Here is a 249,235-nt window from a genome sequence, read left to right on the forward strand (position 1 = left end):
GGGCTCTTTCCATACTTTGGCTATTGTTGATAGTGCTGCTATAAACATTGGGGTGCATGTGTCCCTTCAAAACAGCACACCTGTATCCCTTGGATAAATACCTAGTAGTGCAATTGCTGGGTGGTAGGGTAGTTCTATTTTTAATTTTTCGAGGAAGCTCCATACTGTTTTCCAGAGTGGCTGCACTAGTTTGCATTCCCACCAGCAGTGCAAAAGAGATCCTCTTTCTCCACATCCTCGCCAACATCCATTGTTTCCTGAGTTGTTAATGTTAGCCATTCTGACAGGTGTAAGGGTGGTATCTCATTGTGGTTTTGATTTGTATTTCCCTGATGATGAGTGATGTTGAACATTTTTTCATGTGTCAGTTGGCCCTCTGGATGTCTTCTTTGGAGAAATGTCTGTTCATGTCTTCTGCCCATTTCTTCATTGGATTATTTGTTTTTTGGGTGTTGAGTTTGATAAGTTCTTTATGGATTTTGGATACTAACCCTTTATCTGATATATAACTTGCAAATATCTTCTCCTATTCTGTTGGTTGCCTTTTAGTTTTTCTGGTTGTTCCCTTCACTGTGCAGAATATTTTTATTTTGATGAGGTCCTAATAGTTCACTTTTGTTTTTGTTTCCCTTGCCTTCAGAGACGTGTTACTAAGAAGTTGCTGCGGCCAAGGTCAAAGAGGTTTTTACTTGCTTTCTCCTCAAGGATTCTGATGGCTTCCTGTCTTACATTGGGTCTTTCTTCCATTTTGAGTTTATTTTTGTGTATGGTGTAAGGAAGTGGTCTAGGTTCATTTTTCTGCACATCGCTGTCCAGTTTTCCCAGCACCACTTGCTGAAGAGACTGTCTTTATTCCATTGGATATTCTTTCCTACTTTGTCAAAGATTAGTTGGCCATAGGTTTGTGGGTCCATTTCTGGGTTCTCTATTCTATTCCATTGTTTTGAGTGTCTGTTTTTGTGCCAGTACCATACTGTCCTGATGATTACAGCTTTGTAATACAGCTTGAAGTCTGGAATTGTGATGCCTCCAGCTTTGGTTTCCTTTTTCAAGATTGCTTTGGCTATTCACAGTCTTTTCTGGTTCCATACAAATTTTAGGATTGTTTGTTCTAGCTCTGTGAAGAATGCTGGTGTTATTTTGATAGGGATTGCATTGAATATGTAGATTGCTTCGGATAGTATTGACATTTTAACAATATTTGCCCAGGAGCATGGAATATTTTTCCGTTTTTTTGTGTCTTCTCAATTTCTCTCATATGCTTTCTATAGTTTTCAGTGTATAGATTTTTCAGCCCTTTAGCTAGATTTATTCCTAGGTAGTTTATGTTTTTTGGTGCAATTGTAAATGGGATCGATTTCTTGATTTCTATTTCTGTTGCTTCATTGTTGGTGTATTGGAAGGCAACCGATTTCTGTGCATTGATTTTATATCCTACAACTTTGCTGAATTCATGGATCAGTTCTAGCAGTTTTTTTGGTGGAATCTTTTGGGTTTTCCATATAGAGTATCATGTCATCTGTGAAGAGTGAAAGTTTGACCTTTTGGCTGATTTGGATGCCTTTTATTTCTTTGTGTTGTCTGATTGCTGAGGCTAAGACTTCCAATACTATGTTGAATTACAGTGGTGAGAGTGGACATCCCTGTCTTGTTCTGGACCTTAGGGGGAAAGCTCTCAGTTTTTCCTCATTGAGGATGATATTAGCGTTGAGTCTTTTATATATGGCTTTTATGATCTTGAGGTATGATCTTTCTATCCCTACTGTCTTGAGAGTTTTTATCAAGCATTTTGTCAAATGCTTTCTCTGCATCTATTGAGAGGATCATATGGTTCTTGTCTTTTTTTTTAATTGATATGATGAATCACACTGTTTTGCAGATATTGAACCACCCCTGCATCCCAGGTATAAATCCCACTTGGTTGTGGTGAATAATTTTTTTAATGTATTGTTGGATCCGGTTGGCTAATATCTTGTTGAGGATTTTTGCATCCATGTTCATCAGGGAAATTGGTGTATAGTTCTCTTTTTAGTGGGATCTTTGGTTTTAGAATCGAGGTAATGCTGGCTTCAGTTTTCCTTCCATTTCTATTTTTTTGGAACAGCTTCAAGAGAATAGATGTTAACTCTTCTTTAAATGCTTATTAAATCCCCCTGGAAAGCCATCTGGCCCTGGACTCTTGTTTTTTGGGAGATTTTTAGTTACTAATTCGATTTCTTTACTTGTTATGGGTCTGTTCAAATTTTCTATTTCTTCCTGTTTCAGTTTTGGTAGTTTATATGTTTCTAGGAATTTGTCCATTTCTTCCAGATTGCCCATTTTATTGGCATATAATTGCTCATAATATTCTCTTATTATTGTTTGTATTTCTGCTGTGTTGGTTGTTGTGATCTCTCCTCTGTCATTCTTGATTTTATTTATTTGGGTCCTTTCCTTTTTCTTTTTTATCACACTGGCTAGGGGTTTATAAATTTTGTTAATTCTTTCAAAGAACCAGTTTCTGGTATCATTGATCTATTCTACTGGTTTTTTTTTTTTGTTTTTTTGGTTTTTTTTTTGGTTTTGATAGCATTGATTTCTGCTTTAATCTTTATTATTCCCTGTCTTCTGCTGGTTTTGGGTTTTATTTGCTGTTCTTCTTCCAGCTCTTTAAGGTGTAAGTTTAGGTTGTGTATCTGAGACCTTTCCTCCTTCTTTAGGAAGGGCTGGATTGCTATATATTTCCCTCTTATGACCATCTTTGCTGTGTCTCAGATGTTTTGGGTTGTGGCGTTATCATTTTCATTGGCTTCCATGTACTTTTTAACTTCCTCTCTAACTTCTTGGTTAGCCCATTCATTCTTTAGTAGGATGTTCTTTAGTCTCCAAGTATTTGTTATTGTTCCAAATTTTTCTTGTGGTTGATTTCGAGTTCATAGCATTGTGGTCTGAAAATATGCATGGGATGATCTTGATCTTTTTGTACTTGTTGAGGGCTGGTTTGTGTCCCAGTATGTGATCTATTCTGGAGAATGTTCCATGTGCACTGGAGAAGAATGTGTATTCTGGTGCTTTAGGAATGAAATGTTCTGAATATATGTTAAGTCTATCTGGTCCAGTGTGTTATTCAAAGCCATTGTTTCCTTGTTGATATTCTGTTTAGATGGTCTGTCCATTGTTGTAAGCGGGGTGTTGAAGTTCCCAACTATTATGGTATTATTATCAATGAGTTTCTTTATGTTTGTGATTAATTGATTTATATATTTGGGTGCTTTACATGTGAAGCATAAATGTTTACAATTGTTAGGTCTTCTTGGTGGATAGACCCCTTGATTATGATATAATTCCCTTCTTCATCTCTTGTTACAGTCTTTACTTTAAAGTCTAGATTGTCTGATATAAGTATGGCTACTCTGGCTTTCTTTTGTTGACCATTAGCATGATAGATGGCTCTCCATCCTCTTACTTTCAATCTGAAGGTGTCTTTAGGTCTAAAGTGGGTCTCTTGTAAACAGCATATAGATGGATCCTGTTTTCTTATCTGTTATGTTACCTTATGTCTTTTGATTGGAGCATTGAGTCTATTAACGTTTAGTGTGAGTACTGAAAGATATGAATTCATTGCCATTATGTAGCCTTAGAGTTGGAGTTTCTGGTAGTGTTCTCTGGTCTTTTCTAGTCTTTGCTGCTTTTTTTTTTTTCACCTTTTCTCCCCTCAGAGAGTCCCCCTTAAAATTTCTTGCAGGGCTGTTTAGTGGTCACAAACTCCTTTAATTTTTATTTGTCTGGGAACATTTTTATCTCTCCTTCTATTTTGAATGACAGCCTTGCTGGATAAAGAATTCTTGGTTGCATATTTTTCTGATTCAACACTTTGAATAGATCCTGCCACTCCTTTCTGGCCTGCCAAGTTTCTGTGGATAGGTCTGCTGCAAACCTGATCTGTCTTCCCTTGTAGGTTAAGGACTTTTTTCTCCCTTGATGCTTTCATAATTCTTTCCGTGCCTGAGTATTTTGTGAATTTGACTATGATGTGCCTTGTTTATGGTCAGTTTTTGTTCAATCTATTGGGAGTCCTCTGTGCTTCCTGGATTTGATGTCTGTGTCTCTTGCCAGGTTAGGAAAGTTTTCTGCTATGATTTGCTTACATAACCCTTCTACCCCTTTTTCTCTTTCTTCATCTTCTGGGACCCCTATGATTCTGATGTTGTTCCTTTTTAATGAGACACTGATTTCTCTGATTCTTAAATCATGCTCTTTTGCCTTAGTCTCCCTCTTTTTTCTGCTTCATTATTCTCCATAAGTTTGTCCTCTATATTGCCGATTCGCAGCTCTGCCTCATCCATTCTTGCCGCCATGGCATCCATTCGAGATTGCAGCTGAGTTATAGCGTTGTTTTTTTTTTTTTTTTCAATTTCATCCTGACTAGCTTTTACTTCTTTTATCTCCACAGAAAGGGATTCTAATCTATTTTCAATCCCAGCTAGTATTCTTATTATCATGATTCTAAATTCTGGTTCAGATATCTTGCTTGTATCTGTGTTAAGTTTCTGGCTGTCATTTCTTCTTGCTGTTTCTTTGGGGTGAATTCCTTTGTTTCATCATTTTGAAGGAAGGAATGGAATTAATAAGGTAAAAAAAATTTAAAATTAAAAAATTAAAAACAACACAAAAAAATCAAATTTATTTGACAGATTAGAGAAAAAAGGGAAAGATAAGAAAAGAAAAAAAAGGGAAGATGTTTGAAAATTTGAAAAAATGAATAGAGTGAAATAGAATAAAATGAAATGATGAAAGTAAAATAGAATTTGAAAAATTTACAAAAAAGTAAAAAAATAGTAGAAAAAAGTTAAAGAAAAATATTTTTAATAAAAATTGAAAATAAAAATAAATTTTTCTTTCTGTATTCAAGAAGAAAAGAAATGAAAACGAAATAAAATGGAATAGGTTCACAAGCAAGCAGACTGAAATACAATTGAAATTACATCATTTTCCCCTAGAAGTCAAACTATGAAGCACTTTATAGTCTGTAAACTAGCAGGCAGAGAGACTTGTGGTGTTTCTGAAGGGCGAGGTTGGCCCAGTTGGGCGGGGCTTAGTGTAATGGCTCTGTTCTCCACTAGATGGTGCTGCTTAGCTTACTGGGATGGATTGCTGTGGGACTTGTAGGTGTGTATGCGCATGCATGGGAGGGGTGAAATGGAGTCACCCAGCTACCCAGTCTCTAGTATCAGAACTCGGTTCTCCTTGATCAGCAATCGTACACCCATCCTTTGTCTCTGCCTTCTGTCCACTCCCTGCTTTTACACTGTCCGTGACCAAGCTGTCAGGTTGCCAGGCGGCACCTCCCTCCTGAGTTTTATCTCAGATGTGGCTGTGTTTCCCAATCCCTCACTTCTGAGGGACTGTGGCTTTCACTTGCTCAGACCTTCTGGGGGAAGGGTCTCACCAAGCAATGGCTGGGTGCCGGCCAGCCCTCAGGAACATTTGTGGGATCATGCTGCTTTTGACGCCCAGAAACTGTGGCTGGGTGCTAGTCTGCCCCAGAAGCACTTCACACGATCATGTCGCAGAAGTGTTTCAGGGATTATGGAAAATCACAATACATATCGGCACCAGGCTTCCCCCCTTAACATCCTTGTTCCAGCATCAACGAATGTGGTTGTTCTCTGGGGTCTGCTGGGAACTTTGGCTGTCAGGTGACCATACAGCCTCTACCAAATGTCCTCCCAGTAGGGGAACAGCCTCTCCCCATGTGGCCCAAGGACACCTGGACCTCACTCTCTGCTCCTGGGGACTTGTCCTGCCCATCAGAGCACTGCTAGGTATTGAGCTGTGGAGTTGACTCTGCACTCCCCCTGCTTATAGAGTCTTAATGGAATTTAAACCCTTTTCTTTCTCCTTTCTCCCTTTTTTGTTCAGTCCCTGCAGCTGTTTCTACTTTTCCACTTTCTCTCCAGCTGCTTTTGGGGAGGGGTGCTTTTCCCGTCCTCCCCCCATCTCTGTCCTCTCTTCGCAAGCAAAAAGAGCTCCCTGCCCTCCTCGGCTTCTCTCTTCCCCAGTTCACCTCTCCGCACTGCATACCTGCTGAGTTCTGTGGTTCAGGTTGTGCAGATTGTTGTGTTAATCCTCAAATCAGTTTTCTAGGTGTGTAGGATGGTTTAATGTTCATCTGGCTGTATTTTATGGACGCAAGACTCAAAAAAACTTTCCATGCTGTTCCACCATCTTGGCCCCTCTTTTTTCAGTGTTTCGGCCATTATGAAAAATGTTGTTCTGAACTTCCTTATATTTAAATGTAAATCACTTCATGATTGTGTTTCTCAATAACATTCTAGGAGTGGAATTACTGTTTTATAGTCTATAAATACCTTCAAAGCTTTTGATACACAAAAATCATTTGCCTGCCAGAAATGTTTGCACTAAATTTCATTCTCACTAACATTGTATACAAGTTTTAATTTCCATATCCCCTCACCAACATTGGCTATTATCAAATTTTAAAAACGTGGCCAGTTTTGGAGTACCTGGGTGGCTCAGTTGGTTGAGCGTCAGGCTCTTGATTTTGGCTCAGGTCATGGTCTCACGTTCATGAGTTCGAGCCCTGCATCAGGTCTGAGCTGATGGCGCAGAGCCTGCCTGGGATTCTCTCTCTCTCCCTCTCTCTCCTTCTATCTCTGCCCCTCTTCTGCTCATGCTCTCTCTCTCTCTTTCTCAAAATAAAATCAGGGACTTAAAAAAAAACTGGCCAGTTTTGTAAGGAAAAACGGGTACATATTAGCTAATTTAATCCTTCATTTGTGAATTACTTGCTAATGATGTCTGCCCTTTTAAACTTGGGATGTTTGTGATTTTTGTCATGATTTATATTGGAACTCTTTATCTTGTTACTACCACTGTGACTGTGACAATGATAACTACTACCAGCACCAGATACTTACATTGCATTCACTTTTATTTTTTTAAATTTGTTTAATCTTTATATTCTTGAGAGAGAGAGAGAGAGAGATACAGAGTGCAAGTAGGGGAGGAATAGTGAAAGAGAGGGAGACAGAATCTGAAGCAGGCTCCAGGCTCTGAGCTGTCAGCACAGAGCCCAACGCAAGGGTTGAAATCACAAACTGTGAGATCATGACCTGAGCCAAAGTTGGACACAACTGACTGAGCCACCCAGGTGCCCCTCTGCCAATTTTTATTGGATTATTTGTTTTTTGGGTATTGAGTTCTATCAGTTCTTTGTATGTTTTGGATACTAACCCTTTATTGGATATGTCATTTGCAAATTTCTTCTCCCATCCAGTAAGTTGCCTTTTAGTTTTGCTGATTGTTTCCTTTGCTGTGCAGACATTTTTTATTTTTGTGTAGTCCCAGTAGTTTGCTTGCTTGTTTGTTTGTTTGTTTGTTTATTTATTTATTTATGGTTTTCCTTTTTATTTAATCACAGATGGGTGGGGTAAACATAAGCACAGCACAATTACTCCGGATCATTCTTCATATTGTATACACACCCAGACCGGTGAGCGCAATCTGAAAGAAACCTGAAGTCAGCAATGAAATGCATACAGCTGTTCCTTCCCTTGCTCAAAATAATTCAAAAACACACAAACTTAGAATCTCATCAGCACACACTCTCCTGTGACAGATGATTCAGACAGAAATAGCAGGTGCAAAGAAACCATATGCTGACACCTGTATAACCTTTGTTAATGAAATAACAGAAGCGGCCATAATGATTAAAATACGCTCAGTTACTGGTAGTGAGTTGTGCCCTAATGGGCATCATCAAAAGAGAAATATGCTGCAGAGAAAAGTTGTATATACACACACAGGAAGAAAAATAAACTGCAAGATCAATGCATGCATGCTTAATAATGGGAAAACCACAGCCCTCTGCAAGTTCTCCACCTTTGTTATAAAAGCCCTCTGCACTCAACTAAAATTAAAGTGCTCTTAAAAAGGTAATACTTGTAAAGTTTACTTAAGTCTTTTCAGCTACAGGAACTGCAGTGGAAATAAATGTTCAGTCATTTCCAAAACAAAACCAAAAATCTATTCTTCTGATGACATGCATGATTAAAAGGTCTATGCAACGTACACCGCTCTACATTCCCAAGGACTAGGAAAAAAAGACGTCAAGTCAACTTTTAGTGTGCAGATGGTCAAAGGAGTTTGTATTCCGGCAGGGGTTCAAATCTCCTGGATCTTTTGCCAACAGCTACTGGGTTTTCTTTTCTGAGTTTCTCCGTGGCATCAGCTTTGTAATTGTGTGAGCAATTGTGCACGTCTGAGTAACGGTGTACATCACAATAAACATGTCCACACTGGCATTCAAACCCAGTAAGCCCTACTTTCTTCCTGCACATAAACAGCGGTTCTTTTTCTGTTTTGGTTTTTCAAGAGACTTGCTTTGCTCTTCAGATGGCTGCTGTGCCATATCTGATACTGAAGCTTGCAGGTCTTCCCCTTCAGGCATTGCTTTGTCCACAGGTATACTGTTCACTTGGGAAGATGTTACAGATTCTGATATGAGTGGCTGATTTGATACAGGTCTTGGCTACACGGATGCAGATATGGAGTCCAGTGGTGACTGCGCATCGGGGATGGAGCCGTCTGCGTCCTGGACTGAAGAAGACTCAGACATACTACCGACAGAAGCTGCAGGTGGGCTGGTTCTACCATTACTGCTATTCTGCCTTTGAAGATGTTCTTTATATCATACTGAACACATGCCATTTGTAGAGAGTTTCCATAAAATCTGCAGCCAGTAGAACAAAGCATAGGCACTTGGCTGTGATTGGTTTCTTGAGCCATGTTTCTCTGGTGCACACCCACAAAACCTGCACAATTTTCTGTTTCCCCAACAGTTTATTTTTGCTTTTATTTCCCTTGCCCCAGGAGACATATCTAGAAAAATGTTGCTATGGCAATAGAGATTACTGCCTGTGCTCTTTTTTAGGTTTCACGTCTCACATTTAGGTCTCTAATCCATTTTGAGTTTTTTTGTGTGTATGATGAAAGACAGCAGTCCAGTTTCATTCTTTGCATGTGGCTGTCCAGTTTTCCAGAAACCATTTGTTGAAGAGACTGTCTTTTTCCCATTGGATATTCATTCCTCCTTTGTCAGAGATTAATTGACCACATAATTGTGGGTTTATTTCTGGGTTTTCTGTTCTATTCTATTGATCTATGTGTCTATTTTTATACCAGTACCATACTGTTTTAATTACTACTGCTCTGTAATATAACTTGACATCTGGAATTGTAATATCTACAGTTTTGTTTTTCTTTTTCAAGATTGCTTTGGCTATTTGGGATCTTTTGTGGTTTCATACAAATTTTAGGATTGTTTGTTCTTGTTCTGTGACAAATGCTGTTGGTATTTTGATAGGGATGGCATTAAATCTGTAGATTGCTTTGTGTAATGTACACATTTTTAACAGTAACTGTTTTTCCAACCCATGAGCATGGACCGTTTTTCCATTTCTTTGTGTCATCTTGAATTTCTTTCCTCAGTGTTTTAGACTTTTCAGAGTACAGGTCCTTTACCCCTTTGGTTAAGTTTATTCACAGATATTTTATTATTTTTGGTGCAGTTGTAAATGGGATTATTTTCTTAATTTCTCTTTCTGTTGCTTCATTATTAAAGTATAGGAATGCAACACATTTCTGTGCATTGATTTTGTATCCTGAGACTTTACTGAATTCATTGATGAGTTCTAGTAGTTTTTTGATGGAATCTTCAGGGTTTTCTATATATAGTGCCATGTTATCTGCAAATAGTGAGAGTTATACTTCTTCCTTACCAGTCTGGATAACTTTTATTTCTTTATGTTGTGTAATTGCTGTCTAGGACTTCCAGTACTATGTTGAATAGAAGTGGTGAGAATGGACATCCTTATCTTGTTCCTGACTTTAGGGGAAAAACTCTCAGTTTTTTACCATTGAGTATGATATTGGCAGTGAGTTTTTCATATAAGGCCTTTACTATCTTGAAGAATGTTCCCTCTAGACCCACCTTACAGAGGGTTTTTTATCATGAATGGATGTCATATTTTGTCAAAGGCTTTTCATGCATCTACTGAAATGATCACATGAGTTTTATCCTTTGTCTTATTGATGTGATGTATCATGTTAATGGTTTTACAAATATTGAACCATGCTTGAATCCTGGGAATAAATCCCACTTGATCGTGGTGTATGATTTTTTAAATGTATTGTTGGATTCGGTTTGCTAATATTTTGTTGAGGAGTTTTGTACCTATATTCATGAGAGATATTGACCTGTAGTTCTTTGTGTGTGTGTGTGTGTGTGTGTGTGTGTGCTATCTTTATCTGATTTTGATATTGGGGTGATACGAGCCTCATAGAATGAATTTGGAAGTTTTCCTTCCTTTTGTATTTTTTGGAATAGTTTGAGAAGAATAAGTATTAACTGTTCTTTAAATGTTTGGCAAAATTCACCTGTGAAGCCTTCTGGTTCTAGACTTGTTTTTTGGGAGTTTTTGATTACTGATTCAATTTCATTGTTGGTGATTGGTCTGTTTAAACTTTCTATTTCTTCCTGCTTTAGTGTTGGTAGGTTATATGTTTCTAGGAAGTGACTTTAATTTTCTTTAGGTGTTTTTTGATGAACAAATCGCTTAATTTTAACTTAACCAAATTTATCTATCTTTTCTTTCTTTTTGTACTCAAACTAAGAAATCTTTCCCTACCCCCATGTTTAATAGCTATTCAGCAACTGTTTCTACTAAGCATTTTAAAGTTTAATTTTGAGAGGTGGTTTACTAAATCCATATGGAGATGGTAGCTGTTTATTATGTGAGGTAGGAATCTAATATAATTTTTTTCCATTTGGGTCATAAGTTTCCACCTCCATTTATGTAATTGATCTTGCTTCTTTGACATGTCTTCCTTTGACATGCTTCCTTGCTTTTTTGACATGCCTTCTTTGTCATACCCTAACTCCACTTATGCCTTTGTCTGCTTTATTTATTTGAAGTTTTTTTAATGTTTATTTATTTTTGAAAGAGAGACAGAGTGTGAGTGGGGGAGGGGCAGAGAGAGAGAGAGAGAAAGAGAGAGAGAGAGAGAGAGAGAGAGAATCTGAAGCAGGCTCCAGGCTCTGAGCTGTCAGCACAGAGCCTGAGGCGGGGCTCAAGCTCACAAACTGCAAGATCATGACCCGAGCCGAAGTCGGACGCTCAACGACTGAGCCACCCAGGCACTCCTGCCTTTGTCTGTTTTTAAATTTTTTATTTACTTTATTAAAATTTTTATTATTGTCTTTGTTCCAGCTGCTATAATAAAATACCATAGACTGGGTGGCTTAAACAACACACATTTATTTCTCACAGTTCTGGAGGCTGGAAGTCCAAGATCAAGGTTCTGGCAGATTTGGTGTCTGGTGGCATTTTCTTCCTGGTTTGCAGATGGCTACCTTATTGCTATATCTTTATGTGGCAGAGAGAGAGAGAGAGAGAGTGAGAGAGAGCGAGAGAGAGCAAGCTCTCTAGTTTCATTTTAATGTCACTAATCCCATCACAGGACTTTACCTTCATGAACTAATCTAAATGTGATTATTTTCCAAAGGCCCCACTTCCAAATACCATCATACTGGGCAATAGGACTTCAATGTATGAATTTGGAGTGGGGGACACAAACGTTCTATTGGTCAAACTATCCTATTGCTAGAACCATGCTGTTTTATTAATATTAAAGTTCACAATAAGGCTTGATATTTAATAGAGCAAGCTCCCCTGTCCCTGATCCTGTTTCTTTTCTTTTTTAAAAAATAATTAAAAAAAATCTTTATTTTTGAGAGAGAGAGAGAACGAGAGCGAGTATGAGCAAGGGAGAGAGGGGCAAAGAGAGAGGGGGACAGAGGATCCAAAGTGGGTTCTGTGCTGACAGCAGAGAGACCAACATGGGACTCAAACTCACATACCATGAGATCATGACCTGAGCCAAAGTTGGATGCTCAACCAACTGAGCCACCCAGGCACCCCTGTTTTATTGTTTTCTTGTTCCTTTCTTCCTCTTGCTGCCTTCCTTTGTAAATTGATTTTCCATAGTGGTGTGCTTTGACTCTTTTATCTTTATCTTTTGTGAATCTACTGTAGGTTTTCTCTTTGTGGTTACAATGAAGCTTACATAAAACACCTTATAAATAAAACAGTCTATTTTATACTAACTGTTTAACTTCTATCTCATACAAAAACTATTGTTTCACATTTCCCCCTTTATGTCTCTGATGCCACAACTTACATTATTTCATACTGAGTATCCATTAATAAATTATTTTAGCTATGGTTATTTTTAATACTTGTATCATTTAACCTTTATACTAGAGTTAAGTAATTAATACATCACCGTTTATGGTGTTAGAGTATTCTAAATCTGACTATATGCTTTACTAGTGTGTTCTATATTTTCATATGTTCTCATGTTACTAATTACAGTCTTTTCATTTCAGCTTTAAGAACTCATTTCAGAATTTTCTGTAATGCAGGTCTAGTGGTAATGAATTTTCTTAGCTTTTATTTGTTAGCAAAGTCTTTATCTTTCCATCGTTTCTGAATGGCAACATGCTGGGTAAGGTTTTCTTAATTGGAAGTATTTTATTTTTAGCACTTTGAATCTCTCCTGGCTTGCAAGGTCTCTGCTGAGGAATCCAGTGATTGTCTTATGTGGGTTTCCTTGTATTGAAAAAATTTTTTTTCTCTTGCTGCTTTTAAAATTCTCTTCTTATGTTTGATTTTAGGCAGTTTTATAATAGTTTGTCTTGGATGAGCTAATTTTGGATTGAACTTTTGCAATGATCTAATAGATTTATGAACTTGGATATCTATATTTCTTTGCCACTTTGGGAAATTCTCAGGCATTATTTCTTTAAATAAGCTTTCTGCCCCGTTCTCTCTCCCTTCTCCTTCTGTGGCTCTGTTGATTAGTTCATAGTTTTTTTTTAAAATTTTTTCAATTTATTTAAATCCAAGTTAATTAACATATTGTGTAATAATGATTTCAGGAATAGAATTTAGTGATTCATCACTTACACATAACATCCCATGCTCATCCCAACAAGTGCCCTCCTTAATGCCCATTGTCCATTTAGCCCTTTCCCCCACCAAACACCCCGCCAGCAACCCTCAGTTTGTTTTCTGTATTAAGAGTCTCTTATGGTTTGTCTCCCTCTCTGCTTTTATCTTATTTTGCTTCCCCTCCCTATGTTCATCTGTTTTGTTTCTTAAATTCCATATATGAGTGAAATCATATGATATTTGTCTTTCTCTGACTTATTTCGCTCAGCATTATTTCCATACACATTCTCTATTTCCATACACATTGTTGCAAATGGTAAGATTTCATTCTTTTTGATTGTTGACTAATATTCCATTATGTGTGTGGGATATTACTCAATGTATGTATATATATATGCACACACATATACACATAATGGAATATTACTCAATGTATGTATACACACACACACACACACACACACACACACACACCACATCTTCTTTATCCATTCATCAGTTGAAGGACATTTGGGCTCTTTCCAATCTTTGGCTGTTGTCGCAGGTGCTGTTATAAACATTGGGGTGCATGTGCCCTTTGAATCAGCATTTTTGTACCCTTGGATAAATACCTAGTGGTGCAGTTCCTGGGTCATAGGGTAGTTCTATGTTTAATTTTTTGAGGAAACTCCATACTGTTTTCCAGAGTGGCTGCACCAGTTTGCATTCCCATCAGCAGTGTAAAAGGATTCCTCTTCCTCTGCATCCTCCCCAACATCTGTTGTTGCCTGAGTTGTTCATTTTAGTCATTCTGACCAGTGTAAGGTGGTATCTCATCGTGGTTTTGATTTGTATTTCCCTGATGATGAGTGATGTTGGGCATCTTTTCATGTGTCTGTTAGCCATCTGGATGTCTTTTTTTGGAAAAGAGTCTATTCATGTCTTTTGCCCATTTCTTCACTGGGTTATTTGTTTTTTGGGTGTTGAGTTTGATAAGTTCTTTATAGATTTTGGATACTAACCCTTTATCTGATATGTCATTTGCAAATATCTTCCATTCTATCAGTTGCCTTTTAGTTTTGCTGATTGTTTCCTTTGCTGTGCAGAAGCTTTTTATTTTGATGAGGTCCCAATAATTCGTGTTTGCTTTTGTTTCCCTTGTCTCTGGAGACCTGTCAAGTAAGAAGTTGCTGCAGCCGAGGTCAAAGAGGTTGTTTTCTGTTTTCTCCTCTGCATTTTGATGGCTTCCTGTCTTACATTTAGGTCTTTCATCCATTTTGAGTTTATTTTTAAATTTTTCTTTTAATATTTATTTATTTTTTAGAGAGAGAAAGATTGTGAGTGCAGGAGAGGCAGTGAGAGAGAGAGACACAGAATCTGAAGCAGGTTCTAGGTTCTGAGCTGTCAGCACAGACCCCGACATGGGGCTTGAACCCATGAACTGTGAGATCATAACCTAAGCCAAAGTCAGACACTTAACCTACTGAGCCACCCAGGAGCCCTATTTTGAGTTTATTTTTTGTGTGTGGTGTAAGGAAGTGGTCCAGGTTCATTCTTCTGCATGTCACCATCCAGTTTTTCCAGCACCATTTGCTGAAGAGACTTTTTTCCATTAGATATTCTTTCCTGCTTTGTCAAAGTTTAGTTGGCCGTATGTTTGTGGGCCCATTTCTGGGTTCTCTATTCCGTTCCATTGATCTGAGTGTATGTTTTTGTGTTAGTACCATACTGTCTTGATGATTACAGCTTTGTAATACAGCTTGAAGCCCAGAATTGTGATGTCTCCAGCTTTGGTTTTATTTTTCTGGATTGCTTTACCTATTCGGGGTCTTTTCTGGTTCCATACAAATTTCAGGATTGTTTGTTCTAGCTCTGTGAAGAATGCTGGTGTTATTTTAAATAGGGATTGCATTGAATATGTATATTGCTTTGGGTATTATTGACATTTTAACAATATTTGTTCTTCCAATCCGTGAGCATGGAATGTTTTCCCATTTTTTTGTGTCTTCTCAATTTCTTTCATAAGCTTTCTATAGTTTTCAGTGTATAGATTTTTCTCCTCTTTGGTTATGTTTATTCCTAGGTATTTTATGGTTTTTGATGCAATTGTAAATGGGATTGATTCCTTGATTTCTGTTTCTGCTGCTTCATTATTGGTGTATAGAAATGCAACCTATTTCTGTACATTGATGTTGTATCCTGCAACTTTACTGCATTCATGGATCAGTTCTATCAGTTTTGTGGTGGAACCTTTTGGGTTTTCCACATAGAGTAACATGTCATTTGCAAAGAGTGAAAGTTTGACTTCCTCCTTATTGATTTGGACGAATTTCATTTCATTTTGTTGTCTGATTGCTGAGGCTAGGACTTCCAACACTATGTTGAATAACAGTGGTGAGTGTGGACATCCTTGTCATGTTCCTGATCTTAGGGGGAAAGCTCTCAGTTTTTCCCCATTGAGGATGATACTAGCAGTTGGTCTTTCGTGTATGGCCTTTATGATCTTGAGGTATGTTCCTTCTGTCCCCACTTTCTTGAGTGTTTTTATCAAGAAATGATGCTATATTTTGCCAATTGCTTTTTCTGCCTCTATTGAGAGGATCATGTGGTTCTTATCCTCTCTTTTATTAATGTGATGCATCACATTGATTGATTCTGTGGATACTGAACCAGCCCTGCATCCCAGGAATAAATCCCACTTGGTTGTGGTGAATAATTCTTTTAATGTATTGTTGGATCCAGTTGGCTAGTATCTTGTTGAGGATTTTTGCATCCATGTTCATCAGCACAATTGGTCTGTAGTTCTCCTTTTTAGTGGGGTTTTTGGTTTTGGAATCAAGGTAATGCTGGCCTCGTAGAATGAGTTTGGGAGTTTTCCTTCCATTTCTATTTTTTGGAACAGCTTCAAAAGAATATGTGTTAACTCTTCATTAAATGTTTTGTAGAATTACCCTGGAAAGCCATCTGGCTCTGGACTCTTGGGAGGTTTTAGATTACTGATTCAATTTCTTTATTGGTTATGGGTCCATTCAAATGTTCTATTTCTTTGTGTTTTAATTTCAGTGGTTTATTTTTCTAGGAAATTGTCCATTTTTTCCAGATTGCCCAATTTGTTGGCATGTTATTGCTCATAATATTATCTTACTATTGTTTGTATTTCTGTGGTATTGGTTGTGATCTCTCCTCTTTTATTCGTGATTTTATTTATTTGGGCCATTTACTTTTTCTTTTTGATCACACTGGCTAGGGGTTTATCAATTTTGTCAATTCTTTCAAAGAACCAGCTTTTTGGTTTCATTGATCTGTTCTACTGTTTGTTTTTTGTTGTTGTTGTTGGTTTTTTTTGATAGCATTGATTTCTGCTCTAATCTTTATTATTTCCTGTCTTCTGCTGGTGTTGGGTTTTATTTGCTATTCTTTTTCTAGCTCTTTTAGGTGTTAGGTTAGGTTGTGTAATTGAGACCTTTCTTCCTTTGTTAGGAAGGCCTGGATTGCTATATACTGTTGTCTTATGACCACCTTTGTGGCATCCGAAAGGTTTTGGATGGTTTTGTTTTCATTTTCATTGGCTTCCATGTACTTTTAAATTTCCTCTTTAATTCCTTGGTTAACCCATTTACTCTTTAGTAGAATTTTCTTTAATCTCCAAGTATTTCTGTTCTTTCTAATTTTTTTCTTGTGGTTGATTTGGGGTTTCATAGCGTTGTGGTCTGAAAATATGCAAGGTATGATCTTGATTTTTTTGTACTAGTTGAGGGCTGATTTGTGACCCAGTTTGTGATCTATTCTGAAGAATGCTTCATGTACACTCGAGAAACATGTGTATTCTGCTTCTTTAGGATGAAATGTTCTGAATATATGTTCTGTTAAGTTCATCCAAGCCAGTGTATCATTCAAAGCCATTGTTTCCCTGTTGATTTTCTATTTACATGATCTGTCCATTTCTATAAGTGGGGTGTTGAAGTCCTCTACTATTACAGTATTATTATCAATGGGTTTCTTTATGTTTGTGGTTAATTGATTTATATATTTGGGTGCATGTTGGGGGCATAAATATTTACATTTGTTAGATCTTCTCAGTTGATAGGCCTCTTAATTATGATATAATGCCCTTCTTTATCTCTTGTTACAGTCTTTATTTTAGTATAAGAATGGCTACTCAGTTTTCTTTTGATGATCATTACCGTGAAAGATGGTTCTGTTTCCTTACTTTCAATCTGCAGGTGTCTTTAGGTCTAAAATGAGTCTCTTGTAAGCAGTATATAGATGGGTCTTGTTTTCTTATCCATTCTTATACCCAATGTCTTTTGATTGCAGCATTTAGTCCATTTACATTTAGGGTGAGTACTGAAGGTATGAATTTGTGCCATTGTATTGGTGTTTCTGGTGATGTTCTCTGGTCCTTTCTAGTCTTTGTTGCTTTTGCTCTTTTTTGGTTTATCTTTTCTCCACCCAAAGAGTCCCCCTTAAAATTTCTTGCAGGTCTGGTTTAGTGGTCATGAACTCCTTTAGTTTTTGTTTGTCTGGGAAACTCTTTATCTCTCCTTCTATTTTGAATGACAGCCTTGTTGGGTAAAGAATTCTTGGCTGTATAGTTTACCAATTCAGAACATTGAATACATCCTGCCACTCCTTTCTGGCCTGCCACGTTTCTGTGGATAAGTCTGCCATGAATCTGGTATGTCTTCCCTTATAGGTTAAGGACTTTTTTTCCCTTGCTGCTTTCATAATTCTTTCCTTGTCTTTCCTTTGTGAATTTGACTATGATATGCCTTGGTGATGGTCGTTTTTTATTTTTTTTTTAATATAATGGGAGTTCTCTGTGCTTCTTGGATTTTGATGTCTGTGTCCTTCCCCAGATTAGGAAAGTTTTCTGCTATAATTTGCTTACATAAACCTTCTGCCCCTTTTTCATCTTCTGGGACTCTTATTATTTGGATGTTATTCCTTTTAATAAGTAACTGAAATTCTCTAAGTCTTGTATTGTGATATTTTGCCTTTGTTTTCCTCTTTTTTTTTGCTTCATTTTTCTCCACAATTTTATCTTCTGTATTGCTCATTTGCTGCTCTGCTTCATCCATCCTTGCCATCGTGGCATCCATTCGAGATTGCATCTTGGTTATAGCATTTTTAACTTCAGCCTGACTAGATTTTATTTATTTTATCTCTGAAGGAAGGGATTATCTTGTGTCTTCTATGCTTTTTTCAACCCTAGCTAGTATTCTTGTTGTTATGGTTTTAAATTCTTGTTCCAACATGTTACTTATATCTGTGTTGATTAAATCCCAGCTGTCATTTTTTCCCGTTCTTTCCTTTGGGGTGAATTCCTTCATTTTGTCATTTTGGAGGAAGAAAAAAATTAATATAAAAATGAAAAATAAAACAAAGAATCAAATAAAGGAAGCTATATCCTGAGTATGTTTTCGCCTGCTTGTTGAAAGACACTTGATAGGATAGAGAAAAAAGGGAAATGAAAGAAAAAAAAGGTAAGAGAAAATTTAAAAATAAAAAGAAATTATATAATAGAATAGAATAAAATAAAATAAAATACAAAATTTAAAAAAATATAAAAATAAAGTAAAAAAAAATAAAATTTTCTATATCCAACAAAGAGAAAGAAAAGAAAGAAAGAAAAAAAACAATTTAAATAAAAAAGAGAAGCAAAGAAAATGACTAAATAAATGAGCCAGGAAACAGAATGAAACCTGAATGAAGTTATATCCAGTTTCCCCTAGAATTGAAACTGTGAAGCACTCTTTAGTCCATACACTAAGTAGGTGGAGTGACTTGTGCTGGTCTTCTGGGGGATGTGCTTGCAGGGCCTAGTTTGGTGGGGTTTGGTGTAACAGCTCCATTCTCCATTAGATAGCACTGATTAGCTTACTGTGGTGGATCAGTGTGCGCACATGCATGTGTGTGCATGGGAGTGGTGGAAATGGCTTCACCCAGCTCCCTAGTCTCTGGCGCTGGAACTTCGTGCTGTCACTGACCCATGATCAAGCACCTCTTCTTTGTTTCAGGCCTCTTATACTCCCTGCCTCTACCCTGTCCATGTCCAAGTTGTCCCCTTGCCAGATGGCACCTCCCTCCAGAGTTTTTTTCTCAGCTGGGGTTGTGTTTCAAAACCCCACAATTAAGAGACCCCTGCAGCTTGGATCTGCACCAACTCTCTGGGGGAGGGTCTCGCCGAGCAATGGCTGGGTGCTGGCTTGCCCCAGAAAATGTTCATGTTATTGTGCAGTGGCAGATTTCAGAGATTATGGCAAATCACAACACACATCCGGCGCCTGGTTTTGCCACACCATGGCATGTTTGTACGGGGACAAATACCAGCAATCATGTCTGCTCTCCAGGATCCAATGTGTGTCTTGTAGGGAGGCCACATGGTCTCTTCCAAATGCACTCCAAGGGAACCAATTCTCCCTGTGTGGCACGTGGACCCCTCAGACTGCGTTGCCTGCTTCTGGGGATTCACTGTACTTCCTCACCAGAGCACCACCAGGCACTGAGCTCCAAAACTTCAGACTCTGTGATCCACCATTTATAGAATCCTGGTGGTATTGAAACCCTCTCTTTTCTCCCTGTCAATGGTTTTGGGTAACAGATTTCTTGTTCAGTCCCTTGTGAGTACTTTCACTCTTTCTCTCTCTCTCTAGCTACTTTCAGGGAGAGTGCTTTTCTTGCATGATCCCAATGTGCAGCACTCTCCCCCTTTCTCTTTCTCTCTCTGACCTCTCTCTGCAAAAACAGCTCCCTACTCTCTGTGTCTTTTCTCTTCTCCAATTCACCTCTTTGCACCATGTACCTGCTGAGTTCTGTAGCTCAAGTTATGCAGATTGTTGCATTAATCCTCAGATCAATTTCCTAGGTGTTCAAAATGGTTTGGTGCTGATCTACCTGTGTTTCAGGGATGAGACAGGCTCAGGGTTTCCATGCTGCTCCACCATGTTAACTCTTCTCTAGTTTCTTTTGATGGTGTCCTGTAAGTCTGATAGGCTTTTCTTCACTCCTTTTTATTCCTTTTTCTTTTGCTCATCTTGATTAGATAATTTCAATTGATCTGTCTTTTAGCTCACTGAATCTTTCTTCTGTTTTGTTAAGACTGCTATTCAAGCTCTTTATTGATTTCTTCATTTCAGTCATTGTATTCTTCAGCTCCAAAGTTTCTGTTTGGTTCTTTTTAATGTTTTCTATCTCTTTGTTGAAATTCTCATTTTGTTTGTGTATTATTTTCCTGATACGGTTATATTGTTTATATGTGTTTTCTTGTAGTTCTCTGAGCATCTTTAGAACATTTATTTTGAATTTTTTTTGTTGGATAATTCCTCTGTCTCCCATTTCTTTGGGACCATGTACTGGATGGACGTTTACTGTATTCCTTTGGTAAAATCATTTCCCCCTGTTTTTTCTTAATTCCTGTAGCCTTGCACATATGTCTGTGTGTTTTTAAGAGCAGTAACCTCTTCCAGATATTACAGACTGACTTTGGTAGGAGAAGACCTTTACCTGTGAGTGGGGGCATACTATAGCATGCTATAACCTAGGTCTAGTGATGCAGGGGTGTGTGGCAGCAGTAGGTCTGGGGAGCATGATGTCTCCAGCTCAGGCTCCTGAGGGCCATAGTTTTGACAACTGCATGGATCTTAGCAAGCACTGCAGAGGGTCTGCAGTGGCTGCAAGGGCTGCTGGAGCCTCAGCAGTGCTTCTAGGGCTAATGGCTAGGGACCAGGCTAGGTGGAGGTAGGGCTGGAGGGGAACCCTTTCTAGCTAGGAAGTTCCCTCTATGTGCTAAGCAATGCTGGCTTGAGGGATGGGATGATACTGCCAAAATATGCAGTCTTAATGTTTCTAAAATTTCTTAAGTGGACTTCTGAGCTTTGTGAGAGTGCCATTGTTCATGGAAAGCTATCCAATTGTTGATCATTTTGTGGGGTGGTGGGAATAGAGTCTCCTACTTTGCCATTTTGGTGATGTCACTTCTGAGACCATTGTTTTTAAGTAGAGTGTTCTTGAGTACAGCAATTTAGATTGGCAATTTGTTTTTCTTTTGGATCATCTAAAGCTTCATTCTACTCTGTACTTGTATCTCTCTGTTTTTGAGGACTTAAATGTTAGTATAGATGTTGCTCAGTTGGAGGTAATGTGTACCAATTCTCTTAAACATTTTTTCTTTGTCAGGTTTCTACTATTTCTCATCATCTTAACAGTAATAATTAGGTTATGTTGTAGTAACATATAATCCAAATTTCAGAAGAATTAAATAAACAAAATTTATTTATTCTTACACTACACATTCTGTCCAGTTTGGCTGGGCCTCTGCTTATAATCGTTCAACTTCTCAAGTTGTTGAATGCCTCAATCTCTTATGCCACCACTTAAAAAAAATTTTTTTAACGTTTATTTATTTTTGAGAGAGAGAGAGAGAGAGAGAGAGAGAGAGAGAGAGAATGGGGGAGGGGCAGAGAGAGAGGGAGACACAGAATCCAAAGCAGGCTCCAGGCTCTGAGCTGTCAGCACAGAGCCTGATATGGGGCTCGAACTCATGAACTGCTAGATCATGACCTGAGCTAAAGTTGGACGGTTAACTGACAGAACCACCCAGGTGCCCCAAGCTTTTATATATTTCTTTCTGGAAGTGCCACACATCATTCTTTTCACACTTCATTCAAAAGGCAGATCACAAGGTCATGCTTAACTTCAAACAGGCAAGGAAGTATTGATATTTACATGTGTCCAGAGAAAACCAGAAATATTGCTGAACACTAGTCATGTCTACTACATCTATGATATGTCTACAGATAAACTCATTTTTATGTCTTATTTGAGTTTTGTTGGGTTTATTCACTTTAAGCATTAGTGTGTTTCATAAGTTCTGGAAAATTTATAGCAATATGTTTCAAATTTTGCTTCTGCTCATTTCTCTCTCTTTCTGTGTGTGTGTCTTTCTCTGTCTTCCTGTCTTCCTTCCCAATTTCACTTTAACTTAGTGTAAACCTTCTTGCTCCATTTATATCTCTGATCCTCTCTTCTGTATTTTTTGTTCTTTTGTTTCTCTGTGCAGTATTCTAGATAATTTCTTCTGACTTATTCACATCAATAATTCTCTGTACCTGAATTTAATCTGATGAAAAAATTTTAATTACAACAAACATATTTTTCACCTATAGAAGTTCTTTTGGGTTTAAAATTTTTTTCTATACTTTTTTTTTAGTTCCTTGAAGATTCTTTAAGAGTGTATTTTTATTTCTTTAAATATAGTATGTATGGTTTTTATATAGCCTATATCTGATATATATAATATTAGAAGTATTTACCCATTTCAGTAGTTTTTCTTGGTTATTGCTTAAAAAATGTTTTTTAAATGTTTATTTTTGAGAAAGAGTGTGGGTGGGGGAGGGGCAGAGAGAGAGGGAGACACAGAATCCGAAGCAGACTTCAGGCTCTGAGCTGTCAGCACAGAGCCTGACATGGGGCCCGAACCCACAAACTGCAAGATCATGACCTGAGCTGAAGTTGAATACTCAATCGACTGAGCTAACCAGGCACCCCTCTCTTGGTTATTGTTAATGGACTTTTGTTTCTTTGTGTGTCTGTTTATTCTTGACAATGTACTGGCCATTTTATTTATGATATTTATAGAAATGATTTGAGGCCTAGCACGAAGGGAATTTCTTCTGCGAGGATTTTATTTTTCCCATGATTTTATAGCATTATTAGTGGTGGGCCACCTTAATACAAGTACAAAACTGATATTATCTAGACAATCTAGAGATTCAAATACTAAATATACCTTTATACAAGGGCATGTCTATTTCAGTTGGTACCCCAGCTTATTGTGGAGACTGTTAGATGTCTCATCTGGGTATAGGTTTGGATTTGATTTATGCCTCCTCACCATCAAAGGCCATGAGAAAGCCACATTTTCTTGTATAGGGTAATTCTATCCAGGCAAAAACATTGCATACTCCTGTGTTGCAATGAATTCCCATCTTCCCTTCAGATTTGGCCTGATTTTTCCTTCCTATCTTATCAGGTCTTTAATCTTTTAAGATCACTTTTAGTATGCTTTATTCCACTTTTTTTTTTTTTAATTTTCAGCAGAAGAGATAGCCTCAAATAACCAAGCTTACTATTACTGAGAAAGTCTTCTGGAATTTTTTACAGTCATGAAATCATCCGCTTGCTTGTGTCACCAACTAGATATAAGCTACCTGAAGACAAAAACATTACCTTATTATTTTCTACATTTACAGCATTTAGCACAGGACCTGCCTCTCAATCAATGTTATCATCATCATCATCATCATCATCATTATTTTTATGATGTTACTATTAATAATAGTTTCTTGTATACTTTTAGAATCCTATTTCAATGTATTACCTCATGTCAGACTTTTTAAAAAACTGAGTAAGCTTCATAGGATGTCTCCCTTCTTCTACTCTTTTACCTTCTTCCCATTTGCCTCCATTTCCTTCCTAGAATGGACCTCCACAGGTGCTGTGGATTGAATTGTGCCCCTCCAAAATTCAGATGTTGCAACCCTAGTTCCCAATGTGACTGTCTTTGGAGATATGGTCTGTAGGAGGTAATTAAGGTTAAATTCAGTCATAAGAGTGGGGCCCTAATCCACCCTCATAACAAGAGAAGAGAGAGAGAGAATTATCTAGCTCCATCTTTCCCTGTGTACACATACTGAGAAAAAGTCATGTGAACACACAGTGAGATGCAGTGGCTTACAAACCAAGAGAAGAGGTCTCAGAATGAAAACTACCTTGCTAACACCTTGATCTTGGACTTTCCAAACTATAGAACTGTGACAAAATAAATTTCTGTTTAAGGCACCTAGTCTATGGTGTTTTGTTATGGCAGCCTGCCTGAGAAGACTAATAGCACACTAGGAGTCTTTTCAAGTTCAGCATCTTCCCAGATGTTTCCCTTTTTGATACACCACTTCTAACTTCCAGAGTGGAAGCATATGGAGCCAGGTATAGACCTGAGCAGTGCGAATGGGTACCCCAGGGACAAGCCTTGATTATATTATAAGAAAAATTCTCATTTTGATAACCCCAATTCAAAGCTAATGGAGATGATTCTAGGGCCTCAGGAAACCCACTTCTCTGTTCCTGACAGGAGAACAGGAACTTAGTCTACTAGATGACAAGCTGATATGACAAGAAAGAGGTGGTTTGGGTCCCAGTTCCAAGTAGGACCAAGATCACAGATTTGGTCACTTAGGAAGAAGTCTTATTTGGATGAAATGATTAAGCCACTCATATAAATCTCCATCTTGTCCACCCTGCTATTTTCTGACCCTGGAGGGAAGCCCTAAATTAGTAATATATTGCTGTACAACAAATTACTGCCAAACTTGGAAGCTTAAAACAACAACTATCCAGGATCTCATAGTTTCTATGGGCCAGGAATCTGGGCATGGCTTTTCTGTTTCCTCTGATCTCCGATCTCTGATCTGGTTCCTCATGATCTCTCACAAGGTTGCAATTACTTTAAGGTTCAAATGAGACTGAATGCCACCCAAACTTATTTACTTGGTTATTGGCAGCATTCAGCCACTGGTGGAGTGTCTAACTTAGAGCCTCAGTCCCTTGCTGACTCTTGACTAGACACCTCCCTCAGTTTCTTGTCATGTGGATCTCTCCACATGCAGCTCAAAATGTGGCAGTTGGCTTTATCAGAGCAAACAAATGAGAGAGCAAGATGGGTCAATGAGAGAAACCAGCGTCCTCTTGGAACATCTCATCACTTTTGCCAAATTCCATTGTTAGATGAATGTTACTGGGTTCAGGCCGCATTCAAGTGTGAGGGGGATTACATAAGAGTGTGAATATCAGGAAGCAGGAATAATCAGGACAGTTTAGAGGCTGCTTACCATGGTCCTCTCTTCTAAAGCTAGATGAGAGTCTTCTGCATGAGACAGAGAAGGAAAGGGAAGATTCTTCCACTGACCTCGGGGGCTGTGAACTGTAACTGAGATGGAGGAATTTGGGCCCCTACCAGCCTTATGCAAATCTACTGGGAGGGCAGTAGCACCTAGAGTCATCTGAAGGTCTGTCCTCATTGGTATGCATGGAGCTGAGTCTTACTGGCTTGTGAGAAATAATTGTGTATCTCTTCCAACTCCATGTTCCGTGATGCCACATTGGTAGCTTCAAATTGATCACAGTGTTTATAATACAGAAATTGACAAATGTTATACATGAAAGGTCCCCCTCACCCCTCCACCCTACCCAGAGAGCTCATTTTTTCATACTTACCAGAATACCACTGCATGGTCTCCTAAAATCTCCTGTGTCCTGTGTTCTGTGTATGTGTCTCTCTTGCAGCTGTGGAGCTGAGTCTGAAGAATGGGAGACACCACTGTGAGGGGAGAGTGGAAGTGAAATACCAAGGAAAATGGGGCACAGTGGATGATTACTGGTGGAGCTTGAAGGATGCAAATGTGGTGTGCAGACAGCTGAAATGTGGACATGCTCTTGATGCTCCCAGAGGGGGTCGTTTTGGATCAGGGGTTGGGCCTATTTTGTTTGTAGACATTGATTGTGAAGGGACAGAATCAACTCTCAATGAGTGTTTTTTTCATATTGAAGACTACAGAGAGGAAGACAATTTCCGCAGTAACAGTGTTGGAGTAGTCTGCTCAGGTAAGGCCTGTGTGGTCTGGTGGGGGATCCCCAGTAGGAGTAGCCTTGGTTTCATTCCCAGAATAACTAACAATGCAGGATCACATATTTGGGTGAAGACTCCAGTCACGCAGTGACTTCTAGAGTATTAGGTGTCCAAGGAAGCATAAAGACTTGCTTGGCCTTGGACGGTGAAGGCTCCAGACCTGTCACAGGGCCATTCAGAGCTCTATGACCTGTCATAAAAGTAGGAAGGTGGAGTCAAATGTTTCATACAGGTACAACCCAGCAATTGATGAAATAAGTTTCATCATGGTAGCTCTTTTGTTTTCTTTCATGAGATGGTCAGTCAGGTACAGACAAAAGAGGGGACATGGGAGAGGTGCAGGGAAACAAAGTTTATTATACTTAAAGGTCCTAGAGAGGTGGAGTCACTTAATGTTGCAACAGAGCCACGGGAGAAGTGCCAGGGGAACAGGCTCATCCAAGCAGATGGGGAGCCCAGGAACAGAATAAAGACCTGTGGACAAATGACCCTATTGGGGCTCCAGGTGGAGTACATGAGCAAAAGGCATAAGGGGATTTCATTGGTGCATTTGAATCTTACTAGGTCACACTCAGGGGAAGGATGGAAAGGGGAGTGGTGGCAGGTGTCAGCCTTATCTCACTGGTACACCTGGTCACCTGGGTGGTGGGCTCACAGCCTGTTTGTGAAGACATTGAGGCAGCAGGAAAATACAAATTAAAAAATTTATAATATAGTAGCTGGAGCAAAGGAAATACTAAGGGCAGTGAGGCCAAGAGAACCTGAGGTGGCACATAATAAGTGCTCAGTAACGTCTAAGCGTATTTGACGTGTGCCAAGGTGGAGGCAGTAAAGACAGCAATGAAACTAGCATGTGAATGGGTGGTGTCATTATTTGCCAGAGATGTTTTCAGTTATCACAGTGGTTGATGAGATATCCGTCACTAATGCCATCAGAACAGCTTGACTTGAAGAAGATATTATCAGATATCACAGTGAATTCCCTAAGGTAGATTGTTGGGTCTTGAAAAAGGGTCATCCCATCTGATGGAATGATGGGACAGGTAGAGACATGAATACGTTCGACTAGACATATAGCAGCCCAATAGCCCATAGCCAGTCGGCAGTTTTGTGATCTGCGTGAGGAAGATCACTGGAAAAGTGATCTTTTCAAATTGTAACTTTGGCAGATCTTTGATGATACTAATTCAGGTCCCTAAAAAACACAGTTATTTTCTTTTTTGAGAACTACTTTATTGAAGTATGACTGACATGCAAAAAACTGTGTATACTTAATGTATACAATTTGATGAATTTGGAGGTGAGTATACACCTGTGAAAGCATTATCACAGTCTGTGCCATAAGGGCTATCTATCATCTCAAAAGTTTCCTCCCACCCTCTTTATTATTATTAAAAAAATAATTATTTTCAAGGGGCATTTGAGTTTACTACCTTCAGTTAGGGTTTTTGAAGAAAGCTTGTTTTCTGGCATTTCAGGTAACGTTCCTTATTGTCGTGAGGTCCTAATCATGGTATCAACTGAAGATCAACTTGTGTAAACACTACAGGAGGACCTGACTTATTTTGTTTGATAAATCAGTATCTGAGGAAAAATGGAGTCTGTGATGTCAGAACTTCTATTACTACCTTAAGAAAATTGATGCTTTTGATATTAATTCCAGTTAAGATACGCTTAAAGACAAAGAGAGTTTGAGAGTGATATGCCATCTAAACATTGATTTTGTTTTTTACTCCCTGACCACCATTACCATCGCTTTAATTTTAACTTTTCATATTTTTATGAACTGTTTCGATTTTCTTCTAATCTCTTTGTCAGAAGTTTATTCCCTCTGGTCTGTTTCTATATTTTCCAGAACATGTTTTAGTGTGTAAAGGGAAGTCAAAGTGGTAATGATGCAGTCTAGATAAGAACAGGCAACCATGCCCTTTATAAATTTTCAAATTTAAATTGAATTCTTGAATTTCCTTTCTCTCAATTTTAGGAAAGGGGTATGAAAAAGACATTTCAGCCTCTAGTAGATTGTTAGAAATATTGTGTTTAAGAGAAATTCAGAGGTAGAAAGAATGATCTCCGAAGAATATAGAGGAGCTTGTTTGAAATAAAGAGGGAATTTCAGAGGGTTCGGGGAGAAAGATTGGGGAGGGGCTTCACAGATTGGGAAGGGCTACAGCACTGAGGTACAGAATGGTAAGGGGACGAAGAGACAATTGAAGGAGTGGAGGTTGGGGACTGAAGATCCATACTAATTCACATATTCACTACAGCTTCTGTTTTTAGCCTTCTTGTTCTCATTTCTTCCTTCCCTCTCTTCCTCTATGTTGATGTAGGAGTAGTTTTTGAGCTCTGTAGAAGTGCTGATATTTGAAACTTGCAATTTTCTTTGTGGGAAGTTTTTATAATATGAATTCTATTTCTTTAACAAATATAGGACTAGTTATATTTTCCATTTCTTTTGGTATCCGTTTTGGATAAATTGTGTTTTCAAGTAATTAGTCTTCAAGGATTCATCCTATTATAAGTAAAATTTTCAAATTAAGACAAAGTTTGTTCATATCTCATTATCATTTGCATATTGATAAGATCCATAATGATAACCCCCTTTCCATCCCTGATATTGCTAATCTGTGTATTTTATTTTTTCTTGATCAGGTCTACTAGAAGATTATCAGTTTTATTTTTAAGGGATTCACCAATGAACTTTGTTAATTTTACTTATTGTGTATTTGTTTTCTATTTCATTAAGTTTTGGTTCTTAGTTTACATTTTTTTTGTTATGATTTGCTGTTATTTTTATAGATTCTTGAGCTGGAATTTTAGATAATTTATATTTAGTTTTTCTTTTCTATTCTAATGTATGCATCAAGGAAGTGTCAAGGCTCTAGATTTCCTTCTGAGCACTGCTTTAGCTGTATCCTACTAATTTTGATATTGCATGATTTCTTTTGTATTTTATCATCATGAAATGTTTCTTATTTCTGAATATATTTCTTGTCTTATAGTCTTACTTTGTTTGATATTAACATAGATACAATAGCTTTCTTTGATTAGTGCTTGCATGGTTTATCTTTTCTGATACTTTTCATATGTTTCTATGTTTATATTTAATGTACATATGTTTTGTGGATAGCATATAGTGTGTCTTACTTTTTTCCCCCTAGTTTTATTGAGATATAATTGAAGTTGTGCCTTACTTTATTCAGTATGATTATTTTGCTTTTATTTGGAGTATTTAAATTATTTCAACTTAATGTAATTATTGATATGCTGGAGTTTAAGTCTACTAGCTTGCTATTTGTCTTATGTATTCTTTGTTCCTGTGTCTTTGTGTATTTTTTAGTATTCTCTTTTATTTATCCTATTGGTTTATTAGATATATTGCTTTTCTTAGAGTTTACCATAATGCTGATATTATTACTCTTTAATTATGTTTTACCTTCAAAGGGTATTATCTCACTTAATAGATAATGTAAGACCTGAACACAGTATACTTCCGTTTCCCTGTTCTTGTCATTTGTGCAATTGTTGTCATACATTTTACTTATAAATATATTATAAATCTTATAACACATTGCTGTGATTTTTGCCTTAGCCATTTTATTATTTTAAAAATGAGACAAAGTTTTTTTATATTTACCCACAGATTTATCATTTACAGTAGTGTTTATGGCTTTGGGTAGATTCACATTTTCTTTTTTTTTTTTTTTTTTTTTTAATTTTTTTTTTTTTCAACGTTTTTTATTTTTATTTTTTTGGGACAGAGAGAGACAGAGCATGAACTGGGGAGGAGCAGAGAGAGAGGGAGACACAGAATCGGAAACAGGCTCCAGGCTCCGAGCCATCAGCCCAGAGCCTGACGCGGGGCTCGAACTCACGGACCGCGAGATCGTGACCTGGCTGAAGTCGGACGCTTAACCGACTGCGCCACCCAGGCGCCCCTAGATTCACATTTTCATCTGTTATTATTTTCCTTTAGCTTGAAGAACTTTCTGTAACATTTTTGTGTAGTGCAATTCTGGTGGCCTCAAATTCTATCATTTTTTATTTATCTCAAAACGTTTTTCTTTTCATTCAATTTTGAACTGCATTTTCACAGGCAATTGAATTCTAGGTTGATGGTGTCCTCCCAGTACTTTAAAAATGTTTCTACATTGTTATATGGCTTGCATTGCTTCTAACAAGAAGTTTTGTTTTTATGCCCCCCTGTATAATGTACCAATTTCCTTTGGATGCTTTTAAGATTTTTTTAAAAGACTTTTTTGTAATGATTGGATTTCAAAAATTACATTATCAAGTGCCCTGAGGTAGTTTTCTTTATGTTTATCTTGTTTGGAATTTGTTTAGCTTCCTGGATCAGTGAGTTTATAGTTTTCATTAAATTTGGAAAAATTACATCCATTATTTCTTCAAATATTTTTTTCTACTCATTCCTTATTCTGAATCTCCAAATACATATTTTAAAATATGGGTTAATATTAACCCATATGTGATTGCATTTCCATTACTATTTTTCTTTCTTTCTTTCTTTCTTTCTTTCTTTCTTTCTTTCTTTCATAGGACTCATACCCAGTGTAGGGCTTGAACTCACAATCCTGAGATCAAGAGTTGGCCACTTAACTGATTGAACCACCCAGACACCCACCACTTTTCCATCTTTTCTCTCTCTGTGCTTCAAAGAGAAAGCTTCTATTGCCCTGCATTTAACTTTACAGTTCTTTTATTCTGCAGCATCTAATCTCTTATTAAGTTATCTATATAATTTTTCATTCCAGATCTTGGATTTTTCAGTTTTAGAAGTTCCATTTGGTTATTTTTTTCTAGTTTGTAAAAATCTGTTTTATGTTTCATTGAGTATATTTATATAAATCATTTAAAGACTTTGTCAGCTAATTCAATCATCTCTCTAATTTCTGCATCTGGTCTTAATGCTTACTCTTTTAAAAATTAAAACATTTTTTGGGGCACCTGCGTGGCTCAGTTGGTTAAGCGTCCGACTTCAGCTCAAGTCATGATCTCGCAGTTTGTGAGTTCGAGCCCCGCGTCGGACTCTGTGCTGACAGCTCGGAGCCTGGAGCTTGCTTTGGATTCTGCGTCTGCCCCTCCTATGCTTATGCTCTCTCTCTCTCAATAATAAATAAACATTAAAAAAATTAAAACATTTTTAAAACGTTGATGAAGGAAATGAAAGGATATACAGATAAATGGAAAAGACATCTTGGGTTCATGGATTGCAAGGTGGCTATTCTTTAAAAAAAATTTTTTTTAATGTTTATTTATTTTTGAGACAGAGAGAGACAGAGCATGAACGGGGGAGGGTCAGAGAGAAAGGGAGACACAGAATCTGAAGCAGGCTCCAGGCTCTGAGCTGTCAGCACGGAGCCTGACATGGGGCTCGAACTCATGGACCGTGAGATCATGACCTGAGCTGAAGTCGGATGCTTTTTTTTTTTTTTTCAATATATGAAGTTTATTGTCAAATTGGCTTCCATACAACACCCAGTGCTCATCCCAAAAGGTGCCTTCCTCAATACCCATCACCCACCCTCCCCTCCCTCCCACTCCCCATCAACCCTCAGTTTGTTCTCAGTTTTTAAGAGTCTCTTATGCTTTGGCTCTCTTCCACTCTAACCTCTTTTTTTTTTTTTTCTTCCCCTCCCCCATGGGTTTCTGTTAAGTTTCTCAGGATCCACATAAGAGTGAAACCATATGGTGTCTGTCTTTCTCTGTATGGCTTATTTCACTTAGCATAACACTCTCCAGTTCCATCCATGTTGCTACAAAGGGCCATATTTCATTCTTTCTCATTGGCATGTAGTACTCCATTGTGTATATAAACCACAATTTTTTTATCCATTCATCAGTTGATGGACATTTAGGTTCTTTCCATAATTTGGCTGTTGTCGAAGTCGGATGCTTAACCGACTGAGCCACCCAGGCGCCCAGGAAGGTGGCTATTCTTATGTCCTAGGGTTTCAAGAGAGTTGGCTAGAACCACACCCTTCCTCTCCTGACTCTCTGAGCTCTCTTAACATCCATACTCATCTTCTTTCCCATGTAGGTCACCTAAGAAGTTCATGGAATATTTTGCATCCAAAATTATCAGAAAGATAAAATTTGAAATCATAACTGTGGACTGGTTATAATGTCTATATTTCTAATCTTGAGCCATCAGTCTGTCAACAGGTTGTCATGCATTCATGGATACAGCCCTCATGATTTTCCCTATCCTCAGCCACTTGAGGATTGACTCCCAGGAGAGAAAGCTGACCAGAATTTGAGCCCCGCAAGTCTCAGGATGACTTTCTAACCTTGTCTGGCTGATACATCTCTACTGTCTCATAGCCCATGTCCCTCTGGGTTGGTTCTGTTCTTCATACCTTTGTACTTAAGTCTGAATGCCTATGTATTATGCAGTTTCCTTGGCCCAAGACTTGTAGATGAGGAATTCACTTCTCTAACCAACCCCAAAATGTATTCACCTACTCTAAATAGTCTGTCTTCAGAAACTCACTCATGGAGGTCCCATTCTGCCACCAACTGTTAAATCCTTTCCTCTGTGCCAATGCCTGGGAAAAGAAAAACTTTTTACTTTGACATGTCACTGTCATATACCATTGTCCATGACATGTCACTTCTAATTGCCAAGCCAGAATCATGAATATTTACCTGTGTTTGTTGTTGTTGTTTTTTCTCCTAGGATTTGTGCGTCTAGCTGGTGGGGATGGACCCTGCTCAGGGCAGGTAGAAGTGCATTCTGGAAAAGACTGGACTCTAGTATCTGATGGGAACTTTACATTCCTCACTGCCCAGATCATCTGTGCAGAGCTGGGGTGTGGCAAAGCTGTGTCTTTCCTGGGAGATGTGTCCTTCAGGGAGTCAGATAGACAAGTGTGGCCTGAAGAATTCCAGTGTAAGGGGGATGAACCTGAGCTCCACTTCTGCCCTAGAGTGTGCTGTCCAGGAGGTGCTTGCCACCGTAGGGCTGTTCAAGTTTCCTGTTCAGGTGAGATGCAGAGCAGGACTTCAACCTCGCTGCATACTCTGCTGGGGTAAGAAAAACATGAGATCTCACCGAAACCCTGTCTTCTCTTACTAGCATACACAGAAGTCCGGCTCATGAAAAATGGCACCTCTCAGTGTGAGGGACAAGTGGAGATGAATATTACTGGACATTGGAAAGCCCTCTGTGCCTCACACTGGAATATGGCAAATGCCAATGTTGTTTGTCAACAGCTTGGCTGTGGAGTTGCTATCTCTGCTCCAAAAGGAGCATACTTTGTGGAAGGAGGTGATCAGATTTGGAAAGCTCGATTTCACTGCTCGGGGGCTGAGTCTTTCTTGTGGAATTGTCCTATGACTGCCCTGGGCATTCCTGATTGTGCTCATGGAAACACAGCCTCTGTGATCTGCTCAGGTAAGAGAGAGGGAAGGGCTAACTGCTACTCAGGATGCTCTTTGAGTGAAATGTCCCTATGAGCAAAGAGTGTGGAAAAATTATTTTAAAAGTGAGAAAACCCATGATAAAATATGGTTCTTTTCATTGCTATTTGCCTTTAGGTCAAGGCAAGGAATTTAAGAGGGATATCTGTTAAAATTAACACACTGTTGGGACGCCTGGGTGGCTCAGTCGATTGAGTGTTTGACTTTCGCTCAGGTCATGATCTCGAAGTTCGCTGGTTCGAGCCTCATTGGTCTCTGTGCTAAAAGTGTGGAGCCTGCTTCAGATTCTCTCTTCCCCTCTCTCTCTGCTTTCCCTGCTAGTGCGCTGTCTCTCTCTCTCTCAAAAAATAAACATTAAAAAAACTTAAATTAACACTATTATTTAAATACATCTGAGTATTTACAGAGAAAGTATGTAAGTAGTAAGTGTGTAGCTCGATGAGTCATAATAACATGAACGCAGTGTAACCCCAACCCAGATCAACAAAGAGATCATTAGCACCCCAAAAGCCACATTCATACCCTAACAATCACTATCCCTGCCCTCCTACCTGAAGAAAACCAGTCCCCTAACTTCTATGCTATAGGATAGTTTTTCTATTTTGAGCCTCATATAAAATCATATAGTATGTTTCATTTTGTGTCTAACTTCTTTGATTCCATACTATGTTTGTGATTCATGCATGAGTTATTTATAGCAATGCTTCCTTCATTTTTTATTGTAAAGCGTTCCATTGATTGACCATGTGACCAGGTATTGATCCATCAACTGATGGTGGAGTTTTGATTTATTTCCAGTTCTTAATTATTGCAAATAGTGATGTTACAGATAATTGTGACAGTGACTTGTGGTGCAAATATGTATGTATTTATTTTGGGTGTTTAACTCTTGCCTTTTTATTTTTGCTCTTTTAATGGTGTTTATTGATAAGCCAAGTTCTTAACTTTAACAAGGTTTAGTGTGTCAACTTTCTTTTTTTGGCACACGATGCTTCTTATATCCTTTTATTAAAAAATTTTTTAAATGTTCATTTATTTTGAGAGAGACAGAGTGCGAGCGGTAGAGAGGCAGAGAGAGAGGGAGACACAGGATCCGAAGCAGGCGCCAGGCTCTGAAGCTCTCAGCACAGCGCCTGATGTGGGGCTCGAATTCATGAACCATGAGATCATGACCTGAGCTGAAGTCGGATGCTTAACCCGCCTGAGCTACCCAGGTGCCCCTTCTTATGTCCTTTTAAAGAGAACTTTAAAGATCCTGAAGATATTCCTCTATGGTATTTATAGAACTTTAGTTACCTTTATTTCACATATAATTGTATGGTCCTAGAATTGATTTTCATGTGTGATAGGGGTCAAATTTCATATTTTTATCAGGATACCCAACAGACTCAGACTCCTTCCCTGAAAAGACACTTTTCCCCACTGCAGGGCCTCCTTTGTCATAATGAGTCTACGCATGTCTGAGTCTTTTTCTGGACTCCATTCTCTTCTATTGTATCCTTGTTTATTCTGGCATTAATACCCCCATTCCATAATTATTGTAGCTTTGTAGTATGTCTTCATACGTGGTAAAGTTACTCCTTTAACTTCATTGTTTTTCTTCTCAAGTGTGTGGATCATTTGTGGTCTTTTCCATATATATTTTATTTTAAAAAATGTTTATTTTTGAGAGAGAGAGAGGGCATGCATAAGTAGGGGAGGGGCAGAGAGAGAGAGAGAGACAGAGAGAGTGAGCAGGGGGTGGGAGAGAGAATCCCAAGCAGGCTCCACGCTCAGCATGGAGCCCAATGGGTGGCTTGATCTCATGAACCGTGAGATCATGACCTGAGCCAAAATCAACAGTTGGACACTCAACCAACTGAGCCATCCAGGAGTCCCTTCCATATAAACTTTTAAAATTAGCTTGTCATTTTCCACCAAAAAATAGCTTGATGATCGAGTCCAACATGGTGACATGTGAAGTTGCTAAACTCACCACCTCCCACGTATACATTTTTCCAATTCTCATAAATGAGGTAGGAGTTATCCTCTCTCTCTTTTTAATTATTTGGAAGATTGAGTGTTAATTCTCTTTTTTTCTGATGTATTAAACTTTTTAGTTTTAACTGAACACAAACTTACAGAAAAGTTGCAAGAACCATAAATGTAAAAATCTGGGACATTGGAAGAAAGGTGAATTGCAGACCATTTCTCTATAGGGATGCAGAATTCATGAAGAAAATGTTAGCAAGTTGAATCCAGAGATGTACAAAAATGAATGCACCACAACCAAACAGAGTTTTCCCAGAAATGCAAAGTTAGTGTAAAATATACCAACTAACAAAACTAAACAAAAAAGGAACCATGTAATCTTTTCATCAGATGTGGAAAAGGCATTTGAAAAGATTTGAGAACGATGCATGAGAACATCTCCTAGCATATTGAAAATAGAAGGAACTTTCTTCAGTCTACAAAGGCCTCATAAAAAAAATCTGGTGCAAATGTCACACTTAATGGTGAAATATTGAAATATTTTTCCCTCAGATGAGAGAGATGATATTAATATCTATCACCATTGTTACCCAACAGTTTACTAGAGCACAAAAAATTTTTAAATATAAGAATTAGAAAGGAAGAAACAAAACAATTATTTATAGACTGCATGATTGCAAGAAAACCCAAGAGAATCTACAGTTAGATTATTTGAAGTTATAGTCTAACTATAACATTGCTAAGTACAAGCCCATGCACAAAATATATGCAAAAAATAATTTTCTTAATAAATAGTATCAATAGGTAGAAAATAGATAAAAAGCTGTACTACTCACAAAAAGATCAAAACATAAAATACTGGGGAGAAAAGCTAATCAAAGACATAAAAGATCTTCAAGAGAAATTAAAGAAGATGTAAACAATGGACAGACACACCATATAAATGAGTTGAAAATATTAAATATTATCAAAGTTGGTTACCTCAAAATTCATCTGTAGATTAAATCCCACCTCAATCAAAATGTAATCCTGTTTTTTTTTTAAGCAAAAATATTTTAAAATTTCGGTTTTCCTGAGGTGTCACTGACAAAATTGTAAGACATTTGAAAGGTACAATACGGTGACTGGATATGCATATACATTGTGAGACGATTCCCCCATTCTAGTTAATTAATACAGCTTCAGCCTCACACATTTATCTTTTTGTGTGTGTGTGAGAACATTTAAGTTCAACTCTTACAGCAAATTTCAATTATACAATATGGTGTTATCAGCTGTCGTCACCGTGTTATGCATTAGACTCTCAGAACTTATTCATCTTATAACTGGAAGTCTGTACGTTTTTATAAAACTCTCCCTATTTCCTTCACCCCACGCCCCCTGGCAACAGCTTTTCTATTCGATATTTCTATGATTTTGATTGTTTTTAGATTCCACATAAAAATGATATCATGCACTTACCCATCTTTCTCTTTCCGACTTATTCCATTTAGCATAATGCCCTCACTATCCATCCCCGGTGTCCCAAATGACAGAATTTCCGCATCTTCTTTATCCATTCATCTCTTGATCAATTAGCATTGTTATAATTCTATTATCTAGTTCACAAGCCTTATTCAGAACTTCACAACTGTCCCAAATACATACTTTGCGGCAAAAAAAAGAGGTGAGGTAATATGCTACATTCAGTTGTCATACCCCTTAGTCTTCTCTAATAAAGGACACTTCCTGAATCTCACTTTGTATTTCATGACATTGACTTATTTTTTAGAGAGACAGAGCATGAGCAGGGTGGAGGGGCAGAAGGAAAGCGAGAGTCTTTTAAGCAGGTTCCATGCTCAGCATGGAGCGCAAAACGAGGCTCGATCCCATGTACTGTGAGATCGTGACCCGAGTCGAAATCAAGGGTCAGACGCTCAACCGACTGAGTCACCCAGGCGCCCCATGACATTGACATCTTTTTAAAGAATACAAGCCAGTTATTAGGTAGAATCTCCTTCCAATTTGAGTTGTGGCCATAGTCAGGAGAATGAAATCTTGTACAAGCATGGTAAATTGATATTAGATTCCATCCTGCATGAGTGCAAATTGGATTTGTCTTTTTTCAAAGTAGAGATTATTTTACCATGTTGACAGTGATTTAAAAATATTAAGATATTTGATGTTAGCGGTAGGTATGGGGTAGTAGAAAAATACAGTTTAGTAGAAGAGCAAAAGACTACAAAATTCCTGGAAGATAATCTGGCAATATATATCTTAGTATATCCTATACATCTTTTAGATGCATTTGTTTTAAATAAAATTTTTAAAAAGTTTATTTATTTTTGATGGGGGATGGCAGGGACAGAGAGAGGAAGAGAGAGAATCCCAAGCAGGATCCATGTTGTCAGTGGAGACCCCGATGCGGGTCTTGATCTCATGAAGTAAGATCATGACCTGAGCTGAAATCAAGAGTCCGACAGGTAACCAACTGAACCACCCAGGCGCCCCCACAAACATTTCATTTGTGGTAATTTAAACTCCTCGTCAGGTAACTCCAACAACTGGATACCCTGTACATTTCTTTCCAATGCCTCTTTTATCCTCCTGGATTTTTGTCAAATCTCTTCTCTTTTATTCCCCGTTATTATTATTTTTAGATTTTAATTTTTCTAATGTAATCTCTACCCCAGCGTGGGGCTCCAACTCATGACCCCAAGACCAAGAGTCTCATGCTCTACTGGCTGAACCAGCCAGGTGCCCCTCTGCCTGGGCATTTTTGATTGGCAGACATCGTAGATGAAACATTATAGAAATCCTTCAGAAAGGATTTTACTTTGCTTCCTCCTGGCACCTGTTTATGGCCAGATCATCTTATTTAAAGGAATTGCATAATTAGATGCTGTGCAGCTATCCCGGTGAGGAGTAGTCTACTTTTAGTTCAGTTTTCTTTCTATGGTTCAAGGGCTCTGGTTAATAGGGTGCCTCCTCCTTGGCTGACCCTCAATTATTCTTTTATTCCCAGAGCCCTGTGAGTCTGGCAAAACCTGTGCTGAACCTTTCCGCATCTTTGCTAGAGTCTTGGAATTGACAAAGGCCTCGAGGGGAAGTGGCTCACCTCTGGCCGTCTTTTCTCTTAGAGCTTGGCTCCCCAAATTCTCACTGCCTTGGTAGATCTTCAACGCTTTCAAGCAGTACTGATATATTGCCACTTATTTTTTTTAAGTTTATTTATTTATTAGGAGAGAGAGAGAGAGACAGCGTGAGTGGGGGAGGGGCCGAGAGAGAGGAGAGAGAATCCCAAGGAGGCTCAGTGCCGCCAGCGCAGAGCCCAATGAGGGGCTTGAACCCATCAACAGTGAGATCATGACCTCAGCCAAAACCTAAGGGTAGGACATTTAACCGACTGAGCCACGCAGGTGCCCCGATACATTCCCACATTTTACAATTCATGCTTAGTGCCTCACTTGGCTTGAAAGACAAATCTTGGCCTTGTCAGAAGCAGGAAGTGAATTCTACAATTATGATAACATTACTCTCACGTAACAGCTTTCATCTCAGACCCCGGCCCCCGGTTCCATATTTAGTTTAAGTCAGCTTCCTGTTCTCCAACCCTAGTAACCCTCTGACCTTGCTGTTTCTGCAGGAAACCAGACCCAGGTATTGCCCCAGTGTGACGACTCTGTGTCTGAGCCGGCGGCCTCTGCGGGCTCACGGGAGAGTGCTCCCAACTGCTCAGGTGAGGGGGGTCCCACCGGACCAGAAAGCCCTTCCCGTTTCCTGTTCGATGCCCCAGTGGCCTGATTCTCCCCTCAGATCACAGACAGCTCCGCCTGGTGGACGGAGGCGGTCCCTGCGCTGGCAGAGTGGAGATCCGCTACCAGGACTCCTGGGGCACCGTCTGTGATGACAGCTGGGACCTGAACGACGCCCACGTGGTGTGCAGACAGCTGGGCTGCGGCGAGGCCCTCAATGCCACGGTCTCCGCTCACTTCGGGGCGGGATCAGACTCTATCTGGCTGGACGACGTGAACTGTACAGGAAAGGAGTCTCACATTTGGGAGTGCCCCGCCCGGGGGTGGGGGCAGCACGACTGCAGGCACAAGGAAGACGCCGGGGTCATCTGCTCAGGTCCGCCCGCACCCCGTCTGCAGGTTGGGCGAGGAGGTGGGGGGCTCTGCAGGAGGGGAGGCTGAGCCCTGAGGGGGTATTGCTGAAAGGGCCAGAGGAGAAGAAGCTTCCTGCCCCAGTGCCGGGCTTTCTAGCAGATGTGAAGATTAGATGCTTTCTTTTCCTCCTGTGGCAGCTGGGGTTGAGGTCCTTCCTTCTCAGCAAGACCTCCTGACAGCCATTTCCTACAGTTTCCATTCGAAAGCAGGGCCCGCTCTTCAGTTTTCCGTGGCGGCAAAGTCTTGAGGTCCCATTGCTGTTGAAATGCATGACCACACCGTTAGTGGTAGAAACCACACAAATTTATTAAATTAAAAAACAATTTTTTTTAACATTTATTCATTTTTGAGAGTGAGAGAGACAGAGCGCGAGTGGGGAGGGGCAAAGAGAGAGAGACACACACACACACACACAGAATCCAAGCAGGCTCCAGGCTCCGACCTGTCAGCACAGAGCCCGACACGGGGCTCGAACTCACGGACCCCGAGATCATGACCTGAGCCGAAGTCGGACGCTCAACCGAGTGAGCCACCCAGGCGCCCCACAAATTTATGAATTTAGAGTTTTGTTTGTTAGAAGTCTACCAAGGGTCTCGCTGGGCTCCAACCAACGTGTCAGCAGGGCAGCATTCTTTCTGGAGGCTCTAGGGGAGATTCCTTTTCTTCATCTTTGCTAGTTTCTTAAGGCCGTGTGCATTCCCTGGCTGGTAGTTAGCTCCCTCTCTTTTTCTTCAGGCTGACCACGTTGCTCCCTCTGAGCATTCTTCCCATTCTTCCATAGTCACGTTTCCCTCTGACTGAAGCTGGAAAAGTCTTCCCGGTTTTAAGGATGTGATTGGATTTGGGCTCACCTGCTTAACCCACACTATTCCACTATGGTTATATTCCACATATTCCATTATGGTTAATGTCACCATCCCAAGGTCCTTAACTTGATCACATCTGTGAAGTCTCTTTTGCCATGTAAGGTAACATATTTACACAACATCTTTGAGGGGGCGTTATTCTGCCAGCATTCCACTTTCCACACTCTCTTTCCCAGACTCTGTTAGAACTTTTGTCAGGAAGCAGGATTCAGCTTGCCCTCCGTGGAGAGTGCCGTCTCTGTTCATAGTCCATTGCGTCATTGTGGTGGAAATAGAAAGACAGACACAAACAGACAAAAGCAGGTAGAAGGCAGACAGATTTCAGCCTTGTCATCCCGTGGGTGCTTCCTCAGCAGAGTCAGCCATGAATGTTCACCATCCCTGGCATGGAGAGAAAAAAAAAAAAATCAAGAGCATTTGAGTGGAATGTTTACTGTGGACTGTTTCCCCCTCTCTCTCCTTTCGATGTAGACTTCCTGAACCTCAGGATGGTGAGCGAGGACCAGGAGTGTGCCGGGTGGCTGGAAGTTTTCTACAACGGGACCTGGGGCAGTGTCTGCCACAGCCCCATGACACCCATGACCTTGTCCATCATCTGTAGACAGCTTGGCTGTGGAGACAATGGGACCCTCGACTCTTCCGTAGTTCCCAGGGAGGGTTCTAGACTTCGGTGGGTGGATCACATCCAGTGTCGGAAAACCGATTTCTCTCTCTGGCAATGTCCTTCTGGCCCGTGGAAACACAGATCATGCTCTGCAAAAGAGGAAGCTTATATCTCGTGTGCAGGTAACTTAATGTTTCTATGTGTCCATCCCAGTCCTGCAGGATGTTGTTAGTGAGATTTTATGTCTTGGAATCTAAGGGATGGGTTCAGTATGAGACTACAAAATGAAGTTTGGATGATTATTTGATTCACATGTTCCAATGTTGTTTTGAAGGAAAAAATAAGGAAACCTGTGCCAATAGGAGTTTACATGAAAGGTACCAGAAAGAATAAATAATACCCTGATAAACTTTCTAAGCAATTGCTAATTAATTAGTAACAGTTAATTAGGAATAGCCCAACAGGATAAAGTAAAATCAATCCTGATTGTTTTTTTTTAAGAGAGAGAGAGAGAGAGAGAGAATGGGTGTGTGTGCCTGTGTGAGTGGGAGAAGGGCAGAGGCAGAGGGAAGAGAATCTTAAGCAAGCTCCATGCTAAGCCCCGACTCGGGGCTCTATCCCACAACTGTGAGATCATGATCTGAGCCGAAATCAAGAATTGGATGCTTAAACTACTGAGCCATCCAGACACTTCCTGATTGATTTGTTTCTTGAGCTGATGGTATTTTACTCTGGAATGCATTGACACCAGTCAGACTAGTTTTTCAGTCAGTCTGTTGGTAGATAGTAATTGAGTGCCTTGTAGGCACAAATTTATACTGCATACAGGAGGATGGAGAAGAGAAGAAAATGTAGTCTCTGCCATCACGGAGCTTACAATCCAGCGTTGAAAACTCTTGTTCGGCAGAAATTTCATGAAGAGCTAGAAAGTGCCATGGAAGTGTGGAATTGGGGTAAGAGAAGAACTCATACTTAGATGGAATCCTGAAGGCTGAGTAAGAGTATGTCAAAGGAAGAAAGTGGAGAGATCACTTGGGTCAGTGTAGGTACTGAGGTGGGAGGAAACATGGTGTCTTTGAGGCACTGAGAAAAATCCCATCAGGACCAGAGCAGAAAAGAGGGAGGGAGAGTGGTACAGGGTGACCTTGGAGAGCGGTACAGAACCAGAGACCTCTCTGAGGCAGGGCCCAGGAAGACATTCCTGTTTGAGAGGAATTTGCTTATCTTCTTGGCTGCTGCATCCTGGGGAACTGAGAGGTCAGTGACCTCATGCCCCCATGTCTTTCTGCTTGAATTTAGCTCTTCTCAGAGGCCGTAGGATCCCAGTCTTCATGGCTGATCCTGTATCCTCTGGGCCTTTCACTGACTACCATGTACTTAATCTGTCCCCTTCACCCCGCTCTCCTGAAATGTTCTGCAGAGCCTGCTGGAATTTGGAGCCCGACATCTTCAAACTCCCTTATGCCCTCAATGTTCCCTTCACTTTCACGTTGTGATCAAAACCCGACTTTTCCCTGGGAACACTGATTTGCCTGTCACCTGGAGGCTCTTTGTTTCTCTCTCAAAACACTCTTTTCTCTGGGCTGGGACTTGGAGGAGGTATGCTCCTGGCTCGCAGGTGTCACTTTCAACAACTCCTCTTCTGTCTGTCTTCTCAACACCCAACTGCTGGAAATTCACGCCACAAGACAACACCGCCCACTGCTCGCGCTTGTTGCTGTCATCATCCTAACCTTCTGGCCACTTCCCCTTGTCCACCGAAGACTGCAGCATCACGCTCACCAAGTTGTTCATCTCTGTCTTACTCCTGGAACCAGTGGGGGGGTCCTTCAATGCCCTTAAACACAACCAAGACATCACCCTGGCCTCGCAGTTCGTTGACTTCCTCATTTCCAGGCACCTTTCCTTCCAGCCTATCTCTGCCTATGCAAACACTACTGACCACCAATAACTGTATACCTGGAAATCTTGATTTCTGTATTCCAGTCTCTGGCCAGTGCCTCTTAAACTTACGGCTCCTAACCTAGAATGCTCCATTTCAAATCATTTCTCGTCCTCCTGGAGATGCCCAGTCTTTCCCCTTATCCATTTTTCTTACTTTTCTAGTCTTCTCCATGTCTGCACATTTTTTTTTTCTTAGCCAAACGAGATAATATGATCCAGCATTGTAACCATTCGCCTTTAACTTATTCAACTCCCTCGCCTCCTCTTTGTCAACCTCACCTGGCAAACTCCAGATCTGGTTAGAGTACTCCTTGTCTGCACTTGACTAACGGAAAGGTGGGAAAATGGCCCACAGTCGTGGCGCCAGTCTACTTTGGAACTCACGGACAGTCTCTAGTGGGCATTCTCCAGTGTCCCCGGAGTCCTCCAATATGTGGGCTCGCCCTATCTTTAAAATTATATTTTACATGTTTTCTGCTCTCCACACGTTGTCAACCCCTGGATCCCCACCATCTGTTCTCAAGTCATGATCTTGCCTCTTACCTCGCTAAGAAATTAGAACAGTCAGCTGTGAACCCCTCATCTCCCTTTTACCAAATCTACTCACTTGTGGTCTCTGTGCGCACTCTCTGCTTGTTTGGCTTCCTGGCTCAGTGGCCTCAGTCCTTACCTTAGGCCAGGTCTTCTGCTCAGGCTGTGGGGCCTAATGGCACTTGTCAAAGTCTTCACTTCCGTTATGCCCTCTTCCTTGTACCATCAACTTCCTCCCTGTCTCCTGGTTTATTCTCATCAATGTATATATGGGCTTGAGTATCTCACATCTTGAAAAATACCTGCGGAGTTTTCCTTGACTCCAGTTCCCTTACTAGCTGCTGCCCATCCCTCTTTTCGCCCTTCCTCAGCCAAGTTTCTAAAAGGACAGTCAGTGGGGCGCCTGGGTGGCTCAGTCGGTTGAGCGCCTGACTTCGGCTCAGGTCAGGATCTCACGGTCCGTGAGTTCGAGCCCTGCGTCGGGCTCTGGGCTGACAGCTCGGAGCCTGGAGCCTGCTTCGGATTCCGTGGCTCCCTCTGTCTGCCCCTCCACTGCTTGCAGTCTGTCTCTTGCATTGTCTCAAAAGTAAATAAACATTAAAAAAAACCACGTAAAACGACGGTCAGTAATCACTCATTGTCTTCACAATTTTCTGTCTTTTACTGGTCTAAACTCATCCCAGTTAAGTGGTAGGGTCCACCATTCCTCCGAATTGGTAAGGTAATGAAATGTAGTAAACTTTTCTGTCTTCATTACTCATGACCGTTTGGCAGCATTCAACAGGCTGACTTCTCTTTCCTTCTCATTTAAAAAAAGAATTTTTTTTCTTAACGTTTATTTATTACTGAGAGAGAGAGACAGAGCATGAGCAGGGGAGGGGCAGAGAGAGGAGGAGACACAGAATCTGAAGCAGGCTCCAGGCTCCAAGCTGTCAGCACAGAGCCCGACGCGGGGCTCGAACTCACAAACCACGAGATCATGACCTGAGCCAAAGACAGACGCTCCACTGACTGAGTCACCCAGGCACCCCTCTTTCCTTCTCGTTTTTAACCCCTCCTGACAGTCACTCTACCTCATTGATCGTTGTTCCAATTCTGCCTCATTGCTGTTCTTATGCTTACAGGGTTGTAACTCCTGTGCTCAGCCTCTAGATCTTGGAGACTCTCAGGGCTCAGTATCAGACTGTCTATCCTTCTTAGCTATACTCCCTCCCTAAGGCCCATGGCCCAAACAGCATCTCTGCACTAACAATTTTCAAATATATACCATCACAGCTGATCTCTGTCCTTAATACAAACTCATATAGTCCTTTGCTACCTGACATCTCCACTTGAGTATCAGCGGGCTGCTCAAATTTAGTCTAAAGCAGAATATTTGAGTCCACCTTCTCAATTCCTGCTCCTGATTTTTCCTCCCCACGGTATTCCCCATTTCAGTTAACATCGCTACGATTACTCAGTTACTTAAGCTCAGTATATAGGAGTCAGCCGTAATTTCTCTACTTCCCTCACCCTCTACTTCCCATATGATAGCAAGTTCTGCTGACTCTGCCTGTAAATATATCTTCAGTGCTTCTATACCTTCCATTGTCACTATCATCTTTGTGCCTTATCATCTGTCAGAGAGAAGTTTAAAAAATTAGCGTTTATCCTGTCTCTTGCTTATAAACCTCCAGGGGCTTCATGTTGAACTTAAAGTAAAACTCAGAGTTCCTATACTGATTGACAAAGCTATATATGATCTGTTCCCTACCCATCACTCAGTCTTTTTCTGGGAACACTCTTCCACTCAGTGGGTACACATATTGACTCTCTTTGTGTCCCTGAAATAGCCAGGCCTGCGGGAAGTAAGGGAAGGCAGGCTGGCCATCCTTTAATGCCTTGGTATTCTTTTACCAGGCAGATGGCACTGTTCATCCGAAGACCTCACACTAGCTGTTCTCTCTGCTTTGCTTACTTGTCAACTTCTCATCATTCAGTTTTCTAAAAATGTTTATTCATTTTTGAGAGACGGAGACAGAGTGTGAGCTGGGGGGGGGGGGGGACGGGCAGAGAGAGAGGGAGACACAGAATGCGAAGCAGGCTCCAGGCTGTCAGTGCAAAGCCCAATGCAGGGCTCAAGCCCGCGAACTGTGAGATCATGACCTGAGCCACCCAGGTGCCCCTCCTCATTCAGTTTTTACATTAGATGTCATTTCCTTGCTGAGACATCCCCTTCACAATTTAAATGATTTACCTCTCCCAAAATTCTTTATGACCTACTTCTGATAGTCTGTGTGTGTGTGTGTGTGTGTGTGTGTCTGTGTGCGCATGTGTGTATGCACATGTCTGTATTTTATTTGTTGTGGAATGTGGAGAGTGATAAACAAGTAGACATAAAACAATTTCAGGCGGTGTTAAAGGCTATGATTTGGTCAACGTCTCAGTAACTCAGCCCATTAGATTAATTCCGAAGACTGTTATTTTCCTTTGCCACTTGGACTGAACCCAGGACTTCAGATCATCTTGTTTGGGGGCAAGATCTCTCCCAGCTGTCCCTGACCTAGCGCTTCCCCATTGTCTGCTTCTGCAGGAATGAGACCCAGGAGCTGTCCAGCAGCTGCCCCCTGCACAGGTACATCAGTCCCTCCTGCCTCCCCTGCTGGCTCCTGCCTTCCCACCAGGGGCGGTAACCGAAGGTGCTGCTGCTTTTTCAGACCAAGAGAAGCTCCGACTCAGGGGAGGAGACACCGAGTGCTCAGGGCGAGTGGAGGTTTGGCACGATGGCTCCTGGGGCACAGTGTGTGATGACTCCTGGAGCCTGGCAGAGGCCGAGGTGGTGTGTCAGCAGCTGGGCTGTGGCTCTGCCCTGGATGCCCTGCAGAGGGCGGCATTTGGCCCGGGAAATGGGAGCATCTGGCTGGATGAGGTGAAGTGCAGGGGCAGGGAGTCCTCCCTGTGGGATTGTGCTGCCAATCCCTGGGGACAGAGCGACTGCAAGCACGAGGAGGATGCTGGAGTGAGGTGCTCTGGTGAGCGGTTCTGGTTGAGCTGGGGCAGGGGTGGGCCAACAGGGTGGGCCAGGGTTGTCCTCGGAAGTTTGCATTCTGAAAGCATCGAGGTGCTGTGAGTCCCGGATGGAGGGGTGGGGGAGGACTCCACATTGATGTTGTGGTAATCGAGGGGTGATTTCAGGGACTAAGGTGGGGAAAATGGACGGCCCTGCACTCTGGCCAATTCCTGTACTGTTTTTCCCTCTAGGTGAAAGAAAAGCATTGCTGTCTTCTATAGCAGGTACAGTGCCGCAGTATTCAGATTCTGGGGACTTGTTCTGTGGAATCTGACAGAATTAGCCAACTCAGAAAAAGAAAGATACTGAGGAGCCATTGGCTGGTGGGGAAGTCTTAGGGCATTTTCCTTGGGGAAGCTTTCCCTTCATTGGCCCATTGCGCCAGAAGTTTCTCTTGCCCTGGGGCCAAGGCAGGCTGGTTCCCGTGCTGCAGGATCTCAGGATTTCCCATTTGTCTGTTGAGTGTCACTGCTCAGAGGCAAGATGCCTATTCCAGGAGCTGCTTGATGCTCTGGTCTGGTGAAGCCCAAAGAAAGGGAGCTGCATTTGTGTGGCTTGGTGCTCAGAGGCTGTTGCAGCAGGGAAGCTCTCTGATAATCCTAGCGCTCCCTTGGACCTCACTGGAGTGGAGTTGAATTTATCTCAGGACAAGGCTTGGAGTGCCCACCAGGGTCGTGGTCAGTCCTGTTATGTCTGAGTCTGGGACTTCCTCATCCTGGGCACCTCTGGAAATGCTAAAGGAGTTTCCCGAGGCCCCTGCCCTTCTCCAAATTCTATTGGTTTTATTCTCTTTAGGGACCAGACCAGGCCCAAATCCTGTCCGTGGCATCTTCTCCCTGTCTGAGATGCTCTGCTTCATCCTGGGGGCCCTTCTCTTCCTGGTCCTCATCATCCTGGTAACTCAGCTGTACAGATGGAGAGCAGCGAGCAGAGGTGGGCTACAGGGAGTACTGGGTAACATGGAAAGTGTGTGGAAGCAGGAGATGGGGCCAGGCGTCAGGGGTGGGGAAGACCGTGTTTGAAAAACTCCAGCTGCTCTACGTTGAACTGTAAAGGCTGAATCTATAGAGGCTTTGAGGGTTGGAGTGTGAACCCTCGTAAGTCATGGCTTCTATGTGAGACAGGAAGGGATAGGAGCTGAGCTGTGGACACAGGGTAGGCAAGGGAGAAGGTGCAGATATGGTGCATGGGGTTGGAGACTATGAAGGCATCCTGGCAGCCCCGAGGGCTTCTCCACCTGTGAGCCTTGGGAAGAACGATTAGCCTGTTGGTTCAGGGATGAACTCAGGTGGCGATCTCTCACTTGCTGGTGGTTTGCTCAGCCTTATCCAGTTTCGAAGATGCTCTCAGTGAGGCTGTGTACGAGGAGATTGATCATCTTGTGACAATGAAGGAAGATCTGCTGGGCGGCACTGGTGTGTATCCCTACTTTGCTTTCCTGGGACTTCTGGTCCCTGCTGTCTGTGAGCCACGTCTTCTCAGAACGTGCCAGACCCCATACGTGCCCCAGGCTCACAGAAGCAGCCCCTCCAAAGGCTGCAGGATGAGCCCCTCCTGAGCCCCTGTGAATGCTGAGCCTTCTCTTTATTCTACGGGAGGCTCGCCCACTCCAGCATTTCTTTTCAGCCTTACCACAGGTCCCACGGGCGTGAGAAAGCATGTTCTGCTTGCTTTGTGATGTTTGTCTCCACATTAGCGTCCCTGTCAGAGGACTCAGTGACTACCCTGTCATATTACACTGGGGGTGGTGAGGAAGACAGTGACTTTAAATCTGCTCCAGGTAGTACGGGTGGATCTGCCTTGGCTGGATATTAGGGGCAGGAGGCTTTCCCTCCTAGAGATGGGATCCAAGAGGGACCATCTGCCTTTGACTAGGATTAGAGAGGTCTCTTCTCTCCTCCTTCTCTGGTTGCTCTGAACATGCCTCACGTTGAGGCCGGGCTGTGTTCAACACCATCCTCATTCAGTGACAACTCACACACACTGTTTTGAAAAATATCGTCTGGAAAGTATAACTGACAAAATATTTAGTAATCCATTGGTGTAAGAGTTTCTCTGAAATATGTAGTTTTAATAAGGGAATATTGAGGTGTTTGGATCATTTTTCTGGCTTACGGACACATCAAAGTGAAATATATGACCTTGGATGAGACCTGTTAAAACAGGGAGTGGGTAGTTAGTGCCTCTACTTTAGCAGCCTTCAGAATCTCTGCAGCAGAAGGATTTCAGGTATTTCCTAGGCCAACCCATTTACTGTGGTTTCATCTGACCCCCTTGTCTGCTCTTAAAACCCCAGCTCAGGGGACTGACACTCCTGCTGAGGATTATGATAATGCTGAAGAGGTACCGGTGCCTGAGGCTCTTCCTGACTCTTGGATGAGTGAGGGGGACGTGCCCCCCGAGGAGAATGGGATGATGGCCTCTCAGACAGGTGAGTGGGGTTAGCTGATCTCCTGTAATCTTTTGTCTCTGTCCTGGAAAGGGTGAATTTGAGATCCTCATTGCCCGCCCTTCCTGTAGATTCAAAATTTGGATGACCTCATATCCTTCAACCATCTTCCTTTCTTTAGTGCTGGCACATTCCTTGGGGAGGGAGGAATCACTCTGTGTTCTTGGTATCAGAGTCTCCATAACTTCGTCTTTCATGTGCTTGCATTAAGACTTATAGATTAACTTACCAAATCCAAAAATAGAGCAACTGTTCTAATAACATTGTTGCACTGTCTCATATGTGAAAGGCATTTAGAGATGTAAGAAATATTGGAATACTGGAATTTTTGAGGCATTTTGATCATTTGAGATGCTCTGTAATCATATGTTAGCCCTAATATGTACAAAGTCTATGATATATGGTGGCCTTGAATATTAAAGCCATGGTGATGGAGTATAGAGACTGGATTTGTGGGCAGTTGTCTGTGGATAACTGGAGCCAATCTGCTCCAGACATTTCAATGGTCAAATGAAGACATTCATTCTCCAGAGAAGAGTATTTTTCCATCTGAAGGCCCATGTGATTCCTGGAGAGGTGGCATTTATGGAAGGAAGGATCCTGTGATTGTTTCTATGGGCATCTGGGGACACAAGAGCAGAGTTGAACCTCCAGTGAGGACCTGAGATTTCTCCTAGGTCTCCTGTCCTTTTCCTTCTGAATTCAGACCTGTACATTGTGAGAGGAGAAATTTTCATGTCCCTTCTTATGATTTTCACCATTCTTGGGCCATCCATTTGCTGAGAAACATGTCTTCAGAGAGCCCCTGTGTTGGCCATAGATCTGTGATAACAGCATTTCCCAGATAAGCTGAGGCCCCAGAAACCCATATGGACTGGATTCTGATAGGATAACCTTGATATATTTTTGCTATAACTAATATTAAATTGTCTGAGCTTCCTTGAGCATTACTGGGTCTCCAGGGATGCTTTGTCATCACTACTTACTTAACTTGCTTCCACCGTGTGGCACTGTCCTATCACTTTGTCACAGTTCCAGTCAAACTTCTCTTTACTGTTTCAGGCTCTTCTCTGCAGTTCTCTGAAGAGGTAGTTGGTCCTGGGAAAGAAGATAGTCCCTGGCTGCTCCAGGGGGAAGAGGGTGACCTGGGGTATGATGACGTTGAATTAAATGCCCCTTGAACATCTACCATGGTTTTCACCTGATGTTGCATTAAAAATGAGATAAGGCCTAAGATATTCTAATTGCCTGTATTTCAATAGAGTAGTGCTGCCCTATAATGGTATTATATGGAAATTACTTAAAATGAAATGTTCTGAATAAAGTACTTTTTGCTTTGATGATAATTTAGCAAGTTTCATGTTGATTCAGTTTCTCCTAAAGGAAATACAAGGTGAATAAACTGACCTGTTTTCTCACTTCCTCTATAGGCTACTCAAGGCATTACTTTGCCCAGGCTATCAAATGTTCCAGGTCTCTCTTTCTTAGACAGGGGACTCTAAACTTGGTCCATACTCATACCCTCGTTCTTACCAAGCCCAACCTATTATACTTAATTGATGGCTCTGGATGTTGTTGGGGGGCGGCGGTCCAACCTACACTCACTTTTGCAATCTTCATAATTTTTGGCAGGACATGGGGATTGGAAGATGCTCAAGGATTCTCCTGGTGCAATATACATGGCCATTTGCCATAGGAAAATGATGAATTCAATGATGGAATAAAGTATGCCCACCAAGATTATTATATTTTACTTCTGATGCATGATGTCAACAAAGCCCAAATAGAAAGCTGGCTACTATCAGTTTTCAGTTTCCCTTAGTTTTTCAGTTTCCACTAACATGTTCACATAAGAAGTCATAATTTTTGAGAGATTTGACATTCAACCCAGGACCAAGGATTGAATTCTTTCAAATCTTGAACTCCATTGTAGGGAAGGTGGAGTTCTGCTAGATAATGAGGATGGAGACCAATACTTGTGCACTTTTCTTGATATCCCACCTGGCTTCATAGTCTTCCCACTACTTTCCAGATCATTTAGCATCCTTAAGGCCTGCCTCAGTGCTCTGCTCACCATCTGCAGAGCTGAATCACTGGGATGATGAGGACTGGGGGAAGAAGGTCCCCTAGGTTGGTATAGAGGATCCCAGGTAGGGAAAAAATGCCAGGGAAAGGAGCTGAGCCTGAATTGTTGTCTGAGGAGAAAAGAGGGCCATGAGATTTTAGAGAAGGCCATAAGCCCAGGAGAATCCCCCTTATCCCAGTCATCTCCTGAGTCCTCAAGACCATGAAATCACCGTTCAGATACAGTGGATTTGTCTGAATCCCAAGATGTGATCGACCTAGGTCCTGCCCTGAGCTGTGTCAACTCTCTTCTGAATCTGGTTCTAAGGGAATTTTATAAAATTGAAGCCAGTAAATCTTTGGAGCGTTGTAGCTGTCACAACTTAATAGGACTATGAACACCTTATCATTAGGCCTTTCCTATACTGAAATGGTCAATTTTCCCAGAAATATGTAGATTCCATAGTGCAGGTCCCTAAAAATATGGGTGTCTCCTCTTTGACATAGTTCAGGACAGAAGAACCACTTACTTCCATGAATGGGGGAGAATGGTTGTCCTCACACCTGGAGAGAAGAGAAGGAGAATGGGATCACTGTATTGACTTGGCCTGGAAAAGCCATAGGCTACACCTACATCAGAGTCCTATTGTTCTCTCCCAGATCCCAGGTCAAGCAAGAGCCTCTCCTGTATTTGTACTGAGCCAGGGCACAATACAAAGTTAGTACAGGAAGTACTTCTGGATACAAACTCACATGTCCTTGGATCCTCACCCAATACCCTGGTCCTTCTACTCAACCAGAGCGCCTCATTCCAGCATTGTTTCCTGCTTGCAGTCGCTCTGTCCCCAAGGATTGGCAGCACAATCCCACAGGGAGGACTCCCTGCCCCTGCACTTCACCTCATCCAGCCAGATGCTCCCATTTCCCGGGCCAAATGCCGCCCTCTGCAGGGCATCCAGGGCAGAGCCACAGCCCAGCTGCTGACACACCACCTCAGCCTCTGCCAGGCTCCAGGAGTCATCACACACTGTGCCCCAGGAGCCATCGTGCCAAACCTCCACTCGCCCTGAGCACTCGGTGTCTCCTCCCCTGAGTCAGAGCTTCTCTTGGTCTGAAAAAGCAGCAGCACCTTCGGTTACCGCCCCAGGTGGGAAGGCAGGAGCCAGCAGGGGAGGCAGGAGGGACTGATGTACCTGTGCAGGGGGCAGCTGCTGGACAGCTCCTGGGTCTCATTCCTGCAGAAGCAGACAATGGGGAAGCGCTAGGTCAGGGACAGCTGGGAGAGATCTTGCCCCCTAACAAGATGATCTGAAGTCCTGGGTTCAATCCAAGTGGCAAGGGAAAATAACAGTCTTCGGAATTAATCTAATGGGCTGAGTTACTGAGACGTTGACCAAATCATAGCCTTTAACACCGCCTGAAATTGTTTTATCTGTCTACTTGTTTATCACTTTCCACGTTCCACAACAAATAAAATACAGACATGTGCATACACACATGCGCACGCACACACACACACACACACACACACACAAACTATGAGAAGAAAGACTCTGCATGCCTTATTCACCTCTGTGTTTCTGCTGTTAGGACAGTGCCTGGCACATTCTTCAACAGCATGCATTGAGAACCTTTTCTAAATACTATCTATAGGGGCTTGATAAATATGTATTGAATGAATGGATGAATAAAGTCCAGTAAAATATGATTCTTTTAAATTCTTGTTAATCAGCAAAATAACAAAGGAAATGTAAATTAATGGTAATGGTTTGTGGTCATAAATATTGCATCTTAAGAAGTAATTAGTTCAGGGGCGCCTGGGTGGCTTAGTCGTTTGAGCATCTGACATCGGCTCAGGTCATGATCTCACGGTCTGTGAGTTTGAGCCCTGCGTCCGGCTCTGTGCTGACAGCTTGGAGCCTGAAGCCTGCTTCAGATTCTATGTCTTCCTCTCTCTGCCCGTCCCCCGCTCACGCTCTGTCTTTCTCTGTGTCAAAAATAAATAAATAAATAAATAAATAAACATAATTTTTTTTTAATTTGAAGAAGTAATTCATAAATTCATATATCACATATCTAAAATATTCTTATTTGGTGCAATTGATATAACACCATTACATACAGTAAAATAAACTGAGATGTAATAAGGTTTTGAATGTTCTCTAGTGAAACTATACAATTATTTATAGAAAAATAAAATTGATTAAAAGTAATTGTGGTATGAAGAATGGCATTTGAAGCATTGCATTAAAGACAGAAATCCTAAAGGTAGAGGATTATAAATTTGATCACACAACAGCCCCTTAACACATGCATAACCCCAAATACATTAATATGCAAAAATGGGGGAAATATTTAGAAAATATGTAAGACAAATAGTAAATGATGTCAGTTTATAAAGAATTCCTATAAGTCAGGGCACCTGGGTGACTCAGTTGGTTACGCATCTAACTTTAGCTCAGGTCCTGATCTCTCAGTTTGCAGGTTCAAGCCCCGCATAGGGCTCTGTGCTGACAGCTCGGAGCCTGGAGCCTGCTTTAGAGTCTGTGTCTCCTTCTCTCTCTGCCCCTCCCTTGCTGTGGTCTGTCTCTCTCTGTCTCCCAAAAATAAAAGTTAAGAAAAAATTTAAAGAATTCCTATAAGTAAACACTAAAATGAAAAACATTCTAAAGAAAAAATAGAAATGTTATGACAGACATTTTAAGGTTACAGTATAAGATAATATTTTGGTGTATAGGATAAATATGGATAAAAACATGATATAATGCACTTATGGCAAAGTTATGAAGAAAATAATGCTCTCAGTTAATGTTGAAAATCAAAGCTACTGATAGCTATTTTGATGGCTATTAGACAATATATATCAGAGGCTTCAGAATGGTTATCTTGAGGAAATAATAATGGCTTTTCTATTCGGTCAATGTAGATGTTCATAAAAATTTCATCACAGTATTGTAATTGAAAACATAAATATACAACAAATGGGATTAGAAAAATAAGTTATGATTCAGTAATACAGTGTAATACCGGCAACAATACAAATGACATAGAAGATATTTTAATTGACAGAAAGAAATTTAAAATATATCATTAAGGGACTCCTTAACACTTACTTAACGCTTTACTCAGTCGGTAAAGCGTCCAACTTCGGCTCAGGTCATGATCTTGCAGTTTGTGAGTTCCAGTGCTGCATTGGTCTCTGTGCTGAGAGCTCAGAGCATGGAACCTGCTTCAGATTCTGTGTGTGTGTGTGTGTGTGTGTGTGTGTGTGTGTGTGCGTGTGTGTGTGTGTGTCTCTCTCTCTGCCCCTCACCCACTTGTGCTCTGTCTCTCTCAAAAATACATAAACCTTAAAAAATAAAAAAAAATATTGTTAGTTTTGAAAGTGTATATAAAATTGTGTACTTTATGATCCAATTATGAGTGTGAGTGTGTGTGTGTATGCATGTACACACACGTGTGTAGAGACTGAGATGTGCCCTCTATTAGAGCAGAGATTTAGTGTTCAGAAAGAATCTAAAGGGAGCTGGCAGACCCTGACTTGTCCTGTACGTGGCGGGTTTGGGGAATATTTGATGACCTTTGACACCATGATACCAAAGTTGAAGTGTCACAAGTAGATGGGGTAAACTCATGTGAACCGAATGCTTTAACATGCGAACATGCTCCGTAAAAACATGATTCTAAAAAAGTTCTCCCTGCAAAAAAATGCGCTTGACTGACGACATGGGATTTCTTCTTAGCCTAATGAGAAAGGCATTCGTTGTTCTCGGGGCTGGAGAGGCCAACCTGGAATCCGAGCACCAATTGTACATTTCATCGTGAGAGTCTACCTCAACCCCTAAAAGCCTGCAAAGCCTACAGAAGGACAACCATCATTAGCATATGGCCCAAACCTGAGGAACTGGAAGTTCCAAGAAATACAACAAGGAAATGAGGAGCAGAACCTCTCGCTCCTGTTTGGAGGCATAGACTTACCCAAAGAAGAGAGACAGAGACTTGCGGTTGGAGGGGTTTGGAACAGGAGGAAAAAGGGTGAGAGAAAGGATAGAGAGTTGAGGGACATTGCTACAGCAGCCAGGGACCAAGGCGCACATCTAGAAGAGCTGGCTCTCCGGCCATGTGACTAGATTGTTCTTTCGGAAGCTCAAGCACTGATATCTTGTATTCTCCTCAGTCAGGGGCTCAGTGGAGACAAGATTTCATATGGGATCCGGGGGAACTACAAGGGACAAAATTTCCCAAAGCATGTTCTAAGCACAGCATTTTTCCTAAAGAGTGAATCCACTAGGACATCCCCAAACAAGCTTGAATACCTCACTAGGGCAGGGAAAAATTAACCAAAGAGACACATCCTGAAGTCTCTAAGACTAGCCCTCTTCTGCCTTCAATGTTAATGTCAGTCCACCTAAGGGCACCTACATTTGACATCACTTTTCTCTGCTGCACAGTGAGGTTGCAGAATGATCAAGAGGTAAGAAGGGAAAACATTAGGGTCGCCTGGGTAGCTAGTTGGTTAATCATTTGACTCTCGATTTCAGCTCAGGTCATGATCTCATGGTTCGCGAGATAGAGCCTATTTGGGATTCTCTCTCTCCCCCTCTCTCTGCCCTTCCCCCATTTGCACGCTCATGCTCTCGCTCTCAAGATAAATAAATAAACCTTAAAAAAAAGCAAAAAAACATAACAGGCAGGAAGACACAGTTCTGCCAAGAACCCAATGCTGGGGAAAGACCACAGTAAATAAGAAAAACAGCTGAGCTGTAGGTGTGTGGGGAAGAAAAAGAAAGTCAAAGTCAGGCTTACCTTGCAAGTGCGGGGTTATCTGGGGGTGTAATTATAGTTCATATTGGGAGGATTTTATTTCACTTGTTTTTAGTTTATTTATTTATTGATTTTGAGAGAGAATGAGAGAGAGGAGGGGAGAGACTCCCAAACAAGCTCTGTGCTGACAGCACAGAGCCCTCTGTGGGCTTGAACCCTGACCTGAGCTGAAACCAAGAATCAGATGCTCAACTGACTGAGCTGCCCAGGCACCCCGGGAGGACTTTATAGGCAGAAAGGTTTCTATATCTGCCCTATCATATACACATACATATGTATCCTCATCACCACCGCCACCTTCACCACCAAATCCAGCAATCTGGCTTAGACAATGTGAGTTCTATGGAGTATTATCTACAAGAATTGACTTTGAGCAGGCAGACATGTTTCTTTCTGCTTACGCATTTAGCCTTCTCCTCCTCTTCAGACTCCCCTTCACCTGATTCCTCCACCCCACTCCCCAACCCCTGTCTGACACAGAAGCCCATAGTCTAAAGGGTAACAGAGTATAGGAAGGATAGATCAGAGATCCAGCCTGACGTAGCCTCTCAGCCACAATCCACTACGGGATACTTTGGAAGTGATTTGACATTCACTGAGCTTTTCGGTGTTGTGGGGGCTGATTCAGAAAACCAACTTCATATGTCTGGAACATCCCACTGCTGAACTTGAAAAACAGAGTCTCTCCCCCACAGGAGAAAAACCAACATTCATTGTTACTAAAGGTCACATTTGGTCAAAACCAAACGGTCAGTAAAAAGGCATTGTCTTTACAACCCCAGAGATAGCTCTCCAGATTCTTTGAGCTAATCTAATATCTCTGCTGATTTTAAGAATTGAGGCTATGCTAACCTTGAGCACTCACTAGGATACTGAATAGGAGAAAAGCAATTCCCTGGAGAAAGCAGACTCAGTTCATGGTTTTTCAGATCCTCATGCCTTCAGGTAATAGCCTTAGCTTCTTCAAACCATACAAGGGACTCTCCTGGTCCCTAATGGGGCTCCTACAGCAGGAAGGGAATTATATAGTCCCATCCCTGGCTTCACTATTTTCTGGGAACCAACAGAAATCCTGTTTAACATCTCCTCTGCCATCAGAGACTATATAAAAAGTAAACTTTCTGAAATACAAACACCGATTACATGCTGACTCTTAAATATCTCCTTATATGAGCTACAAGGTTTCCTGACATTAGGTCTCATTTTGTCTCCAAAGCTCCTATAAAAAAGTTCTATCAAAAAATATATGCTGTTCATGGGGCGCCTGGGTGGCTCAGTTGGCTGAGCGACCGACTTCTGCTCAGGTCATGATCTCACAGTTTGTGAGTTCGAGCCCCGCATCGGGCTCTGCGTTGACAGCTCAGAGCCTGGAGCCTCCTTCAGCTTCTATGTCTCCCCCTCTCACTCTACCCCTCCCCTGCTCACGCTCTGTGTCTCTCTGTCTCTCAATGTTAAATAAATGTTAAAAAAATATGCTGTTCTTTTCTCCATCCCCAGAGTCTGACTCAATGGCTGGTTCAGTTCAGCCGGTGTTATTGACAGTCAGATACACTGTTTTGGAGTCAGTTCTACCACATATAGCCCAAGAAAAGATGCTTTTTTTGGTTTAATGAAGCCTAGGTCTCCAATGTCCAATGAACAACATATTGTGGCCCTAAAGAAATGAGAAGTATCCAACAGAACAAAGAATCAGAAGAGTAGAAAATTGGGATTAGAAGGATAAAAAAAATTCTCAGGAAGATGAAAAAAAAAAAGGTGAGATGGACTCAAGGGAACATGATCATTGGGTCTTTCCTCTCATTTCTGGTTGGTAAGTGAAAGCCTTATAAAGATCAAGGACTCCTGAAGGCAGCAAGTGTGAGGTATGTCTTTCCTTTCCATCACATCACAGAGAACCTTTTGTCCTCAAGACTACCATGGCCACTATGGACATGTCACCTGGGAATAAATTATAGTTCCCCGGACATGGTGGACCTATAGATTACAAATCAGTTACAAAATGAATCCCCATTTTACACTGTGGCAATCTGGTTAGAAAGTACATGTCCTTCTGGGGCGCCTGGGTGGCTCAGTCTGACTTCAGTGTCCGACTTCAGCTCAGGTCATGATCTCACGGTTCGTGAGTTCCAGCCCCGCATTGGGCTCTGTGCTGAAAGCTTCAGAGCCTGGCACCTGCTTCGGATTCTGTGTCTCCCTCTCTCTCTGCCCCTCCCCTGCTCATGCTCTGTCTCTCTCTGTCTCAAAAATTAAAAAAAAGAAAAGAAAGTATATGCCCTTCTACTCTTGGGTCCTCTTCGTCAACATTTCTGTTTCTCTGCCTCCCCTTCTTCTGTTCATTTTCATATAAACCAGTCTACTACTTTCACATTCTTTCCAGGCCTTTGAGTAAATAATAAAAATGTCTTACAGTGCTTGGAAATGAAATCCGTTTTACACAAATTGCTTATCATACCCTTGCTATCAACAAAACAAGGACTGATCATGTTTTCACCATTTTAAAAAGTTATTTTTCTTTTTAAATTTTTTTTAATGTTTATTTATTTTTGAGAGAGACAGAGACAGAATGTGAGCAGGTAGGGGGAAGAGAGAGAGGGAGACACAGAATCCAAAGCAGGCTCCAAGCTCTAAGCTGTCAGCACAGAGCCCAACGCCGGCCCCAACTCACAAGCTGTGAGATCATGACCTGAGCCAAGGTTGGACGCTCAACCGACCGAGCGACCCGGGCGCCCCTAAAAAGTTATTTTTATTGAGATACAATTGACACATAATTTTGTGTAAATTTAAGGTGTACAATGTGTCGATTTGATACATTTATATATTGCAATATGATTACCACCATAACATTAGGTAACACCTCTATCACATCACATAATTTATTTTTTGTGGGGGAGCAATAAAGATCTAGTCTTTTAGCAACTTTGAAGTTTATAACACAGCATTATTGTCTATAGCCATTATGCTGTGCATGAATTCTCCAGGACTTATTTATCTACTGGTTGCAAGTTTGTACCCTTAAACTACATCTTCCCAATTCTCGCAACCCCCAGCCTCTGGTATGCAACATGTACTCTCCATTTATAGGAATTTGATTTTTTTGACTCTACATATATGTGATATAATACAGTATTTGCCTTTCTCTCTGACTTATTTCATTTGGCGTAACGCCCACTTACCATGTAGTTTCACTTGTTGATTTTTGTTTTTGTTGCTTGTGCTTTTAATGTATGTCATATCTAAAAAAAAAAAAATCACTCATGGCCAAGACCAATGTCAAGGAACTTCTTTCCTATTTTTTCTTCTAGGAGTTTCACTCTATCAGTCTTATGTCAACATTTTTAATTCATTTTGAGTTAATTTCTGTGAATGATGGAAGGCAGAGATCCACATTCATGTTTCTGCATGTAGTTATCCAGTATTTCCAACACAGTTTGTGGAAGGGACAATCCTTTCCCCACTGAGTGTTCTTGGCTCTCTTGTCAAATATTAGTTGACAATATATGTAGAAATATATATCTGGGCCCTATACTCTATTCCATTGGCCTGTGTGTGTATTTTTTATAACAGTACCATACTGCTTAATTTACTATTGCATTGTAATATAGTTTAAAATCAGTAAATGTGATTTGTGTGGCTTTGTTCTTCTTTTTCATAATTGCTTTGTCTATTTCAGGTCTTTTGTGATTTTATATGAATCTTAGGATTGTTTTTTCTATTTCTGTGAAAAATGCCATTGGCATTTTGATAGAGATTGTGTTTAACATAAAGATGACTTTGAGTAGTACGAGCATTCTAACAATATTAATTCTTCCAATCCATGAACATAGGATATCTTTTCACTTGTTTATGCCTTCTTCAATTTCTTTCACCAAGTAGAGATCTTTTAATTTCTTGGTTAAATTTATTCCTAAGTATTTTATCATTTTTGATGTTATAAATAAGATCAATTTCTTTATTTGTTTTTCAGGAAATTCATTGTTAGTGTCTAGAAACTACTAATTTTTGCATGTTAATTTTGGATACATAACTTTACTGAACTCATTGATTAGATTGGTTAGTCTTTAGGATTTACTATATAAAAATCATGTCATCTACAAATAGAGAGAAATTTATTTTTTCCTTTCAGATTTGGATATCTTTTATTTCTTTTTCTTGCTTTATTGCTTTAGCTAGGACTTTCAGCACTATGTTGAATAGGACTGGAGACAGTAGGCCCTGGTGTCTTGTTCCTGATCATAGAGAAAAGGCTTTTTAGCTGTGGGCTTGACAGATATGGCTTTTATTATGTTGAGATATGTTCCTTCCATGCCTGATTTGTTAAGCATTTTTATCATGAATGGGTGTTAAACTTTGTCAAATGCTTTTTCTGCATTTATTAAGATGATCACATGAATCATTTCTTTCATTCTATTAATGTGATGCTTCATATTGACTGGTTTGGGGTGATAAATCCCACTTGTTTATGGTGAATGATCTTTTTAATGTGCTGCTGAATTTGGTTTGCTAGTATCTTATTGAGAATTTTGCATCTATAATAATCAGAGATATCGGCCTGTAGTTTTCTTTTCTAGTAATGTCTTTTTTTATTTTTGATATCCGGAAGTCCTGCAGGGTTTCAGGCAGCACCGCTATTTGGGGTCTTATAAAGTGTTTAGTTCATTAATGTGGGATCTTGCACCACATGGCTTCGGACCAAGGGTTCATTTTATGGCAAAGGATATTTGGCAGGCGTTATGTGACTGTTGGATCCAAGGGTCCTATCACCTATCCACTGACAGAGTGATGGAAATGCCTGTTGAAGGTGTAGCTGAAAAACAGCTTGGAAATGATACCCTACAAGGATGGGGCCCACCATCCACAGTACAATGTATGTTCTCAAAATAAGTTACCATTATGTGGTTACCCATGATATGGCCAACAGGTAAGAATACATGGATCCAAGAATAAGTGGAAATAGGAGTGGCTATGCTTACCTTCATTCCCAATGGTCCACTTGAGGTATTTGGGATTTCTATCTTCTTCTTTTTTTTTTAAATTTTTTTTTAACGTTTATTTATTTTTGAGACAGAGAGACAAAGCATGAACAGGGGAGGGGCAGAGAGAGAGGGAGACACAGAACCTGAAACGGGCTCCAGGCTCCGAGCTGTCAGCACAGATCCCGACGCGGGGCTCGAACTCACGGACCGTGAGATCATGACCTGAGCCGAAGTCGGATGCTCAACTGACTGAGCCACCCAGGCGCCCCTTTAATTTTTTTTTTAACGTTTTTATTTTTTTATTTATTTTTGAGACAGAGAGAGACAGAGCATGAACAGGGAAGGGGCAGAGAGAGAGGGAGACACAGAATCTGACACAGGCTCCAGGCTCTGAGCAGTCAGCACAGAGCCCGACACGGGGCTCGAACTCACGGACCGTGAGATCATGACCTGAGCCGAAGTTGGAGGCCCAACCGACCAAGCCACCCAGGCGCCCCTGGGATTTCTATCTTCTAAGTCTAGGCTTTGTGGATTTAGAAGCTCTGGTTCCCAGAAGGAAAAATGATTCCACCAGGGATCACATAAGTGCCACATTAAACTTTAAAGCATGGCTCCTTTCCAGTCACATCAGGATATCCATGACAAATTATCAATAAGCAAGAAAACAATAACCTCATTATTGGGGTAAATGACCCTAATCATCAGGAAGAGGAAAACTGTCGCACCACAGGTGCAGACAAGAATATACTTGGCACATATATTTGGATATCTCTTGGCACTTCCTTGCCCCATTTTGGTAATAAATATACCAGTGCATGAGTCACAGCCTGAGAAGTGTATGGTGGCCAGAGTTTTAGATCACTCAGGGTAAGGGTCTGGATCATCCCACCAGCTAAGCTACCTAGACCAGCAGCTAATAAAGGATGAAGGAAATCTAGAATGTGGTATAGGAGGGAGGTGATGATTTGTGGACTCAAGACCCAATTGCAGTGGTGGGGATCTGTAGCTTGTCTTAGCTAACCTTCCTCTTGCAAAATACCCCAGAAAAAGAAACGTACAAGAATCCAGCAGGAATAGGCTCTCATAACTTAATGTAAAAATGCATACTTAACACATAAAGCAAATGAACTGGAGAGGTACAAAAGGTGGCTGCGGTGGAGGTTCTGGTATAACCCCCTTTCTGACCAAGGCGTTCATTTTTGAGCTGCTGTAAGTGTTGGTGGCTGTCCCCTCCTTGGGGACAGTCCTCATCTATCCAGTGACTTCAGTGCATGGGTCTCTGTTTCTATTTGGAAAAAATATGAAGGGCCATTCCATCTCCTTGCGGTATCAACTGAGGTTGTCTGTTGAGTGAAGAAGAATGGGTTGTGGATTGAAACTTCATAAAGGAGAGAATTAGTCTTGACAGTTTTGGGGATTAGTTACCTACTGGTTTGAATATATCTCTCCAAAATCCATGTCCATTCAGAACTTCAGAATGCGACTTTATTTAGAAATAGCATCTTAGGGTTGGCCCTAATCCAATGACTGGTACCCTTATAAGAAAAGGGACATTTAGACACAAACACAGGGAAGAACACTGTGTGAAGACCAGACGCACAGAGACTGCCATGTGACGGAGGAGGCTGAGATTGGAGTGATGCATTTACAAACAGAAGAATGCCCAAAATTGCCAACAAGCACCAGAAACTAGGCAAGGAAGAATCCTTCCCTAATGCCTCCAGAGAGAGCGTAGCCCTACTGACACCTTGATTTTGAACTTCAAGTCTCCAGAACTGGGAGAGAATAAATTTCTGTTGTTACCCAGTGTGTGGCAATTTGTTATGGCAGACTTAGGAAACATAGTAGGAATGTAAAAATGTTCTTTCAAAAAGTGCTTCAACGGAACTGTAAGAGTTCTTATACCAGGTAAGGTTACACGCCTAAATTAATGGATTTCTCCAGGTACTTTTGGAAGAGGGGCACCTAGGACATCCCAGATACAGGGTGAAGGAGTGAGGGTGGGCTTCCTGGTAATAATTGGACAACCTTAAGCTCTTTCTTTCCTGTCCAGACAATAGGGAAAATCTGCCTCATATTCACACGAAGACAGTGTTCCCCTCTTTTTGTCCCACAGGGCAGGAGAGCTATTCTAAGATGATCTCTGGTGCATACATTTTAGACAAGATTGGATGTGCCCTGAGGAAGACTGGACCTTTCAGGAAAGGATCAGGAGTCCCTTCCTGGGAAAGTTTTCCCTTCCTTGGGTTGACTTAGAACAGAAAACTTGGGAAAACAAACCAGTTGCCATGCACGTGGGTCTTGTTTGCTCTGGGAATATTCTCATCCTAAACAAGAGCACTCCAAGCCTTCTCTCTCCCTGCCCTGATGTGGGTGGGCTCCATTCCTGGAAAGGGGGGTTGGATATAGTGCTTCTGAACCTATGCGTGTGGCAATTTGTGAAGCTTCCTGATATTCCTTAGCATTCTCTCCTACAACTTCTCAAGGTAGTATTGGATAGGGTTGGGCTCTCTGAAAGCCAAAGGCTGGGCCAGTACCTGCCAGGATCTCACAATCTCCCATTGTGCCTGTGCTGTGACTTCACCATCCTGAAAACCCACCAGGTGACAGTAGGGGCAGGATTTCCCCCATGTCCCTTCCCATCCCGAGGATATGTTTTTTTCAGAGTCCAATTTAGGCTCAAATCCTGGCCCTGGGATCTTCTTTGTGACAGGTATCCTCAGTTTCATCTTTGGACCCTGCATCTTCCTTTTTCTCATTTTCCTGGTGATTCGGCCATGCAGAAAGAAAATAAAATGCGAAGGTAGGCTCTAAAAAGGGGATGAGGAAAAGGAGAGCTTGTGGGCTGTGGATGAGAAGGGGCCATTGTGATGTGGATACTGAAGCTGCCTTTGGTCCTTATTGCATTTTCTGGAAAATGTGATATGTGGACTGCTCTGGACTTTAAACCTCAATGACCTTGGACTAGGAGGACCAAAGAAATATGGTATCCCATGACAGCAGTGAGTTCAGCACCAGGAATAGGGACACAGGTTAGGACTCTTCTGGGGTATGTCCATAAAGCATGAACAAGGAAGGGGCTCTGATGAGCTGAGAGCAGCCCCAGAGACTTCAAATGTGGCTCTATATGAAGGTGTTTTAGCATGTGAGTTTCTGACTCGGAAACTTTGTATCAATCTTGCCCACTTGTGAATAGTATCCACACCGGGCTGCATGTGAAATCGTTGATAATGACCATGAACCTAGGGAGGAGAAATAGCTGGAATTGGGTGGATGTCCCTGCCCTCCTTAGCACGTTCTGGCCATAAACCGGTATCTAGGGTGATTCACAGCATCCGTGGTGCAGCATCTACACATACAACTCCTGCAACCCTCCTTAGAACCATACCTTTCTCCACACTCTGAGGCTCTCAGCAGCTCTCTCTGCTCCCCAGTGAACGCGGAGTCTTCTCTCTGGAAAGAAACCATTTCAAGCCCGAGGTTCTGTTATGAATCTTTATTTACTTTTCATATATGCAGATTTATCCTCTCACGTCTGTTCTGGGAAGGTTTCTCGCCTGGCAGATAATTCTGTGGCCAAGCTGCTACCGTGCGCCAAAGAGCATGAAGACAGAGTTAGATTTGGGAACGTTATAGGCAAGGCAGGCCAGTCTGCTTTGGGGACTGGGGTGGGGGTAGGAAGGCCTGTGTGGAAGACGGACTGAAGGGGGAATGGAGTTTTGGGAGATGGCAACCTCAGTCCTCTGAGAGGGGAAGTCTGGTTTCCTGGGGACCATTCTCTCAGGAACTGAATGACTATTTCTCAGGCTGGTTTAAACTGTTTTTCTCCTGACACCTCAGTAACTGCCTCATGACTTTAGAGAGTAAGAAAGAGACAGTTCTCCATGTGCATAGCTGCTCTGATGGTTTCAGCTATATGTTAACATATAGGTATTTCCCAAACCAAGATATCTGGTTTGACAAAGTAAAACTCCAGGGTGGGAGGCAACTGAGAGATCATTTTACTGAAATATATTGGGATTTGGCGAACCTTTTGGTATTTTAGGGGGCGAATGCTGCCGATTTTTTTTTTATAATTTTTTTTTAACGTTTATTTATTTTTGAGACAGATAGAGACGGAGCATGAACGGGGGAGGGTCAGAGAGAGAGGGAGACACAGAATCCGAAGTAGGCTCCAGGCTCCGAGCTGTCAGCACAGAGCCCGACGCGGGGCTCGAACTCATGGACCGCGAGATCATGACTTGAGCCGAAGTCAGACGCTCAACCGACTGAGCCACCCAGGCGCCCCATAAGCTGATATATCCACCAATTATCCAGAATGCCTTCAATTATAGCCTCGGGGATTATTGGTACTTAAAGGGATCAGAGGAATTGTATAATCAACCACTACTACATAGATAAAATAACTGAAAGTAGATAGGACGTGACTTTCTCAAGGTCACGCAAGAGGTCACTGTTAGATCCAGAATGATCCTATCCTGATTCCTGGGGGTAGGTCCGCTCTACTTATGTGCTCCACCAGAGGCCCTAGCCTGCTCTTAGAGGACAAGAGACAGGTGATCTGGAATACAATTACATAAATGAAGGATTTCCCGTCCCTGAAATTCTTGCCAAGACTTCTTTATGTGGGACGGATGAGATAGACGTGCTCAGGGCCACCTTCATGGGAATGTGACCTGTGCAACTGCCCACGTCCTACACTAAGAAGGACCTCACACTTGGCTTGTTGCCCTCCTGTTGCCATCTTGAGCTTTTTGATGGTCTTTGAACAAGAGGCTCTGATTTTGTTTTGCACTAGGCCCCGCAAATTATGTAATCCTGAGAATAGTACCTCACAGACAAGTAGTAAAATAGTCCCTTACCAACAAGTAAAAGAATATCTCTCTCTTTTTTTTTTTTTTAGCGTTTATTTATTTTTGAGACAGAGAGAGACAAAGCATGAACGGGGGAGGGTCAGAGAGAGGGAGACACAGAATCTGAAACAGGCCCCAGGCTCTGAGCTGTTGGCACAGAGCCCAATGCGGGGCTTGAACTCATGGACCGCGAGATTGTGACCTGGGCCAAAGTCAGCCGCTTAGCCAACTGAGCCACCCAGGCGCCCCGTAAAAGAATATCTCTTAATCAGAGAGAGAGTTAGCTTCCCAAGTCATTTCAGTTATTTCTTAGCATCTTTAGGGAGGATGGGAATGGGTTGGATCTGGTGATAGGGACTTTCCTGCAGTTGTGGCCATGCATGTACTTTTTGATGCTGTGGTCATGTTTTTCCAGTCACAGCAATCACATAGATTATTAAAAGATTGGGGGGGGGGTTAATTCAAAATGTGACAAAGTGAGAAATATAGTTAAAATGGCCAAACATTAATGTTAGACTACTTTTTGATATTCTATGGCTGTTTATAATATATTAAGATTACTCTGATAAGTATGGGTTTCCATGGGGTCAGGTTTTGGGTGAAGGGCAAGCATTACTCCATATTTCTTTAAGACCTATGGCAGGACTGGTTTCATAATTTTCAGGGCCCAATGAAAAATGAAGTGGGATTCCTTGTTCAACAATTATTGATGTGTTTATTTAAATGTTTTTAATCTTTTTTTATTTTTGAAAGACAGAGAGATGGAGCACAAGCAGGGGGGACCAGAGAGAGGGGGAGACACAGAATCCGAAGCAGGCACTAGGCTCTGAGCTGTCAGCACAGAGCCTGATGCGGGGCTCCAACTCACGAACAGTGAGATCATGACCTGAGCTGAAGTCAGACACCCAAACGACTGAGCCACCCAAGCGCCCCTGTTCTTATTTATTTTTGAGAGGGAGTGAATGGAGGAGAGGAGCATAGAGAGTGGGGACAGAGGATCCGAAGCAGGCTCTACGCTGACAGCAGTGAGCCCGCTGCGGGGCTCAAACTCACGATTGTTGAGATCATGACCTGAGCTGAAGTTGGGTGCTCAACCGACTGAGCCACCCAGGTGCCCCTCAAAAATACTAAGACTTTGAAGATGGTGACAACAGGATGTGAGACCAAGCACAGGGCCTTCTGGAGCATGGAGTCCTACACAACCTCATGAGCTACATGTCCATGGAGCTGGATCCACACTATTCAGAGTTGGAAGGCCCAACAGATCATCTGCTACCATAGCCTTCTTGAAGGTGGTGGGGTTCCTTGGGAGGAGAACAACAGGGGAAGTGGAAGCAGCTATACCCATTTAAGGACTTTCAGAAAAGATTGGGATTATCCTTGTGGACACTGGGGGAGTCAGGATCTGGTGTCTAGGTGACTTCATGGGATATATGGTAATAGAGTTATACCTTCCTGTTACCAAATTCCCTTGATGTCGCCCAATCTAATTGAGAAAAGTAGGACGCTCACCATTCCTTCTCCAATTTCATGTCTCTGCTGTTTGCATTGACTGCGAAGCAGCTCTTCAGAGGTCTTTAGTCTCTATTACAGATCTTTCCTAGACAACGGTGTGAAATCAACAGTTTGTATGGATGATTTCCCTGATGGGTTTTATATTATGCAGAAATTATCTCAATCTGGGTCGCCCAGGGTGCTGTTTTCTTCTTGTCCATGGTTCTGATGCCTCTTGAAGGCTCTGATTAGTCTCTGAGTTGTAATTATAACAGGGCCCTGAATTTGCTATTGCAGGTTGGTTTTCACGGTCTTCAGAGAAAGAAGGTCTGGAAGAGGAGAAACTCCTGAATGAAGAAGAGCTTGTATGTGAGAATGTTGAGATTGGAGTCAATGGGGTGTCATTTGAAGACCAAATATGCCTGTATTGAAACTCCTATTACATTTTGGTCCAGGCTAGACGTTCAGAAAATATCACTGCCTACATCAGGATAGGACAGTGCTAACTTGTGGTCTATCTTTATATAAAATGTCCAATAATAAATACTTGGGTCCTTCCAGACCAGTTCTGTGTTATCAAGAAATCTTTGTGAACATCTAGAGACTCTAACACAAACCGCTTTTTATGGAATTCATACCCTAGCTGCTTTAATCCAAGTATACATTTTCTTTTCCTGAGTGAAATCCTAGGTGATTGATCTGTGGTCACACTGAAAGAGACGTTGAATCCAGCTCCGGAGCTGAGGTTTCTTTCCTCAAGATGACATCACAGTAAGAACATTTGAAGATTCCAGAAATGTTCTATCCTAATTACATCATCTTTTCTTACATAATTTCAGCCCCTCCCCTCCACCCTATAGACTCTGGAATTTCAATTCACTTGAGGTAGATGTGGGTATGTCCAAAATTTCTTAGTAAACATAAATAAATCTAAAAATTTCACGGCAGCATAATTAGAATAGGAAAGTGCAGGTCACTTGGAAGGAGAATGATTTTAGGTTAACTTTGTGACTTTGTCTGTGAAGATACTCATACCTCAACTTGCTTCCAAACCTAATTGTCTTCTCATAGTTGAGTTTTTGGGTGTAGCACATGTGTGTTACGCATTTAATTAAAATAAATATTATTTCTTGTATCCTCAAGCACAGCGATCTTTGAAAATGTAAATTGGTTCAAATTATCCCATGGGCGGAGCATCTTCTAGGATATGAATTGAGAAGACACTCCACATTCACCAAGGCTGTAACATGCTGAGGGAACAGGAATGTCCTAACTCCTAAACCTGACCCTAATCTGGCTTCTGGCATTCCCAATATTCACCCAGTGATATGTAGTTTGTGCTCTTTCCCGATAGCCTGGAGAAGTGAGAACAGGTGCACGACATCTGGGAAAATAGCTGCTAAAAAGAGCTCACACTGTCTCTGTAAAATTACTCTCTACACCACTATCTCCGAATTACTTGTTTTGAAGATACGCAGTAACCCCTTAGCTTCAAGCTACGTGTACCGGAAAGTCAAATGATAAACCCTTACAAGGAAAAAGTGCCTGCTTTCATCCGCAAATTGCATCCGAATGTGTGCCTATCCATCAAAGGGGAAAAAAGAATGAGGTCCTTTATGTCTGACCTGCTGTGTTAAAGTCAACGGGATCGCAGGTAATAGAGTAGGCTCATCGCCTGGGGATCCTGAGAAAAATCGTTAGAGCTCACACGTGTGCTGGGGACAGATACACAATCTACATATAACATGTCCAAGTTCTCAGGTCCTTTGGAAAATAAGAAATGAAGTGACTTGAATCATTAGCCCTACATCCTGTCCCTAGAATTTCTAATGGTTCTTGAGTGTGTTTGGGCTGTGATACTTCGAACCACTACTTCCTCACAGTGTCTTTTTGTTGAATTCTCCATCTCTTGTTGTTTTTTTTTTTTTTTTTTTTTCCTTTTCTCCTGAGGCCTCTTATCTTCCCTCTGCCCCATGTCACCGAATGTGTGGACAGCTTGCTCCTTCTCCCTCCTCTCAAACATTATCAAAACTCTTGCAATCAGCATTCACTGAAATTTAGTGTTAAGGGGGGGTGGGAAGAAGGGAAGATAGCCTGGCAAAAGATACACATAATTACCAAATTTCACCTAATCTTACAAAGTTTTTTTTTTTAATGTTTATTCAAGTAATCTCCACGCCCAGTGTGGGGTTTGAGCTCGCGAACCTGAGATCGAGAGTTGCGTGCTCTTCCGACTGAGCCAGCCAGTCACCCCAAATTTGACCTAAACTTAATGTCCCGCTGCTGTTTTCTCCCATCCCCCCCTGCCTGAGGGGGTTTCTCTTTGTTCCTCTTTCCCTATTCACCCTGTCACCATTACTTAGCACACACCTACCCCTGTCTCTAATTTCTTTCCTTTCCTAATTTCTTTCTCGGATGGGGTTTGAAATGCTCTCATAAGTCCTCTCGAAATTGGCCCTCCTGCCTCTGCCTCAGGTATCGAGAGGTGGCGGGAGAGTAGATCAATAAAAAAATCCTTCTTCCAACAAAGACAAAGTAGAAGAATATCATCCACTGTAGATCCTGTGCTTGATTCTTGGGCAAGAAATCCAAGAAAAGGTTTATCCTTCTATCAGCTGCTGCCTGGACAGCTTTTGGTTCCTGGATTCTTATAATTACCTTTGTGCATAAGCTGCCCCCACTCCACAGAATTTGCATGTTCTGCTTCTTTGGGGCTCAGGTCAGCCTTGTGCTTTGGTCTAGCAGGAGCTGCCTAGATTTTCACACTGGAATATGATAGAGCTTTAGCATCTAAATGGATTAGTCTAGTTTATAAGTATGCACAGGAATCTTACCCACATAGCAGACTTATGTGAGGAATATGACTCCAATCATAATATTTGGGCACTGATTAACCTCCTGTAATACACATGGAGAGTTAACTTTTACTACTGTTACCCATAACCCACCCTCTTTTCCTGAATGCAAAAGCTACTGCTGTTATTTCTTTTGATATAGCAAGGTTTTCTTTCCTGTTTCATACCACTGTGGTTATAATGGCAAATGGACCTGACGATGAACAGAAAACCATCCTGCACATCCCCTAGTAATATCTGATTAACAGTGATGTAAGAGGCTTCACTGATCTCTATTTGGCAGAAAATTGTGGTGTACTTTCTTTATGTTAGATTGCTATGAAAGATCTAGAGTATCTACAGAATTCCCTATGCTAGGAGCCTCACCATTGATCAGTCATAGAGATAAAGGGGTGATTAACTTTGGAAATTGGAATTTTGATTTATTAATGAATACTATTGGGTGTTGCTGGGCTCCAAAACGACACATATTTGTATTATCTTCTCAAAGTGTTTCTCCTTCCGTGGGAAATCTGTTTTATATACCATGAATCCGGTTACTGCCAACATGGTAAAATCAACAGGGGCTACCAGTTCCCAAAATCACCTCTGGAGAAGTGATTGAGGTAAAACGGAAATAAGCATCTAAAGAATTAATCACATTAGAACGAGACCAACTTAGGTTGAAATGGTGACCTGAGAGCAGTGGACGGGGCAGAAGGTGGTCAATGCCTGCAGTCCAGGAGGAGAGCTGCAGGAGGGGAGGGACGAAAGTGTAGAAAGTGGGCAAGTTCTGATATTGTATCTCCCCCAATTCATTTTATCACTTATTTTAATTTTACAGACACAGAAATCTGTGGCAGTGATCCAAGCTGCTCACCGTGTCTGTCCATGACTAATATCAGGCAAGTACAAAAGTGCTAGCTAAGAAGTTAAGGAAAACAATTAAGAAATAAATAGAAGGATAAATATAGGCAGAGAACAAATTGCTGAGCTGAAATATCAGTTTCAGTAATTTTCATTTTTTAATGTTTATTCTATTTTGGAGAGAGAGAGTGCTCGCAGAAGAGGGGCAGAGAGAGAGGGAGACAGAGATTCCGAAGCAGGTCCCACGCTATCAGCACAAAGCCCACCATAGGGCTCAAATTCATGAATCATCGTGAGATCATGCCCTGAGCCATAGTCGAACACTCAACTGACTGAGCCACCCAGGCGCCCCAATCAGTTTCAGTAATTTTCCAAGAAGGCGTGAAAAAAGAACAAAAACATGGAAAGTATAAAACGGTAAGGGATACAGGGGGCAGAAGAAAAGCCTCAGCATATACTTAACAAGGGTCCTACAAGTAAGAAACAGAAAACTAGAAGGGAGGAAAGAGCTGAAGAATTCTATCAATAGATGGAAATTTCACAGAATAAAAAGGATTTGTGAGTGCTTCATTTTGGAAGCACTTCTGGATTGCCACTAAAGGAAGATGAGAAAAAACTTTCACACCCAGACAAACTATAGAGAAGTTTTTTTTTTTTTTTTTTTTTTTTTTTTTTTTTTTTTTTAAAGTACCAGAGTAAAATTTCCGGAAGAAAGAGCACATCACCTGTTAAGGAACAAGAATCAGATTGACTCTAAACTTCTCAGTGGCAACATTACTTATAAGACAAAGTAATATCTTAAAAGAAGCAAGAACACTGAATTTGGAATTGTATCTGGAGCCAACTATCATTCCTAAGCGAGAAAGAAATACACTATATAAGCCACAATTTTTATGAAATATATTTAAAGTGGCTATTAACACAAGAAGAAGCAACGAAATTGAATTTAACGCTGAAGGCCTAGATAGTTTTATTGGTAAGTTCCATCAAACTCTCAAGTAACAATTACTATTTTATACCAAAAAGTAGAAGAAGCAGAAAATGGAAAAAGTCCCAGCTCCTTTAAAAAGCTTAGTGTAATATTAATTGTACTTTTTTATAGAGTGATAAACTTACATAGAGAAAATGTCACAAATATTAAGTATACAATTCGAGAATCATTGCATATCTATATAGCCATATGTACATGCTAAATAAAGAATATTTTCCATGCCACAAAAGGTTCTGTCATGCCTGCCTCTCCTGCCTATTACTATATTGACCTCTTATCATCATTTTGACCTGTTTTAACAGTAAGAATTTTTTTTATGTTTATTCATTTATTTTGAGAGAGAGAGGGGGAGAGATAGAGAGAGAATCCCAAGCAGGCTCCACACTGTCAGCACAGAGCCTGATGTGGGGTTTGATCTCAGGAACTGAGAGATATGACCTAAGCCAAAATCAGGAGTCAGATGCTCAATGGACTGAGCCACCCAGGTGTCCCTGAAGAGTGAGAATTCTTTTTTGCCTGCCTTCTTTTACAAAATAGTGTACCTGTGAGAGTCAAGTCTGGTGCTACGTGTCTCAGTATTTCTTTTAAATTGCTATCTAATATCCTAATGCAAGACTACATCACAATTTATTTATTCTACTGTGTTTTGAAAATTAAATTATTTTTAGTGTTTGACTATTATAAATAGAGATGATGTGAGAGATAATGGGGAATCAAAAAAATGAGTTCCTCTACCTACCAAAACACTTACGTAAAGATATTCATATCAGCAAGTATGACCCAAAGTTGATGAAAGCTATTTTTTTAGGAATTCTCAGAAGAGGAACTCCGGGGTTATAGGGTATAAATAAAGCTCCAATGACTGAAACTAATCATATGGAGATCTATAAACTGTCTTACAAAAAATTCAGAGAAATCCTCTTAAAGAAAGTCATGCACCACAAGAAAGGCCAAAAAAACACAAATAAACAAATAAAATTAGAAAAGCGATTTATGAACAAAAAAAGTTCAACAAAGAAACAGAAACCATTAATAGTAAGGTTGCCTGGTGGCTCAGTCGGCTAAGCGTCCAACTCTTGATTTCGGCTCAGGTCATGATCTCACCGTTTGTGAGATCGAGCCCCACATCGGGCTCTGTGCTGCCAGTGCAGAACCTGCTTGGGATTCTCTCTTTCCCTCTCTCTGTCCCTGCCCCCCTTCTCCCATGTGAGTGGGTCTCTCTCTCTCTCAAAATAAATAAACTTAAAAAAACCCATTAAAAACAAACAAAAATTCTACACAATGACTACATGAAGAATTCAATATAAAGCTTCAATAGCAGACTCAGCCAAGCAGAGTCTGGATGGGTAAAACAAACAAGCAAACAAACAAACAAACAAACAAACAAAAAACAAGACCCAACTATATACTGCCTATAAGTTACTCCAGCTTTAAGATTATACACAGGCTGAAAGTGAAGGAATGGAAAAAGCTATTCCATGCAAATGGAAACCAAAAGAGAGCAGGATAGCTATGCTTATATCAGACAAAATATATTATTAGCAAAAACTGTAATAAGAAACAGGTCATTATAAATAATAAGGGGTCAATTCATTAAGAGGATATAGCAATTATAAACATATATGCACCTAACATCAGGGCACCTAAATATTTAAGCACATACAGATACGAAGGGAGACACAGATAACAAAACAATAATAGTAGGGAACTACAACCTCTCATTTTTAACAACAGATAGATTATCCAGATGGAAAATTGATAAGGATATAATGGACTTGAACTGTATTTTAGACAAAATGGACCTAAAAATCTATTCAGAACATTCCATCCAACAGCAGCATATACACACTCTTCTCAATAGTACATAGAACATTTTCCAGAATAGATCATATGTTATGTCACAAACAAGTCTTAGTACATTTAAGATGAGTGAAATCACACCAAGCATCTTTTTCAATTAAAATTTTATAAAAGGAGGAGTTAATAATAGGAAGAAGACAGAAAAATCCCCCAATATGTAGAGATTAAACAACATATTCCAGAACAGCCAATGGGTCAAAGAAGAGAGCAAATGAGAAGATTTAAAAAAATCTGGAAACAAATGTAAGTGGAAAACAACAGACCAAAATTTATGGGAGGCAGCAAAACCAGTGCTAAGGGGGAAATTTATACTGATAAATGATTGCTTTAGGAAAAAATATCTCAAATAAATAACCTAACTTTACACTTAAGGAACTAGAAAAAGAACAAACTAAGCCCCAGGTTAGCAGATGGAAATTAATAACAAAGATCAGAACAGATATACATGATATAGGAACCGGAAAAACAATAGAAAAGTTCAGTGAAACTAAGCTTTAATTTTTTGAAAATATGAACAAGGTTGACAAAATTTTAGCTAGGCTAACTAAAAAAGAGAGAGAAGACTTAAAAACAAAAAAGGAATGAAAGAAAAGACATTACAAATAGCACAGAAATACAAAGGATCATGAGACTGTTATGAATGATCACATGCTAACAAATTGAACATAGAAGAAATGGATAAATGCCCAGAAACATACAACTTACCAATATTGAATCATGAACAAAAGAAAGTATGAACAGACCAATAGTGAATAAAGAAACTGGCTCAGTCATCAAAAACCTCCCAACAAAGAAACACTCAAGGCCTGGCAGTTTCACGGGTGACTTCTACCACATTTAAAGACTCAATGTCAATCTTTCTCAAAATCTTCTGAAAAACTGAAGAGGGAACACATACTTATTTGATGAGGCCAGTATTACTCTGATACCAAAGCCAGATAAGGACACTACAAGAAGAGAAAACTATAGGCCAACATCCTTGATGAATGTAGATGCAATTTTTTTCAACAAAATACTGGATCGGAATGCCTGGGTGGCTCAGTCCATTAAACATCTGACTCTTAATTTCAACTCAAGTTCATGATCTCACGGTTTGTGGGTTCAAGCCCCACATCAGGCTCTGTGCTGACAGTGCCTGAGACTGCTTGGGATCCTCTCACTCTTCCTCTCTCAAAAATAAATAAATAAACTTGCACTCTCTCTCTCTCAAAATAAATAAACTTAAAAAAAAAAAAAAAACCCAAATACTGGCAAGCAGTTTTTCAACAGCACATTAAAAGAATCATACACAGTGATCGAGCTGTAGCTATCTCTGGATTGCAAACGTGGTTCAACATGTGTAAGTCAACAAATGTGATACAACACATTAATAGAACAAAAGATAAAAGTCATATGATCATCAAAGCAGACGCACAAAAAGCATTTGACAAAATTCAACCTTCTTTCCTGATAAAAATCCTCAACAAATTGGGTAGAGGAGGAATGGTCATCAACATAATGAAGGCTGTATATGAAAAGCCACCAGGTATCATCTCACTCAGTGGTGGAAAAATGAGAGCTTTTTCCTAATGTCAGGAAGAAAAGTATGCCCGTCTCAACACTCCTATTTAACATAGCTCTGGAAGTCCCGGCCAGAGCAATTAGACAAGAAAAAGAAAGAAAACATCCAAATCAGACAGAAACAAGTAAAATTGTCTCTGTTCGCAGGTGACATGATCTTACCTACATAAAATCCTAAAGATGGTACAAAAACTGTTAGAATGTGTAAATAAATCCAGTAAAGTTGTAGGAGGTAAAGTCATCATACACAAAATCAGTTGTGTTTCTACATCCTAACAAGAAACTATGTGAAAAAGAAATGAAGAAAACAATCCCATTTACAAGAGCATCAAAAACTAAATACTGGGGCACCTGGGTGGCTCAGTCATTTAAGCATCCGACTTCAGCTCAGGTCATGATCTCATGGTTTGTGAGTTTGAACCTCACGTTAGGCTCTGAGGTGGAGCCTGCTTCGGATTCTGGGTCTCCCTCTCTCTTTGCTCCTCCTCCACTCGCGCTTTGTCTCTCTCTGTCTCTCAAAAATGAATAAACATTAAAAAAATTTAGGGGCGCCTGGGTGGCTCAGTCGGTTGAGTGTCCGACTTCAGCTAAGGTCATGATCTCACAGCTCGTGAGTTCGAGCCCCACGTCGGGCCCTGTGCTGACAGCCTGGAGCCTGCTTCAGATTCTGTGTCTCCCTCTCTCTCTGCCCCTAACCCACTTGCATTCTGTCTCTGTCTCTCTCAAAAATAAAAATAAACATTAAAAAAAATTTTTTTTAAATAAAATAGAAATAAATAAATAAATTTTAAAAAAGCAAAATACTTTGGAATAAATTTGACCAAGGAAGTGAAAGTACACTGAAAATGATGAGACATTGGTGAGAGAAATTTAAGAAACAAAAGAATAAATAGAAAAGTATCCTGTATCCTACTGATTCAATACAATTTCTTCTAAAATTACATTGACTGTTTTCACAGAAATAGAACAAACAATCTTAAAATTCATATGAAACCACAGAAGATCCCTAAATAGCCAAAGCGATCTTGAGGAAGAACGAAGCGGTAGGCATCCTGCTTCTTGATTTCAAACTATTACAAAGTTGTAGTAATGAAAAAACAGCATAGTAATGGCATAAAAGCAGACACATGGACCAATGGAATAGAGTACAGAGCCCAGAAATAAACCCATGTACAGTTGACTAATTTTTGACAAGGATGCCGTGAACACTCAATGGGGAAATGATAGTTTCTTCCATAAATGGTGTTAAGAAAACTGGATATTCATAAGTAAATATGAATAAAACAGGACCCTTATATCATACCACTTACAAAAATTAACTAGTAGGAATTAAAGGCTTAAAAGAAAGACCTGAAACCATAAAAATTACTGAGGAAAACATAGTGAAAATGCTCCTAGACATTGGTCTCGACACCAATTTTTGGATAAGACCCTAAAAGCACAGGCAACAAAAGCAAAAACAAACCAGTGGGCTATATAACACGAAAATGTTTCTGCACAGCAAAGGAAGCAATTAACAAAACTAGAAGTCAACTTAGGGAGTGGAAGAAAATATTTGGAAACCGCCTATCTGATGAAGGGTTACTATCCAAATTACATAGAAAACTCACACAATTTAACAGGAAAAAAAAAACCCCAAAACAAACAAACAAAAAAAACAATTAAAAAATGGACAAAGGATGTGAACAGCCATTTTTCCAAAGGAGACATAGAAATGGCCAAGAAGTCGGTAAAGAGACATTCATCATCACTATCAGGGAGATGCAAATCAAAACCACAATGAGATGTCACCTTATACCTGTTAGAATGGCTATCATCAAAAGGACAAGAGACAATATTTATTTATTTATTTATTTATTTATTTATTTATTGGGGAGAAAGACAGAGAGAGAGAGAGAGAGAGAGAGAGAGAGAGAAAATCTTAACTAGTCTCCATGCTCAGGGCAGAGCCTGATGCGGGCCTGGGTCCCACGAGCCTGGCATCATGACCTGAGCTGAAATCAAGAGTCAGATGCTCAACCGACTGAGTCACCCAAATGCTCCGAGGCACAACTTTTAGTGAGGTGTGGAGAAAAGGGAGAATTGACTTGGGTGAATTCACTTGGGCGGGAAAGCGAACTGGTGCATGCAGCCACTATGGAAAACAGTATGGAAGTTTCTCAAAAAATTAAAAATCAAACTGCCATATGATCCTGCAGTCCAATTCTGGGTATATATCCCAAGAAAATGAAATCAGTATCTCAAAGTGATATTGTTTGGGAACATCATCAAAGAGACGTGACCACCGGCTGACCCGTGACCTGGACCCAGGCACTTGGAGGTTCCTCATGCCTTCCCCTGTTCTTGGAATGGGGGTTCTCACTCCCAGAGGACACAGCCTTGAGATAGTGATGTGGTGATGAGAACTTCTGCATGGTGTACGTGACCGAGCCCAGTTAGGTGGCAAGCAGGTGGGGGGCACCCACCGGTCTTGCTGCCTCCCAAGTTAAGCCTCTCATGTAAATTCCTTTTGTAAATTCCTTTATTAAAACTGCCACCTACCAACCCGGAGTGGCCTGCCTCTATTTGCCTTCTTCATATGGGGCTGGTTTCAGATTTCACCTGGGAATCTCCCGACAGGATTATGAACCAACAATTGGTGAGCCAGTTAGCAGATTGAAGAAATGGGCCTTGGTCAAGAGGCATCTGCAGGGGGACTCCTAAGTTGGCCATCGACTTCTGTGTGTGTGCGGGGGAGGGGGTGTGTGTGACTTGTATGTCAGATGGACCACTGCATGACTACAGGGACACCCCAAAAGCACAGGCTGATATAATGCATTTGGTGAAGCTGCTCAGGGCACACTGTGAGGGAGGAGGGAAGCATGTCGTTGCCGTGGTGGGCTGGCCTCTACTGTGGGCAGCTCGCTGGCCGCCAGGCCCGACTAGAGGGTGAAGCTCAGGTTAGAAAGTTAGAAGCGCTGAGGTTAGAGAAGGATGCGGGGGTGTCCACTAGTCTGTTACTTTCAGGGCTGGCAGACAGGGGTGGGAGAGCAGGATAGTCAGTTGGAGACCTTAGGGTGCTGTTTTGCAAAGCCAGGAGGATGCAAGCTGCCACTGATTAAGATCCGGGCATTTGTGGCAAAGCCTGCTTAGTGCACAAAGAGGTGAAATCTCTGAGAAAGTGATGAAATGAAGGAAAAGAGGAGAATGTTATGGTAACTGATGAAAACACAGACAAAACACCCCATGCTTTCTGACCCTTACCAAAAAAAAAAAAAAAAAAAAAAAATGTTTTAAATAGCACTTACTCAAAAACTTCTAGAAAACTTGCATTCTTTCTCTGTCCCTTCAAGTTGTAAATGTTATCATGTCTTTGAAATGTAAACTCCCTAGGAGGTAATCAAAACCTGGCCCACAGAGACTGAAGGAAAGAAAGGGGGCATAATTTGTAACATATATCTGTAACATACATTTGTAATATACATCTGTAGAAGTTCCTTTGTTCACCCCATTATAATGACCTCTCATCGGATTTTAACCCTGGCCACTTTTAAGTCTTGTGTTTCTTGCAGACAGCACTGGTTTTTCTTTGACCCTTTGGCAAAAAGTGTTCCTGCAAAAGTGCTTCATTTTCAAGAGATTCATGGAAAAGACTGACAAATATGTTTTTCCTAAGATCAATTTGCCTTCACATGGGAGGGACAATGATGAACCTTTCAAGTGCTCCCCCGGGGCTGCCTGCACAGCCCCACCATATGTCCCGGAATGGTTGCTGGGACCTGTCCCTGTTCTCCTTCCCCACATCAGTACCATGGGCCAATTACATTGATGATACAATGGTAACATAGGAAGACTTGTCTCTGCTGCAGGACAAAGCCTTACTAGAGCATCTGCAAGGGAGAGGATGGGCAGGGAACCCTCAGAAAGTTCAAGATCCAGACGCTGCTGTAAGGTTTTGGGTGTTGTCTGGTTGGGTAAAAGCTGTGATTAATACAGTGCAAGCCCTTGTAGGAATTTTGAGGGTCTGAGGGCTGTTAAAAAAATTTTTTTTAATGTTTATTTATTTTTGAGAGGGGGAGGGGCAGCGAGAGAGGGAGACACAGAATCCAAAGCAGGATCCAGGCTGGAGCTGTCAACACAGAGCTGGACGCGGGGCTCCAACTCACGGACCGCAAGATCATGACCTGAGCCGAAGTCGGACGCTTAACCGACTGAGCCACGCAGGGGCCCCGAGCCTTGGGATTTAAAATGCCTTCCTTGTTAAAAGGATGAGGCAAGTGCTATTGGTTTAAAAAGCCTCCTCGCTTGTGATTATTTAAATTGTATCTTTCCACCCTGTGTTTATGTAAGTGCTGAATCATGAAATTGTACACCTGAAACTAACATTATGCTGTATGTTAACTAACTGGAATTAATTAACACATTAATTAAATTTATTTTATTTGTATTTCTTTAATTTATTTTTTTAAATTAAAAAACTTAAAAAAATTGTATCCTCCTTGATTTTTTCCCCCTATATACATGGAGATTCAAGCAGATTATATGAAAAGGAGAAAAGAATTTTAACAGAGTCCTCCATAAGGAGGAAAGAGCTTTTTGGGAGAAGAAAGATGTGCTGGGGTCAAGGAATACTGGTTTGGCCTAAAACATGAGGCTTTCTGTCTAGGATATCAACACAAAATAACAGAATCATGTAGATTTTATTCTAGTGCGGTTGTTAGTAACGATAACAGTAATGACCAACTTTTTGTTGTTTGTTTTGTTTCAGCTTCTAGACATTAATTCTTATCCTGATAAGTTTTTAAAAGGCTCGGGTCGAAGAACTTTCGTTTCTGAGACTCAACTAGAAACAAAGCCAATAAAGGCAGGCAGGTGTCGTGGTTCCCTATTTACATTCCTTGAAACCAGGAAGTCCTTTTGACTCTCAGGAGATCATTTCCTTTTAGTTCCATTTATTTACTAGATTTTTCTCCTCTCATGTTCCATAAAGAACTCCCCAGTTTTCCCACAATGGCCCCCACCCCCTTTTCACCTGGAGTGTTCTTTCCTCAGCTGGACGAGAAGCCCCTAGAGGGCAGGATTTAGGCCTGGGGGTTCCTGTCATAAGACAGCATTGGGCACTGTTTTTGTTCTTAGGCAGTGGGATGGTGTCAGCGACTTCTCCTTGATGTTCTGGGTGAGCAAGAGGGCGTTTGTGGACTTTGGGAGGAAGCCCGTATTCGTGGCAGAGAGAGATTAGGCACGAAGACTCCCGGAGACGGTCCATAACAAGTGTTGGCAGCTGGCAAAGACCGTGGAGGCACATTGGCACTTGGTCAGCGGCTGTGGCCAGGTGACGTTAGAGAAGGTCGAGTTCAGACCGGGGACTGGGATGCCTGTGGGCAGGGGGAGTGGTGCTGCCTGTGGCGGGTGCTGACAGGGTGCTGCCTGTGGGCGGGGAATCTCTGGGGAAAGTAGCTTGAAGCATAAGACAAGTGTCAAGTGCTCTTTTGAACCAGGGAGAATCGATTGATCGAAGTTCTTCTTCGAAACGTGTTAGATGGGTTTGTGTAGTAGGTTAGGAATTAAAAGATAGGAAAAGAACGGCGATATTCGGAGCAACACTCCTGCCTAATGTTCTGTTTCATTTAAAAGAACATAACCCCCATCTTAGAAAATAAACTCTTCTGGGGCGCCTGGGTGGCTCAGTTGGTTAAGCGTCCAATTCGTGAGTTCGAGTCCCGCGTCGGACTCTGTGCTGACAGCTCAGAGCCTGGAGCCCATTTCAGATTCTGTGTCTCCCTCTCTCTCTGACCCTCCCCCGTTCACGCTCTGTCTCTCTCTGTCTCAAAAATAAATAAAGAAAAAACATTAATAAAAAAAGAAAATAAACTCTTCCTGGGGCACCTGGGTGGCTTAGTCGGTTGTGCTCCCGACTTCGGCTGAGGTCATGATCTCACGGTTGGAGAGAGTTCGAGCCCTGCATCGGGCTCTGTGCTGTTAGCACAGATCCTGTTTTGGATCCACTGTTCCTCCCCCGCTCTCTCTGTCCCTCCCCTGCTCATGCTCTCTCTTAAAAAATAAACAGTAAAAAAAAAAGAAGAAAATAAACTCTTCCCTCCCCATTGACATGACTGGGGAGAAGTTCCCATGATCCAGTGACACACAGTCCTGACATGATGAGCACACAAAGACAAGCTATTTCCGAGCTTCTAGGGAAGGATCTGAACTCTCTCCTCAGGAAAATTTGGTCTTTCAACTTAGACATCATTCTGCTGACAAAGACTAGCTCTGGGACTGTGAAGTCTAGGAAAACAGTTCCTTCATTTCGTGAATGGATCCGGTTCTGGTGCAGTGAACTGAACACTCTGCATATCTCTGGAACAATCTACCTTCTTGCTGCTTTGGCCTGATAGTCTAGTATTTTTGGTTCAATAGAGCTGTGGCTTCTAAGCTCCCTGAGATTCCTTGTTTCTACACAGCATGTATAGAATGAGGCTTGGCCAATCCCCATCCAGATCTTCACCCCTCCCATTGTGCCTGAGGCTGTGACTTCATCACCTGGATCACCTAGGAGGTGAGACAGCCTGGGGCAGAGAACTCCGTGTCTTCTCTCAGATCTCAATGGCGGGAGTTGAACCCGGGGCCAATTTACTCCCAAATGGTGTTCCTTGGCTCTACGCCCTGTTTGCTATGCTTTTTGTATTTTTTCTCTTTGTCATGTTCTCTCCCTTTTTACTTGAGATTGACCAATATATAAAGAAATGTGAGTATATTTCCCCTCGGCCTTAGGACACAGGGGAGCTGAATGAGAGAATGTGTGTGTGGAGTGAGAAGGTACACACTGTAAGGCGGGGGACATGGAAACAATGTTTGCTGTTCTCTGAACTTCAAGGTCTTAATGACGCAGGGCTAAACGTCTTAGAAATCCTAATCTTACAGGTGCTAGAAGTATCTGGGGCACACAGGCCAGGACTGGACTAGGAAGCCCATCTGTGGTACACGTATAAAGCATGAGGAGGTATCTAGGGCCCTGCCTGAGTTGATGTAAGGCCCAGGTATAAGTTCTCAGGAAACTCTGTGTAATCTGGCGACAGATGAAGGAATTTTCAGATGATGGTCTCTGACCCACCATGCTTCGTGTTAGTCTTGCTTAGATGCAGGTGTTCTCTGCATAATGCTGTGCGTAAGGATAAAGGAAATGAGATAAAGATGGACCATCTGAGAAGGCCAGGTGAGTATTCTTTGCCCTTCACTTCTCTATGGGCTCATTGTGCCCGTAAGCTGTCAGCTCTAGTAACTTTCATGGTCAATGTGCTAGATGGCTGAGAACTCCACATCCAAATCTAGTCTTTGCGAGACAGCCCCCTCACACTCTGTTTAGCCTAGGAATTCTGAGTCTTCTCTCTAGGGAGAACACTTTTCAAGCAGAAGTTTGGTTCTGAGCCCTCACTGACTTCAGAATCTAGGGTCTCCTGTAGGTGGAAAAGTTTCTCTTTACTCATCTATACTTGTGATGTTTCTCCTGATAGTTTCATTGACGAAGCTACCATTAAAAAAAAAAAAAAAAATTAGGCGGGGCGCCTGGGTGGCTCAGTCGGTTGAGCGTCTGCCTTCGGCTCATGTCATGATCTCACGGTCAGTGAGTTTGAGCCCCACGTCAGACTCTGTGCTGAGAGCTTGGAGCCTGGAGTCTGCTTCCGATTCTGTGTCTCCCTTTCTCTCTGACCCTCCCTCGTTCATGCTCTGTCTCTCTGTGTCTCAAAAATAAATAAACATTAAAAAAAAATTAGGTGACTCTTGTCCAGGCACCTGTTATAAAGTTGCCTTTGTGATAGGGATAAGTGCAGAAGGACCTTGTAGGGATAGATCATCGTACAAATAGCCCGAGGAGACTGAAAGTCCACTGTTCAGAGGGACATTCTGACCACCAGGTGACCATAATTCCTGAAAATTGTGTGCGTGCCTCTCTAGGTAAGGTCAGCTCTAGCTTTCTTTATGCTTTTCTGTGACTCCCTTGTGACATCACAGGGAGATAACACACCAGATTCTTGCGTTTTTGGTCCTTGAACTTAGACATCCCTGAGTTCTTTGTGTCCCTCATATCACCCCCTCAATAGGAATGTTACATGTTAAACTTCTGTCTTCTCTCTGCTATGGAAGGTGAAAGTTGTGGGCTATTTGGTGAGGATTGACTTTTACGGCTCATTCGACAACTCCCATTATATAATTATTATAACAATATAACGATTCTATAACAGTAACATTATATAGCTTTATTATTATAAAGGGTGGGGTTATCTTCATAGGTAGAATCAGGACAAAGTCACAAGAAAGGGTTGGCCATTGAGGAACAAATGCTTTAGAGATTAAAACATTTCTTATACATTCATCTTGAGAAACAATAGTCTCTTGTGACAACTATTTCCCAGACTATAGGTCGAGAGTCATATAATCCTGTCCTGACAGGATTTTGCTGAGTGTTTAATGATGTACAGAAAATTTTATGATCTGCCTCTGTTTCATTGTGTCTGCTGTCCCAAATGGGTACCACCATTCTGCTGGGTCACAGTTACAATCAAACAATTTTCTTCCTGTTTCAGGCTGTCCTCTGGAGTCTCCAAGGAGAGACGTTCTGGGAAGGAAGGAAGACAGGATGAGAAAAGATCCCTCTCTACTTGTGAGGGTAGCAAGGGATTCTGAGGCTGACATCTGCACCCCTGGGCCATCAGTTTGAGAGTGGCTGAGCCTGTAAGGAATCACCTGTGACATCGTATTCCAGACATGAGAGGGCTTCTGAGTCCCTCATTATGTATGTTTATACTGGAAAAAAAAAAAAAAAAAAAAAAGAGAGAGAGAGAGAGATAATAAATATTTTGAGACTCTCAGAAAAGTTCTATGTTGCCAGGAATTTTTTTGTCGAACTTACCCTCCGTTGCTTATAGTCAATCCAAATCTCACATTTCCCATTTTCAGGCAAAATCCTAGGTGAATGACTTACATTCTCTTATTCTCCTAAACAACATGTAGAGTCATTCTTTCAGGGGAAGAAAAGCAAACACTTAATCCAGGACCACAGCTGAGTCCTCCTCCTCCCCACCCAAGATGATCACACAGCTAATTCATCGGAACGTTCTAAAATGTTCTGTCTAGATTGTTGTCTTATATAAGTGCCAGGCTCCTTTCACATCTTAGCGTAGAATATAGTTTCATGAAGTCAGACGCATAGGGAAGGGATTGGTATAGATTGGTATAGATTTCCTCTTTCTACCCAAAGCGTCATGGCCCCCCAAATGCTGCTGCTTCATTACCAATGGAACCGTTTTCATGGAAGTTCCTCCACATGATTCTCACTCATTCTTACCTACCACATATGTCTACTTACCAGCTCTTCCTCTCTGTTCGCCTCTTTTAACCAAGTGCAATATTTTTGTCATGATGGGTCATTAAAGCATCTGTGTGGAAACCTCTAGTTGGAGAGGTATATAAGCGATTGTGGAGAGAGAGAAGGAGGAAGGGGGAGAGAAGGAAAGGAAAAGGGGAGGGAGGGAAAAAGAGGGCAGTGATATCTAGCTTGGAGATTCGGAATAAGTTGTTGTGAGATGAAAGAGACTACCATAAGAGACTCTTAAAAACTGAGAACAAACTGAGGGTTGATGGGGGCTGTGAGGGAGGGGAGGGTGGGTGAGGGGCATTGAGGAGGGCACCTGTTGGGAGGAGCACTGGGTGTTGTATGGAAACCAACTTGACAATAAATTTCATACTTAAAAAAAAAAAGAAATTCTAAAGAAAAGTCTGGCACTACCTGTCAGAACAGTTATGTGACAGATTTCTGCATTGCATTCAATGTTAAAATTGTCTGGAAAAGTCCCTTCATTGTATAATAATTACAATAAGTTAAAAACATTTGTTTTAATGTTTATTTATTTTTGAGACAGAAAGAGACAGAGCATGAGCAGAGGAGGGGTAGAGAGAGAGGGAGACCCAGAATCCAAAGCAGGCTCCAGGCTCTGAACTGTCAGCACAGAGCCCGACGCAGGGTTCGAACTCACGAGCTGTGAGATCATGACCTGATCTGAAGTCAGACGCTCAACCAATCGGGCCACCCAGGCGCCCCTAAAATAACTTTTGAGAAAGAACTGTTAAATTTCAATTCACTTTGATGCTCACAAAACTGTATGGCTGCCTATTAAGATGCTATTCAAAATGGCCATGGGATATTGTTTTTGTGTGTGTGTGTCTGCATCTGTTTCTTTGCATGGAGCGTTGTCTCTTGGTATGTCTGTGTATCTTTTTTTCTTCAAAAGTTCTCCTGCAGTTTCTGGGGGCACATTTCTCTTTTTCCATTTTCCATTTTCTTGTTCTCTTTTTATTGATTCTTTTTTTAATATTGATTATTTTAAAAAGTTTTTTTTTAATGTTAATTTTATTTTTGAGAGAGAGAGAGTGAGAGCAGGGGAGGGGCAGAGAGAGAGAGAGAGAGACAGAGGAACCAAAGCAGGCTCTGTGCTAACAGCAGAGAGCCCGACACGGGGCTCGAACTCACAAACGGTGAGATCATGACCTGAGCTGAAGTCGGATGGTTAACCAACTGAGCCCCCCAGGTGCCCCTAGAAAGTTTTAAATAATTTTTCTCATCTTCATCTCTGGGTTGGTGCATGTCTTTCCTATTTCTGTTTTCTAAATTTCTTCAAAAAACCAACTCTTGGTTTCACTGATCTGCTCTACAGTTTTTTTACATTCTATATTGTCTATTTCTGCTCTGATCTTTATTATTTCTCTTCTTCTTCTGGGTTTGGGGTGTCTTTGCTGTTCTTCTTCTAGTTCCTTTAGGTGTGCTGTTAGATTTTGTATTTGGGATTTTTCTTGTCTCTTGAGATGGGCTTGGATTGCAATGTATTTTCCTCTCAGGACTGCCTTCGCTGCATCCCCAAGCATTTGGATTGTTGTTTTTTCATTTTTGTTTGTTTCCATATATTTTTTAATTTCTTCTCTAATTGCCTGGTTGACCCATTCATTCTTTAGTAGGGTGTTCTTTAACCTCCATGCTTTTGGAGGTTTTCCAGACTTTTTCCTGTGGTTGATTTCAAGTTTCATAGCATTGTGGTCTGAAAGTGTGCATGGTATGACCTCAATTCTTTTATACTTATGAAGGGCTGTTTTGTGACCCAGTATGTGATCTATCTTGGAGAATGTTCCATGTGCATTTGAGAAGAAAGTATATTCTGTTGCTTTGGGATGCAGAGTTCTAAGTATATCTGTCAAGTCCATCTGATCCAATGTATCACTCAGGGACCTTGTTTCTTTATTGATCCTGTGTGTAGATGATCTATCCGTTGTTGTAAGTGGAGTATTAAAGTCCCCTGCAATTACCACATTCTTATCAATAAGGTTGCTTATGTTTGTGAGTAATTGTTTTATATATTTGGGGGCTCCCATATTCGGTGCATAGACATTTATAATTGTTAGCTCTTCCTGATGGATAGACCCTGTGATTATTATATAATGCCCTTCTTCATCTCTTGTTACAGCCTTTAATTTAAAGTCTAGTTTGTCTGTTATAAGTATGGCTACTCCAGCTTTCTTTTGACTTCCAGTAGCATGATAGATAGTTCTCCATCCCCTCACTTTCAATCTGAAGGTGTCCTCAGGTCTAAAATGAGTCTCTTGTAGACAGCAAACAGATGGGTCTTGTTTTTTTATCCATTCTGATACCCTATGCCTTTTGGTTGGAGCATTTAGTCCATTTACATTCAGTGTTATTATAGAAAGTTATGGGTTTAGAGTCATTGGGATGTCTGTAGGTTTCATGCTTGTAGCGATGTCTCTGATACTTTGTCTCACAGGATCCCCCTTAGGATCTCTTGTAGGGCTGGTTTAGTGGTGATGAATTTCTTCAGTTTTTGTTTGGAAAGACCTTTATCTCTCCTTCTCTTCTAAATGACAGACTTGTTGGATAAAGAATTCTCGGCTGCATATTTTTTCTGTTCATCACATTGAATATTTCCTGCCATTTCTTTCTGGCCTGCCAAGTTTCAGTAAATAGGTCTGCCGCTAGTCTTATGGGTCTCCCGTTATAAGTTAGAGCATGTTTATCCCTAGCTGCTTTCAGAATTTTCTCTTTATCCTTGTATGTCGTGCAGTTTCACTATGATATGTTGTGCAGAAGATCGATTCAAGTTACGTCTGAAGGGAGTTCTCTGTGCCTCTTGGATTTCAATGCCTTTTTCCCTCCCCAGAGCAGGGAAGTTCTCAACTACGATTTGTTCAAGTACACCTTCAGCCCCTTTCTCTTTCTTCTCCTCTTCTGGAATTCCTATTATACAGATATTGTTCTGTTTGATTGCATCACTTAGTTCTCTAATTCTCCCCTCATATTCCTGGATTTTTTTTATCTTTCTTTTTCTCAGCTTCCTCTTTTTCCATAATTTTATCTTCTAATTCACCTATTCTCTCCTCTGCCTCTTCAATCCGAGCTGTGGTTGTCTCCATTTTATTTTGCACCTCATGTATAGCATTTTTTTAGCTCCTCGTGACTATTTCTTAGTCCCTTGATCTCTGTAGCAATAGATTCTCTGCTGTCCTCTATACTTTTTTCAAGCCCAGCGATTAATTTTATGACTATTATTCTAAATTCTTGTTCCACTATATTGCTTAAATCGTTTTTGATCAATTAGTTAGCTGTCGCTACTTCCTGGAGTTTTTTTGAGGAGAGTTCTTCTGTTTCATCATTTTGGGGAGTCCCTGGGGTGGCGTGGAACTGCAGGGCACTTCCCCTGTGCTGTCTGGAGTAACTTGTGTTGGTGGGTGGGGCTGCAGTCATGCAATGTCTGTCCCCAGCCCACTGCTGGGGCCACAGTCAGACTGGTGTGTAGGGGCTGCAGTCATGCGATGTCTGTCCCCAGCCCACTGCTGGGGCCACAGTCAGACTGGTGTGTACCTTATCTTCCCCTCTCCCAGGGGCAGGACTCACTGTTGAGTGGTGTGGCCCCTGTCCAGGCTACTTGTACACTGCCAGGCTTGTGGTGCTGTCTTGATGGGATCTGGCATATTAGCTGAGGTGGGTCCTCTTCTGTGGGCCTCTTGTCTATGCTTGGCTCTGGAGAGTCTGTTCTGCTAGTCTTCTGGCAGTTTTCTGGGTTATTTAGGCAGGTGTGGGTGGAATCTAAGTAATCAGCAGGGTGAGGTGAGCCCAGCGCCCTCCTATGCTGCCATCTTCCCCACCCCCCTCGGTTTTCTAAATTTCTGATTATTTCCTACTCAGTGTAATTTCTTTTACTTTCTCTTTTTTTCTGTCTACCAACCCAACAAATTTCTTGCAAATGTTTCATTCTTCATGTTTCACTACTTTGGAATGAGAGAATACAACTCTGAGGCCCTATTGCCCTGCTCCCCCAAACATAATCCTTCTCCAGGTTGAATGAATTTAAGGAGACCCAGGGCTCTAAAATTAGACATCAAACAGCCCTCTAGGTATTTAAAGCAGGAAGTGGTTTACTATGGGAAATTATATGCTTACAAATTCCTCATCATGAAGTTTCAAAAACCTCAGGAAACCACTGCACCGTGTTGCAAAACCAAGTCTAGCAAATTTCAGGGCAAGTGCAAAGGCCCCTACAAAACAAAATCTCCCACAGACAGGAGAACCCAGCACAGTGCAACCTGGCCCAGATTCCACCCATACAGGTTTGCGGGAAATGTAGTTCTCAGTCTTCCAGCCCCTGCTGTTGAGGGAGAGCATACAAGACAGTGGGGATAGTGAGGAATTTGTAAGAGGTAATACAGCTCAGTTGCCCAGTCAGTGCACAGGGGAGCTCTCTGCTTATCTTCCAGAGAATCCTAGTGATTCTAGTACACTGTAATGTACGTGGCAATACTTCTCTCATTACTTCATTTCCTGTTCTTCACAGGGATTCTTCAGAGTGCTGGGTCAGGAGGGCTTAACCTGGCTCAAGCTGAGATCCCACCCTTTTGAAATCAGTGCCAAGTTGGAAACCATCTTCTTCCTTACCTTTCTAAAAGCACACTACAATCCCAATTGCTTTCCATTTATTTTCCCCAAATCTTGGTTCCTTAAACCAATATATTTCATGTGTGACATGAAGGTTCTAGTCCTAATGTCCTTCCCAGAAAACTGTTGCTCTTCCAAAACGTTCCCTGAGGGGTGAGAAGCCTGATGTATTTATTAACAAATATACCTGTAACCCAACCTCCGGGACTTAAACTGAGATTTAAGATAGTTTTCTTCCTGGGGCCCCTGAGTGGCTCAGTCGGTTAAGCGTCCGACTTCGGCTCTGGTTATGATCTCATGGTTCGTGGGTTTGAACCCCACGTCGGGCTTTGTGCTGACAGCTCAGAGCCTGGAGCCTGCTTCTGATTCTTTGTCTCCCTCTCTCTCTGCTTACCCCTAAATGTGGCCTTTTGGTTATACATCCTATTTACCATCACCGTTCTTTTTATTGTCTTTTTCTCATTTTTTTCCCTTCTTCGGTGAGGTTGATGAACACATAAGGAAATGTGAGTCTTAATGTGGGGCCTGGAAGAGGAGGGGAGGGATCCATTAAAATATGAGGTATTTGAAAATATGTCCCTTAACACATGATCTGGGAAAACAGTTCCTCATCCCTGTGCCTTAAATCCTTCAATGTCCCTGGGCTAAGAGTTCTTAAAAAATCATACTTTCTTGTATGATAGAAATACCTAGGGACAGAGGTCAGGATCAGGCTAGGAAGTCTGTTCTCGGTATGCCTGTGGAGTCTGAGGAAGTATTTGGGGCCCTGACTGAGCTGAGGTTAATGACCAGGTATAAGAATATGAAAAACCCTATAGAATCTGGGGACCCATGAGGGAGTTTCCAAGTATTTGTCTCTGATCCAGGGAACTTTGTCTTAGTCCTGCTCAGGTACAGATGGTCCCTGTGTAATGCTGTGCGTAATGATAAAGATGACGAAATTTTAAAGATGGACCATCTGGAAAGGCCAGGTGAGTATTCTTTGCCCTCACCTCTAGGTTCTTCTGTACAAAAACCTGGCAGCTCTGGTGAGTTCCAAAGCCCATATGCTAGGCAGTTTAGGTGTGCAGAAATCTGGTCTTAGTGAGACAGTCCCCATAGGCTCTGTAAATGACCTCCCCTTTGTCTCAGGTAAACCTAAGTCCTCTGAGCCTTCTTTCTGGGGAGAAAATGTATCAAACTGACTTTTTCTTCTGAGCTCTCATTAATTCCTATGAGTGGAAACATTTCTCCTTTTTGTCTATTTCTGTGATGTTTCTCTTTCTATTGTTAAAGGTCCCTTTCAACTGACTCAGCGATGAAATTTCCATATTAACATGCTAGAGGGTGAAAGGAAAGGAACGATTTATAACCAGGCAGTGGTTATAAATTTGGTTTTGAAATAGGAATAAAGATAGAAGGATCCCAGGATCCTCTCATCTATAGAGACGAGACTTTCAAAGAAAGATTGAAAATCATTCTCATCATCTGTTAACTAGTAACTTCCATAGACTATGTATATGAGGTGACTTGCCTCTCGACGTAGGGTCAGTTCTTCCCTCCTTTGTGCTGTTCTATGGCCCTTAATGGCATCATGGGGAGAGAAAGCACCAGATTCTTGGGTTCTCTGTGTCCACCATCTCCCACCCTCGATATGAATGTTACATGTCCCACCAATACCTTGACCAAGGTTTCCTCTCATAAAATTGAAATGTCTGGTACATAAAAGGTTATTGTGTTGCTGTGAGGTAAGTAAAACAGGTGGGAAATACATTTTGGGCTGAAGGAAGTATTTGGATTTGAGAATGTTTTTGTTAACTCAAGGGAAGAGTGGGAGACCATGTATTTGTATCTGCCACACCCCCAACATAACCAAAATATATGGTAATTTTAATTGTAAGCAACCACACAACATTGCCATCTATCACAACATTGCCATTATATACATGAGAATATATAATGTAGTATGGTAGTTGAAGAAGTTGAGTAGCCCCAAATTTCACAATAAATCACTGTAGTTCTTAGTCATTTGTATAAATGTCTCCATTTCCCCAATTCATGCTCCACTCTACCACTCTGCTACTGTTCTTGAGACCCATTTGCCCATAAGAGCCCAAAGTCAGAACAACAATATCTCAAGTGATAATTTCAAAAGAGTCAAATGGGTGCCTCTGTCTAGAACTTTTCCTATTGCAGCCATGGGTGAGAGGGGTATCGCCTTCATGGAGGGGTGAAGAGACACAGCTTGATCATCCGGGGCCTCTTGTGAGTGGCCGAGGAAAGTTGAAGTTAGAATAACTATCCTTTCTGAGAGTTCAGAAACCAAGTGGGTTCCTCTCTCTCCTACACATCAGCTGTGTCCTTTGCAAGGCATTTCTGTCATTCCCCTTTATCCTCACAGAGGCTGAGTCTCTCTCGCCTACATTCTCAGTCATTGATGTACACATCCCTAAATTCAAATGTTAGTTCCTCAGAATGTCATGATTCATTTGTACTAACTCTAGGTGTGATGAATTGTGGGTAATCTGTTCAAATTTTAAAATATTGGCACATTTGTGACATGTTTGACTTTTGGTGATTGTTGACCCTAGTAATTCCGATTAAGACTTTCCTGATAGATATGGAGTTTCAATGAGTTAGATATCAGATTTTAGGAGAACAGTAGACATACACATAGGCAGTTAGATCTAGAAGGAACCACAGAAAATATAAGCTCTAATCTTTCCAATTACAGAATGGGTAAGATGAGAGTTGCATGGTTTTTGGTAAACTTATTCATGAAGCTCAAGTAATCACTCCTATTTATTTGGGGATAAACAAGGCTGGGGTTATCCACATGGAGATTTTGGAAAATTAGGACAGGCATGATGGTTGGAGCTGCATTTTCCTACCTTCCATTCCTTGTGAATTTATTCATATTTTGCAAAATGAAATGTTTGCCTCTTTGCCCTCATGTCCTTACTGATTATGTAGACAGGGAGACAGTTCTGCACACAGTGGTTGTCTGGCTATAATCTCTTGTAAGTATTTACCAGACTATGGCCCGTGAGCCACATAACTCTACCCTGATATAAAGGCTGAGAGATATTTATTGATGTTCTGAAATATTTTCAGTCTGTGTCTCTTGAAATTGGATCTGCTTAAAGAGGGTTCTGTCATTTTGCTGCATTAAGCTTTAGCCAAAGAGCATTCTTTCTGTTTCAGGCCATCCTCTTCAGCTACCTGGGAGAGAAGCTCTGAGAGGGGCGGAAGCCAGGATGAGACAAGATCACTCACTCATTGTGAAGGTGGTAGGAGACAGAACCCAGGAAGTCGGCCTCGTAACATCAGTTTGAGAGTGGCTTTACCTGTAAGGGATCCTCTGTGATGTGCTGTCTCCAACAGGAAACGGCTTCTGAGACCCTCATTATCTGTGTGTGCGGAAATGAAAATTGATAATAAACATTTTGATATTCTCAGAAAAGTGCTATGCTTTAAGGAATTCTTTACTGAACATCTATCCTCTTTCATTTCGTTTCTTTTTTTTTTTAATTAAAAAAACATTTTTAGAGAGAGAGAGAGAGCATGTGAGTTGGGGAGAGGGGCAGAGGGATTGAGAGAATCCCAAGCAGGCTCCACTTTCATTGAAGAGCCCAATGTGGGGCTCGATCCAGTGACCTGAACCAAAATCACGAGTCAGATGCTCAACTGAGCCACCCAGGCACCCCCCCCCCATTTCTTTTAATACATCAAAATCCCAAGCACACTTCTGTTGTCCTATGTGAGTGACCTGTGCTATTTCCTTTCTCAGTGCAACATGTGGTTTCACTGTCGTAGGTAAAGAGATGCTCATGATTCTTACCAGAATAAGCAGACACTGATTCCAGGACCAGAGCTGAGCCTTTCCTCCCTCCACCCAAAATGATTTCACAAATCATGTAAATATTCTGAAGTGTTTTGTCCAGATTACAACATTTTCTTGCACAAGTGCCATGCTCCTCCCCCATCCTACAATGGAATATTGTTTCACAGATGTGTGTGGGAGGAACTTCTGTGGCTTTTCTTATTCTTCCTTAAGCTTTATGGCCCCCCCCAGAGCATCATATTTTTCTTCTGTGCAATTATAACTGCGTCACAATTCAGACTATGGAGCTAATCCGTCCCCTTTTCATGCTATGTTCCACATTTCATCCCATTTAGCCTAAAAATCATGTTTTAACATGTTCTTTCTCTGCATAAAGGTCTCTGTTGGCTCTTCCTCAACTATCTTAGTGCTCTTTACTGTGGCATTCATTGGATCAACTTCCATACTAAAAAAGAATGAAGATTCCCTGGTGTAATCTCTCTCATTTTGAAGAGGCGCAGGTTAAGAAGCACATGGAACAAAGGTTCTTTGCTCGCTCCCCGAATCTGTGTTTTTCTTCTTCCTGGGCACATGGCTTTTCAGCAAGAGGCTATGTCTCTTAACTTCCCTGGAAGCAAGTAGTAGCTATAGCAGGTGGTAGTAGCTGTTGCTGTAGTGACTGAACCAGTAGAATGCTAACAAATGATCCATGCTGAATCCATGTCATTGGCTAAATGGGAAATGTTTTCTCTGTCCTTGACTTGGAAATGGAACCAACTGAGGTCACCTTAGAAGCCCTGTTTAATTAATTAATTAATTAATTAATTAATATCCAAGTTACTTAGCATATAGTGCAATAACGATTTCAGGAGTAGATTTCAGGGATTCATCCCCTGTGTATAACACCCAGTGCTCATCCCAACAAGTGTCTTCCTTAATGCCCCTTGCCCATTTAGCTCAACCCCCCTCCTAAAACCCCTCCAGCAACCCTCAGCTTGTTCTCTGTATTTAAGAGTCTCTTATGGTTTGTCCCCCTCCTTGTTTTTATATTATTTTTGCTTCCCTTCCCTTATGTTCGTCTGTTTTGTATCTTAAATTCTCATATGAGTGAAGTCATATGATCTTTGTCTTTCTCTGACTAATGTTGCTTAGCATAATACTTTCTAGTTCCATCCATGTAGTTGCAAATGGCAAGATTTTATCATTTTGATTGCCGAGCAATACTGCATTGTGTATATATATGTAACTATATTGTATATACATATATATATACTACATACATATACTATACATATATAATATACTACACACACACACACATATATATGTGTGTGTGTATATATATATATATATATATGTGTGTGTGTGTGTATATATATATATATATATATATATACATATATATATATATATTACATCTTCCTTATCCATTCATCCATCGATGCACACTTGGGCTCTTTCCATACTTTGGCTATTGTCGATAGCGCTGCAATAAACATTGGGGTGCATGTGGCCCTTTGAAACAGCACACTTGTACCTTATTTATCCCTGGATAAATACCTAATAGTGCAATTGCTGGGTCGTAGGGTAGTTCTATTTTTAATCTTTTGAGGAACCTCCATACTGTTTTCCAGAGTGGCTGCACCAGTTTGCATTCTCACCAGCAGTGCAAAAGAGACCCTCTTTCTCCGCACCCTTGCCAGCATCTTTTGTTGCCCAAGTTGTTAATGTTAGCCATTCTGACAGGGGTGAGGTGGCATCTCATTGTGGTTTTGATTTGTATTTCCCTGATGATGAGTGATGTTGAGAATTTTTTCACGTGTCGGTTGGCCATCTGGATGTTTTATTTGGAGAAGTGTCTATTCATGTCTTTTGCCCATTTCTTCACTGGATTATTTGTTTATTTGGGTATTGAGTTTGATAAGTTATTTATAGATTTTGGATACTAACCCTTTATCCAATATGTCATTTGTAAATATCTTTTCCCATTCTGTCAGTTGCCTTTAAATTTTGCTGATTGTTTCCTTCACTGTGCAAAAGCTTTTTATCTTGATGAGGTCCCAATAGTTCATTTTTGCTTTTGTTTCCCTTGCCTCTGGAGATGTGTTGAGTAAGAAGTTGCTGCAGCTGAGGTCAAAGAGGTTTTTGCCTGCTTTCTCCTCGAGGATTTTGATGGCTTCCTGTCTTAGGTTTAGGTCTTTCATCCATTTTGAGTTTATTTTTGTGTGTGGTGTAAGAAAGTGGTCCTGGTTCATTCTTCTGCATGTCGCTGTCCAGTTTTCCCAGCACCATTTGCTGAAGAGACAAATTTGTCTTTATTCCATTGGATATTCTTTCCTGCTTTGTCAAAGATTAATTGGCCATACCTTTTGTGGGTTAATTTCTGGGTTCTGTATTCTGTTCCATTGATCTGAGTGTCTGTTCTTGTGCCAGCACCATACTGTCTTGATGATTAGAGCTTTGTCATACATCTTTAAGTCAGAGACTGTGATGCCCCCAGCTTTGGTTTTCATTTTCAAGATTGCTTTGGCTATTCAGGGTATTTTTTTGGGTCCATACAAATTTTAGGATTGTTTGTTCTGGCTCTGTGAAGAATGCTGGTGTTATTTTGTTAGGGATTGCATTGAATATGTAGATTGCTTTGGGTAGTAAGGACATTTTAACAATATTTGTTATTCCAATCCGTGAGCATGGAATATTTTTCCATTTTTTTGGGTATCTTCTTCAATCCGAAGCCCTGTTTAGAGCAAAGAGAACAGCTTTTCCAGCTATGATTCTAGATACAGCAGAGGCCGCCTCTTGCCCCTGCACATTTCCCTTAGACAGAATAAACTTCTTTGTTCACTAGTCACCATATTTTTTGGCTTCTTTGTTAGAGTTTCCCGGCCTTTACTGTAACTTTATATTCTTCTGCTCATGTTGTTTAGTATATCACAACAACAGCTGGCCCAGAGTTTAAAATATTCTTAACACAATAGACAAATATCACCACAATCTGACTCATTTTACCTCACATGTGGCTTAGGCACCAGCAGTGCCAATAGATAGATAGATGATAGATAGATATTAAGTTTCTTTATTTATTTTGAGAGAGAGAGTGTGTAGCATGAGTAGGGGAGGGACAGAGAGAGAAAGAGAAAGAGAGAGGGAGAGAGAAAATCCCAAGCAGGCTCTGCACCATCAACACAGAGCCCGATGCGGGGCTTGATCTCATGAACTACAAGATCATGACCTGAGCTGAAACTGAGTCAGATGCTTAACCAACTGAGCCACTCAGGTGCCCCTATAGTTTTTACTATTAAAGCACTGTAGTCCTTTACTCAATTTCATGCCACGTGTTCACTATTCCTTTTCCTGTTTGGTCTTTCCCTATAAATGACTTGTATCCTTCCTCTTTCTCAGACACTCCTTTTTCACTCACTGGTTAGTTTACCTGAAAACTGTTGGATCATAGAGAACCAAAAAATGTATAATGCTTAAAAACAAAATTGATTTGTTTTGCACTTGCATAACAGATTTATTTGATTCTGCTGGTTAATGGGACTTCATCCCATCTTGTGACTCCTCCACCCGTTTGGTGGTCAGTCATCTGTATTCACTCATGGAAGGGGAAAGAGCGGGTACGATGCACAGAGGTGGCCCACATTCCTTGGATAAGCACCAGTCACATCATCACATAAAAAAGGCTGAGAATTATAGCTGACACATCTACTAAAAATCATATTATTTATAAGAAGGTATGGAATATGGTGGACCACTAATGATCTGATCCTATTAAGAGACAAGATTAAGAGGAATGTATGAAGAAATCCTCACTTTGACCTATCAAAGCCAAACTATTGAAAAACAACGAGAAAATCAAAAACAGCAAGGGAAAAATGACTTCTGTACAACATGATTTATGCTAGACTTAATGGAAGTTCAAAAAAAACTAATGTCATAAGAACAAAGCATCTTTATTTTACACAGATGAACAATATACATTCACTTATATTCCATACAAAGATAAATAAAAGACTGACAGAAACATTCTAAAACATCAACAGTAATTATCTCAGAATGGTAGAATTATTAGTGTTTATTATTGTCTTTTTAATATTTTCCATATTTTTATGAAACATGCATTCATTTTCTAATAAAAGAACTGAAGTTTCCATAAATAGAGAAAGGGATATCTCTGCACTTTTATACAGGAAACTTTTTAGTGAAGGACAAAATATTAATTAAACATATCTTAATAGGTCAAGGTTAAATTTTAATATTTAAACACTTTACTACATTTCCTCATAATATTTACTGCAAATATAATGCATGGATAGGTCCTGGGATTTATATCAAATCTAAGGGATCAAAGCCTTGTTCTCTTTTGAAAAGAAGCTCACAAAACAAGTTTCTCTTGGAACAGGGCTAATTATTCTTTCTGATTGCATTCATGGACCAAATGTTCTGATTTACAAAATCCCTGACTCCTTGAGAGCAGAGACCCTAAATGAACAAAAGTTTCTTGGGAGCTTAAAGATTTAAAAATTTCCCTTATCAAGGCAACCGGCAGAATGGGAAAAGATATTTGCAAACGACATATCGGACAAAGCATGAGTATCCAAAATCTACAAAGAACTTACCAAACTCAACACCCAAAACACAAATCATCCAGTGAAGAAATGGGCAGAAGACATGAATAGACACTTCTCCAAAGAAGACATCCAGATGGCCAACCGACACATGAAAAGATGCTCAATATCGCTCATCATCAGGGAAATACAAATCAAAACCACACTGAGATACCACCTCACACCTGTCAGAATGGCTATAATTAATAACTCAGGCAATAGCAGATGTTGGTGAGGATACAGAGAAAGAGAATCTCTTTTGCACTGCTGATGGGAATGCAAACTAGTGCAGTCACTCTGGAAAACAGTGTGGAGTTTCCTCAAAAAATTAAACATTACCCTATGACTCAGCGCTACTAGGAATTTACCCAAAGGATACAGGAGTGCTGATGCATAGGGGCACGTGTACCCCAATGTTTATAGTAGCGCTTTCAACAATAGCCAAATTATGTAAAGAGCCCAAGTGTCCATCAACTAATGAATGGATAAAGAAGATGTGGTTTATATATACAATGGAATACTACTTGGCAATGAGAAAGAATGCAATCCTGCCATTTGCAGCAATGTGGGCGGAACTGGAGGGTATTATTAAGTGAAATAAGTTAGAGAAAGACAAATATCATATGTCCTCACTCATATGTGGAACTTGAGAAAGTTAACAGAAGACCATGGGGGAAGGGAAGGGAAAAAAATAGATCAAACAGAGAGGGAGGGAGGCAAACCATAAGAGACTCTTAAATAGCGAGAACAAACTTAGGGTTGATGGGAAGGGGAGGGAAAAGGGAAAATGGGTGATGGGCATTGAGGAGGGCCCTTGTTGGGATGAGCACTGGGTGTTGTATGTAAGTGATGAATCACAGGATTCTACCCCGAAGCCAAGAGCACACTATACAATGTATGTTAGCCAACTTGGCAATAAATTATATTTAAAAAATAAATAAATAAAAATTTCCTGTATCATAACCTGGTCTTCCTTTTCTCTCTATTACATCTCTTATAAGAGCTCCATGAAGCCTATTGATTTTTCCAAAATTCTTTTTCTTTTGAGACAGGTATTTATTGCTATAATTTGTTACAATTCCTATGGAAAGGCAGATACGTTCAATATCCAAGGAAGCTAAACTAGAAGCAAGCCAATTGACCAAAGGCATCATGAATAAATCAAACAGGGATAAAAATAAAGATGACGATTCTGATATTCAGTTTTAAAAATGGTGTTTTCATGGGGCACCTGGATGGCTCAGTCGGTTGGGCATCCGACTTTGGCTCAGGTCATGATCTCGTGTTTGTGAGTTCAAGCCCCACATAGGGCCCTGTGTTGACAGCTCAAAAGCCTGGAACTTGCTTCAGATTCTGTGTCTCCTTCTCTGTCCCTCCCCTGCTCACACACACACACACACACACACACTCTCTCTCTCTCTCAAAAATAAACATTTAAAAAGAAAAAAGAAAATGGTGTTTTCCACATTCTCAGATAATGTTTCTAATTGTTTAGTTTATTACAGAAGTCTTAGTGGTGTCTTAGTTCAGACTCCTATATCAGAATACCATAGACTGGGTGGCTTGTAAAGAGAGAAATTTACTTTTCAAGTCCTGGAGGCTGGAAGTCTGAGATCAGAGTGCCAGAATATGATGGGGTTCTGGTGAAGGCCTTCTTTCAGGGTGTGGATGGCCAACTTCTCACTGTAGGCTCACACGGTGAAAAGAGAGTGAGAGAGCTCTCTGCGATCCCATTTATAAGGGCAGTGATTCCTTCCCAAAGGCCCTAATGCCACCATGTTGGGTGTTAAGATTTCAATATATGAATATGGTGGGGTGGGAAGAGAGGGTGAGAAACATTAAGTCCGTAACAGCGATACATGAAAATTAACTTTTATTATCACCAGTCTTTATCAATGTAGCTGTTCTTTTATTGCTCAGTAACTATTGTTTGGACCAGCTTTTCATAGGGTAAGTTGATTTCCTCTTCACTCAACATTTACTGTCTCTTTCCGAGACATTTGGAAGCTGATCTGAAATTATAAAAGAGGCAATAAGTTCCTATTCGAAATAAAGCTGCTTGAATATATGGATACACACACACACACACGCACACACACATGAACACACACACACAGAATTGATCAGATTTCCTAAATTCTTAGGACAGATTTCTCTGATGTTATATCCTAATATTATGTTCTATGCCCAGATCTTAAGCGTTTTCTTCTTGTCTCCTTAGTGAGTCCCAGAACGTAAAAACAACTTATTTGACAAGAAACAGTTAAATAACCTCAGAGTGAAAGAGGAAGGTAAAACTGTATGTGGTTTTGCTTTTGACATGCTTCTGGAAATTAATCTTTAAAAAGTCTTTAGTTTGGACTCTAATAACGCTAAGTTTATGATTAATAAGGTTTAGACAGGGCAAAGGTGGCCCTTTGTTTCATATGATAACTGATGTGCTAAGGGTTATGGGCTGAATCATGTCCCTGCAAATTCATATATCAAAGTCCTAACCCCCAGTACCTCAGAATGTGCCTATATTTGGAGATAGGGATTTAAAGAGGTACTTAGGTAAAATTAGGTCATTTAGTGGCCCCTAATCCAATAAGACTGATATCGTTATAAAGTAGGAAGATTAGGGTACAGACACCCACAGACCAAGAGGTGAACATGTGAGGACACAGAGAGATGATGGCATCTATGGGCCAAGGAGAGGCTTTAGAAGAAGTTAACACGCTGACACCTTTATCTCAGACTTCTAGCCTACAAAACTGTGTGAAAATACGTTTCTGTTGTCTAAACCCGTTGGTCCGTGGTATTTTGTTATGGTGGCCCTAGCACACTGATAGATTAGGCACAATAATAAACTAAACAAAGGGACGCCTGGATTACTCAGTTGGTTAAGCGTCCTACTTCAGCTCAGGTCATGATCTTATAGTTTGTGAGTTCGAGTCCCTCATTGGGCTCTCTGCTATCAGCACAGAACCCACTTTGGATCCTCTGTCCCCCTTCCTCTCTGCCCTTCCCCCAGCTGTTCTCTCTCTCTTTCTCTCTCTCTCTCTCTCAAAATAAATAAACTTAAAAAAATAAACAGAATTGCTGAGGGAAATGTTTTCTTTTTTTTTTTTTTTTTTTTTCTGGGAGAAAATCACTTTATTCTAATTAATTCACAAACAATGTCACAAAAGCTGGTTTAAGGAGGCACACGAACATCTGCCCAGTTCCAAACTCAAAACTATCTCACAATGAACTTCTATGCAGTAAGAATACCTGTTTTCATTCCAATTCTGAAGAAAGCTGTATTTAATGATAGAGGAGAGGTTTAACTGGTGGTTTTACACTTTATTTCTTCACTATCAGTTATATTTTTATGCTAAATTAACTTGGTCATGGGAGATGATTTTTCATATCTTCAACTTGAACTTCTTGATTAGGCTAATCCATTTGCAAATCTGCACTGTTTCAGCACCTCGCTGAAACCTTCACAAAGCTTAAGGTCACCCTGATTCTGGGCACACTCCAGGAACTGTTTCATCTCATAGTGGCAGGGGCCAAACTGCTGCTGGTATGCTGGCTGGGTTCCCTGAGGCTCCTGGTAAGTGATGTCAGGCCTTGAAGGCTCAGCATTACTTCCTCCACCGAAGCCCCTAGTGATGGCATGACCTAGCGTGTGCCCGACGGCAGAGCCCGCAGCCACGCCAGCTGCGGTGGTTGCCATCTGGGCCATCAGACCTGGCTGCCGGGGTGCAGCAGCAGGTGAGCCAACAGCAGATGGTGGAGCTGCCGCCGGCGGCTGAGCGGCTGGCGCAGGTCTGGGTGCAGCTCTCATCTGAGGTGCCCGGCTGGCCGGAGGGGCCATGCGGGAGGTACGGCTCCGACTTCCACGCGGCATGGCAACTGCAGGGCGGCTCGGCGTCTAGAAACGCAAGCGAGGGAAATGTTTTCTAACATAGAAACGTAATTTTAAGTGTGTTAAAAATAACATTTATTTTTTTGCAAAGAATAATTTGTGCTAATACAAATTGCTAATTATAAAAAATTGTTTAGAATAATCTAGACAATCTTTTGTTCTTTACATCATATAGATGGAAATATTATAAGGTACATGTTTATTTTATTTTATTTTTTAAGTTTATTTATTTACTTTCAAAGAGAGAGAGAGAGAGAGAGAGAACAGGAGAGGGGCTGAGAGAGAGGGAGACAGAGGATCTGAAGCAGGCTCTGCACTGTCAGCATGGAGCCTGATGTGGGGCTTGAACTCACGAACCATGAGACCATGATCTGAACTGAAATCAAGAGTCAGATGCTTAAGTGAGTGAGTTTCCCCAGCACTCCTGTGTTTAAAGAATATTTTAGTTTAAGCTTTTCACTGAACTTTTCCAGATAGAGAAATTAATATCATCATCAATAACTAAGAAATGACATATGAGTAGGAAGGGGGTTGCAACCATAAATACAAATAAGTTCCAGTATTACTCACAAGAGTAACTACTGTGTTATATTTGGGCTAGTTACCACTGAAATGGTTTTCATGTACTTTGCCTCTGACTTTTCTAACATTTTCCTCTTATTTTGGTAATTAAATATATTTTTGAGAGGAAAAAAAAGAAATGCAAGCTCATTCACTTGGATGCTTGGGTCAAATTTGGAATAGTTTTGTGCCAGTGATACCTGAATATTCTATAATAAAAATCAAGAGAGATGACCTATATCCACATCCTAGTATTTATTTCCATAAAAACATGCAGGGGTGCCTGGGTGGCCCAGTCAGTTGAGTGCCCGACTCTTGATTTCAGCTCAGGTCATGATCTCGTGGTTCTTGAGATTGAGCCTCACATCGGGCTCTGTGCAGGTAGCACGGAGCCTACTTGGGATTCTCTCCACCCCTACCCCACCCCTCTCAAAATAAGTAAAATAAACTTTAAGAAAAGCATTCAGAATTGACTCTGGATTACACAGGAACAATCTTTTCAGAATTGCTAGTTTACCCATGCTGGGAATTAGAATGTTTTCTCAATGCTATTTGTAAAGCATTGTGCTTTCTAGTGCTGTGACTTCTACAAGTTCAATTCCCTTCTCCATTGTGCCTGGCCCATTCACTCTACTCTCTGGGTGCAGTCAGTGAGTGATCAGATCTCATGAAACCTTCCGATTCCTTGACATTTTAGCAAAAATTGTCAGCGAGTTCTATTTCTAATAAGCGAGGATCTTAGGACTTAGAAAACATTGCTCTTTTCATGACAGAACTCCCAGTTGGCTTTTTTTTCTCCTTGTTCTGGCACTGGTAGGTGTCTTAGAATTGACTTTTAAATGTATATGTGTATATATTTATATTATTTATATTTATATTTATGTGTATATATATGTGCACGTGTATATATATATGTGTATATATATATATGTACACATATATACACGTATATATATACACACACACATATATATATATATACACACGTGCACATATATATGACATCTTCATGTAATGAGTGCATGTTTCTCTAAATCTCTGGAGCTTGTTTATTACGCTGATGTTTTCTCATCAGGCAAAGCCACCTACACTTAACAAATATTGAGTGCGTATCATGTGCTAGGCCCTGGAGATTAAAACAACAAAAGGCAATATTAATGCACCGAATCTGGGTTGCACTTAAGAGAACAAAATGTGAATATCCTACTCTGTGTAATAAAAATAAGCGGAAATCCTAGGAACAGAAGATATTAATGAGCCGTATCGGAAGCTGAGATCTAATTACCCTTCTCCTCAATGATAGACTATCCACAGCTTCAGCCAATGCTCAGAAAGAGTCCTGATACATTCTGTAAGCTTTCTTTCTGTTAGAACAACTGTCTCATCGCCCGTAACCTTTTCCAGGAGGAAACTTGGAGTGCTGAACAGACTGAGGATGTGAGCCATAAACATAGAAAAGAGGTACGCTGAATTCTGTGAGGGTAGATCTGTGTGTGTTGCGTTTCAGTGGCTGAGTAAAGCTTCTCAACTTGCCGCGCGGGCTTTGGAAGCCCACAGTCGTTTCGTGGTTTCCAAGGCAGGAGGAACATCCAGCAGTGTGATGTGGCCAGCACCTTCACGATCATGGGTGCGGGTGCCGCTAACAGAAGGCCAGCTCCTCTGTATTATCCAGTAGGAGACCACCTCCCTGCGGAGGGAAGAGCTGTCAGGTGGAGTCTTTGAGCAGCTGGGAAAATACAATAGAGCAAGGAATGTTATCACATTCCTTGAAAAGCAAGCTCAGTTACTGTTTTGAGTGAAAACATTTAATTATGAAATTTAGACGGGTAAGCCATTGAGGTATCATCACTAAAAATGCATTTATAATTAGATGATCAGATTTGCTCCCAATATCTTAAAGGCCTAGAACTGTAACACACACACACACACCACAACCCCATTCATAGCAGAATTGAGAGCAATGGAACATTGTCCACGGATGGAGAAATCTGGTGACTCAATAAGGCTGCCTGTGACTGGATCTATTAGGAGTGACCATCTGAACTTCGGTTTCCCATCTTGCGTGTAAGAAGCCTGGAAACCATCATTCCTAGCCACACAGCAAGAACAAAAGCTGAACAAACTGAAAACCAGCAACTTTTCTTAGATTTGCTGGAGAATTGAGGTCACCGGGCAAACTGCTGCTCCCCAAATTAGAGAGCGGCAGGCAGAGACAGAGCACAACTTACTGGAATGGAAGCCCAAGAGCAGAAAGCTCTGTGGAACCAGTAACGGTGAAGAAACGCCTCACCCTCAGCCGCTACGGGCAAATTGCTGGAGGCTCAGTGTGGACCAACTGGAATGTAAAAACCTCAGGGGTCCCACACTTTTGTGAGTTTTACCGTTGGGACCTGTGCCAGGTTCTCACAGTGAAGACTGGAGAAAAATCCCCTTGCGATTCCAGCAGGACAAAAGAGAAAAGCGGCCATTTGGAAAGACACCCAGAGCATTCTGGTTGGTTGCTTGGCTGACTGAATGTTTGATTGATTTACTCACTTACTTACACAAGGTCTGCCCTCGAGGGAAACTATTTAATCCGAGCCTGAAGGGCTGGGATTTTACCACAGCCTAAAAGACCTGAGGGAAGGGGAATATTCAACCTCAGCCCCTTCTGGCCTTCCTGTCTCTTTCCCCTAAGAAGGGAAGACAGAGGTGAAGGTCACGGCCAGGGAGCACGGGCTTACCAAAACATTGAGATCAAACGACACGCCTGCAGAATGCTTCGCCTCCCCCAACACCTCACCACCACATCAATGGGCTGCTATATACTAACGGGATTACCACAGAAAGAACGGCACATCTGAGACATTATTAATGAAGAAGTCACTAGGGAACCCCAAAGACAACATGGGAGACAAAAACACCACTGGAAATTTTAGCCTCTGGCACCTATCGCTTATAGCAAACAGTGTAACTCCCAGCCAGATAAACATCAAACCTTACCCTAAAGGCTTATTTACCTCAATTCCTTTTACCCAGCGCATCGCGTCTGGCTCTCAAGAAAAGATTACAAGGTACACTGAAAAATAAAACTACTGTTTGAAGAGACTGAGCAAGGGGCGCCTGGGTGGCTCAGTTGGTTATGCATCAGATTCTTGATTTTGGCTCAGGTCATGATCGCAAAGGGCTATGGGATTGAGCCCTGTTTCGGGCTCCTTGCCGAGCATGGAACCCACTTGAGTCTCTCTCTCTCTCTCTCTCTCTCTCTCTCTCTTCTCTCTCTCTCTCTCCTCTCACTCTCTCCTTCTCTCTCTTCCCCTCTCCCCTGCTCGTGTTCTCTCCCTCTCTCAAAATAAAAAAAAAAAAATCTTAAAAAAAAAGAAGAGACAGAGCCAGCATCAGAATGAGACTCAAATTGTGGCAGAGAGATTAGAATGATTAGGCCAGGAATTTAAAATAACTATGGGGTGTCTGGGTGGCTCAGTTGGTTGAGCATCTGACTTTGGCTCAGGGTTCTTGGGTTTGAGCCCCGGGTCGGGCTCTGTGCTGACAGCTCAGATGGAGGCTGCTTCAGATTCTGTGTCTCCCTCTCTCTCTCTGCCCCGCCCGCCCCCATGCTCGGTCTCTCAAAACAATAAATAAATATTAAAAAAATTAAAAAAAAAACTATGATTAACATGCTAATGACTCAAGTGAGGAACATGGACAACCTGTAAGAGCGTATGGATAATGTAAGCAGAGAGGGAATGACAAGAAAAACTAAAAAATAAATACTAGAAATCAATAACACTGTCATAGATATGCCCTAAAACTGCCTTAAGGGCAGGGGCAGGAGAGCAAAAAAGAAAAACCCCAAAGGATTCCTCCATGCTCCCTGGTTCTCCCTTCCTGGTCCTCCGGCCAGAGAGGTGGGCTAGAAGTTAGGGGCACCTGCTTGGGATTCTCCCTCTCCCCGACCCCCTCTCTCTCTGCCCTTCCCTCACTTACATATGTTCTCTCTCTCTCTTTCTCTCCCCCTCTCTCAAAATGAGTAAATAAAAACTTAAAAAAATAAAGAAAATCCTCCTCAATCTATTATTTACTTTATAGAGTCATAGAGTCCTAAGGTTTGTTTGTGTTTTTTTTTTTTTAATTTTTCTTTTTGACATCTTTACCATTTTTGAATGTACAGTTCAATGGTATTAAGTGTATCCAGACAGTTGTGCAACTATTACCACCATCTATCTCCAGAAGTCTTTTCATCTTGGGAAACTGAAACTCTGTAGCCACTAAACAATTACTTCCCGTTCCTGGTCTCCCACACCCCTGGTAACCGCCATTCTGTCTTCTGTTGCCATGATTTGGACTCCTCTAGGTACCTCATGGAAACAGAATCAAATAGGATGTCTTTTCATGGTTGACTTCACTTAGCACAGGGTCCTCAAGTGTCACCCATGTTGTAGCTCGTCAGAGTTTACTTCCTTTTTAGGGCTGAACTACATTCTGTTGTATTTACGTACCGCGGTTTGCTGGTCCATTCATCCGCTGATGAAAGCATGGGTGACTTCCATGTTTTCGTTGCTGTGAAAAATGCTGCTATGAACATGAGAGTACAAGTACCCCTCGGAGACCTGCTTTTGGTTCTTTTGGGCGTATCCCCAGCAGGGGGATTGCTGGAGCATCCGGGAGGTCTGTTTCAAATTTTTTGAGGAGCTAGCATAGTATATTCCATAGTGGCTCTATCATGTTACATTCCCATAAGCAATGCATTGGTTTCCATTTTCTCCATGTCTGCCAACACTTGTTATTTTCTATCTATTTGCTTGTTTATTTATTTAGTAGTAGCCATTCCGATGGGTCTGAGGTGAGTGGTTGGTTTTTTATGTTTGCTCAGAGGTATTAGTTGTCATCAGCAGGAGACACAGGCTGTATCTCGCTTGAAACTGCTGTCACCGATTACATTAATTAGAGACTTTTTATCATACCTTATTTTTCTCTTGTGTTTTGCTGTATTGTCATCCTTTTTTTTTTTTTTTTTTTTTGCTTTCCGTAAGTCTAATTATTATCTATTGGTTTATCATACAGCTCATTCTTTCTCTTTTGAGCTCTATTCAGTTTGCTCTTAAACTTACCTATTGAATTCTTTCTTATTTTTTGTCAATTTTTTTTTTTTTTTACATTTATTTAGTTTTGAGAGACAGAGAGAGACAGAGTGTGAGCAGGGGAAGGGCAGAGAGAGAGGGAGATACAGAATCAGAAGCAGGCTCCAGGCTCCGAGCTGTCAGCACAGTGCCTGACACAGGGCTCGAACCCACGAACTGTGAGATCATGACCTGAGCTGTAGTCAGATGCTTAACCGACTGAGCCACCTAGGTGCCCCCTTTCTTATTTTTTTTAAGTTTATTTATTTATTTTGAGAGAGAGAGAGAGCGCACCAGTAGGGGAGGGGCAGAGAGAAGGAGAGACAGAATCCCAAGCAGGTTCTGCACCAACAGCTGAGGCCGGCCTTGAACTCATGAACTGTGAGATTATGACCCGACCCGAGATCAAGGGTAGGATGCTTAACCGACTGAGCCACCCAGGTGCCCCACCTATTGCATTCTTAATTTCAGTTTTGTATTTATCATAGAATTTCTATTTCATTTTTATTCATAGCTTCCCATTTTGTGGTGAAATTCTCTACCTGGACAGCTTTTTTCTTGAATTCATTAATCATAATTACTTTATGATTTATGATAAATACCTAACTGATAACCCCAGTATCTGGGTCCACTTTGGTTTTCATTCTTTGGCATTTTTTTACGTATGGTCTTATCCCTTGGTATGCCTGGTGGTGTTTTTTTTTGTTTGTTTGTTTGTTTTTAAATACCGAATATTGTGTTTAAAAATTTTTTTTAATGTTTATTTTTGACAGAGAGAGAGAGACAGAGCATGAGCGGGGGAAGGGCAGAGAGAGGGAGACAGAATCTGAAGCAGGCTCCAGGCTCTGAGCTGTTAGCACAGAGCCCGATGTGGGGCTCGAACCCACAAACTGTGAGATCATGACCCCAGCCGAAGTCGGACGCTCAACCAACTGAGCCACCCAGGAGCCCCGTTTTTAAAATTTTTGGATGCTCTGGATGATATTATTTCTCTCAAAAGAAGATTCAGTTTGCCCTCTGGCAGACTGCAGAGATGCAGATCAGGTCAGTCTAATCAGATACTAATTAATAAAACCCTGGAGTAATAGGTGGGAGCATTCCTGTACTGTCGAAAGTGGAAATGAAAACAATCACTTCAAAAAACAACTGGATAGATCTGGGAAGCTTCAAGGTAGCATATTCTACATTGGTGCAATTCCTTTACTAGGTGCATGTGATGGAGTGAGTCATGTCCCTACAAAATTCACATGTTGCAATCCTCCTAATGCCTCGTACCTCAGAATGGGAGTATATTTGGAGATATGGTCTACAAAAGACAATTAAGTTAAGACGAGATCATTAAGGTGGGCCCTAATCCAATATGACTGGTGTCCTTACAAGAAGAAGAAACCAGAGCAGAGAAAGGTTCAGAAGGAAGATGTGAAGAGACAGAGAAAAGCCAAGGGAAGAGACCTCAGAAGAAATCACCTCTGCTGACACTTTGATCTTAGACCTCCAAACTCTGCAACTGTGAGGAAACAAATATCTGCTGTTTAAGTAATCCAGAGTGGCTTTCTAACAGCAGCTGTAGCGAACTAACACAGTATAATAACCCCACCACCATTAGAGAGATAAGTGGGGTCCACATTTTCAATCAGATAAAATATAGAGTGCTATTGAAAGATTAAGATCACTGTCTGTTTTATTTTTTGTACGCAAGCCTTAAATTTCTTCAGTGCAATACAAATCTGTCTAAAGTATTTAAAGTCAAATGACAAACTGGGAGATTGAATGCAACAAATAACGTAGAGGAAAGATCAGTAGTCCTGATATTAAAAATAGCAGTTGCAGGGGCGCCTGGGTGGCTCAGTCGGTTGAGCGTCCGACTTCAGCTCGGGTCACAATCTCGTGGTTCACAAGTTCGAGCCCTGCGTCAGGCTCTTGGCTGACAGCTCAGAGCCTGGAGCCTGCTTCAGATTCTGTGTCTCCCTCTCTCTCTGCCCCTCCCTCACTCATGCTCTGTCTCTCTCTCTCTCTCTCTCTCTGTCAAAAATAAATAAAACATTAAAAAAAAAAAAAAAAAGCAGTTGCAGAGACACCTGGGTGGCTCAGTTGGTTAAGCATCTGACTTCAGCTCAGGTCATGATCTCATGGTTCACTAGTTCGAACCCTGTGTCAGGCTCTGTGCTGACAGCTCAGAGCCTGGAGCCTGCTTCAGATTCTGTGTCTCCCTCTCTCTTTGCCCCTCGCCTGCTCATTCTCTCTCTCTCTCTCTCTCTCTCTCTCTCTTTCAAAAATAAATAAAAATATTAAAAAAATAGCAGTTGCAAATTAAACTATCAATGTCAAAGGAAAAACTGGCAATTCTTAAGACTTTTAAGACTTAACTTGGCTAATATGTAAAGATGCAAAAAAATAATATATTTCCTTAATAATGAAAACATTGTTAATTAAAATAACAGTGAGATACTATTTATCAAAACTGAATTAGCAAAATTATAAAAGGGATGAAAATATTCAGTGCCAGAGAAGAGGCAGTAAAATACATTCTCATTCATAACTTCTAGGAGTGAAATTTGTTACAACTACTGGAAAATCACTTGCCCGACTATGTCTATTGTGTTGGTACAGCAATTCCACTATAGCGTTTTCTCCAATGAAACAATGAATAGTTTTTTGCATGTTACGTATACATTTGTATGCATATTATACGTCATTTTAAACATTTTAAAATAATCATAAATGTGCAAATAAAGGCAATATCCAAAGAAGTTAGTGATCAAAATTTTTAAAAATACCTATTTATTTGTTTTGAGAGAGACAGAGAGAGTGTGAGCCAGGGAGGGGCATAGAGAGAGGGAGAGAACCCCAAGCAGGCTCCATGCTCAGCCTGGGGCCTGATGTGGGGCTTGATTCCACAACCTTGAAATCATGACCCAAGCCAAAATCAAGAGTCGGAGGCTCAACCAACTGGGCCACCCAGGTGCCCCAGTTATCACGTTTTAAAAAGTAAAAACGTAGCAAAATTGGAAAACAACCGTTCGTTGTTGATCAGCTTGCTAATGAAACTGAAGACAGGCTGGAGAGATTGAATTACATCTGAAGAGACTGCATGACTTTCATTTTAAACCCGTTTGGTGCCTCTGCCATGGACTACACGTGATCCTGAGGATGAAGCGGGTGAAGAGGTAATTGTCTTAAGTCGATTTTCCTAATTCTCTTAATTTTGAATCACCTTTTATTTCAACCGCTGCTGCTTTTGCTTCCCTTTCACACGCAGTCGTTTGTATAGGAGGCAGAGGAACGTCTCTGTCAGGCGGGAATTCGCAGCCATCCGTCCTGTTTCTTCACCCTCCCACCCTCCCCATGGAGTGAGGGCCCCGGAGTCACAGACTTGAGGTGCCCACCCGTTGGGGTCCTCTCTGGAGAGGCAGGTTTCCATCTCATGGAATAGGTCCTCCTCTAGAGAATCCCTTCTTCTGGATGAAACTGAGAAGGATGCACAGTGGGAGGAATTCAAATTCAAACGGCCCGGCCCCTACCGTCTCTGCTAGTGAATTCTTCAGGTTCCTAAGATTCATTTTCTCTCTGCTGAGCCCTTGCAATTCCTCCACTTTTATTAAGTCCTTTATTTAGCATTTACTACGTGCTGGCCACCCTTCCTATAGATGGTTAATTACCTCTCATAACCTAATGGGGTAGCAATGTTATTTTTTCCACTTCAAACAAAAGTTAAAGGAATTTATCACCACTAAACCCGCCCTATAAAAAATGTTAAAGGGTTAAAATGAATAAGAAATGTTAAAGGGGACTCTTTGAGTGGAACTCTTTGAATGGAAAGGGGAGACCATAGTAGGAGTAAAGAAAGTAGGAAGCCAGGGTGATCTCATAGTTTCATCAGTTTGAACCACCCCCCCCCCCCATCGGGCTCTGTGCTGACAGTTCAGAGCCTGCCAAAAAATGTCTCCCTCTCTCTCTGCCTCTCCCCCACTGGCACTCTCTCTGTCTCTCTCAAAATAAATAAATAAACTTAAAAAAAATTAAAAATAGAATTACCATATGATTCAGTAATTCCACTACTGGGTATTTACCCAAAGAATAGGGAAACACAAATTCAAAAAGATATGGGCACCCTAGTTTACTGCAGGGTTATTTACAATAGCCAAATTCTGGAAGCATCCGAAGTGTCCACTGATAGGTGAATGGATAAAGAAGATGTAGTAGATAGATGATAGATAGATGATAGATAGATAGATAGATGATAGATAGATAGATAATAGAATGGAATATTACTCAGCCATAAAAAAGAATGAAATTTTGCCATTTGCAACAACATGGATGGATCTAGTGGGTATAATACTAAGTGAAATAAGTCAGTCAGAGAAAGACATTTGATTTCAAAGACAGACCATTTGATTTCACTCATATGTGGAATTTGAGAAGCAAAACAAAAGAACAAAGAAAAAAAAGAGACAAACCAGGGCACAGACTCTTAACTATAGAGAACAAATTAATGGTTACCAGCGGGGAGGTGCATGGGCTATGGGTGAAATAGGTGAAGGGGATTAAAGAGTACACTCATGTGGATGAGTACTGAGTGAGCATAGAATTGTTGAATCACTATATTGTACACCAGAAACTAACACAACGCTGCACGTGAACTACACTAGAACTAAAAAAGAACGTACAATTAGGTAATACATCATCAAAAATATCATCAACTAATAATGAGCTTATAGCTGATATTTGTATTTTTCCTGCTTTCTGTATATTCTCGTTGTTTTGAAAAACATTTTCTGTTATGATAAATGTCAAATAGTTGAAAGAAGCAAGGAACGTAAAAATATGAACCACAATTGGAAAATATTCATGAGAAATTTTCACACTCACTCCTCATCAAGCCCATTCATACTTGGTGGAGAGAGGTGAAATTTTAATTTGGGAAAGTGTGTATATGCATGTGTGTGTTTTTCTGTGTGTGGCGTTGGTAGGCAGGGTGAGATGAAATTGGTTCCTTATACGCTGATCATAAGAATGAAAATTAATACACAGGTTTTCTGTGAGGGCAATTAAGTAGTATATATAAGGAATCTTGAAAGTGTGCATTCACTTTCCCCCTTCATTACAGGATTAGACATATAATTTTTGGATATAACCAGAGATTCACCACAATGGGTAGGAATGTTTACAATGGCATTATTTATACTAGTTTGACATAGGGAGATAGTCTTAGTATCAATAAACACATGGTTATTTAAGTTAAGATACATCCACAGGATGAAATATTGTGTGCTGTTCAAAGACTATTTAGTGAAATTAGAATATATTCACAACATAGTTTCATATAAAAAGGAACCCCCAGTCAAAACATATATGTTATATATATGAGATATAGTGATACGACACATTATACGCATAGATGCCATATTCTCTATATGTATATATAAGTACGTATAGTATCATCCACGTTTCATAAACACAATCATAATTACAATTATATTTTTGTACAAAAAGACCACTAGTTAATGCTCCTGAACACTAGCAATAGTTATTTATTTTTGAAGCTTTTATTTTTATTTCTATTTATTTTTTTAGAGCGAGAGAACACGTGAGGAGGGGAAAGGGGCAGAAGGAGAGAGAGAGAGACAGAGAGAGAGAGAATCCTAAGCAGGGTCCACGCTCACTGCTGATCTGGATGTGGGACTTGATCCCATAACCCTGGGATCATCACCTGAGCCTAAGTCAAGAGTCAGCTGGTCAACCAACTGAGCCACCGGGCAGATGGACACTGCCATATGAAGATAAGCATTGTAGGGTCCCGAACACCATCTTCCCATGTGAAAGCAGAGCCCATTTTATACGAAGGGGTGTGGCTGATAACTGCGTCCTTGGCACACGATCCCCATGGTGACCGTGGACACATTCCTCCGGCCCACACTGCCCCAGGTCCCGGCGTGGAATACCTCCAGTCTCCCAGCACCAGTGTCCCTTTCGGTTTCGTTGTAGAGCCTCAAAGCTGTGAATCTACTGTTAAATATTTCCTTTTGGAGTGTTAGAAAAATTCCTCCCTGAAGATAGTATATTAGGGCTCAAAAAAAAAAAATTTCATAAACCACTTTAACATATTATTAACACAATGTATCTGATGGAAACTAAGGCTCTTGTGTGATTTCAGGGTTCATATGGGTTCCCCAACGATATTTATGCTTAAAATTAAGTTAAAATGTAACTTTCTTAGTTTTACCCTCTAACATAAATCAGATTCAGGAAATGGGGTTAATCCCATTTCTACTACTTATTAGATTGTGTTATTCGGCAAGTTACTCAATGTCTTTTGGCCTCCTAACACCAGAGTAGATGGAATGAAAGGTCCCTTTCTTTGGATCTAACCTTCTCTTATTCTAAGACCAACACTCCTCTCCTAAATGACACCAAAAAAGGGAAGGAAGGAAGGAAGGAAGGAAGGAAGGAAGAAAGAAGGGAGGGAGGGAAGAAGGGAGGAAAGAAGGGAGGAAGGGAGAGGGAGGGAGAGAAAGGAAGGAAGGAAGGGAGGAAGGAAATAGCCAAGGGTATTAGGAAAGTTTAAGAACAGGGTTAAAATCAAGTTCTCTATACTCTCAGATCAGTAAATTTTTCACTCCACTTTGCCACTGTGCCCTGTGTGTGTGTGTGTGTGTTTGCAGCAGGATGCAAGGCTTGTGGGCAGACCTGAGTAGATGACCCCCATGTCTTCCTTGTGCCTGCAGTCATGCTGTCCCCAGCCCCGGGAAGGACGCTTCCAATGTGGGGCTCCTTTCCTGTGTAGTTCAGGTCATTCAGCCAGATGGGGTCTGACCCCACCCCTCCCCCTCCCATGTGAGCAGAGTTGGTGGCATTAATGGCCACTCTATATCCCAGTTGTCTGCATACCACGTGTGCATCACTTAGGTCCCAGCTGTCATCACAGACACGCTCCAGGAGCCCTGGTGAAGGATCTCCACTCTGCCAGCACAGGATGGCCCCCACCCACGAGGCAGAGCTGTTTGTCTGCAAAGAGGAGAAAGTCTAGCCAATAGGTCACAATTTTTAGTGTTGCAAAGCATTTCCTGGTACTGTGCTTTACTTAGCTGAGCAGATGAAATCACCACTGTCTGGGACTGCAGACAGAGATGAGTCAGATAAACCTGAGGAGCATGGAAACAATGGCTGGGTCTGGTTTCCTGGTAGGGGGGTAGGAAATGGGGCGAAAATAAGCATGGAAAGGATCGAAGAGTTCTATGACAAAGTTGAATGAGCAATCATGGTAAGGACTCTCAAACTCGTGACCAATTAAAATGGTCTTTGTTTATTTTATTTTTTATTTTTTAATGTTTATTTTTATTTTTGAGAGAGAGAGAGACAGAGTGCAAAGAGGAGAGAAGAGAGAGAGGGAGACGCAAAATCGGAAGCAGGCTCCAAGCTCCGAGCTGTCAGCACGGAGCCCGACGCGGGCTCGAACCCATGAACCGTGAGATCAAGACCTGAGCTGAAGTCGGATGCTCAACCGACTGAGCCACCCAGGCGCCCCTAAAATTGTCTTTATTAATGTCTAGTTGCAAATCCCCAAAGGAGAGGTGAGTGCTTACCTTCACCTTAACAATGTGCCCAGTTATCACTATTTATTACATGTTACTCTTTGACTGTCATGCCTATCCCACCTACACCCCTTGTTTTCTTACCTGTCTTTCCTTCAATCCCTCATCTTATCTGCCATGTGTGAGCTCTATTGCCAGTAGATGCCCATAAGCACTGTTCCCTCACCGTGCAGGTCACAATGATGGTTTTTCATGGGCACAGAGAGGAGCTCCAAAGACTGTCATTTGACAGTTATCTAGAAGGGACTCATTCCCTAAGCAACAGAACCTATGTCCCTAAACACAAACACTTCCTCCTCCAATATATATATTTTTTTCTTGTGGTTGAGCAAGCAGTCCCACAGCTGCACTGATTGTGTAGGACACTGGCATCTTCCAGGTCCCAGTGGTTGTCACAGGGGGAACCCCAGGTTCCAAGCACCTTGATCTCCACTTACCCCTCCCATTGGGGTTTGCCATTCACAAGTCAGGCATCTGTATATCCTAAGAGGAGATAAAGCCTTAGAAAAGAGACTTTTCAACTCCTGCCCAACCTTCTCCCTCTCCAGCCCCAGCACATTAAGATCATTCACTCTCTCACAAGAACAGACTCCAGCCTCTCTTGCTATGGTTACAAGTCCTGTCGGGATGGGGTGCCTTGGGGCACAAGGCAAGATGATTTTCACTCCCTTCACATTCAAGCTTTTCAGCCCCAATTGGATCATTCCCTTTCTCAAAGTGAGGACCCACAAAAAGAGATCCGGCCTCTCCACAACTTAATTCTCTGCACAGCACGCTGGCAGCACGGAGAGAGAAGTCAGAATCACACAAAGAACCCCACCTGTCTCCACGTCTCACTTCAACACGTCCAGAACAGGAGACAGCCGTTCCAACCAGCCGGGGCTGCCTGTGGGCTACAAATCATATTTCAGAGCCTCCAATATCTAGCCCCATCCTCCAATCTCCCTATCTAATTCCAGGGTACTTTTTCTCCATTCAGCATTAGAACACTCCATTTGCAGGGGATCCGAGAATGATATCTTTGTAGTACAGACTTGGTTCCTAAGACCTAGATTACATGTTTACTTACTGGATCTTGGTAACATGCCAATCCCAGATTTGGAACTCTGAAGGAAATGAACGGCGCAAATCATTTCCATGAAAAGAAATAATGATTGGGTAACCTCAGCATTAAATAACAGATACGAAGATTTGTAATCATTTTGAGGTGATGGATGTAATTTAAAGATAGAAGGTTATTTTATTTTTTTTAAAGCTTATTTGTTTTTGAGAGAGACAGAGACAGCATGAGCAGAGGAGGGGCAGAGAGAGAGGGGCAGAGAGAATTCCAAGCTGGCTCCAGGCTGTCAGCACAGAGCCCAATGTGAGACTCGAACTCATGAAACCATGAGATCGTGAGCTGAACCAAAACTGAGTCGGACGCTTAACCACCGAGCCACCCAGGTGCCCCCGTAGAAGGTTATTTTTATCTACAGGTTAATTCCAAGCAATACATCTAAGCAATCTAAAAATAAACAAACAAAAAACAATTGCTTTTTCCCACTGATCCCATCCTTTGCAGCACACCTGTGTTAATAATCTATGCCGTTAATATCTATTCCTGACTATTCCAACTCCTGACTCATTTATCCAAACGCCATGTAGCGTTTCCACTTGAATTTCTCATAGACGTCTGAAACGGAATTCTTTTCAGTTCTTCCAAATATCCTCTAAGACTGTAATCTGCCATGTTTTGGTTGATGGAAATCCATTATTTTACATATGGAAATATATTGGCACAATTATTGGCTCCTGTAATACCATATATCCTACCTTTCAGGAAATCTTGTTTTCTGCATCTTCAAAAGATGTTAAAAAATCCCAACACTTGTCACCCCTCTCATTGTTAACTACACTGAGCCACCAACATTTCTTGCCTGAATTACTGCAATGACCTCCCATGAGTCTAAATTCTCTATTTCCATCATTGATCCTCTACAGTTTATTCTTTATCAACAAGCTAAAATTAGAAATCAGACAGCAGTTTTTTGCTCAAGATCATCCAATGGCTCCATGTTTCACTAGAATAAAAACCTAAATTCTTACGAAGACCTACTTATCCCTGAATTATCTGCCCTACCCCTTACCTCCTTTGACCCATGTCTGACCATTCTAATTCTTACTCTTCAGTTACACTGGGTTCCTTTCCTTACTATTCCTCAAACATATCAGGCATAATCTTGCCCTAAGGCTTTTGAACTGGCTGTTTATCTGTATTTTTCTAATTTTCTTTAATGTTTATTTATTTTCGAGATAGAGGGACAGAGAGAGACAGAGTGTGAGCAGGGGAGGGGCAGATAGAAGGAGACAAAGAATCTGAAGCAGGTTCCAGGATCTGAGCTGTCAGCACAGAGCCCAATGTGGGGCTCGAAACCAGGAATGGTGAGATCATGACCTGAGCCGAAGTCGGGCCCTTAACTGACTGAGCCACCCAGGCATCTCTACCTGTGTTTTTCTTCCCTGTACATGCACCTAATCAACTCTCTCACCTCCTTCAACTTTGCTCAAGTTTCACTTTTTCTAGAAGGCCTACCCCAAACATCCTATTTGGGATTGTATTCTGTCCCATATACACTCTGGATCCCATTTTCCTTGTCTTTTTTTTTTTTTTTTTTCTATAACCCTCAACATCTGCTACCTGTATATATACCTTATTCCATCACAGAAAGTTCTATTGCACAACACTACTCTAGAGTCTTCTGTCAAAGAAAATAAGTAATTTTGCTGGACCTATATTCCTTTTTTTTTTTTTTTTGTCACTGCCTTATCTAGCTCTTCCCCTTACAATTCAGCTTTTTTGGAAAATAATCTATACCTACTTTCCCAACATTCTAACTCCCATTAACTCCTGAACTTGAAACTATCTTCTTCTTTATTTCCTTATTTCTTTATTTTTTTAAACATTTATTTACTTTTTGAGAGACAGAGAAAGAGCAGGAGCAGGGGAGGGGCAGAGACAGAGGGAGACACAGAATCCAAAACAGGCTCCAGTCTCTGAGCCGTCAGCACAGAGCCCGATGTGGGGCTTGAACTCATGAACCATGAGATCATGACCTGAGCTGAAGTCAGACGCTTAACCAACTGAGCCACCCAGGTGCCCCGAAACTATCTTCTTTTTTTAACGCAACAAGACTGCTTTCATTAAGTTTACTAATGACTCACATGTTGCTAAACTTCATGAAAAATGCTCCGGTTCACGTGTAACGGCGTCTCCACAACTTGTTGACAAGGTTGCTAATGCCCTCCTTTTTGGAAACGTCCTTTTCCCTCGGCTTCGGTGACCTGCCATTCTCTAACTACTAGTCTTCAGTCCCCTCTTGCAGTTACTTTTAAGTCAATGAGCCATTCAATATTGTTATTCCTCAGGGCTAACGGCCGTCTTTTCTCGGGTCAGCAATTTTTATTCTTAATTTACAGTTTACCCTTGGGTTTTAGTTGCCATCTACAAATCTAAGATCCTCTGTTTGTACCTCCATCCAAGACCAGTTTTCTGATCACCCAACACTTACATCAAGTTCCTTACCACCCTCTCTACTTGGCTGCTTTAAAAACACCTCAGACTCAACATATACAAAGTGAAATTCACCAGGCTACCTCCTCCAACCTGCCAGGATTCTCTTTTCCGATGACAGAACTGCAGTATACCTGTTCGCTTAGTCCAGAACTGGTGGAGCGATCTTTGAGTCTCCTTCATTCAAACTCCTACATTTGATGAATTATCGAGTTCTGTTGGTTCTACCAACTAAATATTTCCTGAATATGTCAACTTTGCATTAGCTCCACAATGAATGTTCTACTCAGAACCTCATACCTTCACTAGAATCATCTAGTAACTTGACTCCCTGTGTCCAATAGCCCCCCCAGCCACCTCTCTCTCTCTCTCTCTCTCTCTCTCTCTCTCTCTCTCCAGCCAGAGTTTTCTCTTTAAAATTCAAGTCTTACCATGCTTACACTCCTCCATGGTTTCCCTTTCACTTTAGAATAAAGTACAAAAATCTCTATCCCAGGAATAATCTCACCCTTGGCTACATGTCAAGGCTTTACGGGAAGATTTCCGCCTTATTCACTTAGGTCTAATATTATTCCCCTCGACCGTCTCTCAGTTCCTGGAATCAGACAAGCTCATTCTCACCTTTGTTACTTTAATAAAATACTACCTATGTATTTTTAATGGTCTCTCTAACACCTCTATATATGATTAAGTCACACCCATACCCTTCACAGAAATATTCTCTGACGCTGCAAACAGGTAAGGCCTTCTGCTTACGCCTTTTCATTTCATCTTGTACTTCTACTTCATAACTTTAAATAAATAATTATTTCCTCGTGCACATTCATTACACACTTGGATTCTTTTCTGGATAAGGGACTAGAGCTACTTGTATTTAGCTCATCTGCCTTTGGCCTAGCATTGTCAAGGAGCTACTCCATAAATACGTATTAAATACATGAAATTGTCAATAATTTAGTAAGTATATTTATCTTTGTCCAGAAATTACCTGAGCAGATCAAACTAGCTTCCTTATTAAAGTGACATGAGTTTGTGTCCCTTGGACACAATCCCAGGGAGAAGCTTCATTTACAGTGCAGCCAGATCTAGAGAGTAAGACGTGTGATGTTTTTCCCGTGAAATGAGGCCTTTTGCAGATGCTGAGTTAGGCACATCCAAGTTGCCTGCAAAGAACTGCACCAATGTTCGTTTTTCAGCGGTTAGCAGAAGGGTGGCAATGACGTAGATTTCCTGCTTGACCCTCCCCACGCATCTGCTGCCTCTGCCCACGAGCCTCAGTTCTTTTTTTGTTTCATTCTGTAACCAGAACACCAGAATGATTTTCAAGGTATCATTTTGCCTCAAAATCTGATCAGAGACTCCAGCTAAAAATAATGTTACTTTAATGGTCCTGATTCTTGTCTGCATTTCAAATAATTACATACTACTTACTAGATATTGTGAAGGATATTAGGGAGAGGTGATATCATGTATGTGGGGTCAGGAAAGAAAGGCACATATCTTTAATATGACAATATCCAGGAAGTTAGAATAAACTTACATCTTAGAGTTGCTAGATGAAAATAATTCTAACAAGAGTTTGGACCCTGGGGTGGGGGGAATATGAAATTCACTATATGTAAAGAGTACGTGATTTTTTTGGAGAATTAAGAAATTGGAAGTTGATTCTGAGCCAAATTGACACAGTCAGCTTTTGAAGGCAATTCTTGCAAGTATTTGTTTGTTTTGCAGAATTCTTGCAAGTGTTCGTATGAAAGGGAATGAGTTACAGTTCTATCAAGGCTAATTTATCTATGTTAGGGCACTTGGGTAGTTTTTGGCATGCTGTGGCATAGTCAGTGAGATATTTAAGTCCTATTGCCTACTGATGTGAGAATGAATATATTTAATTAAGATGCTGATAGTCTCTGCTGGCCCTGACTATGAGCTGCTGGGCGGAACTGCTCCAAGCTTTCTTCCTGGTGTCAAATGATATCATGGATTCATCCCTCACCGAACAGGGGCAGATCGGCTGCTAACAGAAGCCAGGCATAGGTTTGGATGCCGTCAACGATGCTTTGCTTCCGGAAGCATGTATCTACTGCCTGCTGAAGCTGTACTGCCGGGAGCAGCCCTATTACCCGAACTTAACTGAGCTTTTCCTGCAGAGTTCCTATCAGACTGAGATCGGACAGATCCTGGACCTCATCACAGCACCCCACCCCCCACCCCCCAGCCCCTGGGGAATGTGGGTCTTGGCAGATTCACTGGAAAGAAGTACAAATCTATTGTCAGGTGCAAGATAGCTTTCTACTCCTTCTATCTTCCTGTAGCTGCTGCCATGTATATGGTGGGCATTGATGGGGAGATGCTACTGGAGAAGGGGGAGTTCTCTCAGATTCAGGATGATTATCTTGTCTCTTTGGAGACCCCAAGGTGACAGGCCAGATTGGCACTGATATCCAGGACAACAAATGCAGCTGACTGGTGGTTCAGTATCTGCAGAGGGCCTCTCCAGAACAGCACCAGATCCTTCAGGAGAATTATGGGCAAAAGGAGGCCAAGAAGGTGGCCCAGGTGGAGGTGCTACACATGTGTCAGCTGCTTCGGATTCTGTGTCTCCCTCTCTCTCTGCCCCTCCCCTGCTTATGATCTTTCTCTCTCAAAAATAAATAAACATTAAAAAAAACATGTGGATATTCATGACCATGAGGAGGAAAAGTTCTCCTTGAAAGAGAATAGTTCAGTGCAGAACGAGCATCCAGAAGACTTGGAGAAAATTCAATTTGATAGAAAATCGTCACTGAAGGATTGTGATTGTAAATCATAACTGTAAATATATCTAAATTGAAAAGCTGGATAGGATAGTCAAGGTTTAAGAGACAGATTTCAGATTTATATTGGAGTTTAAATAAATTCCTTAAGACCGAATTCAATGTCTTACCTGCTCATCTCAGAAAGGAATGTCTAAAGTAAGAGATAAAGGTGTTGGGACTGATTGAAAATAAGGAAACTCCAAGACTAATAAAAGAGTATATCAGAATCAGGGAATTCAACTCTCCCACAATTATACCTGGGCAGGTGTACATGAGAATTTTCTTTGTACGACTTGAAAGTTGCGTAATAAAAACTTTGGCTCAGAGGAAGAATCCGCAAAACAATTCTTAACATTTTTGAAATTATATAAACCATAAGCCCAGACTTTAGCTGAAGAACATTTATTCCAGCGCTGTTGGTATGAATCATACACAAGTAAGTCCTTCAAGTAAGAATGAGTATTTGGGTAACTCTGAAAAAAGAATTTTTAAATATCCGGATATTTCTTTTCCTTTTTAAAAAAATTTTTTTTAACGTTTATTTATTTTTGAGACAGAGACAGAGCATGAACGGGGGAGGGTCAGAGAGAGGGAGACACAGAATCTGAAACAGGCTCCAGGCTCTGAGCTGTCAGCACGGAGCCCGACGCGGGGCTCGAACTCACGGACCGTGAGATCATGACCTGAGCCGAAGTCGGCCGCTTAACCGACTGAGCCACCCAGGCGCCCGTCTTTTCTTTTCTTTTTTTTTTTTTTTTTTTTTAAATGTTTACTGATTTGAGAGAGAGATACACACACACACACACATACACACACACTCACACGAGTGAGTGGGGGAAGGGCAGAGAGAGGGAGAGAGAGAATCCTGAGCAGGCTCCATGCTGTCAGTGCAGGGCTTGATGCCATGAGCAGTGAGATCATGACTTGAGCTGAAATCAAGAGTCAGTTGCTTAACCAACTGAGCCACCCAGGTGCCCTAAGTATGTGGATATTTCAAGGCAAGTGTTTGAGTGTTTCAATGACTAAACCCTTATTAATTTTTCCTAAATTAATTTGACTATGGATAACTTCTTTTTGTGGAATACTTTGTTACCACTAGGGTCCGGTGAACTTAACTTTGGGAAAATATGGGTAGATATTAGAAAATGAGATTTGACTTCCCGAGAGAAAAGAAGTTTGGTACGATAGAAAGAGGCCTTAAAAATCAGAATGAGGTGGGGCGCCTGGGTGGCTCAGTCAGTTGAGCGTCCGACTTCAGCTCAGGTCATGATCTCATGGTTCATGAGTTTGAGCCCCGCATCGGGCTCTGTGCTGACAGCCCAGAGCCTGGAGCCTGCTTCCAATTCTGTGTCTCCCTTTCTCTCTGTCCCTTTCCCCGTCATGCTCTGTCTCTTTCTCTCAAAAATAAATAGACGTTAAAAAAATCAGAATGAAGATATGAGGTATGATTCATTTCAAAAAGTGAGAAGTGAGTATTCTGTCATATAGGTACCCATTAGGGGAAAAAAGTACATTGGAGAGTCCATGTGCTTTTACTGAAAATCCCGGTTTGGATGTCTTATCCGAACAGGTTGCTCCAACATCTTCACTGTGTCTGCAGTCATGATCTCCCCACTCTTTGTGCCTGCGTTCCCAGAGATGACTCATCCCCATCACAGGAAACATCATCCAGGCAAATTTTTCCAGATCCCGCAGAATCATTTCCAAGACCCATGTCAGTGATACAAGGTGGACAACCCAGCTGGCCACACACTACAGCAGCAGCATCACTGTTCCATGTGTCGTCACCCACATGTGTCCCACTGCCCTTGGAAATGTATCTCCTCTTCCTGAGCAGCCCCAGGTTCCACCGAGGGAAAGATGGCCTTCATTAAATACAGCTGAAATGCCAGAACTGCCTCCATATGTGGTAGAGGAAGGACCCAGAGGCTTAGGGAAGGAAGTTGGAGCGTTAGAGTGAATGTGTCACGTAATGTCTGCTCACCCACCCCAGGAGCATTCGGAGAGCACACCCTTCACCACGGTTGTGAGAAATAAATCTGTGAGGGGAGCCCCACCACTCTTGAAGAACTCTGTGGCCGCTCTTCATATAGTCAGAAGCTACAAGGTGGGGGCACCTGGGTGGCTCAGTCAGTTAAGTGTCTGACTTTGGCTCAGGACATGATCTCGTGGTTCATGAGTTTGACCCCCGCATCAGACTCTGTGCTGACAGCTCAGAGCCTGGAGCCTGCTTCTGATTCTGGGTCTCTCTCTCTCTCTCTCTGACCCTTTCCTGCTCATTCTCTGTCTCTGTTTCTCTCTCAAAAATAAACATTAAAAAGAAAAAAAAGAAACTACAAAGGGAACTTTTGCCATTTGGTTAGGATTCTTAAGTACAATGGGGGTAACTGGGCCACTGGGTGGTAAGGACAGTGATGGACACTTAATTGTCAAAGGCAAGGTGGGTGTGATTACCATAATGGACTGCACATCCAAAGCAGTAGTTAGAATAGCCTGACTTAGAGAGATTTATGACATCGCCTAGTTGATCGTGATGTTCCTAGAGGTGAAACAGGAAGGCAATCAACTGAATTTTTACTTGATCTGTATGAATGCAAAGAATTCTAAGTCAAATGAGCGTAAGTAAACTTGAGTCATAAAAGTGGAGGGTCATGGTGCCACAACTGACTCCCAGCTTTGGACTATACATACTCGATAACTGGCAGAAACCCCACATCAGTTCCCTGATCTGTGCAATGAAGATAATTATGGTGGGAAAGGCCAACTGGAAGCTACCAGAATTGCTTATAGCTAGAAAATTAGAGAACCAAAACCAATCGCACTTTCTGGTGATGACGGCAGAGTTTAGTGCCACCATCAAGGACTTGAAGGGTGATTCCTAACATATCCCCGTTCAACTTGCCCATTTGGTCTGTGCAGCCAACAGGTGGATCTTGGAGAAAGCGGATTTCAGAAGCTTAGCCAGATGGTGGCTCCCGTTGTAGTTTCTATTCCAACAACTTAATATAGCTCCCGGTAACTAGGGTACAGCTAGAGATCTGGCAAATACGTTTCCTTCATGCTTTTAATGAAAACCACCAGAAGCGGCTTGCTTTCAGCTAGGCCAAAAATACACCTCTACTGTCTCACATCAGGAATATGAACTCTCCTGCCTTAGTCATAATTTAGTTCACAAGGACCTTGATCATCTTTCTTTCCAACAAGAATTCACACCAACCCATTATATTGATGCCCATCGGACCTAGGTAGCAAGAAGCAGCAACTGTGATATACTTATTGGCAAGACATTTGTGTGACAGAGAAGGAGAAGTGCATTTAGGATCCTTCTACCTCAGTGAAAACTTTAGGAGTCAAGTGGTGTGGGTCATGTCAAGATAGCCCTACTTTTAAAATGTATTTATTATTTTTTTTTTTTTTATTTTTGAGGGTGGGGCGGAGACAGAGGATCTGAAGTGCGCTCAGCACTGACAGCAGCGAGCCCGATGCGGGGCTCGAACTCATGAACCACGAGATCATGACCTGAGCCCAAGTGGAACGCTCAACCGACTGAGCCATCCAGGTGCCCTGTTAAGATATCCCTTTGAAGCTGAAGGATAAATTCATGTATCTCGCCCTTCCTACAACAAAAAAGAATGACAATACCTAGTGGTTCTCTTTGGATTTTGAAGGCAGTGCATTTCTCATTTGGATGTACTACTTTGGCCCATCCCCCAAATGGATGGAAAAGCCGCTAGTGTTAAGTAGGGCCTAGAATGAGAGAAACCTTTGCAATAGGTCTAGGCTGCTCCTCTTCCACTTGAGCCATATGATCCAAAGACCCATTGGTGTGCAAAGTTCAGTAGGCAAGCTGCTCAGAGCTTTTGGTAGGCTTCTAGTGGTGAATCGCAGTGTAGACTCAGGACTTTGGAACAAAGGTCTGCTGTCCTTTGCAGAGAACTACTCTCCTTTTGAAAAACAGCTTTTGACTTGCTGCTGGGCTTTAGTAGAGACCGAACACTTAACCATGGGCCACCAAATTATCAGGTGACCATGTGACCTGCGCTTCTTATCACGAATTGGATGTCGTCTGACTCATGGGTCCAGGAAGCTGAATGCACCCAGCAGCATTCCATCATCAAACAGAAGTGATATGCAGGAGATCAGGCTTGAGCAGGCCCTGAAGGCACAAGTCAGTTACATGAGCAAATGGCCCACCTTCCCGGTTTCATTTCTTCTATGTTACTTTCTCTCTTTCAGCCTGCACCTATGACCTCAAGGCCATTACTTATGATTAACCGACGGAGGAGGAGAGAACTGAGTCTGACCTACAGATGGTTCTGTGTGATATGCGCACAGCATCTGAAAGCAAACAGTCACTGTCCTGCAGCCTCTCGTTGGGACATCCCTGGACAATGGTGAAGGAAGATCGTCCCCAGGGGCAGACTTCTGAGCAGTGTATTTCGTTGTTCATTTTACTTGGAAAGAGAAATGACCAGAGGCGGGATTATATACAACTCATGGGCTGTGGCCAACTTTTGGCTGAATGGTCAGGGACTGGGAAGGAACATGATTGGAAGATCGATGCAAGTAATTCAATTTATTGTGGGTATTACTTACCCACTCACGGGAGGAGACTCCGGGTTTGATTTTTCAGAAATCTCAGCTTTGTAGTTACAGTATATGGGAGTTTCTTTCAGGGAAGACCTAGAAACTCTCAGGTTATTTACATAGAGCTTGACCTGAGAATTTGAACCCTGAGTTCATCTTTTTTCTGTCCTCATTGTTCAGCATCATCAGGAGCAACCAGCCAATTTCATTGTGCTCTTTAGTTTGACAAAAATGTGCCAATGTATCAAATACACGGTCACCCAGAATCTTGTCGTTTATAAGTATTCAAAAGAGTATCCAGGGGTTACTCTTTGTGTATACTTTGTATATCTCTATTGTCACATTACACTGAGGACTTTCAGTTCCCCCTTTACCACTGTAAATAGAATCATTAGTGTCTTTGAATCTAGAGAGATTAGGGAACCAACTCCAGAACTCTGAGCCTGAATTCAGAAAACTCATCCTTAAGATTCTGTTTTTCTTTTTAAATGTTTATTTATTAAATGTTTATTTTCTTGTTAAATGTTTTTATTTATTTTTGAGAGAGAGAGAGAGAGAGAGAGAGAGAGCGAGTTGGGGGGGGCAGAGAGAAAAAGGGAGACACAGAATCCGAAGCAGGCTCCAGGCTCCGAGCTGTCAACACAGAGCCCGATGTGGGGCTCGGGCTGACGAGCTGTGAGATCATGACCTGAGCCGAAGTTGAATGCTTAACTGACTGAGCCACCCAGGCGCCCCAAGAATCTGTTCCTTTCGAGCCACTCTTACTATCAACATTTTATCAGTTTCCTAGGATTGCCATAACAAATTACTACAAACTGGGTGTCCTAAGACAACAGAAATTTACTGTTGCGGTTCTAGAGCCTGGAAGTCTGAAAGAAACTTGCCAGCCATGCTCTTCCTGAAGGTTCTGGCAGAGAATCTGCCGCATTGCTTTCTCGTTGCTTCCTGTCATTTCTGGCAATCCTGGCATTCCTTGGCTTGTAGACACATCATTTCAACTTCTGCCTCTGTCATCACATGGTATTTTCACTGGGTCCCTGTCTCTGTGGTCTCTTCTCTTGTTAAAAGACAATTATTTTGGATTAGAACCTACCCTAATCTAGTAGGTATTAGTTTCCTAAGCCTGCCATAAGCAAGTACCAAAACCTATGTGGCTTACTACGACAGAAGCTTATTGTCTCACAGCTCTGAAGGCTAGAAGTTCAAAATCAAATTGTCAGCAGGACCATACTCTCTTGGAAACCTGTCGTGTAGAATCCTCCTTAGCCTCTTCTTAGCTTCTGGTGCTTGCCGGCCATCCTTGGCGTTCCTTGGTTTATAGATGCAGCACCATATCCAATCTCTCTGACTTGTTGGCACATGGCTATCTTCTCCCCCTGTGTCTATGTCTCTGTGTCTCTTCTCCTGTTCTTATAAGAACACTGGTCATACTGGCTTAAGGACCCACTCTACTCCTGTATAACCTTAACTAATTATGTCTGCAACAACCATATTCCCAAATATGTTTATATTACGAGGTACTGGGGGATAAGACTTCAAAATATTTTGAGGGGGACACAATTGAAACAACAGTTTGTCCTCCAGTCCCCCCAAATTCATATATTTCTCACCTGCAAAGTATATATCCCTTGTCCCAACATCCCCCTGAAAGTCTAGTTCCATTGCAACATCATCCTAAATCCAAAATCTCATCTTCTGAATAATCTAAATCAGGTATGGATGAGACGCTGGATATGATCCATCCAGGGCCAAAATTCTTTACTATCTGTGGAGATGTAAAACTGGAAAGCAAGTTATCTGCTTTCAAAATACAATAGTGGAAACAGGCATAGACTAGATATTCCCATTACAAGAGGAAGAAAATGGAAGGGAAAAGGGGTCACAGGTCCCCAGCAAGAATGAAACACAGAAGGGCAAATACCATTAGGCTCCAAAGCCTACAAATAATTCTCCATGGGCCAATTCAGCCTCTGGGTCCATGGAGGCCCATTGGCCTCTAAGGCAGCCTCAGCCCAAGTGGCCCAAACCCCCTGGGCTTTGTTTGCTACCCTAATCCCTCAACAGAGCCACCTTCTGGGCAGCTTGCTTCCTGCTTGTAGAATCTCAGAAATGTGACAGCCTTCCTTCAATTATTTCTGTCTCTGTCCCCTTCGGTCCAAGCTGGCAGTATTTCTTTCTGCTGAGATGGTTGATTGGATCCACGAATCATACACCTAGTGTCTTCAGTGGAAAGTTTCTCCAGCCACACCTTTGGCAAGGTTTCCATCTTATGCTCTTTGAATAGGCCGGAAAATTTCCAAATTTCCAAATTATCAATTTGCTTAACAATTTTTTTCCTCAATTGATCTCTTCTTTTCACATTTTATTAAAAACAGCAAGGAGAAAACAGACAGCACCTTCCATATTTTGCTTCGGGAGTCTCTGTTCATCGTTTTTACGCCCTACTTTCCACCAGTGATAGAATAGAGTTCAGCATAGTTTCTGCCACTTTATAACAAGGATGGCTTTTTCTCCAGTGGCCAATAACAAGCTCATCATTTCCTTTTAGGCCTTCCTTCACCAGAAGCACCATCAATGTTCACATTTCTAGCAAAACCTCTTCAAGACAGTCTAGATCTTTTTTGATCATGCTTCTCAAAATTCTTCCAGCTTCTAGCTCTTACTCAATCCCAAAGCCACTTTCACAGTTTTAAGTATTTATGATAGCAACATTTCACTTCCTGGTATCCAATCTGTACCAGTGTTTTCCAGAGAAACAGAGCCAATAGAAAAAAAAAATATATATATATATATATGATATTTGACATATATGTATATATGTGTATTATATTTTTATATACATAGGACTATTTTAAGGAATTGGCTTATGCAATTATGGAGGCTGACAAGTCCAAAATCAGTAGGGCAGACAGGCTGGCAGACTGGAAAGTCGGCAGAAGTTGATTTTGACTTTGCAGTCTTAAATAAGAATTTCTTCTCTGGGAAACCCTAGTTTTGTTCTTAAGGTCTTCCAACTGATTGGATGAGGTCTACTCACATTACCAAGAGCAGTCTCCTTTATTAAAGCGAACTGATTGTAGATATTAGCTACATCTACAAAATACCTTCATAGAACCGCCTGGATTAGATTTGATTACATCACCTAGCTGAGTCAAATTGACACATAAAACTCATCAACGCCTATACTAACCTTCTTCCAGTATTTGAGCACCTCCATGCTATCACACGTTATCTTTTTAATGCTTGAAACACTCCCCTGCCCCAGAAACACACACACACACTTTACACTTTGCCTGGACAACCTCTGCTTTTCTTCAAATGTCATTCTAGATGTGACTTTTCTTAGGAAGACTTGCCCAGTGCCCCAACTCCTCATTCCCTGGCATTTCCCCATGCAATGGTAGCATCTTTAAATTCCCAATCTATGTCTCTAACCATATAATATTTTCCAAATATTATATTAGATTCCTTTATTTTCTCCTATTGTGTTTCATATCAAACTGCTTGCATGTGTGTGTATCTTCTTCTCCTAATAGACTCTAAACTCCAAAAGGATGTTACCCATAAATGTTAACCATCTTGCTTTTAACCTGGCCCTGGTTATTAAATTCTGGAATATAATAGGTCCTCACTACACGTTTTTGGATGAATAATCATCTTGATTAGTCTATAAACCCATGGCAATTTTTCTGTGAGCTAAGAGAATTAAGTGTTTATCAGAAAAATGTATCTTCTTTAATAATAATGATGTTGTAAAGGAAAATTATAGAAAAAAATCATAAAATTCTCTTTTCATTGCTATCATGATTCACCTGAATGTTACTTCCATTCATAACATGAGGAACAGAGTACAGTATCAGCCATCCTATGGCATGTGGGACTGTAAGGGAGTAATTAGTGGGCGTGAGTTATTTAGACTGCTAAAATATCCAGAAATTTCCAGAGTTCTAATGCCAGCAGAGAAGCACTAGACTACAATCTGAAATTTCTTGTATTTACAATTTAAACATGAGCAGTGTCTGACGTTTCTGAATCGATGCTGAATTTAGAACCATCATGTTGAAACTAACAGATGGCTAGAAATGTGCTAGTCTGGTGTGTATTCCTTTCTTGAGCAATTTCACCAGAACATAAGGGTGAGGCATGACAGTTTTCAAATCTGATTTTTCACACACTTGCAAGAGAATCTAGAGAGTAGGTCTGATTTATAAATTATATGCAATCGCTAAAAATGTTACCTAATAAGAAAAAAAGTTCTGTTTTGTTAATTCATATTAAATGTATCATTTAAGATGTTTTAGTCTTACAAAAATTCAGTATTTAAAAAAGCATCTTTGAGTCGGTAATAGTGCTTAAGTAACGAGTCTGATTTAACTTGTATAAGGAAATATCCCCACGAAAGTAAATACAGTGTTTAAAAAGGTAAATATTTAGATTTCGTTTTAGAAAATGTTATCAAACCATGAGTATTTATGAGTTACTGCTTATGTTAGTGACAGATATATAAATTAAGAGGCTTAATCAAATAAGAAAATTGTTTTCTAAGTGGATAAATGATTAAATAATTAAGGTATTTTCATAGAAACACATTTATGTACACTTTCAATAGTATCAAACACGTAGTGATTTTCTTTCAACCTTTGTAAACACTGGTTGCCATATTCCTCTCAGACTTAGCCAGGGCCTTTGAACAGAATGGACAACTCCCTGCACTTACTGGACAGTGAGAAGAGAATTCTTGGAACTCATTTAGGCGCCTCGATCACCTCACCAAGTAATCTCTCTTAGTCCTGTATGATCACTATAAAAGTTATGCACTTTTTGATTCAAATGTACTTTAAATTTCTCTTTCTTTTTTTTTTTTTTTTTTTTTAGTGAAACTGGGAAATTTCTAGTTAGATAATCTTCAAAAACTACAAGGCTGAAAAATATATAAAGAACTTATAAAACTGAACACACAAAAATGGGCAGAAGACATGGATAGACATCTTCCAAAGAAGACATCCAAGTGGCTAACAGACACATGAGAAAATGCTCAACATCACTCATCGTCAGGGAAATACAAATCAAAACTACAATGAGATATCACCTTACACTTGTCAGAATGGCTAAAATGAACAACATGGGGAACAACAGGTGTTGGCAAGGATGCAGAGAAAGGGGAACGCTCTTACACTGTTGGTGGGAATGCAAACTGATGCGGCCACTCTGGAAAACAGTATGGAAGTTCCTCACAAAGTTAAACATAGAACTACCCTACAATCCAGAAATCGCAGTACTAGGTATTTATCCAAAGGATACAAAAGTATACTGAATCGAAAAGACACATGTACTCTGATGTTTATAGCAGCATTATCAACAATAGCCAAATTATAGAAAGAACCCAAGTGTCCATCAGCTGATGAATGGATAAAGAAGATGTGGTTTATACATACAACGGGATATTATTCAGCCATGAAAAAGAATGAAATCTTGCCATTTGCAGTGATATGGATGGAACTAGAGAGTTTTATGTTAAGCAAAATATGTCAAAGAAAGACAATTACCGTATGATTTCACTCGTATGTGGAATTTAAGGAACAAAACAGATGAACATAGGGGAAGATAAGAGAGAGGCAAAGCATAAAACAGACTCTTCCAGTAGAGATAGGTAGTAAAGAGGGCATTTGTGATGAGCATTGGGTGTTGTATGTAAGTGTTGAATCACTGAATTCTACACCACAAACTGGTATTACACTGTGTATTAACTGGCATTTAATAAAAACTTGAAAAAGAAAACAAAGGCTACAGATATCAGATGTTTTACAATCAAGACTGAGAATATAAAGGGGGATATAAGCAATAAAAGGGAGAGCCAAAGTCAGATGCTTAACCGACTGAGCCATCCAGGCGCCCCTAAGCAACCTATATTTGAATACCAGCTTCACCACTGCCCTCATAGCCAAGTAACCATCAGTAAGTTACTCCAGTGTATCTATTTCTTCACCGTAAAACAGAGGTTAGAATAGTGTCTACTTCCTGGGATTACACAAGGATAACATGAAATCATCTACATAAAGTAAAACACCTAGTGCCCGGCACACAGTATATGTCCAATGGGTGTTAGTTGATTTGTATTATTATTATTATTTTACCAGGCTGACAGTGCTTTTAAAAATATTAAGATATTCGGTGTTAGTGGTAGGCAGGGGGGTAGTAGAAAAATAAGGTTTAGTAGAAGAACAAAAGACTACAAAATTCTTGGAAGATAATTGGACAATATATATTCCAGTTTAAAAAGATGCATGTGTTTTTAAATACATTTTTTAAACAGTTTATTTAGTTCTTTTTGATGGCGCGGGGAAGCGACAGAGAGAGGGAGAGACAGAATCCCAAGCAGGCTACCTGCTGTCAGCATGGAGCTGGATGCGGGGCTCAATCTCACAAACTCAGCTCAGGGGAGCATGACCTGAGCTGAAATCCAGCGTTAGACGGTTAACCAACTGAGCCGCCCAGGTGACCCGAGATGCATGTTCTTTTATATAACAGTTCCATTAAAAAAAATTTTTTTTAACGTTTATTTATTATTGAGAGACAGAGAGACACAGAGCGTGAGCAGGAGAGGGGTAGAGAGAGGAGGAGACACAGAATCCGAAGCAGGCTCCAGGCCCTGAGCTGCCAGCACAGAGCCCGACGCAGGACTCCAACTCATAAACTGCTAGATCATGACCTGAGCCAAAGTCGGTTGCCTAGCCAACTGAGCCACCCAGGCGCCCCAACAATTCAATTTTTAAGTATTTAACAAAGAAAATAATCAAAGTGTGAAAAATGTACTTTTAGTTATTTTGAATAGTGAAAACTTGAAAACCTGATTTTAACAGTTCACAGTTATGAGAGTCAATAAATTATAGTACATTTAGGCAATATACTAAGTAGCCTGTAACGGGATGGTTAATAATGGCCATGAGGAATATGTCTATGATATATTATTCAGCAAAAAAAGGGGCACACACACACACACACACATGAATACAGGCACACACACATATCATATGTCCATGATTCTGTAACATAGACACAATTGTAAAAAAGAAAAAGAACAATTTGAATGAATGGTAGTATTATAAGTGGATTTTAAGAATCTTTTAATTGTTTTTGCATTTGACTTTTACTGGGTATATAACTTGATAAAAATAGTTTTCAAAAAACAAAAAGGAAAGTGCTAAGAGGGGAGATCTTAAAAATTCCAATCTCAAGAAAAAACTTGTTACTATGTGTGGTGATAGGCATTAACCAGACTTATGATGATCATTTTGCAATATATACAAATATCAAATCATGATGTTGTACTGTAAAACTGATGTAATATGTCAGTTATATTTCAATTAGAAAAAGAAAAAAAGGCATTTTGTAATATTTTATATCAATCTATAAAATAAAATTACTGTGTACAAAAAGACTGACAGTTAACTTTGCCTACCAAGTTGATAATATTAAACATATTATTAAATATTAAACATAATATTAAACATCTCTCTTATGAGAGATGTTTAATCTCTCATAAGAGATTAAAGAGAGATAGGTTGAGATTGATAAAACAAACTTTACTCTTTGGTTTCTGAAATTCGTATATATTTTATACTCAACGATGTCAATTATAATTTATAATAGTAAAAAATGTGTGTATTTCATTTACAAAAATGTGGTTCTTTATTTATTCTACTATTTGTCACCTATCAGCCTCCTTTGGCAGGTGCTAAGCGATCAGATTTGAATAAAAGACTATCCATACATACCCTCACGTAAGAAACACATTTGGAAGTTGTCATTTAGGACCACAATGCTCTCCTGCTACCCGACTCCAGACCGTTTAAAACGCTGTAGATACTGCTTTTTTTTTGCATTCCCCAGAGAGCGGACTCATTTCCAAAGCACAGTATATGATAAATCCAGATTTTTCTTGTGTGAAACACTAATACTAAAATGAAAACTTGTGTTGATTATAGAGACACAGGACAGTAGCATTCGTTTTTATTAAAAAAAATTTTTTTAATTTATTTTTGAGACAGAGAGAAAGCAGGGGAGGGTCAGAGAGAGGGAGGCACAGAATCTGAAACAGGCTCCAGACTCAGCTGTCAGCACAGAGCCCGACGCAGGGCTCAAACCCACGAGCTGGGAGATCATGACCTGAGCTGAAGTCGGACGCTTAACCGACTGAGCCACCCAGGTGCCCCATGACAGTTGCATTTTTAAAAAAATTTTTAATGTTTATTTATTTTTTAGAGAGACAGACAGAGCATAAGTGGGGGAGGGGCAGAGAGAGAGGGAGACACAGAATCTGAAGCAGGCTCCAGGCTCTGAGCTAGCTGCAGCACAGAGTCCAACATGGGGCTTGAACTCAAGAACCCTGAGATCATGACCTGAGCTGAAGTCGAATGCTTAACCGACCGAACCACCGAGGTGCCCCAATGACAGTAGCATTCTTAACAGCCCAGCTCTGCTGACACAGCATTTCTGGATTTTGACATTTGCCACCCCTTTACATTGATTACTTCTATTCATCATCTTTAGGTACAGATCCTTTTCACCTGTAAAAGAGACCTAGGTCTAGGTCATAAGTGATATTGAGAAGAACCAGGCTTCCTGAGTCTCAAAACATGTTTTGTTTATTTATTTCCATAGGGTATTTCTTTTCTTTTCTCTTTTCTTTTCTTTTCTTTTCTTTTCTTTTCTTTTCTCTTTTCTTTTCTTTCTTTTCTTTTCTTTTTTTTTTTGGCATAGGATATTTCTTTTTGGCTCAAAGGACTCATGGCTGTAATGCTAAAATGTCCTCTCAATTCAGTTTGCTAGAAATGGATTTTTTTTTTTCAGCTCTAGGGCAAAGAGAATTCACAGAAATGATATAAGTATTCATTCAAGGCCACATAAATCTTTTCGTTGAAACTTTCAAGGTTTATTGTATATAAGAGGAAAATGGATTTGAGGGCATATCTGTAAGATGCTCTCATACGCTATATTTTGCTAACTAACAAAATTACATAAGTAATTTAAAAAACTTCCATGATATGATCCTCAGCCAACGGTTGAAGTAAGCTTTCCATAAAGAGCCATTTGAAATGGAAAATAATAAAATTTGTGTGGAAGGAAAGATTGATCATTTACATATGCATAGTTAAATTATTTTAGAAGTATACAAACCCTAATCACAGTGATATGGTTGTAATCTCAAAAAGGAAAGGCTAAATTACAGTGTAAAGTAAAAATAATATGGCACATTATGTGGAGAATTTAAAGAGAATGCTTGTTTGTTTTTTTTACTAAAAATATGGAAATCACAGAAAAAAAGTATATTATCAATATGGTGTCAAGATAAAGGCAGCCCAGGTAGGAAGAATTGGACAGTGTCAGACTTGGCGAGCGTGAGTTTGCTCAGCAAACATGATAGTCCATTCCTCCCAGGCAGGCATATTTCCAAGTTATAGATGTTTCAGATTGTCTGTATTCAGTGATAATAGTCAATCATTAATTACAACTTACTTCCCTTGCTTCTCTTACTCTTAGACCAAACATATTATGTACTTATATTTATGTTAGATTTCTATATCAGTTTTCCTATGGTGTGTATTCCAACCAGCCATCAAAACCATTCTGGGACTGGTGCCTGGGTGGCTCAGTCGGTTGAGTCTTGATTTTGGCTCAAGTCACGGTCTCACAGTTTGTGAGACTGAGCCCCGAGCATCAGGCTCAGAACTGACAGTGTGGAGCCTGCTTGGCATTCTATCTCTCCCTCCCTCTCCCACTCCCCCTCCTCAGCTCTCTCTCTTTCTCTCACTCAAAATAAATAAATAAACTTTAAATAAAATTAGCATACCAAATTTAGCAAAAATATTTAAAAAGTCAATAAACCTTAGGTTTAACCACAGGTAAGTTTGGTTTGATATAGAAAAATCTATAATTATCATGAACGACATAATAGATTCAGGGCAAAGAAATCCATATAATTGTTTCAATGACAGAGTAAAATAAGTTGATAAAAACTTTTTATAAACTAGGAATAGAAATGAACTACCTCCTTCTAAGTGATATCTGACAAAAATATACAACAATAATAGCCCTAAAAAGGGAATATTGGATGCATTCCTTGTAAATCACAAACAGGAAAAAAATGTCCATTTTGTTTCTATTTAACATTATACTAGAAATTCTGGTCAGTGCAATAAACCAAGAAAAATAAAGTAAAGGCATAAGAATTGTAGAGAAAGAAATTGAATTATCTTTATTTTGGATATAATTTTTTAATTAAAAATATATATCCAACACATTTTTAGATAAAATAAGAAAGGCTATGGTGAGGTTAGCTAGAATCAATATACCAAAATATTAATAATAACAACAACAATTACATTTCTCTGTTTTAGTATCAGTCAGTGAATATAATTTAAAATAGATACTATTTATAATAGCAAATACAAATTTTGATACCAAAGAATTAATCTAACAAAAGTAAGAAAGATCTGTATCCGAAGAATTACATAACATTATTGAGAGACAAAAACATTTCAGTGGGTCATATGTGGCATATTCAGTAACAAAACAATATCCATACTGTAAAAACCATAATTCTTCCCCAAATAGGCTATAAATTCAGTAATAATGAAAATACCAACATGTGATCTTAGGGGCTTGTTAGGCAGATTCCAACATTTATATGGAAAAGTAAAAGAGTAAGAATAGGCAAGACATTTCTGAATGAAAAGAATTAATTTGATATACCTAGACTAGTATATATGAAAACTTACTAGAAAGCTAGAGTAATTAAGACAGCAGGATTTTGGTGTAGGGATGGACTATTGGCTAATTGGGAGAAAATAGACTGCCTCCGAAGAGTCTCACACTATATAATATAGATAGCATTTCAGATTAACATGAAAAGAGGAGGAGGGGAAGATGGCGGCGTAGGAGGACGCTGGGCTCACCTCGTCCTGCCGATCACTTAGTCCACCTACACTGGCCTAAATAACCCAGAAAACCGCCAGAAGACTAGCAGAACGGATTCTCTGGAGCCAAGCATAGACAAGAGGTCCACGGAAGAGGTAGGAAGGGCGGCGAGGCGGTGCGCGCTCCACGGACTGGCGGGAGGGAGCCGGGGCAGAGGGGCAGCCTGCCGGCCAAGCAGAGCCCCCGAGTCTGGCTGGCAAAAGCGGAGGGGCCGGATGGAGTGTGTTCCGACAGCAAGCGGGACTTGACATCTGGAAGGTTATAAGCTAACAGCTCTGCCCCAAGAGCGGGAGGGCTGGAGGACAATGGGAGGGAGAGTTGTTGAGCCCCTGACAGTAGAGCGCAGCTTGGCGGGGAACAAACGCGCTCGCCAGCGCCATCTCCCTCGCCCTCGCCCATCCCCCAGCCAAAATCCCAAAGGGAACTGGTTCCTGCCAGGGAACTTGCTTGCTCCTCACAAACACCCGACCTTGTGCTTCTGCGGATCCATCCCTCTGGCGACGGGTCTGACTCCCTCCGCAGGGCCCCTCCTGAAGCGGATCACCGGAGGATAAGCGAGCTGAGCCTGCCCCTCCCACCCCCGTGCACCTTGCCTACCCACCCCAGCTAATACGCCGGATCCCCAGCACCACAAGCCTGACAGTGTGCAAGTAGCCCAGACGGGCCATGCCACCCCACAGTGAATCCCGCCCCTAGGACAGGGGAAGAGAAGGCACACACCAGTCTGACTGTGGCCCCAGTGGTGGGCTGGGGGCAGACATCAGGTCTGACTGCGGCTCCGCCCACCAACGGGAGTTATTCAAGACAGCACAGGGGAAGTGCCCCGCAGTCCTGCACCACTCCAGGGACTATCCAAAATGACCAAACGGAAGAATTCCCCTCAGAAAAACATCCAGGAAATAACAACAGCTAACGAACTGATCAAAAAGGATTTAAACAATATAACAGAAAGTGAATTTAGAATAATAGTCATAAAATTAATCACTGGGCTTGAAAACAGTATAGAGGACAGCAGAGAATCTATTGCTACAGAGATCAAGGGACTAAGGGACAGTCAGGAGGAGCTAAAAAATGCTATAAATGAACTGCAAAATAAAATGGAGACGACTAAGGCTTGGAATGAAGAGACAGAGGAGAGAATAGGTGAACTAGAAGATAAAATTATGGAAAAAGAGGAAGCTGAGAAAAAGAGAGATAAAAAAATCCAGGAGTATGAGGGGAAAATTAGAGAACTAAGTGATGCACTAAAGAGAAATAATCTACGCATAATTAATATTCCAAAGGAGGAAGAGAGAGGGAAAGGTGCTGAAGGTGTACTTGAAGAAATCATAGCTGAGAACTTCCCTGATCTGGGGAAGGAAAAAGGCATTGAAATCCAAGAGGCACAGAGAACTCCCTTCAGATGTAACTTGAATCAATCTTCTGCACAACATATCATAGTGAAACTGGCAAAATACAAGGATAAAGAGAAAATTCTGAAAGCAGCTAGGGATAAACATGCTCTAACATATAAATGGAGACCTATAAGACTCGTGACCGATCTCTCTACTGAAACTTGACAGGCCAGAAAGGAATGGCAGGAGATCTTTAATGTGATGAACAGAAAAAAAATATGCAGCCGAGAATACTTTATCCAGCAAGTCTGTCATTTAGAATAGAAGGAGAGATAAAGGTCTTCCCAAACAAACAAAAACTGAAGGAATTTGTCACCACTAAACCAGCCCTACAAGAGATCCTAAGGGGGATCCTGTGAGACAAAGTACCAGAGACATTGCTACAAGGATGAAACCTACAGACATCACAATGACTCTAAACCCATATCTTTCTATAATAACACTGAATGTAAATGGACTAAATGCTCCAACCAAAAGGCATAGGGTATCAGAATGGATAAAAAAACAAGACCCATCTGTTTGCTGTCTACAAGAGACTCATTTTAGATCTGAGGACACCTTTAGATTGAGAGTGAGGGGATGGAGAACTATCTATCATGCTACTGGAAGTCAAAAGAAAGCTGGAGTAGCCATACTTATATCAGACAAACTAGACTTTAAAGGCTGTAACAAGAGATGAAGAAGGGCATTATATAATAATTTCATAGTCTATCCATCAAGAAGAACTAACAATTATAAATGTCTATGCGCCGAATACAGGAGCCCCCAAATATATAAAACAATTACAAACATAAGCAACCTTATTGATAAGAACGTGGTAATTGCAGGGGACTTTAACACTCCACTTACAGAAATGGATAGATCATCTAGACACACAGTCAATAAAGAAATAAGGGCCCTCTGAATGATACATTGGATCAGATGGACTTGACAGATATACTTAGAACTCTGCATCCCAAAGCAACAGAATATACTTTCTTCTCGAGTGCACATGGAACATTCTCCAAGATAGATCACATACTGGGTCACAAAACAGCCCTTCATAAGTGTACAAGAACTGAGATCATACCATGCATACTTTCGGACCACAATGCTATGAAGCTTGAAATCAACCACAGGAAAAAGTCTGGAAAACCTCCAAAAGCATGGAGGTTAAAGAACAGCCTACTAAAGAATGAATGGGTCAACCAGGCAATTAGAGAAGAAATTGAAAAATATACGGAAACAAACAAAAATGAAAATACAACAATCCAAACCCTTTGGGATGCAGTGAAGGCAGTCCTGAGAGGAAAATACATTACAATGCAGGCCTATCTCAAGAAACAAGAAAAATCCCAAATACAAAATCTAACAGCACCCTAAAGGAAATAGAAGCAGAGCAGCAAAGACACCCCAAACCCAGCAGAAGAAGAGAAATAATAAAGATCAGAGCAGAAATAAACAATATAGAATCTAAAAAAACTGTAGAGCAGATCAATGAAACTGAGTTGGTTTTTTGAAAAAATAAACAAAATTGACAAACCTCTAGCCAGGCTTCTCAAAAAGAAAAGGGAGATGACCCAAATAGATAAAATCATGAATGAAAATGGAATGATTACAACCAATCCCTCAGAAATACAAGCAATTAACAGGGAATACTATGAAAAATTATATGCCAACAAACTGGACAACCTGGAAGAAATGGACAAATTCCTAAACACCCACACTCTTCCAAAACTCAATCAGGAGGAAATGGAAAGCTTGAACAGACCCATAACCAGCGAAGAAATTGAATCAGTTATCAAAAATCTCCAAACAAATAAGAGTCCAGGACCAGATGGCTTCCCAGGAGAGTTCTACCAGACGTTTAAAGCAGAGATAATACCTATCCTTCTCAAGCTATTCCAAACAATAGAAAGGGAAGGAAAACTTCCAGACTCATTCTATGAAGCCTGTATTACTTTGATTCCTAAACCAGACAGAGACCCAGTAAAAAAAGAGAACTACAGGCCAATATCCCTGATGAATATGGATGCAAAAATTCTTAATAAGATACTAGCAAATCGAATTCAATGGCATATAAAAAGAATTATTCACCATGATCAAGTGGGATTCATTCCTGGGATGCAGGGCTGGTTCAACATTCACAAATCAATCAACGTGATACATCACATTAATAAAAGAAAAGATAAGAACCATATGATGCTGTCAATCGATACATAAAAAGCATTTGATAAAATTCAGCATCCTTTCTTAATAAAAACCCTTCAGAAAGTTGGGATAGAAGGAACATACTTAAAGATCATAAAAGCCATTTATGAAAAGCCCACAGCTAATATCATCCTCAATGGGGAAAAACTGAGAGCTTTCTCCCTGAGATCAGGAACATGACAGGGATGTCCACTCTCACCGCTGTTGTTTAACATAGTGTTGAAAGTTCTAGCATCAGCAATCAGACAACAAAAGGAAATCAAAGGCATCAAAATTGGCAAAGATGAAGCTAAGCTTTCACTTTTTGCAGATGACATGATATTATACATGGAAAATACGACAGACTCCACCAAAAGTCTGCTAGAACTGATACATGAATTTAGCAAAGTTGCAGGATACAAAATCAATGTACAGAAATCAGTTGCATTCTTATACACTAATAATGAAGCAACAGAAAGACAAATAAAGAAACTGATCCCATTCACAATTGCACCAAGAAGCATAAAATACCCAGGGATAAATCTAACCAAAGATGTAAAAGATCTGTATGCTGAAAACTATAGAAAGCTTATGAAGGAAATTGAAGAAGATATAAAGAAATGGAAAAACATTCCATGCTCATGGATTGGAAGAATAAATATTGTCAAAATGTCAATACTACCCAAAGCTATCTACACATTCAATGCAATCCCAATCAAAATTGCACCAGCATTCTTCTCAAAGCTAGAACAAGCAATCCTAAAATTCATATGGAACCACAAAAGGCCCCGAATAGCCAAAGTAATTTTGAAGAAGAAGACCAAAGCAGGAGGCATCACAATCCCAGACTTTAGCCTCTACTACAAAGCTGTAATCATCAAGACAGCATGGTATTGGCACAAAAACAGGCACATAGACCAATGGAATAGAATAGAAACCCCAGAACTAGACCCACAAACGTATGGCCAACTCATCTTTGACAAAGCAGGAAAGAACATCCAATGGAAAAAAGACAGTCTCTTTAACAAATGGTGCTGGGAGAACTGGACAGCAACATGCAGAAGGTTGAAACTAGACCACTTTCTCACACCATTCACAGAAATAAACTCAAAATGGATAAAGGACCTGAATGTGAGACAGGAAACCATCAAAACCCTAGAGGAGAAAGCAGGAAAAGACCTCTCTGACCTCAGCTGTAGCAATTTCTTACTTGACACATCCCCAAAGGCAAGGGAATTAAAAGCAAAAATGAACTACTGGGACCTCATGAAGATAAAAAGCTTCTGCACAGCAAAGGAAACAACCAACAAAACTAAAAGGCAACCAACAGAATGGGAAAATATATTTTCAAATGACATATCGGACAAAGGGCTAGTATCCAAAATCTATAAAGAGCTCACCAAACTCCACGCCCGAAAAACAAATAATCCAGTGAAGAAATGGGCAGAAAACATGAATAGACACTTCTCTAAAGAAGACATCTGGATGGCCAACAGGCACATGAAAAGATGCTCAACGTTGCTCCTCATCAGGGAAATACAAATCAAAACCACACTCAGATATCACCTCACGCCAGTCGGAGTGGCCAAAATGAACAAATCAGGAGACTATAGACGCTGGAGAGGATGTGGAGAAATGGGAACCCTCTTGCACTGTTGGTGGGAATGCAAACTGGTGTAGCCGCTCTGGAAAACAGTGTGGAGGTTCCTCAAAAAATTAAAAATAGACCTACCCTATGACCCAGCAGTAGCACTGCTAGGAATTTACCCAAGGGATACAGGAGTACTGATGCATAGGGGCTCTTGTACCCCAATGTTTATAGCAGCACCCTCAACAATAGCCAAATTGTGGAAAAAGCCTAAATGTCCATCAACTGATGAATGGATAAAGAAATTGTGGTTTATATACACAATGGAGTACTACGTGGCAATGAGAAAGAATGAAATATGGCCTTTTGTAGCAACGTGGATGGAACTGGAGAGTGTGACGCTAAGTGAAATAAGCCATACAGAGAAAGACAGATACCATATGTGTTCACTCTTAAGTGGATCCTGAGAAACTTAACAGAAACCCATGGGGGAGGGGAAGGAAAAAAAAAAAAAGAGGTTAGAGTGGGAGAGAGCCAAAACATAAGAGACTCTTAAAAACTGAGAACAAACTGAGGGTTGATGGGGGGTGGGAGGTAGGGTAGGGTGGGTGATGGGTATTGAGGAGGGCACCTTTTGGGATGAGCACTGGGTGTTGTATGGAAACCAATTTGACAATAAATTAAAAAAAAAAGAAAATGGATATTTGAAAATTAAAAAAACACGAAAAGAAATCTGTACAATAAATTGGGTGAAGAAAATTGATACTTACTTGAAAAAAATGAAATTAAAACAGTATCATTTTTCACGCATTAAAAAATCTAACTTGGGGGGCATCTGAGTGACTCGGTTGAGCATCTGACTCTTGATTTGGGCTCAGGTCATGATCCCAGGGTTGTGGGATCCAGCCCCACGATGGGCTCCGTGCTCAGAGTGGATTCTGCTTAAAAGACTGCTTAAGGGGTGCCTGGATGGCTCAGTCAGCTAAGCGTCGGACTTCAGCTCGGGTCTTGAGCTCACAGTTTGTGAATTTGAGCCCCACGTTAGGCCCTGTGCTGACAGCTCAGAGCCTGGAGCCTGCTTCAGATGCTGTGTCTCCCTCTGCCCTTTCCCCACTCACACTCTGTCTCTGTCTGTCTCTCAAAAATGAATAAGCATTAAAAAATTAAAAAAAAAGAGACTGCTTAAGATTCTCCCCCTCTCTCTGCCCCCCCCCAAAATAAAGAAATGAACTTTAAAAAAACTGCTTAAAAATATGTATATTTTATATGAATGAAGGCTAAACTACAGCTTTTGCATTGGCAGAGATGGAGTTTAAAAACATAACACTGAACAAGAAAAGTAATCTCAGAACACTAAATGCAGTTTGATATTTTATAAAGCTTAAAAACAGGCAAAACTAAACAATTTGTTATATATATTACACTGTATCTATATATATTGTATTAAAAGCAAGGTAATAAGAAACACACAACTCAGAATAGAAGTCACCTTTGGAGGTGGTGGCAGATATATGGAAAAGAGGAAGAAAACAGAAAAAAAGAGATTGCTAAAGATTCAGTTTCCTGATTGAATGATGGGTTTGTGTACGTTTGGATTAATAAATTGTGTATATGTGATGAACATTTTTGTCTAATAAAATCTTATATTAAGCAGAAAGAAATTTAAAGCATTTTTAAAAGCAAATAAATTAGTGAAAACACTTGCAACACATATGACAAGAAGCAATACTATTTTGAAATAAATATAAAGATCTCATACTATTCTAATGTAAGACCTAAATATTAAAAATGCATGAAGAAACTAAGCAATTAATAAAAATAAATAAGCATTTGAATACTATAATTCAGTTTCAATAAGATTTAAGAGGTTAATTTAAAATGATAAAATAACACTCAGGGGTGCCTGGGTGGCTCAGTCGGTTAAGTGTCCAACTCTTGATTTCGGCTCAGGTCATGATCTCACGGCTCATGGGTTTGAGCCCCGTGTCAGGGCAGAGCCTGCTTGGGATTCTCTCTCCTTCTCTCTCTGCCACTCCCCTGCTCTCTCTGTCGCAATAAATAAATAAACTTAAAAAAATAAAAAGATAAAACAAAATACCAGTCTACAACTTTGGCATTAATTAAAATTATCAAAAATATGAAAAATACAGAAAAGAAATATATCAGATTTATAAAACACAACTTACAAAATTCTTAAAGTAATTACAATATAAAACTTAATTACACCACTTCAATACTCACTCATAGGGTCTTATCTAAATCTATTTGAATTATTTCCAAGTGATGGAAACATACACAGCCAATACAATTTTGTATCATAAGTGAATATATGTTGTAATAGATATGTTAAAGAAATCTACAGGTAATAACCCGTAGCATAGTATAATACTAATTTTCTTTATAATATTATATATTAATATAGAGATATATTAAAAATTGTTTTTCAAAGTCGTAGGTGTGTTTTTCTCTTGGTGTTAAAATTAGGTATGTTTTCTTTACCATGTTTATTCTCTTTGATTTCTATATTTGCTTTATTAACTTTTTCTAATTTTAAAAATACATTATGCTTAAATATGCATATTTTTTCAATGAGACTTCCGAAATTATTTTCACATGTTCTATTGACCTCAAAATAATTGTTTTGGGTGGTGATTAGGGGGAAGGCGGGGTGAGGAAGTGTAGGCCCAGGAAGTAGTTATCCCATAGAACTCAGAAGTGAAAACAGGAATTCAATAGCAGGATGTAAATTACCACACGGACAAGAGATTCTGTTGAGCGCAGCATCTGCCAAAATCTGAAGAAACAAAATATAGCAAGATGGAAATCCATGCCTCTCTGGTATACGTTAGATGACTTCAGTGATTTAAACCCAAAACAGTAAAGAACTATTCTTCCAAAGGAAAGGGCACAAAACTTCTTCTATCCTACGAAAATGTCACAGGCTTAGATCTTGTTTGTGATGGAAAGCCACCACATGGTTTGCATCAGGATATTTTAGCATGTGACATTAAAAGTTTGCATATGTGTCCGAATCTATATTGAGGCTTCTGGAGGTGGTTTAATCAGTATTTCAGGGCTACTTATTTTTACCTCTCGACTCTTTGGTCTACCTTCTCCCCAGGTTTTTTCTTTCTTTCTTTTATCATGCTTTTCTATCTGATTTTATCACCCCACTTTGTTAATTCATTGCTCATTTGTTGAGAATGAGGTATGTACCAGATTTGGTGCTTTGTTATGGGAAAAGAGCGATGAAAAAAGGTTCTTCCCTGCATCGTACTGGGTGGCTTCTGACTGAAATGTACAAGCCACCCGACCTTTGTGGTCCACTGTACTGATAACCGCTGGTTGGGGTCATGATTATTTACCAAAGCCACCCACTTTGCCAGTATCTCACTATTTATTTTTTTTATTTATTTATTTTTTCAATATATGAAATTTATTGTCAAATTTGTTTCCATACAACACCCAGTGCTCATCCCAAAAGGTGCCCTCCTCAATACCCATCATCTCACTATTTATTTTTAATTTAATTACTGTTGTCTCTCTCTCTCTCTTTTTTTTTTTTATTTTTATTTTCGAGGGAGACAGAGAGCTGTCAGCACAGAGCCTGATGCAGGCTTCCACCCCACAGATCGTGAGATCATGACCTGAGACAAGATAAAAGAGTCTGACACTCAAACTACTGCACCCCCCAGGTGCCCCATAATAGCTGCTGTTTTTTCTTCCATTTTCCCTTTTTTTCCCTCCCTCCTTTCTTTCTTTTTCTTTCTCTCTTTCTCTCCCTTCCTCCCTCCCTCCTTTCCCTCCTTCTGTCCTTCTTTCTTCTCTTTCTTTCTGATTTTTTTCAGATGAATAAATTTAGGGGGTCTAACTTACAGCATGGTAATTACAGTTAATACTGTGCTAAGTATTTGAAAGCTGGGAAGAGAGTAGATCTTTAGCCGTGAATAATTTAGCCATAAATAATTGTATCAACTCTGCCGTTGTACACCTTAAACTTACATGATACGTCAATTGTATCTCAAAGAAGCATCTCACTATTTCACCTACAGACTCTGTCACCTTCCTCACTCTTCTCTCCCTTTGCAGCTTATTCTCAGTTCTGCAACTCGTAACGTTTACATCCATGTGTGGGAAAAGAATGAATTGAAATAGGGAAGAGCAAGAACTTATTCCGAGAGTCATTTGGAGACTTCAAATATTTTATTTTATTTTTTTTTTATTTTATTTTATTTTATTTTATTTTATTTTATTTTATTTTATTTATTTTATTTTATTTTATTTTATTTTTTAATTTAAAGTCAACTGAGTTAACCTACATTGCAGTCTTGGCTTTAGGAGTAGAATCCAGTGATTCATCTCTTATATAGGACACCCAGTCCTCATCCCAACAAGTGCCCTCCTTAATGCCCATCGCTCATTTAGCCCAGCCCCCCCCCCCCACCTCCCCTCCAGTAGCCTTCAGTTTGTTCTCTGTGTTTAAGAGTCTCTTATGGTTTGCCTCCCTTTCTCAAATTCCACAGATGAGTGAAAACATGACTATCTGTCTCTCTCTGACTGATTTATTTTGCTTAGCACAATACCCTCTAGTTCCATCCACATTGCTGCAAATGGCAGTATTTCATTCGTTTGGTCGCCAAGTAGTATTCTATTGCATATAAACCACATCTTCTTTATCCATTCGTCAGTTGATGGACCTTTGGGCTCTTTCCATAATTCGGCTATTGTTGGTAACATTTAATCAGGGTATGCTACATAAAATTAGCATTTTAGAAAGATTATTTTAAGAGCGTATGAGAAAATTAATCATAGGGATTTACAGAAATAGATGTAGATTCATAAGGGTAATACACAACATTAGATAAGGAGACTTAGTAAGTTGACACCAACACACGCGAGAATGGACGAGAAGCTGAACAAATAGAACAGTAATGAACACGACAGAAGAGAGACGACTATTAAAGTATTGTTACCAAAACTTGTGACCCTCTACCTACCTAATGCCATCCTGCCAAATTCAACATTTTCAACTTTCTTGTTCATTTTCTAATTAAGTACATGGCATGCGGCAGGTTAAAGGTTAAATAACCGTAATCCTTTAAGGAACTCACACGAATAATGAAGAGCTGTAATTCATTAAGTTGACTTTGCTAGATATGAGCTAGCTGTGGTTCTTGAACTATAGCAAGTCGTAGTAAAAAAAAAAAGTCTTTTTTAAAATTGTTTATGTATTCTCTTTTAAGTTTATTTATTTATTTTGAGAGAGAGAGAGAGAGAGAGAGAGAACAAAGTGGGGGAGATTAGAGAGAAAGGGAGAGAGAGAGAATCCCAAGCAGGCTCTGCACTGTCAGTGTGCGAGCCTGATGCAGGGCTGGAACTCATGAACAGCGAGATCATGACCTGAGCCGAAATCAAGAGTTGGTCGCTTAACCGACTGAGCCATCCAGGCACCCCAAAGAAGTCTTTTTTTTTTTTTTTAAGTCAGACATTCAGCTGATTTTCTAGAAATTTGCTGGTCTTCAGTCATAAGCAAAATAGTCACAAAGAAGTATCAGGGCATCTTCAAAAGTCCTAACACTTGTCTAGGCCTCCTGTCTCAGGGCAAACAGCCTTTTCCAGCCCGTGACCCTTTGCCATCCTCATTTCCACCAAATGTCCATGAAGTGTAAGTTTAAAGGTTATCACTATTTCATATGTGCTCTGAAATATCTCCTAGCCGTATTTTCCTTTGTCCATTCTTGCTCTTTCGAGTCCATTAAAGACTTGTTCTTTGTTTCCCTCGTTGCAATTTCTTTTCATTTCTCTTCTTTACTAAAAGTTATAGCAGAAAGATCAAGAGTTTGGACACAGCTGGCCCTGGGTTTAAATTACATTTTAGAATTTACTATATGAACTGACATAAATCAATTAGCCTTTAAATGCTTATTTTCGCTTTAGCAATGGAGACAATAATACCTACCTCTCAGGTGGCTTGTGAGAATTAAATTGAATGATGTAAAGCATTTACTACAGTACCTAGCATTTGGTAACAATAAATGTGTGTTTCTCATGTACACCTTATTGCCATTTTTACAACTTCATATCTTTGTCTGACTTCTACATTTTTTTAATGGTTATTCATTTTTGAGAGAGAGAGAGAGAGAGAGAGAGAGAGAGAGAGAAAGTGTGAGTGAGGGAGGGGTAGAGAGAGAGAAGGAGACATAGAATCCGAAGCAGGCTCCAGGCTCTGAGCTGTCAGCACAGCGCCCTATGTGGGGCTTGAACTCAAGAACAGTGAGATGATGACCTGAGCTGATGTCAGATGCTTAACTGACTGAGCCACCCAGGCGCCCCTATATTCTTGTCTGACTTCTAATCCATGGCTTTTATCATTTGTTTTTGTTGACTTCGTTCATGATTTTCCCTTTTTTTTTGGATTCGTATTCTGCCTCCGTTATTGCTGCCGCACAAAGTGCCACCAAAATTCCAAGATTTTTTGTTTCTCATTTCCTCTCTATTTTCATCCTTACTGTATAATATTGATATCTATCTGTTGACAGACATCCTCCTACCATACCCACTCTCTTCCCAATGGCAGAGCAAAATAAAAGCAAACCCTTATCAACATGTCAAGAGCTTTGCCTTATTGTGAGACTATCTCTTTCCAAGTCTTAAGAAAGAATTCCCGGATCCTCTCATACATGCCTCGGAGGTGGGCTAATGATGTGAAAACAGGTCTGTTTGGAAAGGAGACCCTAAGATTAAGTTACTGGTACTTGAAAGAAGAAGTCATTGTAAAAGCTGAGGTCATGTTTCCCCTGTTCCTTCCTTGTCACATCAGGATGTGGGGCAGCAAAAATCTGCCTGGTAGGTCCCACAGAGTAAGGGGAACTATAAACTATGACCCTAAACTTTCAAAAAGGTCCATATTTTGCACTAAAAGATTTATGTGGTTTTTACTTAAAAGGTAAAACATGTGGCCAGATTTGTTTACTTTGGCACACATATTACTGTGTGTGCTAAAGGACTCAGATGGAAATGACATAACTCACAGCTGGATTTTCTGTCTTTCTTTTTAGAAGTTTATTTATTTTATGTTGAGAGAGGGAGACAGCACGGGCAGGGGAGGGACCGTGGGGGGTGGGAGGAGAGAGAATCTGAAGCAGGCCCCACACTGTCACCGAAGAGCCCAATGCAGGGCTTGAACTCACGAACCTCTACGTCATGACCTAGCCAAGACCTAGTCGGAACGCTTAACCCACCGAACTTCCCAGGCGCCCCTCGCAGTCGGATTTTCTATGAAACTTTTGCTGATGTCAACATGAGCATGGATAAACACATTTGAAAATATTCTATAATCTGCGAGAATGTTTAAAATTGAGTCCTTGAAGATTAGATATTTTTTAAAAGTTTTTATTTATTTTGGGAGAGACAGAGACAGTACGAGTGCGGGAGGGGCAGAGAAAGAGGGAGGATCCCAAGTAGCAGCCCAATGCGGGGATTGAACTCGTGAACCATGAGCTCATGCCCTGAGCCGAAGTCAAGAGTCAGAGGCTAAACTCACTGAGCCACTCAGGCACCCTGGAAAATTAGATTTTTAATGTTAATGGTTATGTGAAATAAAATAAAGTTTAGTCACCCAATGAGTTGGGAAAACATCAACTTATTTGTTTTTTCAATTTTGCTGCTTGTATACTTCTTTTTATTATTCTATATATCACAGTTGAATTAATGAATGACAGTTGTCTTGACAAAATGCACTTGTGTGATTATTGTGAACTGAACCAGCAACTATTTTCATGGAATACGATTTTATTAGAAAGAACAACTGGCAAACTTTGTTTATTCAAACCTGGGTATTTGGCAAAAAATTTCTCAAAAGTAAACAAAATAGGCCTGCCACTTCAAAGAAGACAACTGACAATATTTGTTACCAATGGGAAAACATCAATTTAAATGATTTCAAACATTTGGTGGAAACCAGTAGAAGTAGTTTCTTAGCTCACAGTGATTGTTGTATATTTTATTTTATTTATTTATTTATTTATTTATTTATTTATTTTTTTAACGTTTATTTATTTTTGAGACAGAGAGACAGAGCATGAACAGGGGAGGGTCAGAGAGAGGGAGACACAGAATCTGGAACAGGCTCCAGGCTCTGAGCTGTGAGCACAGAGCCCGGCGTGGGGCTCGAACTCACGGACCGCGAGATCATGACCTGAGCCGAAGTCGGATGCTTAACCGACTGAGCCACCCAGGCGCCCCTGATTGTTGTATATTTTAATGGGCTTATACATCCTATTCTGCTTCTTTGGGAAAATGTCCTCTTCTTCCTCATGTTTTATCTGTTAATAGTTATTGTTCACATCTGATAAACCCACATCTTCCTGATTATAGTGATAGGTCCAAGGAAAAGTCAACAAGTCCATCAGGGTACTTGTCAGGATTTTTCATACCATACTTCTATATGGAGGAGGTGGATTAATAAAAATGAAGCTAACGTACAGAAATTAAAATGAGATATAAGAGAATAAAGACTTCAGATAAGTACCTTAGCTCTTATAAATGTTCATTATTAAATTCAAAAGCTTTGTCCTTCCTTGTCCCTTCCTTGTCAACCTAGATACTTAGCAGATCACAAAACAAAGGTTAAATAAAATTATGCTGCAATTAACGTCAAATGTGTTATTAAGGAGTCCAATTAAATTTCAGTACTCACTAGGTATGAGCCAGTTATACCTCTGACACTGTCTCTTTTTCTCTTCTCAGAACAGAGGTAAATGGCCAAGTCAGAAACAGAAGACAAACAGGAAGAACTTTTTCTGGGAAAGTGGGACATAAAACAAGCATTGGGGAAATATAATTTACTATCCAGCACAAGGTCATATGATTGAGACAATGGAGGGTAAAAAGGGTGGGGGGGGGGGGAGGTACTGAAACTGGGTCTGGTACCTAGTTTCTCAGCCACAACTTCCTGAAATTTTCAAAATGCAGGATGACTGGAACCATTTTCACTTCTTTGACATTTTCTTGCTGACACAATGCAGAGCAAACTATTGCTGGTAAATGTGTGAGCTTTGATCTCACAGGAGCGAGAACTAAAAACATAGAACAATGAAAACCTGGTTGCGGCTATGCTCTGACAAAATGTACGTATGGACACTTACCTCCACAGCAAACCTGCTTCTGTTTTGGCCTTCCTCCATTGCCAGTCTCCAAAGTTCCCTCCCTCAGACATTTGGCAGTAAGCAATTCCTACTATAAATGTTTGCGTCTCTTTCTCACCTTCACAGTGAGCAGGCACAATGAATGTGATAACCTTCTCTTTTGGCAGTGGCTGGATATTCCGCTTTAAGGAATCAGGCTACAGCTGAGGCCATAATTTCACTTCGAGATTTGACTGAGGAAAGATCTGCTGCCATGGTCACTGGGTCACTGTTATGGCCTGAATTGCATCGTCCCCAAATTTGTAGGCTGAAGCTCTAACCCACAATGTGACTGCACTTGGAGATGGGGCCTTCAGGGAGGTAATTAAGGTTAAATGAGGTTATAAGGGTGGGACCCCAAACCAATAGGATTGGCGTCCTTATATGAAGACGAGAAGACACCAGAGAGCTCTCCTTCTGCATGCAGACAGAGGAAAGGCCGTGTGAGAACTTGACGAGAAGGTAACCAACCGTCTGCAAGCCAGGAAGATCTCTCACGACACACCAGATCTGCCAACACCTTGATCATGGACTTCTAGTCTCCTGAACTTTGAGAAAATAAATTCCAGTTGTTTAAGTCACCCAACCTGTCGTATTTTGTTATGGCATCCCAAGCTGAATATATAGTCACTAATAAGGTTGTCGGCAGGATCCAGTGTGTTATGGGATATTGCATTTGAGGGACACTGTTTCTTGCTGACTGAGACAGAGGCTTCATTCAGTTCCTTGCCATATTGACCTCTCCATAGAGCAGAGAGAGCATGAACTCTTGCAGCAAGAGAGACTACCAGAAAGATGGAATCACAGTCATTTATAACGTAATCTTCAAAGGGACATCTCAGCATTTTTTGCTGTATTTTATTCATTAGAAGTAAGTCATGAGGCCCAGCCCACACACAAGAGAAGGAGATTACACAAGTCATGGTTACTTGAAGAACATAATTGGGAAGAATCTGAGGAAGAATCTACAGCAAAGACTGAACAAAGACAGAACAGGACATACGAGAGCTGTGAAACAATACGTAACAGTGCCACATACTTGTAATTGGAATGCCAGGAGGAAAATGGTGATGGAATGGGGCAGAAAAAATGACGGTCAAGAATTAATGATAGACCCCAAACCACAGGTCCAACATACTTAAAGAACACCAAACGAGATGAGAGGTACACACACACAGAGTGTACTATGTTCAATTGAGAAAGAAAGAGAGAGAGAGGATGAGAAAGTTGAAGTCAACCAGAGGAAAAAAGTCACATGACATAGAGAGGAATGAGAAATCATTATAGTAGACTTCTTATCAAGATGATGCTTCATAAAGACAGTGAAAATGACATCTATTAAGATCTGAATGAAAGAAACTAACCTATCAACCCAGAACTACAGGGCACAGTGAAAATATTTTTCAAAACTAAAGGAGAAAGTTTTAAAATTCCTCAAACAAAACTTGATAGAAATAATTACCATCATTAATTACCACCAAGTTAATTCCAAAGAATAAACTAGGGGAAAGGGAGAATAATAGAGTGGAGAAATCCAATAAACACCACCTCAACCAAATAATCAAGGGTTACATCCCCTGCAATGACATGTATATATCATGTATCCCCTTGGTATTTCAGGATGAATAAGGTGACTCACTTCTTATTTTCTAAATACCGGTATAGTTAATGTACAATGTTTTATTACTTTCAGGCGTATAACAGAGTAATTCAACAATTCTATACATTCCTTAGTGCCCACATGATAAATGTACTCTTCATCCCCTTTCACCTACCTCACCTATCCCTTGCCTCATCTTCCCTCTGCTAACCACCATTTTGTTCTCTATAGTTAAGAATCTGTTTTTTGGTTTGACTCTTTTTTTCTTTGCTCACTTTTTTTGTTTCATAAATTCCACATATGAGTGAAATCGTGTGGTACTTTTCTTTCTCTAACTAACTTATTTCATTCATCATTATAACTTCTAGATCCATCCATGTGGTTGCAAGTGGCAAGATTTCATTTTTTATGACTAAAATTCCACTCTGTGTGTGTGTGTGTCAGGAAGAGAGAGAGAGAGAGAGAGAGAGAGAGAGAGAGAGCTCTTCTTTATTCATTGATCTATCGATAGACACTTGGGCTGCTTCCTTAGTTTGCCTATAGTATATAGTCCTGCAATAAACATAGGGGTGCGTGCATCTTTTTGAATTTATGTTTCCCTATTCTTTGGGTAAATACCCAGTAGTGGAATTGCTGAATCATATAGTAATTCTATTTTTAATTTTTTGAGGAACCTCCATATTGTCTTCCATAGTGGCTGCAACAGCTTGCACTCCCACCAACGGTGCACGAGGGTTTCTTTTGTCCACATCCTTGCCAACACTAGTTGTGTCTTGTGTTTTTGATTTTAGCCATTCTGACAGGTGTGAGGTGATATCTCCTTGTGGTTTTGGTTTTAATTTCCCTGATGATGAGTGATGTTGAGCATCTTTTCATGTGTCTGTTGGCCATCTGGATGTCTTCTTTGGAAAAATGTCTGTTCATGTCTTCTGCCCATTTTTAATTGGATTATTTGCGTCTGTGTGTGTGTGTGTTGAGTTGTATAAGTACTTTAAATATTTTAGATACTGGGGCACCTGGGTAGCTCAGTCAGTTAAACTTCCAACTCTTGATTTGGCTCAGGTCATGATCTCATGGTTTGTGAGATTGAGACTCACCTTGGGCTCTGTGCTGACAGTGGGGAGCCTGCTTGGGATTCTTTCTCTCCCTCTCTCTCTGCTCCTCTCGCACTTGCTCTCTCTCTCTCTCAAATAAATAAATAAACATTACTAAAATAAATATTTTGGACACTAACCCTTATCAGATATGTCATTTGCAAATATACTCCCATTAAGTACGTTGCCTTTTAGTTTTCTTATTTCCTTTGCTTTGTAGAAGCTTTTTATTTTAATGTAGTCCCAATAGTACATTTTTGCTTTTGTTTCCCTTGCCTCAGGAGACATATGTAGACAAATGTTGTTACAGTCAAGTCAAAGAAATTACTGCCTGTGTTCTCTTCCAGGATTTTTATGGCTTCAGACATCACATGGTAGGTCTTTAATCCGGTTTGGATTTATTTTTCTGTATGGTGTAAGATAGTAGTCCAGTTCCATCCTTTTGCATGTAGCCTTCCAGTTTTCCCAATTCCATTTGTTGAAGAGACTACACTTTTCTCATTGCATATTCTTGCCTCCTTTGGCAAAGATCGATTGACCAAATAATTGTGGGTTTATTTCTGGACTCTCTATTCTGTTCCATTGATCTATAGGTCTCTTTTTTTGTGTGTGCTGGGATCATACTGTTTGGATTACTATAGCTTTGTAGTATATCCTGAAATCTGGGATTGTGATACCTCCAGTTTAGTTCTTCTTTTAAAGATTGCTTTGGCTATTTGGGGTCTTTTGTGGTCCCATACAAATTTTAAGATTATTTGTTCTAGCTCTATAAAAAACACCTGTGGTATTTTGATAGGGATTGCCTTGAACGTATGGATTGCTGTAGGTAGTATGGACACCTGAGCAGTATTTGTTCCTCCAATCCATGAGGATTCCATTTCTTTGTATCATCTTCAATTTCCTTCATCAATGTCTTATAGTTTTCAGAGTACAGGTCTTCCACTTCCTTAGTTTATTCCTAGGTATTTTATTATTTTTTTTAAGTTTATTTCTTTATTTACTTAGAGAGTGTGAGTGAATGGTGGGAAGGGACAGAGGGAGAGGGAGAGAGAATCCCACACAGACTTTGCACCACACAGTGCAGAGCTCAACACAGGGCTTGATTTCATGAACTGTGAGATCGTGACCTGAGCCAAGATAAAGAGTTGGATGCTTAACCGACTGAGGTACCCAGGTGCCCCTTTATTATTGGTGTAATTATTATTGGTGTAATTGTAAATGGGATCGTTTCTTAATTTCTCTTTCTGCTACTTTATTATTAGTGTGTAGAACACAACAGATTTCTGTATGATTTTGTATCCTGCAACCTTGATGAATTCATGTATCAGTTCTAGTATCTTTTTTTGTAGAGTCTTTAGGGTTTTCTGTGTATAGTATCATATTATCTGCAAATAGTGAAAGTTTTATTCCTTCCTCACCAATTTGGATGACTTTTATTTCTTTTCCTTATATGATGCTGTGGCTAGGACTTCCAGTACTATGTTGAATAAAAATGGCGAGGGTGTACGTCCTTGTCTTGTTCCTGATCTTAAGAGAAAAGCTCTCAGTTTTTCACCATTGTGTATGATGTTAGCTGTGGGTTTACATATATTATCATGAAAAATAACATTTTATTATGTTGATATATATTCTCTATAAACCTACTTTGATGAGGGTTTTTTTTTATTATGAATGGATATTTTTCTTTGTCAAATGTTTTTTTCTGTATCTATTGAGATGATTATCTGATTTTTATTCTTTCTCTTATTGGTGTGATATATCACGTTGATTTGTAAATATTGAACCATGCTTGCATCCCATAAAAAAAGTCCCACTCGATTGTGACAAATTATTCTTTTAACGTATTGTTAGATTTGGCTTGCTAATATTTTGTTGAGGATTTTTGCATCTATGTTCATCAGAGATATTGGCCCACAGTTCTCTTGTGTGTGTGTGTGTTTGTGTGTGTGTGTGTGTGTGTGTGTGTGTGTGTGTGTGTGTGTTTTCTTTATCTGGTTTTGGTGTCAGGATAATGCTGGCCTCAAAGGATGAATTTGGAAATATTCCTTTATCTTCTATGTTTTGGAAGAATTTGAGAAGAATAGGTATTTACTCTTTAAATGTTTGGTGGAATTCACTTGTGAAGCCATCTGGTCTTGGATTTTTGTTTCCTGGGAGTTTTTTGATTGCTGACTCAACTTCATTGCTGGTAGTTGGTCTGTTCAAATTTTCTATTTCTTCTTGATTCAGTTTTGGGAGGTTATATGTTTCTAGAAATTGATTCATTTCTAAATTGTCCAGTTTGTTGTCATATATTTTTTCATAATATTCTCTTATTATCTTTTATATTTCTGTGGCATTGTTTTTTGTTTGTTTGTTTGTTTGTTTTCAGCTCTGATTTAATTTGAGTCCTCTCTGTTTTTGGGTGTATTTTTTGATGATGAGTCTGGCAAAAGGTTTAATCAATTTTGTTGATCTTTTCAAAGAACTAGCTCCTGTTTTCATTGATCTGTTCTATTGTTTTTTGTTTTTTTTAGTTTCTATTTCATTTCTTTCTGCTCTGTGCTTTATTATTTTCTTCCTGCTGCTTCCCAAAGATTTTTAACTACTTTGTTTTCATTTTTATCTGTTTCCATGTATTTTTTATTTCCTCTTTGATTTCTTGGCTTACCCATTTGTTGTGTAGTAGCATGTTATTTGACCTCCATGTGTTTGTGGTCTTTCCAGATTTTTTCTTGCGGTTGATTTCTAGTTTTATGGCATTGTGGTCAAAAAAGATGCATGGTATGACTTCAATCTTTTTTAATTTTCTGAGACTTGTTTTGTGGACTGATATGTGATCTATTCTGGATAATGTTCCATGTACACTTGAAAATAACGTGTATTCTACTGTTTGGGGGATGGGTTGTTCTGAATATGTCTGTTAAATCCATCTTGACCCAATGTCAAAGTCATTGTTTCCTTGTTGATTTTCTGTTTAGATGATCTGTTCACTGATGTAAGTGGGGTGTTAAAATCCCCTACTGTTATTGTATTACTATCGATTATTTCCTTTATGTTTGTTATTAGCTGCTTTATGTATTTGATTGCTCTCATGTCAGGTGCATAAATACTTACAATTGTTATATCTTCTTGTTGGACTGTCCATTTGTGATTGTAGAGTGTTCCTCTTTCTCTCATGTTACAGTCTGTTTTAAAGTCTATTTTGTACAATATAAGTATTGCCGCCTCAGCTTTCTTTTCACTTTTATTTGCATGATAAATGCTTTTCTACCCTTTCACTTGCAATCAGCACGTGTCACTAGGTCTGAAATGACTCTCTTGTAGGCAGCATATGGATGTGGCTTGTTTTTTTTTAAATCATTCGGTCACCCTATGCCTTTTGATTGGAGCATTTAGTCCCATCTACATTCAAAGTAATTATTGATAGGTATGTATGTACTTATCACCATTGGTTACTTGTTTTGTGGTTGTTTTTGTAGTTCTTCTCTGTTTCTTTCTCCTCTTGCTCTCTTCTATTACGGTTTGCTGGCTTTCTTTAATGATATACTTGGATTCCTTTCTCTTTATTTTTTGCATATCTGTTAGTGGTTTTTGATTTGTGGTTACGACTCAGTTTGTATATAGCATCGTATGCATATAGCAGTCTATGTTAAGTTGATGGTCGCTTAAGTTTGAATTTATTCTCTACTTCTCTCCCCACCATGTTTTAGGTATATTTTGTCATACTTCGCATCATTTTATTTTGTGAATCTCTCGACTGATTTTTATAGATATACTTAACTTTACTACTTTTTCCTACTTGTGGTCTTTCTTTTCCGCTGAAAGAGTGTCCTTTAACATTTCTTGTGGGGCTAGTTTAGTGGTGATGAATTCTTTTAGCTTTTGTTTGTCTGGGAAACTTTATTTCTCCTTCTGTTCTGAATGATAGCTTTTCTGAATAGAGTATTCTTGGCTGCAGGTTTTTTCTTTCCTCTCTTTGAACATATCATGCCAGTACCTTCTGGCCTGCAAACTTTGTGCTGAAAAATCAGCTGGTAGCCTTGTGGGATTTCCTTTGTATATAACTTCTTTCTTTTCTCTTGCTGCTTTTAAAATTTAAAGATTATTATTTTTTAAGGTGATTTAAGTGGCCAAGTAATATAGACATGAAAGATGAGAACATTTGAGACTCTCAAGAAAGTTAGACTTGGAGCAGAGAGACATAGGCAAAACTTTTGGTAATATAGATTTGGTCCTCTTTTCTGTTGAGGTGACCAGACTCTATTCTTGCCCTGTTTCATCAAAGTATCTAGGTTCTCTCAAATAGTATCACAAATTACATGTAAGTGGGTATAAGACTATGAAAGTTGGAAATGTCTTCACTCCATATAAACTAAATTTCACTTTGAAAGTCAGTATATATCATATGATGGTTAAAAGCATGGCCTCAAGAACCAAAGTACTCGGCCTCAAATTTCAGCCCTGTCACTTATTAGTTGCATATCTTTAGGCAAGTCATTTAACTGCTCTGTCCTTCAGTTTTCCCAAATCTAAAATGCGTATTAAAAAGTATGTAACCTTGTCAGATTATTGTGAGGATTAAGTTGTTACCTAATGTGAAACATTTAAAGCAGTCCCTGGTACATAGTAAGTACCACGTGCTAACTACTCCTACATGGAGTAGAATTTCACCATCCAGGGATATGTTGAGCAACAAAGGGGGCAGGACACATTACTATTAATACTCTCTCAAACAATTGCAATAATTCTGAAAGCACAATCTCAATTTTCATTTACCTCCTACTAGTGTATTAATAAGGAGGTGTTTTGTTTTAATTTTTTTTTAATGTTTACTTATTGTTGAGAGAGAGACAGAATCCGAGTGGGGGAGGGGCAGAGAGAGAGGGAGACACAGAATCCGAAGCAGGCTCCAGGCTCTGAGCTGTCAGCACAGAGCTCCACGTGGGGCTCGAACTCACGAACTGTGAGATCATGACCTGAGCTGAAGTCAGACACTTAACTGACTGAGCCACCCGAGTGCCCCTAAGGAGGTGTTTTAACAACTGATGTCTCATACATAATTTTGGTAAAATAAATCTAAATATAGGGAGAAACTCTTTTTGTATTATATATTATTCTAAAATATGTACATAAATATTTACGTTAATTATTACATAGGTGGGGCTCCTACAAGTGTATACTATAATTTGACATAGATATATACATTTATATGTGTGTATATATATATATATATATATATAAAAATTTCTTTTTTTTTTTTTAATGAAGCCGCTTCTTTTTTTTTTTTTCTTTATTTTTGGGACAGAGAGAGACAGAGCATGAACGGGGGAGGGGCAGAGAGAGAGGGAGACACAGAATCTGAAACAGGCTCCAGGCTCCGAGCCATCAGCCCAGAGCCCGACGCGGGGCTCGAACTCACGGACCGCGAGATCGTGACCTGGCTGAAGTCGGACGCTTAACCGACTGCGCCACCCAGGCGCCCCTTGTGCATATTTTATCGGGGACCAGAATTACATATTGGGAACCAATTAGGAACCAATAAGATTCATGTCTTGTAGAGATAACAATGTATTATTAACCTTTCAATAATCATTAACTTTCCCTTTCTTAGAAAAAGAGCTAAGAACTAACACATGAAATCAGCAAAGTCTCAGGATATAAAATCAATGTACAAAAATCTGTTGCATTTCTATACACCAATAATGAAGCAGCAGAAAGAGAAAGCAAGGAATTGATCCCATTTATAAAAACAATAATATACTTAGGAATAAACCTAACCAAAGAAAGAAAAGATCTTCACTCCAAAAATTAAAGAATACTTATAAAACAAATTAAAGAGGACACAAAGAAATGGAAAACATTCCATGCTCATGGATTGGAAGGGCAAATATTGTTAAAATGTCTATACTGCCCAAAACAATCTACATATTTAATGCAATACCTATCAAAATACCACCAGAATTTTTCACAGAGCTAGAACAAACAATCCCAAAATTTGTATGGAACCACAAAAGACCCCAAATAGCCAAAGAAATCCTGAAAAAGAAAAACAAAGCTGGAGGCATCACAATTCTGGACTTCAAGCTATATAACAAAGCTGTAGTCATCAAGACAGTATGGTACTGGCACAAAAACAGACACATGGATCAATGGAACAGAATAGAAAATCCAGATAGGGACTCACAACTATATGGCCAAATCATCTTCAAAAAAGCAGGGAAGAATATCCAATGGAAAAAAGACAGTCTCTTCAGTAAATTATACTGGGAAAACTGGACAGAAACATGCAGAAGAATAAAACTGGACCACTTTCTCACACAAGACACAAAAATAAATTCAAAATGGATGAAAGACGTAAATGTAAGACAGGAAACCATCAAAATCCTAGAGGAGAACACAGGCAGCACCCCTTTTGACCTTGGCCACAGCAACTTCTTATTAGACACATCACTGAAGGCAAGGGAAACAAAAGCAAAAATGAACTATTGGCACGTCATGAAGATAAAAATCTTCCACACAGTGAAGGAAGTAATCTACAAAACTAAAAAGCAGACTATGGAATGGGAGAAGATATTTGCAAATGACATATCTGATAAAGGGTTAGAATCCATAATCTATAAAGAACTTACCAAATTCAACACTCAAAAACCAAATAATCCAATTAAAAATGGGCAGAGCAGGTATTTCTCTAAAGACGTACATATTACCGATAAACATGTAAAAAGATGCTCAACATCACTCATCATCAGGGAAATGCAAATAAAAAACCACAGTGAGGTACCACCTCGCACCTGTCAGGATGGCTAACATTAACAACACAAGACACAACAGGTATTAACAAGGATGTGGAGAAAGGGGAACCTTCTTGCACTGCTGGTGGGAATCCAAACTGGTGCACCCACTCTGGAAAACAGTACAAAGTTTCCTCAAAAAGTTAACAATAAAAGCACCCTATGACCCAGCAATTGCACTAATAGGTATTTACCCAAATGATACAAAAATACTGATTTGAAGGGGTACATGCACCCAAATGTTTATAGCAGCGTTATTAACAATAGCCAAACTATGAAGAGAGCCCAAGTATCATTTGACTGATGAATAAAGAAGATGTGGTATCTATAGACAATGGAATATTACTCAGCCATCAAAAGGAATGAAATCTTGCCATTTACAACGATGTGGATGGAACTAGAGTGTATTATGCTAAGTGAAATAAGTCAATAGAGAAAGACAAATAGAATATGATTCCACTCATATGTGGAATTTAGGAAACAAAACAGATGAACATATGGGAAGGGGGAAAAAAAGAGAAAGGGAATTATGTGTAAATGATGAATCACTGAATTCTACTTCTGAAATCAATATTACACTGTATGTTAACTAACTACAATTTAAATAAAAATTTGAAAAAAAAACTAAAGGAAAACAAATTTGTTTTGATTTGGTAATAAGAAGAAAATTGTTATTTAAACCAAACTAGAAAAAACATATATGCAAATGAAAACATCTTCAAATGAAAAGACATCACGTTACATTTATCAAACCCCTCAAAAAATCAGAAAGCCTACTCAGAAATTCATAAAATCAAGACCAGGAAGTTAAGACAAATTCAAATTAGCAATATTCCTTTTTATTTAATCCCTTTGACAGTCTTAAAAACAGCTTTGAATAGTTACATTCACCAATTTAATTTTTACAAATTCAGCAGCCTTCTTTGGGATACGAGGAGATACAGGAATGTACTGTAATCTTCAGTGGACGAGGGGGATTCTTCCTCTATTCAGTAGTTCAGGTCTTCTTCATCAAGGTGTCTTAAAGGCTGAACAAAAGCCATACATGGAAAAACTGTTATTTTCCTCTTCATACACACTTGTAAGGAATTCCATTATAATGTAATCTAATGTGTTCTATTACCACACGCATGTGTGTGTGCACAAAACACACACACACACACACACACACACACACACACACAAACTCACATGTATTAAACAGCATGCTACTTTCCTGAACAGAAAACTTAAATGCAGTGATCTGCAAACTTCAGTGGGCCCAAGAATGATGCCTTTTTCATAAAACTATGATGTATACCAAAATACCATTTTTACAAGCATCCCCATGTAATTCTGAAACAGTGCTTCAGCAGTGATTACACTTTAAGGAAAAAGTAGTTTAATGATTATTCATTACATCAGAATAATATTCCTATGTTCAAGATTATAAATCAAAAGGCATTTGTAGTCTTAATCTAATAATGTTATTAGATTTTAATGTTTCTCTACACATATATACACACACATGTAATCTTATAGATGTAAACATATTTAATTATATTTGATAACATGAGCACATAAATGGAATGATATTGCACGTTTGTGGGTGATTTTTCCTTTTTCAACTGGCTGCACCATAATTTTCCAGCCACTGCGTCACTGTCATTCACTTTTTCCAGCTTTTTGCCATTACTAACAATGCTGTGGGAAGGAATCATTATATGTGAGCTCTTTATCTGCATGGATGAAGTTCTCAGTGGGAGAAGTTCTGTATGAAAGGATGTGAAGCGTTTAAAAAATGATTAAGAGACATTTTTTAGGTTGCTTTCGGCAAAAGCTACCACACCTCTCATTTCCAATAGCAGTGTCTAAAATTTTCTCTGTATTCCCACCAGCGATATTGGCACTGTTTTAAATTTTTGGTGGTCTGTTTTATATAAAGTGATATCTCAGTGTTAATTGTAATTGGAACCTCCCAGACATACTGGTGAATTAGAGCATTTGTAAATGTCTAGGTGTCACTCGAAATTCATTCTGTGTGAGTTGTGTTTTCATAGCTTTGCCGAGTGATCTATCACATGCTATCCTTTAACAATTGTTAAGATATATGTATATAGATAGATCTATCTATCTACTCTCTCTCTCTCTGTCTATATGTATACAATATATACTATATATATATATATATATATATATATATATATAGTAACACCTTGGTTTGCAATCATAATTCGTTCTAGAAACATGCTTGTAATCCAAAGCACTCGTAGATCAAAGTGAATTTCATGAACCATTGGCTCATTGTGACCATGTGACTTTGGGCATCGCGTACTACTCATTGCAAGACATCGCTTGTTTATCAAGTTAAAACTTATTAGAAATGTTTGCTCGTCTTGCGGAACACTCGCAGAACAAGTAACTTGCAATCCAAGGTTTTACTGTATATATATTTATCCTTTTAATGCTATATATAATTTATTAGCTTCTATGTGTATATATGTACATAAATGATTTGACACTTTACATTTTTATACTTTTAAGAGTTCCGACTTTAATCCTGTGTCTCAGTCTGTATTTATTTCCACAACAAAACCATACTTTTGCTATATATAATTTCTAAATGTATAGTCCCCCCAAAATAGTTTTTTTAAAGATAGAAAATATCTGCACTATCTCATTTCACCATTTTTCTTTGTGATGTATAACTTAACAAATTTCTTGTCTATTCACTCTTTTCCCTTGTTACACTTCCTGCATGAAAAGTAAATTATAAAATGTAAACCCGATTGTGTCTTGTCCCAGCTTCATTTTTCAAAGTTCACTGCCTCCCTAACAGGAGCAGGCAAAGCCGCCCATTATAAGGGTCTACGCAACCTTTCTGCTTTGATTCTCACCACTTCCTCTCTCTCAGGTAGACTGCAAGATTTGCATTAAACGATCGTGCCTTTGTCAACAGTATCTTTTAGTTATGTGTCTTCAGTGCTCAGAACACCATTTGTCACCATAAACACGTTCGATACATATGTTTTTCAAGATTTTTATTTTTAAGTAATCTCTACACCGAACGTGGGGCACAAACTAACAACCCTGAGATCAAGAGTTGCATGCTCTACCGAATGAGCCAGCCAGATGCCCCTGTTCAATACATATTTTGGAAGGAAAAACTTCTTATTGTTCCCCAAAGATGTGGTTCTTTTTTATGCCTCCATATTTTGTACATGCTATGTCCTTGCCCTAAAGTTGTCTATCTTTCAATCATCTGATATTTCCCTTGAATATCACATCTTCCTCAGAATCTCAAACTTTCTTAGGAAAACTTTCTGTATTCTTACAGGCATCGTATACTACCTTTACCATAACATAACATTATACAAGTGTTGACATAAGTCTTTTCTCTTTCCTCAAATGACCCTTATAATATCTTGAAAAGATTTTTTTCATACTAATTTACACAGTTCTTCCTTAGCTCTATGATCTACCACTGTTATTGCTTAGAATATACAACTAAGAGTTGGCCAAGAGTCACATCGGGGCGCCTGGGTGGCTCAGTCAGTTGAGTGACCGACTTCGGCTCAGGTCATGACCTCATGGTTTGTGAGTTCGAGCCCTGTGTCAGGCTCTGTGCTGACAGCTCAGAGCCTGGAGCCTGCTTCTGATTCTCTGTTTCCCTCTCTCTCTGCCCCTCCCCCACTCGTGCTCTGTCTCTGTCTCAGAAATAAACATAAAAAAAATGAGTCACATCTGTAAAGAGCTGTTATATATTCTGAAAGTGGATATACATATATATTAATATATATGGAAACATGTGTATATATATTCTTTTTTCCTAATACCAGAGGAGTTCTCAACTTTCAAAAAAAAAAATGTACCTGTTTTGAACAACATTGAATAAATTCTCCTCACTCACCTCCCTGGGTTATAATTCCCGTTTTCCTTTTCAGTGCACCTCAGAATGGTCTTCTTAATCATCCAGAAACAGGAAGAGATTTAGACACAGAAATTAGCCCAGCATCACTAAAATCATCTGACTCATTGGGATTTTCTGAAAGGAAGAAAATAATTACTGGGAAATAAATCAGACCTCCCCTCAAGTGCCTTAGCAGCTCTTTGAACATCTAAACACATTGCCCACAATTAGGAAGGCAACCAAGTGTGATTTAAGGGGCACAGAAAGTCTTTCCCAGGCCTTGTACATGTTTTCCTGACACAGTTGCAGCAAATACCAAGTCCCTGGGATTGAAGAAGTGAGGTGGGCCCTTGTCAGATGGTAAGGAATACTGAGAAGGTGTTGAGCGTTTGTGGAGAAAGTGGGTGTTGAGAGATTTCTTCCAACCCAGCAGAATTCTGCTGCCCAGAGACAGAATTCATGCACTGTCGCTAAGCAGAAGTTGGAGGACAAAAGAAAGAAGAATCATGTAATGGGAAATCAGAGTAATCCTGTGAATAGTGATGGCTTCTATAGGATAAAGATACAGAAATTTTAAGCTTTCAGACTTTTAGGGGGAAATATAGTAAATAGCAAGTAAGAGAAAGGAAAGCAGCAGGAGGTAAGAAGGCAAGAAATTATGAGAGACGTGACGAGTGAAACCACCCTTTAGAAGATTAGTTTCTGTTTCAAGAAAATGAGGTCCAAGTCATAATATGCTTCTTGCATGGTTCCCTGTCCCTCCATCAGACATAATCATAGATCTCTAAGCCAGATCACATGGTTGCAATTCTTATGTTCTCCAAGAGTAATCTGTCGTTCATTTCTGCCTCTCTTCCTTGTGCATCATAACTTCCTATTCCATGTTCGAGATTCCTTTCCCTGCTGTGCACAGTGGAATGCCTCCACTGTAATTGTAGCTACCCGTCTGAACCCCAGGGCTACAGACCCTCAAAGAACCCTCAAAGAACCCACAGACCTGAGGCAGTCAGCACGTCCAGATCATCGGCTTTCAGACAAGAATTCATCTCCCGGTATTGAACTTGGTGGACAGAATTCTCTCCTCTCAAGGAAACTGACAACAGAGGCCCTAGGTTAGGGATCAGCTCGTAATAAAAGTCGCCCTCCCTACCAGTGCTTTTCCGCAGCAATGCAAACATACTGAATCTTTACCCATGCCCTTGTCTTGTTTCCATCCGTTCTACTACCAAGCTTTTCCCTTACAAGGCCATGATTAAAGTCAATAGGAGGAGGCGAAACCTCCCCTATTGCCATCGCCTGACTTCCCAGTTTCTTCCCCTAAGGCAGGCAGTGGTCTTCTCTAACTCATCAGAACTTTAAAAAAAAAAATCTCTCTAAAATCTCTCCTCTTCTCTCCATTCTCACTAAAGCCCCTGTCATTTTCCATCTGAACGATTTCGAAATGCTACCCTGGTCAATAACGTGGTCTTCCTTCAACCCCTCATACATCCTGTCATCAAACAGAACTTTCTGAAAAACAGCTTGACTACTTCACCCCACCCCCCCCACACACACACATAGTATTCTTTGACTATTAATCTTCTTACCATGGAGTACACGACTACATACTCTGTTCCTCCTCCTTCTACCGACTTACCGGCAGCTTCTCTCCTGCAACCCAACTTTTACTTCCCCTCAAAACAGCATATATGCCCATCCTTTAAGCTTCTCCACACTTGTACATATTTTTTCTCTTTCCCTATAAAGCACCTTACCCAGTTCTTTGAACTTGATTTTCAGAATGAGCCTCTTAGAAGCCTCCGATTCTCCCCTTGCCCCTCCAGTTAATTACTGCCTTTTCTGTGCCACTTTTTTCCTTATCCATCTTAGTGTACACTACCACATTGCACTTTATTTGTCTGCATGAATATCTCTTCCACTAGACTTGAAATGCCATGGAGACAAAAACACTTGACTATCGATGTCTGTATCTCCAGAGCCTAGCACGTTGCTTCACTGAACAGTAAAACTAATAAGAACTACATAGTGACAGCAAATAAGTATTTGGGCAAGAAAGGATTCCTCCTAAACCATATAAGCATATTCATCCCAAACTATCGATTCTATAATGTCCCAATTAGCATACAGATAGAGTGCAGAAATCATCAAACAGCCCAAACCCCTGTCTCCTCTGAAATCTTGTTCCCTCTTTTTGAGAAGCTGCTTAAATCTCTTCTAGATTCCATCCTTTTGGTTGTTTTATACTTGAGTCTAATATGCATATCCTTGCGTCTACTATGGATATATACTGAGATAATACGTATTTTATCCCAAGAAGCTTCAATCCCATAGAGACATGAGAAAGACCATAATTTGGCTGATACCTGTGAGCAGCTGTCGCCGTCTTCGCTTCTGAATCCACAAGAGGAGAGCAACGAGAAAGGCCAACAGAATGAGGCCAAGGATCCCAAATACGACAAGCGATGAGCGACCTAAGGGCAAGGAAGTATCACAAGAGACGATCATGTCTTAGCTGGAAGACCCAGATCTCTAGTACCATCCTTCTCTGAAATACAGGATTGCCGAAGTACACCTCAGATCTTCAGAACTACCTCTGACCTAAAGTCTCTTGGCAGAAAAGATTCTAAATAACACAGGCAATTAGACCCAGGCTCATAAACCCCACGATATACCTGCAGCCGTTGATGATCTCTGGGCCACGGCGATTTCTGCAGGAGAAAAGAGAAGACTCACTTTGGGGAGTAATATGTAGAACAAATATTTCTATTTCCTATGTGAGCCTTCGGTGCCCGGCAACCAAGTAGATTACTCTTCCCACCTAATACCAGGGTCCCCTTGTTTTCATTCCTTCCGTACAGAGATACATATAGTTACATGCTCTTCCTTTGGTGAAGCCAATGTACAACCATAAATGTTTTCTTCATTCCTTCAGATTGGAAGCATCATGATTCTCTTCCTACTAGATTCCCTGGGTTGATGCGTCTAGTCTTTGCACAGTGCGCTTCACTGCCCACCCCCTTTTTGCTGCCAGGGATTCCACGCTTAGTCCAGGCTCCAGATACTCACCTGAGCACCTCACAGCAGCATCTTCTTTGTGCCCACAGTCGCTGTGCCCCCAGGCTTTGGCAGGACAATCCCACAAGGAAGACTCATTTCCTTTGCACTTGACTTCATTGAGCCATATGGGCCCCGTCCCCTGACCACATGCTGCCTCTTTTAGTGCCTCTAAAGCTGGGCCACAGCCCAGCTGTCGACACACCACCTGCGCATCTTCAAGGTCCCAGGAGTCATCACACACCGTCCCCCAGGAACCTCCATGCCAGAGCTCCACGCGTCCGGAACAATTAGAGCTTCCTTCCTGCAGTCTTATCTTGTCTGAAAAGTCAGAGACACCCAGATCATTTCTGAGAACACAAAAACTTCCAAGAGGTCACAGGCGAAAAGAGAGATTTTAAATTCGTTTTAAATCTCTGTTTGAATACTTGACTTATTTAATCTGCATTTAAAAATATATTTTAACAAAACCTATCCTTTTTGAAACTCTGTGTCTTTTCAGCAAACTGGGTGCATTTCATGCCTGCGACTCAGGAAATGTGAAATGAACAAAATGAACGTTGCATAATGTTAATTTCTCTCAAGGAGAAAGGGTTTAGGAGACAGGTACATAAAAAAAAAAAATCTCTTCCAGTTTAAGTAGATAGAGAATGACAAAATACCTCAGGACTGGTCTTTTTGATGGCTTCCCTTCTTACACGAGTAGAACAAGATAATATTTGAAAGAAAAGTGGGAAAGGGAAGGTAGACTGTTCACGAGTCAAATACTGAATTATATATTCCGTGCTCCTCATTCATTCTCAGAGAAAGCAACCGAATAAACTTTCAAGAAGACCACAGGGCGTGTCACGCTTTTTGGAAAAATAATCCCCGATCCTGAATACCTATCCGCCAAATGAAATGAAACCGATTACACCATCCGGGTAGAATTGGCACCAGAGGTCATTCAGGCCTACGTCGTGAGATCCGAAGAGGCGAGTGGGGATTAGAAAGTAGAGTTTTCATCCAGGCTGGCGGGTACTCACTAGCACACGTGATCCAGGTCTCCTCTGAAGGGCTGGCCGGTCTCTGTTTCCATGGAGAAGACGGGCACTGCCATAATGTGTCGGGTCCTTTCGGACACTGAATGTTGTCCACCCACATGTGCCTGGACGACGTGTCCAGAGATGCAGGGCTGATGGTCCCTCTGTCCGCACAGCCCAGTTGTCTGCATACCACCGCCACCGTTGTTGCAGACATATTACTCTTGCCAACGCTGCCCCAAGCTCCATTGTAGAAAACTTCCAGACGCCCCGCACAGGGGTCTCTGCTGGTTTCATCCGTCAGTCTCAGAGACATGAACTCTGGGGTGAAACACAGAGTTAGTAGTTTCACGTTTTCTCTGAAGGCTCAGAGGACTCCCTCCCTTTACTCTAAGGTGAGCACAGCTTTAAAAATAGGTATGAAATGTCAACTACCAGTAATTCTTTCGTAACTTCTGGATGCTTCAGTCGATTTTGGTAAAATACAGTATTTTCTAGACTAAATACAGTATAGTTAGGTATACAGCTTACGGTTTTTCTAGTATGGAGTTTTGTACTTAAGGAACTCTTTAGAATGCCTCCGACAATTCAAAATTGATTTCTCAGTCTTAATCAAGAGCTCAGAGACGTCTCTATCTGTTACACAGTTTGGATTCTTCTCCCTAAATTACTGCAATGTTAGCCCGAAGACTTTATTTCATTAGCCTTCTTTTTGCAGCTCTCTTGGCAAATTTTAGGGAGACACTCAGGCACTACAGCCGATGTTGTGGACATGACCCTGAAATGAAATACTTCCTTTTCTGACTCTTCACAGTCGGCTGTGTATGTCCTCTACCAGGTTATGTCATCAAACGCGTATAGGACTTTTCACTTCCCTAAATGAGTCATAGTTTTGTTTTCCCCAATACATTACAACGGACTCCCTTTTTCTGCTTCACAGTAGTTTCTAAAGCTCGCCATGTATATGCAATAAAGGCAGTGGCCTCTTATGATAAGTTTTGCTCCTGTGACAAGTAAAGTTCATTTGACTATCATGAAAAATTACTTGGGTATAATAATTATCTTTTGCTCTGTAGAACGGAGTGCTGGGTGTATTTCTTCCTGTCCCTTTTAATCTACTTCTTTAGACAAGTGATAGGAAACTCCACATATACTTATAAAAGGGCTTCTCGATAATAGTTTTGGGGTCATGTTCATGATGGGCAAGCTTATTTCTGTATTTTTCGCTTCTGAGGTTATACTACCTTGCCTCTGAACCTACTTTTCAGGATTCCCTCAGATTAATATCCCTCACTACACTTTGCTCCCCCACCCACCCCCCGTCCTTTCTTATGTAATTGTGATCAGATCTTATGTGCAGAACTCACCCGAGCAGATAACCCCTGCATCTTCCTTATGCCTGCAGTTATGGTGCCCCCAGCCGTGTGAACGACATTGCCAAATATGAGTTTCTTTTCCATTACAGTTCACCTCGTCCAGCAAGATGGGCCCCGTTCCTTCCCCAAAATGAGCAGAGCCAGTTGCGTTAATGGCCACTCCGCAGCCCAGCTGCTTGCACACCACGTGGGCGTCACTCAGGTCCCAGCTGTCATCACAGATTGTGCCCCAGGAGCCCTGGTGGTAGATCTCTATTCTCCCAGCACAGCGACCGCTTCCATTTGCCAGGCGAAGTTGACCGCTCTCTGGAAAGGGAAAATAAAGTATTAATAAAACACATTCTTAAGGATTGAGATCATTTTTTATAGCTTGGTCACTGATTCTCACCTATGCAAGCAACAGCGCTGGGGTCTGAAATGGTAGATCTCGTTGGGTCCGGAGACGATGAATTGCACGGGGATAGTGTCTGACTCTGATTTCCTGCAAACAGCAAACTGCTCAGTTATACAAGATACAAAAAGGGTAAGGAAGGGAGGGGACAGATGAGCTGAGAACAAACAGGAAGGTGGTGGGCCAACGGGGGGGGGGGGGGGGGGAGAATGAATCAGGTGCTTTGAAAAAGCCAGCACATGGTAAGCGCTGGGTAATTATGAGGTCTGTGAAAATTAATTTTACTTTCTTTCTAAAAAGACACAGGAGAGAGGCGCCTGGGTGGCTCAGTCGGTTAAGCGTCTGACTTCCGCTCAGGTCATGATCTCGCCCTCTGTGAGTTCGAGCCCCACGTCGGGCTCTGGGCCGACAGCTCAGAGCCTGGAACCTGCTTCAGATTCTGTGTCTCCCTCTCTCCCTGCCCCTTCCCTGCTCGTGATCTCTCTCTCTCTCTCTCAAAAATAAAATAAAAACTTAAAAAATATATTTTTTAAAAGACACAGGAGATTAATATTCTGGCACACTTCTCATGATCCTTTGAAATAGATCATGCCGTGTTATTTTTGTCCTTTTCCCCTACAGGTACACCTGCCTCTAAGGCACGCCATCCCGGGAAAAGCTCGTCACCAGCTGTCCATCCTCTTACCTGAGCAGATTACAGAGGCCACTTGCCCTGCAGAACAGAACGATGCACCCAGAGCAGTTACCGGACAATCTCCCATGTGCTGCTCGGTCCCGGTGCAGTGAAACATGTGCCGCCAGATCTGACCACTTCCTTTCCCAAACTGTGCTCCTCTTGGGGTAGAAAGGGCAACTCCACATTTGAGCTGCTGGCAAAAAACGTGGGCATCTTCCATGTCCCAGTGAGAGTTGCAGAGGGATCCCCAGGTCCCAAGTATCTTGAGCTCCACTCTTCCCTCACATGGGGACTTGCCATTCACCAAGCGGATCTCCGTGTATCCTGGAAGGAGACGGGACTTTTAAAAAGATGTCTGTGATGACCTCATCCCACCCTCTTGGCAGTATGGGAACAAACTGAACATGTCCTCTGGGTCTCACTTGAGCAGACGACTCCAACATCCCTGCTGTGGCCGCAAGTCCCATCTGGACGGGAGGCTACTGAGCAGAGTGAAAGATGGGACTCGTGTCCCTCACACTGGAATTCTTCAGCCCAGATCTGTCCGTTGCCTTCTCCAAAGTGAGCTCCCCCTAAGATCGAGATGACTGTTCCACATTGTAATTCTCTGCACAGCACACTGGCAGCTTCCAGAGAGAAGTCAGAATCGCAGACGGTGCCCCATGTGTCGCCATGTTTCACTTCAACACGACCGGAGCAGGGAATATCCCCTCCAACTAGTCTGGGTTCCCTGTGGGCTGAAAAATAATAGTATTTCAGTGAGAAATGACATCACTCCCAGATTTTCCTTCATGATGGGGGTAGAAAAGGGAGGCTAGGGTGTTTAATGATTTTACCATACTTGTTCCCCTTAGCTGTTCTGCCTACAGTTGGGCATAGTGAATTCTAGATCTCCCCATTCCTCGTTGGACCAATGTATCTGAGAGAATTTTTAGAACTTTGTCTCTTGGAATCAACCATTTCCAGAAGCATGATAGCTCTTTCCTTTCAATATTTTATATACATTATTCATAACACCGGGGACCATAGATACAGTGTATCTTCTTTTTGTATTATTTAGCCTTATACTCAGTTCTCTACCCACTGCAGTCTGGTGGTGGCCTGATCTCTTTGAATGGTTCTATGTAAAGTGTTGCAATATACTTCCTGTTCTCAAACCCATCGTGGGATTTCTTCTTCCCTTTGCTATATATTACACTTGACACATGAGATACTCCTTTCTCCTGTTTTCTTTCCTGCCTGACCTGCTTTATCAGAACCTTTCACCCATTCCCTGACCAAGGTTCTAACCTCGATTCTCTCACCTTCCCTTAACTGCCCATAAATATGTTTTCATCCATATGTCTCTCTTTAAATTTATGTTCATAAACATATCTTCTTGGACATCAGAACATAATGGGTTCAAAAGTGAATGAATTACTGCACTGACAGGAACACAGTAAGTATTCTTTGCTCAATTAATGCGATCCAAACCAAATTAAAATTACTTGAAGGGGCACCTGGGTGGCTCAGTTGGTTAAGTGTCTGACTCTTGATTTTGGCTCAGGTCACAATCTCATGGTTCATGAGTTTAAGCCCAGTGTTGAGCCTACTTGGAATTCTCTGTCTCCCTCTCTCTCTGCCCCTCCCTGCTCACTCTCTCTCTCTTTCAAAATAAATAAATACACTTAAGAAAAAAAAAAAGAGAGAGAGCATCACCTAAAATCCAACCACTTCTTTATCTAATTTATCTCATAAACAATGGTCACAGTGATAGTACTGAACATTAAATGAGAGCCTTCCTATGTCGCACTTTACTAAGTACTGAACAAACACCCCTCCGTATAATCCTTAAGGATTAATCCCTAAGGGGATAATTATTAATATCATCCCAATTTTACAAACAACGCAACTGAAACAGAGACGTGTAGTAATTTGCGACAGTCACGTAAGGAGTTAGTGAAAGGCCAGGATTTGATCCAGGCAGTATGTTCCAGAGCCTAGAATATGGACCCTCACGGTATGCTGCACACGTGGAAAATCATTGAGGTCTGTCAGTCCTCCACATCTGTTGCTACTACTTTAACCTAATTTGTTAGCACGTCACGTAGACCTTTGCAATGGCTTCCTGAATAATCTCCTTTTTCCGAGCCCTCTTTCTAATACATTTATGCCACGATCACAGATGCGTTATAACATTTCAAGTATTTTCACATGATTTCTTTGTCTTGAAGACAATGTTTCTTTGCTACTTATACAACAGTTTATCCTTTCAACAAATAGTGTTAAGTCCCTACAATGTTTTAGGCATTTGTGTGGCCTAAACAGTCGGTCACAGTTCAGTCCGTCAGTGCGAATAAATACTATTACTGCCTACTACTACTAATCATAACCACAGCAGTTAACATGTCTTGATCACTCACTGGGTAATTCCTGTGAAGTAAGTAGCATTAATTACTAATCACTTTTCTTTTGAGGGAATGGAAGTACAGAGAGCTTTGGGAGATTCCCGAATGTCAGCCATCTGTTAAAATTTAAAGAGAGATGATAAATACCAATTTCTTTGCAAACTTTAAAATACTTTATGATGTCACCTTGAAGGCTTTCATATCTATTACTCTGTCAATCATACCTGTTGCCCCAGCCTTAAAGAAGCCTGGTCATGCCATGCTTCTGTGCCTCTGCAGAAACTTCCCTGTCTATATTTCCCAACCTATGTACCTGGGAAAAACCTACTTCTTTCCAAGGCTGCTCAGTTTCTTAGTGATCGCCCTCACCCCCAAGAACACACAGTTTAGCAGAAGATATACGTATACATGTTCATAGAATGATGGGTCCAAAACTAAAAATATATGTTAGTACAAAACTAGCAAATGAAGGTGTCACCAGCTCTGTTTGGGGATCGGTAGGAAAACTATAGAGAGTGCCATAAATCAGAACTGAGTTTTGAAATAAGAAGATACGGAATGTAACAAGTAAACAGTGTGTGAATCTGCATCTAAAGGATACAGTCATGAAACAGCATGGTGCAATTGAGGAATTATGAATAATTCAGTATGAGTGGGATTTAAAAACGTAAAGAAAAGATACACCAGAAATTAAGCTAAAGAAATGGAGCTCAGGCTTTAAGGATTCTCTTTGCCAAGTTGAGGAGTCCAATCATCAAGGTAGGAGTTTCTTTTGGCACACTCAAAACCGATTCAAATTATTTGGGAGATGCAAACTATTCCCTTTAATTTATTTTTTAAAGAAAGGAAGTGTATTTGAAATTGGACCTTCTAAAGAGCATACTTCTTTTAGAAATGCCTGCTGTCAAAGATCACTAATTCTTGTGACCCCTTGACATCACTCTCAGTGTGACACAGATATCCTATCAGCACTTGCCAATTTCCTAAAATGTTTCAGATCTGACTATATTCTGTATTGTGGCAGTATAAAACACCCCAACATGTTAAAATTTCACCACTTATCCATTAAATCTGTACAACGCGAGTTTCTATCCTAATGTGAGTGGAAGAACATGTTGCTTTCTAAACACAGTTCCCAAGTATAAAGCAAATAGTCCTTCTACGCCACAAATAATGAGAGACTCTGAGCTGAGTCCTTAATTTCCTCTTGTTAAATCATTATCTGAGCGTGAAATTCCTCTAAGATATCGTTAGCTGGTATTCATTTGATCCCATCCCACTTTTGGACAGACCTAAACCTTTAAATAAAATCAGTTTCCTAGATTGAGCCAAATTCAGCTTTCTTATAACCTCTTGCTCTCTCACCTGGATCCATCTTGAACAAAATAAAATAACAACCAATGCAAAAACAAACCAAAACATGAAACGAAACCAAACAATTTTCTCTTTCATGGCGAAAACTTGCTAAGCAAATCCCTTCTTTAAATATCCTCTTTTCGGGGCACCTGGGTGGCTCGGTCCGTTAAGCCTCCGACTTCAGCTCAGGTCACGATCTCGCAGTATGTGAGTTCGAGCCCCGCGTCGGACTCTGGGCTGATAGCTCAGAGCCTAGAGCCTGCTTCCGATTCTGTGTCTCCCTCTCTCTCTGCCCCTCCCCGGTTCATGCTCTGTCTCTCTCTGTCTCAAAAACAAATAAACGTTAAAAAAAAAAAAAATTAAAAAAAAATATCCTCTTTTCCTTTTTCCTAAAATTTTGAATTGTGGACAAAGGGAAATTCTCCCATGCTGAAATGACTTGGAGATTCCATTCTAGCTTTTTTTCCCCCCATAAATCTGATAGTAACACATTAATCTACACCATGAGTTGGCTTCCTTATATTATTTATCTGCATACAAGGTTAGAATATTCAAGATTTACTCCTTTAAGAGATTTCTTATCTGCTGGACCTGTGATTGCATTTTAACATAAAAGCCGTTAATTGGATTTCTGTGCCTGGATTTAGCTCCTTTGATCAATAATTTATTTTTTTTTTTTTCAACGTTTTTTATTTATTTTTGGGACAGAGAGAGACATAGCATGAACGGGGGAGGGGCAGAGAGAGAGGGAGACACAGAATCAGAAACAGGCTCCAGGCTCTGAGCCATCAGCCCAGAGCCTGACGCGGGGCTCGAACTCATGGACCGTGAGATCGTGACCTGGCTGAAGTCGGACGCTTAACCGACTGCGCCACCCAGGCGCCCCTTGATCAATAATTTAAACTTTCCCCTGGCATAAGTAACTGAATCTGTATTCAAATGAAGACACGTAGAACAAATATAAGAAAGAATTTGTTAGAAATACTTCCTTTTGTGTAATAATAGGTAAGTGCACAATATGATTTTAAGAAGCATTAATACATTTTTATCATTTATTCCTTTCCAGACTCTGAAGAAGTTTAAATCACTCTAGTATCAAAACTGTTTCTCAAACTTTAGGAAACTATAGCACACACACCGCTGTCGCAGACAAAATGTTTAGGATTCAAAGTAGTTTTGTAGCAAAATTTCCTAGACCTGTTTGTGACTGCTTTGCTAAACTGTGCATCAGAGATAAATTGTTGCTTTATCTATCTAGTCTTCCTACCCTGTTGAGTTCTTTGGCCCTTTTCAGCCCTAAAGCCCTGAGCTCTACAAAACTAAGAACTCTTAAGCATGTAAACAGATAATGGAATTTGTAGTTTGAACTTGGCAGACAGAGAAATAGTGTTTCCATGATTTTCCTCTCCGGAAATCTTCTGGAAGTATCAAGAAATCAAGACACAAAATTACAAATTCTGTTTCTAGCAAAACCAGAAGAGAGCTAAAGACCTATGCCCCCAAGCCAGTAGAAGAGGTTGCAAAAGCTACATGATTATAACAAAAGAATTTACAAAAGAGAGCAGCGAACACACCTGGCACCAAGCAAAAAGAAAGGAAGAAAGAAAGAAAGAAAGAAAGAAGAAAGAAAGAAGAAAGAAAGAAAGAGAAAGAAGAAAGAAAGAAAGAAAGAAAGAAAGAAAGAAAGAAAGAAAAAAGGAAGAAAGAAAGAAAGAAAGAAAGAAAGAAAGAAAGAAAGTCCTGGAAACAAAGAGGTCCACTTCACGCTGCAAATTTATGCTACTCAGGATTTTTATCACATGCAGTTGCATAGAACCCTAACTAATTCAGAATATGTTACTGTAAGTGAGGTAAATTTTGGATGCAGTTGAATGGAATGGATGGACAAAATATATAATAACCCAGATGTTATAGGCTGAAAAGCTAATGTCTTGTTATCCTAGGGAAGATATTTGGACAAATGTTACCTTGAAAAGAAAACCACATCCTTGCTGAAGCCGAAAACTCAGAGAACGTAATCAGAGAACAACAAAAAACAAAACAACAACAACCACCAAAAACCAAAATCAGAATGTTGGCATGACATAAATCCTCCTTGCCACTTTTTCCGCATTTATGGGAGAGATAAACTCAAGACTAGACGTAGCCAGACAGCAAGGCAGAAACAGAAAGAAAATACCAATTTTGTGAAGGAGGCATGCTCTCCTTGCAGCTACTAATGCATAATTAATTGACAGACCTATCATTTGGAACTTGCAAGATCGGAAAAAAAAAAAACCAAACCCAAATAAACCCTAAGTATCCTGTCCCCCAAACTGAGGTGGTAATAAAACTGTAGGCATAGTAGAAAATAGAATTGATTCTCCACATACATAGACAATGAGCCTATCAGCAAAGATAAGATTTAAGTCCTGTTTTTCCTCCCAGACCCCTGGTATCAAATGACCTTAGGGCAGTGGCCAATAAATCAAGGGGAACGGGCTGCTCACAGCATAGTTCAAAGTTTGTAAATATATTCCTTGACTGTGGATATTTCACGTAGCATTAGATGAAAGAAAACAGACCAGAAGCATACTAAGTTTGGGGAGAGTTGTTTTGCTGACTTTGAGGACAGCTGACCTCTGTGAACGATAACCCATAAAGCAATCCAAGGGCCCCTGAGCCAATATCAGCAGAAAGCGGATTGTGAAAGGTGTTCAGCCTTCAAACCTCACTCAGCAATGACCGTGGAGGGCTCCAGTAGGAGAAACTGCCCGGAGAAGAGCACCTGGGGCCCAGGAAGGACAGTGAACAGAGGACAACTTTTCAGAGGGCAGAACCTGGCCTATGAGATTCGCTTACCAGGGAACTCAGTCAGTTGCAGGGCAACTCATTCTTCTTGACCAATAAGGTTTGGTAATTACTGCAGCAAAACAACTCTCGCTATTTCTTGGTGACCACAGAACCACCCAAACAGCCTTAAGCTGCTTACCTACTTGACTTATTTAAAAATTTTTTAATGTTTATTTTGAGAAAGCGGGGGAGGGGCAGAAAGAGAGAGGGAGACACAGAATCCAAAGCAGGCTCCAGGCTCTGAGCTGTCAGCACAGGGCCCGACTCGGGGCTCAAACTTACACACTGAGAGGTCATGACCTGAGCCAAAGTCGGACGCTTAACCAGCTGAGCCACCCAGGTGCCACCTATTTGACTTACTTTAATGAAAAAGAAGTAAACTTTTCGTTAGCCACTCTCATTTGGCTTTCTTTAGGCCAAGTTGGATGCTGCCCAACTTAGTTCTAATTAATATAAAATACAATTAATAGGAAAATATTTAGAAGAAAATTATCAGGGGCGCCTGGTGACTCAGTCGGTGGAGTGTCCAATGCTTGGTTTTGGCTCAGGGCAAGATCTCATGGTTCGTGAGGTCGAGCCCCTCGAGCTTCTGTGCTGCCAGTGGGGAGCCTGCTTGGGATTCTCTCTCTCCTTCTACCCCTCTCCTGCTCATTCTCTCTCTCTTTCTCTCTCAAAATAAACGAATAAACTTAAAAAATTAATAAATAGAAGGGGCTCCTGGGTGGCTCAGTTGGTTGAGCGTCCAACTTTGACTCAGGTCATGATCTCATGGTTCATGAGTTTGAACCGCATGTTGGGCTCTGTGCTGACATCTCAGAGCCTGGAGTCTGCTTAGGATTCTGTGTCTCCCTCTCTCTCTGTCCCTCCCCTGCTCCCTCTCTCTCTCTCTCTCAAAAATAAATAAACATAAAAAAATTTAAAAATTAAATAGAAGAAAATAATCAGACATACGAGTATGCTTACACATGCTCAAACACAGGCAAAGTCCCCCCAAAAGTTATATAGAGAAATATAGTTCATAGTTAGTTGTAGCATAATGCATGATGACAATAAATATTATGTATACATCATATGACAACATAAAAATGCATAATATGACTAAAGTTAAAGTCAAATATATCTCCCATCTCTAAAAAGTAATCCAATCAGATTTTTTTTGGAAAATAAATCATTATTCTACGATGAATACAAGTGATGCACCTAGAACAAAATGATTCATAAAGGTTGAAAATAAATAAAGCAATAGTTGTGGTAATAACATCAGACAAGTCTGATACGGGACAAAAATCGTTCAACCATAGAAAAGGGGAGGGGTGCCTGGGTGGCTCAGCCAGTTAAGCGTCCAACTTTGGCTCAGGCCATGATCTCATGGTTCATGGGTTTGAGTCCCATGTGGGGTTCTGGGCTGACAGCTCAGTGCCTGGAGCCTGCTTCGGATTCTGTGTCTCCCTCTCTCTCTGACCCTCCCCCATTCGTGCTCTGTCTCTGTCTCAGAAATAAATAAACATAAAAAAAATGAGTCACATCTGTAAAGAGCTGTTATATATTCTGAAAGTGGATATACATATATATTAATATATATGGAAACGTGTATATATATATTTATATTAATAACTAGGAAAAAATCAACATTAGTCAAGCCCTGAACTCAAGAAGTTAAGTTAGTAGGAAATCAGAAAGGAATTATAGAAAGAAAAGCAAACTGTAATGAATTAGAAAACAAAAATAGGATTAATTAAAAAAAACTAAATGCTAGCTCATTAAAAAAAAACGCTAAATAAACCACACTCACTTTCTCTAATAAAAGAAATTAAAAGCATAAATAAAATCATACAATAATAAATGATCAGAAGAGAAATGTCCTGGATAGAGAAGTAATTTCAGAAAGGTCTTTAAATATTGATACAAAATTGTGGTCAAAATACTTTATGAAGTGAATACTAAGGTACAGAACAATTTACCTAATATGCCACCATTTGAACAACAAAATGGGGTGAAACTTATACATGGATTTGTTTGTATTTACATAAAATATCTCCTAAAGAATACATAAATACCCCAACCACATGACTTGTTTGTGTAGAGTAGAATTGGACAGCTGGGGATAGCATTTGGGAAGAGCTTACACTTTAATTTTGAAGTGTAAACCATGTGAATATATATTCCAATCAAGAAATCTTAAAAAAAATTTTTTTAATGTTTATTAATTTTTGAGAGAGAGACAGAGTCTGCTCAGAGCAGGGGAGGGGCAGAGAGAGAGAGGGAGACACAGAATTTGAAACAGGCTTCAGGCTCTGAGCTGTCAGCACAAAGCCTAATGCGGGGCTGAATCTTGAACTCAAGAACTGTGAGATCATGACCTGACCCGAAGTTGTACACTTGACCAACTGAGCCACCCAGGCACCCTATAGAAATCTTTTTTAAAAATGAAAAGAAGGATGATTGAAAAGCAGATATGTATCCTCAAATTTGCATCTTAAAAAACTGTCTTTTTACAGTCAGAGGATAATTTCTATGTAACTAGAAGTAGACACTTCTACTTTGTAACATCAGGGAATCCGCCCAGGGGCACAACTAGGTTAGGATGTATCTGGAATAAAGCCATTGGTTCGTGGACATACAGCACCGTATGACTTGATCTCCATGTGTTCAATGGTTTTGCTCTTAAATTGCTTTCTCTGAAGTCTTTCTTTTACCATATCTGCAATATGTTACCTTACAGTTGTTAAAAAGGCACCACTTTTCAACAATGTTAGCATTCGTATAAATGTGATTAGCATAAAATACTAGAGATTATCCATAAGCCAGGCCAACTCACAGCTCATTTTGGAACATTTAAAAGAGGTTGCAGGGAAACACACAAAAATATTCGGAAAGAAGAAAATCCTTCTTTTACTTTTTAAAATCACATAGTTTTCACATACTTTTTTTTTTTTTTTTTTAATTTTTTTTTTCAACGTTTATTTATTTTTGGGACAGAGAGAGACAGAGCATGAACGGGGGAGGGACAGAGAGAGAGGGAGACACAGAATCGGAAACAGGCTCCAGGCTCTGAGCCATCAGCCCAGAGCCTGACGCGGGGCTCGAACTCACGGACCGTGAGATCGTGACCTGGCTGAAGTCGGACGCTTAACCGACTGCGCCACCCAGGCGCCCCGAGTTTTCACATACTTTTAAAAATCATTTGGTTGACATTCTCATGAAAGACACTTTTAAGGTCTACCTTAAAAATTTTGATCCTTCTTAATTTTTCATATTTCTACGGATTTAAAAATGACTCAATTGTTTTGTTTTGTTTCTTAACCAACAAACAAAGGAAAAGAAGAGAGAGAGAGAGAGAGGGAAACCAAGAAACAGACTCTTAACTATAGAGAACAAATTGATGGTTACCAGAGAGGAGGTGGGCAGGGGGATGGGTTAAATGGATGATGGGTATTAAGGAGGGCACTTGTGATGAGCACCAGGTGTTGTATGTATTTTTTTTTAATGTTTTAATTTAGTTTTGAGAGAGACAGAGACTGAGAATGAGTGGGGGAGGGGCAGAGAGAGAGGGAGACACAGAATCAGAAGCAGGCTCCAGGCTCTGAGCTGTCAGCACAGAATCCAACATGGGGCTCAAACTTGAACTCATGAACTGTGAGATCATGACCTGAGCCAAAGTTGGACCCTTAACTGACTGAGCCACCCAGGCACCCCTGTGAGTATTGAATCACTAATTTGTACATTTGAAACTAATATTACACTGTATGTTAACTAATCAGAATTTTTAAATCGAAACAAAAGCAAAAAAAAAAAGAAACAAAAAGAAAAATTACTCAAAAGCTAAAATGGGCAAAAAGCAAACACAAAAATAAAACAAAACAAACCTGCGACCAAGGTACAAAATGAATGACAAGTTTCTCTGAAATTTGTGCAATGGGATAGATATTTTCTGGTTGCTTGAGTGATGTCTAGTCCTAGGGACCGATGTCTCTCATCAGTTTCAAGGCTCTTACTGGAAATTTACACTCTTCGAATTCACGTTCTTCACATGTTGATAGAAAGTCTTACCTGAGCAAGTAACTTTAGCTTCCTCGTAGTGATCACAGCTAAGTCCACCCCATTGCCAATTCTTGCAGTCCCAGAAAGACGTTTCATTTCCATTACAGCTGCCTAAAAACAGCCATGTTGTTGTTGCCTTGGTTTTGGAATAACTCTGATAGGATGTTTTGAGAGCAGATCCACATCCCAGCTGCCTGCAAACCACATCAGCTTCTTTCAGTCCCCAGTTTCTGTCACACACTTTCCCTACCAGTTTCTGAATTTCCACCTCCACTGTCCCAGCACAGCGGCTGCCTCCACCTACAAGTCTTAGCTCCAGATCTGTTCCATCTGCAAAAGAAGCACATGCTTAGGCCACAGATACACATGGAGGTTAGCTCCCAAAGGATGTATTCTTTACCTTGCTCCTTCCCAGATACTGAGGCATTTGGAAATTATGGCTTATCCATCCCCTGGCTTTTTTAATGGCCAGTAGAGGCCATGACTTTGGTTAAAAACAGGATTATAGGTTCAAAGTTAAAGAAAAATTGTCAATGGGGGGCGCCTGGGAGGCTCAGTCAGTTGAGCGTCTGACCTTGGCTCAGGTCATGATCTCACGGTTTGTGAGTTCGAGCCCTGCATCGGACACTCTGAGGTCAACATAGAGCCTACTTTGGATCTTCTGTCCCCCTCTCTGCCTCTCCCCAGCTTGTTCTATAAATAAATAAATAAATAAATAGTCAATGGCAGCATGTCAGAGATATTTGAAAAAGACATAACATTTTGTGTCTCGGAGCTCCAGGGAGATTTAGAATCTTAAATGTGGTCCCTAAGAGCAGCCTGAATAATTACTGCAGAAAATAGTCAGACAACCCTCCAAACCAGCCAAATAAAGACTATGTTTAAGATTACTCACGACTGTGAAAGAATCCCCAACAAGGACATTAGCAGACATTTCTATCGCTCACGTCTCCCCCCCATGCCTACTCCTAAAGAACACAAGTCCTTCCTTCTCTGTTTTTCTCTTAACTTACCGGAACATGTGACACCAGCGTCTTCATTATGGTTGCAATAGTGCTTTCCCCATTCATGGTGTCTGCACTGCCAGAGGGCAGACTCGTGTCCGTGGCAGGAAACACTGTCAAGCCAAATGTGTCCACTTCCTTCACTGGCATTAACTCGACCAATGGCGGTGATGGCAGTTGGACATCCCAGGTGCTTACATGTCACAGCAGCATCATTGCTATCCCAGCCATCATCACACACTGTCCCCCATTCCCCTTGGAATCTCACTTCTAATCTTCCTGAACATGCAGTGACTCCTTCCACCAGTCTCAGGCTCAGATCCGCTCCATCTGTAAGAGGGACACAAAACAAATCAGTGATAAAGAAACAAGAATAAAGGGCAAATATAAATAAAGACAGAAAAGAGTGATATAATACCACTGAAAATCACTGGATGTGAAGAAGGAGGGGCAAGAAGACAGGACTTTTCAGAATAGCCAGTATCACAAAGACAAGAAGAAACAAATGTTGGCGAGGATGTGGAGAAAAGGGGACCCTTGTGCACCGCTGGTGGGAATGCAAACTGGTCCACAGTGGAAAACAGTACGGATGTTCCTCAAAAAACAAAAAGAACTACCCTATGATTCAGTAATTGCACTACTAGGTATTATCCCCCAAAATACAAAAACTCTGATTCAAAAGGACATGTGAACCCCTATGTTTATTGCAGTATTATTTATAATAGCCAAATTGTGGAAGCAGCCCAAGTGTCCATTGATAGATGGACCGATAGATGGACCAGCTCCTCAGTCCAAAAGTGAGCAAAGAGAAAAGGGACCTCATCATGACTCCTTTCACCTTCCCCCCAATCAATATCCTCGAAGAACAGAACTTCTTTCTGAGTGGTATCTTACAATAAACAAATTGCCCTTTTCCTCTGGTGGTTTTAGCATTTGCTGCCACAATGCTGTTTATTATGATTCCTCAGCATTGAGAAGAAATGTACCGGTCGAGGACCTAGAAGGATTTTGGTGGGTAAATGGTAATGGGAGGTACCATTGTGGGTTTTTTTTCTCTCCCATATCCCTTTCGTTTTCTTCAGCTAACAAAATCTATCTTCTCTGTAGGAGTCCCATTTTTTATGGTTCGAACAATAGATGGTCATGTTTTTCAACAACAACGAAAAAGCCAATTTAAGAAGGAAAAACCCAAAACCCCCATGGCATTGGTTCAGTGTTTGGATCCAGCCATGCATGAAGCCAACTGTACCTCGTGGATTCCCCAGTTTCCTGAGTCACTATTCTCTTTCCTTAAAGTTGGTTTGAATTGAGTTTCCTCATTTGAAAAAAAAAAGGGGGGGGGGCCGGGAGGGGGGAGGTATCTGGTGAATATAGGGACATCTTCACTCTATTATATTTTCTAAATGTTCTCTGGGGTTCAAGACCTACTAGGTCTGCCTCCACATAAGAACTCAAGTGACAAAAGGAGAGTGTCATTCCTGTACACGCAAATCCAATGTCCCTTTGCCCTGAGTAAACATGGAACATGAAAGTCTCCAGATAGACACAGAACCTATTTGTACCGTAGCACTAGCATCAAGGAGGTCTTAATAGAAAACCAAATTAATTTTTATCATTTGATTCTGTGAATTTGAACTAATATTTGGGAAGGGGTGGGTTTTAATGTGGCTAAACCCTCTGCAGGTAGAGGACGATAAGGGGTGTGATTTCTTTTCAAAACTCATCCACAAAGCACAAGTTGCTAATTAAGCTGTTTTTTTTCCTTAATTCTTTTTCTTCTTTTTTTTTTTGGCACGGGTGGGGGTGGTACAGGGGAAGAGGGAGGATGATTGGGTTATTCTCTAAACACCTCCTTCTAACTTCATGACTTGGATCTCGGGTTCACTGTTCATCCTTCCCCGCTAACGCAGGGAGCCTCATTTCAGCTGCGGTAAAAACTCCACAGGTATCAAATCAGGAACCAGAAATTAGGCAATAAAGTGATCAAGGAAGCAGGCTTCATTATGGTTTTAAGAGTTCAAGCTTTTGAGACTCTCACCCCCTTTCTTTGTCCTCTCATGAAGAACAGAACAGACCCGGATCAGTCCTTACCTAAGCAAATCACTCCAACATCCTCAGCGTGATCACAGTTATGCTTTCCCCATCCTTCGTGTTTGCAGTTCCAGAGAGCTGACTCATTTCCACTGCATACGAGATCATCAAACCAGATTGGTCCCGAACCTTCTCCAAAATTAGCTGAACCAGAGAAACTGACAGCACTTCCACATTCAAGTTGTTTACAAACCACAGAAGCATGATCTATGTTGAAGTTATCATCACACACTGTTCCCCACTGTCCTTGGAACTTGACCTCTATTCTTCCAGAACACTGGTTGCCTCCATTCATCAGCCGCATCTCCAAATTGGATCCATCTGGAGCAGAGAAAAGAACCAGAGTTCAGAAGTGATTTTAGGAAATGAGCTTCCTCTGGATACTTGAGATTTGATACTGTTTTTGAAAATGGTGCCTCATTTTGGATGCTGCCCATCTTTACACAGTGGGGAATTTTAATCTTTTAAAGATCAACCGACAACTAGGATTTTCATCTATACCTACTTACCAAGGAGGATGCTTTACAGATTAAAATCTGCTTTCTGTTTTGTTTTGTTTCCCTCCAGGATTAAGACAAAACACACACTCTTTTATGTAGAAATAGACAAATTTGACTCCAAACACCTATTTAAAAGACTAGAAAAAATAAAATTGGTCCATACAACAAAGTAGCAAAAAATGGCAAGCTGGTCATTTGTTGAACATTTAAAATCTTGATTTTAATCTTGCTTTATCACCAACAGTTGAGAGCATGAAGATTAGAAACAGGAAAAAGTGAAAAATAAAAATGCATGAGCATGCACAATGGTTTGCAAAAGCATCCTCTGGTATACCAAATTAATAAAAGTTGAGGAAAAATAAATCAAAATAATTCATTTCCTACCAATATACTGTTTGAATCAAAGCTTTTTTACCCCCTTCCCCAACGCATCTTGTACCATTTTTAGCAAAGAACAGCTTTCTCATAAAGAAAATTCTCTCTATACACTCTTCCCTAGATTTTTCTGTGAGAACTAAAATACCCAAGAAAAGGAGATTTGGGATGAAATTCGGGGACATCCGAAAAACAAAATCTGTGCTTAAACAAAATGTTTAGATCCGCTTTTTTTTTTTTTTTTGAGAAAGTAACCCACTTTCAAAAGCTCTAAATACCAGGCAAAGACCTCTACTTAACAGGATTTTTTTATCCTGACAATTTATAGTAAGAAAAATAATAATTCGCAATTAAAATAGGCATGTGGTGTCCCAGATGTATCATATATGCTACCTTCTTCACAACATTAGGCATTATATATTATTTCCACTACCCCTACTTCACAGATCCTCAATTTGCCTAATTGTCACAGGAAACAAAACAAAACAGAAAGCAAATTTTAATCTGTAAAACATCGTCTTTGGCAAGCAGGTGTAGATGAAAATCCTAGTTGTTAGTTGGTCTTTAAAAGATTAAAATCCCCCACTATGTAAGGATCCTAATTGTCCATTATCCCTACTTAGAACATTCTCAATTTGCCTAATTGTCACAGGATCACACACCCAGAAGAGAGTAGAGCCAGGATGTGAAAAGAAAAAGCAGTCTAACACCAGCGTTTATTGTCTTCACTGTTATACTCTGTTGTCCCAGTGCGTGTGATAATAGCAAAATCTCCCAAGAGGCAGAACATTGAGGATTGAGCATTAGTCAGGGTGGGGAAATCTCAGAAATACGGGTTCTGAAAACTTGTGAAACTAGGGAGTCATTGAGTGGCTAGGCATGCACCAGTTGGAGCTTTAGCTGTGTAAACTTCCAAAAGCAAATGTGATTAGCTCTATCCTTAAGTATAAAATACTGAAAACAAGAGTTAAAAGCTTCACTGGGGTCTCAGCTTAAACACTCAGCTCTGTATTGCAATATAGTGAGAGCCTGGCAAAATTTATTATGATTTTTAACTTTGCTGTAGATGCTCGATGTAGATGTTACTATTGTTGTTCCGAATCTTCCCCCATAATGATTAATGATAGCAGAGAAGGAGGAGGAGGAGGAGGAGGAGGAGGAGGAGGAGGAGGAGGGAAGGAGAGAAGAAGGAAGGAAGGAAGGAAGGAAAAGAAAGAGAACTGAGTTGTCAAGTAATGAGAAACAGTGAGCTATGCAGAAACTAAAGTTAATTTTTACCACTGACTACACCAGTAGCTCCACATGTTTTAAGCACTGAGTTTCCAGAAACTGAAGCTCAGAAAGGTTTAACAAAATAACATTAACGAGTGTCTGAGTTGGAATTTTGTCCCTCACTTTTCTAGATCCTAGCCTGTCTTGCTCACATACACCACAATGTCTGCATCGGGATTAGTCCTTTTTAAAACCAGTCCCATGGAGGAGATGGTCTCTAAGAAAGAGGCTAGGAGGTGAGAGAGTTGATAAAAGCCAGTGAAATGAGCAAGGAGAAATGGGAAGCCCAGGAATCTGAATTGGGTCATAAATATGACCTTGGGATCTGTCAGCAGAAAGGTCTGACCCATAACTTTCTGAGTTATTGTACGGTCAACTGAGATAAAATTTACGAAATGTTTTGTAAATTAAAACCACCATGTAAATGAAATGAACAGCACTGTGCACCGGAGAAAGCAATAATACTTTGCAAAACATCCTTCCTCCAGGATTAGCGCTAGGAATATTTATTTCTTGATCCAATAAGTCGATTAGCAGCTAATGGACAAAAAGGTGAATGCATGAAAGCAGTGTGTCACTGAGAAAGAGGACAAGGAATGAACTTAGATATCATGATATTTTTATGTAAGGAGTAGAAACTCATAGGAGGTTTACTGACCATAAAATTAAAACTGGTCACTTCCTCGTCGATTGCAGTGTTCAGAATCTTTTGATTTTTTTTTTTTTTAGGGGGTTTGTCATGCATTTTCTGGTCTATTGGCAATGGATTGGGTAGTTTTATACATGGACTGGAGGACTTACAGCAAATTGGCCCCTTTTCGTTTTCAACCCATCTACATATTGATTCCTCCCACAAAGCATTTCATGTCAAGGTTTTGACTTTTTAAAAATATTTATTTATTTATTTTGAGAGAGAGAGAATGTGTGTGCATGCGTGCAAGCTGAGGAGGGGCAGAGATTGAGAGAGAGAGTGAGAGAGAGAGAGAGAGAGAGGAGATCCCAAGCAGGCTCCCCTGTCAGCACAGAGCCAAACACAGCGCTCAAACTCATGAATCTCTAGATCACGACCTGAGATGAAACCTAGAGTCGGTCGCTTAACTGACTGAGCCACCCAGGCACCGGAGGCTTGGACTTTTGCAAGTCTTACCTGAGCAGGTCACACCAGCATCCTGTTGGTGAGTGCAGTTATGTTTTCCCCATCCTTCATGTTTGCAGTCCCAGAGAGCGGACTCATTCCCTCGGCAAGAAACATGATCCATCCAAATGCGTCCAGAGCCTGGCCTGGAATTAGCCCATCCAGTGGCTTTGATAGCAGTGGGACAACCCAGCTGCCTACAAATCACGGAGACCTCATCCATGCCCCAGTCGTTATTACACACAGTTCCCCATTCCTCCTGGACTTTCACCTCCACTCTCCCAGTGCACCTGTCTTCACCATCCGCCAGCCTCAGCTCCTTCTCTGCTTCTCCTGCAACAATGCATAAAGGCAGCAGTTGGTCGGGATCCAAAGAGCAAGTTGAAAATTAGTATTCTTTCGATTACTATTTATTTTTCAAAGCCAAATTGGAGAAACATGCCTGGCCTCATCCAAGGTACGATAGGAGAATGCTATTTGGGAATACACATATCAGCATCACAGGTTTCAGATAATGTAATGACCTAAAACCAGTAAAGCTAAGTAACACAATTCTGATATTCTTTATAATGTCAACTTGCATAATCTCCACGGAAAGTTTACTATTAAAAGAGCATACTTCAGAATTGTATAGGGATGAGCCATGTAAGTTTCTCCAAATTCCTAAGATGGAAAAGATGAAGAGACCAGTCATAAGGAATTTAACACCCATTGTATACACATATGTAAAACACCATGAATTTTTAAAATACTACGTGCAATCTGATCAAAACTTTTCTATTTAAATGGAAATTGAGATGGAGATATTTTCCTACTATCTCCTACCATAAGATAATCCCTTCTCCCTCCCAACCCCTCCCAAATGTCTCAGCTCCCATCCTATGACTATTTTAACTAACCTAAGAATCTGTGCTCTCACGCATATATATCTGGCCTCCCTCAGTACATTTTTAGGTAAACTTTGGCATTTGAATTTATTGAAGTGTTCCGAAAATTCCATTTCATCCCAATAATTCTGAGGTTTTTCTCCAGAAAAACCCTATTCCCTCTTTTTTTAGGTAGACATTATTTCAAATCTTTAAACAAAATGCACTGCCCCCCCCCCCCCATGTAACAGTTTATTTTATTTTTGGGGAAAGTGTGCTAATATTTTGTTCCTTTTTTGATATCACGTGGTTAGGATCTTACTTTGTACTTTTAATATCTGATCCTTTGAAATCGTGAAGTGTGTTTTTAGATGCTGTTCAGCCTTCAGGAGAATTGTTTGCTTTTCAATAATTTTTGTCAGATTGGCTAAGACTGCAAGTAAATTTGACAAAGCACTCACCAAGAGAATTGGTGATCAAGCAGGAACTGAGAACTGAGACCACAGCCACAGTGGAGGGACTCAAGAGAACAAACCATCTTCTAAAGTCTATGGGGGAAAAAAAAAGGACAACAGTATTGTCTTCCCAAAGAGACTTTGGAGAATTTTGAGATTAACAAGGAAAGTCCAACCAAGACAAAGAACCTTTCCTTCAAAATGGCAAGGCGGAATGGACACATTCACACCCAGAATCATACAGTCTCAATGAAATAGCTTTGAAACTGTTCATGTTGGTAGGCAACCCAGAGGTGAGGAATTAGAAGCAAGTTGAGGATGGAGAAGAATTTCAAAAGCAGACTTTAAGACCTGGAAAATCAAAACAGCATCTGTGAAATTTAGCAGGGAGCAGTTCCCTCCATAGGCACAAAACAATATTCAACTACAGAGGTCCCCATCTCCAAGCCCACTTGATCCAGATGGAAAGTTCCATGAGGGAATGGATTATACCTGTCAAGTTCAGCGCTGTTTCACCAATACCTGGTATACTGCCTGCTAAAGAGTAGTTGAACATTGATGGAATAAAGTGACCATGTTTCTTTGTGAAAAACCAAAATATTGTATAGAGTGTAAAACTCTAAAGCTTTTATCACTCTCACTTCTCTCACTTCTTAGTCTTACTCTAACCCAACACTTGCGTAAAAGTCCGAATGCTTTGGTAACCACACAGGAGCACCCACTTTGGGATAAGTCACTGAACTGTAAGCTTATGACTCATGCTTTCATGTGGCATGCTATCCTTTGATAAAAAAGCTCTGAAAAAAAAATTAAAAGTGCTAAATGAGTTTACCACATTCATAGAAATCAGAAAGTAGGTTTCAACACGCAGGGATGCTATTGTAAAGTTCCTCTAGGTGATCAACTTTCAATCAATATTCATTCCAGCACGTTCTATCTTTTCTAACCATTCTTTCCAGACTCAATACTGTTCAGTTCATTTCAGCCCCTTTCTGAGTCTCACCTCAGCGGTTTGACAAAATTGATGCCAAATCTAATCTTTATCTCCCACCTTCAATTTTGAATCTATGGCAGACACAAGTTACTGCCATGGAAGCTTCATGTCCGTTTCCCATCCCTCACTGATGCCAACCACTATTATGTAAGACCCATTGACTGCCAGAATCATTTTATGCTACATTAAAAGGTAAATGGGGAATAAATAAGAAATGTTACCAATAGGTCCAGAGTTTCCATGTAGCACCATTCTGAGTTTGTCCAGTCCAAAGTTTGAACACTTTCTGAATCCTCTTGTGTTATTCCCTAGGAGTGTTCTGCTAAAGAAGAGGACCGCTAAAAATTCTAAAACATTATCTCACTTCTGCACACACACACACACACAAATCCAGAAAGGCTACATAACAGGAGGTGGAGTCAATCAAAAAAGGGAAGTCATTCAAAAGACTGAGGTTCCCTTTCATACTCATGTTTTCTGCAGTATGGGACATGAAACAACCAAAGGAAATTGAGAAATATTTACTACGGATTTACAAAAATTAAGGGGAAATATTAACTCATGGACTGTTGTTACTGAAACGAATATTTAGATTTCTGTACTTTGTTTTGGACTAATACAGTAGAAACAAAAAGGATAGGGGCGCCAGGGTGGCTCAGTCGGTTGAGTGTCCGACTTCAGCTCAGATCACGATTTTGCCCTTTGTGGGTTGGAGCCCCGTGTCAGGCTCTGTGCTGACAGCTCAGAGTCTGGCACCTGCTTCTGATTCTGTGTCTCCCTCTCTCTCTGCCCCTTCCCTGCTTGTGCTCTGTCTCTCTGTCTCAAAAACAAACAAACATAAAAAGAAAAAAGAAACCAAAAGGACAATCATGGAGTCAAGTTGTGCCAAAAAGCTAAAGGGAAACAAGCAAAGTGTAATTAAATAATTTTTTTATCATTATAAGCACTTTGAATACTATTACCATAATCAAATGTGGTATGAATGAATAATTTTGTGTAGATTGTCTATACAATGGCACTTGTATTTCTTTTCTAATGAAATGAAGAGCAACAATAAAATCAGCCATGACCATTACAGATCCTAAAAATGGTGAAATGAAAATTTGCAAGACATAATTTTAGCTCCAAGTAACACAAATTGCAGGGACAGAAACACACACGTTGACGATGATAAACATAGGTTCAAAACGCAGGGTGAAAAACAGAGAAAAAAGAGGTCATACCAAGTGGGATACAGGAATAAACAGTCAGAAAACCCTTTTCCGTGAGGACATGCTTAAGTTGTGTCCTAAAATATGAGGAGGACTTTGCCCAAAAGAAGAAAAGCTACAAGGATTCAAAGCGTAAGAAACAACCCATATGAAACAATACAGGCATGTGAAAACATGGAAATTTGATGGTTCATGATGCATAAATATTCTCAGGTATTAGTGGGGGACCAGAATAGGTGAGTTAAAGAAGCATCCCCAGTCTTCCAAGGAGACATTCACTACAATCCAGTTCCTCAAGGGCATACTGACATCTGTCCATTTCTTGGACATACCTAACCTCTCACCCACGTTGTTCCTTCTGTGTGTACTGTCTTTCACCGGGCTAACTCTTACTCATCTATCTTTTATGTCTCAGTTAAACACCACTTCACTAGGAAAAATAACTTTAACCTTGAATTACTCCAGAAAATGTGCAGTCATGGTAACCTGCCCTTTGAAGATGATAACTCATACTTTTTATAGTTATTTGTGGTTCATCTTACTTGCTACTCTTAATACCCCAAGGATAGGAACTGTGTCTTCTTTTTCAACAAGACACCCGCCAGCCTTTGCCAAATGGTAGACTCTTGATAACATCTATATTTTGTTACAGTAATAGGTGTTGTTGATAATGTTATTATGGCTGCAGAGGTAAACAAAGGTTACATGAGGAAGGACATCATGGGCCACGCTAAAGAATTTGAACTTTATATTATAAAGGTCTATTCCATGGCGTGGAAACTCAGGGCAGTAAACTAGAGCAATCATGGGATTTACCTTGTTAGTTTCTCATCTCTTACAGATTACTGTCCTTTGTTGCCTGATATTCAGTGTCTTGAAAATTTTTGTTTTGTCTGTTTTTCACTTGTTTCAGGTGGGAGAATAAAGGTACTTCTTTTTTCTTCATCTTTAATGGAAGCAAAAATTTTTTGCTCGCTAAGATTTTTATCTTTTTAATTTTCCAGTGGTCTATTCATTTCATTCCTCTACTATTTTTTTTTCAATTAGGCCCTTCTTATACTGTTAGTAGATTTAAAAAATTGGGGCACCTGGGTGTCTCAGTCAGTTAAGTGTCTGACTCTTGATTTTGGCTCAGGTCATGATCTCTCGGTTTGTGAGTTCAAGCCCCACATTGGGCTCTGTGCTGGCAGAGCAGAGCCTGCTTGGGATTCTCTCTCTTTCTTCCTTTTTCTCTGCCCCTTTCCCGCTCACTCTGTCTCTGTCTCTCTGAAAATAAATAAACTTAATAAAACATTTAAAAAAATAAAAAATAACATTCTACCTTCACTGTATTTACTCTTGTTCTCATTTCTTTCCATTACCACCCTTGCCTCCAGTCACCCTCAATATTGCTACAAGATAAAATGTAAAAACAAAGCATCTTTCTGGTACTCCAATTTTGAAAACCGTTTACTGTCATTATTTGTCTATCATATAACCTGTACTTTGAAGATTGTAACTCATACTTTTTATAATTATTTACTGCTCATCTTACCTGCTAGTCTTAATATACCAAGCATAAGAAATGTGTCTTCTTTTTTAAAAAGTTGAATATATGACTCCTCTATTTGTTATTTCTTGTCACTTTCATTTTTTTACCCTTTTCTGTCCCCAGCCTGCACCCTCTTCTCTCCCCAGCCCATGTCATGGGGCAGCACTCCAGTATATTTGATGCAGATCCTCAAACATGCATATGTGCAGACTTGTAAAATGAATTTTGCCTGTTTGTGTTTTTAAATTACATAAATGACATGTTCTAATTAAAACGTAAGAAGAATTAATAATAATAACAATAATAACACAAAGGGTAAGTAGACAAATGGAAGAATATGATAAAAAAATTTAGGTACTATATATAAAGTGGCAAAATATCTTTTCAAGGTAGACCACGATGAGATAAATTGTATAGTATAAACCTAAATCAGCTACTAGAATAACAAAACAAAGAGTTATAGCTATTAAGCCAATAAAATAGTTATTATAGCTATTATAGCTCTTAAGCCAATAAAATAGATAAAGTGGAATCATTAAAGATAGTTAATACAAAGGAAGCCATAAAGAGAGAAAAAAGAAAGAATAGATTAGACAAATAGAAAACAAAGAGCAAGATAATAGTTTTGGACTCAACTATATCTATAATCACACTAAATGTAAATGGTTTAAGTACACCCAATTAAAAGGCAGAAATTAGCAGCCTGGTTTAAAAAGCAAAATTCAACTATATGATGCCTAAATCATATAAAGGAAAAAGATAGGTTAAAAGTAAAAGGATAGAAAAAGAAGCTGTGCTGACATCAATGAAAAGAAAGGCAGAGTGGCTATATTAAAATCAGTGAACATGGATTTCAGAGCAAAAGATATTTCCAGGGACAAAGAAAATCATTTCATAATGGTATATGGGTCCATTTATCAAGAGTACATATCAATACTAAATGTTTATGAAATTGACATGAGATCTTCAAAACCCATGAAGCAAAAGCTTATAGAATTGCAAGGAAAAATAGCAAATCCATAATTACGATAGGAGATTTCAATCTCTGTCTCTCAATAATTGATAGAACAATTAGGCAGAAAATCAGTAAGAGTATAGTAGAATGAAACAAAATTATCAATCAACTTAACCTGATCAACATGTACAGAACATTTCATTTAATAACAAGAGAATATACATTCTTTTCAAGTGCATTCAAAACATTTCCTAAGATATTTCTGGACATATAAAAATTCTCCATATATTAAAGTAATTTGAATCATACAAAATATCTTCTCTGATCATTTCTGGAATGAAATTAGAAATCAATAACAAACATATCTCTGGAAAACTTTAAATATCTAGAGACTAAATAGCTCACTTTTAATAATCCAATGGTCAAAGAAGAAATAAAAAAGGAATTAAAAATATTAAGAACATATAAAAATGAAAATAAAACACATCAAAATTTATGGGATGTCACTAAAATAGTATGCAAGGGGAAATTTATAGCACTAAACTCCTATATTAAACAAGAAATGAAAAATAAATGTCACCACAAAACAGAAGAGACTCATAACTATGGAGAACAAACTGAGGGTTGCTGGAGGGGTTGTGGGAGGGGGGATGGGCTAAATGGGTCAGGGGCACTAAGGAATCTACCCCTGAAATCATTGCTTCACTATATCCTAACTAATTTGGATGTAAATTTTAAAAAATAAAAAATAAAATTAAAAATAAACAAATAAATAAATAAATGTCACCAATTGTCACCTTAGAAAAAGAAAAGGACTGGCAGATCTCTCTCCAACCTGTAGCTCTGATGTATTCTGGATCAGCTTTTAACTCTTAATAGTATATCACTGTCCTCTAAACCCCTTCTCCTTCACTGCTGCCATATGGTTCTGGCTTCTACCCAGTGCAGCACACTTACCCCCAAAGCATCATACAGTTCTAATATCTGGAGGCTGGCAGCTTCACTTGGCACTTTAGGCCCTCAGCAGGGTGAGCTGTTAAAACAATACACCTACCTCTCTCACTCATCCCCATTTCCTCCATTCCCTGCTGGGTTTTGGAAAGGAAGGATTCGTGGAGACCACCTCCCTCCTCTGTGACCCCAGAACTTCGGTCCCCTCCCAACACCTCCATCTAGTTAGTGGTACTCACTTGCTTGGAGGCAGACTCCCGACAGGGAGAGGGCTACCCTCCTCTAATGGTTTCTCTGAACATAATAAGATAAATGGTCTGTATCAGTGAGAAAAGTCCCAGACTAATGGCAGAAATTTGCATTTTGAATATGTGTGTTTTGTGTTGTGAAACCTGAAATTCCTTATTTATTAATGGAAAGTCTGACCTCTCTTCTTTCTTTTCCTTTTTCTTTCTTTTTTATTTTCTTTCTTTCTTCTTTTTCTTTCTTTTTTCTTTTCTTTTCTTTCATTCTTTTCTTTTCTTTTCTTTTCTTTCTGGCCTTCATTGCCATATTTTGTGGGGCTGTGAGAGGTTACACTATTTTAGATTATTCTGACCTAGGGTTCTTTCCATAAAAGGTACTTCTGAAGGCGAGATATAGGGTTGAAGAAGCCCAACAAGCCTCTAAAATCATAGCTCTCCAGTGTCCTTTAAAGAGAGGTGATTCTCAGCACTAGCAAAATCACTATAGTAGCCTAGTGTGTTTTCAAAAGCAGTTTTAGGGAAAGATGCTGGTTTTCAGTACTTAGTGCTCTTTGAGTTTTAGAGCATTGAGATTTAGGAATTTTGAAGGGATGAGAAGGATTATTTAGGGTCTGACTTACAAATAAAAGATTTTCTCTTGTGAATCTATTTTCTTTCTTCTTTCTTTCTTTCTTTCTTTCTTTCTTCCTTTATACTTCCCCCCCACCCATCATTTCTTTCCATGTGCCTTCCTATTGGCCCAACTTGCGCCCTTTGCTTGGTTTTTGGTTTTGCTTTGCTTTATCATTGGTTCATTCCAGGCCTCAATTATTGAAGGACACTGCCATTAGTGAAAGAATAGTCCATGAGTCATACGGTTTTAAGACAAAGAAAATTTCTCTGTATGGTTTCTCTTTTAATCACACTTCAGAAAAGGAAAGACTTCCATAGACAAAATTAATAATCTGTATAATAATAATGGCTTTGGCTTTCACCTGAAAATCCAAGAATTACCATTTTCATTGAGATAAGGATTTTCTTGGTGTGGATTGCTTATTACTGTCCATGGGAGAGACAGGTGGTGTTTTTGCAGAAGTTCCTAAGTCCCAAAAGACTAAAAACCTATTTTGTCTCATATTTATGTATATTTTGAATTTATTTATTTATTTTGAGAGAGAGAGACAGAGACAGAGAGAGAGAGAGAGAACAAGCAGGGGAGGGGCAGGTAGAGAGAGAGAAAGAGAATCCTAAGCAGGCTCCATACGGTCAGCACAGAGCCTGATGTGGGGCTTGAACTCACAAATTGTGAGATCATGCATGACCTGAGCTGAAATCAAGAGTCAAGTTGTCAACCAACTGAGCCACCCAGGTGTCCCTTGGCTCATTTTTAGAGAATGAGAAGCATAGTTTCTGTCCTTCTGTGTACCTCATAAGCTGGAGTTAAAGGTTTGTCCTATTCATTGTCAGAAATGTGGGATGGCTGCTGGAAAGAATGAAGTTTTATTGACCTCAAAATAAGAAACAACTTGTTTTTCACAAACACTAAAACTACAAATTTTCTCTTTGATTTATTTTTCCCCAAAAAGAGAGGTAACAAAATATCAATTTTGAAAGTGGTGCCAGTGGTAGGGACCACAAGGAATAGGGTGTCAGACACCTACCTACAGTGAATAGTCTTAAATGCACTATTGTTTCTTTTCAGAGTGTTACAAATTTGCCATCCTGTATTCCATAGAAAATGGAATAAAGACAGAGAGATGTAGAATATGCTTTCCTGCCCACAGCAAGGATTTGGAATTGACTTTCGTATGTTGAGTACATTAGAAAAAATAATCAGATAGATTGATTGAGTGGGTTTCCAACAAAATTGTTCCACTCCCAGTGTAAGACCATTTCGTACTGTTTCATTCCTTAGCATCTATACCCCACACTTACGTTTTGTCTTCATCACATTTATCTTCTCTTTTGTTTCTGTAAGTTAGTCATCAGATATTTTAATCACCCACACAAAAGCAAACTGCATTTAAAAACTTTATGAGATAGAGGGAAAATATGGTCTTTCTTATATCACACTCCTCCCCTCCAAAAGCAACAAGCTATTTCTAATTAGAAACTTTCTGTTCCTTCTCCTCTTTTGTCCTCTGCACAAATACCATTTGCCTACAGTTTGCTTCAGTAAATTTTTATAGCAGTTTGCAATCAATTTTAAAATATTGTCCTTGGGGTTAAGATGGCAGAAGAGTAGGGGGACCCCAAGCTTGCCTCAATCTTGAACACAGCTAGAAAAATACCACATCATTCTGAAAACCCAAGAAATCAATCTGAGGACTGAGAGAACAAAACTTTACATCTACAAGTAGAAAAATGAGCACCTTGTAGAAGGTAGGAGCTGCAGAAAGTTGATTTGGGGGCGAAAAGAACATCAGGTACTACAGAAAGAAGGGAGCCTTGATCGCAGAAAGAGGAGTGAGAGAGAAAGAGAGAAAGAAAGAGTGAAGCAGCAGGCAGGAGAATGCACAAGAAAAGCTCTTCCCTAAAACCATTGACTGGGAAAGGATAGGGGCTAACTATTGCAAGCTATTATAACCAGCAGAGTGCAAAGTCTGAAGTTTTAGAAGTCCATGCCATCACCTGGCAGGCTTGGCAGTCCTCCACTGGGGAAGGAGGGTAGAGACCAGGGTGTGGGTAGCATGGTCTGAAGATCCCGGGGTTGTGAGGAGCAAAGCAGTACCCCTTCCTGGAATGCATATGGGAATGGTAGCATGGCCTCTCGGGGAACAAGAGAACCACCAGTGCCAACGTGATGCCCTGTTCCCAAGGATAGGAACAAAGACACTGACTGAGGGCAGCAAATCTTGGTACCAGCTTTCTGTTGCACTTTACCATAAACTCCCAACCATTGTGTGGTTGTGCAACTGCTTTTCTGGGACCAACTGGCAAATGGCAAAAGCATGGCAAGATCCTCCCCTAGAGGATCCCACAAATCAACACTGGGCAGGTCCCTAAAATTACGAGTTTTGAAACTCAGCCACGTGCCTGAGATAAAACACAGGAGTACTGTGCCACCTGGCAGATGGACAGCTAGGAGGCAGACAGGATGAAGGCAGGGATATGACAGAAGCCAGAGACACAAGAGGGGTGATTGCTCTTCTGTGAGGGCTTCCTGAACAATGGTGGGAGGGAAGTCCCTACTTCTGGCTCCAGGGAGGAGACAGCACCCCACATCCAGTGGAGGATGGAGCTGCATATACCAAGCCCCACCCCCCTTCATCCTAAGGTTGCATCTACACTAGGGCAAGTCAGCCCAAGAATCAGTGTAGCAGAAGACCATGCACCAAGTCTATTGATCCAAGAGTGCTGTAAAGCTTCAGCTCTAGGGGAAATGGGATCTAGCTGCTTCTTCTTCTTCTTCTTCTTCTTCTTCTTCTTCTTTTTGATCTAGTTTCTTTTAACAAGCAGACCAAAACACACCTGGTTAAAACTTGCCACATGTGAACAAGTTCCAAACAACCCCACTGCAGGCAAGGAGAAACGCTGCAGAGGACTGACCTAAAGGTAGGAGCATCCAAAACACAACAGAAGAGTGCATATAGCACACCTCCTCCCCACTCTTTTGGAGCTCTTCATATAGCCATTACTTTCAGGAGCAGGTATATAACAGTCTTTCTTAACAATCACACACACAATAAAAACAGTGATCTAGACAAAAATGACAAGACTGAAGAATTCATCCCCTCTCACCCCCCCCCCAAAAAAAGAACAGGATGAAGTAACAACCACGGATTTAATCAATAAATATAAGTAAGATGTCTGAACTGGAGTGTAAAACAACAAATGTACACCTGGCCTTGAGAAAATCATAGAAGACACTAGAGAATCCCTTACTGCAGAGATAAAAGAACTAAAAACCAGCCAGGCCAAAATTTAAAATGCTATAACTGAGATGCAAACCCAACTGATGCCATGACAACAAGGATGGATGAAGTAGATGAACAAATCAGCTAAATAGAAGATAAAATTATGGAAAATAATGAAGCTGAAAAGGAGAGGGAAAGAAAGGTGTTGGATCATAAATGTAGACCTTGGGAACTCAGTAACTCCTTAAAGCATAGTAATATTCATATCATATGAGTCCTAGAAGATGAAGAGAGAGAAAAAAGGGCAGAAGGTTTATTTGAACAAATAAATTACAAACCTCCCTAATCTAGAGAAGGGCATAGACATCAACATCCAAGAAGCACAGAGAGCTTCCACTGAATTCATCAAAAGCCAGCCATCACTGACATATCATAGTCAAATTTATAAAATACACAGACAAGAAAAAAATCCTCAAAGCAACAAGGGAAAAAAGTCCTTAACCACAAGGGAAGACAGATCAGGTTCACAGATATGTCCATAGAAATTTGGCAAGCCAGAAGGGAGTGGCAGGATATATTCAAACATACTCAATGGGAAAACTATGCAGCCAAGAATATTGTATCCAGCAAGGCTGTCATTCAGAATAGGACAGACAAACAAAAACTAAAGGAGCTAATGACAACTAAACCAGCCCTGCAAGAAATATTAAAGGGTTCACTTTGAGTGGGGGGGAAAAAGACAAAAACAACAAATATGAGAAAGAAACAGAGAATATCACCAGAAACACCAACTTAGCAGGTAATACAATGGCACTAAATTCATATCTGTCAATAATCACTCTGAATGGACTAAATGGTCCAATCAAAAGACATAGGGTATCAGAATGGATTAAAAAAAATAAGACAAATCTATATTCTGCCCACAAGAGACTCATTTTAGACCTAAAGACACCTGCAGAAAGTGACGGGATGGAGAACCATCTATCATGCTAATGGACATTGAAAGAGAGCCAAAATAGACATACTTATATCAAGCAAACTAGATTTTAAAACAAACATTGTAACAAGAGATGAATAAGGGCATTATATCATACTTAAGGGATTTATCCATCAAGAAGATCTAACAATTGTAAATATTTATGCCCTCAATGTGAAAGCACCCAAATATATAAATCAATTAATCACAAACATAAAGAAACTCACTGATAATAATACAAAATAGTAGGAGACTTAAACATCCCACTTACAACAATGGACAGATCATCTAAGCAGAAAATCAACAAGGAACAATGGTTTTGAATGACACACTGGACCAGATGGACTTAACAGATATATTCAGAACATTTCATCCTAAAGCAGAAGAATACACATTCTTTTGGGTGCACATAGGACATTCTCCAGAATAGATCACATACTGGGTCACCAATTAACCCTCAACAAATACAAAAAGATTGGGATCATACCACGCATATTTTTAGACCACAATGCTATGAAACTTGAAGTCAATCACAGGAAAAAATTTGGAAATACCACAAATACAAGGAGATTAAAGAACATTAAAGAATGAAGGGTTAACCAGGAAATTAAAGAAATAAAAAGTACATGGAAGTCAATGAAAATGAAAACACAATAGTCCAAAACCTTTGGGATGCAGCAAATGGGGTCATAAGAGGGAAGTATATAACACTACAGGCCTTTATCAAGAAGCAAGAATGGCACAAAAACAGACATTCAGATCAATGGAACAGAACAGAGAACCCAGAAATGGACCCACAAACATATGGCCAACTAATCTTTGACAAAGCAGGAAAGAATATCCAATGGAATAAAGACAGTGTCTTCAGCAAGTGGTGCTGGGAAAACTGGACAGCAACATGTAGAAGAATGAACCTGGACCACTTTCTTACACGGTACACAAAAATAAGCTCAAAATGGATGTAAGACCTCAATGTAAGACAGGAAGCCATCAAAATCCTCAAGGAGAAAGCTGGCAAAAACTTCTTTAACTTTGGCCACAGTAACTTCTTACTCAACACGTCTCCGGAGGCAAGGGAAACAAAAGAAAAAATGAACTATTGGGACCTCATCAAAATAAAAACTTCTGCACGGCAAAGGAAACAACCAGCAAAACTAAAAGGCAACCGAAGGAATGGGAGAAGGTATTTGCAAACAACATAACAGATAAAGGGTTAGTATCCAAAATCTATGAAGAATTTATCAAACTGAACATCCAAAAAACAAATAATCCAGTGAAGAAATGGGCAAAAGACATGAATAGACGCTTCTCCAAAGAAGACATCCAGATGGCCAACTGACATATGAAAAAACGTTCAACATCACTCATCATCAGGGAAATACAAATCAAAACCACAATGAGATACCACCTCATACCTGTCAGAATGGCTAACATTAACAACTCAGGCAACAACAGATGTTGGTGAGGATGCGGAAAAAGAGGATGTTTTTTGCACTGCTGGTGGGAATGCAAGCTGTGCAGCTGTTCTGGAAAACAGTATGGAGGTTCCTCAAAAAATTAAAAATAGAACTACCCTACGACCCAGCAATTGCACTACTAGGTATTTATCCAAGGGATACCGGTGTGTGGTTTCGAAGGAGTACATGTACCCCAATGTTTATAGTAGCACTATCAACAATAGCCAAAGTATGGAAAGAGCCCAAATGTCCATTGATGGATGGTATATGTATACAATGGAGTATTACTCAGCAATCAAAAAGAATGAAATCTTGCCATTTGCAGCTACATGGATGGAATTGGAGGGTATTATGCTAAGCGAAATTAGTCAGTCAGAGAAAGACAAATATCATGTGACTTTACTCATAGGAGGACTTTAAGACACAGAACAGGTGAACATAAGGGAAAGGAAGCAAAAATAATACAAAAACAGGGATAGGGACAAAACATAGGAGACTCTTAAATATGGAGAACAAACAGAGGGTAACTGGAAGGGGTGCGGGGGGGGGATGGGCTAAATGGGTAAGGGGCATTAAGGAATCTATTCCTGAAATCACTGTTGCACTGTATGATAACTAATTTGGATGTAAATTAAAAAAATAAAATAAAATGAACCACACACACACACACACACACACAAAGAAGCAAGAAAAGCCTCAAATACACAACCTCATCTTACATCTAAAGAAGCTGGAAAAAGAATGGCAAATAGAGCCTAAAACCAGCAGAAGAAGGGAAATAATAAAGATTATAACAGAAATAAATGATATAGAAATAAAAAAAGCAACAGAACAGATCAATGAAATTAGGAGCTAGTTCTTGAAAGAATTAACAAAACTGATAAACTCCTAGCCAGAATTATCAAAAAGAAAAGAGAAAGGATCCAAAGAAATAAACTTACAAATGAAAGAGGAGAGATGACAACACGACAGAAGTAGAAATAATTATAAGAGAATATTATGAGCAATGATATGCCAACAAATTGGGCAATCTGGAAGAAATAGATAAATTCCTAGAAAGTTATAAACTACCAAAACCGAAACAGGAAGAAATAGAAAATTTGAGCAGACCCATAACCAGCGAAGAAATTGAATCAGTAATCAAAAATCTCCCAACAAACAAGAGTCCAGAAATTGACCCACAACTATATGGTCAGCTAATCTTCAACAAAGCAGGAAGGAATATCCAATGGAAAAATGATGTTGGGAAAAACTGGATGACAACATGCAGAAGAATGAAACTGGACCACTTTCTTACACTGTACACAAAAATACAATCAAAATGGATGAAAGACCTAAATGTGAGACAAGAAACCATCAAAATCCTAGAGAAGAACACAGGCAGCAACCTCCTTGACTTCAGCCATAGCAACTTCTTACTAGACACATCACCGAAGGCAAGGGAAACAAAAGCAAAAATGAACAATTTGGACTTCCTGAAGATAAAAACTTCTGCACAGCAAAGGAAACAATCAACAAAACTAAAAGGCAGCCTACAGAATGGGAGAAGATATTTTCAAAGGACATATCTGATAAAAGAGTTAGTATCTAAAATCTATAAAGAACTTACCAATCTCAACACTCAAAAAACAAAGAATCCAGTGAAGAAATGGGCAAAAGACATGAACAGACAGTTTTCCAAAGAAGACATTCAGATGGTCAACAGACACATGAAAAGATGCTCAACATCATTCATCATCAGGGAAATACCAATGAAAACCACAATGAGACACCACTCACACCTGTCAGAATGGCTAAAATGAACAACTCAGGCAACAACAGATGTTGGTGAGGCTGCAGAGGATGGGGAATCCTCTTACAGTATTGGTGGGAATGGAAACTGGTGCAGCTGTTCTGGAAAACAGTATGGAGGTTCCTCAAAAAGTTAAAAATATGATCCAACAATTGCACTATTAGGTATTTACCCAAAGGACACAAAAATGCTGATTCAAAGGAGTACATGTACCCCAATGTTTATAGCAGCATTATCAACAATAACCAAACTATGGAAAGAGCCCAGATGTCCATAGACTGAAGAATGGATGAAGAAGATGTGGTATATATATATATATATATATATATATATATATATATATATGATGGAAAATTGCTCACCCATAAAAAAGAATGAAATTTAGCCATTTGCAACAATATGGATGGAGGTAGAGTGTATGTATTATGTTTAGCGAAATAAGCCAGTCAAAGACAAATATATTATTTCACTCATATGTGGGAATTTAGGAAACAAAACAGATGAAAATGTGGGAAAGTGAAAAAAAGAGAGAGAGGGAAGCAAACCATAAGAGACTCTTAATAATAGAGAAAAACTGAGGGTTACTAGAGGGGAGGTAGGCAGGGGATGGGTTAAAAGGGTGATGGGTATTAAGAAGGGCACTTATTGTGATGAGCACTGAGTGTAATGCAAGTGATGAATCACTGAATTCTACTCCTGAAATCAATATTGCAGTGTATGTTAACTGATTAGAATTTAAATAAAAATTTGAAAAGAGGGGAAAAAAAGAAAAAGATATGATCAAAGACAATCAAACAACTGATCCACCAAAAAAAAATAAATAAATTATGAACTGCCTCAGCATTATTCTTTCAGAATTTGGATACTTGGGCCAATATCCAAATGAAGTAATTTTGTAGTTATATAAAGTGATCAAATTAAAACAGTCCCCTTTCACTGTACTAGAAGTATAATTCGTTTTATTAAAAGTTGTAAAAGAGTAAAGAAACAGTGCACAGTAATACACTGCAGGCTGAGTGAACTGAGAATGCATTTTCTTTTGCTTTCTCCATCAAGAAAATATTCCCTTGGAGACTGACTCACAGTGAAAAGACATAATCTAGGTGCATATTCTCAAAGTATGGGTCCCAGCTCCTCATCTGGATCACCTTGTGCCTGTTGGCCATGGAGAGTCTCAGGCCCCATCTCAGTGCTAGTAAATCAGAATCTGTCTCGTATTAGTGTTCCCCAGTGGTTCATAAGTACATCAAAGTGTCCAAAGCCTGATCTAGGTGACTATTAAAAACCCCTAAAAGAAAAATAAATGACACAACGAAACTTGTAAAAATGAGATACACATGCCCATTAGTCATACTTCTAAAATTTTTTAATGGTTATTTACTTATTTATTTATTTTAATATGGAATTTATTGTCAAATTGGTTTCCATACAACACCCAGTGCTCATCCCAACAGGTGCCCTCCTCAATGCCCCTCACCCACCCTCCCCTCCCTCTGACCCCCCATCAACCCTCAGTTTATTCTCAGTCTTTAAGAGTCTCTTATGGAATGTTTATTTATTTTGAGAGAGATAAAGAGCATGCATGGGGGAGAGGCAGAGAACGAGAGGGAGACACAGAAACGGAAGTAGGCTCTAGGCTCTGAGCTGCCAGCACAGAGCCCGACGCAGGGCTCGAACCCACGAACTGTGAGATCATGACCTGAGCCAAAGTTCGACACTTAAGTGACTGAGCCACCCAGGTGCCCCTGTTAGTCATACTTCTAAAAAAACTTAATCACACAAGTAATAAAGGTAAATAAAATAATAAATTTATATTGTAAGTCTGTGAAGGTATATAGTAAAGGAGGCTTCAATTTTCTTCTCAAAGGAAAAAAATATTGCCCATAGACTTTATCTTTTTTCCTTTTGAGAAAGGGATGCTAGCACAGAAGAGTGCAAGTAAAAACTGTCTTATGTGAGGCTTTCTTCCCTTTCCCCGTCTGCTTCTCATGATGTTTACTTCAGTGTCTTTCCAAGGAGGTCTCTTAATCTTAAAATTTTGCATTTCCTACTCTTAGTCAAATTGTATTACTGTTTTTTGGGGGTTTTTTTAATTAAAAAAAATTTTTTTTAACGTTTATTTATTTTTGAGACAGAAAGAGACAGAGCATGAATGGGGGAGGGTCAGAGAGAGGGAGACACAGAATCCGAAACAGGCTCCAGGCTCTGAGCTGTCAGCACAGAGCCTGACGCGGGGCTCAAACTCACAGACCGAGAGCCGAAGTCGGCCGCTTAACCGACTGAGCCACCCAGGAGCCCCTGTATAACTGTTTTAATAACTCTTCCCACTGCATATTCTCCATCTTGAATTGGCACTTCTGAATTCGGAAAATGTAGTTGAGATCTAAGGATTACTTCTGGGAGATGTGCTTCTCCCTTGTTTGTGGTTGCATATTATTCTGTATCATTGAGACGGTTATTCTGCATAATTGAGACATACTATGCTTCAGAGAGTTTGCATAAACACTAGCCAGGATTACTGGGAGTTAAAACACAAAATTCAGGTATGGAAAAGCAACTACGTAGAGTACTAGAACCTCCTTTGTACCCGTTGGAAGAAATATAAAGAGTGTAGTAAACCCAGCTAAGGTTATTACAGTCTGGTTCTTTGAAGTACCATTTTTCTCTCCTTCTGTCTTTTTCCACTTTCCAAGGTACTCAGGAAAATAGGAGAAATTTCCAATTGGATTAATTGGATTAATTTAAATTAACTTGGATTAATTTAAAATATTTTATTCCCTAATGCCCTTTTTGTACCTGTCGTAATGTACAGGATCCTTCTCTTTTGATGGGAAAGACAGGTAGTTATCTGAATCTAGGTTGAAAAAGTTATATATAAATAAATTATAATAAAAGGGATATTGTGCTTTTCAAATCTGTGTTTTTTCTTAATCTAGGTAAGGCATATCCAAAATAAATATGTAAAGAAGAAAAGAGTTTATCTTCATGAAAAAAAAGAAAAGAAAAGAAAAGAAAAAAGAAAATCCAACCCAAAGTAAGTAGAAGACAGGAAATACTAAAGAGAATACAAAAAAATGGATAAAACTAAAGCCAGAATGATCAGTATTAAGAATACTGATATTAAGAATGGGAATATTAAGAATGGGAATCACTGTAAAGTCTACAGAATTAAAAAGGAGAAGAGGGAAATATAAAAAATTTTGCCAATAAATTGACAACCTATATGAAATGGACAAATTCCTTAAAAGACAGACTATGAAAGCCCACTAAAGGAGAAATAGCCTGTAAAAAATCCTAAAAAAAATCTTCCCACATTGAAAATTCCAAGCCCCATTGGCTTCATTGGTAAATCCTAACAAATATTTAAGGAAAAAAATAATACCAAGTCTAAACAAACATTTTCAGAAAATAAAGATTGGTCACTACTTTCCAACATGCCCTTTGAAGCCAGTGTATCTTGATATCAAAACCAGAAAAAGACATTAAAAGGAAAGAAAATCGCAAATGAATATATTTCACAAGTGTATATGCAAAAATCTAAGCAAAATGTTAGCAAATGAAATCCAACAATATATAAATAACTATCTATGTCATGACCAAGCAGGGTTTATCCTAGGAATATAAGGTTAATTTAACATTCAAAAGTCAATTAACATAACTCATTATGTTACAACACTTACACAGAAAAAACAATTTGTTCAACTTGACGGATGTAAAAAGTCTTTCACAAGATGCAATTTCAGTTTCCAATAAAAACTCTCAGAAAACTAAATATTTAAAGGGCACCTATAAAAAACTTACAGTTAAAATCATATTTAATGTTGCAAGACTAAATGCTTTCTCTCTAGATTAAGAGCAAGACAAGACACTTTCAACATTTCTATTCAACACTGTATTGGAGGTGCTGTCCAGTTTAATAAGGCAAGGAAAATAAATAAAAGGCATTCATACTGAAAAGGAAGAAGTAAAATAGTCTTTTTTTTTCTTTTGAAGGAATATGATTATCTCTGTAGTATATCTGGTGGAATCTACGAAAAAGACTGATAGAACAAATAGTTGAGTTTAGCAAATTTACAGGATACAAGATCAACACACAAAATAAATCAGAAATTGAAACTGAAAAAGTAAATCCCATTTGTAATAGTATCAAAATTACCCAAAAAATTTTGTGATAGATATGACAAAATGTGAAAATCATATACACTCTAAACTACACAACATTATGGAGAGAAGTTAGGAAAAACTTAAATAAGTGGAGAGATGTATTGTGTTCTTGGGTTAGAAGACAGTATTATTGAAATGTCAATGCTCTCCAAATTGATTTATAAATTAAATTTAACCAAAATCAATATCCCAACCAAATCAAGGATAGAAATTGGCAAATAAATTTTAAAATTTATTTGAAAATGCAAAAGGTCTAGAATAGCCAAAACAAATTTGAAAATGATGAACAAGTTGGAAGGTTAACATTATCCTATTTCAAGATTTTTTAATAAAGCTACCATAATAAAGGGAGTGTTGTATTAGTATAATCAACACATATATGAATAACTGATTTTTGACAAAGAATATATTTTTCAACCAATGATGCTGGAACAACTGGCTACCCACACGCAGTAAGATGAATTTCAATCCTTACATCATATAATACAAAAATTAACTCAAAATGGATCATAAACATACATTGAAAACCTGAAACTACAAAATTTTTCAACAAAAAAAACAGGAGAAAATCTCTGTGACCTTACGTTCCGCAAAGATTTTCTAACACCAAAAGCATGAGTTATAAAACAACAATTTGATAAATTGGATATCATCAAAATGAAAAAGATCTGCTCTTCAAAAATCACAAAAGAATGAAAGACAAGCCATAGACTGGGAGAAAATGCTTGCAAATCATGTTTTGATAAACGACTCGTATTCAAATTTTATAAAGAATTCTCAGGGTGCCTGGGTGGCTCAGTCCATGAAGCATCTGACTCTTGGTTTTGGCTCAGGTCATGATCTTGTGATTTGTGAGTTCAAGCCCCATGTCGGGCTCCACACTGACAATGTGGAGCCTGCTTGGGATTCTCTGTCTCCCTCTCTCTCTGCCCCTCCCCTGCTTACTCTCCATCTCTGTCTCTCAAAACAAATAAATAAGCTTAAAAAAAATACAATAATTTCGTACAGAATTTCACCAAGGAATTTCCAGGATGGTGAATAAGCACATGGAGTAATTCTCAACATCATTAGTCCTTAAGAAAACTGAGAAATCCACAAGGAGATACAACTTACATATCTATTAGAATGTCTAAAATTACAAAGACTGACTACACCAAATGTTGTTGAGAATGTTGAGGAACTGGAACTCTCATATAGTCTTGTGTGTGTGTGTGTGTGTGTGTGTGTGTGTATTATTTTTTTTTATTTTTTAAAATTTATTGTCAAATTGGTTTCCATACAACACCCAGTGCTCATCCCAAAAGGTGCCCTCCTCAATACCCATCACCCACCCTCCCCTCCCTCCCACTCCCCATCATATAGTCTTAATGGGAATTTAAATAATGTAACCACTTTTAAAACCAGTTTGACTGTTTTTTTAAATATTAAACAAACTCTTAAGTTTACTTAAGAGAAATGGTAACATATGTCCCTTTAATGACTTGAATATTTCTGCCAGTTTTATTTGTAATAGACAAAACTAGAAACAAATGAAAAGTCTTTCAACTGGTGAACGAGTAAACAAGGAGTGGAATATTACTCAACATTAAAAAGGAATAAACTACTGGGGCACCTGGGTGGCTCAGTCGGTTAAGCATCTGACTTCAGCTCAGGTCATGGCTTCGCATTTTGTGAGTTCAAGCCCTGTGTCAGGCTCTGTGCTGACAGCTCAGAGCCTGGAGCCTGAGCCTGTTTCAGATTCTCTCTCTCTCTCTCTCTCTCTCTCTCTCTCTCTCCCCATCCCTGCTCATCCTCTGTATCTCTCTCCTTCAAAAATAAACATTTAAAAAAATTAAAAAAAAATAAACTACTGATATACCCTACAAGAGGAAGGAATCATACTTTATGATTCTATTTACATAGAATTCTGGAAAATGCAAACCAATTTATTGTGACTGGAAGCAGTGCTTGCTTAGGGATAGATCGGGAAGAGTGGAAAGGAGGGATTACAGCAGGGGGTAATTATGATGAAAGTTTTTGGGGTAAGTGATATGTTCATTATCTTGACTGTGTTGATGGCTTCACAGGCATACACCTACATCAAACTAAAAAATTGAACACTTTAAGTGTGCACAGTTTAGCGTATATCAATTATTCCTCAATAAAGCTGTTTATTAAAGTTTTAGTGAGCAATTATTAGTGGGAGATAAAAGAAAGGGAGAAGTCAGCTCCATCTTTCAGGTTTACAACAGCTCAAGGCGCAAGGCAAACCGTCCAGTGAGAGTCAGTTTTGGAGGAACTGAATATGTAAAAAAAAAAAAGACATTTAGGTGGACCTGGAAGTTAGAACATAATTTCGTTGGCAATCTGTGACCTTTTTATATGGGCCTGTGCATGGCAGATGGAAGAAGGAAGAGAAATAGAGAAGTAGGGTAGTACCAAATTTTGGAACTTCTTTGGAGTTTTGAAACAGATTTGGGGCTTGTTAGTAAAGTCACTGCGCCCATATTCTCATTGTATCCCTTCTAGAATGAAGCCCTTGGCTGTGTCAGAATCACCTAGTGTTTTATGCTGTTTCAAATCTCTACATATCAGTTGCAGGTTTATGGTATTATTATACAAATCAGGAACAAACATATGCTTTTTCTTTAGTCCTCCATCACCCACCCCTAGACAATATCTGTGTTCTCTTCCTAATTTGCCTAAGACACAGTCTCCGAAGCACTGAGCAAGTTCAAGTTCCACTTTTCCTTTCCTCAGGTAATTGTCTAGTCTTCCATTGCAGTTCATGGAGAATGGCCATCTACATCTGATTATCCTTGTGATAGGTGCCAAAAGTCCCTTGTTTTCAGATTTTTCAACTATTATTATTTTAGCCTTTCTGGATAGTTCTTCATCCCTTCCTTGTATCTGATTTCCCTTCCCCTCAAAACCCCAGAGTGCAATGTCTTCTGAATCCTTTATGCTCTTGGCCCTCACTCAGTGCTGCCCTTGTTCTCAGATTATTTTCTCTTCATATTCTAGCATACTGAGCACAAATTTAAGCTATACATTTGCAAACTCATCATTTACATTGAACATACAAAGTGTGTACGTTGCATATGAATAGTTCATTGCAGGAGGCTTATGACTAATCGCTGACTCTGATTCCATCAAACTCTGATTTCTTTCCCCCCAATTCTAGTAAATGGACTTCTGCTTTGCCCCTGCCTTGTGACAGTCTTTGTCATGTACCAATATGCTTTATTTATGCTGCACTTACTAACTTGATTATCTCTCCAAATTGATGAGTGTTTCAAGATGAGGGGTCCTGCTTTCCAAACAATATGTAGGAGACAGAATCAAGATCTTTTCTTCATACTGTTTTACTACCAGCCAGAGATTGGATAGCTTTCTCTTTATCCCTCACAGTTCATAACTGGCCTATATCACTCCCATATTGAGTCTAAATTGTTTTTCTCTACAAAGCAACATTGTAAATGCCCTTATGCATTTATAGCCCCAGAAAATTATCATTTTTCTCAGCCTTCATTTAGTTATTTCAGCTAGTCAAACTCAACTGCACCATATATATACAATAGCTATTGAATTACATGTTATGGATAATCCCACACTGACCTTTCTCCTTGTTCTTAATCTTTTCTTGCTCTTTCTCCACATTGCCTACAATATAAGCTTTTTGCTCTAAATCTGGACTCTGACTTTATCCTTGGGAGCTTAGATTTCATGTTGTTTTCAACACCCTCAGCATTTGATTATTCATTTCCCAGTGTTCTTCATCATAGACTTGCAAGTCAAGCTTTTTCCTTTTAAAATTTATTTGTGAAAAAGCAGTGTATACTCACAATTTGCTTTACTTTCATCTGACTTAACTCAATGCAATATGGTTTCTACTCCATATATTATAATTTTGCATTTAATAAACAAATATATTCATATGTTATTTGTATCAAGTACCCTGTTTCTTGGAATACATTAGAAATTAATTCATTCAAGGCTTCTAATCTCATTGAGCATTCCTCATTAGGAGGGATGACAGACATAAATATTAGCTAATAAAGTGTTCTATGTAATATACAGGGCAGGAGCATAACAAGGGGATTTAACACCCTGCAAACAATTCTAAAGGATTTGTATGACATCCAAGAAAAATGTCCTTTAAGTTGAGCTCCGAAGGATGAGTTAGATGGCTACAATGGAAAAGTGGAAGACTTTCCAGGTAGAAGGAAAAGCACGTTTAAAGTCCAGGAGATAAGAAACAGCCTTGGTGCACTGAAGGAGCTAAAAATCCAGTATATTTGCAACATAGAAACAGGATAAGATTGGCATTTGTTGAGTTCAGAGGCAGGGCAGAAATAGTTCTCATAGAACACTTAAGGCCATGTTAAGAATTTTCCATTAAGGGGCGCCTGGGTGGCTCAGTCAGTTGAGCGTCCGACTTCAGCTCAGGTCATGATCTCACGGTCCATGAGTTCGAGCCCCGCATCGGGCTCTGTGCTGACAGCTCAGAGCCTGGAGCCTGCTTCAGATTCTGTGTCTCCTTCTCACTCTGCCCCTCCCCTGCTCAAACTCTGTCTCTCTCTCTCAAAAATAAATAAACATTAAAAAAAATTAAAAAAAAAAAGAATTTTCCATTAAGAGCATAAAGAAGATCCTGAGTGGTTGCAGAGTAGTAATATAATCAGATTTCTGTTTCCAACAATTACTCGAGCTATGTTATAAAAAGAGCTTACAAAAGGGCAAAAGTAGGGGTAATAATGCCAGACAAGAGACTCTTAGAGTTTTCAGTAAGAAAGGACATATGGTGTGGATGATGGGATGTAGCGGTGGGTTCATCTGTGATTAATTATTCATATAAATAAATGACTCACTGACTGAACAAATAAATAAGGTGTATTCATGTACCAATAATGATGAAGTGCCGTAGCCCAAAGATTATCATTGATTCAACTGTATCTACTTGAGACCCAAGAACAGAGAAAGAAAACAGCAGATATGGGCAAAGTACACTCTCATAGTCCAAAAGATAAACTTTGGTAGTTGATGATGAGGGATGAGAGAATTCAAGATGATGGATTGAACCACCAGTAAAGTTGTCATGAACTATGGTAAAGAATACTGGAGGAACGACAGACTGGAACGAAAGACAGTGAGCTAGAACCAGACATGTGACAGTTGAAGTCTCTTTGAGACATCCAAGAGGAAGCAATGAGAAAACAGTATACTTGCAACTAAGAATTGTAGAGGAGCCAACTAGACCAGAGATGTAAGTTTGGAAGTGTTTAGATGGCAATTAAAGACGTGAAAATCGAAGAGATCACTTACCACGAGAGCCTCGGTAATGATGAACATTGAAGAAACTCCAACATAGAATGGTGGGATGGAGGAGAAATGGTTTTCCAAAGAAACAGAGAAAGAATGCTCAGATACATTGAGAAAACCCTCGAGAGTGAGGCTCCATAGTCAAGAAAAGAAAATATTAGGAACAAAAAAAGAGAAGAGTTGCTGTGTCAAAGGATCTGAGGACTAAAGAGAGTTTTTTTGGATTTGTGATGTGGAGGTCAATATTGAGTTGATGTAGAGTTTCAGTGAAGTAATTTTCATTTTTGTGTAGGAAATATGAATAAGTGACATAGCACAGGTTGTGGTAGAGTGCCTGACAAAACGGAAGACCCAGATGAGGACTGAGGTGTTTATTTAAAACCTATCTGCTCAGTTGTGTCATTTTTTTTTTTTTTCCAGCAGTGATCGCAGCCAGGGGAGATACACAAGACAAACAACAGGAACAGAGCAAAATCCAGCCTCAATGTCTCTCTGGGTCACCCACTCAGAACTTCCCTGTCGTTGTGTAACAATTCATCACTATTACTAATTCCAGAAACAATTACACTGCAATTCTACCAAGAAAAGTCTACTTCCCATTCTTTCCATCCTAGTTTTTTTTTTTTTTTTAAACCGGACCACTGCATTAATAACTTCTAGTCCCTGTGAAAGCGTTCTAAAGAAACACTACAGATGACAAGATCTTGGTCACTGCAATTTCCAGGAACAGACACAGTCAAGGGCTAGTGGTTTCAGAAAGGGGAATAATATTCACAATAATATTGTGAACATCAAAAGGTTCAGCTTGTGTGGTCTTAGAAATTAAGGCAGGGCAGATAATTTTTAACTTAACTTATCATCAGACAAGTGACAAGAAAAACAAGAACCTAGAGCAGATGAAAGGCCCTGCCTAGTTGCACTGATTTGGGTCCTCTATCGCCATAGCACGTATAAAGTTCCAATGGGACCATGTAGAAAGAAGAAAGGGTTTACAGATTTAACCGGTGCCCTTTGCTGAGAAATAAATGGAATCGCCATGAATGGGAGTTTGAATTCTTGATCTGCTAGGTTGAACTGGAAAGAGGAGGAGGGAGAAATGTGAGTTCTGTTACTTGCCACAATACTGGAGGATCATTCAAGTTACTTGCATCCTGAGAAGACACTTTTGAAATATGTATGCATATTTGAGGTTTATAGTTTGTTTCACAACACTCTAAATCTTACTTCTCAGTCTTTAGGAAACATTATGTTTTAGAATCTTTTGCCTGTTTACTATTTTTGATTTAGAAAAATAGTTCCACAGATTTTTTTATTTGCTTTTTCCCTTATTTGACTCCCTTTCAAAAGTTGTCCAATCAAACATGACTTTTACCTTTTAGTCACTCTCTTAGCAAACATTTCCTCCAACTTACTTTGTGTTTATGTAAAAATGAATGTCAACAGTTTTTACTGCAATCACTTTCAGATATTGACGATTTCACCTTTGGGTGAGAAGATATTATATTCAACCATCTGGATTAAACAATTTTTGAAATATGTGTCATATTTTACCTTTTCATACATAAGGTTAAAGTGTGTACAAAGCAATTTTATCTTGGGAAAAACTTTATATCAATCAGAAAATATTAGGAGGGAAAAATGTAATGAGCTGATTCTGAGATAAAAATACAAACATTTTGTCATAGAGTAATAACATATGAATTCATTAGTATCTGTTAATAATCTAACAGAAATTTCTTTACCAAATTAGCAGCTAATAGCATGTAAAAACTCAGGGAATGTAAAGAAAAACACAGTTCTAAAAAAGACAAGAGTTTGGAATAAAATACAGAGGAAGGTAGGACTGTGTCATTAAGGTCTGTAAAGAAAATTGCAAGGGATAGACAATATCAATAGACATGTAGAATATGAACTCCAGAACAAAATTATCAAAAACAAAATTTAGGTTTACAAAACTGGTCACAGGATACAGTTAAAAGCCACTCATATATCAGCAATTTTTTTGAGTCTGGTACAAAATATTAAGCACTAAACAAAAATAAGTTTACTGAATAAATGATTAGAAGAATGATTGAAGTTTCAAAGTATTTTGTTAAAAACATTTTTTATATAAGAGTGCCTGGGAGGCTCAGTCAGTTAAGCATCCAGCTCTTTATCGCGGCTCAGGTCATGATCTCACAGTCCTTGAGTTCAAGCCCTGCATCGGGCTCTGTGCTGACAGCTCAGAGCCTGCAACCTGCTTCCAGTTCTGTGTCTCCCTCTCTCTCTCTCCTCTCTTGCTCGCACTCTGTTTCTCTCTCAAAAATAAATAAAACATTTTTAAAATTTGTAAAAACTAAAAAAACATTTTTTATACAGTTCCTCATTGGATCTTGTTCTGAGATAATGTCTGAGATAAAGGAAAAAATTTTCACTTCAAGGATCTGTTAGTACATTCATTCTGTAACTTAATTAATGCAACTCTGTCTATGCCAGCAGCGTTGGTAAGTGCAAGGAATAAAGTAAACACGATCCCTATCCTCAAAGAATTTACAGTCTAATTTAGAGCTTAGCCAATTACAATGTCATAATTTTATATACAAAAATCTATGAGACCATCTTTTTAAAAAAATTTTTTTAATGTTTTTTATTTATTTTTGAGACAGAGAGAGAGAGCATGAACGGGGGAGGGTCAGAGAGAGAGGGAGACACAGAATCTGAAACAGGCTCCAGGCTCTGAGTGGTCAGCACAGAGCCCCACGCGGGGCTGGAACTCACGAACCGCCAGATCATGACCTGAGCCGAAGTTGGCCGCTTAACCGACTGAGCCACCCAGGCGCCCCGAGAGGATCTTTTTAAAAAGGAAAATCTATTAACTCTGCTCTTGGTACTTTACTTAAGGGCTCAAAACAAATTCTGGTTCAATAACGAGGGATGACCTTATTTTTAAATAATTATGTGAATAAATAAGTAATTAAATGAAAGAAAACTAGAAAATATTTAAGCTAGGATATTATTACATTGGAAGTTGCCCCCGGAGACCATCCTAAATGGTTCATTTCCAAAAGTACCTTTTGAGCTAGAGGCTTTGGCTTTTCAGTTGCATTCTTTCCTGGCCAAATTTGCACACAATAATAAGTTAATTTTCAATGTAGTCATCTATGATTTAAAGCGGAAAAAAAAAAAAGCAGGATATAAAAGTAAGTCATTTTAAAATTAGGTCCAGTAAATAGTGAAGGGGTAGGAATGACTGAAGTGGGGGAAATTAGTCTGACCAAATAAGAATGACCACTTAGGACATAGGACAGAGCAAGTGTTCCTTTGAGTATCAGAAACAGAAACTTAGAATATGAGGTGAGGTGGAAACCAGTTGTAGCCGTCAGGCAAGACTGCAGGATTGAGGGCACTTCCCTTGGTTCATCAAAATGTGCTGATGCTCTAAGAGACTCTTAAAAATTGAGAACAAACTGAGGGTTGATGGGGGGTGGGAGGGAGGGGAGGGTGGGTGATGGGTATTGAGGAGGGCACCTTTTGGGATGAGCACCGGGTGTTGTATGGAAACCAATTTGACAATAAATTTCATATATTGAAAAAAAAATAAAAAAATAAAAAAAAATTCATACAACTAAAAAAAAAAAAAATGCTGATGCTCTACACGTGCAAGAAAACAGGATTGCCGGTGTGAGTGGCTTACAGGGTAAGATATCCAGATGAGAAAACAGGCATTTGCAAAGTCATTTTTACTTCCTGCCAAACCATAAGGTCTGGAAGATGGGTATGAAAATTGGAAAGAATTAGACCTTTTCTTTTAAAATTAAGAAAAAGTGACTTTAAAAGTCAGATATTGTACATGAGGAAGCAAAACATTCCCAGGGACCGCGAGGACTAGTAAATACTGAATTCCGACAAGTCACAGGCAAAGAGAAGGAAACTAAGCCAATCTTGACTACCAACGATTGCAGGTGACCCACTCTTATTTTTTTGTTTTAATTTTTAAGGTTAATTTATTTATTTTGAAAGAGAGAGAAAGAGAGCATTAGCAGGGGTGGGGCAAAGAGAGTGAGAAAGAAAGAATCCCAAGCAGGCTCTGTAGTGTCAGCGCAGAGCCCGATTGGGGACTCAAACTCAAAAACCATGAGGTCATGACCTGATCCAAAATCAAGAGTTGGAGGGTTAACAGACTGAGCCACCCAGGCATCCCAATGACTCAGATGACTCATTCTTTACTCAGGTAAAGCATGGTCCATTTACAGGCAGGTTGCCTCATTTCATCTCACCAACTACCTTGTGAAACAATAATTTCTTCACCTTGCAGATAAGAATACTGAAGCTTATAAGTTAAGTGGCTTATCCAACAATGATTATTATGTAGAAGAATAAGAACTGAAACTGACATTTTTGACTCCAGGCTTGTTTTCCTTTCCACTTAAACATATCCTCCTCAGAGTTAAAACACTTTTTGAACTCTCTCTAAAAAGATCCCCAATTCCATCAACTGATGAATGGATAAAGAAATTGTGGTTTATATACACAATGGAGTACTACGTGGCAATGAGAAAGAATGAAATATGGCCCTTTGTAGAAACGTGGATGGAACTGGAGAGTGTGATGCTAAGTGAAATAAGCCATACACAGAAAGACAGATACCATATGTGTTCACTCTTAAGTGGATCCTGAGAAACTTAACAGAAACCCATGGGGGAGGGGAAGGGAAAAAAAAAAGAGGTTAGAGTGGGAGAGAGCCAAAGCATAAGAGACTCTTAAAAACTGAGAACAAGGGGCGCCTGGGTGGCTCAGTCGGTTAAGCAGCCGACTTCGGCTCAGGTCATGATCTTGCGGTCCGTGAGTTCGAGCCCCGCGTCGGGCTCTGTGCTGACAGCTCAGAGCCTGGAGCCTGTTTCAGATTCTGTGTCTCCCTCTCTCTGACCCTCCCCCATTCATGCTCTGTCTCTCTCTGTCTCAAAAATAAATAAACGTTAAAAAAAAATTTTTTAAAACAAAACAAAACAAAAAAAAAAAAACTGAGAACAAACTGAGGGTTGATAGGGGGTGGGAGGGAGGGGAGGGTGGGTGATGGGTATTGAGGAGGGCACCTTTTGGGATTAGCACTGGGTGTTGAATGGAAACCAATTTGACAATAAATTTCATATATTGAAAAATAAATAAATAAATAAATAAATAAACATTAAAAAATAAAAAATAAATTAAAAATAAAAAAAATTAAAAAAGGGGGCGCCTGGGTGGCTCAGTCGGTTGAGCATCCAACTTCAGCTCAGGTCACGATCTCACGGTTCGTGAGTTCGAGCCCCGCGTCGGGCTCTGGGCTGATGGCTCAGAGCCTGGAGCCTGCTTCCAATTCTGTGTCTCCCTCTCTCTCTGCCCCTCCCCCTTTCATGCTCTGTCTCTCTCTGTCTCAAAAATAAATAAACATTTAAAAAAAAATTTTAAAAATTTAAAAAATAAAAAATAAAAAGATCCCCAAATCCTTAAGACAAGGAGAAAACGAATCACACAATTTTCCATCACGATGAACACCGTCCCAGAGACCAGAAATTTTCATGTAGGCGGAAGGAGGTGGAAAGAAGGGAAAATCTCCATTTCAAGCAAAACTTAAATCCTTAGGAGAGTGCTAGTTCAAATGGGCAAATTATAACTTGGCGGGGTTCTGAGGTATTTGTATTTTTTTCTTATCGTTAGTACTCTTGATATAAGGATGTTGTCACTTATTTGTGATAAAACGAATCTTTCCTCTTATTGTCTCTAGGAAAAAAAAAATAAGTTAGGTGAGAACCAAACTTAGTTTTCCTATTGAGTTCCAAAAGTGGTATGTGAGTTCTCCGTTCATCTTTGTACAATTGCCTTATATTTTGTCAGCAGAGAGATGAATATTTTCATAAATGGATTCTCTAGGAGTGTAATGTTCTTCCCTTTTTGAAAGCAGCTGTTTGCAAAAACCAGGAACATCACACCCAGTTATTTGCCAAAAACCTCAGCCTTTTATTCCATAATAAGAATTGGGTACAAAATGTACACAGCACAGACTTTCCCCTCACCTCGCGTTTACTGTTGAATCCTTAAGTCCAAGAAATTTAAGATTTCACTTATAGACACAGATTTTAAGGAAGCAAGTGGACAAGTATGCAAATACAAATATTCAGAGTCATGTGGCATCGCAAAACTTTTGAAACAAGCATGTGTCCAGTAAGAGGAGAAAGTTGTCAGCAAAATTTAGAATATCCATTCGATGGAATACTATGCAGCTGTTAAAAATACTATTGGCATGTTTTATGTATGGATTTGCAAAATCCATGCTATTTTATTAGTGAGAAAACCAGAACATGGAATATTATAGTATGATTACATTATATAAATGTCTGAAAATATTTGTGTGTGTGTATATATATGTATATATATACACCTATGCATATACTAAAAGTTCTGAAGTAATCAAACAAAAATTGTACTTTATTTATGACTAGTGTATCATAGAGTTTATTTGTATATTAAAAGTAAAGGAGTATCTTTAAAAAAATTTTTTTAATGTTTATTTTTAAGAGAGAGAGAGAGAGAGACAGAGAGAGACAGAGAGAGACAGAGAGAGACAGAGTGTGAGCTGGGAAGGGGCAGAAAGAGAGGGGGACACAGAATCCAAAGCAGTCTCTAGGCTCTGAACTGTCAGCACAGAGCCCAACATGGGGCTCGAACTCATGAGCTGTGAGATCATGACCTGAGCCAAAGTCAGATGCTTAACTGACTGAGCCACCCAGGGACCCCAAAAAGGAGTATCTTTTAAAAATAATATGTGGCTCCCTAATTTCTTTATATCTTCAATCACTTACTTAGGAAATATTTACTGATCACCCAGTAGATGCTAACTATCTCTGGGATAGTTGGTATGGATTCACAGATGAACTAGGCACCATAAACAAGAAAATCAACACCTACAACAGAGTTTGGGATAAGTTTGGATGGCAGTGTGTATGGGTACTTTAAGAGCATGGATAGATGTCTCTTAACGTCAATGGAGTCCAGAAAGCTCTGTCCTCTGCTAAATCTGAAACTGCATCAATAGTCATATAGATAGAGGAGGAAATATTCCAGCCATAGATCATAAGTAGTACAAAGGCTTTGAGGCATGTGAAAATATGACAACCTTGGGAATTTGGAAGTTGTACGAATAAAGTGTAAGTTATCTAAAGATGTAGAAGGATTTATATTTGAAAGTTAGGAAATAAAAGAAAAGCAAGGAATATTGACTGTATGGAAGGGGAGAATGTAATGAAAGAGTTTAGTCAGGGAAATATGTTTATATTTGAAAGATAGATAATTCAGAAAGGGAATGAGGAACAACATGGAAAACCAGATGTGTATCTCAAGTGGACACAAAAGATGCACACATCTAAAGTCAACTTTTCCCTTAATTCTTAAACATCTATGATCTGAGCCTTTACCTTGTGGTCATGCAAGGAATTTAGTCCCCGTGCCTAAAATTTCTGAAACTCTTCAGTGCATGTTTCGATTACTTCTCAAGTCACTTCTCGAACTTTCTTTAGGATCACCTCTATTCTCTTGCCGTGTTTCTTCCTAATATTTCTGCTAATCATTCATTAATGAAGATTTAAAGAAATCAAGGGAAAACAAAATGGAAATTTAAAATTGAATATCGGGGCATCTGGGCGGCTCAGTTGGTTAAGCGCTGGACTCTTGATTTCAGCTCAGGTCATGATCTCAGTTAGTGATTTAGAGCCCACATTGCCTGATTGGGATTCTCTCTCTGTCCTCTCTCTGCCCCTCCTTCCCTCTCTCTCAAAATAAATAAACACGATAAGATAAGATAAGATAAGATAAGATAAGATAAGATAAGATAAGATAGGGCAATTCTTGCCCTTGTGTCCATTACCCTTGCCAAGTCACAGGGATTCCCTGTGCCATGTTTCTCGAACTTGTTTCTATTCAGAGCAGAGGCCACTCTCTAATAGTACTTCTTCACCAGGTCTCAGTACTCCTAGGAGTAGAAAAAAGAAAGATAATAATCTAAAATCATTTCACCAAAGAACAATCTTGACACCCATTGAAGAGAATTCTTTTGTTTATTTGCAGAGCTTTCCCTACAAGTTTTAGCTAAGTGTTTTTAGCGTTCATAATCAGAGGGCAATGGGTTTTTCTAAATAAATGAGCTCCTGGGGCGCCTGGGTGGCTCAGTCGGTTAAGTGGCTGACTTCGGCTCAGGTCATGATCTCGCGGTCCGTGAGTTCGAGCCCCGCGTCGGGCTCTGTGCTGACAGCTCAGAGCCTGGAGCCTGTTTCAGATTCTGTGTCTCCCTCTCTCTGACCCTCCCCCGTTCATGCTCTGTTTCTCTCTGTCTCAAAAATAAATAAACGTTAAAAAAAAAATTAAAAAAAAAAAAAGACTAGGGATCCTCTCTTCCAACCAATATGTAAGAGACAGAAGCATGATATTGTCTTCGTACTGTTTTATACCCAGAAAAGACTGGATATTTTTCTCTTTACTCCAACAGTTGTCATAGCTAAACTATCTAGTATCACATTTTTGTGGTTTGCAACTGGCCTATATTACTCCCATATTGAGTCTAAATTATTTTTCTCAACCAACATTATCGATGCCCTTACATGCTTATGGTCTCTCTGAAAATTATCTGCTTAGCATTTTATTTACTCTTTAAGCTAGTCAAACACAATCACACTGTATGTTCACAGCTGGTGAATTGTGTGTTATAGTTAATCCCATACTGACTTTCCCCCTTGTTCTCGATCTTGTTCTTTCTCCACATCACCTGTAATATCAGTCCTTTGCTCCAAATCTGGATGGATTTTATCCCTGGTAGCTTATTCATGTTGCACTTGACATCTTCGGGTTTTTGATATTTGAGCTTCCTAATGTTCTCCAGCATAGATTTGCAACTCCTCCTTCTCCCTTTTAAGAGTTCTTTGTAAGAAGGCAGTTTACAGTCACAATTTGCTTTCCTTTCAACCAACCGAACTCAACACAATATGGTTTCTACTCCATATTTTATATTTTTCCTTTGCTTGACAATAACTTACCTAGTAGTGTTTAGAAAGAACCAGAAAAAACATGTATGAATACCGTACATCCTTGGTCTCAAGATACTAGAACTGCCTAGATCTATCCAGTGCTTGTAAGTACATTTCCAGTCCCACAAGTTATCGAGAAGACATTAGAATAAAATAAAAGCCTTGAACAATATGTCCAAGAGCAAACACATTAATTTGTGTAAGTGTGACATAATCAGACTTCTCTTTTTTCTCTTAATAATGTTTCTGTTATTTGTCTTGATGTTGGGAGGTGAAATAAACTGAACACTGGGAGGGAATTTTTTTTTAATTTTTTTTTCAACGTTTATTTTTGAGAGACAGAGAGAGACAGAGCATGAGCAGGGTAGGGGCAGAGAGAGAGGGAGACACAGAATCGGAAGCAGGCTCCAGGCTCTGAGCTGTCAGCACAGAGCCTGACGCGGGTCTCGGACCCACAAGCCATGAGATCACGACCCGGGCCAAAGTCAGACACTTAACTGACTGAGCCACCCAGGCGCCCCTGGGAGGGAATTTTTTTAAATGTAGATAGTGGCCAAAAGATTTTACTTATAAAAATGTTTGTCCAAGACCACAGCTCAAGAAGGATCCATATTGAAAAGGAAGAAGTACAATTTCTATGTCACAATTTCATATGACAATACTATACATAGAACACCCTAAATCACCAAAACTCTGGTGAAACTAATGAATGAATTCAGTAAGATCGCAGGATACAAATTAACATGCATATATGGGGAAGTAAATGTGAGTGACACACATTTATACCTTACATAGTGAATGAACAAAAAAATCAGCATTATGTTATGAAGGATTATTGCATACGACAAGGAGTATTAACAAGAAGGAAAAGCAACTCCCAAGAAGTGAGATATTATGTCATCCTCAGTAGGTTTCCACATATTGTTGCCTTTATGAGGTATGTACAAACAAACATGGGAAGGGAGCAATTATAATAGGAAGAGTTGGTGAAGGAATGAGGGCCTGGTGAAGTTAGCAAGGCTTGCAGAACATTAAAAATGTAACAATGTAATTAAAATCTGTATGGCAGGAAGTAAAGAAGTTAATGGACAGTACAGAAAAATAGTTTATGAGAGGAATCTAAATCCGAGAAACTCCATTAGAAGATTGAGGAGAAGGACAAAAATGATCTGTAGGGGATGGAGAGTGGAAATACAGCCTAGGAAATAGAGGTCTTTTCTAAATTATCAATCCCAATAGATGGGATAAAAAATAATCAAATATGTCATTGGAGTAGCAAAATTTTTCTAAATAGAGAATGAAACACGTAGATTAAAATGGATCATTGTACTTTAGGAAATAAATAATAAAAAGAGAATCACACATATTATTTTAGCAACATATTTTAACTACACGGGGATGAATAGGTAACCTATAAGCTAACGGAACAAAACAATACTGACCCCAAACTTATTTTCTGCAACTGGTGACTATGGATATACAGTAAGGAACTGTTAAAGTGTTTATGACCCAATAATTCTACTCAATCAACTCATCTGCCATGTGTGTGGACAGCAGAATGTTTTAGTTCTTCAATGTTTTAAAAAATGTACCCTCACACACAACGCCCAAAATGATTTCAGAAAGAAGAAACAGGGGCGCCTGCGTGGCTCAGTCGGTTGGGTGTCTGACTTCAGCTCAGGTCATGATCTCACAGCTCGTGAGTTCGGGCCCCATGTCGGACTTTGTGCCTACAGCTCAGAGCCTGGAGGCTTCAGATTCTGTGTCTCCCTCTCTCTCTGCACCTCCTCCACTAGCACTCTATCTCTCTCAAAAAATAAACATTAAAAAAAAATTAAAAAAAGAAAGAAGAAACATAAGTGACTAATTAAGAAAAATATGGGAAAGCAGAACAGGAGGAAAACAGGGCGAGATAGAAGAAAAATGTGTGTCAGCAGGACTACAGGCTAAGTCCTTCTGGAATCAGCGAAACTAAGCGTGAGAGGAAATGCTGAGTTTATTACTTAGGAGAATTTGTGGTTGAATTTTTCACCTCTTGCCATGTTCTTCTTCCTTCCACAGTCCTCCTTCCCTGGCTACTGTCTCTAGGGTTCACAAGAGAAGGAGAAAGTAAGCACGAAGAGGAAGTAAATTTGGAAGGAATGAGGAAATGTAGTCAATGTGAGGGCTATGACCTCTTCCTAAACAGGGAAAGGAAGTAAAAGCGGGCAACTCTGAATTGCAGCAATTAAAGTGAGGGTTATAATGTGTTCATGAAAGCTCATATGATTTGAAGGGCTATGACTCTGGAGTAAAGACTAGTAATTTTCTATGTCAGTTTTGCTCTTAAGACTATGTTGTGGAACACTACTTAATTGACCGGACTTGAACGTTATTGGTCCTTACACACGTGGCAGGTAGAAAAGGGACCAGAGCAAGAGTAGTGTAGGACATAGGGCCAGATTAAGACCTTCATGCTGTTCCAAGTTCTGAAGACATTATGGGCTATTTCATATACACAGTTCAAAAGAAAAATGTTGAACATTCAAACATGAATAATGAAGCTCCAAAAGGTTCTCGATTATTTCCCAACAATTACTCCCTTAATGGTTTGTTTATATTTAGAATATGAAAAATTCCCACCAGTTGCATTTAAACACAGTAATTTGATGGTCCCTTAAGGACATGCTTAGTCTTTCTGTTAGGTAAGTCTTTACTGGAATCATAGTCTAAATACTTTGTGTGTGTATGTGTGTGTGTGTGCGCGCACACCTGCATCCCTCCTCCTTGATTCCTATCTGTGAAATTCACACATTCTTATATGGCAAACTCCTGCTGCTTTGTAACTTTCCTCTCTGTAGGATTTCCTTGTTCTTTTCCTAGGTAGTCACTTAACGTTACTCTTAAGTTCCCATTTGAGCTTTGCGCAGTGGCAGTATCCTAGCCAGTGAGGTTTACTGGAGGCGCGATTATTGCTAATTAAGTTTCCATTTGATGCACTTTGTCCTCTTTTGTACTCCCACGATCTCTCCCTTTCAAATAGGTCATATTCCTGTTCATAACACATCTGGAATTTATTCTATTCCGCTTCCTCACCTCTTTCTTTACTCCTCTGGACCCACAAAAACTTGATTTACCAGTGAGGGTAACTTGTTTCCTTCCTGCTCCCTCTCGAGCCTTAGACTGTCCCATATTCTTGTCTCTCAATGAAACAGATGACAATGAGTTGACCTTATCCTATATTGATGCTCTCCATCTTAGTCCTGCCTTCTGGAAATACTGTTATGGTTAAATGAGGCAATTATCATAAAGTGCTTACCACATTGACGGAGACAAATTAGACAAACATTCAAGTGTAGCTTTGTTTGTGTGCATGGAGTGAGCTGGAGAAGATTGAGCTGAATCTGAGCATTTAATGTCATTGACACCCCAATTTTGTTTTATGTCCACTTTACACATTGGGTTGAAGGCCCTATGGTTAAATTGTAAAAAAGAAAAAGGGTACTTCTCTAGGGGAAGGGTTTAAAACTCACTTTTGCAATGTCAACGAAAAACATCATCTGAAAATTTTAAAAATTTGAATATTTTGCTACCTCTCTTTCCTCTTTACCTTGTTGCATATTTGGTTTCCAAAACAAAAATTTCATTTTATTTCTTCATATATTTTTTAAAGTTTTATTTATTTTATTCACTAATCTCTGCACCCAACATGTGGCTCAAACTTACAACCCCGAGGTCAAGAGTCCATTTTATTCCAACTGAGCCAGCCAGACACCCTGAAGATAAAAATTTTAGAATCATGTTATTATTATTGCTCTTATAAACACTAATTTTTCCTTAGGTTTTCCATTTCTCTTTCAAGGATTATTTATTTCATTCACATAGTTTTATAACTCTAGTGAGAGCAATTATTTAGACTTAATTCCCATGTTTAACTGTTTTTTTTGTTTTTAATAATTCATTTAATTTTTTTCTACATTCTTTAAATTTTTTTATTTTTTTATTGTGGTACAATGTATATAACATGAAGTGTACCATTTTAATGTTTTTTAAATGCATAATTCAGTATATAGTTCAACTAAGGACTTTAAGTGTTATGTAACCGTCATCACTATCTATTTCCAAAACTTTTTCATCGTTCCAAACAGAAACTCTGTACTATTTAAGCAATGGCTCCCAACACTCCCCTGCCCCAGTCCCTTGTAACCTGTATTCTACTTTCTGTCTCTGTAAATTTACCTGGTCTAGGAACCTCATATAAGTGAAATCAAGGGGCGCCTGGGTGGCTCAGTTGGTTAAGCGTCTGACTTCCGCTCAGGTCACGATCTTGCGGTCCGTGGGTTTGAGCCCCACGTCGGGCTCTGGGCTGATTGATGGCTCAGAGCCTGGAGCCTGCTTTTGATTCTGTGTTTCCCTCTCTCTCTGCCCCTCCCCCGTTCATGCTGTGTCTCTCTCTGTCTGAAAAATAAATAAACGTTAAAAAAAAAATTTAAAAAAAAATAAGTGAAATCAAGCAATATTGTTCACTTATATCTGGCTTACTTCTCTTAGCATGATGTTTTCAAGGTTCATCCTTATCACAACATCCTTTCTATGACTGAATATTATTCCACTGTATTTATATATACTACATTGTTTTGACTTACAAGTTTTTTATTTTAGTATTTCATTTGAAAGAGCATATCATTGGGTTTATCTTTATCTGTACTTAATTTAAAGACATCATATCCTTTTATTCATACATCAAATTTGTATTTTCGTATATCAATCAAAGAGCTAGAGGTATGTCATCATTATGTTCCCCACTAAGTACTGGTTTTATCTTGTTTATGTCACCACCTTTGGCTATAGCTTTGTTTGTGCATTTATTTGAATATGTTAATCAGATTCCTTTTTTTGCATTTAAATGTGTAGAAACTAGAACATTTCATAATACTACTGTTAAGATATGTAAATTTCATAAAATTATAATGAAGATATACACGTTAATTGTACTGAAATAATGATCCCTTACACTCAGTTGGATATTTGTTGCAATGAAACCACTTGATTCTGTTGGTGCGAAAGAAAATAGTTAATTTAAAGGGATTATCCCCCTTTCCCCATTTTCCCTTTGTCTTCCTTGAGAACTCACTTTAAATAAGAGATGAGGAGAAGTGGTAACCCTCTTGCAACTATGAGGGCTAGGTCAAGAAAATGGCAGAAATTCAAATTAAATGTTCTCACACTACTGAACTACTGCATAATTCTGGATTTGTCCATTTCTACAGGTCCTGTTATATAAAAATTAAATGTTCTTATTAAAAAAGAAAGTGAGATAGTAGGCTATCATGAGGATAAAGACCACATTTCCTCATTATTGTATACACAGTATCTAGCAATAGAAGATGGCAAACAAGTGTTTGTTGACAGAATGAATATACAAATGAATGTATATATATGAATGAATATACAAAATGCTTAACATATGTTATAAAAGACTACGCCAAACAAGTAAATTATAATCATGAATTTATGAAGCTATAACATGTAAACTGCACCTTGAAGTTTTGTATTTATTTATTTGTTTTTAAATGTTTATTTATTTATTTTTTAATGTTTTTATTTATTTTTGAGAGAGAGAGAGAGGCAGAGCATGAGCAGGGGAGGGGCAGAGAGAGAGGGAGACACAGAATCTGAAACAGGCTCCAGGCTCTGAGCTGTCAACACAGAGCCTGATGCAGGGCTCGAACTCACAGACTGTGAGATCATGACCTGAGCCGAAGTCGGACGCTTAACCGAATGAGCCACCCAGGCGCCCCAAATGTTTATTTATTTTAAGAGAGTAAGAGAGACAGAGCATGAGCAGGGGAGGGGCAGAGAGAGAGGGAGACACAGAATCTGAAGCAGGCTCCAGGGTCCGTGCTGAGCTGTCAGCATAGAGTCCAATGTGGGGCTTGAATTCATGAGCAGTGAGGTCATGACCTGAGCCAAAGTTGGACACTTAACTGACTGAGCCACCCAAATGCCTCTCATTTTCACCACTTCTATTCAACAAAGTACTGTAGTCCTAGTCAGAGCAATTAGGAAAAAAAGAAGAATAAAGAAAGAAAACACATAGAAATCATAAAGGAAGAAGTAAAATTACCTGTTTGCAGAAGACATAATGTTATATATAGAAAATCTTAAAGACTTCACAAAAAAACTTGTTAGAATGAATAAACAAATTCAGGAAAGTTGCAGAGACAAAACCAACATTAAAAAGTCAGTAGAGTTTTTTATTTACTAACAATGAACTTTCTAGAAAGAAATTTAAAAATAATTCAATTTACATTAACACCAAATAGACTAAAATGCTTAGGAATAAACTCAACAGTGGTGGTGAAAGACATATACACCTAAAATTATAAAACTTTGATGAAACAATTTCAGTAGTCACAAATAAATGAAAAGACATCCTGTGTTCATGAACTGGAAGATTAGCATTGTTAAAATGTCTCTAGTACCCAAAGTCATCTATAGATTCAATACAATGCCTATCAAAATTCCAATGACAACTTTTACAGAAATGACAACAGAATCTTAAAATTCATTTAGGACCAAAAAGACTCCAAGTAGCCATACCATATTGAGAAAGAAGAACAAAGCTGAGGGCCTCATTCTCTCTGATTTCAAAATATGTTACAAAGCTACAGTAATCAAAACAGTATGATACTGAAAAATAGACACACAGAGCAATAGAACAGAGTAAAGAGCACAGAAATGAATCAACACATTTACAGTCAACTGATCTTTGACAAGGATGCCAAAAATACACATGGAAAACTCTTCAACTAATGGTGTTGGGAAAACTAGACATCCATGTGCAAAAGAATGAGATTGAACCCTATTTTACACCACTTTCAAAAATTAACTCAAAATGGATTAAAAATTTAAGCGTAAGACCTAAACCATAAAAACTTCTGGAAGAAAGCAGAGAAAAAAATCTTGACTTCGGCCTTGGCAATATGACCAAAACCATAGAGAACAAAATAAAAAATGGACAAGTGGGATTACGTTGAACTAAAAAGCTTCTGCACAAAACGAAAAGGCAACCGACAGAATGAGAGAAAATACAAGGCATATATCTGATAGAGTTATATATGTAAAATAGAGAGACAGCTCTTATAACTCAAGAGATTTCATATAATCAAAGGAATTGAATAAACATTTTCAAAAAAAACCCATACAAGTGGCTGAGAGGTATATGAAAATGTTCTCAACATTACCTATCATCAGAAAAATGTAAATGAAAACCATAATGATCACTTCATACCTGTAGAGTGGCTATTATCAAAAAACAAAAGATGAAAAGTGTTGATATGGAGGAGAGGGAACATTGTACACTGTTGGTGGGAATATAAATTGATGTGGCCACTATGAAAAACAAGGTAAAGTCGGTTAGGCGTCTGACTCTTGGTTTCAGCTCAGGTCATGATCTTATGGTTTGTGAGATCAAGCCCCAGGTCAACGCAGGCCTGCTTGGGATTTTCTCCCTCGTTCCTTCTCTCTGTACCTCCCTCCTCTCAAAATAAATCGATAAACTTTTTTTTTAATTAAAAATAGAATTATCATATGATCCATTAATCTCACTTCTGGAAATAGACCCAAAGGAAATGAAGCAACCTAAATATCCACTGACAAATGAATGGATAAAGAAAATGTAGTATATTCATACAGTATAATATTATTCAGCCTTAAATAAAGAAAATCCTATAGTAAATAATATTGTGTTAAGGGAAGATGTTAAGTGTCCTTATCACAAGAAATAAAAGAGGATGAAGAAAAACTTTTGGAGGGAATGGATAGACTTATAGCATAGGTTGTAGTGATTTTATGGGTATACGGTGTGGTGTTTTTATGGACATGGACTTATCTCCAACTCATTGAGTTGTATACACTAAATATGTACAACTTTTTGTACGTCAGTTAGACCTCAATAAAATGGTTTTTACAAAGAAAAACAATAAAATTAATGAAACAAAAATTTGTTTCCTTGAGAATATCAACAAAATTAAATGCTTAGCTAGACTTAAAAAAAGAGAGAAGACCCAAATTACTAAAATTAGAAAGGAAAGTAAGGGGGAAACTGGGTGGCTCAGCTGGTGAAGTGTCCAACTCTTGATTTCAGCTCAAGTCACGATCTCACATTCATGACATCAAGCCCCGTGTTGGGCTCTGTGCTGACAGTGTGCAAACTGCTTGGGATTCTCTCTCCCTCTCTCTCTGCCCCTCCCCTGCTCTCTCTCTCTCTCTTTCTCAAAGTAAACAAATAGACATTTAAAAAAAAGGAAATAAAAATAGGAATATTACTAATAACCTGATAGGAATAAAACTAATTAAAATAGAGTGCCATGAACAACTGTACTCTAGCAAATTATATAACCTAGATAAAATAGACAAAGTTCTAGAAACACATAAACCAAAAAAAAAAGCTGACTAAAAAACAAACAGAAAATTTGAATATATTTATAACAAGTAAAGAGATTTAATCAATAATCAAAACTTGTCAACAAATAAAAGGGCCAAGACCAGATGGCTTCATTGGTGAATTCTATCAAACGTTTAAAGAAGAATTAACACCATCTGTAGACTAACATCTCTTATGAATATAGATGCAAAAGTCCTTTGTAAAACACTAGCAGATTGAATCTAATAGCATATTAAAAGTGTTATACATTATGACCAAGTGGTGTTTATTCCAGGAATGTAAGTGTGGTTCAAAATAAGAAAGTAAATCAATGTAATAGAGCACATTGTATGGTAGGTATTACATTAACAGATTATACTTATGATTATGTCTTGGATGTCTGCTTTCACCCTTTCTATTCTGCATTTTACTAGAATTTCCAGCGAGAACAATTAATTACTCAATAAAAAGGAAATAAAGACATCTAATTCAGAAACAAAAGAGTGAAACTACCTCTATTTTCAGAGAACATGATTTTATATGTAGAAAATCTTAATGAATACACCAAAATAAAACCTACCTATTTCAACTAATAAAAAAATTTGTAATGTTGCAGGATACAAAATCAGCACACAAAAATCAGACATACAGATGGCAAACAGACATGTAAAGATGCTTAACATCACTGATCATCAGGGAAATACAAATCAAGGCTACAATGGGATATCACCTCACACCTGTCAGAATGGCTAAAATAAAAAACACAAGAAACAAGAAGTGTTGGTGAGGATATAGAGAAAAGGAAACCTTTGTGCGCTGTTGGTGGGAATGCAGACTGGTGCGGCCACTGTGGAAAACACTATGGAGGTTCTTTGAAAAATTAAAAATAGAACTACCCTACGACCCAGCAATTGCACTATTGGGTCTTTACCCAAAAGAATACAAAAACACTAATTTCAAAAGATATATGCACTCCTATGTTTATTGCAGCATTATTTACAATAGCCAAATTCTGGAAAAAGCCCAAAAGCCCATTGAATGATGAACGGATAAAGAAGAGGTGTTATATACATACAATGGAATGTTACTCAGCCATAAAAAAAAGAATGAAATCTTGCCATTCGCAACAACATGGATGAATCTAGTGGGTATAATAGTAAGTGAAATAAGTCAGTCAGAGAAAGACAAATAACCATATGATTTTACTCACATGTGGAATTTAAGACACAAATAAGCAAAGGAGAAAAAAGAGAGAGAGAAACCAACCAAGAAACAGACCATAAAGAACAAACTGAGGGTTGATGGAGACCTGTGGGGGGGAGATGGGCTAGATGGGTGATGTATGTAGGTGTTGAATCACTAAATTTTACACCTGAAATTAAATTACAGTGAAATATTACAGTGTATGTTAAATATTACACTGTATGTTAACTATACATATGTATTTATATGTGTATGTATATATCTATGTATGTATATGTGTATCTCTCTTTATATATGTATTTATATATTTATATTTATATATATTTATATATATATATATAAAGAAGATGTGGTGTATATATATGTATATATGTATGTATGTATTTATGTATTTATTTATATATATATGTATTTACATATGTATTTATATATTTATATATGTATTTATATATTTATATTTATATATATTTATATATATATAAAGAAGATGTGGTGTATATATATGTATACGTATGTGTGTGTATATATATATATATGTATATGTGTATCTCTCTCTCTCTCTCTCTCTCTATATATATATATGAATGGATAAAGAAGATGCATACATACATATACATATGTATACACCACATCTTCTTTATCCATTCATCAACTAACTGGAATTTAAATTAAAAAATTTTTAAAATCTGTTGAATTTCTCTATATTAATGGTGAAAAAATCCAAAAACAAACTTAAGAAACAATCCCATTTACATAGCATCAAAGGAATGATTTCTGCAGTCTCCTATAAAAAGAGATCTATTATCACTTAATCCTAAATTTAATAATTTTCTATAACTTTTCTCTGTCTCTTGAGAAAGTGAAAAAAAAAAAAAAAGCCATAAACAGGGTTTCTGTTTCTTCTTATTAGTTTATTGAGGAACTTCACCAAACATCTATAATTGAAACAGTCTAGGTCTTTGAAACTTAATGATTACCATAAAGAAATATACCAGAAACTATTTATTTATTTATTTATTTATTTTACCAGAGACAACTTTAAAATATGTGGTAGAATAAAGGGAAAAGAGAGGGTTTGAGATGAGAACACAGAGAAACAGTAGCTTACTTTCTGTTATTGACACAAATTGCCAAAATGAGGCAGTGATCAACAGTGGGAGAAGTAGGATATAAAACTGTCATGCCAAAATGCAGGGATTATCTCCTTGTTTTTCATTGAGAAGCTTCTTTTTTTTTTTTATTGACATTTTTTAAAAATTTATTTTTGAGGGAGAAAGAGACAGGGTGTGAGCAGGGAGGGGCAGAGAGAGAGAGACACAGAATCTGAAGCAGGCTCCAGTCTCTCAACTGTCAGCACAGAGCCCGACATGGGACTCGAACCCATGAACCGTGTGATCATGACCTAAGCCAAAGTCAGATGCTTAACTGACTGAGCCATCTAGGTGCCCCATCACTGGGAAGCTTCTGTATGATTCCAATATAGCAGAAAAATGTTGCTGACCTCCATTTGCATAAAAACTCCTTTTGCATAAAAACTTTCAGAATGACAAGGAAAGTATTTCCTAAAAACCTGTAACTGTGCTTAAATTCAGTAGGTGAAAACTCAATAGACCAGATGCGTATACAATTCTTGGAGAGAGATAACATACAGAATAATATGAAATGAGTATATCAACCCTCCAAATGCATATTTAATACCATATATAATACTATTGAGACATATGAGTTGTAGCTCCAAGAATATTTCAAATTTAGCACAGGAAGAAATCCAAGGGCAATTGGCAGGGTAATAACATTCATGTCCTAAAGTCAGATTCACAAATAGAAATTCTAGGAAGCCCAAAAGACTTTAACAGGAAAATTATTGCAGGGCCAAAAAGCGCCAAGTGTCTGAAGAAAATAAATATTATGAGAGAGAGACAATAAACACAGCAAATGAAACATCTTATACCTAAGGAAACATTTTTAGAAAATGTACAAGGTGTATAAAATAACTAAAAGTGAGATATTCAAAGAGACATTAAAGGATATTTCATTAATTTAAAAAACCCCATAGGAGCACCTGGGTGGCTCAGTGGGTGTAGTGAAACAGTTCTGCCTCTTGATTTTCATGGTGGTTACACAACTATATGCTTTTGTAAACACTTGCAGAAGTACAGCCTAAAAGGGAGAGAATTTTACTGTATTATACCTTAGTACAAGACATTTAAAAAAATTTTTTTTAATGTTTACTTATTTTTGAGAGAGAGAGAGACAGAGCATGAGCCAGGGAGAGGCAGAGAGAGAGGGAAACACAGAATCCGAAGTAAGCTGTAGGCGCTGAGCTGTCAGCATAGAGCCCAAGGCGGGGCTCAAATTCACAAACTGTAAGATCGTGACCTGAGCCAAAGTTGGATGCTTAACCGACTGAGCCACTCAGGTGCCCCCAAGATATTTTTTAAATGTTAAAACAATAAAGTTTTCAGTAGAAAACAACATTTTCATGATATTGGAGTAAGTTGTTACTTAAATAGGACACACACATCACTAACTTGAAAGGAAATAAACATAGGTTTCAACAATATTAATATGAAAAACTTCTGGTAATTAAATGATGCTATTAAGAGGATGGAAAGGCATCCCTCAGAGTGAGAGAAGATATTTACAATTCACACATCTATCAAGGACTCATATCCAGAACACATAAAGGACTCCTAAGTTCAATAAGAAAAAGACATACAACTTATTAAAGAAAAATGGGCAAAAGACTTGCACAAGTACTTCACAAAACACAATATTCAAATAGCCAATGAGCATTGCTCAATTTCATTAATCATGGAGGAAATGCAAATTAAATCTATATGGAATACAGCTACATAGCAGAATAGCTCAAATGAAAAACACCTGGGGCGCCTGGGTAGCTCAGCCAGTTAAGCGTGTGACTTCAGCTGGGATCATGATCTCATGGTTCGTGAGTTCGAGCCCCGAATCAAGCTCTGCACTGACAGGAGTCAGCTTAGGATTCTCTCTCTCTCTCTCTCTCTCCCTCTCTCTCTCTCTCTCTCTCCCTCCTCTGCTCATGCTCTCTGTCTCAAAATAAATTAAAAAATTATCACACACACACAAAAAATTAAAATGAAAACCAACTGGCGATGCAAAGTGTTGGTGAATATGCAGAGGAAATCTCTCATGCTGTGGAGGTGTAACTAATATATCAAAATACATGTACAGAATAGTTATAAAGGCACCATTTGTAAAAGCCCCAACTTTAAAATCACCAGCATTAAAATGAATGAATTAAAAAAATAAATAAATAAAAATAAAATGAATAAATAAAATATGGTATATTCACACAGTGGAATACTCTATAGCAAAGAGAAGGAAAGAACCACAACTACACTCAACAATATTATAAATAGATCTCACAAACAATATATAAAACAAACAAAAAATTCCAGACACAAAAGATTACATAATTTATGATTCATTGATATACATTTCCAAAGCAAACAAATTATATTGTTAGATGTTCAGATATTGTTTACACAATGGAGAATGGTAACTAAATGAGCGTACAAATGGGGCTTTGGGGATGTTGGTATGTTCTTTTCTCGATCTAAATGACAATCACTTGAGTGCGTCCCTTCTGTGAAATTCATAGGACTGAACAATGTGACTTGCGTACTTTTTTGTGTATGTTTGCCCTTCAAAAATTTTACTTCAAAGTGTACTGAAAATCTACTCCAGAAACTACAAACATAATTTTAAGAGACCTAAAAAGTTAGGAGAGAAGACTGGGAATACTTCAGTCTGAATGTATCCCACCCCTCCTCCAATTTTAAAGTCAACACATCCCCTTCTCCTAAGTTGGGCAGCAGCCAGAACCACCAATCCATCAGGTGTGGCTTCAGGCTCCGTAGAAAATCCCCATAGAGAAAGTTGAGGCAAGCCTGTCCCTTCTCCGTGTGAGAGTTTTTTCAGAGAGTCCCAGGGCAAGGATTAAGCATGGCGTTTTCAAGCATGGCTTGACTTTCCAGTAACTGTAAGAATTTGCTCTGAAAATCTCTTTCCAGTTCATAGGAGGGATAGCGAATTACAGAAAGCACAGAGGTCACAATAAACTTATTGGAGGAAAAGCGCTCCTCACACCATCAGATCTGTAATTCTTTTTAATTTCTGTTTTGTTATTGAAGCATCTGCTTCATATCACTAATCACCAAGGAAATGCAAATAAGATCAGTAATTAAAGGCAAGAACTACCTCATTCGTTCTTCTATGCTCAGGACTGTGTTTGGTGCTCAGAGTCCGCTCAAAGTGATGAGCAGCCGAATATAGCGCAAGTAAGAAATTTACACGCTCCCTCAGTAAAAGGCAATCCCTGCATCTCGACTGGTTAATCAGAAGCAGATTTTGAAACTGGTAACGGGAAAGTTGACCTCAACTGACACTAGTCAATTCAGTTAATCTATCAGATAGGTACATCTCAGGGAGAAGCGCTGAAGACTTACCTTTCAGCACTCATATTCAGAAACCTGTGGGAGTTCTATGACAGTTGGAACTATACTGTTGATCAGAGTGGGTTGACTGACACAGGTTGGCACGCAGATTATAAAAAGAAGGAAACGACACAGAGTGTGTGCTGAGAGCAAAAGGGATAGTGGTATAGAGAACTTAATAACCTGTGGGAAGAGGTTGGGAAATGAAATGGGGTTGGGAAGAGAGATGGGCAAGGAAAAATCAGAAGGGGTTAGCAAATGAAAGAACAGGAAATATTAGTAAGTGGGCATATTTTTTTTTTTTTTTGAACCCTCTCCTAAACTCTCTTCGGAGTTGTTCTCTCACCTGAGACAATTGAGTTCCCTCACAGAGACCACCTAATAAGAGAATAGCAGAGATGGCACAAACGGGCAAACTGGGCTAAAAGGGGCAAAACTACAGTCATTCTTCCTCCCTACTTTGCTTTTGTCTTCCTAGATTCCAAGATGGCTGAGACTACTAAACTTTGGGGTATGGCGCCTGTCATACTGAAGATGAGCAAAGACCCCACAAACTTCTACATAGGGCGGTCACTCTGGTTCAGCATTACTTTTCTTTACGTTTCAGTTGTGTACGTGGTGCAAATCACCTGGCTTCGTCTGTTCCGAGACTTCCAGTGCCACGGAAACATCTCCAAAGTCTGTCTAGCAGAATGCTACGAGAATCACTTCACTAGGCCTGTGTTAGGAGTTTGGTATACGGTTGGCTTTGCCTTTTCCACCATCTTTTTTGTGATGGAGTTTTTGGTCTGTCAGAGTGTGCGTAAACTGACCAAGATATTTAGGAAGGAATCTTTAGGAAAGAAGCCTAGCAACACTCACGGCAACACGGAGTACGTGAAGGCAAATGAAGATGAAATTTTTGACTTATCCCGGGAAAAGCCCCTGTTGGCAATGTATCTTGTCTACTTTCTGATACAGTTGTCTATACAGGTGATCTTCTTGGCCATTCTTATTCACTATCACCTACCACTGATTAAAACCCCCATTTGGTGCAGTACCCCCATGTGTCATGGGCCCTATGAATGTGTGCTATTGGGGACACAGGAAAAGATGATGTCCATTATAATTCTGGCTACATACTCCGTGGTCATCATGATGTTTTGTATTATGTTCTTCCTGTACACCATTAACACATACCTAGCCATGGGACGTAAGTTTCTCTGAGGAACACAGAGGCTCTATGACATCCTCAGAGTAGCCCTGATGATTATCACTGATTACAAAACGTGGAATGATTGCAAAGGAGGCCTGTAGCAGTCTCATTCTGGAAGAATACATACTTCATCCTTCTTTCACAGTCCCCAGGACCTGCTGGTTTTAGGAAAATAAAACTTGGATACGACAAGCCTGCTTTCTTCTCTTTGGGGTAATCAATTTTTCCTAAAGAAAAAATTAGAATCATTTTCAGAGGATTATAAACGGAGGACTGAGAGAGCATTCCACCCTACCAGTTTTGATATGCGATCACAGTGAAATTTTAAGGGCTATTCTTTTCCATTTTGTTGGTTAGTAACTTCAGATTGAGATTAAGGGGATTTACATAATGAGAATTTTAGAGGGAGGGACACAGTGGAAAACTACAGATAATCAAACGTCATAGCTTCTTTAGTATATTTAGAATCATATCTACTACGTACAGCGTTCTTCAATCAGTATCTTCTGGGATTTCCTACTTGAGTAAGACTTCAGTGCAGACGTTTCAATGAAGGTTAATACCAAATATGTTGCAAAAATAGAAAACATAAATGAATAAGAAAAAAAGGAAACAGTATGTCCTCAGAGCTTCAAAGTAGATGATTTAGCTTCAGATGTGTATTAAGGAAAGGGAGAGAAAGGAAACAGAAGCAGCACATGTATTTCTGTACTTGAACGGCATCTATTTCCCTTTGGCACTTTATTTCGTCATTACCAACTACTAGCTTATTTTCAGCAAGTTGCACCAATTTATGTAGAGGTGATTACATTTGAGAAGCGAATTCTTCATAGAACAATTGAAGATTCTCCGTTGGTAGATTTAAGTTATAAATGCAGGCACTGCTGCTGTTAGTGGGGGTATGGATACATTTGGGGGCTGCGGAAATAGCCTACGGATCTTTAGTGAGCAAGGAAAGTTGTTCCTTATGAACCCAGGTGCTCACCACAAAATAAACAGCAACTTAGAAGACGAGATTAGATGCTATTGTGTGGATAGATGTATTTATAGAGTCAGGCATGGGCATGCAGTACTAGAATGGAAGCCTGAGAATCCCTGTTAATGGATCTCAGTTTGAACTCCATCCAGAGTCAAGTGAACTTGCAGGATGAATGTCTGGTGATTGGTGTGCCCCTCCCCTCAAGCTCCTCTTGTTATGCTACCTGTAGATTACGCTTTAGGTGATCCCAGATGTCTATAATTTCTGACACAGGAAGACAAGGCACAAGCCAAATGATCTCCATGGCCCATTTCAAATATATCTATATCATCTTCTCAATAGAAATTAAATACCTATCATGCCATTCATTTGGCATGTGTAGGTAATATCTGTCCAATTTTCTCCATCATCACTCTCACTCTTTACTATTACATGATTATATCCCACTTGGATCTCAATAATAGCTGTCTTATGTTGACCACCTCCCAATACCGTTGCCATTTCCATGCTTTGGTTCCTCATTGTCCTAAGAAAAATCTTAAACTGTTTTTTTTAATGTTTATTTATTTTTCGAGAGAGAGTGAGAGAGAGAGAGAAGGAGCACGAGAGAGGGAAGGACAGAGAGACAGGGGGACAGAGAATCCAAAGCCGGCTCTGCGCTGACAGCAGAGAGCCAAATGTGAGACTTGAACTCAAGAACCTGAGATCGTGACCTGAGCCAACACCAAAGTCGGACACTTAACTGACTGAGCCACCCAGGCGGCCCAAAAGTTTAAATTCATAATTTTTTTTTTTTTTTTTTTTACAAAACTCTACTTTGTTAGCTTCCTATTTAGCAATCCAGTCTTGTTTTTGACCATGACCTCCCAACACATCCACACTTCACGCTCCATCCAGGTGTTAGAGTACCTTATAATGCAATGCTCTTTTTGACTTCTCAGACTTCACTCAAGCTCTGCTTTCCAACTGTGACCATTTTCACAACAACCCTGATTCCCATTCTCTGAATCTACCTAACTTCTGCTAGTTCAGCGTAGATGTCACCCCCTGCAGGAGGACTTCCTGGCTCTTCCAAGTCTGAGTGAAGAGAACTCATTCTGTGATTCTGTGTTCTTACCTAATCCTGACACTTGTAGCCATGAGTGGCTTTTTGCCTTTATCACCAAGATACAACCTTTTCGTGACAGACAATATGTCTGATTTGCTTCCTAACTTACACATAAGGTTAAAACACATTGTATACATTGAATAACTATTTGCAGATAAAATTCTTAAATGAAACAGGGGCACCTGGGGGGCTCAGTCGGTTAAGCATCAGACTCTTGATTTCGGCTCAGGTCACGATCTCACAGTTCATGAGTTCGAGCCCCATATCAAGCTCTGTGCTGATGGTGTGGAGTTTGGGGTTCTCTCTCTCCCTCTGTCTCTCTCTGCCCCTCCCCCACTTAATTGCTTTATCTCTCTCTCCCTCTCTCTCAAAATAAATAAAATCAACGTTAAAAAATTATTAAATGAAATATTACTGTGGCCCATAAAGTACTGTTAGAAATACCAGTATATCATATAAAGAAATCTTAGAAGGGCTTATATATCCAACTGTCCAAATCTTTTTCCCATTTTTATTGGATTGATTGTGTGATTATTACTGAGCTTTGAGAATTCTGTATATATTCTGGATACAAGTTCTTTGTCAAATTACATAATTTGCAAATATTTTCTCTCAATCTGTGATTGGTCTTGGCATTCTTTCAATGGTGTGTTTCACAGAGCAAAAACTTTCAGTTTTGATAAAGTGAAGTTCACGAAATTTTTCTTTTAGGATTTATTGTATCTAAGAATCCTTTGCCTAACTGAAAGTTGCGATGGTTTCTATGATTTTTTCCAAAAAGTTTTCTAGTTCCACAATTTACAGGTAGATCAATAATTGGATTTGAGTTACGCTCTACAGAAGGCATGGGAAGAGCTTCCTTTTTAAACACTGATTCCATTTTTTTACACTATTTGTTGAAGAGGGTATCTTTTCTTTATTGAAGGGTTATTGTGTCTCTGTGAAGAATAACTGACCATATTTGTGAGGCGTATTTCTGCACTCTCTACTCTGTTCCATAGTCTCTGTTGGGCTTTTCACCATTCCTATACATTCTTCATTACCGTAGACTTAAAATTAGCCTTAAAATCAGGTTCTGTGCATCATCCAAATTTGTTCTTATTTTTCAACAATTTTTTGGCTAGTCTAATTACTCTGCCTTCCCATATGAATTTTAGAATGCACTTGTTGCTGTCTTAGATTTTGAGCCTATTTCGAATCTACTGAATAATTTGTGCCAAATTGACATCTTGACCATATTCACTCTTCCAATTTATGAACACAATTTCTCTCTCCACTTATTTAGGTCTTCTTTTTTTAAATCTCTTTTTGATTCATGTTTTGTAGTTTTTAACATGAAGATCTTGAACATATTTTGTTATATTTTTACCTACATACTTTATTTTTCCTGGTGCTGTTATAAATGGTACTTTAAAATTATTTTATTTCCAACTCTTTATTGTATATGTATGTATGCAGGATTTTGTATGTCAACATTATATTCTGCGACTTTACTAAATGCATGTATAAGTTCTAGAAACTTTTTTTTAAATTCCTTATGGTTTTCTGTGCAGGCAATAAAGTTGTCTGCAAATAGAGAAAATTTTAGGTTTTCCTTTCTAATATATATGCTTCATATTTCTTACTCTTGCTTTATCGCACTGGGTAGGTATTCCACTCTAATGTTGGGTAGGAGTGGTGACATCAGACATCATTGTTTTCTTTCCAATTTAAAAAGTAGTTAGGGGCAGGCACCTGGGTGGCTCAGTCGGTTAAGCATCTGATTTCGGCTCAAGTCATGATCTCATGGCTCATGAGTTCAAGTCCTGCGTTGGGCTCTGTGCTGACAGCTCAGAGCCTGAGCCTGCTGGGAATTTTGTGTCTCTGTATCTGCCCCTCCCTGGTGCTCTCTCTCTCTCTCAAAAATAAATAAACATTAAAAAATTTTAAAAATAGTTATTAATTCTTTCACCTTTAAGTATAGGGTTGCTGTAGATGTATTTGTAGATGACCTTTCCTTAGATTAAGAAAGTCCCTTTCTATTCTTATTTTCTGAAGATTTTTATTATTTATGTATGTTAAAATTTGTCAAATGCATTCTTTGCATTTCTGATTGCATTTAGGGCTCACCCAAATAATCAGGATAGTCTCCACATCTCAAAATCTTTAACTTAATCCCATCTGAAGGGGCGCCCAGGTGGTTCAGTCAGTTAAGCCTCCGACTCTTGGTGTCAGCTCAGGTCATGATCTCACGGTTTGTGAGTTTGAGCCCCATGTTGGGCTCTGCAGTGACAGTGTAGAGCCTGCTTGGGATTCTCTCTCTCTCTTTCTCTCTGCCCCTCCCCTTCTCACACTTTTTTTCTCAAAAATAAATAGATAGACTTTAAAAAAAAAAATCCCATCTGCAAAGACCTTTTTTGCCATGTGAGGTAACCTTCAGAGGGCCCAGAGAACAGGATGTGTATATGTTTTGGGAGCAATCATTCAGCCTACTACAGACAGTGAAAAGAAACACTGAGAATAATTACATAGCAGCAACAGGTGCAAACAGGGACTGTTGTAGGCAAACCGGAGTATACCGTCCCATATTTGGAGGCAAGTTGGGGAGCCTCAGGTTTCTGAAATGTTCTTCCATAAGCAACCGTGAAACAGGAAGCATGGATAACGGTCACTGTCCATTAAAGAGAGCAAGTTGCAGAGGAAATAATTATCCTTGAGATAGAGGCAGAAAGCTGCTGGTCCACACAACACCTGTGTGTGTATCCTGCGGGATGCAGCCCAGCACAGGATATAGGGATGTGGTGACTGTGCAAAAATCAGCCTTCACAACCACATGCAACAGTCCTAGATAGACACTGATTTTATAAGAAGATGGGGCAGAGAACGTATTTGTGAAGAAGTTCGGAATTCCAAAAAAGAAGCTACATTTGAGTCACTGAAAAATACTGTCTCCTCCTTCCCCTAACAGTGCCTTTCATGGAACAGACATTTTTATTTTCGATAAAGCCCAACATTAATTTTTTTTTCTTTCGTGGGTTGTGTTTTTGGAGTTGTACCCAAATCTCAATGCCAAACTCAAGATCACTTAGATTTTTTACTATGTTTTCTTTTGGACGTTTTAGAGACGTAGATTTAGATGTAGGCATAAGATGTATTTTGAGTTAATTTGGGGGGAAGGTGTAAAATCTGTAGAGCTATGCTATTGTTTGGTTTGGTTTTTTTTACATATGAAAAAAACAAATACTTGTTGAAATGCCTATCGTTTCTTCATTGCACTGAGTTCGCTGATTCTTCAAAGACCAATTGACTATATTTGGATAGGCCCATTTCTGCCTTCTCAATCCTGTGTGAGCAATTTGCTGAGTTTATACAGCTAAAATGTGAGAAACTAAATTTGGACCCAGGTCCCCTTACGCTGGAAGCGTAGCTTTCGGCCACTGCTGTTTGGCAGAACATATCTTTCTACTGCTGTTTGGCAGAAAATATTAAACATTTTGGGGGGAAATTCAACAAAAGGATAAAACTCCCTGGGCAGTAAACTTCTACCTTCACTTTTTTCAACTTGCCTTCACCAATCTTCTTCCTGACCAACTGTGGACGACAAAGTCAAGGGAAAGCCTTTGGCTTACCTAGCTTGTCTTCCATGACTTATAATGATTCCTGCTTCTCATAACCAACAAAATTTGTTTTTGTATTTGACCCAAAGTGTGTTCCAAATTCCAAGTGAAAGGGTAGAGCAGGCACGACTGGCCATGCACAGCTGTAAGTTCCTAACTATTCGGGTTTCCTATACCTGATCTTTACATGTGATCCTGTCCGGCTTCTAACTCTCCCCACTTGTGTTCATCATCTTATTTCCACCACCACTTCACACCTTGAACTTTGGGTAGAGCTCCATTTTCTCAGCAATATCCTGCTTTCTCTGGATTTGTGGCTCCCCTACTTCTGGTTCCGTCTCACCTACACCGTCTCTGGCTTCCTGGGGTACATCCTCCTTTGGCTTGGTTTGATCCATGGATTCACCACTACAAACAATGTTTTCATCAGAATCTTACTTCAGAAAGGTAGTGTCCAGCATGGCTCCGATATCTAGAGTGCCATGCTCCAACCACATAACTATTTTCTTTTTTTTTTTTTTTATGTCTATTTATTTTTGAGAGAGAGAGACAGACAGAGAGTGAGCCGGGGAAGGGGCAGGGAGAGAGGGAGACACAGAACTAGAAGCAGGCTTTAGGCTCCGTGGTGTCAGCACAGAGCCCGACACAGGGCTCGAACTCAGGAACCGTGAGATCATCACCTTTAGCCGGTCAGAAACTTAACCTACTGAGCCACTCAGGTGCCCCCACATTACTATTTTCAACCTTACAAGCCCCACGAACTTTATTTATTTGTGGTCTCTAATCAGGTATAATGTTACCTTTAGATGTCATTGGCCATATCATTTTCAAATCTTCACAGGGATTAGATATAGCAAGTCTGAAGATGTTTAAGGGAGGGAAAACTCCGAGGAGTGATACCAATGAAAAGAAAGCCATCAATAGTGATATATCAAAAGATACAACTGTTTCAATCTGAAATCAAATAGTGAAGGAGCAAACAGGTCAACATCCCATTTCACTATAGTTCCAATGGTGTACAGTCAAGGTCATTTATAATGATGACTCTTGAGTGGTTAAAACATAATCAGTTATCTTCAGTATATTCCGATTAAGAAAGAATGAGGGGCACCTGGGTGGCTCTGTCAGTGTCCGACTTCACTTCAGGTCTTGATCTTGCTGTTCGTGAGTTTGAGCCCCGCATTGGTCTCTGTGCTGACAGCTCAGAGCCTAAAGCCTGCTTCTGTCTCTAAAGCCTGATTCTGTCTCCTCTCTCTCTACCCCTCCTCCTGCTCATGCTCTGTCTCTCTCTCACAAAAATAAACATTAAAAAAAAAGAAGAATGAAAATAAATCACATCTTTAGAAAGATGTTCGCCAAAAGTGTGAAAGCGGTAAAACAAAACAAATTTTTAAAAACACCTTATAACGGTAATTAAATCGCTTGAAATATTCATCTTGAGAAAAACGATAGTCGATGAAAATAGTTAAAGAAATGAGAAAGAGAAAAGCAGCCCGTGACACCTGGGAGCTGGCCTGATACTCAACAGCTCAGCCTTGGCTTTCTCCTGTCCAACATAAGAAATTTCACAAAACGCTGGCACTCAATAAGGCCGCTGTATGTGACCATGACGGATCGAGATGAAAACAAGACCATTCCACAATCAGGAACACCCAACAAAAGTATAAACACTGTTCAAACCACAAAAATGACCATGTGTCCTCTATTATGGCCAATAGGAACGACTGCTTCTTCTTTACTAAATAAAGCCTTAGCCTGTCCCTAGTTTTCCTTTCTTCCAGAAAAGATTTGTGAAAATACCCAGTCATACAATTATCTTCATTTCCTGACAGCATCCAATCCAAGCCCTGCCTCCTTAAACTCCCCCGCAAGTCACCCAACACAAGCTCAAATCTTATAACAAATTATTTCTAATATATCTGTAGGAAGCACCACAAGATTCCCCATGGAGTGCATTTCTGCTCACTGCCAAGAAAAATAAACGCACTTTCTTTAACTTCAGGTATGTTTGTGGTAGTCTATGGATGGAGGACATTGACAGAGGGTAGCACGGTATGCTGTTTAAGAGACTGTTGTCCTTTGAATCCCGGTTTACACCAGCTGTTTAAATTAAGTAAATTAATTTTTAATCTTTCAGCCCCAGTACCCTTATTGGTAAAAAAAGAAAGAAAGAAAGAAAGAAAGAAAGAAAGAAAGAAAGACAGACAGACAGGGCAAGAGGAGAGTAAAAAGTATATCTTTTACAAAATTGGGTTGAAAATTAAATATACAAGTATCTGTTGCCTTGTTTTAGCTGTTAGAATACCTGGGGTGCCTGAGTGGTTCAGTCGGTTAAGCATCCGACTCTTAATTTTGGCTCAGGTCATGGTCTCGTGGTTCACAGGACCGTGCTGACAAGTGCAAAGCCTGCTTGGGATTCTCTCTCTCCCCCTCTCTCTGCCGCTTCCTCTCTCTCTCTTTCTCTCTCAAAAATAAATAAACACACATTTAAAAAAATCATTCCTCTAAAAACAAAATTTATCCCACATAACAAATTCAGTCTGAGATCATCTAAGGGTTCACTCAATGACTTGCTCAGTGACTTGTTGACTCCCAGACGCCACAGACTCAAGTGACTAAAACTTGATGGTGGTAGATGGCAATGCACATAGAAGTGGTCTGGGCAAGGGCTAACTCCTAGTTTGCGGAGATGTATCCTAAACTTCCCCTCCTGCTTCTTGCACCCATTAGGATGGGTCTTCTTAATGAAGACAAGTTTGGAGAAATTGGAACACTCATACGTTTTTGGTGGGAATGTAAATCGGTATAGCCCTTATGGAAAAAAATATGGAGATTTCTAAGAACACTAAAAACAAAACTACCATGTGCTTCTGCAACCCACTTTGGGGTGTGTATCCCAAAGAATTGAAATCGGGATCTTAAAGATATCTGCACCCCCATACTCGTAGCAGCATTATTCACAATAGTCAATATATGGAAAGAACCCAGGTGTTCATCAATGGATGAATGGCTAAAGAAAGTGTGATATATACACACAATGGAATTCAGCCTTAAAAAAGAAGTAAATCCTGGGGCGCGGGGGTGGCTCAGTCGGTTGAGCATCGACTTTGGCTAGGGTCATGATTTTGCGGTTTGTGAGTTTGAGCCCTGCATCGGGCTCTGCGCTGACAGCTCAGAGCCTGGAGCCTGCTTCGGATTCTGTGTCTCCTTCTCTCTCTTCCCCAACCCCACTTGTGCTCTGTCTCTCTCTAACAAAAATAAATAAATCTAAAAAAAAAAAAAAGAAGAAGAAGTAAATCCTTCCCTTCCCCTATGTTCATCTGTTTTGCCTCTTAAATTCCACATATAAGGGAAATCATATCCTATTTGTCTTTCTCTGACTGACTTATTTAGCTTATTATAATACACTCTAGTTCCATCCACATTGTTGCAAATGGCAAGATTTTATTCTTTTGATTGCTGAATAATATTCCATTGTACATATGTACCACATCTTCTTTATCCATTCATCAGTGGATAGACATTTGGGCTCTTTCTATAATTTAGCTATTGTTGATAGCACTGCTATAAAGGTTGGGGTGCATGTTCCCCTTCAAATCAGCATTTTTTTAACGTTGGGATAAATACCTAGTAGAGAAATTGCTGGTTCATAGGGTAGTTCTATTTTCAATTTTTTGAGGAACCTCCACACTGCTTCCCAGAATGGCTGCACCAGTTTGCATTCCCACCAACAGTGGAAAAGTGTTCCCCTTTCTCCGCATCCTCGCCAACATCTGTTGTTAATTTTTGGCCATTCTGACAGGTTTGAGGTGATGTCTCATTGTGGCTTTGATTTGTATTTCCCTGATGATGAGTGATGTTTAGCATCTTTTCATGTGTCTGTTTGCCATCTTACTGTCTTCTTTGGAAAAGTGTCTATTCATGTCTTCTTCCCATTTCTTCACTGAATTTTTTGGTTTTTGGGTGTTGAGTTTGGTAAGTTCTTTATAGATTTTGGAGATTAAGCCTTTAGCAGATATGTCGTTTGCAAATATCTTCTCCCATTCTGTCAGTTGCCTTTTAGTTTCGCTGACTGTTTCCTTCACTGCACAGAAGCTTTTAATCTTGATGAGGTCCCAATAGTTCATGTTTGCTTTTGTTTCTCTTGCCTCCGGAGACGTGTCTATAAAAAGTTGCCGTGGCTGAGGTCAAAGAGGTTGTTGCCTATTTTCTCCTATAGGATTTTGGTGGTTTCATCCATTTTGAATTTATTTTTGTGTATGATGTAAAAAATGGTCCAGGTTCATTCTTCTGCATGTCGCCGTTCAGTTTTCAGAACACCATGTGCTGCAAAGACCGTCTTTTTTTCCATTAGATATTTTTTCTGCTTTGTCAAAGATTAGTTGGCTGTAAGTTTGTGAGTCCATTTCTGCATTCTCTAGTCTGTTCCATTGACCTATGTGTCTGTTCTTGTGCCAGGACCATACTGTCTTGATGACTACAGCTTTGTAATACAGCTTACAGTCTGGAATTGTGATGCCTCCAGGTTTGCTTTTCTTTTACAACATGACTTGGGCTATTCAAGGACTTTTTTGGTCCCATACAAATGTTAGAATTATTCATTCTAGCTCTGTGTAGAATGTTGGTGATATTTTGATAGGGATTGCACTAAATGCATAGACTGCTTTGGGTAGTATCTTAACGATATTTCTTTTTCTAATCCATGAGCATGGAATGTTTTTCCTTTTTTGTGTGTCTTCAATCTCTTTCATAAGCGTTCTATAGTTTTCAACGTACGGATATTTTACCTCTTTGGTTAGATTTATTCCTAGTTATCTTATGGTTTGTTGTGCAATTGCAAATGGAATTGATTCCTTGATTTCACTTTCTGCCCCTTCGTTATTGGTGTATAGACATGCGACCGATTTCTGTACATTCATTTTCTATCCTGCAACTGTGCTGAACTCATGTAACAGTTCTAGCAGTTTTTTGGTGGAGTCTTTTGGGTTTTCCACATAGAGTATCATGTCGTCTACGAAGAGTGAAAGTTTGATTTGTTCCTTGCTGATTTGTATGTGTTTTATTTTGTTTCGTTGTCTGATTCCTGAGGCTAGGACTTCCAGTACTATGTTGAACAACCGTGGTGAGAGTGAACATCCCTGTAGTGTTTCTTACCTTAGGGGGAAAGCTCTCAGTGTTTCCCCATTGAGGATGATATTAGCTGTGGGTCTTTCATATATGGCCTTTATGATGTTGAGCTATGTTCATTCTATCCCTACTCTCTTGAGGATTTTTACCAAGAAAGGATGCTCTATTTTGACAAATGCTTTTTCTGCATGTATTGAGAGGATGATGTGGTGCTTATCCTTCCTTTTATTAATGTAGTGCATCACATTGATTGATTTGCAAATATTGAACCACCCCTGAAGCTCAGGAATAAATCCCACTTGACCGTGGTTAATAATTCTTGTTGGATTTGGCTTGCTAGTATCTTGTGGAAAATTTTTGCATCCATGTTCAACAGGGAAATTGGTCTGTAATTCTCCTTTTTAGTGGAGTCTTTGCCTGGTTTTGGAATCAAGGTAATGCTAGTCTCATAAGGTGAATTTGGAAGTTTTCTTTCCATTTTTTTTTTCTTTGAAAATAAAACAAGAGAAAAACATAGAGGGAGGCAAGCCATAAGAGACTCTTAAATGCAGAGAACAAACTGAGGGTTGCTGGATGAGAGGTGGGGGCGGGGTGGGCTAAATGTGTGATGGGCATGAAGGAGGTCAGTTGTTGGGATGAGCACTAGGTATTATATGTAAGTGATGATCACTAAAGACTACTCCTGAAACCAAACCAAACCAAAACAAACCTTTTTGGATGAAGGCAGTATGCCTAAACACATAAGCAATAAGATACTTAATATTTTTATGAAATTGTGATCAATTTTACCATTGTGTTTACACTTAAAAGATCTTTATATACAGGGGCGCCTGGGTGGCTCAGTCGGTTGGGCGTCCGGCTTCGGCTCAGGTCATGATCTCACGGTTTGTGGGTTCAAATCCCGCGTCAGGCTCTGTGCTGACAGCTCAGAGCCTGGAGCCTGTTTCGGATTCTGTGTCTCCCTCTCTCTCTGCTCCTTCCCCACTCGTGGTCTGTCTCTCTCTCCCTCAAAAATAAATAAACATTAAAAAACATTTTTAAAAAAATCTTTATATACATTCTTCAAGTTTTTAAACCTAGGGTGCTGACTTGACAATTAAGTTTGGTTAGTATAAATTGTCAGTTAAAGCTCTAGGATGTGTTTGGTAGAAAATGGTGTTTTAAAGTATTAGGATAATTAATGAAATTCTATAACTTTCTACATCTGCAGTTCATGCTATACTATAGAGAAACAGCCTTTGTGATATATATATATGTGTATATATATGTATATACACATATATATATTTACACACACTATATATACACACTATATATACGCACACTATATATATACATTTTATATATACATTATATATATACAGTGTGTACATATATATAGTATATATATATAGTATACTCTTACAAAATGTCAAATGGAAGGAATGTGCTAAGTTCTCTTCTTATTGCACTAAACTTTAATATAATTTTATATTTTAATATGTCAGTTTAAATACGGTTATTACAAATTTTTAAAAAAAGGTCAATCCTGCCACTTGTGACCACATTGATAAGTCTAGAAGACATTATACTATGTGACTTAAGCCAATTGCAGAAGGACAAATACTGCATGATTCAACTTATATGAGGTATCTAAAATAGTCAAACTCATCGAAGCAAAGAATACAATAGTGGTTGCCAGGGGCTACGGAGTAAAAGAAATGGGGAATTGTTGTTCGATGGGTGTCAAGTTTTATTTA

At 39.7% G+C, this 249,235-nt stretch overlaps 5 protein-coding genes, 2 long non-coding RNA genes and 5 pseudogenes across 7 annotated transcripts; 7 read left to right on the forward strand and 5 right to left on the reverse strand.

Annotated features, from left to right (window-relative positions):
- Positions 1-8,138: 8,138 nt before the first annotated feature.
- Positions 8,139-8,823, reverse strand: LOC132695192 (AN1-type zinc finger protein 6 pseudogene; annotated as a pseudogene).
- LOC144616999 (antigen WC1.1-like) lies at positions 8,550-38,891 on the forward strand. The gene is made up of 5 exons (XM_081796290.1): positions 8,550-8,640; positions 25,338-25,655; positions 32,378-32,683; positions 32,777-33,094; positions 38,717-38,891. The coding sequence occupies exons 1-5, from the start codon at positions 8,550-8,552 to the stop codon at positions 38,872-38,874; spliced, it is 1,191 nt and encodes a 396-aa protein (XP_081652416.1). The 3' UTR covers positions 38,875-38,891.
- A 24-nt stretch (positions 38,892-38,915) lies between these two features.
- On the forward strand, positions 38,916-49,951 carry LOC132677273 (antigen WC1.1-like). The gene is made up of 9 exons (XM_078450125.2): positions 38,916-39,201; positions 40,577-40,891; positions 45,757-45,798; positions 45,881-46,195; positions 46,425-46,457; positions 47,029-47,166; positions 47,556-47,648; positions 48,530-48,664; positions 49,745-49,951. The coding sequence occupies exons 2-9, from the start codon at positions 40,594-40,596 to the stop codon at positions 49,861-49,863; spliced, it is 1,173 nt and encodes a 390-aa protein (XP_078306251.1). The 5' UTR covers positions 38,916-39,201; positions 40,577-40,593; the 3' UTR covers positions 49,864-49,951.
- Positions 49,952-51,474: 1,523 nt separating this feature from the next.
- On the reverse strand, positions 51,475-114,150 carry LOC144616997 (scavenger receptor cysteine-rich type 1 protein M160-like; annotated as a pseudogene).
- On the forward strand, positions 63,123-67,455 carry LOC132694784 (uncharacterized). The gene is made up of 2 exons (XR_009617475.2): positions 63,123-63,346; positions 67,188-67,455. It is a non-coding gene; the product is annotated as an uncharacterized LOC132694784 (long non-coding RNA).
- LOC144616945 (uncharacterized) lies at positions 81,325-83,853 on the forward strand. The gene is made up of 2 exons (XR_013556873.2): positions 81,325-81,726; positions 83,564-83,853. It is a non-coding gene; the product is annotated as an uncharacterized LOC144616945 (long non-coding RNA).
- Positions 100,651-101,289, reverse strand: LOC132694783 (coiled-coil-helix-coiled-coil-helix domain-containing protein 2). The gene has a single exon (XM_060658502.3). The coding sequence runs from the start codon at positions 101,255-101,257 to the stop codon at positions 100,796-100,798; it is 462 nt and encodes a 153-aa protein (XP_060514485.3). The 5' UTR covers positions 101,258-101,289; the 3' UTR covers positions 100,651-100,795.
- Positions 114,151-114,701: 551 nt separating the features above from the next.
- On the reverse strand, positions 114,702-119,910 carry LOC144616996 (scavenger receptor cysteine-rich type 1 protein M160-like; annotated as a pseudogene).
- On the forward strand, positions 119,850-120,708 carry LOC132694782 (farnesyl pyrophosphate synthase pseudogene; annotated as a pseudogene).
- A 40,348-nt stretch (positions 120,709-161,056) lies between these two features.
- Positions 161,057-190,339, reverse strand: CD163 (CD163 molecule). Its single transcript, XM_060658501.3, is given in 18 exon segments — positions 161,057-161,267; positions 164,129-164,189; positions 164,192-164,263; positions 165,126-165,221; positions 166,492-166,599; positions 166,801-166,836; positions 167,195-167,503; positions 168,208-168,525; positions 169,572-169,886; positions 169,969-170,061; positions 170,657-170,971; positions 171,070-171,384; positions 181,273-181,593; positions 182,277-182,597; positions 184,359-184,679; positions 187,653-187,973; positions 188,968-189,054; positions 190,177-190,339. Coding segments are annotated over 18 exon segments (3,447 nt in total). The 5' UTR covers positions 190,208-190,339; the 3' UTR covers positions 161,057-161,260.
- Positions 190,340-224,303: 33,964 nt separating this feature from the next.
- Positions 224,304-224,368, forward strand: LOC144617009 (U4 spliceosomal RNA; annotated as a pseudogene).
- An 11,184-nt stretch (positions 224,369-235,552) lies between these two features.
- Positions 235,553-236,878, forward strand: LOC132660378 (uncharacterized). The gene is made up of 2 exons (XM_060604370.3): positions 235,553-235,588; positions 235,970-236,878. Exon 2 carries the CDS (start codon positions 235,978-235,980, stop codon positions 236,695-236,697), a length of 720 nt encoding a protein of 239 aa, XP_060460353.3. The 5' UTR covers positions 235,553-235,588; positions 235,970-235,977; the 3' UTR covers positions 236,698-236,878.
- The last annotated feature ends 12,357 nt before the right edge of the window (positions 236,879-249,235 follow it).

This window comes from Panthera onca, chromosome B4 (assembly GCF_046562875.1).
Source record: "Panthera onca isolate mPanOnc1 chromosome B4, mPanOnc1 haplotype 2, whole genome shotgun sequence".
Taxonomy (NCBI): domain Eukaryota; kingdom Metazoa; phylum Chordata; class Mammalia; order Carnivora; family Felidae; genus Panthera; species Panthera onca.

Bases quoted from the DNA above. Each gene is read 5' to 3' on its own strand.
- LOC144616999 (XM_081796290.1), top strand. From the start codon at position 8,550: ATGGAGTCCAGTGGTGACTGCGCATCGGGGATGGAGCCGTCTGCGTCC. The intron at 8,641-25,337 runs GTGGGCTGGTTC...TCTCTCTTGCAG, and splicing joins ACTACCGACAGAAGCTGCAG to CTGTGGAGCTGAGTCTGAAG. The intron at 25,656-32,377 runs GTAAGGCCTGTG...TTTTTCTCCTAG, and splicing joins TGTTGGAGTAGTCTGCTCAG to GATTTGTGCGTCTAGCTGGT.
- LOC132677273 (XM_078450125.2), top strand. From the start codon at position 40,594: ATGGTGAGCGAGGACCAGGAGTGTGCCGGGTGGCTGGAAGTTTTCTAC. The intron at 47,167-47,555 runs GTGGGCTACAGG...TGGTTTGCTCAG, and splicing joins ATGGAGAGCAGCGAGCAGAG to CCTTATCCAGTTTCGAAGAT. The intron at 48,665-49,744 runs GTGAGTGGGGTT...TTACTGTTTCAG, and splicing joins GATGATGGCCTCTCAGACAG to GCTCTTCTCTGCAGTTCTCT.
- LOC132694783 (XM_060658502.3), bottom strand. From the start codon at position 101,257: ATGCCGCGTGGAAGTCGGAGCCGTACCTCCCGCATGGCCCCTCCGGCC.
- LOC132660378 (XM_060604370.3), top strand. From the start codon at position 235,978: ATGGCTGAGACTACTAAACTTTGGGGTATGGCGCCTGTCATACTGAAG.